This window comes from Schistocerca cancellata, chromosome 8 (genome assembly GCF_023864275.1).
Source record: "Schistocerca cancellata isolate TAMUIC-IGC-003103 chromosome 8, iqSchCanc2.1, whole genome shotgun sequence".
NCBI lineage: Eukaryota > Metazoa > Arthropoda > Insecta > Orthoptera > Acrididae > Schistocerca > Schistocerca cancellata.
Window position 1 is genome coordinate 386,372,135 of NC_064633.1, and position 288,358 is coordinate 386,660,492.

The window sequence follows — 288,358 nt, forward strand, 5'->3', positions numbered from 1 at the left end:
GGCAAGATGGAGGACGACAGTTTCCTTCCACTCTTAGTGCTTAATGACGAGGCAACATTCGATTTAAATGAAAAGATTAACCGTCATAATGTCAGAATATGGGGGACAGAACAACCGCATGAAGTTATCAAACATGAGAGGGACTCTCCAAAATTTAAAGTGTTTTGTGCAGTTTCACAAGACAAGGTGTATGGTCAATTTTTCTCAGCCGAGAACACTGTTGCAGGAAGCACTTATCTCGACATGCTTGAGAATGTTCTTTTCCCACAGTTGGAGGCTGATTCGAACGACTTCATTTTTACCTACACGTTTTGACAGCGCCACAATGGCATCTGGAAGTGCGGGAAATGTTAAATAAACGATTACTGAATGACAGATCGGTCGCTCTGGACCAAGTGGTTCAGCCAGGCATTACTGGCCTCCAAGGTCACTGGATCCGACTGGATGGGATTATCTTATGTGGGGGTTTATAAAAGACTCTGTTTATGTGCCTCTGCTACCAACAACAATGAATAAACTGAGGAATCGCCTAACAGCAGCTATGAGAGTTGTAAGTCAAGACATGCTCGCTGCAGTGTGGGCACAACTTGAATATAGCACTGACATATGCCCTGAGTCTCAAGGGGGCTTATTGAACAGCCATGAAAATGTGTGAAAGAAAAGCCTTTTGAGTTTTCTGTTCATCAAAAAACCAGATTCATTGTATATGTTTATTAGTTTCAGAAACACACACACACACACACAGAGAGAGAGAGAGAGAGAGAGGGACGGAGAAAGGAGAACAGTGAAAGCTTATGTCGCCACTTAGAATGGTGTACTCCTGCGTGTCACTTAGATAGCACGTATTCTGAACTAGAAAGTAGTACACGCCGTCAGCATAAATGTCGAGCGCACAGTGGGTAACATAATCGATGTTGGTTCATGGTATTGCAGGCATATTGTGAGTGCCTAAGGCTAGCGTTTTCCACGTTCTGCCGAGTCAGGCTCCACCGCACGAACCTCTTTTCGGAGAAATCTGCCACGGCTGTATTTACATTCTCCTAGGAACAACGTATTGATAAGAGAAGCCACCGGCCGTCCATCAAGCATCATAATAACTCAGAGAAAGCAAATCCCCGCGCGGGATTAGTCGAGCGGTCTAGGGTGCTTCAGTCATGGACTGTGCGGCTGGTTCCGGCCGAGGTTCGAGTCCTCCCTCATGCATGGGTGTGTGTGTTTGTCCTTAGGATAATTTAGGTTAAGTAGTGCGTAAGCTTAGGGACTGATGACCTTAGCAGTTAAGTCCCATAAGATTTCACACACATTTTTTGGATGCAAATCAGCCAATTCATTGCTGAAAAATAACCCGTGATTCTAACCAGAACAATCTTTAAGATGTAATGTATCGCACTACGACGGTTGGTTGTCGCAACACACCATACGTGTATTCCCTCGCTCGAAGCAGAGTGTTGACACAGAGATTGGCATGAAGACACAGACATCATATTCGTACTTTCCACCGTGGAGAAAGTTTGCATAAGCTCATGTATTACGTACGCTTTGTCTTTTCTCATGATGATTGGTGGATAGTAAAACCAAATGAGACATTGAGTCTTGTTTGCCAGCAGGTATCATTCGAACAAGTGGTGGAGGTGTGTTCGTTTGGTGGGGTCGTACATCGAATGAAAAGGAGCTTGTGACTATATTGGTTTCGGGACGGAAGATGACGGAGAAAAGGCCAAAATGCTGAATTCAGTCTCCCAAGATTGTTTCACCGAAGGACAACGTAGCACGGTCCTTCCCTTCAATCGTCGTACGATAAGGGATCGCGAAAAAGAAAAACAACTACAATCGCTTAATAGTGGAAAGAAGTGAAGACGAGATATGATGCCTATAAGGTTCTCCAGAGATTATGCGAAAGAACTTGTTCCCCTTCTAGCAGTAGTTTATCGTAAATCGCTTGAGCAACGAAGGGTACCTAGGGGCTGGAAGAAAGCGCAGGTCATTCCCATTTTTAAAAAGGGGCGTAGGACAGATGCATACAATTATAGACCAATATTGTTGACGTCAGTCTGTTGTAGAATTACGGAATACGTTTTATCTTCAAGAACTATGACTGTTTTGAAGAATTAATATTTCTTCCGTAAAAATCAACATGGATTTCGCAAACAGAGATCCAGCGAAATTTATCTTGTTCTGCTTCTTTATGAGATCGACAGCAGCGTAGATGACTGCCTTGAGGCTGATGCCGTTCTCTTTGATTTCACGAAGGCATTTGACACCACCCCGCGCTGTCGTTTGGTGAGGAGAAAGAATACTAGCTTATCGAGATTCGAAGCAGAGAAAACTCAAGACGTTGATCTTAACGGAGCAGAATCTGCAGATTTGAAGGTAGTTTTCTGAGTACCCCAAGAATGTGCGGTAGGACCGTTATGACAAGTTGAAAAAGAGGGAGTGTTAGAGAGAAGTGATATGTACGTACTTATTTTCTCTTCTTCATGCCTCCTTTGTGTTACCACAGATGACGTGTCACGTATCTGATTTGTGCTAAGACTGCAGTACACGCGAAGTTCCTATTTGCTTCCACTGCCCAGAGTGGAATGCGTAAGTTCCAATAAATGTTCACCAACCTGAAGTCTTCTATAATTGTTGTCCTCTGCGCAGAACACAGCACGTAGGTCGTGAATCCTTAATCTTGAGAGAAGCTCTTTGCGAGGAACTGTTATTCTAGGAATGATAAATTTCCAATCAGTTTTATTTTATACGGGATGCCACTCCCTTTTTATTGGCAGGACACGAGAAACTGAACAATCACATTCATTTTCAGAGTTACAAATGATTTTTAATCTTCAGCAAGTTAATGAACTACATATTTCCGTAATTAGTATCACACTGTTCTAAACTAAATGTCCAAAAACTGTACATTGCCAGTAAAGTCTTAACTAACACCGTGGCAGACAACATGTCTGTCCTACGACACTGCCGAACCAATTCTATTCACAAACTAGACATTACAAATTAAATCTTAACTGATACCACGGAGGACAACATGTCCGTCCTCCGAGACTGCCGGACGAGATCTGACCTTACAGTCGAACCACTTCGCCTGCCATCCAGGTTTGGCGCAACCCGAAGATCACTGAAGTGTTTCGTCTGCCTTTTCGTTTTGCAGTTGTTTATTATTCTGCTGTTTATTAACACTTCCGATGTAATGGAATGGTAGCTCGCTATTGAGACATGCTTTAATGTGAAATTAAAGTAAATAAATGGTTTAATTTTTTCAAATATTAATAATAGATAATTACCGTTCTGGTACGCAACGCAACTTTCGAACGCAGCAGCTAACTACGGCGAAGGACCGCAATTTAGGAATCTTTCTCACGATATCCGTACCGAACAAACCATCTGTCATCGGTTCCTCACACCACATTACGTCATCTTGCCACGGTTGCCTTCTCAACTGCTCTAAAAAGAGCTTTTTGAAGTCGAATATGATGGCTGCAAAGCCAGAAATACCTTTACTGGTAGCAGTATATCTAAATGATCTAGTAGAAAGCGTCGGATGCTGTTTAAAGCTATTCACAGATAATGTGGTTGTCTGTAACAAAGTAAAGCTGTCACAAGGCTGTAACTATTGGCAGAATGACCTCCGGAGAATCGATGGATCTACATCTACATCTACATCTACATTTATACTCCGCAAGCCAGACAACGGTGTGTGGCGGAGGGCACTTTACGTGCCACTGTCATTACCTCCCTTTTCTGTTCCTGTCGCGTATGGTTCGCGGGAAGCACGACTGTCTGAAAGCCTACGTGCGCGCTCGAATCCCTCTAATTTTACGTTCGTGATCTCCTCGGGAGGTATAAGTAGGGGGAAGCAATATATTCGATACCTCATCCAGAAACGCACCCCCTCGAAACCTGGACAGCAAGCTACACCGCGATGCAGAGCGCCTCTCTTGCAGAGTCTGCCACTTGTCTTTGCTAAACATCTCCGCAACGCTATCGTGGTTACCAAATAGCCCTGCGACGAAACGCGCCGCTCTTCTTTGGATTTTCTCTATCTCCTCCGTGAACCCGATCTGGTACGGATCCCACATTGATGAGCAATACTCAAGTATAGGTCGAACGAGTGTTTTGTAGGCCACCTCCTTTGATGATGGACTACATTTTCTAAGGACTCTCCCAATGAATCTCAACCTGGTACCCGCCTTACCAACAATTATTTTTATATGATCATTCCACTTCAAATCGTTCCGCACGCACACTCCCACGCACGCTACCAGTGTTTGATCCGCTATCATATAATCATACAATAGAGGATCCTTCTTTCTATGTTTTCGCAATACATTACATTTGTCTACGTTAAGGGTCAGTTGCCACTCCCTGCACCAAGTGCCTATCCGCTGCAGATCTTCCCGCATTTCGCTACGATTTTCTAATGCTGCAACTTCTCTGTATACTACAGCTTCATCCGCGAAAAGCCGCATGGAACTTCCGACACTATCTACTAGGTCATTTATATATATTGTGAAAAGCAATGGTCCCATAACACTCCACTTTGGCACGCCAGAGGTTACTTTAACGGCTGTGGACGTCTCTCCATTGATAACAACATGCTGTGTTCTGTTTGCTAAAAACCCTTCAATCCAGCCACTCAACTGGTCTGATTATTCCGTAGGCTCTTACTTTGTTAATCAGGCGACAGTGTGGAACTGTATCGAACGCCTTCCGGAAGTCAAGAAAAATATCACCTACCTGGGAGCCTGTATCTAATATTTTCTGGGTCTCATGAACAATCAAAGCGAGTTGGGTCTCACACGATCGCTGTTTCCGGAATCCATGTTGATTCCTACATAGTAGATTCTGGGTTTCCAAAAACGACATGATCCGTGAGCAAAAAACATGTTCTAAAATTCTACAACAGATCGACGTCAGAGATATAGGTCTATAGTTTTGCGCATGGTGTGGGATCTGGCAATTGACGGTTAACGTAGTATATTTCGCATACATATGAAAAGGAATCCACTACAGTACAGCTACGCTGTTGATGACAAACCTCTGGGGACAATTTCTACCGTACAATTTCTAGGAGTAACTATCCAGAGCGACCTTAAGTGAAATACCACATAAATCAAATCGCCGGAAAAGCAGATACCGGACTCAGATTCTTAGGAAGGATCTTAAGGAAATTTTACTCATCCACGAAGGAACTGCCTTATAAGGTGCTTCTTCGACCGATTCCTGGTTATTGCTCATCTGTCTGGGATGCCTACTGTGTAGGACTGATAGAAGAGACAGAAGATCTAACGAAGAGCGGCGCGTTTCATGACGGGATCGCTAAGCTAGTGCCCCAGCGTTACATAGATGCTTAACAAACTCCATTGCCAAGCGTTACAAGACAGGCGTTGTGCATCATGGAGACATTTGCTACAAAAATTTCGAGAGCACCTTTCGGGAAGAGTCGGACAACATACTACTACATCACACAATACGTCTTCCGTAAGGCTAGGCGCAAATTGAGACGTGTAGAGTGCGTGCGGCGCAACGAAGCGCAGCGCGCATTTTTGTAACTTCACAGGTTGAAATGGGACCACGGAAATTGCGACGCGACGCGACTGGGACGCGCCTGCGCCAGGTCGCGCGGCGTTGTGGTTGTGGCACAGTTTCTCGCGCCGCGCGTCGCGCGTGCCTCGCTAGCACCGTGGAAAATTTGAGGCGGGGAGCGGAAAAGTAGCCCGGCCATATGCACACATCGGAACAGAGCATATGAGCAGTGGTAGTATTACCCATACGAAATTTTGCCTTACTGTGTACCAAATTTTATTACCTTTGGGTAGAGTTTCGTTTTTCGCCATTTAAACACTCCAGTTTTCTTCGATAGTACATTATACCTTTCTGTTATTTATATGTGTATAGTTTTGTTTTGTTTTTCTTCTGTCTAGAAAAATGCATACTTCAATAACTGATGAGCCATTGGCCGCTGGAATTCTATCCTAGGCCTCCGCGATGTTTTGAAGTCGCAAGAAGGACAGAGTGTATTGAATAAGGAAGCAAGGAATATTATAATATCATGTGATTAAGAAGCAAGGCTGCCTAGTATGCGGGCGTATCTGTACGATCTGTTACAAAAATTTGGAAAGGGATAAAGCCGGCCGGTGTGGCGGAGCGCTTCTAGGCGCTTCAGTCTGGAACCGCGCGACCGCTACGGTCACAGGTTCGAGTCCTGCCTCGGGCATGGATGTGTGTGAAGTCCTTAGGTTAGTTAGGTTTAAGTAGTTCTACGTTCTAGGGGACTGATGACCTCAGATGTTAAGTCCCATAGTGCTCAGAACCACTTTTAGGAAGGGCTAATGTCCACAGGTGTGATCCCTTTGTGCTCCTGGTAAAAAGCGTCCAAGATCTGAAGTATAGAAGTCTCAATGTGATTACTGGGATATGGATGTAACAATGTAATATGACACACTGTACTACATGCATGTGAACATCACATTTCCACTGCAAGCTAGAAACAGTCGAAAAGCAATCACAAATAACTATGTTTTAATTGTTTCGCCGTGATGAGAAAAAGCATTTCAATAGTTGCACGCACGTAATAAGCATTAATAAACTAATTGTAGAACAGGCTACACAAATGAGGAGAATGGTCAGTATTATTACGATTGTACAAATATCTTAAAAGAGTGTTATGATTAAATATATTTAATTTTTTGAAATGTACTGCTGACAAAGGCAGATCTACATTCATCGCAATCTTTTTCGAACTCCAACTCACTAGGCAGACGTGGCTAGCGTGTGTATTCATGTCGCGTGCATTATCCTCCTCTGCTGAAAATACACTGACTATTGCGTTGTGCGACAGATCAATTGTTTATTTTTCTCAATAACAACTATTTTATTCACTATCACACATTGTCAGTTTGACAAGCCGTAGGTGAGTAACAGGTATCTGGCATGTGCCTATCATTCCGCCTGAAGGAACGCTCGTCATTATTTTAATACTGCTCAGATCAAGAGAAGGAATAAAATCCTTTGATAAGTTTCCATTCCAGTCGCTCTGAGTTAAAAGTACGATGTGTTACGGGGATTTTACCAAAATTCCAACGGAATTAGCAGTCTATTTTTGTGTGAGTTGTTAACCTCTTCTCATTCGAAGAGGCATCACCGATTGTGAGTAACGGCCATATTTCTCTTGGTGACTGGTTTAATTGTACGTCCTGTGTCACAATGTAATTTGCCAAATTCATCTCACAGCAGCTATTGAGACAGAGCTCCGAAACGGAGTGCCACATTAAGCAAGTAACTAGCAGTCACAGAGCTCAGTAGCTTACGAATTAGCTCATAGCGTTGGTTTGCAGTAACATAAAAGAAGACATTTCATGTTTATTTTCATACTAAGAAGCTCTTCCTTCACTAGCTGTCGACAACTCTTAAAAAACTACAATCACTGGAGTGAAATAAATAAAAAGGGAAGCTTTAGTACTGGTATATCGCAATAGATAAGAAAGTTCTGTGTGTTGAAGATTTGGCAAAACACTCTCCTCCTTGTGTGCTATAATTCGCCAAACTTTCGTTTCGATGTATCGAGCGGTTTGGGAGATATGAGAGATGTTGCGAGTATTTCATTCTCGCGGGCGTGAGATCGGAAGTGAACGCGCTACATGGGATCCATTTTCTTGAGATCGGAGGCGGATAGAGACCTCCTGCCAAGTCTAAACGAAAATTCAACATGTTAGCTAAATTTCATACGCAGCAACATATGGTGTAATACGCACCAAACGCTAAATCGTAGCGCACCTAATTTTCGTTGCAAACGTTTTGAGTTTTGCGCAGTGTCTTCCTAAAATGTGTACATCACAATAGGAAGGGTCGTTAGCGAGATGATGGGCACTTCGCCAAGATGCTGATATATAACGCTACAAGTAAGGCAAAAATCAAATAGTTTCTGTAAAATCGTTTGAGAAAGATAACAGTTTGCGCGCACTTCGGTTCTGTTAGCGCAGAGCGTCGCCAGTCGGCGCGTGCGAAGTACGGTGTACGCGTCGCAATATGCGCTGGACCCGCTCGACTCGCGTGGCACGTGCGTGTCGCGCTGTTGTGTCGTGTCACGTCACACGTACCATACGCGTCTCAATTTCCACCTAGCCTAACGGCCACGATGAGAATACTCGAGAAATTAGAGCCAATTCAGAGGCATACCGTCAATCATTCTTCCCCTGCGCCAATTCGCTACTGAAACAGGGTTGGAGGGCTCTTGTAGATGCTGTGACTTGTACGAGCAGCAAGACTACATACCACGTCCTTGCTCCTGAGTGGTTCGCAGAAAACGCCTCAGAAGTGAGGCAGCTTCCGCGGCCGCACTGGTAATCTGATCGTCAGCCCAATAGGACACACTTGGAGCCTACAGAGTCCTCACATTGGACGCGGCTCCGATTTAAATCCGTAAGTTATAGACTGCTGTCATGTGCTTATGGGTCAGGATGGCTCCCCAGTCCTTCAAGTGTATTGTGGACTCTACGCTACGACGCGGCATTAGAGCAAAGCGGAGCGACACATTGTATTGTGTCGATGACTTCTGGTATGAAAAAACGGACGCGAAGATGAGTTGCCGCGACTGGAGTGTACTTTCCAACAAGCCTCCAGAAATACACGTTATGTGAATGAAGAATTTAAACTTAATTCCTCCCTTACAACTACAGTAAATGTTGCTATTAAATTTTGGTATATCTGAGTGTATAGTTCTGTCGGAATTGATTTTGAACAAATTTATCGAAAAAGACAAAATCAAAAACCTCTGCGTTGTGGAATATGATGAAAGGCAGGTGACAGATTTCGTTTTTTCAACAAGTATTGTCAATGAAAGCTTTTAAAGCCGGCCCCAACCTCCAGATTCTGATCAAAAGGGTAGGGTAGTATCCCTTGGTTCCTAGGCTTATGCCGGTTTTGAATATTCAGTCCCGAATATTCCCGATTGGGAACTCCTTCATGATTTGGCTGAAAAATTCTACAGTTCTACACTGGTGAAATGAATTATGTAAAACTATTTCTGTAAGAGATTTTAAAAGGTTTATATGAGGCATATTCAGAGAGTGAGTGTACTAGACTTTTCCATTTTTCTGAAAAAGTGTATTTCAAAAAAATTACAGAACATTATTGATATATTTGTAGACTATTTTCCCAGATATCGCCATTCCGTTCAATGCATGTGTTGAGCCGCAGCTCTCCCCGCGCCTCCCCCCCCCCCCTCTTTCAGAACCTCTTTCTGCACCTGTTCGTAGGGTGGAAAATTAATTACACTCATCTGTGCCATCAGGAAAGTGAAACGATGATAATATAAAGGTGCTAAGTCAGAGGAATACGTAGGATAGGATGGGTCAAAACATCAGAACCAAATGAGTCCAAGACTGCCGTGGTGGCTAAGGCTGTGTGAGGATGGGCATTGTCGTGCGACATGCACACTGCTATCGTCATTATTCCCCACTTTCAGTTTAGATGCTGCTTTTCAGTTTTTATGGTCTCGCAATATCGTTGTACATTGACGGTCACCCACTGACATAGAAATCCAACCGAATTGATTCCTTCCCGTTTGCAAAACAAGGAAGCCATGATTTCTTGTCTTAAAACATGGTTCTAAATTTTTGGCAGATGGGGAATTGGTGCCTTATTGTCTCAGGCGTTAATGAACGATCCATGTTTACCCTCCAGTTAAAATATAGCTGAAAAAGTCCTCATCCTCCAACTCCAGTCCGTTTAAAACTGGCTGACGCTTTTGACCGGATATTTGTTGTGCTTGTCTGTTAGCTGCTTTGCGACTCATCAGGCGTACAGTTTCATCCCACCGTTTCTGTGACTGTCTCATAGAAGAGCGTTCTGGACAACTGCGGGAGCATCAAAGAAGTTTCATCCACTGTCAATCGGTGGTCTTCACGAACAGTTTCCTCGATTTTTTGCACAAACTCATCGGTCAAAATGGAAGGCATTCCAATAGTCTGCTCGTCATGAACATCTTTTCTTCTTCCACTAAACTCTCCACATGACTTAAACACAATCGTTCTCTTCCTAACGCCTTCGCCGTAAACGTTTTAACTCACGAAAAAAGAATGTTGTTAGTTGTTATTCCCTCCATGAGTAGGAAATGAATCACAGCACGAGGCATGCACTTGCTGGGATTTCTTACCGACGTCTTTCACGCGTATGGACACTACAACGGGATTTTACCTACTACAGTGTTCCTGCGATGTTCTATCTGGTCAGGATATCCCCTCTACCTTTCAGCCCGCTATGATCACAGTGCTCTTATTTTCTGAACGTGCATGGCCCTTAAATTGCGACACCAGGAGGTATTCAAATAAGGAAATTTTTGTTCTTGTGTGTACATTCACGTAAGCATAAACACTCAAATCTGTAACTGACTTAGCAGGGTGTGAAATATAGTCCGCACGGCTACTACCTCGAGAACATAATATTACTAGTCTGTTGTCAGTAGAATATGATGTCAGTCTGGAACACGTAACTGAAGGTCAACGTGAGAACTAAATGAAAAGACTGGGAAAACCATATTTGAAATGTCATAACTCTTCCAAGTGCACTCAGTTCATTAAGAATTAATTTTATACACTATACGCGTTCACTACATGCTTTTTCTTTAAGACGCAGAGTGAAATTCAATTGAATGCTGTCGTTCTGTTTTATATTGCCATTGTAGTTTGTCCTTACTCTCTGTCATGCTTGTTCTTTTAACGTATGTCCGCAGCTCGTGGTCTTGCGGTAGCGTTCTCGCTTCCTGCGCACGGGGTCCCGGGTTCGATTCCCGGCGGGGTCAGGGATTTTCTCTGACTCGTGGTGACTGGGGCCTCCCGGCCAACAATGCCATACGATCATTTCATTTCATTCTTAATATATGAGGTGCAGTAGGAAGAGATGGTAGCCGATAAAATAACTGTGTTTTAAAAGAGCCTGTAATGTCGTAATGTCGTAGAGTCTGTAGGATTGTAATTTGCTTGCAGGTAAACACACAGTTAGTGATGCCATACGATCATTTCATTTAATTTTTAATATATGAGGTGCAGTAGGAAGAGACGGTACCCGATAAAATAACTGTTTTCAAAGAGTTTCTTGAGTAATTATAGCGTCAATTAAAAACATAAAATACAACACCGAACACCAGATTCAGTTTATATATGAAACCCGACCTACCTGAAAGAAAACTGACTCGTTTTAATGGTTTTATTCGTGCATCCGATTCCTTAAATTTTTACTTCGTCATCACGCAATAGGAACACAGCGAATGTTACGGTGGCTTCAATTAGACATCCTTGTTTCCACCGCTGGTCAGCAAAAGTTAAAGACAAAAAAAAAAAAAAAAAAAAAAAAAGAAACGATATTCCACTGGAATCTCGTTTTTGGTGAGCGCTTTATTCGTTTATCGGGTTACGGCAACGGTTTGGGACCGTCATAATCATGTTACAGACCAGATTACAACTGAAACTCTGCTCACGCTGGCGAAAAATGATTCATTGGTGTGGGTTACGTTATTTGATAGAGGTACGTGCTTGGTAAAAGAATGCGGATCTCTCGAGGCTAAACAATACCAGGGTACGGAATTAACTCGCAGAACACATTCAGAGTCCGACTGATCCGATGAATGTGAAATGGGAAACTTACAAATTTTTGTGTAATGAAGTTGTCTACAAACAAACGGCTCAAAATAATACCAATATTCAGCGTGTATGCTTCAGCAACAAAATGAAGTGTTACGATACTAACAGAAACGTGAAGCTAATAACGTTGTATTTGAGGAAAAATGCTGTAGAGTTGCTCTTTATTAAACTAAGCTGAATGCTAATGGCCATACTGGCTGAACCAAATATATTTTCACTAGTCGGTGAGTAGAAGGACTTCGCATGTCCTCAAAGCCAACTGATTTCAACTGGTTGTGAAAATGGCGTTCTTCACTAATATAAAAAATATTATGTAAAATTTAGCAAAGAAATAGTACCAGAAATTTCATATCAGGTACTTCATGCCAATTTCAGTGCCTTCCCAGTATCTGCTTTTATATCAAACCAATATTCTTTGTTCTTTTCAGGATGACCTTTTCTTGTCTTGATATCAATCTGTATTTTTTGTAATTGGTTATATAGCTTGCTTACCTTATATCTTCACAACTTCAAAGCTGAAAACCAATCGTACTGATGCTTTTTCTTTTTTCCATTAGTTAAAGATATATTATACTTCTCAGAGTCAGGTTACTTTAATACCTTTATCATTATGCATTCTTGGAAGTGGAATAATAACGTCGTTGCAACGAACAATATCTAAAATAAAGCACCAGTAGTGAATCTAAGGGTTGAATCTCGGCTATGTAAATTTGGCGATAGAGACGTGGGTGACAATTATCTGTTGGAAACGTTTCGTTTGCGACATGCCGCAAACAACGGCAGTTTGTACACAAGTGATCAAATTTCAGTACAACACGGAGTAGCATAATTATGTCCTACTTTGTGTTTGTGCTACGATGGTCAATTTTTAATTGAATCGTCAATAAATGTTCGTTGGCCTAGCTCACAATTATTCGTTTTTAACCTATGTCTACTTCAAGAACTGTTAAACTCGTCCGAGCTCCAACCACCAAACAAGGTAATACTGGTTACATCAAGAAGTTCAAAGCAGTAAGCCTTTGCTTTCGGATGTTAAATATGCTACTATATTGCTAGTAATAGTCTCGAGATGTTTCTTATTATTGAACCTATATTTTTATGGTTCCGTTACACACATTGCACCGCATAGTGGCATTCTGTATTTCCATGACGTGATTTTCTATTATATTGTAACATTTCTTTGTTACTCATTGGAATGCACTGCCAGTGCATTTCGTTTAGGGAATTAGTGAGACAAGACTGTCAATCTCATATTTGGAATAATAGAAAGAATGTAAATGCATCCTATATTTTAAATTAGAGAAAGTATATACGGAGTTCAATAAAGAGAAGTAAATGGGATTTAATGAATAACAGTATTACAATTTTATTTTACAATACGGTATAAAAGAGAAATATGAATAAGGAGGTAAATTAAACCCTCGTGTGCACAGTATTGTCGATATGACGTTATATTTTCTTAATTTATACTTGCAGTTCTTCAAAGTAAGTCCCATGATTTACTTTTAAAAGTGAAAGGTCAACTAGTGTAGTGACTTCTTTTGGTCTGATGTGTCATCTTGTAGTTTGCAGTTTATCTGGTCCTTGGATCATCCGTCGTGTGATATTTTGGTTCCAAGGTGGTTCAATCCCTTCACCTCATCTACTCCTTGTTATGATGCTAAGTTTATCGCTAAACTCACTTTTTCTACTCATCTTTACTATTGTCTTTCGTTGAACTCCTCTCAACCTGAAATCTGTAGGTATTAGACTGTTAACTTCATTCATCAGGGCCTGCAGTTTTTCATCACTTTCATCGAGGTTGGAAATGTCATCAGTCCAACTTATTATTGATATCCTTTCACTCCGAATTTTAATACCGCTCTAGAACCTTTCGTTTGCTTCCGTCATTCTTTTTGTGCTATACAGATTGGTCAATAGTAGATCAGTTTTTAATCCGAGCACATCTTCTTGGCATCCCTCTTCGGTCTTTGTACGTGTTGTATATCGCTCGTCTTTATTTAAAGCTTACGTTTGTTTATCAATTTCATAATCTCTTTTGGGTGGACAAACCCTATGAACGTGTCCCGATTGTTATCAAGATCAACGTCAAACTGCCTCTCTAGTAGCTTAACTTTTCCGAAAGCCAAAATGAAGGACGTATGACAGATCATCATTTTTGTTTTTCGTTCTTCTGTGTAACATTTCTGATAGAAACTTGGATGTGTGTGCTATTAAGAAGTGTTCTACAATAAATTTCGAATCTACCTGCCATTGTTATCTTGAGGCTTGTGTAGATGATATTCCTCCGAAAGTCGGACGGTGAATTCCAGTTACATACTTCATGCAAAACAATCTCACTATTACTTTGGTTGTTACTCAAAGCATGATTTTAGATGTACTGAAGGAATTATCTACGGTTTCCACCTTATATGATCTGAAGTGTTCCTCAGCGCAGGTGCTCGAATGCGGGACCCCCTGAGTTTTTTGTATCGACTACTGTTTTATTTATGATCTCACCCGCGTAGTGATTTTCAGTGTATTCTTTGTATCTAGCAGCTCTCTCCTCCCTCTGCGTTAAACCGTGAAATATTCTACCTTTAATGTTGCCGCCCTCGCTTTTCTTTTCACTGAAAGTTGTTTAGACTTTTTCATGTGCTTCTTCAGGCCTTCCGACGATCATTTCTTCAGATGTTATTCAACCATTTCGCTTTTGTTTCCCTGCACTTCCTGTTTATTACATTCCTAAACGACTTACATTTGTGTTTTCATGTATCTGTATCCAGAACATTGATGTAATTTCTTCTGCCGTCGATCAGTGGAAGTATTTCTGCTGTTATTCAAGGTTTCTTCGCAGCTGTCTTCTTTGTATTTAGATTTATCTGTCCAGTTGCTGTGACTGACATTTTAGAGACGTCAATTCTTCTTCAACTGAACTACCTAGTGAGGTAATCAACACTGCAGCATTTACAGCATTAGAGAACTTCAAACGCACATCATTGTTCTTCAGTGGTTTGGTATCCCACACCATTCTGCTTTGATTCTTAAACTTGGGGTTACTCCTTATCTTTATGCACGCTCTGGGTACGCCTTAGTGTCCAGATCTTGCTAATGAATCTGTTTTGTCCAGCTGGAATCGCCTCTGTTCCCGGGCCTTTCTCAGGCCGTTTTCAAGTCTGCCTGCTTCCTTTCAAATTTTTAAACAGTGTATCCTCTACTACTAGTGCAGTGCTCGTTTAGTCTTACACTTCTCTCACTCCAACTACCGAGCCAGAATTCTCTCGTAACTCAGTCATTTATTCTGTTTTCTGCTACGGTGAATCCCCCACGATCGTTAGATTCCCATTTCCCCTTACAGACTGTTTCACTCGTTCAAAATATTTAAATAACTGCTTGTGACATCGGCTTATATAATGTTCAATTGTGGTTTGATGTCGACTGTCTGGCGATTCTGATGTAAATAATCCTGTTACTGAATTTTTCCCAGAAAATCGATGGTCTACCTACCTATTGGTGAAGAATACTACTCTGGTAACATCGTTTTCTAGTTCTGCTGATAAGATGGTATACTCTTCGGAAACAGATACCTTATTTTCTTCGGATCAACTTCATTGCTCACCCCCCTCCCCCCATATCTAAAATGAGCCTTTGTGTTGTTTACAATTGGCAATTGGTTACATTTATGAATACACCAGGACATGTTAAACACTGTATCGGTAGTAAACCAATTAGTAAACTGAAAACATATGCCATTTTCATTTTTTGACAAAGTGACGTGGACATCAAAAGATTATAATCATTGTTCGGACTTGCTGAGTCCACGTAAACATTGAAATAACAACACTTCTGTGGTCTAGTGAAACACTAACCTTAAGAGAGAGACTCGGAACATATGGAGTGAATTTTCGATACATACGTGCTGAATTTAACAGTGATATATCAATTCTTACACAACCCGGAGCCATCGTTACCTTTCTCTATCCTACAAATGACAAATCGGAAGAACATAAAAAAAATTATACAGATAAAATGTTATAAAGTTTTAACGGAGCTGTTACGCAGAAACGGAACTATAGATAATTTTCAGTACAGTTAAATAAGCGATAGAGGGTCATAAAGTTAGAAGCCATATACATTCTTGTCTCTTGGATGGCACGAAATCTTGATTACTGTCTTGGAAGTGCGTCCGTATACATCAAAGGTCACCCTGTATGACTTGATATACTGGGTTCGTTATTTTTACGATTTGGCTTCACATTTGGAATTTCTGGCATTTCATGTCCTGTTTCTAGATGGTATAGGTCTAACAAGTAACATTCAGGATGGGGTCACAGAGTGTAGCCGCTATGGCAACGGTTCTCAAGTCAGATCCCTCCTGATATGGCACTTATAAGAGCAACATCGAGCGTGGAAGATGCATGTTAACATGTAGGGTAGGTGTGTAACTGTGATGTGATTGCAGTACATCGTACAGAGATACCCCAACGCTACATCAAAAATACACAACATTTTGAAGAAGACTGCAATTCCGGACCACAGCCGAAGTGCTTTATGAATGTTTATCCTCAAGTAACTTAAATTGATTAAAGCTGGATATTAAAAAAAATGTCGGCCACAATAATCTGAAACGTGCCTGGGCGTCATTCAGCTCTCACGTCACGTTTAGGTCACTTATCAGTGTCAAGCAATCATTTCAGTGTTAATGTTGCGTGTCCGATACTGTACTGAAAAAGGCCACTCTCAGTAAATCAAGAAAATGTTCTTGTAACCAAAAAATTCATAAAAACTAGTTTGTAACATCTTTCCAGTAGAATGTTAGCGTTAGGAGAACGAATTTATCGATGCTCATCTGTTGCGAATATCTACTCGCCGCAGACATGACACCTGCTACAACGTGCAGCGCCCGATATTAGATATTCACCAGGTATTTCAAACGGCCTACAGGATGATCACTGAACGACCTGACACCATTGAGCGGTCTTTCCTGGGGTAAAATTCATTGTATATGCACAAAGTTACCAAAAACATGATACCGTAAGAGAGAAGATAAGTATTCTTATCCGTTCCAGTACTTGATTCTGCCCACAACCTTACTGAGACACATCGGTTGAGGCCTATCCTGTATCTTCGGTCCTCAATTTTAAAAATATCTTCGTGGATTAATTTGAGGAATGTAGGAGGAAATATTTAAATTTTCCGAAGCCTTCTGTCTGTTTCTACGAAGTACTTGTGGTTAAGTGACAATAAGCGACAATTTTTCCATTGTAAGCTACGAGACGACGTTAATGAATACTCTGCTTTATGAGTAACTTTCATTACTTTCCACCTCTTCCATTATGACACTTGTTTCATCTGCAAAAATAAAAATCTTTCATTTACAATATAGCAACCGTATGAAGAATATTTCAATAAAAAACACTCTTGGTGGCAACTTTATTATTTTATTAACAACACTTTTCGCCTCCTTGGAGCACCTTCTGATTATCTTAAATCTTACCTTTTACAAAATATTACAAACCGTAAACGGATTTCTGCTAGACTGAATTACGCACTGAATCAGATGAACCCCAGAGACCTTTCCTTTTTACAGCATTTTAAAAGCCGTCAAACGGCTCTATCCTAGATTTTAAGGTTTTAAAATACTGTAATAGGAAACGGTCTCTGCGGGTTCATCTCACTCGACGCGTGCTTCAGTCTAGCACATAGTTGTTTTATGGTTTCTAATATGCTGGAAAAGGAAAATTTTAAGATAATCTGCAGACACCCCACGAGCGTGAAACGCGTTGGTAATAAAAGAATAAACTGCAAGCAAGACTGTTTTTAAGTTTAAACAAGCTTTAACATGTAACGTGAGATTATTAGTACATATTAAGGAAGGCCAGGATATTAATCTCATTCACAACTGAATTAATTTGATTCAGCCAGTCCTGCTTCTCGAGATCAAACAGCGACGTTAACAGTAAACTATATCTAGTGATATACGTCCCATTATACATCGTCCTAGCATCTCCCCTCCAGGGTTCTGATACGAATGGTGTAGAAACTTAATTATGTAAATAATATCTTTTCTCATATTTATAATATAGTTATAATGCTTAGTAATTTATTGTGCCTGTAAACTTACTCCATACGTAATGTGGCTTGCACAGATGACTGAATAGACATATCTGTATTTTTTGTGATTTAGTATGTGATTCACTTTGTTCCTTTTTTATTTCTGTACCTTCAAGCGACACAGTGGTCCGGAATAATTGATTTTGACACTTCTGAGATCTCTCTTTTTCCAACAAAAAGCAACAACAACAACATAGCAACAAAAATCAGCAGGTAATGTTTATAAAAGTAGTGTAGGATTCTGATTAAGTATAACAACATAATTACTCGATTGAAACGTTATAATATGTTGAGCATCCACCACACACAACGATTTTTTAAAACTCATATTTATGCTCCGTACGCTGTGTAACGGAAGGTTCCCCTAGCGCCATATTTTCTATTTTCCGATCTATGACTGATGACTCCTACTATTGATGACTACCGTTTTATTAGATTTTTTGTGCTCCATATTGAGCTTTTCACTCACTGATTTTCCTGAGAGTTTAACTGAGTTATTATCTACGTACTCATATGTATTTGGTGTATCAATGTTCATTCTGCTCAACATTCCTGTTGCTGCTTTGTTCTTGGTTTTCGTCAAGCTAGTCGAACACCATATACACTGATCAACAACTTTGTATGACTGCACTCCATTCAGATTTTGCATAAACAATACACATACTTCCACACAATCTCAAACACTCATACATTCAAGATATACGGAATATAAAATAAACAGTAATGAACGGCAACAACGACGACTAACTGTGTAACGGAAAACAGTAGACGTTATTCTCTGTTCGGTTTCTGAATTGAACGCGGTAATCATTACGCAACAGTTTCCATCATAGACAATCCATTTATTAATTTTGTATAATTTGAGACCTGTTTAACATACTATAACCTCAAAATTGAATCATGATAATTGAACATTACTGCGTGACCACTAACGCAAAACTAATTGATCGTGAACAGTACTCCTGAAAGAAAGGATATTGCGGAGACATGGCTTAGCCAGTGCCTGGGGAATGTTTCCAGAATGAGATTTTCACTCTGCAGCGGAGTGTGCGCTGATATGAGTGCTAGTTCTGCAAGGTTCGCAGGAGAGCTTCTGTAAAGTTTGGAAGGTAGGAGACGAGGTACTAGCAGAAGTAAAGCTGTGAGGACGGGTGGTGAGTCGTTCTTGGGTAGCTCAGTTGGTAGAGCACTTGCCCACGAAAGGCAAAGTTCCCGAGATCGAGTCTCGGTCCGGCACACAGTTTTAATCAGCCAGGAAGTTTCATATCAGCCGAGTGAAACTCTCATTCAGGAAACATCCCCCAGGCTGTGGCTAAGCCATGTCTCCGCAATATCCTTTCTTTCAGGAGTGCTAGTTCTGCAAGGTTCGCAGGAGAGGTTCTGTAAAGTTTGGAAGGTAGGACACGAGGTACTGGCAGAAGTAAAGCTGCGAGGACGGGTCGTGAGCTGTGCTTGGATAGCTCAGTTGGTAGAGCACTTGCCCACGAAAGGCAAAGTTCTCAAGTTCGAGTCTCGGTCTGGCACACAGTTTTAATCTGCCAGGAAGTTTCATATCAGCTCACACTCCGCTACAGAGTGAAAATCTCATTCAGGATTTTACGAGTTCCTAACAAGAAGAGAATTATATAGTTTCATTTCTGTACTTTGTTAGTTTAGTTTTTTTTAATTTCTTCCTGTTAATTTAATATTAAAACACAGCTTCCATGTTTTCGTTTGTGTAGGAAAGCAAACCGATTTTGTGTCATGTTACAAGTTCCTAACCCAGAGTGAATTATTTAGTTTCACTTGCGTGGCGCTGGTAGTTTAGTTTTTAAATCTTTGCGTGTTAATCTAATTTATTAGGCACACTACTTTGGTTTCGTCAGTGTCTACAGGAGAGCTGTACATTCGATAGTTCTTTGTTTGTCTTCATAATGGGTTTTCCACTATTTTTTATACGGGTGGGGACTATGACTTCTATGAGCTGATGCTAGACGAGTTGCGGATACTTCACTCTCAGCTCCAGGTTGTGTGGGTTTCGGTTACACAGCTTTAAGCTGCGGTGGATGGGCATCATTATTGTGGGCCAGCTGCGGGGAATCAATAAACGTCCAGCATGACCCACGAATACGCCGATCGGTCCGCAGCAGTGGCCAGCCCAGTTACTGCTCGCTATGAGGTTGACCCCTCATCCGTAGTCGAGTGAGAGGCCACTAAGTTAATCTGAATGTAAGGCCTCACCAGCTAGTCGGACAAACAGATTCCAAATGCTGTCTGTGGCTGACACTGTCCTTCAGCCAGATGCAGTCGCTTGTCCTGTTTCAGTGGAAACCCATCAGCTTGAATAATCCTGGCACTAACAGAGGATGGAAATATTTGTTGTTGTTAGCTTTAATAGGCCCATTATGTGGCCCCTTAGGGACATGTTTGCCGCGGAGGGGAAGGAAGCCTGTGTGAACTTAATTTGCATATCAGATGGAGTCATTCTGGAAATGCAGCAGGTCCTTCCGGATGCCACGAAGATTACAGGCTGCAGCCATCCGCAAGCAGTGGCTCACAAAGGTATCAATGATGTGTGTAGCTTTGGCTGAAAGAGATTGTCTCTGGTTTCAAGCCGCTATCGGAAGTGCTAAAGACTGCCAGTCTTGTTTGCAAGGTGAAAGCTTAGCTCAGTATTTGCAGCATACCTTGCAGGACTGATTGAAGACCTCTAGTATAGAAAGACTGAATCAGAGGCTCAGAATGTTCTGCAATGGTGTAAGCTGTAGATCCCTCTACATACGCCACAGGGTGGTGGGGCTTTGGGTATCGCCAAGTAGGTCAGAAGGCCATTTTATGCAAGGTGCGGCTACACGTACAATAGGGGTTGTTTGTCGTGGACTGGGAATTTTTTAGGTAAGAGGCTCTCGGGGAGACACAAAAAAGGCTTCAGTCGCAAAGGGTGCAGAACGCGGGGAGAATGTAGATCTATGAACCATCGGTATAACAGCTTTAAATTGTCGTAGCTGTATTGGGAAAGTATTAGAGTTCCAAGCGCTAATGGAAGGTACCGAAGCTGAAATCGTTACACAGGAAGCTGGATAAACCCGGAGATACGTTCAGGCGAAATTTTTGCGAAAGACCTAACAGTGTTCAGAAAGGAAATCCTAATTACTGTTGGCAGTGGCTTGTTTGGTGCTGTTAGAAGTAGCTTATCGTATACCGAAATTGAAGTAGATAAGTGTATGGGTAGAATTCATTCTTCTGGAGCGGAATAACATAATAATTGTATAATTTTACCGACTTCCAAATCCATATGATACAATTTCTGAAAGATTAAAAGGAAACTTCAGTCTAATTTCAAGCACTTACTCGGCTTACATAATTATAATTAGTGACGACTTTACCCTAGATACTGTATTTTGTGGAAAACACATTTTTAAATCCCGAGTTACGCATACAACATCATCCAAATTGTGCTAAGCGCGTTTGCTGAAATTTCTTTTCGAGCAATTAGTTCATGAGCCAACTCGAATGGTAAACCGCTCTCAAAACACACTTTACCTCTGAGCAACAAAATAATCCTGAGTCACTAACGAGCACCAAAACGGGTACGAGGATTACTGTACACAGTGTCGTCACAGCAAAACCAAATAGCATATTACCTAAATCCTCCAAAAATAAGCGAAATTGTTTCTGTTCAAAAAAGCAGATAAAATTTCGCTTCACGTCTTTCTGAGAGACAGTTCCTTCCAGCTTAACAGTGTAAGTGCACATAAGATGTGACATGAACTTAAAGAAATAGTATCGACAGCAATTAGGAGATTTATACAAAATGACGTAACTAACGACGGAGCTGATTACCCATGATGCGGAAGACAGGTCAGAAACTATTGAATAAACACTGAAAAAAGCAAACCTAATTGAAACGAACCATTAATCCCCAACATTGGCGGACTTTTACAGAAGCTCGAAATTTAGTGCAGATTGCAATAAGTGATGCTTGTAACAGTTTCCACATAGAAACTTAGTCTCGAAACCTCGCAGAAGATCCAAAGTGATTCCGGTCGTATGCAAAGTATGCCAAGACACAGTTAATGCCTTCGCTGCTCGACAGCAATGGATCGATGTTAGTGTTGCTAAAACAGAGTTACCAAACAAAGCCTACCGAAATTCCTTCACCAAGGAAGACAAAATATTTCAGAATTCGAATCAAGAGCAGTTGCCAACATTTGGAACTTCGTAGATATCCTCAGATTTTAAAACAATTTCCAGACTGTACACCAATTAGGTTCCTTTCAGAGTATGCTCATGTAGTGCCTCCATACATTTATACTGGGTGAGTCACTAACTATTGCCACCTAGAATAACTCCGAAAGTATAATAGTAGCTGAAATGTTTGTGGGACAAATGCTGCATAAGATAACTGGGACCATAATATGACGTTAGTTTTTTGTTGATAGGTGGAGTCGCGTCAGAGATATGAAGGTAAACTTTGTTTTGTTTAAAATGGGATGCTATAGTTTGGTACTTATTTTCTGATAGCGGCTGTCAAGACGAATCAAATGACGTGTGACAGTAAGGTCTTTGAAGGTCAACGGAGTTCAAAGAGCTGGCATGAACGTACATTTACAGAAGGTATTCGAAGTGAAGACCTTTGGTGACAATGCGGTGCTGCAATCTTCTTATTATGGATTGAGTGGTATTCCTTATCACTTCGGCACTTATCGAAGCACATGCTCTGACAATTCTCTCTCGTATATCTTGCAAATAGTAAATACTTGCCCAATACAGCGTATCCATGTAACTTGCCATTGAGATGTAAGCACCATTCGACGAAACCGCAAAACAACACTAATAGGAACGGTAAGACTGGTATCGTCGAATCGAGCGAATGTGAATGTGATGTATTCCTTGGAAGATCAAGTCGATATGGATCTCATTCACGGAGAATGCCAACGAGTTTCAGTGAGAGCTAGAGACTTATATGCTGAAAGATATCCTCAACGTATTCACCCTACACGTCGTACATTTAAATATGTGTATGATAAATTGAGAAAAACTTGATATTTAACGCATCGGAAACATATCCGCCAAAGGAAAGTTACTAACACGGAAACGGAAATTGGTACTCTTGCCTATGTGGTTCGAGATCCTTTTGTTAGTTCGCATCAAATCGCAAGCGAATCTGGTGTGAGCTAGAGTAGTGTTGTTCTTGCTGTGCATCGCCGTAAATATCATCCTTACCATATCAGTCTCCACCAAGAATTAACTGTTACGGATTGTGTGTGTCGCATTAAAGTCTGCCGATGAGCTCGACATCAGATTCAAAGGGATGAAACATTTATTAATTTGATTTTATTTACTGACGAGGCTACATTCACGAACCACGGAAACCTTAATTTACGTAACATGCATTATTGGTAACTGAAAATCCATGTTGGCTGCGGCACGTTGCACACCAAAAACCATGGTCCATGAATGTATGATGTGGAATTGTGGAGGACAGATTTATAGGCCCCTATTTAATCGAAGTAGATCTTAATGGTAGGAAGTACACCACATTCCTGCAGGAAACATTAGGTCTGTTATTGGAAGAAATACCTTTAGGAACAGGGGAAAGATTGTCGTATCAACACGATGGGTGTCCGGCACATTTTTTGTTGGTGGCTAGAAATGAGTAACAGAGATAATTCGCAAATAGTTGGACTGGACGCGGAGGAAATGTGTTGTGGCCGGCTCGTTCGCCAGACTTGCCGCCTCTGGAGTTTATATTGTGGGTATTCGTAAAAGACATTGTTTATAAAGACGTTCAAGCTACACCTGAAGATATGCGAGAGAGAATTGTCAGAGCATGTGCTTCGATAAGTGCCGATGTGAACAGGAACACTACTGAATCCATGATAAGAAGATTGCAGCACTGCATTGATACCACTGGTCATCACTTCGAACACTTTCTGTAAAGGACGTTCATGCCAACTTCTTGGCCTTCGTTGAGCTTCAAAGACCTTACTGTGACACATAATTGGATTTGTCTCGCTATCCGCTATCAAAAAATAAGTTGACCTTCATATATGTGACGCGACCCCACATAGCAAACAAAAAACCAACGTCATATAATGGCCCTCGTGGTCCTATGCAACTTTAGTCACACAAACATTTCAGCCCCTATCATACTTTCGGAGTTAATCTTGGTGGCAACAGTTAGTGGCCGGGCAATGTGGCCGTGTGGTTCTAGGCGCTTCATTCCAGAACTACGCTGCTGCTACGGTCGCAGGTCCGAATCCTGCCTCGGGCATGGATGTATGTGATGTCCTTTGGTTAGTTTGGTTTAAGTAGTTCTAAGTCTAAGGGACTGATGACCTCAGATTTTAAGTCTGATAGTGCTTAGAGTCATTTGAACCATTTGAATAGTCAGTTAGTCACCCAGTTTACAACTGCTCGAATTACTGAAAAGCTGCACGGGTCACATCAACATTCAAGTAAGGCCACAGGAATAATCCACCAAATTCGAGGACAATATCATTAACGTCGATATGCAACAGAATTTTGGAGCATATATTGTGTTCGCACGTTATTAATTACTTCGAAGAGAATGGTCTATTGCGACACAGTCAACACCGATGTAGAAAACATCGTTCTTGTGAAACACAGCTTGCTTGTTACAAATACGAAGTGCTGGGTGGTGTCGACAGGGGATTTCAAATTGATTCCGTATTTCTAGATTTCCAGAAGGCTTTTGACATCTTACGTCGCAAGCGTCTTGTAATCAAATTGGTGCTTATGGGATATTGTCTGGTATGCGACTGGATTCTTGCTTTCCTGTCAAACAGGTCACAGTTCGTAGTAATGGACTAGAAGTCATCAAGTAAAACAGAGGTGATATCTGAGGTTCCCCAAGATAGTGAAGGCACACCACCCGAACTAATATCATTTATAGTATTAATGGAAACAATTAGAAACGTTATTCGACCAGGTACACTAAGTTGGAAGGAACAAATTGAGAATTTTGTGGGGAAGGCGAACCAAAGACTACGTTTTACTGGCGGAAAACTTAGAAAATGCAAGAGATTTACTAGAGAGACTGCCTACACTACGCTTGTCCATCCTTGTTTGAATTACTGCTGCGCAGTGTAGGATCCTTAGCAGATCGGATAAACGAAGTACGTTGAGTAGGTTAGAAGAAGAGCAGCATGTTTCGTATCATCCAAGGAGTGTCACGGATATGATAAGGGATTTGGGATGGGTATAATTAAAACAAAGACATTTCTCCTTGTAGCGGGATCTTTTAACGAACTTTCTATCTCCACCTTTCTCTTCCGAATGCGAAAGTATTTTTCTGGTGCCGATTTACACGGGGGATACAATCTACATAATAAAAAAAGCAGAGTTCTCTGACGAACAGATATAGGTGTTAGTTTTTCCATCGCGCTGTTTATAGATCGCATAATACAGAATTACTGCGCAGATGGTTCGTTTAACCCTATGCCAGGCAACTAAGCGTGATTTGCAGAGTATCCATCTAGATGTAGATGTAGATGCAGATGTACTGCATCACTCCTTACTAAACACGTTGTATTGTATGTTGCCTGCTTTCAGAGGCATATTTTCGAAAATGTCACCTTGGGCTGTCGATGGTCCACTGTTGCTGGGTGCTGCGATAACAAATCACTGGGCCGCGCGGGATTAGGCGACCGGTCTCAGGCGCTGCAGTCATGGACTGTGCGGCTGGTCCCGGCAGAGGTCCGAGTCCTCCCTTGGGCAAGGGTGTTTGTGTTTGTCCGTAGGATAATTTAGGTTAAGTAGTGTGTAAGCTTAAGGACTGATGACCTTAGCAGTTAAGTCCCATAAGATGTCACACACATTTTTTTGAACAAATCACTGGACCGTTTTTACTTAGCAGGGCTTGAAGGCTGTGACAAATAGTCGAGCATTAAATTTTAGTCAAATTAAGATGAAATTGTTTCACATCAAAATACTGTTCCGGAAATCTGTTTCACAAAATAGAAATGTGAAATGAAACCTGGAAGCTTCAGGATGGGCGTCGATGTAATGTTTAGACGAAATTCAGGTATTCACTTAACGGTGTACATATTCATTTAGCGTCACTTTCGAACACTAATGCATACTATATGCCCGCAAAAAACAGACAGAATTGTTCGCAGAATTCCAAATGTTCACTTACAGATTAATTTTTCCATCGAATACACAGTCTGCATACCATTTCACAGTTCATACACCTCACTACTCTTTGTTGGCCAATAATGTTATTCATGGCTGTATTTAAGCTCCATTCCTCTTCTACTGCTCCAGACTCCAAACAGTTGCGTATATTCTTAACATGTTTTTATTAGGTCGCTCTCTTGTCTGTTTGTTCCGCATAGATTTTCTAGTCGACTTTAACTCCCCGATGAGATAGAGCTTTAAGACTTTCAACGTAGGACTAAATGGCAAGGTAATATTAAAACGCGTTCTTGTCAGGTGTCTGGCGGAGGGTACTTTGTTTACCAGTGTCATTTCCGAATTAGAGTCTTAAAACTTTAATCATATCTCACAACTAGACGGCAATGCAGTACTAACTGGCCTTTTTTCTGGTATGCGGCGGATGGCACTTTGTTAACCACTATCATCTCCCGATGAGTTAGAAACGTGAAAGTTTCAGAAGAACTCAGAATTGGATATGCTTGCAATATTAACTCGATGTAGCGTGTGGTGTGTGGCGAAGGGTACTTTCAGCATCACAGCTATTTCCTCCGTTTCCTGTTATATGTGATACTACACTCCTGGAAATGGAAAAAAGAACACATTGACATCGGTGTGTCAGACCCACCATACTTGCTCCGGAAACTGCGAGAGGGCTGTACAAGCAATGATCACACGCACGGCACAGCGGACACACCAGGAACCCCGGTGTTGGCCGTCTAATGGCGCTAGCTGCGCAGCATTTGTGCACCGCCGCCGTCAGTGTCAGCCAGTTTGCCGTGGCATACGGAGCTCCATCGCAGTCTTTAACACTGGTAGCATGCCGTGACAGCTTGGACGTGAACCGTATGTGCAGTTGACGGACTTTGAGCGAGGGCGTATAGTGGGCATGCGGGAGGCCGGGTGGACGTACCGCCGAATTGCTCAACACGTGGGGCGTGAGGTCTCCACAGTACAACGATGTTGTCGCCAGTGGTCGGCGGAAGGTGCACGTGCCCGTCGACCTGGGACCGGACCGCAGCGACGCACGGATGCACGCCAAGACCGTAGGATCCTACGCAGTGCCGTAGGGGACCGCACCGCCACTTCCCAGCAAATTAGGGACACTGTTTCTCCTGGGGTATCGGCGAGGACCATTCGCAACCGTCTCCATGAAGCTGGGCTACGGTCCCGCACACCGTTAGGCCGTCTTCCGCTCACGCCCCAACATCGTGAAGCCCGCCTTCAGTGGTGTCGCGACAGGCGTGAATGGAGGGACGAATGGAGACGTGTCGTCTTCAGCGATGAGAGTCGCTCTTGCCTTGGTGCCAATGATGGTCGTTTGCGTGTTTGGCGCCGTGCAGGTGAGCGCCACAATCAGGACTGCAATCGACCGAGGCACACAGGGCCAACACCCGGCATCATGGTGTGGGGAGCGATCTCCAACACTGGCCGTACACCACTGGTGATCGTCGAGGGGACACTGAATAGTGCACGGTACATCCAAACCGTCATCGAACCCATCGTTCTACCATTCCTAGACCGGCAAGGGAACTTGCTGTTCCAACAGGACAATGCACGTCCGCATGTATCCCGTGCCACCCAACGTGCTCTAGAAGGTGTAAGTCAACTACCCTGGCCAGCAAGCTCTCCGGATCTGTCCCCCATTGAGCATGTTTGGGACTGGATGAAGCGTCGTCTCACGCGGTCTGCACGTCCAGCACGAACGCTGGTCCAAGTGAGGCGCCAGGTGGAAATGGCATTGCAAGCCGTTCCACAGGACTACATCCAGCATCTCTACGATCGTCTCCATGGGAGAATAGCAGCCTGCATTGCTGCGAAAGGTGGATATACACTGTACTAGTGCCGACATTGTGCATGCTCTGTTGCCTGTGTCTATGTGCCTGTGGTTCTGTCAGTGTGATCATGTGATGTATCTGACCCCAGGAATGTGCCAATATAGTTTCCCCTTCTTGGGACAATGAATTCACGGTGTTCTTATTTCAATTTCCAGGAGTGTATTTCGATGTAAGGCAGCTAGCAAGTCCCCACGTGAGCTCGATTCTCTCTAAGTTTTATTTCAATGTCTTCTCGTGAGTAAGAGGAAGCAATGCACTGGTTGTCTCAAGTGAAGAGAAACTGAAATAATTCGGAAATTTTTTTAATGTCTCTGTTGTAATTTCATCGAAATGTTTGAAATTGATTTCAAAATTTGACTCACATAAGATTGAAAAGTACAAAATAATGTTTAAATAAAATAGTTTTAATAAAACAAGTTTCCAAAACTGACTAAAGAGTATAAAATAATTTCTCTTAGCCGCACAAAAAATCATGACCCCATACAGATAGGCCAAAAGTTAATGATCTTGAATTTTAATACCTTGGAAAATTGTCGTAGAATTTAAAATGAAAGTCGTGGGTCGAGTGGACTACGTAGTTGATGCATGAGTAGTTCATCTCCTTCCTGTTATCTGTTGCTTGCGCCACACGTTTATCGTTTTAAATTCTACAAGTATTTTCACGTTGTTGCGATCTTCTGTCCGAAACCAGCTCTAATGGAGCCCTCCATGCTGCTCTGTCCTGTTGAAGCCTCTTCATCTCCGAATAACTACTAAAACTTACATCATTCTGAATCTGCTTACTTTATACATGTCTCTACAATTTTTACCCACCAAACTTCCCTAAAATACTAAATTGGTGATCCACTGTGTGCCATAATGTCTCAACAGATCCATTCTTCAAGTCGAGTTGTAAAACCATTTTATTTTCTCTTCTGTTCTATTCAGTGCCTTCTCATTAGTTAAACGATTTACCAATCTAATCTTCAGGGTTCATCTGTAGTACCACATTTCAAAATCTATTGTCTTCGTGTCTAAACTGTTTACCACACGTGTTTCACTTTCATAAGTGGCAACACTCCAGACAAATAACTTTAGACAAGAATTTCTAACACTTAAAAGTATATTCGATGTTGACAAACTTCTTTTTTTCAGAATCAGTTTCCTAATCATCGCCGGTCTTCATATTTATAGCCTTCGTACTTCGACCTTCACAAGTTATTTACCTGTTGATATAGCAAAACCCGTCTGCTACTTTCAGAGTGTCGTTTCCTAATCTAATTCCTCAAGGATCACCTGATGTAGTTCGCGTGCATTCCATTATCTTTTTTTTTTTTTTTTACTTCTGTTAAAGTTCATCTTATATTCTCGTTTCAAGACACGGCCATTCCGTTCAATTGATCTTCCAACTTCTTAGCTGTCTCCGACAGAATTATAGTGCCATTGCCAACCTCAAAGTTTTTATTTCTTCTCCGTGAACTGTAATTCCCACTCCAATTTCTTTTTCTTTCCTTTACTGCTAGCACAAAGTACAGATTGAATACTACTGGGAATAGGTTACAAAGCTCGCTCACTCCCTCCCCAACCCCTAGACCCTCATGACTACCATTTGGTTTTTGTACGAGCTATAAACAGTATTTCGTTACCTGTATTTTACCCCTTCTACCTTCATTATTTTAGAATATTCCAGTAAACATTCTCGAAAACTTTCTCTAAGTCTGCAAGTGCTGCAAACATAGCTTTGCCTTTCCTTAACCAATATTGTAAGATAATTTTAAGGTCAATATAACCTCGTGTGCTCATACATTTCTCCAGAATCCAAACTGATTTTTCCTAAGGTCGACTTCTACCAGTTCCTCCATTCCTCTGTAAGGTATTCGTGTTTGTATTTTCCAGCTATGTCTTATGAAACCGATATTTCGGTAATAATCACAACACTCAGCACCAGCCTTGTTTGGAATTTGAATTATTACTAGTACATTGTTCCTGAAGTATTACGGTATTTCGTGTCTCATATCTTGTTCACCAGATGGCTGGCTCTCCCAAGGCTATAAGTATTTCTGACAGAATGTCTTCTACTCTCGTGGCCTTTTTTCGACTTAGATCTGTCAGTGCTCTGTGAAATTCTTCTGGCAGTATCAAGTCTACCATGTCGTGTTTTTCTATGTCCTTTTTCATTTCTATGATATTCCCTTCATTTTCAATACCTTTGTACAGTCTCTGTATATACTCCACCCAACTTTCAGCATTTCATTACTTGCTCAGGTCTGGTTTTCCAACTGAGCTCTTCACATTGATGCAGCTGCTTCTCTTTTGTTCAATTTTCCTTTAAGTGACATCTACCGTTGCACTAGTGATATACAGTATGCTTCTATATCTTTACAATTGTCCTCTAGCCTCCCCGCCTTAGCCATTTTACGCTTCCTGTCAGTCCAGTGCTTCAGACGTTTGTATTTCCTTTCACCTGCTTCCTATGCAGCATTGTTATATTTTCTCCTATCATCAATTGATTTCAGTAGTTCCTCTGTTGTAAAAGGATATCTAATAGTCCTTGTCTTTTTACCTACTTGACCATCTGATGCCTTATCTATTTCATCTCACCCAGCTATCCATTCGTCTTTTACTGTATTCCTTTTCCCTGCTCTAAGCAAATGTTCTCAAATACTTCCTCTGAAACTCTCAACATCCTCTGATTGTCTCAAGTAATCCATCTCTCATATCTTTAATTTCTGACCTTGTTGCAATTTCATGTTTTAATCTACATTTCGTAACCAATAAATTACGGCCAGGGACTACATTTACCCCTGAAAATATCTTTGAATTTAAAACCTCCGGGTCTCTTCTACGTATACAATCTTCTTTCGTGATTCTTAAACGTTAGCGGTGGTTAAATTATGCTGTGTTCAAAGTTCTACCAAGCGGTTACCTCTTTCATTACTTTCCCCCAAGTCCATAATCACCTGCAACAATTCCTTCTCTTTCTTTTCCTACTATCGAATTCCATGCTGTTATCACAATTAAATTTTGTCTCTCTAAACTATCCGAATTTCTTTTATCTCATCATACATTTCTTCAATCTTTTCAATCATCTGCAGAGCTTATTGCCATATAAACTTGCACTACTATGGTGGTTGTGGGTTTAGTGTCGATCCTGTTTACGATAATGCGTCCCATATGCTTCTCATAGTAACTTACCAGCGTTCCTATTATCTTATTCATTTACAATCCTCTACTCACCTGACCAGACACCTGTCCATCCTGCCACTGAAGTTCACTAATTCCGACTACGTCTAACTCAAATCTAGCCATTCTCCTTTTTAATTTTCTAACGTACCTACTCGATTAAGGTATCGCACATTCCACCCTCCGGTCTGTAGAATGCCAGTTTTATTTCTCCTGATGACGACATTTTTCTGAGTAGTTCTCGTCCGTAGATCCAAATAGGGACTTTTTTACCTCCAGAACATTGTAACCGAGAGGATGCCTTCATTATTCAAACATACAGGAGAGATACATGCTCTAGGGAAGAAAATTACTGCTTTATTTTACTCTTGCTTTCAGCCACAGCAGCACCACCTCAGCAGGGCCTTTTCGGTTGATGCTATAAGGGCAGATCTGTCAATCTTCCAGACTGCTACCTCTGTAACTACTGAAAAGGCTGCTGCTCCTCTACAGGAACAACACTCTGTCTACCCTCTCAACAGATATCCTTCCGTTTTGGTTTGCACCTACGGTACAGTTATCTGTATCGTTGAGGCACGCAAGCCACCCCACTAACGGAAAGGTCTACGGTTCATCGGAAGAATATTTTCATAGCTACTAACAATTCACAGGCACAAACTTTCAGGACCATATGTGTGGGTTTCGGAATGTGCATGGAGCTAGGAGAAATTAGTTAGTAATTTTCAGTCCGTTATAAAAAAACGTATTACTGTATATTAAAAAGGCTTCTCATGAGCCTTCCCATTTTTCTTCAACGGGAATTTTAATTTATGTTTTCACCTTCCATTCCTATTCTCTGTTTTATTGATACACCTTCACTTCTGTCAAATACTGTAGATATTTAATGACGTGACGAAACAACCGCTGACCCATTCTACCACGACGCCACTACACCATATGTCAGCACTTTTCTCTGTTCTGCCGTACTTTCCAAAAACAGATTCGAACTTTTCCTTCTTTCTCTAATATATCTTCCCCTTTCCTCTCCACAAAAAACGACTGTTCAGATCCGCCTCCAAAGAACATTTTTCTTAGTGCTGTATTTCACCGTTCCCACAATAAGGAAGTTCCATCGTATTTTATGTTCTCGCCGAAGGATAAATCTAAGAATGAATCAGGCAGTTAAAATGGTTCAAATGGCTATGAGCACGAAGGGGACTTAACTGCAGTGGTCATCAGTCCCCTAGAACTTAGAACTACTTAAACCTAACGAACCTAAGGACATCACACACATCCATGCCCGAGGCAGGATTCGAACCTGCGACCGTGGCGGTCACGCGGTTCCAGACTCAAGCGCCTAGAACCCAACGGCCACACCGGTCGGCAATTAGGCAGTCGAATCGAATATAATCAAGTACAAATGATTACCAGCAATAGTGCTGCGCCATTGACGATAACACTATAGGCAAGTTAAAGCTATGGGATGACTAAGGGAAATATAAAATAGCACTCAATAGTGTGATTATATCTGATGACAATCTCCGTTATCTACCGACTGCAGGTCGTCTCCCTCTTTATTTGCAGAAGAAAAACCAGGAAGGTAAAAATAAGCGAAGTTGTCTTGACGTGAAGAACCTTAAGCTGACGTCCGCCATCTCATTGGGCCTTGTCATTATCTTCAGGTGTTTGAATTTTCCGGACTTGAGGATGGTATTTGCTCAAAAGTGCCCTGGGTGTAGTACTCGTTTTGGTCGTCCTTTGTTGAAAAGTACACTCCTGGAAATGGAAAAAAGAACACATTGACACCGGTGTGTCAGACGCACCATACTTGCTCCGTACACTGCGAGAGGGCTGTACAAGCAATGATCACACGCACGGCACAACGGACACACCAGGAACCGCGGTGTTGGCCGTCGAATGGCGCTAGCTGCGCAGCATTTGTGCACCACCGCCGTCAGTGTCAGCCAGTTTGCCGTGGCATACGGAGCTCCATCGCAGTCTTTAACACTGGTAGCATGCCGCGACAGCGTGGACGTGAACCGTATGTGCTGTTGACGGACTTTGAGCGAGGGCGTATAGTGGGCATGCGGGAGGCCGGGTGGATGTACCGCCGAATTGCTCAACACGTGGGGCGTGAGGTCTCCACAGTACATCGATGTTGTCGCCAGTGGTCGGCGGAAGGTGCACGTGCCCGTCGACCTGGGACCGGACCGCAGCGACGCACGGATGCACGCCAAGACCGTAGGATCCTACGCAGTGCCGTAGGGGACCGCACCGCCACTTCCCAGCAAATTAGGGACACTGTTGCTCCTGGGGTATCGTCCAGGACCATTCGCAACCGTCTCCATGCAGCTGGGCTACGGTCCCGCACACCGTTAGGCCGTCTTCCGCTCACGCCCCAACATCGTGCAGCCCGCCTCCAGTGGTGTCGCGACAGGCGTGAATGGAGGGGCGTGAATGGAGGGACGAATGGAGACGTGTCGTCTTCAGCGATGAGAGTCGCTTCTGCCTTGGTGCCAATGATGGTCGTATGCGTGTTTGACGCCGTGCAGGTGAGCGCCACAATCAGGACTGCATACGACCGAGGCACACAGGGCCAACACCCGGCATCATGGTGTGGGGAGCGATCTCCTACACTGGCCGTACACCACTGGTGATCGTCGAGGGGACACTGAATAGTGCACGGTACATCCAAACCGTCATCGAACCCATCGTTCTACCATTCCTAGACCGGCAAGGGAACTTGCTGTTCCAACAGGACAATGCACGTCCGCATGTATCCCGTGCCACCCAACGTGCTCTAGAAGGTGTAAGTCAACTACCCTGGCCAGCAAGATCTCCGGATCTGTCCCCCATTGAGCATGTTTGGGACTGGATGAAGCGTCGTCTCACGCGGACTGCACGTCCAGCACGAACGCTGGTCCAACTGAGGCGCCAGGTGGAAATGGCATGGCAAGCCGTTCCACAGGACTACATCCAGCATCTCTACGATCGTCTCCATGGGAGAATAGCAGCCTGCATTGCTGCGAAAGGTGGATATACACTGTACTAGTGCCGACATTGTGCATGCTCTGTTGCCTGTGTCTATGTGCCTGTGGTTCTGTCAGTGTGATCATGTGATGTATCTGACCCCAGGAATGTGTCAATAAAGTTTCCCCTTCCTGGGACAATGAATTCACGGTGTTCTTATTTCAATTTCCAGGAGTGTATTACGTTGTATGTATGAAATACAGATGTCCCAGAAGAAAAAGAATGAAAACTGAATGAATAAATTGATAAAGCCTGCTGTAATAAACTTCATTGGTTTAACCATAAGTAATGGGAGATTATTCTGACAACAGATAGCACTGATCTCCTGGATTTCAAACTTTCGAACTTCAATTTCGCGAGAATTCTCTGCTCTCTTCTTATATAGTTCATTTTAAGTCGACGGATGTTTTTCCTCCTTATTCAGAATTGCACCTTTGTTGTTGTTTATCTATAAATATAGTTTAGGACAATCAGCTCTACACTTGTCACATGTGTCAGTTCTAGGGTACTCAACGTTTATGTTTTAGTTCGTCAGAAAAAACAGTCGATATTGTTCTTATGAGAAGGTTTGGAGGGTTTTTCTCTGAATGTATCAGTTGTAACTTCTCGTAAATATAACTGTTTGATATATTGAATGCTACTCTGTGATTTTCGGTCTGTGGGCTTGCCAGTGACTAAAGCGAATTACACTACACCCGTTCAGTCCCACTTTCTGAGGATGTTTGAAATTGGAAAATGAGACCAGTTGCGCAGGAAAAAAATAAATTACGCCCGTCTGGCGTAATCCCACAGGAGACACCTGGTGGTTGTCCCTAGAGGCTTGGCACACTGACAGGAGGCTCACCAGTCTGAAGTAGCGGACTGAGAGTTCACTTTCACTCTCTGATGACCAACCGCCTCCACAGCTACCCTCGACCTAACTTTCCATCACCAGCTGGTGGCAAGTCTCAATTACTCTTTCCTCTACAAGGCGTGTGGCATTTCTAAATCCCGAAACACAGCACTCACTGCGACAGGGTACGCCAGGCCAGTCCCAGCACACACCTCCCCCACACACAAACCTTCCAGCTGTTGAGCAGCAAGTAGTGTGCACATTCAGTGTGGGCCCCATAATGGGATCACTGCTACCTGAAGAAATAGAGGTAAACTTTAAATCTCTGAGAACGTGTCTTAGATCAGCAACTCACTGTTTGTGTCTTGTAGCCTACCTACCAAGCAGCTGTGACGCAGATTTCACTTCGATAATGATAAACACACTAAAATACTTACAATACTGTTGTAATAATTACTATGTAATATGAATCCTGAACCAGAAGACAGACTTCTGCAGCTCGTATGGCGGTATGAAACGGAACATTTTTTCTTTTGAACATTTTTTCTATGAACAAGCATGATCTTTCTTGAACTGAGGAAAGTTTCTCTTACGACAATGGTTATCGTAGGAACAGCTGAGGCAGCACACATGAATTAAGTCACGTATACTCGTATTTTGGGAAAATAACATCAGGAAGTAGCAACTGAGAAGACAGTTGCTACAAAGGTTATCAAGTATCTCATTACGAACTACATGTTGGACACTTCTCAGGCATGCGAAAGGACACTACGTGCAGCTTGAGGCAATCATGCCACTGAACCTTTTCAGGAGCTGTATTGAACTATTTTTGTACATACAGCAAGTGTTGGTTTAAAGTGTATGCTCAGTGTGTGTATTGGTGTTGACTGAACCTCCTGAGGATTTGATAAACATTAGAAAAACTAAATGAAAAAGCATAAATGCTACCACTCCAAAAAATAAATTGTATTTTTCACCAGGCGAAGTGTTCAGAGCATATCCATTTTAATGGACGTTAGGTCGTCATGCCTGTAAATAACGACTTACATGTTACTCTTGAAAATTTTCTGTTGCATATCTTATGCAAATAGGTAACTGTAGAGGATAAAAGCTAACATAATATTACTGTCCTTCTCCTTTACTGAAAATCATGTGAAATCACTAACTTAGTGAAACAATAAAAAACCACAGTGATAAAACCAAATATTTAGACAAAAAATTCAATATTTTCTTCAGTACAGAAATTTTTGATATAAAAGAGGTCACTTGTTTAAATAGATTGAAATTCAAACGACTTACAAGAGAAGAGAAATTGACCAATTCTACCAAATGAAGTAAGAGACAAAAGTCATTTTACATGATATTTTGAAAAAAAAAAATGCTTCCTGCTGTAAGACAAAATTACTTCATACAACATAACATCATTTTGGTTTTTTGTCATACAACCAACGGTTTTTTGTCTTGCACTGTTTTTAATAGTCATCTTCACTGCTAAATTAATCCTTTCTGACTGTGGCTTCCAAGATATAGCGGCTCATTCATTTTTCCTTATCAGGCACGTCAAACTTAATGTATGAGACTTTCTTGGTTATCTCTCCTTCTGGGAAACAATACTCAGCAATACTAACTTGAAATTTGAAGACTGCATTTTCTTCTTCCTTGAATTCATCCATTATGTATTGAATTCAACTATTTTCAACTGCAAGATCTAAGAAGTGGAAAACCCTTCTGAGTCGATGTTTCAGTCCTGCTTCAACTTCTGTAATAACTGATCAGTCTACCAATCAAATCGATTCCCTCCCACCATAATCTTTTTGTAAATAGCAGCTGTTCTTCGTCGATGCACAGTTATGTACTTCTTAACATTTTTAACCATCTCCAACACTTGCCCTCTGCATATATTCCTAATTTGGCGGAAGAAAGCAAAACTGGTTTTTGGTCAAACCATTTAACATTGCATATTGCACCATCCTGACACACAGATTTTTCTGGTGACCCTCTTCCTAGTCTGCACCAAGATTTAACATCCAGCAGATGCACGTGTACTAAACTCTTTGACTTTATTATTGTTACATTGTTTGCTACTTTTTTGTCCAAATGGGCCAAAGCTGTGAAATGTCAGTAATAAAATATATGAGCTTCTTCACCAAGAGATGCACACAGTCTGTGTCTGTCCTGCCCTTACGTTTCTCACCATCTCCTGGAAATTTATACTTCAAAATCAAGTACTAGTCCTAAAGGTACAATCCTGTACCTTCCAGACTTGGTGCTGGTCTGAAGAGTCTAGTAAACAATGTTTAACAGTAGTCAGTCATTTAAATGTGAAATTACAAACATTTCTTGTACAGTATATTTGAAGCATTTTATTCGATCTTCACAAAACATTCGAAGATCATTGTTAAAGGCTCACTTACATGTTACATGTTTCCAAATATGTGTCCTGGAATGTGTTGGTTTGTCACTGCCAGCCTCCAAACTGGCATTGATGTCAATTTGATCATCATTCTATTCTTCCGCACGTGTCTACGCGCTCATCTAAAGTTTCTGTGTCTGCAGTTTCTACCTCCTCATTTTCACGGAACAAAACATCTGACGCATCACAAAACTCTCAATTTTAAAATATTTGCCATATATCCTTCTCAATGAACACCTTAGTACCTATGGATAAGAGACAGGCGTAGCTGAAATGATTATGGTATAAATATGTTATAAAAAAGGCAACAGTCTTTTACGAGCGTAAAAAAACCCGAAGACTAGAGGAAACATGAAGTAAACGTTTTAAGCCATTACGTCCCCATATACATTAGAATGGGCACTGAAATTTTTGACTGAAGGTTAGGAAAATATACATTTTGTGCACACATGTATTGTTGTTCATCATAGTCTTTGTACATTTGTTTAACGTAATTTCACACAAAATGGAAAATTTAAACTCATAGTAATGAATCTAAAATAAAAATGGAATACCAGTCATGTTTGATTTCCACAAAGAACGCCCACAGCAACTACAGCAAAATGAAGTAGGACAACGCCATATTGTGTGGCAACAACGAAGTGACCATTTGGTTGTGCAGTGGGTTTGTTTCCTATTGGAGTTATATCTACAATACTTGACTGAATAACACCTGTGCCGATTTAATTGAGCATTAGATTTCAGAAAGTGATAACAGAAACGAGTTAAGATAGTGATAAAGCAAATTCAAGATTTAATTTCATAAAATTTTCCTGGATTTACAGCAGATTGCAAAGCGGAGACGAGATATTCAAGGACTAAAAGATGGGTCCCGGTAATAGTCGCATCAACCGCAATCTTGCCATGATTATACTTCCCCACACATTCTTCATGTACTGAAGGTGTTATCCACTCCAAATCTTTTCAACCGTACCTGTGTATGCTTTTCTCGTATGAACAAAGAATGTAGTATGACACCAAAGTCTAGTGTGGAAAACTACATGCTTTGAGTAAGTCGTTTATCTTGTATTCAGTACGTTTTCTTTTCAGGTATTCACCTTCATTGATGAGAAGCATTTGTGTTGTATAATTCCTGTATCAATGTTAGATTTTGATTTCTATCACATATTCATTTCAAATGAGCCTTATTTTTTATCTATAAATGTTTGTGAATAATTATTACGCAGGGCCTACATTTCAACGCCATTGTCGTTGGAATGAGTTTATGTGGTGCCACTAGTGTGATACACTATATTTGCTGTCGTCTTATATATTAGCTACCAAATGCTCCCCACCTATAACACGCCACTTACAACAATGTTGCCACTGTAATACCTAGAAAGATATATTTCTGTAAACCTCCGATGTATTTATTACAGTATGACTTAAATTGGAAAAATGAAATTTCATTTTTGTATACATAAAATACATGGATAAATACCTTGAACCTAACAAATCCTTTTGTACAGTACTTGGTTAACATAATACTTGTAGATACCTGTTTTTCATGGCTGGTATTAAATGATATTTGTGAGGGCTCTTAGCTCTGTCATATTATGCAGTTTAACTGTCTCCATAATGCAAATGATGGTCGAAACATCTTTCTCATTCATGCAAAAAATATTTGATGATTATTTTGTACATGGCTTCCAATGTAGGCTATCTATGTTTCAATTCATGTGTGTTTTTGGTGGAATTGTCTTTTACAGTATGGACATGAATGAGTACAGATAAGAGAAGAATGTTTTCAAGTCATGGGTGAATGAGTGTCGGTCAGCAAGAGTGTAGTATGTGTGTAAATGTGTGACGTTATCAAAGAAAAACTGTTGTAAAATTTCCTTAAACAATAGAACATGTAAGCTGATTTCCCACATTTTGTTTTTCATACGCCCTGTCGTAACGTTTTAAGTGCATAAAATAGAATTTTGATTCGTTATACGATATGGCGCTAAAACTGAATGAGTGAATTTTTAGTAGTTTAAAACGTTGCCTCGGCAAAATACCACTTTCCCTGTTTTGCTGGCCAGCTCCTACTGAGATTCGGAGATGTTTAATCAGTCACACAATGAATTGCAACCCATCTGTACAAATATTTCACAGTGCAGCGAGATTTGGCGTTAAAAGGCTATTGCAGCGGACGACCGATTTGAGTGCCTTATCTAACAGCATGACATCGCATGTAGTGCCTTTCCTATCTAGTGACCATATCGGTTGAATCTTAGACGATTGGGATACTGTGACTGGGTCAGAAGTGTCCAAGTGCAGCTGGCAGAAGCTGGCGGAAGGATTTGACTGCAATGCAGACCCCATGAAGTCATGAACTCAATTTGTCAACTAGGCCCTAGGCAAACTGGTGATGGCTTCGTAGCGGTGTGGGCTATGTTTGCTTGGAATGCACTGGGTGGTCTCTGTGTTCGGCTACTTCTATATCTACATGGATACTCTGCAAATCACATTTAAGTGCCTGCCACCATCGCACTTCCCTATTATTGCAATCTCCTATAGCGCCAAGAAAGAATGAACACCTATATCTTTCCATACGATCTGTGATTTCCCTTATTTTTTAGTGGCGATCGTTCCTCCCTATATAGTACTGTATCAAAAAAGTATTTTCGCATTCAGAGTTGAAAGTTGGTGACTGGAAATTCGTGAGAAGATTCCGTCGCATTGAAAAAGGCTTTTCTCTTAATGATTTCCAGCTCTAATCCTGTATAATTTCTGTGACATTCCCATATTTCGCGACAATACAAAACGTGCTGCCTCTCTTTGAACTTTATCGATGTACTCCGTCAGTCCTATCTGGTAAGGATCCCTCACCTCGAAGCAGTATTCTAAAAGGAGTCGGACCGGCATAGTGTAGGCAGTGTCTTTGTCTCCTTAGTAGATCTGTTACATTTTCTAAGTGTCCTGCCAATAAAACCCACTCTTTGGTTAGGTTCCCCCACAACATTCTCTATTTTTTCCTTCCAATTCAACATGTTCCTAATTGTAATACTAAGGTATTTAGATTAGATTGATTTACGTGTAACCGACGTTTAAAGAGTTCCTTTTAGCACTCATGTGGATGACTTCACACATTTCGTTATTTAGGGTCAACTGCCACTTTTCGCACCATTCAGATACTTTTTCTAAATCGTTTTGCAATTTGTTTTGATCTTCTGATGACTTTATTAGTCGATAAAGGGAAGTGTCATCTGCAAACAACCGAAGATGGCTGCTCAGATTGTCTCCCAAATCGTTTATATAGATAAGGAACCGCAAAGAGCCTTGGGGAACGCCAGGAATCACTTCTGTTTTACTCGAAGACTTTCCGTCAATTATTACGAACTGTGTCCTCTCTGAGGTCCAGTAACATAACAGACGATATTTCATAAGCACGCAATTTCACTATAAGCCACTTGTGTGGTACCATGTCAAAAGCCTTCCGGAAATACAGAAACACGAAATCGATCTGAATTTCCTTGTCAATAGCATTCAGCACTTCATGTGAACAAAGAGCAAGTTGTGTTTCACAGTAACGATGTTTCCAAAACCCATGTTGACTGTGTGTCAATAGACCGTTATCTCCGAGGCAATTCATAATGTTCGAACACAATATTTGTTCCAAAATCCTGCTGAATATCGACGTTAATGATATGGGACTATAATTTAGTGGATTACTCATACTAACCTTCTTGAATATTGGTGTGACCTGTGCAACTTTCCAGTCTTTGGAAACCGATCTTTCGTCGAGCGAACGGTTGCATATGTTTGATAAATATGGAGCTAATGCATCAACATTCTCCGAAAGGAACATAATTGGTATACAGTGTAGACCAGAAAACTTGCTTTTATTAAGTGAATTAAGTTGCTTCACTACTCCGAGGATATTTACTGCTACGTTATTCATATTGGCAGGTGTTCTCAATTCAAATTCTGGAATATTTATTTCGTCTTCTCTTGTGAATGCATTTCGGAAGGCTGTGTTTAGTAACTCTGTTTTGGCAGCACTGCCTTCAATAGTATCTCCGGCCTGTGTGGCCGAGCGGTTCTAGGCGCTTCAGTCTGAAACCGCGCGACCGCTAAGGTCGCAGGTTCAAATCCTGCCTCGGGCATAGATGTATGTGATGTCCCTAGGTTAGTTAGGTTTAAGTAGTTCTAAGTTCTAGCGAACTGATGACCTCAGATGTTAAGTCCCATAGTGCTCAGAGTCATTTTTTTTCAATAGTATCTCCACTGCTATCGTTCAGAGAAGGCACTGATTTTTTATTGCCGCTAAAATACTTCACATATGACCAGAATCTCTTAGGAGTTTCTGCCAGATTTCGAGAGAGAGTTTCATTGTGGAAACTGCTGTAAGCATCAGTCATTGAAGTCTGCGCTAAATTTCGAGCTTCTGTGAAAGATCGCCAATGTTGGGGATTTTGCGTCTGTTTAAATTTGGCATGTTTGTTTCGTTGTTTCTGCAACAGAGTTCTAACCGTCTTGTGTACCAAGCAGGAACATCTCTGTCGTTTGTTAATTTATTTGCTATAAATCTCCCAATTGCTTCGATATTGTTTCCTTGAACTGAAACACATCTGGTCTACACTTATTTTATTAATTTAGAATGAGTGGAGATTGTCGCTCAGGAAGGCGTCAAGTGTATTTTTATCTGCTTTTTGAATAGGTATATTTTTTGCCTATTTTGCGAGGATTTGGGAAGATTCAATGTCGCTACGACAACCGTGTGTTCACTAGTCCCTTAATCGGTTTTGATGCTCGTTATTAACTTAGGATTATTTGGTGCTAAGAGGTCAAGTGTGTTTTCACAACCGTTTAATATTCGCGTGGGCTCATGAACTAACTGCTCGAAATAATTTTCAGAGAATGCGTTTAGCACAATTTCGGATGATATTTTATGCGTACCTCCGGAATTAAACATGTATTTTCGACAACATATCGAGGGTACATTAAAGTCAGCATGAACTATTATCGTATGAGTCGGGTACGTGTTTGAAATCAAATTTTTCCTTTTTCAAATGGTTCCTTGAACCTGTATTTATGTTCTTCCTGTGTTCATCCTTCACCCTTTGTGACTCAAGCCCTTCTTGTGTTTTCCCGAGACCCTCTAACCTCCTCCGGCGTAAAATGGACACCTGACCTATTCAGCAGAATACGAAACCCAACCACCCTTTGGCGCAAGTCGAGGAATCTGCAGCCTACATGCTCGCAGAACCGTCTGAGCCACTGATTCAGATCCTCCACTCGGCTCTGTACCAGAGGTTCGTAATTGGCCCTGTCGACGGTGCTGCAAATGGGCAGCTCTGCTTTCGTCTTGATTCAAGACCGGCAGCCTTTAACACTTCTGTTAGCCGCTTGATACCAGAGAGAATCTCTTCTGATCCAAAGATACACATGATTGGTACAGACGTGAGCAACCACCTGCAGTTGGCTGCACCCTGTGCTGTTCATGTCATCCGTGAGGAACCTTTCCATATCTGGAATGACTCCACTCGGTATGCACAAGGAGTGCACATTGGTTTTCTTACCCTTCTAATCAGCCAAGTCCCTAAGGGGCCCTATAACGCGCCTAAGTTGGAGCTCTCAACTAGTAATCATCCCACCCTCTGCAACTGACCGGATCTTGTAAGCTTGGTGGTTTCCTCTGAATCACGACAGGGACTGCATCTGGTTCAGCGACAGTGTCAGCCACAGACAGCACCTGGAACTTGTTTGTCAGACATACCGGGGTGGCCTTATGTGCGCCTCCCGGGAAGTATTTCGCCACCTGTTTCTCCTAAGGGCGACCTCCCACACGACCACAGGTGAGGGGTCAGCCGCAGTACGAGCAGTAACTGCGTTGGCCACTGGTGAGGACCGATCGGAGGACTGACGTACTGGACGTCCGTTGGATACCCAAGGCCGGCCCACAAAAGTGGTGGCCATCCACTGCAGCCTCAAGCTGTATAACCGAAGACGTCACATCCTGAAGCTGAGAGTGAAATGTCACCAACTCGGCTCACATCCACACAAAACAAACGGACATTCGGCACGTGCTGCGCAACTGTACTGTAGACCCTGACGAAAACGCACGAACTGTGCCTAGTTATACGCAGATATTCATAAACCTAACTACCGGAGCACTCAAGTGAAACTAAATAATTTGGCCATGATTAGGAACGTTTAATGTGTCACAAAAACGGTTTACTCTCTGACGCAAACGAAAACGCGACAACTGTGGCTATTAGATATTAAATTTACACGCAAAAACTAAACAATTAAAGCACACACTTGATATAATAAAATTGTTTCTTAGTTAGAAACTCGTAAATGTCACAAAAGTGGTTACTTTCCTGTTGCCGAATCTGTCTCGATCGGCTACTACTGCCTGACTGGCATGCTAACGCCAGCAACCGGTCACACTAGTTTTCAAAACAAGCAAACAAGCGACCATCTACTCGCGCTACGGATATCTACTGGATACCCTGACGAAATCGCATGAAATGTGTCTAGTAATACGCAGATATTCAAAACCCTAACTACCGAAACACTCAGGTGAAACTAATTAATTTTGCCCTGATTAGGAACTTTTAATGTGTCACAAAGTCGGTTTACTTTCCGACGCAAACGAAAATGGGAAAACTGAGCTATTCGCTATTAGATTTACACGCAGAAACTGTTAAAGCACACAAATGATATAATAAAATTCGCTCCTAGTTACGAAATCGTAAATGTCACAAAAGCGGTTACTTCCCTGTTGCTGAGTGCCTCACCTGGCTACTGCTGCCTGATTGCCGGACTAAGGCCAGCAACTGGTCACACTAGTTTTCAAAACAAGCAAACGACTATCTACTGGCGCTACGGAAATCTACAGTAGACCCTGACGGAAACGTACGAACTGTGTCTAGTAATAAGCAGATATTCAAAAATGTAATTACCGAAGCACTCAGGTGAAACTAAATAATTTTCCCCTGATTAGGTACTTGTAATATGTCACAGATCGTTTTACTTTCCGACGCAAACAAAAACGCGACAACTGTGGCCATTAGATATTAAATTTACACGCAGAAAGTCTAGAAACTAAACTATTAAAACACACGGATGATACAATAAAATTCGCTCCTGGTTATGATCTCGTAAATGTCACAAAAGCGGGTGTTTCCCTGTTGCTGTTTCTGTATCGGTCGGCTACTACTGCCTGACTTGAAGCCCATTGGCAGCCATTCATGGCGTCATGTTTCCAAACAAGGATGGAAATTTTATAGATGAGAATGTGCCTTGTCACCAGGCCATATTTGTCGGAGACAGGTTTAAAAAACATTCTGGAAAATTCGAGCGAATGGTTTGGCCACCAAAATCGACCGACCAGGATTCCATTGAACATTTATGGGACACAATCAAGAGGTCAGTTCGTGCCCAAGATCCTGCATCTGCCACGCTTTAGCCGTTACGGACGGCTATGGAGACCGCATGGCTCAGTATTTCTGCATGGGACTTCCAACGACTTATTGTACATGTCGCATTGCTTTGTGTCACTACCTCGGGCAAAAGAAGGGCCTACACGATATTAGGAGATATCGATGACTTTTGTCACCACAGTGTATTTTATTACGTTTACTTCAGTTCATTTCTAACTCATACACCTGCTGATAAATAAATAGTTGATGCTGATTATGGGAAATAGTGTTGATAGCAAATATTAGGCCTCCCGTAACACTTTCTTCTTCTCCGTCCACTACAACCGTACTCCAACCCCGCATCTATTAGACCGTCAGCCACCTTTAGGTACTGACCTACCTGTTCAGTAACCTTACATTCTTGCTCTATCTCTTCAATCTCTCCTTACCATGTCGGCATGTTATCCTGAACTATTATTGTCGGTGTTGGTCTTTTGTCGAGCCTGGTGAGAAAAACTATATCACAGAACTGTTCAGAGTAACAATTTGCTGTCTTACTTTCAGCCGGCAGCTGCTGACCGAGCGGTTCTAGGTGCTTCAGTCTGAACTGCGCGACTGCTACGGTCGCAGGTTCGAATCCTACCTCGGTCATGGATGTGTGTGATGTCCTTAGGTTAGTTAGTTTTAAGTAGTTATAAGTTATAGGGGACTGATTACCTGAGTGCTCCGAGCCGTTTGAACCATTTGTCTCACTTTCCTGGTTCCTACTGTTGTTAATATTATCCTATACTCGTCTGACCACTGTAGACCACTTGGGTTTCAACATTTATCTTGTCAGATTTTCTAGCTTCCCTAAGATGTTCAAAGTTGTAGCACGTTATCCTTTCTTTGCTTATACAGTCTTTCACTCAATGTTACACTCTCATAAATAGATCCGAATAGGGTAATAGCTTGGAATCTGTTGCCAATGATGAGACCACCATGACAATTTCTCAGTTATTGGGCACATATTCTGCTGGTACACGTTACACGTCTTTGATGCCACTGGTTTCCATTGGCTTCTGCATAATGCCATTGATCACTGCTGATTCGTTCGCCTTTTACAGGCGGTTTCCCGCCACAAAGATACGAGAGTGCTATGAACCTCAGTCCGTTCATAACCCCCAAATTTGGGCAAAGGTGTTGGCAGAATGAGAATGAAATCTTATGCCGGAAGTCTTCGGTGGTCATTGCTGGTGATTTTTATTCAAACTCCAAGCAGTGGTGGGGTTAGAACATGGGATCGATTTAGTTTTGGTTGCTAAGCAACGACGCATTCCACTGGAACATGGAGACCAATAACTTAAGTAAGTTAAATGATGAACGGCGAAGTGAGCCTTACCGATGGCAGAATATCGTTATTTTTCAATCTCACGCCTCTAGTAAAAACACAATTCCATGGAAGTATTTTCCTCCAATTTTCAGCTTCCTAAAAGGGAGTAGAGTTGGAGGCCAGTCGTAGGGTCGGACCTTTCTTGTCTCGTGGGAAGGGACTCAGTTGTGTTTTGTTTAGACAACTTTCCGTTGCCTCCTAAGGGCGATGTGCTTACTTCTCGGTGCCGCTGCACATGCTCTGAACAGTCTCACGTCTAGAAGATCTATTTTTTTTTTTGTGGTTTTAGGGCGCAAAACTGCTAAGGTCATTAGCGCCCAGCCCGTGACTTAAGACAGTAAAAAACCGAATTTAAAAACCAGCAGCAATGGGAACAAAGTCAGAAAATTTGAGAAACTAAAAATAGAAGAATGCTTAAAAATCCACTACAGAAAGGGGGTGATTGTCCCCAAAAAAAGGTTCAAATGACTGACGCCATTTCACTGTCACTAATAAACTGGAGAACGCGGTCGGCGGAGCGCGTGTCATCTGCTAAAATCGACGATAGATCAGGCGATAGCTGTAGACGGGAGCGTAACGGATTAAAATAGGGGCATTCAATTAAAAGGTGTCTTACCGTCCACAGCTGAGAGCAGTGGGGACAGAGTGGGGGAGGATCGCCGCTTAAAAGATGTCGATGGCTAAAACGACAGTGCCCTATCCGGAGTCTAGCTAAAATTACCTCCTCCCGACGACGCGTTCGGGAGGAAGAGGTCCAAGCGCAAGGAAGGGCTTTCACTTCCCGCAATTTATTACAGGGAAGTGCCGACCAATGCGCATGCCATAAATGAGCAACTTGGCGACATAAACCGCTCCGTAGATCGGTGAAGGGAAGCGAACGAATAGCTGGCCGAGGAAGAGAGACTGCGGCCTTGGCCGCTATATCAGCCGCCTCATTCCCACAGATACCAGCGTGTCCCGGGAGCCAGAGGAACGCCACCGAGACGCCCCTCAGGTGGAGCAAGCGCAGACAGTCCTGAATCCGGTGGACCAGAGGGTGCACAGGGTACTACATCTACATCTACATCTACATTGATACTCCGCAAGCCACCCAACGGTGTGTGGCGGAGGGCACTTTACGTGCCACTGTCATTACCTCCCTTTCCTGTTCCAGTCGCGTATGGTTCGCGGGAAGAACGACTGTCTGAAAGCCTCCGTGCGCGCTCTAATCTCTCTAATTTTACATTCGTGATCTCCTCGGGAAGTATAAGTAGGGGGAAGCAATATATTCGATACCTCATCCAGAAACGCACCCTCTCGAAACCTGGCGAGCAAGCTACACCGCGATGCAGAGCGCCTCTCTTGCAGAGTCTGCCACTTGAGCTTATTAAACATCTCCGTAACGCTATCACGGTTACCAAATAACCCAGTGACGAAACGCGCCGCTCTTCTTTGGATCTTCTCTATCTCCTCCGTAAAGAGCTTGGAGACTGAGGAGAGAGCTGAGAGAATCTGAGCAGATTACGTACTGTATCCGCTGATGGCGGCGGATGTAGTGGACAGCCTGGAGAACAGCGTAAAGCTCCGCAGTATAAACCGAATGCTGGTCGGGAAGCCGAAATTGATTTGGGGTGTCGCCAACAATATAAGCACTCCCTACACCTAACGATGTTTTCGAGCCGTCGGTGTAAATAAATGTGGCCTCCGTCATTGCTGCACATAGAGCAGCAAATGCCCGACGATAAACAAGTGTAGGGGTACCATCCTTGGGAAATTGACAAAGGTCACGGAGCAGGCAGATCCGGGGACGGAGCCAAGGTGGTGCTGTACCCCAAGTTGTCCAGAAGGTTTTAGGAAAGCGGAAGGAAAGAGAATGGAGCAGTTGACGGAAGCGGACTCCCGGGGGTAGTAGGGAAGAGGAGCGGCCTGCATACCCTACATCAAAGGAGGCGTCGAAAAAAAGGTCATGGGCTGGATTAGTAGGCATGGAAGACAGATGGCTAGCATAACGACTCAGGAGTACTGCCCGCCGATTGGACAGCGGAGGTTCAGCAGTCTCAGCATAAAGGCTTTCCACAGGGCTAGTGTAAAAAGCTCCAGACACTAAACGTAATCCACGGTGGTGGATAGAGTCGAGACGCCGAAGAATAGACGGCCGAGCAGAGGAGTAGACTATGCTTCCATAATCCAATTTCGAGCGCACTAAGGCGCGATAGAGGCGGAGAAGGACCACTCGGTCCGCTCCCCAGGAGGTACCATTCAGGACACGGAGGGTGTTAAGCGATCGCAGACAGCGAGCCGAAAGATAGGAAACGTGGGAGGACCAGCTTAGTTTTCTGTCAAACATAAGACCCAAGAATTTAGCGACGTCTGAAAACGGAAGGTTGACAGGACCTAGATGTAAGGAGGGCGGAAGAAACTCCTTACGTCGCCAAAAATTGACACCAACGGTCTTACTGGGTGAGAAACGGAAGCCAGTTTCGATGCTCCACGAGTGGAGGCGATCGAGACATCCTTGAAGACGTCGTTCAAGAAGGCTGGTCCGTTGAGAGCTGTAGTAGATCGCAAAATCGTCCACAAAGAGGGAGCCCGAGACATCAGGAGGGAGACAATCCATAATTGGATTTATGGCGATGGCAAATAGTACAACACTCAGCACAGATCCCTGGGGTACCCCGTTTTCTTGGGAGAAAGTACGGGAGAGAGTAGTGTTCACCCGCACCCTAAAAGTGCGCTCTGCCATAAATTCGCGAAGAAAAAGGGGCAGCCGGCCTCGAAAGCCCCAAGAGAACAGTGTGCGGAGGATGCCTGTCCTCCAACAGGTATCGTATGCTCTCTCCAGATCAAAAAATATTGCTACCGTTTGGCGTTTCCGGAGAAAATTGTTCATGATATAAGTGGAGAGAGCAACAAGATAGTCAACGGCAGAACGATGCTTCCGAAATCCGCATTGGGCTGGTGTTAAAAGACTGCGGGATTCTAGCCACCAAGCTAAACGGTAATTCACCATACGCTCCAAAACCTTACAGACACTACTCGTGAGAGAAATGGGGCGATAGCTAGAGGGGAGATGTTTGTCCTTTCCAGGTTTCGGAACGGGAACGACAATAGCTTCCCGCCACCGTTTGGGAAAGGTACTGTCGGTCCAAATTCGATTATAAAGGTGAAGGAGGTAACGCAGACTAGGGGTTGATAAATGCAGCAACATTTGGACATGGATACCATGCGGTCCCGGGGCGGAGGAGCGAGAAGATGAGAGGGCATGTTGGAGTTCCCGCATGGAGAAAACAGTATTGTAGCTTTCGTGATTTGGAGAGGAGAAAGCAATTATAGCGGATACAGTTGGCCAAAGTAGGATGGTGACGGAAAATGCGAAGAGCACGTCGCCGCTCACGTATTGCATCACGGCATGCCTCGTTCCACCAAGGAACTGGGGGGCGCCGGGGCAATTCGGAGGTGCGTGGTATTGAACGTTCCGCAGCTGTAAGGATAACGTCGGTAATATGTGTGACCTCATCGTCGACGCTGGGAAAGCGACGGTCATCGAATGTCGCGAGAGACGAAAAAAGTGTCCAATCGGCTTGGGCAAACTTCCAGCGTCGCGGGCGCATATATGGCAGTTGAGGCTGCAGTCTGAGGACACATGGACAGTGGTCACTCGAGTGTGTATCATCAAGGGCGAACCATTCGAAGCGCCGAGCTAGCGGAACAGTACCGACCGCAAGGTCCAAATGAGATAAGGTTGTCGTGGAGGCAGACAAAAATGTGGGGACCCCAGTGTTGAGGCAAACTAGATCCGCTTGGTGGAAGACGTCTAGCAATATGGAGCCACGTGGACAAGGATGAGGAGATCCCCAAAGCGGGTGGTGGGCATTGAAGTCCCCAACCAGCAAATAGGGGGGTGGAAGCTGACCAAGAAGATGAAGGAGATCAGCTCGTGCCATTGGTGTGGATGATGGAATGTATACAGTACAAAGAGAGAACGTGTATCCAGAAAGGGAAAGACGGACGGCGACAGCTTGGAAGGAACTGTTTAAGGGGATTGGGTGATAATGGAGAGTATCATGGAGAAGAATCATGAGTCCTCCATGGGCTGGAGTGCCTTCAACAGAGGGGAGGTCACATCGGACGGACTGAAAGTGAGGGAGAACAAAGCGGTCATGGGGACGCAGCTTTGTTTCCTGAAGACAGAAGATGACCGGCGAGTAGGAGCGTAAGAGGGCCGACAATTCATCCCGATTGGCTCGAATGCCGCGGATATTCCAGTGGATAATGGACATGGGGTGAAAGGAAAATGGAGGAATGTGACCAAAGTTGCTGTCAACTCAGAGACTGCTCGGAGCTAGCAACCGACAGCATGGAATGGCATTCAGCCGAAGGCAGAAGATCCTGATCCATAGGTTGGTCAGGAGCAGTCCCTGCCACCAGCGATCGGCCGGTTGACCGGCCACCAGCAGTGCGCCTCGGCGACACAGAAGATGGCCGAGGGCGATTTCCGCCAGGTGGTGCTGTAGAGGGGGCACGCCTTGGCGGGGAAGGAGAGGAACTGGGTTTCTTTGTAGCCTTCTTGGAAGAATGTGGTTTAGATGAAGAAGGAACCGATGGTTGTGAAGTTGCGGTACGTAAAAACTCTTCACGAGTATGCTCTTTTTTCGAAGACTTGGCGTCCGACTTTTGGGCTCGAGATGTAGCAGAACTCGACGAAGGGTGAGCCACAGAGTGGGCAGGCGAAAGTGGTGAGGTTGAACGAGCGATCTTTGCGCTGGCCGATCTGACGACCGTGGTACTAAAGGTGAGGTCGCAAGTCTGCGTGGCCGCCTCCTTTGTTGGCCGAGGAGAAGCAAGGACAGTGCTGTATTTTCCTGTCTGAGGCACGGTGGGCTTGCGACTGGCGAATAATTTTCGAGCAGCAAAGGTCGACACCTTTTCCTTCACCCTTATTTCCTGGATGAGCTTCTCGTCCTTAAAAACGGGGCAATCTCGAGAGGAAGCAGCGTGGTCACCCATACAGTTGATGCAGCGAGGGGATGGAGGTGGACAAGCACCCTCATGGGCATCCTTGCCACACGTAACACATTTGGCTGGATTGGAACAGAACTGGCTGGTGTGATTGAACCGCTGACATCGATAGCAACGCGTAGGGTTTGGGACGTAAGGGCGAACGGAAATTATCTCATAGCCTGCTTTGATTTGCGATGGGAGTTGAACTGTGTCAAATGTCAAGAAGACAGTGCGGGTTAGAATGATGTTCGTGTCAACCCGTTTCATTACTCTATGAACTGCCGTTACGCCCTGGTCAGACAGATAGTGCTGAATTTCTTCGTCAGACAATCCATCGAGGGAGCGTGTATAAACGACTCCACGCGAGGAATTTAAGGTACGGTGCGGTTCCACCCGGACAGGGAAGGTGTGGAGCAGAGAAGTACGCAGCAATTTTTGTGCCTGGAGGGCACTGTGTGTTTCTAACAACAGGGTGCCATTCCGTAATCTGGAACAAGACTTTACAGGACCTGCTATTGCGTCGACACCTTTCTGAATAATGAAAGGGTTGACCGTGGAGAAGTCGTGACCTTCATCAGACCGAGAAACAACAAGGAACTGTGGCAACGATGGAAGAATCGTCTGTGGCTGAGACTCAGTATACTTACGTTTGTGAGCAGACTTAGTGGAAGGTGAGGAAACCATTGCGGAAGAATCCCCCATGATTACCGGCGTCTCCATGGCGCGCTCCTCCCTTGTGGGGGCCCTCTCTGAGGGCACTCCCGCCTTAGGTGATTGTTCACACCTCAGGTCACACCTCCCGACAAACGGACGGAGGGACCAATCGGCATTTTCGGAAGGTATCAGCTCGGGTAATCACCCCTCCCTGGGCCTGGCCGTTACCAGGGGGTACGTACGTGTCCTACCTGTCTACCCGGGGCGGGGAATTACGCGTTACCCCGTCACCGGCTACGCACGAAGGGCGTGGGTCGGCCTTCAGACACGCACAGGGAGGAAGAAAGAGAAAGGGAAAGGAAGGAAGAGAGGTCTCAAACGCCGCAGCGGAGAAAAGGGAAACAGAAGAGGTAAGGAAAAGAGAAGGACAAAGGAAGGAAGAAGACAAAAGCAAGGCAGGCGAAGAATGCAGTACATTTACGAGCGTCCGTCTCCGGACGTAGGCACAAACCATACTCCCAGATGGGGAGAAAGGGAAGGAAAGAGCCAGAGGTGAGGGGAGGAGGGGCGAAGATAGGGATGGGGAAGGATGCGGAAAGGGAAGGTATGCAGCCCGGAAAGGAAGGAAGGCCACATTAGCTCGGGGTCCCGTGCTCGCTACGCACGTATCCACAGAAGAGTTGTGGACCCCCTGGGGGGGTCTAGAAGATCTAGAAGACAACGGATAGAAATATCACTGTGCATTCTTCAAAGAGTAAGAAGAGAGAGTGATAGTTATTAAGCAAGTTTTTCAGAATTTACGATGTGTAAAATCAATGTACTGGCTGTATTAATAACTCCACTCAAGCGGTGTGAGGGAGGGGGGAGGGGGGGACGGAGCGAAACACTTAATTATTTAGGAGTGGTACATACCAGAAGACAGTCGATCTAAAACGTTATGAAACTTGTCATTGATGTATGGTTAACTTGTTAAAAATAATATCAATCCCTAGCGTTTGTCCTCACTATTTCCGCTCTCGAAGGAGAGCCACGCGAACTTTGCAGAAAGAGCGAGGAGTCTGTTCCTGTACAGTATTGTCAAGTCTGCGTCTTCAGCCTAGGCAATGGTACGGTGTTTTCAACAACGGGACGAGAACGCTGCTAAGAGGATTGCAGACTAATACTTTCACTTCTGGCTTGAAGGAGTGGAGGGTGATTTGTTGCTTTTTGCAGCCCAGCACATCATTCGCAGCTTCGCACTTGCAGGCATGCCAAATATTGATTGAAATTTATTGACTGTTTGTAGGTGTGTTGTTTTGAGTTGATCAGATTCCGCGTTTTCTACAATTTTGCTTAGACGATTGATGTCTATTCTATGATTATATTAGGTACGTAATTTGCCTGTGGTGGTCATGCGTCCTTCTGGCGAAGTCGGATCGATCAGTGTGCACCGACCCTCGTCTTTTCGTTTCATAAATGACTGTTGAGATGATGGTATTCCTGTTCACCTAACCCAGATGGATTTTGACAAGTCAGTCAGTTGTAGGTTTAAATTATTCCAGAGTTTGTAAATATTACTGTTCGTGTCACGTGTGCCTTCTGGACGTTAATGATATGTTCTCAGTAGTTCATGTTCTTTCGTGAGATAACAATGAATACTGTAATAAACTGGGGTTCATTTTGAAACGATTATTCGATTCATTATTTAGATGATCGCCTTTTCAATTATATATTGCTAGGGCCTTCTCTTGTGAAATCGTTATTCCATTGCACGACAGTTTTTCATAACCGCGTCTCAGTCTACATGGAGCGAGCTGCCTCTGGTGGTCCAATAAAATCAAGATTGTAACTGGGTTAATTGAAAATTTGAACTATATGTCGGACAAAATCTGTGTATCATAAATCTTATTGTAGCTCAAGTCAAATAAAAAATGAGAATACGTAAGAGTGTTGTCGCAGCGACCGCGCTGCTCAGTATTGGTATTAATCTCGGTACTGGTTTGCCTCTCGCTCAGTACGGTGCAGAATTTGTTACACAGTCAAGCCGTTGGTAAGGTACAATATTACATATTAAAATGTAATATGCAAACTTTTCACTTCGAACAATAATCAGCAGACTGTAGCCAGTCGTTGTCATTTTATTTCGGTTTTCCTTTTCTTCGGAACCGATGAAATTGAACGTTGACAGGAGCCAGATAACACTTAACATCATTACTTCAAACGATATTTGCTACAAGCATCAGCTAATGGTCCAGATTCATTTACTAAAGTAATTAATTCCCTGTGTTATGTGATGGAGTAGTAATATGTTAAAGGCGAATAATGGAAAACGGATACAGCTGAAGGTAGAAAATGTTTACATTACAGACACTTGGTGTTGAATTTAGGAACATCTGTCGCAGTGCAATATGTGGTCACCAACCAACAGCTTTAATTTGGAAATAATAGTGTGAGTAAAGAAAATGAATGAAGTCATCTTTTCTTTCCATAGCCTCTATTCATCTGGTAAGCTATAAGTTCTTACGAAGAAACCTGATAACTGATAAGAAAGGTGAGTAATACGGTGGAACTTGGTGAAGACCGTAGCCAAAGTAGAAGAGGGACGTGGGGATGCAAGTGATGCAGATCACTGCCATCACCTGAAATTACAAACCACGTTGTTGCAGCGAAGTGAAATTTAAAGGTATTTTGACTTTCAATTAGACTGCAGTAATGGGAAACCATTGCCAATATTCAGATACAGAATCTATACATCTATAGTACTATTAGTTATACTCCATACCTACTTTAGCCAAAACCATTTATCGGTCTTTTTTGAACTCGTTTGTTTCGTTGATCAGTTTTTGTCTTCCTTGCAGTTCAGTTTCATATCAGTGCTACTAATAACTATTTTAGTGCTATGTGATGCTGTGGCAGTTTCTAATTATGAATAAAGTTTTCGCAAGGAGGAAGAGGAAAATCGATTTTGATAATCCGCTACCGTTACGTTAAATTAAAAATATGTACACAGTTATGTAATAGCCCGATAATATATCTACGGCACTTTAATGTTAGCATTGGATTCGTTACATGGAGGCTGGTACAGCTTTGAGTTTGCAATATTTGAGTACTTCGCAAGGCAGCGGAGCGGTAAACAAATTAAAATCCGTGAATAAAAATACACTTAGATATTTCTGTGCGCTTAAAAATCCTGTTATGAAGAAAAATATCACCCGAAGACGATGGTTGCGCTTCTTTAAAAAATATTCTCAGTGTTCTGTCTTTAGTACCTCAAATACCACAATATTACCTACTCTGGTCCCTGGGGTGGTACTCAAATACGAAAACCAGTTCCGATACGAAACGATCGGGAGGGGTTTGTGGAGAGCGGAATGGGTACTCGATGACAACTCATTCTATAATTCGTTCAATTGTATTAGTTCGTTCAATAGTTTAAGATTATTTGAATGGGCTGTTTGGATTCTTCCGAGCCGACTGCACACTGCATCCTTCCCGACTGCGTACAAAATCCATTTACCCAATTGTAATACTGGAATAACTGAACCAAGCAATTCCATGCACAATTAAATCTTCAAATATGCATACATCCATGAACAATCAAACGACTAAACATGCACAATTAAAGGAAAAATATACAATGACAGAGTTCAGTCTCTTATTGTGTTGCATTTCATTTTATTTTAAAAAATGTAAAAAATCACTTTTTACCAAATTCTTCACTGGCTTGGAGTACTCCACGAGTTGGGCCGCAGAGGTATCAATCCCTGGTATAGGGAGAAAAGGTGGTTTCAGTCCATCAGCCAGCAGTCTTGAAAATGGTTTTCTGTGGTTTCTCATTTTCATTTCATGCAAATGGCAGGGTTGGTCCCTCACAACAGGCCACAGACGATCCCTTCCAAATATCTTCCTTTCCTGAAAGATTCCAAATCGCTTAGAGATACAGCCTATCTGCTTGAATGAAGTGAGCTGCAACGAAGGCGAGGAAGTATCTCTTCAGATATTTCTGCCTCTAAATGACGTATTATAAGAAAATAATATTTCTAATTCTCCTCATTTAGGCTCGTTGATTTGTCTGCCGGGACATTCTTATCTACAAAACGATCTTTCTTACACTTCTAGAAGTGACACATGCTTGTTTAAATGAGGAGATTTGGGGAAGTGTAATGTTGAATAACTACAAATCCTTTGCATTTTCACTGCCAAAAGTTGTACTAGCTTCTCTGAAGCTGTTCTTCAGAGAAGCTAGAACAACTTTACTGCAAATGTCTAGTCAGTAATAATTACGGTGTCATAAAAAATTTGCCCTCTTCTGTTCCTCATCACTTCCTCTCCTCAAATCCAGACTGAAAGGAAAGGAGTGTAAAACGACCAAGGAGGTTTAAGGGACGTGGGGACATGACTACTTATTAGTGATTTTCCAAAATACAGCACTCCCAAGTAAGGATATTATGTCTCCGCTTGGTGAAAACACCCAGATCACTGCCGAATAAAATTGTTCAGTATTTCATTATGTAGATTTTCAGAAAAAATTAAAAACATTAGTCTTTTTAAGGATTTCCTTAACATATCGGCCCCCCGATCTGACAAAATCCTTGCTACGTCCTTGAACTCGTGCAGTACTTGAGGCGAGTTGAGGTTTGGGACGTGGCAGCGCACTGTGTAGCGCGGGTTTGCATAGCGGCAGGCGAGTGTCGGGGCGAGTTCCGGCATGTTGTCAGCTGCATACGTAAGCAGGGGAGCGGGGCAGGGCCGCCGTGTCCCCGCCATGGCCGCCACCCGCCCAGAGTTGGCTGCTGACTTTATTAGCGCACTTGGCGATAACTACTTGCCGGCTGGGCAGTGCCTGCGTGCCTGGGCGCACAGGTCGCCAGGTGCGCTGCTTAATTACGGGCGTTTGATCCGCTACTGCCGCCAGAAAGCAGCAACTGTACCGCCTCCACAAACTCGCCCCTCCTCACTCCTAACCCCCACGGGACCATGCATTTTAAGCAGACTAGCGGATATTGCGTAACTTTGTTTCACCGGCGACTTACTTTTTTTTATTTTTGTACGACGATTCAGCTCGCCGCTAGAGACGTAGTTCGTTAACGACTTCCGGATGTTTCATGGCTGGAGTAACCGTTTCCTGTTGCTCGTGCCAGTTAACCTCTGGTAGGTTCAGATACGGTATAATGTTTTAGTCTGTGAACTTCTTTGTTCGTTGAACTTTCGTACCAGTATAACGCATCTGTAAGCAGCAGTTTTACATTAGGCTTGGTCTCCTGACGAAATAAAAGATACTACATTTCATTCAAAGGTTTTAAATTCTGTTTCACTCAGCTTCTTTGATAACGGAATTTCTATCCTTCTGTATATTTGTGTCCCCGTGATTTTCTACTCCACTATTTTTTCCAACAAACTATCAACTCTTCATGTACAAGAATGCGTGAGAAGTTAAAATTGCGTACACGTTATCAATTGAGAACAAGTCCCAGAACCCTCAAATCTTAATTAGCTCCACACACTTCAGCACGTGTCTAGTACTACGGTGTAATACAAAATGTTTCTTGACATTTATGAACCTGTTAGTATTCATCTTACCATTAACAGTAAGTCCACAGTTTTGACTTTGGTTGATGTGCTGGTCAAAAACGAATTTTCATAATCTAGTTGCGCTTAATTAAGGATTATTGAATTTCTGTTCTTTCAGTTTCGTTTTAGATGTTGTCAAGGAGCAGCTCACTGCCGTGAACAATAGGCAACTAAATTTGTACATTTTTATACAGCCAGACGCTAATCACAGCACGGATGAGTGTCACTTCAAAAAAAAATTATTTAGTCATATACATTGAAAAACTGTAAATAATTCCTTAATAAACCAACAATCACATGCTACTTACTGAAATTTTGTGTAACATTATTTGTATCGCATAGACAAATGCTGCATTTTTAGCGTTACGTAAAAGTAATGCTGAGCACTAATGAGAAAACTTTATCATTTTCACTTCTATTATGATATTTTATTCACAAACTTGTGTTAGTTAATCTTTTGTCGAGAACATGGTTTTGGGTCACTGAGACTTTTAGACACCCAATAGCCCTCTCTCAGAGATTAAGAAAATAAAAAAAGATGAAACGGGCCATCTTACATGAAATTATTATTTTCAATAAACAATAAGGACATTGGTACCTTATACTTCGTTTCATTCTAACACAAAACAGTCTTATTTGAATGTGCATCGTCTGTTTCTCCGAAAGAACAGGTACTTCCGCAGATACAGTAGCTGTGAAACACTGTACTTAAATTGAAGGGGGTTTACTGCTATCGGCTGCCGTGCGAAATTTTGCAGAATCAAAGGCGACGAGGGAAACTGTGCACCGGACACAGATTCGAAACAGAGGATCTCCCGCTTATTAGGCAGTACCACTGCACCACCCGGGACACAAGGTTATCGTAAAGCACGGACTATCTCAGTAAGCCTCAAGGCCGATCCTCCCTCCCTTCGAGAGCCACTTATCGACAGTCAATTCAAATAATTGATAAGCCTGACTGGGCAATGGATCCACTCTCTTCAGCGCGAATGCATAATTATGTCAGACTTGCTATGGGAATCTCTAAGTAATGAACAGGAGAACAATGGACAGAGACTGCGGATACGTGGCGCTCGATGGGAGTGTGGATTGGCCGTGAGGCGTACCGAGATAGTGCAGGTGCGAAAACGCTGTGTCCCCGACAGTGCAGTGGTTACCGCACTCGCCTAGTAAGCATGAGTTCCCTGGTCCGTATCCCGGTCCGCTACACATTTTTGCTCGTCGCCGGCGATTCCGCAAAACGTTCCACGACAGCTGATAGCAGTGATCCTTCTTGAATTAACATATAAAAATAGTCTGTTGCTGTGCAAATATCATGACCAGTCTATTGTTTTTAAAGCATCAAATGCAACTAAACCCAATGTTTAATGATACAAGAGACTCTCAGCGCTGAGGGAAACACATCGAAGTTCGTCAACCCTCCATCGACACGGGTTACAACAGTACCTGCGGGAACTGACCAAGTTGTTCGAAATGGGAATGTGTATATGACAAGTATGCATAACAGGAAATGCTATTGGACTCTTTTGACTTGGTTATTAGGTGCCACTGTATACTATACCGGATACTTCCCTACCGCAAAAATGGAAATGTAATCTCACACGTATATTTTCTAAGGGAGATTGTGCAGGTGAGTAGTTACGCGACGTCACCGAAAGTAACTGGACGAACACTGCACACTTGTACTGCAGCAGATGAGCTCTATATTGAGGGATTGAACCATGTGATTGTTAGAATGCAGCAACCAATAGATGACAATGTGCTGGACGTAGCTGCACAAGATCAGCGCATTCTGTACAACATCAGCACATACTGTCCTAGAAATATCTTATGGAACTATGTCTTGAATGTTTATATGGTTATCACACCAATTAATTTGTTTTTCTTTTGTAATTTGCACTCATGTTTAACTTATATCACGCAGTACAAAGATATGTAAACTTTATGCATAAGTTTAAATTTTCTTCTCAGTAGAACATAGCATTACATGTATTTTATAGCATAATATATTATTTTATAGCATATTATATTAAACCTAGAAAGGTAAAAGTGCTTTTAAGTTTAAATGTACCTTTTTCAGTGAAACACCTACGGTATTCGTAATAAATGTAAAAATATTAACAGAAATTTAATTCAGATTCTAATGCTTAAGGGTATTTTGTACTGTCGTTGCAACTACAGAAATGTGTGATTCTTCTTCCCACGAGACGCGTTTAATTTTATTGAAGTAAAGCATCATCAGTGCTCTGTAATTAAGTTATTTACATTTTGATTTGCTTTTAGGTCGCAAAACACTTCGTTAAGACTAAGTCGTTTTTTACTCACGGTGATTTTCGAGTGATTTCTCGCATACATCAGGAAATGCTGTCAGCTAGCACATGGTCGTCTTTCTGCGTTACACTCTGGTAATTTTGGCCTAATTATTAGTCATTCTGCAACGCTATGCATTTCTTACGATTTTCACAATACACTTTTATGCACACAACAGCATTCTGTTTGTTTTGTATTTCTAAGTATGTGTTGTGGTTCGTGTTTGGTAGTGTAGACAACATAATTTTTCCACCACTCTGTATGTGACCTACAACTTTTGTTAATTAGATTATAGTACTCGAGTAATTCTATTTCATTACGTTCCTGTGCAATTATGTACTATGACGAGTGGACACAGTTGTATTGCAGTGTGATGGAGTGTGAGTAAGAGGAGGAGGTGACGAGCAAGAGGTAAAATGAAATTGTGAGTGTGTGTGTGGGGGGTGGGGGGGGTGGGGGCGGGGTGGGGGCGGGGGGGGGTGGGTTGTGGGAAAGTTGATGGGGCTGAAAGATGGAAAAGGCTCTTTTCTTATTCTTGTAATTTCACCAATAATTTTATATACAGTCTGGTTCCCAATATTTATTTGATCATTGACCGACAGTTTATTTTGTGTTAATGCTTTATGTATGTGGAAATTATCTTGGAAAGTGAGGTGGCGTCTGTCTTTACTGGGTTTCATGATATTCATATCTTCTTCAATATTGCTTGTTCTATGGTGTTCTTGTAGCATATGATCCGCAAATGTTGAATGATTTGTATCGTATTTAAATGGTCTGATAGGTCCCTTATACCTTGTCTCGATTGTCCTGCCAGTCATTCCAATGTGTATCTTCTGAGAATCTCTGCAGCTGGGCTCATAGGTACCATATTGTTGCTATCTGTCTGGTTTTTATTTCAGTTTCGGTATGTGCCTTTTTACTTAAATATTTATGTTGTAGCAATGTTTATACCTTGTTTTTTACAAATATTACTTATTTTATGTGTAAATTTGTTGTACTGGTTCACTGGATGCCAATTTTGTTGTTGTAGTGCAAGTTATATGAGTTGGGGTGGTTCGGGTATTTTTGCGGTATTTGTATTATTTATTTTTTTGTTTCCTTGTGTCCATTTTTTAATCCTATTTGTTTTATAATGGTTAGGTCTTTCTGGTAATTAGAAGTGTTTAGCAGGGATTTCCTGTTCAGCCTGTTCAGTACATATTTGATTGCTCCTTGTCTGTGGTTCTGTGGTTGGTTTGAGGCTGCATTTAAGATAATGTTACCTGTTGTGGGTTTTCTGTATATGTCAAATGTGACTTTATTGTCTTTTCCTACGTTTATGTCTTGAGAGCTGAATGAGTTTTCTTTTTCTTCTTCTATTGTGAACTTTATGTATTTGTGAACAGTATTTCTGCACTGTGTAGTTGCTGTATTTTATTTTTAGGTTCAGTTACCATACATATTATGTCATTAATGTGTCTGTACCAGAAGATGACGCAATATTTCTTCGTTATTATGTCTTCAATTTTTCTATATGATTCATGAAAATGTTGGCTAATGTTCCTGAACTAGGTGAACCGATGGGTAAACCTTCTACGTGTGAGTAGTATTCATTATTAAATTCAAAATAACTTTATTGTGTTATTAAATGTAATAATTTTATTGTTTCATGTTTGTGTTCATGAGGTAGCTGTTTGTGTGTTTTCAGATCTTCTTCAATTATTTTTATGATTTCGTTAAAGGGGTGTAAGTGCACATACTTTCTACATCAAAGGAGAGCAATTTTTCTGTACCAGGAATTTTAGTGTCTCCTATATGTTCTACCAGTTGAGTGGTATTTCTGATTGTACTTTCATTTTCCAGTTTATGACGCTGGGTGAGCTTTGACTTAATTTGTTTTGCTAGTAGGTATGTAGGAGCTGCTCTGAAATTTACTCTTGGATGGACTGGATAATTTTCTATATGGGCCTCTCCTTGACATCTCATGTTCGGGCTCGAGGCTTTTTTTGTACAAGTTTTTGTTTCTCTCAGCCTGTATATGTATACTCTATGTTTTTGAGTGGGTTTTAACATTTGTTTGAAAACTGTTGGTTGGATTTGATTTTAACTTTTTACATTGTTTCTGCTTATAAAATTTTCTGTTTTTATGTGTTTTTTGTTTTCATGAGGACAAAGCTATTACCTTTGTCAATTTTTGTTGCTTTCAGCTTGCAGTTTTTTCTTTCGATTTTTAAGCTTTGTTTCATCAGACTTATATTAGGATTTACTATTTCCTTTTTTTATCTATAGTCCTATGTTTTTAATTTTTTCTTTTATTTACTCCCTAGTTAGCCCTGTGTTTACCACCACTGTTTCCATTATTTTCTTCTACAGTTAGAATATATTCAGAGTCTATAATCAGACCTTGTATCTGTTGTTCATTTGCTGGTGAGTCAACATTGTGTTTTAGACCTTTCTCCGAGAGCTGCTTTTTGTTTTCGTCTAGCGGTATAACTAGTGTTTCATCTAGTGTTAAGTCTAGGGCTGTGTCTCCCATAGCAGAATACTGCTCCCACCAGGCTGTGTCAGTTCACGTTGATGCAGGACTTTCTGCAGACAACCTTCGACAAAGTGTAGCAAAAACGTGATTCACCCAAAGAACTAACATGTTTCCACTGATCGATGGTCTAATCCCGACGGTCAGGTGCTCACGACAACCGAAATTTACGGTATCGTTGGGTCAAAATATGAACACGTAGGGGCAATCTGCTGCGGACCTCGACTTTCAGCATTGTACGATGAACGGTATGCTCTGAAACACTTGTGCGTGCAACATTATTCTGCTCTTTTGGTAGAGATTCCACAAATCAGCATCTGTTCTATTTTACAGAGCAGGCAAGCCTCCGAACCATAAGTTCTGTGTAGAGTCGCGGAGGTCAAACCATTTAGAGTCTAGTGTCCATCTACCTATTTCGATACAAGCTCACGACAGTAGCACGTGAACATACAATCCGCTTCGCGTTTCCGACACACTCAATCACTGGCTCTGCGAAACAATAATCTGTAAAAGTCGTTTATCTCAATGGATTTCCATACTGGCAGCCTGTATCTTCGCTAGGGCGATCCCCAGTCCGTGTCTGCTCCGCTTACATACCTCTGTTACCGCGTAACGTGCCCGCATGTCCACCAGGTGACAAGCAACGACGCGGTGGGCAGTGATCACAATATTTTGTCTGATCAGTGTACAGTGGCAGCGCATTCGCGGCGCTGTCATTTGTACCAGGCGATCACGTGAAAAGCCTTCCAACGTGATTACGATCGCTCGAAGTGAATCAACATACTATGAACGCGGAATGGCAAATGGAGGTAGACACGTGGGACATACCGTTCAGAAATCATTAGGAAACTCAATATTCTGAGATCCACAGTGTCGAGTATGTTCCGAGAATACCAATTTTTGGCATAATGTCTCATTACGGACAGCGGAGTGGCCGACCACCTTCACGACCAAGAGCAGCGGGTTTTGCGTGAAATAAGCGCAGAAATCAATGTGGGACGTACGACAAATATGTCCGTTACAGGTCAATACGGCGAAATTTGTCGTTAATGGGCTATGCCGTAGGCAACCGACGCCACTGACATTCGTAAAAGCACGACATCGCCTGCAGCGCCTCTCCTGCGCTTGTGAGCAATGGGTAGGAAGATAGACGACTGGAACACCGTAGCCTTGCCAGATGAGTCAGAATTTCAGTTGGTTAGATCTAATGGAAGTGTTCGAGTGTGGTGCAAAGTCTAGGAAGCCATGGACCAAAGCTGTCAACAGCGCACTGTGTGAGCTGGTGGTGAATTAACAATGGGGTGGTCTACGTTTACATGGAATAGATCCATCTAATCCGATCATTGACTGGAAATGGCTATGTTCGGCTAGTTGGAGAGTATTTGCAGCCATTCATGGATTTCGTGTTTCCACATAACGATGGAATTTTTATGGATAAAAATGCGCCTTGACATCGGGCAACATTAGTTCGCGATTCATTTCAAGAAAATTCTGGACAGCTTGAGCGAATAATTTGGGCATCCAGACAACCCGACATGAATTTTTAGAACATTTATGGGACATAATAGAGAGGTCAGTTTCTGCACAAAATCCTTCATCGACAACACTTTCGCCATTATGGATGGCTTAGAAGCGGCATGGTTCAATATTTCAAATGATTCAAATGGCTCTGAGCACTATGGGACTTAACATCTGAGGTCATCAGTCCCCTAGAACTTAGAACTACTTAAACCTAACTAACCTAAGTACATCACACACATCCATGCCCCAGGCAGGATTCTAATCTGCGATCGTAGCGGTCGCGTAGTTCAATATTTCTTCAGAGCTTTCCAACGACTTGTTTGGTCCATGCCACGTCAAGACGCTGCACTGCCCCGGAGGTCCAACAAGTTAATAGGAGTTATCAAATGTTCAAAAGTGTGTAAAATGTTATGGGACCTAACTGCTAAGGTCATCAGTCCCTAAGCTTACACACTACTTAACCTAAGGACAAACACACACACCCATGCCCGAGGGAGGACTCCAACCTCCGCCGGGACCAGTCGCACAGTCCATGACAGCAGCGCCTTAGACCGCTCGTAGGAGGTATGCCATGAATTTTGTCAGCGCAGTGTAAATTAGTATTTAGCGACGGTTGCCTGAAGTGTGTATGTTAATTTGCGACCCTCAACTTGAACTAAAGCTCCTACGACGCTGGCACTCATATAGGGTTATTTTAGAGGAATCAGTTGTACGCCACAGTAACATACTTCGATCGGAAGTAAAAGTAAAATATTTACGTAGGGTGTTTTCGTCTGAAAATGTAAGAGAGATTCAAATGTAATGCAAAGTAGAAATAAAAAAGTCTATAGTGGATTCAGAAATACTGTACGTGTATCAAATTTGAGATTCCAGAAGGTGAGTCAAAAAGATGAACGCTCTGTACGACCACTGAAGCATTCTTGGGCTCGTGTAGACAGAGGTGCAGACAACGCAGCAGATAACAGTGTGGAATAATAAGCTCACATCGGATTGTAAACATCGTGAGAAGCAGTCACGTCCGATTGCTCCTACGAAACTATAGTGAATGAAAAAACATCACAACCTATTCCTCTTGTTTACATATAACATTTGTGTTATAATGACGAAAATGAGAACGATGAACCTTCGATGTTAATTTCATTAGACATTAAATGACGTAATATAGTGAAAGCTGCTATGTCTGATAATTGGAAGGTTGTGATGTTATGTTTTATGTGAAATTCTTACATTTGGGAAGAAATCAGTGTTTAATGACACCCAGCAAAAACAGAGGTTAGCAACTTATTAGGTATGTTCATAAACTTAACGGTATAAATCTGTAAATAAAGGATTTTGAAAAGAACCCGCAGTACACGAACGAATGTCATTTAAGAGAGTTTGAATATCATCTACCAAAGAAATGTATTGTTTGCTGCTGATCACTACACGTGTAGCAGAGTATTGATGTCACCTTCCCATTTACGCATTTAAAGAAGTCTATGACCTGCATATCAGGTACTTTGCCCTCGCGATAACATCATCCTCTGAATGCTGTTTTTCTCACTCCACACGCTGCAGTGTGTTTCACAGATGACTGTATGTCTCAGAAGTTGACGCCTCCCTCTGCCTGGAGGTATTCACGTCTCAAACGCAGTAAGTTCGCAGTTTTGTGCTCAAACTGCTCACTCCGATTCTAATACGTAAGACCAAAAGAGAGTAACCTACATTATGAGAGTCAAATTCCGGCCTCAGGCACTGAACACGAGGAAAATACTATCTGAACTCTGTAACTGGATTCTCAACCACCTAAGGTCACAATGGGAGATAGAGAGACTCTCACTACAACGTCACCTCACATGAGACTTCCCCAAGTTATTGTGTCCGTATAAAGGAATTTCACTTTTAAAACCTGTAGGCAAGGCGTTAATACAGAGTGGACGAACAAGAGGACGCTAATATTTTCGATCGAGAAAGACATAGACATTGAAGATTCCAAGATATTTTGCTGAACTACACATAACTCTAGAAAGGAATACATTTAAACCGAATACTCTTGGTCATGAATGTTTCTTTTAATGTGGCCGATGACGTTATACACCAGCAACAGAAGATCCCGAAGACACACACGCACGCACACACACACACACACACACACACGCACACACACACACACACACACACACACACACACACAAGCCCACACACACAAACGTGCGCACAGAAACAGGGATAAAGGAACAAATAATAGTTTGATGTCAGTCTTTTAAACAAAAAACGAAAGACAGATAAACTGAAGAGTTCTTCCACAGAGCTCTTAAGTAATTGACAGACCATCACTGAAGTATTTTACCATAAATTGTAGAAACAAAAAAACTTGTAAAAACAAGAAAAGAACGTCTTTAGTGGGAATACACGTCGAAGCTTCTGACATGGAGCAGAGGTGCGTTGTTATCCTGTGGTCTTATGTAGAAGAGTAAAATCAGAAAGTGTCCCGACATGCAAAATATTGTTCGAGCAACGTTCTGTTTCAGAAAAATCACTGACTGAAGTCTTTCATATCTGTAAGTAACATAAGTATAATTGCAACACTGTACTTCTGAAACATCTACTAAACAAGTTTCATATCAGCGCACACTCCGCTGCAGAGTGAAAATCTCATTCTGGAAACATCCCCCAGGCTGTGGCTAAGCCATGTCTCCGCTATATCCTTTCTTTCAGGAGTGCTAGTTCTGCAAGGTTCGCAGGAGAGCTTCTGTAAAGTTTGGAAGGTAGGAGACGAGATACTGGCAGAAGTAAAGCTGTGAGTACCGGGCGTGAGTCGTGCTTCGGTAGCTCAGATGGTAGAGCACTTGCCCGCGAAAGGCAAAGGTCCCGAGTTCGAGTCTCGGTCGGGCACACAGTTTTAATCTGCCAGGAAGTTTCATCTACTAAACATGATTTTAATACATGAGGTGAAACGCGTCTGACATTCAGAAACAAACAAAGCATAAAAGCACTTATTTTTTAAAATGATTATTTATATACAGCTTACGGAGGATAGTCGCAGGAACTTCAGTATCCCGATGCTCTATCCATATGCTAACCGACCTGGAAACTGGCTTCTACGGTATCTGTGTGGCAAATAGTTCTGCTTGGTACGTCACACGCTTCACATGGAGAAAGTAGCCTACTTTACGTATATGCTTCAAATAAATACTTTTGGAGTATGAGTACTTCTTCATCTACGATGGCGTGAAACAAATCTCTTGTATTACAGCTTCTTTGCTTTCCATATTTTAAGAGCTGTTGGTATGGCCCGAAACGAGAAAATAAAAGTCCTATAAACATGAGCTGTAAAGTGTGTACCTTAGTGCTAGCTCCCGAGGTATGTATTTTGTAGTATTTTATTCACACCTGGTATGTTGTAAATATTGTTATCAGGGTTTATAGGAAGTTGTGAATCACCTACGCATATCACTTTAAGTAATACTATTGATATCCGAAGTAGATTTATGAACCTACTTGTATATGTAATAGACTTTAACATTTTCCGCTTCAGATTTCTTTAGCATATAAACATAACGTAAATGTACAACAAGCATGTTAGAAATATATGAAATGGTCATTAGTACAGCTAGAGATTTCTCAGACACAATATTAACTCTACTTAATGGAGTAGGAACCAAATTTTCCATAATGCGGAAATGCGCTTGAAATTCGGTCTAGCAATACGTTCAGCAGCTATCTATCGTTCTATCGTGGTAATGGCTTTGCATCATTCATTTTTAGGATATTCCGCGTAGTTCTAGCAACTACTGGAATATCATTATTATTCAGACACTGTATTAAATTTCTGAACTGAGTGACTTTTTCATTACATAGTGTCGAAATTAGGTTATTTCCTACCTCTGGCTTGTTAACGAATGATGGTGGTATCTTCCTCTTTGGGCACAATAGTACATTGGATTGAATTTAAAATATATTTTCTACGTGCTCAAGATACTTCTGAAATGTAACGTCGGTGTGAACCATGTGGGAGACTCAATACATCGAAACTGTCCAGAAACAACCATGAAAAATGAAAGAATTGCATCATGCTCAGCTTTATAGATAATTAACGACAAGGTAATAGATTAATCGTTATTTTCAGCGTAATCGGGTGTGAAATTGTGTAAGTTGTGAACGATAGCACATCTAATGTCACACTCAACAAACTGTAATTATAATTGTAAAAGGGTGCTGGATCCAACTGCTATGTTCTGAGGCAGAGCACACAGAATTTTTGAATGTTATCGACCGATTGCAAAATTTTAGTTTTCAGACATTAGTCGCAATAGTCTTCTAATGTCCTCTAGTTAAATAAACACCACACCATTCAGCTGTGAGAAAATCATATTCTATGACATTGTTTCGCCAGCCAGCAAGCTTCTGATATGTTCAGTTAACAGAAGCTGTTCATCCAGCAACATGTCAGTAATATACTGAATCGAAACACGCCCTGCTTATTATTCTAATTCAGATGTTCTCTATCAAGGAAACATTTTCTTATTATTTTCAGATCATTACGATACAAATATGAGAAATAGTTTTTGGAGAACAGGTCAGAAATTGAAGGAATATATCAACTGAAATTTCGTTTCGCAGTGTTGTTCCACTACTTTCGATTTAGAGATTATGTTAAACTTTTAAATATTTGTTGCAATCACATGAACATGGCGTGGATTTATTTTTGGCATTTAATTATGCTAAGTAAGAGTTTCATACAGATACATAATTATGAAATGTGCATTGTATTTCCTAATATTGTGAAACACTACTGGCACTGCAAATTGGGTCTATAAATAAGTTAACTAGGAGCTGCCATGTGCTGCTCCTCGAAATCTGCCGGTAAAATGACAGACACCACTATATACCATAGCAGCTTGTATGAAACATTTCTTGGAAATGTGTCATACTTTCTCTGTTCCAGACATACCTTTTCTGTTTTAAACACTTATTTCTCGTTGAGGCTAATAATAATCTGCTTGTTTAGCGACAAGTGTTTTACCCTGTATTCGCTTATGCAGCTGTTTGCTAAACCACACATCACAGTTAATAGCTTGCTACAGCTGGAATTCTCCACATTCCTCACCGCAACCACAGTGGAAATAAAACATGATTGTATGCTCTGTGGTTATAATTTCATCGGTACCATCCAGTAGTATTACACCTTTGATATCCACATATATGACCAACGGTTGCTTTGATTGCCTGCTGTAAGAATCGAACTCCAGTATTTGTCTCCTTTGGGCATGACATTGTTGCCTATACTGAACGGCGAACAACCAACTAAAAGTGTAGCCAACTTCGATTTAGACTGAAAACAGTACAACTGAATGATGATGAGCAGTAATACTACTACGTGCTAGCTGCGATAAGCATTTTTTGTAACAGAAATGATATATCTCACTATTTTTAGCAGGCAGCATTAAAAAGTTCATATGTTTCTCAATATTACCATGTTTAGAGACACCCAGTGGAACCACTTCTTTTTCTTCATATTCTTTTGTACGTACCATAATCATCAGTTTATGCCTAGAACACTGAAAACCATACATAATAATTGTTATATCTTCTTTAGGACACTGTGTGCTTCTATAGTGGATACGGGAGCAACGAACAGATGCAGTTCATGAACAGAGAATTCAGGTATCAATTTATTCTATGTAAGTTTATTCTGTATCTTATATGTAATAGTAAAAATAATACGGAACTTTGTTGCCAACAGTAGCTTCGAATGTTTCATCTTATACAGATATAAAAGATTTATAAATCTGTCACTCTTCAACACCATTACTAATCGGAGGATTCGAACCCTAGCCACTATGAAAGTCTGTAAGTGTTATTCAACTGCAAACATACAAAGTGGTGTCAGTGCATGAATATTCGAACTTAAGTACACCCGCCGCTTGAGCCCCGGAGGGGGGATGTTTGCATCTCGTTGGCAGCGGCGTAATCGTTCGTGGCAGCGCGCTGGCGACAGTAAGAAACGCTGCGGATTAACTGCCGGCGTGCGTATTTGAAAGTGCGACTAACGGAATGGCGGCCGATACCGCATTAACAGATATATTTTGGTGGTTTTTCTCAAATATTTCCATATACTTCAAATCGCTAGCAAACGAAATCTTTGCAGAGTTTAATGACTCTGAATAAGAAAGTTAATTAGAAATCGGGCTCTTTGTAATTTGCTACGTACAAGCTGTGATACTATCGTTCTTTGAATTGACATTTGTAATAGCTTGTCTGATTTCAATAACTCTTGTTAATTATCTTCGAGTACACACATAAAATTCTTTATTTATTTTCACTTTAATGCAAGTTTAAATATATTTTAACTCGAAACTACAAATATGGATCTGGAATAGTACCAGCTTTTCTTTTAATGTCTGTCTGCGGAATTACTTGGGAACCACCCGTTGATGTTATCAGACAGTGACAGAGATGTGTTCTTGCTGTCCACGCACGTTTCACGAAATTCATCTGACTTGGGAAGCAAGAATTTACAGAGAAGTGAGACTTCTAACTGGCGCACTATGCTCGATGAAGAAGCTGTTGTATGATATTGTATGGAACTGGAAACCCAGAAACGACGGAGAGACTTCGTCCCCGCCGTAGTCCGCAATGGGCTACAGGCTACAGCGCTCCACTCAACCCACCGCCGCCCCATAGCGAACCCAGGGTTGTTGTGCGGTTCGGCCCCCAGTCGACCCCTCTCCACCCCCGGGAACGTCACACATCAGACGAGTATAGCACCAAATGCTAGCCTGGTAGAGTATTTATGGTTTACGCGTACATGGAGACAGTGTATGCGCAGAAATCACCGGCATTGTGTAACTGAGGTGCGATAAGGGGAAACAGCCCGCATTCGCCGAGGAAGATGGAAAACCGCCTTAAAACCATCCACAGACTGGTCGGCACACCGGACCGCGACACCGTCCGCCTGGTGGATACGTATCGGGGACCGGCACGACTTCCCACCCGAAAAGCAGTGCGTTAGACAGAACGGCTAACCGGGCGGGCGATGTAGAAGTTAAGTAACATCTGGGGGAAGTTGAAACTCTTTCCCCCTACTCAATTATTGCTTCCACTTCACGTCACTCCTTTCCTTGTCCTTTCATGTCTTTTCGTTCTCTGCATTTTAATTCCGGCAACCTTCAGAATATCAAATTGTGTCGTCCAGTCAACATTGTCGAAAGCTTCTTCTAAATTTGCGGATGTTATAAATGGATGCTTGCCGTCTATAACAAGTTGTTGGACCATTGTAATCACTCGTGTACCCACATTTCAGCGGAACTCTAAAGGATTTTTCTGAAGATAGGCTTCTACAAATTTATCTCGTTCTTCTGTACATAACGCATGTCAGGATTTTTCAGCCTTAACTTGTTAAACTAATTGTTCGGTAATATACACATCTGTTAGCAGCTTTTGGCCTTTCAGTGTCGTGTACAATTTTATATCCCCCATTTCGTCTTCATGTACTTCCCTTTCCATAATATTATCTTCTGATTTATTTACCTTGTATAGGGCTTCCATATATTCGTTCCAGATTTCTCTTGGCTTGCTGGGGTTTACCAACTGAGGCCCCAATGTTCACAAATGTCATATATTTCTTGTTGTTGTTGTGGTCATCAGTCCTGAGACTGGTTTGATGCAGCTCTCCATGCTACTCTATCCTGTGCAAGCTTCTTCATCTCCCAGTACCTACTGCAACCTACATCCTTCTGAATCTTCTTAGTGTATTCATCTCATGGTCTCCCCCTACGACTTTTACCCTCCACGCTGCCCTCCAATACTAAATTGGTGATCCCTTGATGCCTCAGAACATGTCCTACCAACCGATCCCTTCTTCTGGTCAAGTTGTGCCACAAACTTCTCTTCTCCCCAGTCCTATTCAATACTTCCCCATTAGTTATGTGATCTACCGATCTAATCTTCAGCATTCTTCTGTAGCACCACATTTCGAAAGCTTCTATTCTCTTCTTGTCCAAACTATTTACCGTCCATGTTTCACTTCCATACATGGCTACACTCCATACAAATACTTTCAGAAATGACTTCCTGACACTTAAATCTATACTCGATGTTAACAAATTTCTCTTCTTCAGAAACGCTTTCCTTGCCATTGCCAGTCTACATTTTATATCCTCTCTACTTCGACCATCATCAGTTATTTTGCTCCCCAAATAGCAAAACTCCTTTACTACTTTAAGTGTCTCATTTCCTAATCTAATAACCTCAACATCACCCGACTTAATTCGACTACATTCCATTATCCTCGTTTTGTTTTTCTTGATGTTCATCTTATATCCTCCCTTCAAGACACCATCCATTGCGTTCAACTGCTCTCCCAAGTCCTTTGCTGTCTCTGACAAAATTACAATGTCATCAGCGAATCTCAAAGTTTTTATTTCTTCTCCATGGATTTTAATACCTACACGGAATTTTTCTTTTGTTTCCTTTACTGCTTGCTCAATATACAGATTGAATAACATCGGGGAGAGGCTACAACCCTGTCTTACTCCCTTCCCAACCACTGCTTCCCTTTCATGCCCCTCGACTCATATAACTGCCATCTGGTTTCTGTACAAATTGTAAATAGCCTTTCGCTCCCTGTATTTTACCCCTGCCACCTTTAGAATTTGAAAGAGAGTATTCCAGTCAACATTGTCAAAAGCTTTCTCTAAGTCTACAAATGCTAGAAACGTAGGTTTGCCTTTCCTTAATCTTTCTTCTAAGATAAGTCGTAAGGTCAGTATTGCCTCACGTGTTCCAGTATTTCTACGGAATCCAAACTGATCTTCCCCGAGGTCGGCTTCTACTAGTTTTTCCATTCGTCTGTAAAGAATTCGTGTTAGTATTTTGCAGCTGTGGCTTATTAAACTGATTGTTCAGTAATTTTCACATCTATCAACACCTGCTTTCTTTGGGATTGGAATTATTATATTCTTCTTGAAGTCTGAGGGTATTTCGCCTGTTTCATACATCTTGCTCACCTGATGGTACAGTTTTGTCAGGACTGGCTCTCCCGAGGCCGTCAGAAGTTCCAATGGAATGTTGTCTACTCCAGGGGCCTTGTTTCGACTCAGGTCTTTCAGTGCTGTGTCAAACTCTTCACGCAGTATGGTATCTCCAATTTCATCTTCATCTACATCCTCTTCCATTTCCATAATATTGTCCTCAAGTGCATCGCCCTTGTATAGACCCTTTATATACTCCTTCCACCTTTCTGCTTTCCCTTCTTTGCTTAGAACTGGGTTTCCATCTGAGCTCTTTATGTTCATACAAGTGGTTCTCTTATCTCCAAAGGTCCCTTTAATTTTCCTATAGGCAGTATCTATCTCACCCCTCGTGAGATACGCCTCTACATCCTTACATTTGTCCTCTAGCCATCCCTGCTTAGCCATTTTGCACTTCCTGTCGATGTCATTTTTGAGATGTTTGTATTCCTTTTTGCCTGCTTCATTTACTGCATTTTTTCTTATAATCGTTAATTACCTCACGAGCACGTTTTCTACTTTCCGGTGCTCAGTTATTCAACATGTACCCTATGTGATCAAAAGTATCCGCACACCCCCAAAAACATACGTTTTTCATATTAGGTGCACTGTGCTGCCACTTACTGCCAGCTACTCCATATCAGCGATCTCATTTAGACATCGTAAGAGAGCAGAATGGAGCGCTCCGTAGAACTCAGGACTTCGAACGTGGTCAAGTGGTTGGGTGTCACTTGTGACGTACGTCTGTAAACAATATTTCCACATTCCTGTGTCTACTGTTTCCGATGCGATAGTTAAGTGGAAACGTGAAGGGACACGTACAACACAAAAGCGTACAGGCCGACCTCGTTTGCTGACCGACGGATACAGTCGATAGTTTAAGAGGGACGTAATGTGTAACAGGTAGACATCTATCCAGACCATATCATAGTAATTCCAAACTGCATCAGGATCCACTGCAAGTACTATGTCAGTTAGGCGGGAGGTGAGAAAACTTGTATTTCATGGTCGAGCGGCTGCTCATAAGTCACACGTCACGCTGGTTAATGCCAAGCGACGGCTCGCTTGGTGTAAGGAGCGTAAGCATTGGACAATTGAACAGTGGAAAAAACATTGTGTGGAGTGACAAATCATGGTGCACAATGTGGTGATCCGATGGCATGGTGTGGGTATGGCGAATTCCCGGTGACTGTAACCTGCTAGGGTGTGTGTAAAATTGGGAGGCGGTGATGTTATGGTGCGGTCGTGTTTTTGATGGAGGTGGCTTGCACCACTTGTTGTTTTGCCTGGCAGTATCACAGCGCAGGCCTACATTGATGTTTTTAAGCACCTTCTTGCTTCCTACTGTTGAAGAGCAATTCGGGGAAGGCGACCGAGCACCTATTCATAATGCACGACCTGTGGCGGAGTGTTTGCACGACAGTAACATCCTTGTAATGGACAGGCCCGCACATAGTACTGAGCTGAACCCTACTGAACGCCTTTGGGATGTTTTGGAACGCCGACTTCCTGGCACTCTTCACCGACCGACATCGATACTGTCCTCAGTGCAGCACCGTGAATAATGGCCTGCCATTCCCCAAAAAACCTTCCAGTAACTCACTGCGAGAGTGGAAGCTGTCATCAAGGCTAAAGGTGGTCCAACACCATATTTAATTCCTGCATTACCTATGGAAGGCGCAAGGAACTTGTAAGTCATTTTCAGGTGGATATCCGGATACTTTTGATCACGTAGTGTACATTCATATACATTACGACCACAGTAATAGTCATGTACAACGAACAGAATTTGGCGGAAATTAAGTACACCATTGCTGATATATCCTAACATTACCCTTATGCTAAGATTAATGTCACATTTTACTTCAATGAAAATTTAGAGGCATTGATACCTAGAAAATTAAACGAATTTAAACAGACTAGTTACTCACAGATATATACTTTATAAATTACTACCAGTTGTAATCCCCACATTACATTTCGGAGAATTCCATTTCCTTACCATTTTCCACAAGCGTTTACTTTCTTACTCTGAATACGTTTTTATGTTGGATATGGCATAAAAGGTAGTAGTTATACAAAGCTGCGCCGCTATGCCAAGCAGAAGCCATTTACGTCGTTTGTTTGAGAGTATGGAACTGGCAGCTGTCCAATTTAAACTTCGCAGTCTGTTCCTCTGCATCACATCGTCAGGTATCAATACTCCAAAGACGGGTAAAATTAGCGACTGTCCTGTACTGGAAACTAAAAGCGATCTACTCTTCCCTGTGAATCAAATGGATACAATTAGGTGGATGTTTATTTCAATGTACAGAAAATATTTTTTTTGGATTTAGCTCTTTCCCTTGCGAAATTTGAGGCACACTAATACCAGATCTTGCAGTGTCTCTTGGGAAAGTGTATTACTATTGGGCATCATGTTCTTCAAGATCTGATAGAATTTTAGTTGCTATTTTTGTCACTAGACCTTCAGAATATGTATTTTTATATGTCAGTAGTAATTACTTAATTGGTAGGTTGCTGACCTTTTACAGGTGTTATCAAGGATTCATTTTGCTGTGTATTAGTCTGGGCAGTGAGAACACTGCTTACCCACACACAGATACATTACGTCAAGCTGTAGAGACACTGGTGTAAAAGTAGCTTCGCTGAATCTGTCCCCAACCTAGCTTATCCCAAATTATTTATTGATAGACCACTTGCCCACGAAAGGCAAAGGTCCCGAGGTTGAGTCTCGGTCCGGCACACAGTTTTAGTCTGCAAGGAAGATTCATATCAGCGCACACTCCGCTGCAGAGTGAAAATCTGATTTTACCTTATTCCAGTTTCTCATAAACCCACGAGAGGCAAGGTTTTGGGCAGATATTGGTACACTGTCATCTAAACTTTTAACGGTGGACCATAATTTCTGTATTCTACTGGGCCCTCGTTGGTAACGGGCATATGCGTTGTATTTAAGTATCAGACACCTTAAAAGAACATACGGCGAAAATATGAGTTTTGTACCGATCTTCACTTTTGAACAGTATCGTATTATACAGATAGGATACCAGATATAATTAAAAGAGACAGTGGTTGTAACGTACACGAAATGCTTGTAGTACTTGTGGCGAACTTTCTGTCTACATGGCATGTGAATATTACGCAAGACGAATCTGATTTGGCCGGCAGCTGTGGCTGAGCGGTTCTAGGCGATTCAGTCCAGAACCGCGCTGCTGCTAATGTCGCAGGTTCGAATCCTGCCTCGGCATGAATGCGTGTGATGTCCTTAGGTTGGTTAAATTTAAATAGTTCTGAGTTTAGGGGACTATCACCTCAGATGTTAAGTCCCACAGTGCTTTGAGCCATTTGAACCATTTGAACTATTTTGAATCTGATTTGGAAATAATGGGTGTGAAACTAGCACGACAAATTATTGCTGCCGTTAAACATTTTGTTAGTGTACAGTAGGGCGTGACTTAGGTACCTAGACGATCGCGACACTGCCACAGCGCCGAACGATGAGTAGACCATGTGGCGAGTGAGGCGCGCGTGGAAGAGCAGCTGGGGTGATGGACTACACCGGCATGTATCTGCCAGCTCAGTGTGCCAGGCGGGACAGTGATGGATCGGCGCGATGCCGTAGCCTACGTGTTCCACTTTACCGCTACAGAGGGAGGAAAGGCGTGGTGTCTCCAAGCTGTAAGTACAGACAAAATTCGGGTGAAGAAAGGAACACGGCATGGATAAAGATTATCACCACTACATTTGAAGTTGATTATCAAAGGTAAAATGAAAAACGTGAATCAGAATTTATTCAAGGGAATAAAATAACTTGTGAAACACTGTACGAAGTTTCGCCGAAGACTTGGCTCTGATGAATGGTCTGGATAGCACTTCCCAGATAATATGCGTTATGAATGAACAACGCCCGGATGGAAATCATAAGTGAAAGTACAAAGTAATAGGATATTTAGCCTAATACCAAAACTGGTAAGGGTAATAGATAACGGGAAAAGTATTCCTACCGGAAAGATGGATACCACCGAACTGATTGAATACGTTTATTAGGGTGCTTTTCAAGCTCAATATTAAAGGTTTTTCTTTTATTTGGGTATTATTCCAGTAATCGCGGAAAGTTCGTTTTGGTTACATTCGGCCGTTTAAGCCTAATTTTTGAACGAGCACATTTAGCGTTATACCACAGATTTAAGTGCATTTGCTAATAGTTTACTTACATGTTAGTTTCCAAAATATATTTAGTGTCCTTTTACATCTGTATTTAATATATTATCGTTATCACTTAGTAAACCTCTTAACTAATTTCCAAACTGCCAAGGATACTAAGTGTGTGAGCTGCAGTAGGAAAGATAGTTCAGGCATTTTGTGTAGCTGTTGTGGGAGGTGGTTTCGTTGGGGAAATTGTAGCGGCGTTAGAACTGCTGAAGCAAACGAGACTCTTCCATTCTTTTGCAGGGTTCGCTCAAGAGATAGGGTTATAGCTGAACAGGAGGTCAAAATTAGAGCCCTTTAGGCTGATTTCAACAGAGTGAGGGAGGAACTGAAGAGGTTAAGGGGGGAGGAGGGTAAACAGCGGTGGGAAGTGGTAGCTGGCAACAGGGGCCATAGAAAGAGAACAGTCTGACAGTTTCCCAATTGGCACAACCAATAGATTTGCCTTGCTACCACAGTTAAGTAAGGAAGAGGCTCCAGCAGAAGTAGATGTAGTTAAGATTCAACAGAATCTCACTAGGAAGCCAACTGTTTCAAAAAAAGTAGAAAGTAACAGGAAAGTTCTGTTGCTAGGTAGCAGCCATGGAAGAGTTGTGGGCCAGATTTTGGAGGAAAAATTAGGTACCAGGTCACAAACTTTTTCAAGCCAAGTGCATGTCTTAGCCAGCTGGTAGAGGATATAGGTTCGTTGTGCAAGGGTTTCTCAAAGCAGGATCATGTGATAATAGTGGTTGGAGTGGGAAACAGTATTGATAGGGATCAGAGCTAGAGAATTGAGTGTGACCAGGTGAAAATAGCCTCTGCAACGAATCATACCAATGTTGGGCTGGTGGCTGCTTTCGTGTGGCATGATAAGCCTCCCGTTCAACCGCTCTGTCAGGAGGGTAAATATGGAGTAGGATCAGTTGCATAGGGCGGCCACTCTGTCCGATGTTGGATTGGTTCCTGTAGAGGCTATTGATAGAGGGGACTTCACAAGGCATGGCCTACACCTCAATAGGAAAGGGAAGGGTAAACTGGCAGGGTTGTTAGCGAAATACAATATGGGGGACACTAGTACTTATGGATGTACCTCATTTTAAGACTAATATCAGTGTCCAATGAGAAGTTCAGGCAGGCAGGTGCTAAAGAGGTCGAAAATTCACAAGATTTTCACAACAGTAAAGTAAATAATAATGTTACCATATTTAATCAAAATATTGGTGGATTAAAGAAATAAGTAGATTCTCATAAAAGTAAAGCAAAAAATAAAGTTACCATTTTTCACCAACATATTCCGGGCTTGAAGAATAAAGTAGGTGAGCTCCTGGACACAGAATCCGATAATGTAATAGAAATACTATGCCTGCCTCAGCATCACATTGTGTCTGATATGGACAAGGTAAATAACAGTGGTTATAAACTAGCTGCACAAATGAGTAGAGAGAGTAAAGTGAGAGGAGGAGTTCCCAGATACGTCAAAAGTTTTCACTGTGTAAAAAGTTTAGAGAGAAAACAATTTGTCTAGAGCAACATATAAAAGCATGTGCCTGTCAACTTAAACTGAGGAGGGCTCTTTTATAATTGTAACAGTATATAGGTCCCCTTCAGGAAACTTTCATTTATTCCTGGAGAACTTGGATGCCTTGTTGTGCTATGTGTGAGATAGGGGAGAGCAAATTATTATTTGTCATGACTTCAATGTTGATTCACTGAAAGAGTATAATAGGAAGAATGATCTGGAAGTCTTGCTTGGTTCTTTCAATTTGGCATCTCTCATTAATTTTCCTACTCGGGTAGTAAAGCACAGCAGCACATTGAGAGATAACACTTTTATAGACCAAAATAAGTTTAAAAACATAATTTTTTGTCTTATTGAGAATGGCCTTTATGATCGTGGTGCTCAGCTAGATACAGTATATGACAAAGCTCCATTCAGTAATTCAAAACAACCCTCCAAAGATGTGCACTCAATTAATGACTCAAAAATTAGAAGTTTTGGGGAAAATCTTCAGCAGTTAGGCTGGGATGAGGTACACAAGGAACCTGATGCTAATTTAAAATATAACTTATTTCATGATAAACTTGAGAGAAATTGAAAACTGCTTCCCCAAGAAAGTAGTTAAATCTAATTATAAGAAACCATGCAAAAGCCTTGGCTTACCAAGGGATAAACACATCTTGTAACCACTGAAGGGAGCTGTATCTAACAACAAGAAAGAGTAATGACACAGAAACAGCCATATATTATACTAACTACAGTGCTACATTTGAAAGGTTATTAAAAAGTCCGGAAGAATATGCATTATATCTGAGATTAATACCTCTGATAACAAAATAAAAACAATTTGGAATATTATTACACGGTACACAGGGCAGCCAAGAGTACAGGATGACAGCATTATCATCAGAGCGAATAGAAACTTGACAAACAACAAGACATAAGTCGAAAACATTTTGAATAATCATTTTTTAAATGTTGTAGAGAAAATAGGATCTAAATGGTCATTAGATGAAGCAAGGCAGTTAATGGAAGAGGCCTTACCCACACAATTTGACACGACTGAAATACCACCCAACTCTCCTTCTGAAATTAGGACGATAATAAAATCTCTCAAGAATAAATGCTCACGTGGAATTGATGGCATATCCAGCAGGATAATAAAAGCTTGTTCCCAAACGAGAAGTGGGATTCTTAGTCAGATATATAATAGCTCTCTGAGGCAGGGTATTTTCCCAGATAGACTGAAGTATGCAATTGTTAAACCACTCCATGAAAAAGAGGAAACGTCTGATGTCAATGACTATGCCCAACCTCTCTTCTGACTGCCTTATCCAAAATTCTTGAAAAGGTAATGTATTGTATAATAGCTTCACACCTTTGTAAAAATAAAGTTTTAACAAAATGTCAGTTTAGTTTCCGGAAAGGTTTTTCAACGCAAAATGCTATATATACATTCACTAATGAAATATCAAATGCTGTGAGTAACCAAAAGTCACCGGTTGGGATTTTTTGCGATCTTTCAAAGACTTATGATTATATAAATCATGGAATACTTCTAGATAAGCCAAATTACTGTGGTATGAATGGGACAGCGCTCAAATGGTTTAAATCATACCTTAATTGGAAGACTGCAGGAAGTTGAAATAAGGAGTTCGCATAATATGCAAAAAACAGGTGATTTCTCAAACTGGGGAAAAATCAATAATGGGTGCCACAAGGTTAGGTCCTGGGTCCTCTGCTGTTCTTAATATATATGAAAGATATGCCATTCTATATTCATGAAGATGCAAAGCTGGTACTTTTTGCCGATGATACAAGTATAGCTATCAGACCCAACAGACAAGAATGAAATTGTAAACGATGAAATTGTAAACTATGTTTTCAGAAAATCATTAAGTGGTCCTTTGCAAATGGGCTCTCATTAAACTTTGACAAAACACAGTAAATACAGCTCCACACAGTAAATGGAATGACACCATTAATAAATATAGACTTCGATCAGAAATCGGTAGCTAAGGTAGAATATTCAAAATTTCTAGGTGTATGCATTGATGAGGGATTGAACTGGAAAACGACACACTGAAGATTCGCTGAAACGTTTGAGTTCAGCTTCTCATGATATTAGGGTCACTGCAAAATTTAGCAATATACGTCTAAGTAAATTAGCTTGCCACGCCAATTTTCATTCTCTGTTTTCTTATGGCATCATATTCTGGGGTAACTCATCATTGAGTAAAAGAGTGTTCATTGCACAAAAGCGTGTAATCAGAATAAAATGCTGAAGCTCATCCAAGATCATCCTGCAGATACTTATTTAAAGAGCTAGGGATCTTCACTGTAGCCTCACAATATATATATATATATATATATATATATATATATATATATATATATATATATATATATATATATATATATGAAATTTATTATTAACAATCCGAAAGAATTCAAAAGGTAACAGCGTTGTACATGGCTACAACACTACGAAAAAGGATAATCTTCACTACTCAAGTTCAAATTTAAATTTGGCTCAGATCGGCGTAAATTGTTCTACCACAGAAATCTATGGTCACTTACCTAATAGCATGAATGGTGTGACAGATAGCCATATAGTATTTAAAATGAAACTAAAAGAATTTCTGAATGGCAACTCCTTCTATTAATTAGATGAATTTTGAATATAGTAAGTGGGTAATTTCCCCACCACCCACCCAAAAAAAAGTATTGAGTGTCATGTAATATTTTCTGTAATGAAATATCTTGTATAGACACCTTTTATTAACCAGACACGTTCCACATCATTCCGAAGTGTCGTATTCATGATCTATGGAACAAGTACTAATCTAATCTAATCTAACTGCCGAAGAAATAGTTATACTGGGAGGCCATGTAAGTGCAGCAGTTGACAGAGGTTCAGTGTGGGCTGTAATTATCGTATACCTGCGGAACTTGGTTGATATGCTAATGAGTTAATGCGGAACCGATTTACGTTAGAAAAAATTAGTTTCAGTTCTGTACACCAGGTGCAAATCTGCGCTACACATCATCTCACCGACATCTCTAATGCCCGTATTCAGCAAATTGTGATGGCAGTGGTTGATAATAAAACTAATATTTTTTCCTGCCCATATCACTTTCCTGGCCCATTACATATGGAAACATTGCTATATGTCATTAATCCACAATAACGCATTAGAATATCTACCTAGCTTTACTGTCATACGATAGTTACAGCCCACACTGGACCTCTGTGAGAAGCTACTCTGTAGTTATAATCATCTGCTATCTAAAGGAGCTTAACTCACACAAAAGGCTAAGTCTCCCAAATTTCATATAATCTTCACCACAGAGACTTTTTTGATGCAGCTATCCTCTAACCATTACAAGATTCTCTTTTTAAGGCGAATTACATTCTACACCCGTTTCAGTCTGTGTACTACAATGAAAATTTTGTTTCTGTCTAGCAACCTTACTCCTCAAACTTTTGTTACGAAATTATTGCTTGATACCATGGTGCTCTGTAACTTCGACTATTCCTGTAATTTACGCGAGTTGAGCCACAAAATATTTTCTTCAGCTTCGATTGAGCGACTCATCAAAAGTATACGATGTTTCGGCAATATCTTCAGTATTTTTGCGTAGCAACAAATTTTAATCGCTTCTATTTTGTTAGTGGCTAAGAATTTTATATGCCAACTTCCATTATCATATAGCACTACAAACCACACAGATACATTTTGAATCACACTTACTTATATTTCATTTTATGCTCAATGTCAACATAAAGTGCTGACAAAAAGAAAACCATTATGGCCATACCCCTTAATAGTGTACTGGTCCGGCTATGGAACCCAGTGCAGAATGTCTTCTGCTTGGCGTGTATTCGACGAGTCCTTGGTAAGTTTCCGGACGTATGTGGCAACAAATGTCTACACAGAGGTCTCGCAAATTACTTGCCGGCCGTTTGTTATCGCGGAGCCTGTCAGCATCTCAGTTGTATTCCAAGGCGTTTATCAGCTCCGGTGCATTTTGAGGCCTAAATTCTCCATCGCTCTCCTAAAACCACTGTTGCTCGATTCTGATCTTAGACACTTATTCTGATGGAAGGGGGCAGTCTCGTTGTGGACATATCGCCACCCATTATTTTTACAGAGAGTTCTATTGAGTGGTATAGACGTTGACGCTTACTCGTAGTTCCACTTACGAACTATTTGCCTTAGATGTTCATGACAGTAGCACAATAACAGCCGACCAGATCAGTCGTTTCCGACATTCTCGTTCACAGAGATGGGCTATTTCTATTGTTCCGACATCTGTCACAGTTCGCTCAAGAGTCTTGAAGGAATTGTGATGGAAGCCTGAAAAACAGGGGACTGATGTACTAGGGCATGCACTGGTACCATGAAATAGTCCATCGATAATGGCTAGACACTAGTCTAAATCAAGATTTGCTAAATGAAATCTGAAAGAAAAGGACGACCCGATAGCTGTGTGCTATCATATCACAGTCGCTGACTGCACTCACATTCCTAATGGAAAGCAACTGGATAACAGAGAATAATTAAGATATTTAGAACGTAGGATGTAGCTGTTCTAAAGTGAAACCAATTGCTGACATATAAGGACGTTACCACGAGGGCGAGTCGATTGTAAACCTGAAATATTTTAAAATATTATTTATTGTGCAGAAGTGGTACAAAGCTGTATCACTTTTCAACATAATCTCCCCCACGCTCAATGAAAGTCCTCCAGCTCTTGTAAAGTGCAAAAATTCCTTTACAAAAAAATTCTTTTGGTAGTCCGCGCAACCACCGCGTGGAGTAACTCTTCATCAGAATGGAACTTCTTTCCTCCCATTGCGTCTTTGAGTGGTCCAAACATATGGAAATCACTTGGTTCAAGGTCTGGTGAGTATGGTCGATGAGGAAAATACTCATAATGCAGGTCTGTGCTTGTCGAAGCTGTTGTACGGGCAGTATGGGGCCTTGCATTCTCATGTTGCAAAAGGACACCTGCTGACAGCAATCCACGTTGCTTTCATTGGATTGCAGGCAGTAGACGATTCTTTAGGAGATCTTTATATGATGCACTGGTGACAGTGGTCCCTCTAGGCATGTAATGTTCCAAAATGACGCATTTTTCGTCCCAAAAGAGAGTCAGCATAACCTTCCCTGCTGAAGGTTCTCTTCTAAACTTCTTTGGTTTTGGTGATGCGGAATGGCGCCATTCCTTGCTCGGTCTTTTCGTTTCCGGTTGGTGAAAGTGAACCCAGGTTTCGTCCCCAGTAACGATTCTTGCAAGGGAGCCATTACCTTCACGTTCAAAGCACAGAAGAAGTTCTTCACAAGCATCAGAATGTCTTTCTCTCATTTCAGGAGTGAGCTGCCGTGGCACCCATTTTGCATACACTTTTTGAAACTGTAGCACATCATGCATAATGTGGTGTGCTAACCCATGACTAATCCGTAAACATGCTGCAATGTCATTCAGTGTCACTCGGCGGTTTTCCCTCAGTATGGTTTCAATTGCTGCAATGTTCCCTGGAGTCTCAACTCGTTGTGCCTGACCTGGACGAGGAACATCTTCCACTGCAGTCACACCATTCGCGAACTACCTACTCCATTCGTAGACTTGCTGCTGTGACAGACATGCATCACCGTACTGAACCTTCATTCGTTGATAAATTTCAATAAGTTTCACACCTTCACTACGCAAAAACCGAGTAACCGAAAGCTGTTCTTCCCTGGTGCAAGTCGCTAGTGGGCCATCTTTACACTGATAGTGCGACGGTATGTGTGCATCTGCACAATGCTGCCACCTGCAGGCCATTCTGCACGCTGTTTGTAGCACGCTTACCAACTTACAGGTAACAGCACAAAATTTAGATTTGCTATTACAAATTTAAGCTTTTCATTTGACTCACCCTCGTAATTTAACAACTGTGTACAGCATGATTATAATTAAACTTTCGCTACTTGAGGGAATGTAGACGGGTAAGTATTTACCGTATGACTACCCAACACCACAGGAGTTAAGTCCACAGCTTGTGGTCTAGTGGCTAGCGTTGCTGCCTTTGGAGCAAGGGGTCCCGAGTTCGATTCACAGTCGGTTTGTGAATTTTCTCTGCCCAGGAACTGGGTGTTTCTAGTATTCTCATCAGTTCATCATCACCACCATCATGCGCGACAGTGGATACACTTGGACTATGTAAAAAAAATTGGACTGTGTAAAAACTGGGCGCCAGCTGCGGTGGTCGAGCGGTTCTAGGCGCTTCAGTCTGGAAACACGCGTCTGCTACGGTCGACGGTTCTAATCCTGCCTCGGGCATGGATGTGTGTGACGTCCTTAGGTTAGTTAGGTTTAAGTACACTCCTGGAAATTGAAATAAGAACACCGTGAATTCATTGTCCCAGGAAGGGGAAACTTTATTGACACATTCCTTGGGTCAGATACATCACATGATCTCATTGACAGAACCACAGGCACATAGACACAGGCAACAGAGCATGCACAATGTCGGCACTAGTACAGTGTATATCAACCTTTCGCAGCAATGCAGGCTGCTATTCTCCTATGGAGACGATCGTAGAGATGCTGGATGTAGTCCTGTGGAACGGCTTGCCATGCCATTTCCACCTGGCGCCTCAGTTGGACCAGCGTTCGTGCTGGACGTGCAGACCGCGTGAGACGACGCGTCATCCAGTCCCAAACATGCTCAATGGGGGACAGATCCGGAGATTTTGCTGGCCAGGGTAGTTGACTTATACCTTCTAGAGCACGTTGGGTGGCACGGGATACATGCGGACGTGCATTGTCCTGTTGGAACAGCAAGTTCCCTTGCCGGTCTAGGAATGGTAGAACGATGGGTTCGATGACGGTTTGGATGTACCGTGCACTATTCAGTGTCCCCTCGACGATCACCAGTGGTGTACGGCCAGTGTAGGAGATCGCTCCCCACACCATGATGCCGGGTGTTGGCCCTGTGTGCCTCGGTCGTATGCAGTCCTGATTGTGGCGCTCACCTGCACGGCGCCAAACACGCATACGACCATCATTGGCACCAAGGCAGAAGCGACTCACATCGCTGAAGACGACACGTCTCCATTCGTCCCTCCATTCACGCCTGTCGCGACACCACAGGAGGCGGGCTGCACGATGTTGGGGCGTGAGCGGAAGACGGCCTAACGGTGTGCGGGACCGTAGCCCAGCTTCATGGAGACGGTTGCGAATGGTCCTCGCCGATACCCCAGGAGCAACAGTGTCCCTAATTTGCTGGGAAGTGGCGGTGCGGTCCCCTACGGCACTGCGTAGGATCCTACGGTCTTGGCGTGCATCCGTGCGTCGCTGCGGTCAGGTCCCAGGTCGACGGGCACGTGCACCTTCCGCCGACCACTGGCGACAACATCGATGTACTGTGGAGACCTCACGCCCCACGTGTTGAGCAATTCGGCGGTACGTCCACCCGGCCTCCCGCATGCCCACTATACGCCCTCGCTCAAAGTCCGCCAACTGCACATACGGTTCACGTCCACGCTGTCGCGGCATGCTACCAGTGTTAAAGACTGCGATGGAGCTCCGTATGCCACGGCAAACTGGCTGACACTGACGGCGGCGGTGCACAAATGCTGCGCAGCTAGCGCCATTCGACGGCCAACACCGCGGTTCCTGGTGTGTCCGCTGTGCCGTGCGTGTGATCATTGCTTGTACAGCCCTCTCGCAGTGTCCGGAGCAAGTATGGTGGGTCTGACACACCGGTGTCAATGTGTTCTTTTTTCCATTTCCAGGAGTGTAGTTCTATGTTCTAGGGGACTGATGACCTCAGATGTTAAGTCCCATAGTGGTCAGAGCCATTTGAACCCTTTGAAAAATTGGGCCCTTGTATGATGACCCCGCAGTTGAGCGCCCCACAAACCAAACATGATCATCATCAAAGGAATAGTGTTCAGACTGTGCGGTGCTGTCTTTGCGTCGTTAGTAACGATAGTGTTATGATCTACCTTTAAATGCCTGTATTGGTATGGCGACGTAGGGTTAAAGACAGTCATAGTGTTCACTACAATTGCTGAGAGTGAAGATCGGTAGGACCAGATGAGCAGGGCTTTACTTGCGAAGCTGTTGTATAAAAACAAAAGCCAAATTACTGCTGTTCTTCGCGAGTATCGACGCATTGAAGGTCCTCTTTCCGCACCGAGATTGAGGAACATCATGGTCTAGTTCAAATTAACTGGCACCTGAGAACTGTTCCATGAAGGGACCGACTTCCCATTGCACTCACATGTTGAAGCAATCAATGTGCGATCTTCAAGCAGTGCACCGAGTTACCGGATTGCGTCACGACAGCTTGGCATTCCATGGTCCACCGTTTGAAATGTGCTGCGAACAATTATGAAATGGTGTCTCTAATGCGGTCCCAGGCTGTCGTGTATATAGGTGGTCGTCACACAGAGGAACTCTTGTAACGTGGAACGTAAACTTGGTATATAATTAACAAATGTTTCCCTCTCCTGGCTAATTAAAATGTGATTATTTCAACGGTACATTTGTTATTTCCTCTTCGAATGCCCTTATAAAAATTTCCATAAAATATCATAGTCCTACGATCATTCTTTCATCTGGGGGACCTCATCAAGGAAATATGACACACCAGGCTAAAAAAACCACCCCTTAACTCCACCCGAAAACGCCATGAAGGCCACCGTGTCATCCTCAGCCCAGCGTCACTCGATACGGATATGGAGGGGCATGTGATCAGCGCACCGCTCTCCCGGCCGTATATCACCTTACGAAAGCTGCTACTTCTCAGTCAAGTAGCTCCTCAATTTGCCTCACAAGGGCTGCAGTCCACGTGGCTCCACGGATATGACTAGTAGCTTTCGAATAAGTCATCCCAGCGGTGTTCGCATTTCACACACAAAACTCAGCTTCAGCCTACATTGTGTGTCACTACACCAGCAGGTTAACCAGCAGGACTGTAGAAGAAGCAAGGAATTCTGGAACTTGGTTTTGAGTGGCATCAGGATAACACGTTCTTTTTTCAAAGAGTTTTATTTACCCATGAAGCTACATTACAAATAATGGAAAACTGTGTAGGAGAATTAAGCTTAATTCGATCGTGGAGAATCCACACTGGTTGAGCCAGTTCAACATCAGAGGCTGCCGAATGTGAGCGTTTGGCCCAGGATTATCAGAGACTACGTGATTTTTCCTTTCTTCATTGACGAAGTCTTAACGAGAAAGATGCTCACAGTATGTAACAGAAATATTGCTTGCGCTCATTCAGGTAGTAAGACTTCAAGTACCGGTACGTAGATGAAAGTGGTAACCAGGCTAAACAGTGCCAGGCTCACTACTTGATTGTTGAAAGGAAAGCCCTGAAGTTGCTATTTCTTGTTCGTGGGAAGGAACTTGAAGTTATTATCAGTTGGCCTGCAAGTTCGCGTGACAGACGCCATTTGACTTCTTTACTGGGTAGTATCGAGATGAAGTGAAAGCCCACGTTCCGGCGAGTACTGTGCGTCGTTGGGCGAGTATGTTTAAAGATGCTGAGGCGGGAACATATGACCTGCGTGAAAAACAAATAGTTGGTCGTCCTGTGACAGCAACCACCAAATTTCACAATGTTGTCAGATTGGTTCAGGACGATCGTCGTATCGCTCAGAAACGAACTGCAAGCAGAATCGTCGTTTCATAAGAACGTGTGAATCACATTATTGCTTTGCTTGGCTATCGGAAGATCTGTGCCCGATAGGTACCCCGGATGTTGACTCATGAAATGAAAGCGCACAGACTTGAAATTTACAAGGGACTCCTCTCGCGTTACGAGTCGCACAGTACTCACATCCACACAATCACCATAAAGTGCTTTCAATCTCTGATGAATCTCTTTTGGGGTGACACCTTCTGCTGGCAACAATTCAATGACTGCATGCTGCTTACATTGCATTGACCGACCGTCTGCGCAGGGTTCCACACTTCACACTGTAACAACGCAACTGTTCAATGCTAAGGCTTCCCGCCAACTGGAGCTATAGAGAAGAGGCTACGGAGTAAGCTAGTACCTGCCACATACCAATGCTGTCAACTGTTGAAGAATTATGAACGTGGAGGCATTACTGTTCAGGCAACCCTCCTATTTTCATCGCAGGTCCCTCTGTTGCAAATACATTCGATTGTAGACGTGCTTCTTTCTTTCAGTGTGATGGCAGAAATCAGAACAGAAACATCGTGAAACATCCGTAGAAACCACGTGCTTTGCTTTCCAGTTGATGTGTCAGTCGTACCAAAAGTAGCCGAGTATGATTAATAACAGTTTCAAAAAATTTTTCCCTTTCTTCAGATTTTGTAAGTACACTCTCACACAACTGCGTTAAGCTGGTAGGCGCTATCAGCATTATGCGACATTTCGGTATAATAGAAATTCCACGAAAGAGAGAAATACGCATAACGCTCAAAACAATAAACCTTATAAAATATAAGTATTGTAGTTTCTATGAAATACTTATTGAATTTTAACAAGTGAAATGAGGTCAAATTCGTCTCTTTTGGGACTACAATATTAACAGCAGAAATTGAAACCTGGTTAGTCAAGGGAAGGCAGGATTCGGTTACGACTGTGGACGGGGCCGTAATCAGTTACTATTGGTTGCCTTCTACAGTTACACACAACAATAAATAAAAAAGTGCCCCACGTCATTAATGAAGGATGAAACAACTGTGTAAATGATAGTGTTTTCAGTGTATTACAATTTAGCATATCACCATAACATACAGATCCAGATAACGCAAAAAAAAGAAGGGGCATAAGACGCCAAGAATGGCAATATATTAAGAATGTTTAAGACCTAGCTACAGTTACATCTTACAGTTATTGAAATATTAAAAAGTAAGTGGCCACAAACGCAGCAGAGTGTATCAGACGCCAGTAAATAAAGTTTTAATTTAAGGCTTACTGCTAAAATACCAATATCGAATTATTTTTTTCAAAGCAAATGACCACAATCACGGCTGAAGGCCTTACACGCTAGGAACGGCAATTATATATAAAAAAATTGGAAACAAACAGCAAACACAAGCAAAGGTTAATCAAAAGAAACGAGCAACTGACCACCAAATGGGTGAAAAAGATGATGGTAACCTTGTAACACAACCCTTATACTGCTAGATTTATTGCAGAAGGCGACCGGAACTATTAACTAGACATTTAATGTAGGCATTACAAGGTATGGTAATAAATAATACAATAACATCACACAAGGGCCAGTCACAGGCGGTGCTCTGTGAATCGACCTCTGAGAAGGTCCGGCAACAAACACTTTCTCGAGCGATGGATAGGCAGCCAGGAGTTGCATTCACTTCACAAGATGGTAACTCAGACTAGTGGCAGTCTAACGAATGACTAATAATAATCCTGCTGAAGCTACCTGACGTCCGATAAACCAAATGCAACGACGGAACAATACGCCAAAGCCGGAACCGGCGGTCTGGACTACGTCCTCAGAATACTGTGTTTAGAGCGCCTGGAACGAGAAAGGAACCACTACCAGATTTCTGTCCGATTCCGCAAACCCGAAAATCTGAACCAACAAGTCATAGTACTGAACCCCAGAGAAACTAACAGTAACTAAAACTCGATTCGCCGAAATGTAACCAACCAGAATCAGCAACCACACGTCATTGCGGAAACAATCACTAAGCGAGTCAAAACAAAGTACCAAAAGAGTGACATCAAATTCATTAGGCACACAAACACACAGTGAACTCACTGTGACAACTCTGACGACAGTTGGCAGAATCAAACAAATCTCTTCGCGGCTTTACTGATTCACAGTTGAGTAATCCACACCGTCTAATCACTGAGCCTTGTGCTTTTAGCACAGTAGGTTCTTCAAGTACTAAGTGGTACGCAGATCCACCAAACTGCACATGACGGCGCGATGATAATCTCTCACAACATCACATACGTACTACCGGGCCCATACGGGTGACTCACACCTTTCTACTTGGACTGAAATCAACTCATCTTAAGGCTTGCCTGCTACGGTTTACGACGAGGTCCTGCACCCTTGTGACCACAGCCCATGCATGCCGCCAGCGGTTCCAGCGTGTTCTTGCACTGTGGAGACCTGGCTCTTCCTGAGTCCCCAACCGAACTGGCACATTCACAGGACCCGGACAAACAACGACGCCACCCCCCCCCCCCCCAAGATTGGGCAACAATTACTACATATCGATAACCGGCGCTGCTGCCTCTAGCGGACACGCAACGCTTGCAAAACCGATTGGCGCCAGTCAACACGAGAAGAAGACAAACTACCGCAACCACTCCGACTAAACCATAGCATCTGGCTTCCAACAGAGGGCGGAAACCTACAAACGGCACCAAGGTAAGCCGCAGCACGTCTCAGAAATCACCATTCGAACAATCCTACAGTCTGCGTACATTGATCTGACAGTTATTACTATATCTTTGCCTAAGATGGATGACACCTTTATTTATATTTATAGGTCTTACAATACGTTCTGTCATTTTCGTGTTACATTGTGATATGTTCAGGCCCCTCTATGATACCAGAGGATCTTGTGAATAGTAGGTAACCAACGTGAAGCATCTTATAGAGGGCAGAAATGAGATGCGTCCGCTATTCAGAACGTTCTTTCTTCCTGTGGTATAAACGGTGGTAGTAGAACAGGAAGACTGTGGTTAGTAACTGTGGATCAAGTATTGTAGTCCTTCTGGAAGGCCTTGCGCCTATTCTTCTCGTAACATTTAAGTCCAGAACCCGCATCTCGTGGTCGTGCGGTAGCGTTCTCGCTTCCCAAGCCCGGGTTCCCGGGTTCGATTCCCGGCGGGGTCAGGGATTTTCTGTGCCTCGTGATGGCAGGGTTTGTGTGCTGTCCTTAGGTTTGTTAGGTTTAAGTAGTTCTAAGTTCTAGGGGAGTGATGACCATAGCTGTTAGGTCCCATAGTGCTCAGAGCCATTTGAACCATTTCAGTCCAGAGTCCATCTCGTCATGAATGACATTGTAAGTTTCATGTCTCTCATGCCAATGGTTTCACCTTCCTCAGAGTCCAAAGTATGGTGATATGTTGTTCATGCACATTCTTTCGATATTTCTGCCACACATTCTCGATATACCTTAGGTTCGCCTATTAACCATCATGTTCTGGCACCATTCATCATTTGTGTGAATGACTTTTTCTCTCAACTGAAAATAAACCGGTGTAATAGGAAAGTTTCTTTATTTCAATTTAGTAGCTTTATTACACTCCTGGAAATGGAAAAAAGAACACATTGACACCGGTGTGTCAGACCCACCATACTTACTCCGGACACTGTGAGAGGGCTGTACAAGCAATGATCACACGCACGGCACAGCGGACACACCAGGAACCGCGGTGTTGGCCGTCGAATGGCGCTAGCTGCGCAGCATTTGTGCACCGCCGCCGTCAGTGTCAGCCAGTCTGCCGTGGCATACGGAGCTCCATCGCAGTCTTTAACACTGGTAGCATGCCGCGACAGCGTGGACGTGAACCGTATGTGCAGTTGACGGAATTTGAGCGAGGGCGTATAGTGGGCATGCAGGAGGCCGGGTGGACGTACCGCCGAATTGCTCAACACGTGGGGCGTGAGGTCTCCACAGTACAACGATGTTGTCGCCAGTGGTCGGCGGAAGGTGCACGTGCCCGTCGACCTGGGACCGGACCGCAGCGACGCACGGATGCACGCCAAGACCGTAGGATCCTACCCAGTGCCGTAGGGGACCGCACCGCCACTTCCCAGCAAATTAGGGACACTGTTGCTCCTGGGGTATCGGCGAGGACCATTCGCAACCGTCTCCATGAAGCTGGGCTAGGGTCCCGCACACCGTTAGGCCGTCTTCCGCTCACGCCCCAACATCGTGCAGCCCGCCTCCTGTGGTGTCGCGACAGGCGTGAATGGAGGGACGAATGGAGACGTGTCGTCTTCAGCGATGAGAGTCGCTTCTGCCTTGGTGCCAATGAGGGTCGTATGCGTGTTTGGCGCCGTGCAGGTGAGCGCCACAATCAGGACTGCATACGACCGAGGCACACAGGGCCAACACCCGGCATCATGGTGTGGGGAGCGATCTCCTACACTGGCCGTACACCACTGGTGATCGTCGAGGGGACACTGAATAGTGCACGGTACATCCAAACCGTCATCGAACCCATCGTTCTACCATTCCTAGACCGGCAAGGGAACTTGCTGTTGCAACAGGACAATGCACGTCCGCATGTATCCCGTGCCACCCAACGTGCTCTAGAAGGTGTAAGTCAACTACCCTGACCAGCAAGATCTCCGGATCTGTCCCCCATTGAGAATGTTTGGGACTGGATGAAGCGTCGTCTCACGCGGTCTGCACGTCCAGCACGAACGCTGGTCCAACTGAGGCGCCAGGTGGAAATGGCATGGCAAGCCGTTCCACAGGACTACATCCAGCATCTCTACGATCGTCTCCATGGGAGAATAGCAGCCTGCATTGCTGCGAAAGGTGGATATACACTGTACTAGTGCCGACATTGTGCATGCTCTGTTGCCTGTGTCTATGTGCCTGTGGTTCTGTCAGTGTGATCATGTGATGTATCTGACCCCAGGAATGTGTCAATAAAGTTTCCCCTTCCTGGGACAATGAATTCACGGTGTTCTTATTTCAATTTCCAGGAGTGTAGTTTCTGATTATACTGTGGACGTATTTCTCACTTTGCTTCCTCTGGTTGGGATCGCACAAAGCCCGTACAGCTGGTTCACATTGGGGACTCGAGAGTCCGGTCTCTTGACGTTGATGATAAATGTAAATTGAATCGTTTTCGTTTGAGGTTAATGATTAATGAAAACTACCTCAGCTGTATTATTGCACATTTACTATGTTAAAACCGATTTTTTTCGTTGAACGCAATAAATGTCTATTAGTACAGCTGGGATACTTTTAATTAATCATTAACATTAGTGTCAGCTATGCTGTTCAACAGGATCAAGTTTACTGTCTGTTGGACGTTACCGAAGTCCATGTTCTTTTCTCCATATTCTCGTCCGCTCTGAAATAAATTTTTGTTGCTTACTCCAATAATATGTGCATGGATATGCAGTACACCACATGTAACGGTTGTACTGTTTCATACAATATGGGAATTCTTAGTATATCCCTACGTCTACTGAAAGCTTGTGATCAAGGCACTTCTCTTAGTTGCTTGTATTTTCAAAATTGTCAATATTGAGCACGCGTGCTACATACGAATATGTGTAAATCCTTTGGATACAGTCCAAGTAATACCGACGTTCAGTAGGCAGCACTTATTCTTACAAATCCTTCGCAAGATTGAAAACAAGTCTCGCTTGCTGAAGTCTGAAAGTCCATATGATTGGACAAAAACTTGTTATAGAGCTAAATGCAAGGTTTAATTAGATTCAGTCGTAATCTAAAATATTTTGATGCTACTGGTGAGGTGGCTGTTTTCTGTATGAACTTAGAACCTCCTTGACGGACATAAAGTGTGTGAATTTCATGTCCTAATCTCACTCAGACGTTGTCCACCGCCTTTGTAACTGACTGGACAGAACCTAGTTAGATTCATGACATTGTCAGGGACTTTGCCTTGGCGGTGCACTGGGCCTCTTGATGCCAATTGCGGAGCTACTGGACGGAATGAAGGCAGCTCCACGTCACGAAAACCGGCAACGGCCGGGAGAGCGTTGTGCTGAACCCACGACCCTCCATACCGCACCCATTGACTCCGCTGGCAGAGTATGGCACCGACTGGCCAGCCGTGGCCTGTGGATCACGTTTACGTACACTGCTCACTCTCATACATCCGCAAATGCCTTGTTGTTACATTACTGCTAACAGGAACACGATTTATTACAATACACGGGTTCCTGGTTTGACACGACTTTCTCTTTAGCAAAATGCTGTCTTGTTCGCAGCGGTCATCAAATCCGTTTGTTACCGCCAGAGCTAAATCAAAGATAGAGTTGCGCTACACTTTGTCTCAGAGATCACGAAATTCCAGTAAGTACAGAACATCATACGACCTGTGATCATAGCTTTCTCCTCTATCATTCCCTGCACCGATTCGGTTAGCACATCCCAGACGCTATGTCAGCAGAAAGACCACTGCGTGAATCCTTCTATTGTTTCTCCTTTCCAGAATGGTTCAAATGGCTCGGAGGACTATGCAACTTAACTTCTGAAGTCATCAGTCGCCTAGAACAAAGAACTAATTAAATCTAACTAACCAAAGTTCATCACATACATCCATGCCCGAGGCAGTATTGGAACCTGCGACCGTTGCGGTCGCTCATCTCCAGACTGTAGCGCCTAGAACCGCACACAACTTCGGCCGTCTTTCTCCTTTCATCATACTTCCATGTCACTACTTCATAGTGACTGTATTCCTTGACGGATTTTTAATATCTTAAGCTATCACCTCGAACAAATAAGGTAACGTAAATAATTTTTCCTTTATTAGCTGGTGCGTCTGAATGCCCGTCGTGTGGTGCACTCGCTAGGTGGTAGTGTCTCCGAACTTATCCGAAGTACTGCGATTGTTGTGGTAGGTCATCTCTTTGTGAGAATCACAAAAGAAGTGCAGGTCGTCGGTCTTAATTATCGGTATATCATAATCGAAGCGGTATTTGGAAAAGCTGAAAATAAGTGACGGATCAGTTTTAAAGATCTTGCCCAAAATTTTGATTTGGGCAGAAGTCAGAACCCAATACATTTCGAGATTGCTCATTTCCATTAAAAATTTCCATTAAAAAGGTGTAGAAGCTGAAAGAATTCAGCAGTTTCAGACCACCCCCTATGGCTTCTTTAACTGCTTATCGACACGAATGCTTTCTGAGTGTATGAGCGCCAGGCAAAGGAGAAAAGCAAGCTGTGTTAACATTGAGTTTCACCACCGCCGGAAAAAGCGCAGACCTTATCATCATCAGTGAAGCTGATGCTGAGTGCTTTTTGTGGCTGCCATAGTATGATTACATTCGTAAGAGGCTAACTGTCCCAGGCGCATACTACGGGAGGCTGTTGCTCCACGGCAACGCTCAGATTCATATCTCACACGCTGCTTTTTCGGCTATAAAATTTTAGCTTAAACCCCACCCAATCTCAGACCCCACTCCGTAACCAACCGGTATGACACCCAGTTACTGCGTCCATCCGCCAACAGTAGCGAAAAAAGTGTTGCGTAAAAGGAATAGTATATAAAGAACGTCGATACCACAGGTAGGCCGTAGGCAGCACTCGGGCCGGATCGGGCAAGTAATCCGGCACGCGAAAGTATTTCATTGGGTATTTAGCCTAATAACAAAACTGGTAAGGGTGATAGATAATGTTGAAAATATTTCCCACCCGAAAATGAGGTACCACTGAACTGCCAAAGAAATAGTTATGCTGGGTGACCATGTAAGGGCAGCTGTTGACAGAGGTGCAGTGTTGGCTGGAATTATCGTATGCCTGTGGAACTTCGTTGATATGCTAATCAGTTAATGCGGGGTCGATTTACGTTAGAAAAAATTAGTTTATGTTCTGAACACAAGGTGCAAGTTTGGCACTATACATCATCTCGCCTACATCTCCGGTGTTCGTATTCAACAAATTGTGATGGCAACGGTTAATAATAACATGAATATTTTTTTTGGGCCAGTATCCCTTTCCTGACCCATTACATATAGAAACATTGCCTCTTGAGTTTCTTGCATTGACAGCACTACTTTTGCACCTAGTTGGGAATATTGGAACTAATTTTGTTCCAGAATAACTAGAATCCACAATAACGCATTATAATATCTACCTAGTTTCCCTGTCATACGATAATTACATTCCACACTGGACCTCTGTGAGTAGCTAGCCTGTAATTATTATCATCTGCTATCTAAAGGAGCTTAACTCACACAAAAGGCTGTCTCCAATTTTTGTATGTTCTTCAGAAGTGGCTCTGAGCACTATGGGACTTAACACCTGAGGTCATCATTACCCTAGAACTTAGAACTACTTAAACCTAAGTAACCTAAGGACAGCACACACATCCATGCCCGAGGCAGGATTGGGACCTGCAACTGTAGCAAGCTCTCGGTTCTGCGTTTAAGACCGCTCGGCCACCGCGGCCGTCTATGATCTTCACCCCAGAGACTACCTGGATGCAGCCCTCCTCTAACCATTACTAGATTCTCCTTTTAAGGAGAACTGCATTCTACATCTGCTTCAGTTTGTGTACTACATTCAAGATTTCGTTTCTATCTAGCAACTTGACACCTCACACTTTCGTTACGGTATTATTGCTTGATACCATGGGGATTGCACTGTCAACTAGTCCGGCGGTCTGCGCTACGTCCTCAGAATACTGTGTTTAGAGGGCCCGGAACGAGAAAGGAACCACTACCAGATTTCTTTCCGATTCCACAAACTCGAAAATCTGAATCAACAAATCATAGTACATAAACGTAGACAAGCTAACAGTAACTAAAACCCCACTCGATTTGCGTGCGAGGCAAAACCAAACTGTAGCCAACCAGAATCAGCAACCACACGTCATTGCGGAAACAATCGTAAAGCGAGCCAAAAGCAAGTACCAAATGAGTGACATCAAATTCATTAGGCACACAAACGCACACTGAACTCACTATGACAACTCTGACGACGGTTGGCAGAATTAAACATATCTCTTCACTGCTTTAATAATTCGCAGTTAAGTAACCTCACTGTGTAATCACTGAGCCCAGTGCTCTTAACACAGTAGGGTCTTCAAGTACTAAGTGTTACGTAGATCCACCAAACTGCACATCACGGCGCGATGATAATCTGCCACCCCATCACATACATACTACTGGGCCCACATGGTGACTGACTACTCTACTTGGATTGGAATGTACTCATCTTAAGGCTTGTTGGATCCGGTTTACGACGAGGTCGAGCGCCCTCTTGACCACAGCCCTTTCATACAGCAGTCCCTGCGTGTCGCCAAAGGTCCTGGGGTGTTTGGCACTGCGCGGACCTGGCTCCTCCTGAGTCCCCATCCCTTCCATCTGGCACCCTCACGCGACCCGGACGAACAACGAGGCAACCCCAAGGATAGGGTAACAGTTACTACAAATAGATATCCGCCGCGGCAGCCAATACCAGACAGGCAAAGCGTGCGAAACCGAGTGACAGCAATCAACACGAGGAAAAGACAAACAACGGCAACCATTCCCACTAAACGTTACCATCTGGCCTCCAACAGAGGGCAGAAACGTATGAACAGCTCCAACGGCAGCCACAGCACAGCTCAGAAATCACTTTAGCTCCATTTGAAGATCATAAGTTGATAAGGATATCTATGTAATTTATGTAACTATGAGAGGAGACTGTGCGTTATTTGATGAGAACTTCTTTGTAGATCATTCGACTGAGAACAGAATTACTATATTGTAGCAGCCAGAGTAGGGAGGAGAGGTCGCTGTGGTAAGTCAGTATGTCTGCGAATCATCGTCCCGGGCGTGGCTTCAGTCGTACGGTGACAGCATCGTACAGTGATACATCATGGAAACAGTACTGATTTGGAAAGTTATTTACAGTTGCAGCAATGAATATGTGAGAAATCTCAAACGCTTTTGAATTGTCCTGTCTCATTCATTGTCTTTAATTGCCCTCTTGGGGGATGTAATTAAAACGATGTTTTGTATGAAGTACTTTACTTACTCGTTGCTCGAATTAAAAGGCTATATTTCCAATGTCTGTAACGAACATTACACGTGAGAGAATACTTGGGACAGGTGGGCTGCGTCCGGCTGCCCCCGCCAATTTCCTGGAAGGTCATGCCCAGGTGACAGTGGCTGTGGCCAGGGGCAGTCCCCTTTCAAAAGCGTCCTCGGCAATCGGATGAAAGGCAACAAGGCTTGCGCAGAACCCTGAATGCAGCAATGAGGTGCCATATTAATAGCTCTACAACCAGAGACTGGTGCCACAAACGAGCGTGGAATCAGAGAGCAAGACGTCATAGTGCCTGTGCTAGGGCGGTCGGGTGTTGTGTCAATGCGCTCCTAGAGTCACCCGTCGGTGATATTGTTCTGTCCTACTAGCCAGCGCCTCACGTAGGCACAGTATCTTGCCATGTCCGGTACTCTTCCCACACCACAGTCTTACCAGACATGCCTTAAAGAGCAAGCTGATTGGCAGACATTTGGCGACACTTGTAAGAAGGTGCCGAGATTTATCGGGTGTCAAACTTCTCAATTGGAGTAGGAATTTTTTGTGGTTTTCGGGAGGAGTGGTTGAACGTCAGTTTTCACATGGGTGACTGCCGCTAAGATCTTTGATTGGCCACTATTGATAGCCATGCAGCTTGGTTGAGTGGGCGGTTCCTCACTTTTCGATGCTTGTGTAGAGACCTTAATTTCCTTCAGGACTGTATTCCAGACCGTGTGAGAGCGAAGATGTTGAGTAGAGACCACACATCAAGTCGAGTCAAAAGTTTTCACAATCTCGGTAGCTCGTATGGAGTTTTGGTAGTGCTGATCTCAGTTTAGCATAACTGGAACACCATCCATGGCGTCAGTTGGTTGCGGAGGTTATCGGTCGTCATTGCAAGATTGTGGTGCAGCCGATCGCCGATAGCTAACTCCACACAAATGGAGCATGCTGTTTCTTAAAGTACTTTTCAGCTCCGGCAAAGCAGGGAATCAAGAAATTGTTTTTGACACCCCCAGCATCGTGCCTTCATGCACAGTGCCCACAGGGAATCTAATTAACTTGTTGGACTCTACAGAAGAGTTCTGTTACTCGATCACTGTTCCCCAAGTTAGCAATGAGCGTTCAGTTAGGATAACCAGCCCACTCACTTTAGAGGAAAGTGACCTGCAATAACTTGACAGGCTCGCTTCTCAACTCTGATAACTAATATCTCATTGAAACTTGTTTTCCTTGTCATGTATTTCAATTTCCACGTATTGGCATAATATTTGAAGACTGATTTTAATTATTCATTAAATTTAAGAAATCATTTCAGTGACTGTAGGAACTTATCCGAACTCCCTGTGTTTAATCACATATTTGGCGGATATTATTCAATACATTGTCACTTATGCAAAGGATTCAACATATCGATTTCCTTCTACAACAGGGCAAATACGTTATTTAGCATTCAGATATCCTTGTACGGAATAGGTAGGGTGACAGTTCTTGTGGGTGTTGTGTATCTCCAAAACGCTGAGATAAAGCTAGGCAAGAGTTCCCTCTTTCCAAATCCAACCAAACTTAGGCATCCTTTCAGACGTTACTGAGGATTCGGCCACTGTCGTCTCTGACGCAGGCTGGTCTCAGACGACGAAGCGTGCTGTTGTCAGGAGCGGTCCAGTGAATAGACAGCGCATGGCGTCTTCCCACAGGTGATAATGGTGGCATCTGGGAAGGTGATATTGTCAGTCCCAACCCCGGATCAGTGATTGAGCAGCACACAGTCCACGCAGCAACGCTCAACTTTTGAGTAGCCATGTCATCATTACCCCACTTGACAGTCGTAACAGCCACTGCACTACTGCTTGCTGGCGCCACCATGAAATGGGTCCTTACTGTATCTGTCAAGGAAATATTGATTTTTGATATTTTGCGACTCAGTAGTTGGTATTGTAACCGAAAATTTACAAAAATCATCAATGGTGAGTTTTCAAGTCGTTGCAGTATGACATAAGAGGATGCAATAGTACTTACTCTGTACAATCTTACAAAAAGTCATTCATCGGAAGTTATGTAGACCCAAATCACGTTCAATATGTGCGAGTCATATGGTTATATGCACATTTTTTGTAAGATATGAGAAAATTGCCGGCCGGAGTGGCCGAGCGGTTAAAAGCGCTACAGTCTGGAACCGCACGACCGCTCGGTCGCAGGTTCGAATCCTGCCTCGGGCATGGATGTGTGTGATGTCCTTAGGTTAGTTAGGTTTAAGTAGTTCTAAGTTCTAGGGGACTGATGACCACAGCAGTTGAGTCCTATAGTGCTCAGAGCCATTTATTTTTGAGAAAATTAAGAAAAAGAGCAATTTCCAACCACTGCCACCACAATCATTGCAACACAAAGTGTGAGAATTTGTAGAATAATAAAATACTGCTTCAGAAGCTTCTTGCATGAGAATATAATTCAATCGAAAGCATTGAAACTATGGCATGTCTTATGAGGCCTTGGTGCTACGCCGGAATTAACATAAATACCTCATGAAAGCAATTGTACAACCAGCAGGTACAATCAAAACATCGTTTCAAAATGTGTCTGTCTTCTTGTTCTACTCTTTCCTTTTTCCGTCAATAGTCTAAATGGTATTTATTTTTTGTTAGCATTATGTGATATCATGGACCTTATCATCCTCTATGGCATCAATATTTACTTACAAAAATTTGTTTCTAAGACCAGATATAAAACGTCTACAATGTTGTATGTACGTGGTAAGTTTATCAATTTCCCCTCCCCGACATTTGAAAAGAATAAATACACTCCTGGAAATTGAAAAAAGAACACATTGACACCGGTGTGTCAGACCCACCATACTTGCTCCGGACACTGCGAGAGGGCTGTACAAGCAATGATCACACGCACGGCACAGCGGACACACCAGGAACCGCGGTGTTGGCCGTCGAATGGCGCTAGCTGCGCAGCATTTGTGCACCGCCGCCGTCAGTGTCAGCCAGTTTGCCGTGGCATACGGAGCTCCATCGCAGTCTTTAACACTGGTAGCATGCCGCGACAGCGTGGACGTGAACCGTATGTGCAGTTGACGGACTTTGAGCGAGGGCGTATAGTGGGCATGCGGGAGGCCGGGTGGACGTACCGCCGAATTGCTCAACACGTGGGGCGTGAGGTCTCCACAGTACATCGATGTTGTCGCCAGTGGTCGGCGGAAGGTGCACGTGCCCGTCGACCTGGGACCGGACCGCAGCGACGCACGGATGCACGCCAAGACCGTAGGATCCTACCCAGTGCCGTAGGGGACCGCACCGCCACTTCCCAGCAAATTAGGGACACTGTTGCTCCTGGGGTATCGGCGAGGACCATTCGCAACCGTCTCCATGAAGCTGGGCTAGGGTCCCGCACACCGTTAGGCCGTCTTCCGCTCACGTCCCAACATCGTGCAGCCCGCCTCCAGTAGTGTCGCGACAGGCGTGAATGGAGGGACGAATGGAGACATGTCGTCTTCAGCGATGAGAGTCGCTTCTGCCTTGGTGCCAATGACGGTCGTATGCGTGTTTGGCGCCGTGCAGGTGAGCGCCACAATCAGGACTGCATACGACCGAGGCACACAGGGCCAACACCCGGCATCATGGTGTGGGGAGCGATCTCCTACACTGGCCGTACACCACTGGTGATCGTCGAGGGGACACTGAATAGTGCACGGTACATCCAAACCCTCATCGAACCCATCGTTCTACCATTCCTAGACCGGCATGGGAACTTGCTGTTCCAACAGGACAATGCACGTCCGCATGTATCCCGTGCCAACCAACGTGCTCTAGAAGGTGTAAGTCAACTACCCTGGCCAGCAAGATCTCCGGATCTGTCCCCCATTGAGCATGTTTGGGACTGGATGAAGCGTCGTCTCACGCGGTCTGCACGTCCAGCACGAACGCTGGTCCAACTGAGGCGCCAGGTGGAAATGGCATGGCAAGCCGTTCCACAGGACTACATCCAGCATCTCTACGATCGTCTCCATGGGAGAATAGCAGCCTGCATTGCTGCGAAAGGTGGATATACACTGTACTAGTGCCGACATTGTGCATGCTCTGTTGCCTGTGTCTATGTGCCTGTGGTTCTGTCAGTGTGATCATGTGATGTATCTGACCCCAGGAATGTGTCAATAAAGTTTCCACTTCCTGGAACAATGAATTGACGGTGTTCTTATTTCAATTTCCAGGAGTGTATAACAGGGTTAGTGTGAAAAATAACATGTGAATGTGTAGTACCGTGTAAGGAATCTCAGTGTGTATTGTTATCGCAGGCTGATGATCAGTGTATTCTGTTTCTCTTTCACCTAGAACACGTGAGACAGTGGAGCACATTAATTTGTAAGTTCGACCATTTTTCCGACGTCTGTTACCATGCAAAACGAGAGCACACACTCCCCAATAGTACCGCCAGTAACGTGTAACTGAAGAACCATCATGATGCCGATTAAACAAGCGAAGATGAGGTTCACCTCAAACGAAGATACTCGAAGGAAGTGAATTAACATTGATGTTCAGCCTGCCATTTAAGCAATGCCTGCTCAGTGGAAAACTGAAACTTGATTCTTCACGCTTTTTCATATTCTGGAAAAGGTAATTACATTTGGGTTACTTGTACGATTTACATCCAGAACAGCAGGTAGTAATTTCAGCAGGCTACACGATACACTTCAATGTAGATACAACTGTGAAGAGATATACTTAACTTCGCAGTTCAGATGTGATGTTGTTTCTTCCCGTGGCAACAGAATGGTCATTTCACACTTCTGTCCATTCGTAGAGAATTTCAGCGTTAAGTGCCAGGCAATCAGACACTAGTGTGGATAGTGATCTTATGACAAACCTTAGTTTCTTAATGTGTTTTATACTGACCTCAGACCAATTTAAGAAACAAAGCAATTGCAAACATTGGATCGAGTACGCATTGACTTAGATCAGTGAAGAAATTTGAACATATGTGCCGAACCGGGACACAAAGCCGGTTTTCTTGCTCACTAGGCAAATGCTCCGACTACTAAGAAACTCGGACGCAGTGGTCATCGCAAGTGCACTGACTACTGGGGCGCGTCTCCCGTCAGACCGATGTTCTTAACATCTCGATCCATTACTAACGTAGTGCCTCTTGTCCATTATCATCCCACATTAGGACTAAAGACATCAGGCACCACGTGTACATTACATAAATTTGTCTGATAGCTGCATGATTCAACAGAATAAAAAAGACACAAATACAATCTTTAGTTAGACAAAAGCTTAAAAATACATATTTGACATTAGAAAGATAAGACCTACAGCTTTCATATGGCTAGCGCCAATTGCTGACAACTGATAACAGTCAATGCATCAACTGCTTCATTACTGCTGAGTTTCTAATATTTTATAGCTACTGATTTGATACTAACACACTCTGTCAACATGCTTTACAGTACTTTATTTCCTGAAACCACACACCATTGATACGATGTAACGCCACCTGCACTGTACACTGTCTGTGTTGTTTACATCTTGGGAGTGTTTAGCTATTGCCTTGCTCGAAATATTGAGTACGTGACCTTTCTTTATGACTATTTATATTTCTTCATTATAAATAATAAAAATGAAAATATTTAATTACATCATTAAACTTTCTTTCCATTTGAAAGCGATGTCCATCATCATCAGTGTGAGGTGTGGTCCTCCCTCCCTCCCCGCCCCCCCAACCATGTACAGCAATATATTTTTGTATTCACGGTTGAATGGAAGCAACCAGCCACCGAACCTCATCGTGAGATATTTCGTGCCGTGCTTGAACCGCATACTGTGTTTCTTAATGAAGATTTATGGCTGTATGTCGGTATAAGAGCGCACGTCTTCCCATCGCGTTCCAAAGATGATCACTGTGTCGGACATGACAGCAACGATCCGTAAATTTTTCACGGCTTTCATATCGTGTGGAGACATATATTATCCTGATGGAAAATGCCATTTGGTGCTGTTGTCATCAAGGATACGACAGCAACGTTTACCATTGTAGCCACAAATAGGTGGTTATTTAACTCCCCTTCAGCATCTATAGATTCTTTTGTCTTATCCAATAGCTCCACACACCGTGATTCGAGATGCAGGAGAGCTAATGGGGACACCTCTGTATAAATCCAGGATAGCTGTTGGGAACCTTTGAAGCCGAAACGTTGACTACGCAAATATAACGTAATTAGAGTTCAATCTTTTTTATTATCTGTTCAGTCATCACCGTAGTTGCACACCAAGGTGAGTCTTAGCGTCCCCATTACTTCTGTGGATTGTCACCGACCAGGTGCGGCCGCTGGCCATCGTAAGGTGGTATTGAAGTGTTCTCTGGCTGGTTGCTGGAGTATCCTCGGTCCCACTCCGAATTCAGCAGTGACCCTTGATGACCCATCCACAACGTACCTGCTGCGTGGTCAGTTGATCTCCTCCCTACCTGTTGGGAGAAGTCAACACCTGGAGGCGCCTTGGTGTTGAATAAAAACGTGGACCACTTAAGGCCCTATTGCTGCCTCCGACGTTGAACTACAGTCCTGGCAGCAATCTGAGATTTGTTGTTGGAAGACAGTCGGTTCGCCCTCAATAGATGGTAGGTGGCGAGTAGCATGAAGTTCATCAGGTGAGAACCATCATCTAGATTAGATCTTTGGCTAGTCCGTACACTGTGCCGGAACATTTAGGACATATGCTGACTATAGTATCATAATCATACCGGCCGATGTGGACGAGCGGTTCTAGACGCCTCAGTCCGCAACCGAGCTGCTGCTGCGGTCGAAGGTTCGGATCCTGCCTAGGGCATGGATGTGTGTGATGTCCTTAGGTTAGTTAGGTTAAGGTAGTTCTAAGTCCAGGGGACTGATGACCTCAAATGTTAAGTCCCACAGTGCTTAGAGCCATTTCAACCATCACAGTCATGGAATGGAGCGCTATTACTGTTTATGCAATCGATTCCAATAGTCAGTGCTTAATAACAACGGGAAAGCTGGAATACTGCATACGTATATGATGCAAATTTTGGTTTTTAATCACCGCATACGTCCTTCTTATTCTACTGTATCCACTCAACAGGCTGCGTAACTGTTGTGTCAGTATCTCGCTTTGTGCTCTTCTGAAAGGGACAGTTTCTTGCAGCATGTCTTACGAGCTAACGAATATGCTTATCTTGCTTCCTTTGCACCATTCTGCCGAATTCATATCCTCACATGGTGTCATAATCTGTCACGACCTGACCGATCTGCGGCATACAAGCTTGCTTCCTGCTTCTCTCTCTGTGGCATGACTGGAGTTTTAATATTTTTCTCTGATTTGTACGCCCTATGATTCAATACCATAAGAATAACATGCCAGTCTCTGTCATCTGTAGCATGATGTCGGTGGCATGCGACTCGTGGCATAGCGAGATCTCAGCCGCGGCTTCAGTAATCAGTTCCTGAGCATCAACTGTGACACATTGCCTGTAATCTTAACGTGTGTTTCAACTGTTATCGTCCATCTATTTATAGGTACCATTCTAACAATCCTACAGTGTGCTTACATTCATCTGACAGTTGTTACTGTATCTTTGCGTAAGATGGGTGACACCTTTATTTATATTTATAGGTCTTATAATACGGTCAGTCATTTTCGTGTTATAACATGCAATATTCAGGCCCCTCTGTGATACCAGAGGATCTTGTCAATAGTAGGTAATCAACGTTAAGCATCTTAGAGAGGGCAGAAATAAGAGACGTCCGCTGTGCAGAACATTCTTTCTCCCCGTGGTATAAACGGTGACAGTCGAACGGCAAGACTGTGGTTAGGAACAATGGGTCAAGTATTGTAGTCCTTCTGGAAGGCATTGCGCCTATTCTTCTCGTAACATTTATGTCCAGAGTCCATCTCGTCATGAATAGCATTGTGGGATTCATGTCTCGTATGCCAATGGTTTCACCTTCCTCAGAATCCACAGTATGGTGATATGTTGCACATGCACATTTTTTCGATATCTCTGCCAGACATTCTCGATATACCTTAGGCACGCTTATTAATCATCACGTTCGAGTACCATTATTCATTTGTGGGATTGACTTTTCCTCTCAACTGACATTAAACCGGTGTAATAAGAAAATTCTTTTTCTTCAATTTAGTAGCTTTATTAGTTTCTGATTATACTGTGGACCTATTTCTCACTTTGCTTCCTCTGGTTGGGATCGCACAACGCCCGTACAGCTGGTTCACATTGGGGACTCGAGAGTCCGGACTCTTGACGTTGATGATAAATGTAAAGTGAATCGTTTTCGTTTGATGTTAATGATTAATGAAAACTACCTCAGCTGTATTATTGCACATTTACTATGTTAAAACCGATTTTTTTGGTTGAACGCAATAAATGTCTATTATTACAGCTGGTAGTGTTTTCATTAATCATTAACATTAGTATCAGCTATGCTGTTCAACAGGATCAAGGTTACTTTCTGTTGGACATTACCTAAGTCCATGTTCTTTTCTCCACTTTCTCGTCCGCTCTGAAATAAATTTTTGTTGCTTACTCCTATAATACACTCCTGGAAATGCAAAAAAGAACACATTGACACCGGTGTGTCAGACCCACCATACTTGCTCCGGACACTGCGAGAGGGCTGTACAAGCAATGATCACACGCACGGCACAGCGGACACACCAGGAACCGCGGTGTTGGCCGTCGAATGGCGCTAGCTGCGCAGCATTTGTGCACCGCCGCCGTCAGTGTCAGCCAGTTTGCCGTGGCATACGGAGCTCCATCGCAGTCTTTAACACTGGTAGCATGCCGCGACAGCGTGGACGTGAACCGTGTATGTGCAGTTGACGGACTTTGAGCGAGGGCGTATAGTGGGCATGCGGGAGGCCGGGTGGACGTACCGCCGAATTGCTCAACACGTGGGGCGTGAGGTCTCCACAGTACATCGATGTTGTCGCCAGTGGTCGGCGGAAGGTGCACGTGCTCGTCGACCTGGGACCGGACCTTAGCGACGCACGGATGCACGCCAAGACCGTAGGATCCTACGCAGTGCCGTAGGGGACCGCACCGCCACACAAATTAGGGACACTGTTGCTCCTGGGGTATTGGCGAGGACCATTCGCAACCGTCTCCATGAAGCTGGGCTACGGTCCCGCACACCGTTAGGCCGTCTTCCGCTCACGCCCCAACATCGTGCAGCCCGCCTCCAGTGGTGTCGCGACAGGCGTGAATGGAGGGACGAATGGAAACGTGTCGTATTCAGCGATGAGAGACGCTTCTGCCTTGGTGCCAATGATGGTCGTATGCGTGTTTGGTGCCGTGCAGGTGAGCGCCACAATCAGGACTGCATACGACCGAGGCACACAGGGCCAACACCCGGCATCATGGTGTGGGGAGCGATCTCCTACACTGGCCGTACACCACTGGTGATCGTCGAGGGGACACTGAATAGTGCACGGTACATCCAAACCGTCATCGAACCCATCGTTCTACCATTCCTAGACCGGCAAGGGAACTTGCTGTTCCAACATGACAATGCACGTCCGCATGTATCCCGTGCCACCCAACGTGCTCTAGAAGGTGTAAGTCAACTACCCTGGCCAGCAAGATCTCCGGATCTGTCCCCCATTGAGCATGTTTGGGACTGGATGAAGCGTCGTCTCACGCGGTCTGCACGTCCAGCACGAACGCTGGTCCAACTGAGGCGCCAGGTGAAAATGGCATGGCAAGCCGTTCCACAGGACTACATCCAGCATCTCTACGATCGTCTCCATGGGAGAATAGCAGCCTGCATTGCTGCGAAAGGTGGATATACACTGTACTAGTGCCGACATTGTGCATGCCCTGTTGTCTGTGTCTATGTGCCTGTGGTTCTGTCAGTGTGATCATGTGATGTATCTGACCCCAGGAATGTGTCAATAAAGTTTCCCCTTCCTGGGACAATGAATTCACGGTGTTCTTATCTCAATTTCCAGGAGTGTATGTGCATGGATATGCAGTACACCACACGTAACTCTTGTACGGTTTCATACAATACAGGACTTCTTCGTATATCCCTGCGTCTACTGAAAGCTTGTGATTGGACGAAAACTTGTTATAGAGCTAGGTGCTAGGTTTAATTAGATTCAGTCGTAATCTAAAATATTTTGATGCTACTGGTAAGGTGGCTGTTTTCTGTATGAACTTAGAACCTCCTTCACAGACATAAAATGTGTTAATTTCATGTCCTAATCTCACTTAGACGTGGTCCGCCGCCTTTGTAACTGACTGGACAGGACCTAGTTAGATTCATGACATTGTCAGGGACTTTGCCTTGGCGGTGCACTGGGCCTCTTGATGCCAATTGCGGAGGTACTGGACGGAATGAAGGCAGCTCCACGTCACGAAAACCGGTAACGGCCGGGAGAGCGTTGTGCTGATCCCACGACCCTCCATACCGCACCCATTGACTCCGCGCATGGCACCGACTGGCCAGCCATGGCCTGTGGATCACGTTTACGTACACAGATCAGATTGGAATTTATACCGCATAGACAGGCTGGGCAGTGAAGGGGGAGGCGTGTTTATGGCAATGAGAAGTGCAATAGTATCGAAGGAAATTGACGGAGATCCGAAATGTGAAACAATTTGGGTGAAGGTCACGGTTAAAGCAGGCTCATACATGGTAATTGGATGTCTCAGTAGGCCCCCTTGCTCAGCAGCTGTTGTGGCCGAGCACCTGAAGGATAATATGGAAAATATTTCGAGTAGATTTCCCCAGTATGTTATAGTTCTGGGTGGAGATTTTAATTTGCCGGATATAGACTGGGAGACTCAAACGTTCATAACAGGTGGCAGGGACAAAGAATCCAGTGAAATATTTTTAAGTGCCTTATCTGAAAACTACCTTGAGCAGTTAAACTGAGAACCGACTCGTGGCGATAACATATTAGACCTTCTGGTGACAAACAGACCCGAACTGTTTGAAACAGTTAACGCAGAACAGGGAATCAGCCATCACAAAGCGGTTACTGCATCAATGATTTCAGCCGTAAATAGAAATTTTTAAAAGGTAGGAATATTTTTCTGTTTAGCAAAAGTGACAAAAAGCAGATTTCTGAGTACCTGACGGCTCAACAGAAAAGTTTTGTTTGAAGTACAGATAGGGTTGAGGATCAGTGGAAAAAGTTCAAAACCATCGCACAATATGCGTTAGATGAGTATGTGCCAAGCAAGATCGTAAGAGATGGAAAAGAGCCACCGTGGTACAACAAGCGAGTTATAAAACTTCTGCGGAAGCAAAGGGCCATGAGAGAGGCATTCAATGAATTCGAAAGTAAAGTTCTATGTACTTACATGGCAGAAAATCATAAGAAATTTTGGTCTTATGTCAAAGCGCTAGGTGGATAAAAACAAAATGTTCAGACACTCTGTAACCAAAATGGTACTTAAATAGAGTATGAAAGACTAAAGGCCCAAATACTAAATGTATTTTTCCAAAGCTGTTTCATACAGGAAGACTTAACTGCAGTTCCTTCTCTAGATTGTCGCACGGACAACAAAATGGTAGATATCGAAATAGACGACAGAGGGATAGAGAAACAATTAAAATCGCTCAAAAGAGGAAAGGCCGCTGAACCTGATGGGATACCAGTTCTATTTTACACAGAATACGCGAAGGAACTTGCCCCCCTTCTTGCAGCGGTGTACCGTAGGTCTCTAGAAGAGCGTAGCGTTCCAATGGATTGGAAAAGGGCACAGGTCATCCCCGTTTTCAAGAAGAGACGTCGAACAGATGTGCAGAACTATAGAACAGTTGTAGAATTTTGGAACACGCATTATGTTCGAGTATAATGACTTCTATGGAAACTAGAAATATACTCTGTAGGAATCAGCATGGGTTTCGAGAAAGACGATCGTGTGAAACCCAGCTCGCGCTATTCGTCCACGGAACTCAGACTGCCATAGACACGGGTTCCCAGGTAGATGCTGTGTTTCTTGACTTCCGGAAGACGTTCGATACAGTTCCCCACAGTCGCTTAATGAACAAAGTAAGAGCATATGGACTATCAGACCAATTGTGCGATTGGATTGAAGAGTTCCTAGATAACACAACGCAGCATGTCATTCTGAATGGAGAGAAGTCTTCCGAAGTAAGAGTGATTTCAGGTATGCCGCAGGGGAGTGTCGTAGGACCGTTGCTATTCACAATATACGTAAATGACCTTGTGGATGACACCGGAAGTTCACTGATGCTTTTTGCGGATGATGCGGATGGTATATCGAGAGGTAGTAACAATGGAAAATTGTACTTATATGCAGGAGGATCTGCAGGTCAGCAACTGGAAGCAGTTAATTCCAAAAATTATCTGGGAGTACGCATTAGGAGTGATATAAAATGGAATGATCATATAAAGTTAATCGCCGGTAAAGCAGATGCCAGACTGAGATTCATTGGAAGAATCCTAAGGAAATGCAATCCGAAAACAAAGGAAGTAGGTTACAGTACGCTTGTTCGCCCACTGCTTGAATACTGCTAAGCAGTGTGGGATCCATACCAGATGGGTTTGATAGAAGAGATAGAGAAGATCCAACGGAGAGGAGTGCGCTTCGTTACAAGGTCATTCAGTTACCGCGAAAGCGTTACGGAGATGACAGATAAACCCCACTGGAAGACTCTGCAGGAGAGACGCTCAGTAGCTCGGTACGGGCTTTTGTTGAAGTTTTGAGAACATACCTTCACCGAGGAGTCAAGCAGTATATTGCTACCTCCTACGTATATCTCGCGAAGAGACCATGAGGATAAAATCAGAGAGAATAGAGCCCACACAGAGACATACCGACAATCCTTCTTTCGGCGAACAATACGAGACTGGAATAGAAGGGAGAACCGATAGAGGTACTCAAGGTGGCTTGCGGAGTATGGATGTAGATCTAGATGCAGATGTCCGCAAACGCCTCTTTCTTACATTACTGCTAATCGGAACACGATTTATTACAATACAACTTACTCTTTAGCAGAATTCTGTCTTGTTCGCAGCAATCATCTAATTTGTTTGTTACCACCAGACCTGAATCAAAGATAGAGTTGCGCTACACTTTGTCTCTGAGATCTCGAAATTCCGGTAAGTACAGAACATCAGACGACCTGTTATCACAGCACTCTCCTCTATCGTTCCTAGCAGTGACTCGGTTAGCACATCCCAGACGCTATGTCGGCAGAAAGACCACTGAGTGAGTCCTTCTATTGTTTCTCCTTTCAAAAGTGGTTCAAATGGCTCGGAGGACTATGCAACTTTAGTTCTGAAGTCATCAGTCGCTTAGAACGTAGAACTAATTAAATCTAACTAACCAAAGGTCATCACATACATCCATGCCCGAGGCAGTATTGGAACCTGCGACCGTTGCGGTCGCTCATCTCCAGAATGTAGCGCCTAGAACCGCACACCACTTCGGCCGGCTTTCTCCTTTCATCATACTTCCATGTCACTACTTCATAGTGACTGTATTCCTTGACGGATTTTCAATATCTTAAGCTATCACCTCGAACAAATAAGATAACGTAAATAATTTTTCCTTTTATTAGCTGGTGCGTCTGAATGCCCGTCGTACGGCGCAGTCACTAGGTGGTAGTGTCTCCGAACTTATCCGAAGTACTGCGATTGTTGTGGTAGGTCATCTCTTTGAGAGAATCACAAAAGAAGTGCAGGTGGTCGTTCTTAATTATCGGTATATCATAATCGAAGCGGTATTTGGAAAAGCTGAAAATAAGTGACGGATCAGTTTTAAAGATCTTGCCCAAAATTTTGATTCGGACAGAAGTCAGAACCCAATACATTTCGAGATTGCTCATGTCCATTAAAAATTTCCATTAAAAAGGTGTAGAAGCTGAAAGAATTCTGCAGTTCCCGACCACTTCGTATGGCTTCTTTAACTGCTTATCGACATGAATGCTTTCTGAGTGTATGATCGCCAGGCAAAGCGGCAAAGCAAGCTGTGTTATCATTGAGTTTCACCACCGCCGGAAAAAGCGAAGACCTTACCATCATCAGTCAAACTGATGCTGAGTGCTTTTTGTGGCTGCCAACGTCTGATTACATTCGTAAGAGGCTAACTGTCCCAGGTACTTACTACGGGAGGCTGTTGTTCCACGGCAATACTCAGATTCATATCTCACAAGCTGCTTTTTCGGCTATAAGATTTTAGCTGAAACCCCACCCAATCTCACACCCCACTCCGTGACCAACCGCTATGACACCCAGTTATTGCGTCCTCTGTCAACAGGAGTGAAAAAAGTGTTGCGTGAAAAAAATAATATATAAAGAACGTCGATACCACAGGTGGGGTATCGGCAGCACGCGGGCCAGTTCGGGACCTCGTTTCGTCGCAATCCGGCACGCGAAAGCATTTCTAGCGGTGTGGTGGTGGGGGGTGGGTGGGGAGGGGGGAGAACGGGGCACTAGCAATGTATTCCATCCTCGATGCATTTTCGTGTATTTCCATCGATGCTCGGTTTGCATCGTGTGTGTAGCTCATGACGTGGACTATTAACACTACCGCTTAGTCGATGCATGAGTAGTGCGATTCTACCGCAGCTCAGTCTCTAGAACAAAGTGAAACTCGTTTCTAGTCTGAGCGCGACGTTATGTCCCACGTGCTCAAATGCATGGGAAAAGTGGGATAAGGTTTGCGTGAGAAATATTTTCGTCTCAGGATCAATGCTGACAACACACACTTGTAGAGCGGCGTTGCTGTTTAACAGTGTTAGCAACATCGATGTCATGCAAGGAAATCAGTGAGACGAAAGAGATATGGCTTTTCTTGAGGGGCCAGACTGTATCAGATAGCGTGTAATTGAAGATGTGAGCGTACCACAACATATCGAAGGTGATTAATAGAAATCCGGACGGAGACGACAGGATGGTATCAGAACGGAATAATGCGGATACCACACCGCAGCAATCAAGTATGAGCTCGGTCGATCACTATACTGAGGAAAAGGACTTCAATCTGGTGGGATTTTTAATGGGAATGGAGAAGAAACGTGATAGACTAAAATCAGTGGAGGAAAAGATTAATGGACTAAAAGTAATGGGGGAGAAAATAATTAGTTAGTAGCAGACAACAACGAGACGAGGCCGGACATCAAAAATATCGGTGCTTAGGTAAATCAGATGCGAGAGAAACACAAGTCATGTGCAAATCAACTCCGAGGAAACCTACGTAAATTAAACACCAAAGCAATGAACGGTTTAAAGATTACACATGATGCTAAGAAGACGGCAGAGAGCGCCAAGACTGTAGCAAATTTCGCAAGACGAGTAGCAGCTGAAGCATCGAAAACGAGTAAACGAACAGAACAGCAAGAACGATAGGTGATGCTCAATGTGAACAAGAAGGCTGAAACCGTGGAAAACCGGCAAAATTACGCGGAGTAGCGCATCGATACGAAAATACGTGAAGCCACGGATCTTCATGGGACAGCGGCCATGGACAAATTACAGTCTGACCTGCGCAAATTAGGTATTGGTTCAGATGTGACAACTGTAACTCCAGTGAGCGATATTGAAGAGGTCCGTACTCTCCTTTCGTTCAAATCTCAACAGGAAGCTATCAAATCGAGTATGGAGAAGAAATTGGTTGAGTCGCTAAGGAAACAATTTCAAATACGGCCAAGCGCGAACGCAACAGAATCAGAAACAAATTCGGACGAGACGGACAACTGCATACCGTTAGCAGCGAGCAGAGGACATGGTGAGATGAACGTCGCATTTTCTTGAAGCTGTGGAGCCAGTACAAATGAAGGAACGTCGAACGAGGACAACCAAAGGACTGACATTTTCCGTAGGACGGAAGTTCTCGGCGAACGTCATTTGAATTTCTTACAAGTCCGAAAATTCGAAATTTTCCGAGATAAGGGTAACTTTACTCACCCACGCACTTGGATATCACAATCTGACCTCTATTTACCTCCACATTGGCCTTTAAAATACAAATCAGACTTTATTTGCGGACACTTGCAAGGGTCAGTTGCGGAGAAAATGCGTGGAATATCAGAGACGTGTAGAAGTTACCAGGAGTTCAAGGACCGCTTCCTAAATATCTACTGGTCCAATGAGACGCAAGAGCACATGAAGTACGAGATGACTGTTGGCAAAGATTTCAAGAGTTCAAGCTACATCCGCCCAGTCAAGCTCCTTGATGGAACGATTGACAAGAACCAGTATCTTGACTTACCATGCTCTACTGGTGAAAACATACGTCATTGTTACACCAAACGTCCGTCAGCATATCAACAAGTATTATCTGGCAGATGTAATGTGGAGCTCAGTACTCTTTACGAATTACGGTACGCATTCCAATAAGAGAATATCAGAGAAGAGAAGAAACTACAACAGATACGTCGCAGGCCCTATGTCGATTCCACAACATAACCATTACAAAACTAGGAACTGGAATGTACGAAATGGAACACCTTACGGAAACCATTGACGGTTGGGAAATTTCGGGAGTAATGAAGTGTAACGAGGAATGGACTGGAATGGGAACCGCAACAGTTATGTACTACGCAACAGAGACTGGAATGAAAGGAGGAATGAAGGCCACGGACCGCAAAACAACGAAAGGTGAAACCATGGATCCGGTTGCAATGACAATAGAAGAGGTGCGCGAATGAACAACGGAGGAAACGGAAATGAAGGTCAGGCTTGACGGAATTGAGATGTGGGGACCGAACCCAGGACGAGGGGCGATAGGAAATGCAACCAACGTCAATAACCACTTGAATATGCAGAAAAGGCACAAAACGCGTCTGCAGCTGAACTCGGACCTAGTCATATCAACGGTATTACGTGTTGACACGACGATCTAGAAGAAAGTTACTGGAAGATTCTTATTCTGTACAAGCCATAGATTGTTTAGTTGTCGATGACAGCCAAACAAAAGCATAGTAGCATAAGTTTTGTTTAGTTGTAATAGTTTTAAAGACAACAGTTATTTCTCTAGATATTTTTGTGATTCACTATGATAATTAGCATAGGAACGTCTCCCATTACTGCTAGTCGTAAGAGTTAGGCATTTTTAGAACTTCACTGTACAAATATTCCTTCGTAACATATATCAAGTTTATAGATGTACAGATGGTCATCCCAGAGCTGACTAATTACAATTGTTGAGAGCAGAAATGTGCCGATTTCATGACGGCAACTTAGTTGTTTCAAATGTATGTGAATTCAGAAGGAACCAAATTACTGAGTCATCGGCCCCTAAGCCTGCACACTGCTTAACCAAACTTACGCTAAGAACAACACACGCACCCATGCCCGAGGGAGAACTCGAACCTCCGACAAAGGCAGCCGACTTCGTTGTTTATTTGAGTCCTATATCACGGGAGTTAATAAGTTCTCATAGCAGTTCTGCAGTTTGCACGGAACGTCAGAATCAGGTGTCACAACAACGATAGTATTTTATGTCTTCGAGTTCCAAGCAAGTGCACGAGTATTGGGGACGGAATTCCTCTCGTAACCCCTTGGAGTTCAGCTACAATAAAATCTCTTCTGTTTGTTGTGTATGCCCGGCAGCAAACGCCTTTGTATGATCCAGTATATAATTTGTAGTATAGGGTGTGAGAGGGGCCTCGTTGAGATTAGTTTGTGAAACACATGGATGTGTTTTGCTGGATGGTCCTTTATTGTCCACGCAAGACGCATGTTGACTCTCTTGTGTGTTTGTGACCACTGCCCAGTGCAGTGTGTCTTCGCTGTGGGCTGATTGTCATCGCCAGTGGAGCCATGTATTTGTCGTGCGCTTTTTGTCTATGGATGTTACCTTTGGTACGATGATTCTCACGAATGGGATATTTTATTCTAGTGTGGTTACACAAATGAGCTATCATGTCTTATGGGATTCTTGGCCATAATGGTTATTCGCTTGTGGTTTTCGCATATGGTTTTCCGCACTATTGTGCGATGATATTCATTTGGAGTTTAACGAGTAGGTCACAAGCGCCTAAGTGGTATATCTTGAGTGATAGTTTGTAGTATGAGTCATGAGCACGGAATGTGCGAGTCACTTTGGAATGTTTTTGAGAGTGAGAGAGGTGCACTGTCAATTAGTGAGAAAGAAAAGAGCGGAAGAAACGTAGCTTTGCAGTCAAATGTCGATAATACCTTGTGCTTTTTTCTTTTTTCAGGTGCTGGAGTGGAAAATTTGTACACCAACCTGAGAAAATTTAGTGTCAATTTCAGCAAAAAGGGAATTTTGTAGAATAATTATTTTGCCACATAGGAGAGTGAGCGGTCTGGTGACGTCGTCACTCATCGAGATTCAGCTATACACCAGCGTTAGTGCATCCATAATGACTTAGTAATAGGAAAGCTAATACCTTCAGTAATTCGTATACTTTCTTTTAGTACTTGCGTTGCATGAATAAGTAGTCGACTTAGATGGCATGAGAGTGAATGAAGTGAATGCGTAGTCTAAGCTGGCTTAGTACTTTGAGTTGCATGGGAGGGTGTGGGAAATTAACACTACACTGTCACACATTACCACACCTCAGCACTACTTAAGATTATAAAGATTTAGACACAAAAAATTAATCGTTTAAAATTATTGCTGTAATTATTGCAGAAAATAATTGTAGAAGAGAATAAGATCTCTGTATATCATTTTATGTTTTTAATTCTTGGAGTAGTCATGTAAAGCAATCCTTTACAATTTCGTTATAATTCTCTCTGTATTTATGTCTGAATCATATATGTAAAAATACGGCACTAAGTACCAATGTAAGCATTGTGCAGACTAGGGGAGCTCAGTGGATAGCGATGTATCAGGTAGTTGGAGAGGTCGCTAAGACTGGAGCATCCATAGCAGCTGGGCAGACAGGGCGGCAAGGGCAGTTAAGGCGCCTGCCAGCCCTGTTAGCCGGGGGTGGTGAAGCAGGCGGCGGTGACCCACATAGCGACTGCAGGGCAGCTGGTCGACATGACGTCACTGGGCTACGTGAATGGAGGCAGGTGAATATGAGTCCTCGCGCCATGAGCTGTCAACAAAGGGCTCGTGTCCTGATAGCACACAAACACTTTCGCCGTCAAATCTGACTCTAAGGTCCACATGGACCTACCGCTGAATGGAAGGGCGAGCATGCACCACAGTAATGAGGCTGCGGGGCACTGAATGGAGGTACTTACGTCTCTGGAGCCACGGGTCGACGCAGATGGTGGGAGGTGATTCACCTCAAATCTATGTTTATATGCAGCCCGGGTCATCCAATGAACGTCTTCAACGCATTGCCAACTACCACGTCATCCAAGACGTTCCTTAATTGCGATGCCACTGATTGCTGAGGGCAGACAAGGTCCTGCCACACCGACGGTGCTGGTTGTACTGTATATGCTGAGAAAAAGGGGTAATCAATCTTGGCAAACACATCCTGCACAGCTGCCACATGTAACCTGTTACATGACATGTGTAGTGCTGTTTTTCCAAAAAAAAAAAAAAAAAAAAAAAAAAAAGGTTGACATGTGTGTGAAATGTTATTGGACTTAACTGCTAAGGTCATCAGTCCCTAAGCTTACACACTACTTAACGTAAATTATCCTAAGGACCAACACACACACCCATGCCCGAGGGAGCGAACCTCCGCTGGGACCAGCCACACAGTCCATGATCGCAGCGCACCAGACCTCTCGGCTAATCCAGCTCGGCGTAGTGCTGCGTTTATCCGTGACACAATTGTAAACTAAAAAAAAAATCGGACTCCCTAAAGACCCTTGAGACTGGAGCTGTAGGAGGTTCAAAAATGGTTAAAATGGCTCTGAGCACTATGGGACTCAACATCTTAGGTCATAAGTTCCCTAGAACTTAGAACTACTTAAACCTAACTAACCTAAGGACATCACACACACCCATGCCCGAGGCAGGATTCGAACCTGCGACCGTAGCAGTCCCGCGGTTCCGCACTGCAGCGCTAGAACCGCTAGACCACCGCGGCCGGCGCTGTGGGAGGTATTTGTTGTTTTCAATGAATTGGTTTTATATGTGCTTTGCTGATTTCATTTTTTTAACAAAACTACTTGTATTATTTAGTTTTCTTACCAAGGATTATATTTTTCTAAATGAACTCATGTATAATCTTAAATTCTGATACTAATACAGAATCCCCTATCTCTTCTGAATAAACTTCTGTTTCTTCTCCTCTCACATTAGACAAATTTTCCACCTCACAGACACCCTCAATCCACAATTTCCATCTATCAGCTCTCTCCACTGCATTTAATAGTGGAATCCCCGATGCACTCATAATGATACGACCCTTGCTTTCTATGTCACTGAGGTTTGATTGGAATTTTCTGTATTCTGAGTCAGTCCTTCCAACTTTCCTTTCTTTTTCCATTTCTTCACATCTTTCATGCAGCCCTTTCTAGTTTCTCTGCACGTCATATTTATTTCATTCCTCAGCGACTTTTAGTTTTGTGTTCCTGAATTTCCCTGAACGTTTTTGTACTTCCTTCTTTCATAAATCAACTGAAGTATATCTTGTATTACCGATGGATTCTTGATAGTTGCCTTATTTTTCCTACGTACAGCTTCAGTGTTCAACCAAACTGCCTATTGGGCTATTCATTATTCCAGTAACTACAGCCCCTGAGAACTTCAAGTGTACCTCTTCTTTCCTTAGTGCTTCCATATCATATTTGTTTGCACATTTATTCTTGCCGAATAGTCTCTTAAACTTCAGCCTACTCTCAATCATTGTTAAATTGTTATCTCAGTATATATCTGATACTCGATACGCCCTACAATCCAATTACATTTCAGAATCCCTGCCTGATCACGATGTATTCTAACTTGTATTTTCCCGTATCTCCTTTATACCATTCTCTCCTAGGGTTGATATTACCCTATACTCATCTGGTCGCAAATGTTTGTCTTTTTTTTTCTATTCACCTCACTGGTACCCACTACACCTAGACTGTGCCTTTGCATTTCCTTTTTCAGATTTTCTAGCTTCGCTGCCACGTTCAAACTTCTTAAATTTCATGTTCTGTTTCCTAAGATGTTATTATTTCGCTAATTATTCAATCTCATAGTCACTCCGCCTTGGCAGTCAACCTCCCAGAGATCCGAATGAGGGGTTAGTCCGGAATCTTCTTTCATTGTAGAGGTCACCATGGAATTTTCTCAATTACAGGTCACATGCCATATGGATGCACTTTGTATGTCTTTCAAGCAGTGGTTTCTACTGCCTTCTGCATCCTAATGTTGTTGATCGTTGCTGATTCTTCGGTCCTTTTGGCCCAGCTTCCCACTTCAAGTGCAAGAGAGTGTCCCGAGACTTTGTCCTCTCCTCCACCATCTTTGACTAAGTCGTTAACAGGACGAGAATGATATCTTACCCGGAAGTGTTCATTGGCTATTGCTAATGATTTTCATTTAAAGCAGATGCCAGACTGAGATTCATTGGAAGAATCCTAAGGAAATGCAATCCGAAAACAAAGGAAGTAGGTTACAGTACGCTTGTTCGCCCACTGCTTGAATACTGCTAAGCAGTGTGGGATCCATACCAGATGGGTTTGATAGAAGAGATAGAGAAGATCCAACGGAGAGGAGTGCGCTTCGTTACAAGGTCATTCAGTTACCGCGAAAGCGTTACGGAGATGACAGATAAACCCCACTGGAAGACTCTGCAGGAGAGACGCTCAGTAGCTCGGTACGGGCTTTTGTTGAAGTTTTGAGAACATACCTTCACCGAGGAGTCAAGCAGTATATTGCTACCTCCTACGTATATCTCGCGAAGAGACCATGAGGATAAAATCAGAGAGAATAGAGCCCACACAGAGACATACCGACAATCCTTCTTTCGGCGAACAATACGAGACTGGAATAGAAGGGAGAACCGATAGAGGTACTCAAGGTGGCTTGCGGAGTATGGATGTAGATCTAGATGCAGATGTCCGCAAACGCCTCTTTCTTACATTACTGCTAATCGGAACACGATTTATTACAATACAACTTACTCTTTAGCAGAATTCTGTCTTGTTCGCAGCAATCATCTAATTTGTTTGTTACCACCAGACCTGAATCAAAGATAGAGTTGCGCTACACTTTGTCTCTGAGATCTCGAAATTCCGGTAAGTACAGAACATCAGACGACCTGTTATCACAGCACTCTCCTCTATCGTTCCTAGCAGTGACTCGGTTAGCACATCCCAGACGCTATGTCGGCAGAAAGACCACTGAGTGAGTCCTTCTATTGTTTCTCCTTTCAAAAGTGGTTCAAATGGCTCGGAGGACTATGCAACTTTAGTTCTGAAGTCATCAGTCGCTTAGAACGTAGAACTAATTAAATCTAACTAACCAAAGGTCATCACATACATCCATGCCCGAGGCAGTATTGGAACCTGCGACCGTTGCGGTCGCTCATCTCCAGAATGTAGCGCCTAGAACCGCACACCACTTCGGCCGGCTTTCTCCTTTCATCATACTTCCATGTCACTACTTCATAGTGACTGTATTCCTTGACGGATTTTCAATATCTTAAGCTATCACCTCGAACAAATAAGATAACGTAAATAATTTTTCCTTTTATTAGCTGGTGCGTCTGAATGCCCGTCGTACGGCGCAGTCACTAGGTGGTAGTGTCTCCGAACTTATCCGAAGTACTGCGATTGTTGTGGTAGGTCATCTCTTTGAGAGAATCACAAAAGAAGTGCAGGTGGTCGTTCTTAATTATCGGTATATCATAATCGAAGCGGTATTTGGAAAAGCTGAAAATAAGTGACGGATCAGTTTTAAAGATCTTGCCCAAAATTTTGATTCGGACAGAAGTCAGAACCCAATACATTTCGAGATTGCTCATGTCCATTAAAAATTTCCATTAAAAAGGTGTAGAAGCTGAAAGAATTCTGCAGTTCCCGACCACTTCGTATGGCTTCTTTAACTGCTTATCGACATGAATGCTTTCTGAGTGTATGATCGCCAGGCAAAGCGGCAAAGCAAGCTGTGTTATCATTGAGTTTCACCACCGCCGGAAAAAGCGAAGACCTTACCATCATCAGTCAAACTGATGCTGAGTGCTTTTTGTGGCTGCCAACGTCTGATTACATTCGTAAGAGGCTAACTGTCCCAGGTACTTACTACGGGAGGCTGTTGTTCCACGGCAATACTCAGATTCATATCTCACAAGCTGCTTTTTCGGCTATAAGATTTTAGCTGAAACCCCACCCAATCTCACACCCCACTCCGTGACCAACCGCTATGACACCCAGTTATTGCGTCCTCTGTCAACAGGAGTGAAAAAAGTGTTGCGTGAAAAAAATAATATATAAAGAACGTCGATACCACAGGTGGGGTATCGGCAGCACGCGGGCCAGTTCGGGACCTCGTTTCGTCGCAATCCGGCACGCGAAAGCATTTCTAGCGGTGTGGTGGTGGGGGGTGGGTGGGGAGGGGGGAGAACGGGGCACTAGCAATGTATTCCATCCTCGATGCATTTTCGTGTATTTCCATCGATGCTCGGTTTGCATCGTGTGTGTAGCTCATGACGTGGACTATTAACACTACCGCTTAGTCGATGCATGAGTAGTGCGATTCTACCGCAGCTCAGTCTCTAGAACAAAGTGAAACTCGTTTCTAGTCTGAGCGCGACGTTATGTCCCACGTGCTCAAATGCATGGGAAAAGTGGGATAAGGTTTGCGTGAGAAATATTTTCGTCTCAGGATCAATGCTGACAACACACACTTGTAGAGCGGCGTTGCTGTTTAACAGTGTTAGCAACATCGATGTCATGCAAGGAAATCAGTGAGACGAAAGAGATATGGCTTTTCTTGAGGGGCCAGACTGTATCAGATAGCGTGTAATTGAAGATGTGAGCGTACCACAACATATCGAAGGTGATTAATAGAAATCCGGACGGAGACGACAGGATGGTATCAGAACGGAATAATGCGGATACCACACCGCAGCAATCAAGTATGAGCTCGGTCGATCACTATACTGAGGAAAAGGACTTCAATCTGGTGGGATTTTTAATGGGAATGGAGAAGAAACGTGATAGACTAAAATCAGTGGAGGAAAAGATTAATGGACTAAAAGTAATGGGGGAGAAAATAATTAGTTAGTAGCAGACAACAACGAGACGAGGCCGGACATCAAAAATATCGGTGCTTAGGTAAATCAGATGCGAGAGAAACACAAGTCATGTGCAAATCAACTCCGAGGAAACCTACGTAAATTAAACACCAAAGCAATGAACGGTTTAAAGATTACACATGATGCTAAGAAGACGGCAGAGAGCGCCAAGACTGTAGCAAATTTCGCAAGACGAGTAGCAGCTGAAGCATCGAAAACGAGTAAACGAACAGAACAGCAAGAACGATAGGTGATGCTCAATGTGAACAAGAAGGCTGAAACCGTGGAAAACCGGCAAAATTACGCGGAGTAGCGCATCGATACGAAAATACGTGAAGCCACGGATCTTCATGGGACAGCGGCCATGGACAAATTACAGTCTGACCTGCGCAAATTAGGTATTGGTTCAGATGTGACAACTGTAACTCCAGTGAGCGATATTGAAGAGGTCCGTACTCTCCTTTCGTTCAAATCTCAACAGGAAGCTATCAAATCGAGTATGGAGAAGAAATTGGTTGAGTCGCTAAGGAAACAATTTCAAATACGGCCAAGCGCGAACGCAACAGAATCAGAAACAAATTCGGACGAGACGGACAACTGCATACCGTTAGCAGCGAGCAGAGGACATGGTGAGATGAACGTCGCATTTTCTTGAAGCTGTGGAGCCAGTACAAATGAAGGAACGTCGAACGAGGACAACCAAAGGACTGACATTTTCCGTAGGACGGAAGTTCTCGGCGAACGTCATTTGAATTTCTTACAAGTCCGAAAATTCGAAATTTTCCGAGATAAGGGTAACTTTACTCACCCACGCACTTGGATATCACAATCTGACCTCTATTTACCTCCACATTGGCCTTTAAAATACAAATCAGACTTTATTTGCGGACACTTGCAAGGGTCAGTTGCGGAGAAAATGCGTGGAATATCAGAGACGTGTAGAAGTTACCAGGAGTTCAAGGACCGCTTCCTAAATATCTACTGGTCCAATGAGACGCAAGAGCACATGAAGTACGAGATGACTGTTGGCAAAGATTTCAAGAGTTCAAGCTACATCCGCCCAGTCAAGCTCCTTGATGGAACGATTGACAAGAACCAGTATCTTGACTTACCATGCTCTACTGGTGAAAACATACGTCATTGTTACACCAAACGTCCGTCAGCATATCAACAAGTATTATCTGGCAGATGTAATGTGGAGCTCAGTACTCTTTACGAATTACGGTACGCATTCCAATAAGAGAATATCAGAGAAGAGAAGAAACTACAACAGATACGTCGCAGGCCCTATGTCGATTCCACAACATAACCATTACAAAACTAGGAACTGGAATGTACGAAATGGAACACCTTACGGAAACCATTGACGGTTGGGAAATTTCGGGAGTAATGAAGTGTAACGAGGAATGGACTGGAATGGGAACCGCAACAGTTATGTACTACGCAACAGAGACTGGAATGAAAGGAGGAATGAAGGCCACGGACCGCAAAACAACGAAAGGTGAAACCATGGATCCGGTTGCAATGACAATAGAAGAGGTGCGCGAATGAACAACGGAGGAAACGGAAATGAAGGTCAGGCTTGACGGAATTGAGATGTGGGGACCGAACCCAGGACGAGGGGCGATAGGAAATGCAACCAACGTCAATAACCACTTGAATATGCAGAAAAGGCACAAAACGCGTCTGCAGCTGAACTCGGACCTAGTCATATCAACGGTATTACGTGTTGACACGACGATCTAGAAGAAAGTTACTGGAAGATTCTTATTCTGTACAAGCCATAGATTGTTTAGTTGTCGATGACAGCCAAACAAAAGCATAGTAGCATAAGTTTTGTTTAGTTGTAATAGTTTTAAAGACAACAGTTATTTCTCTAGATATTTTTGTGATTCACTATGATAATTAGCATAGGAACGTCTCCCATTACTGCTAGTCGTAAGAGTTAGGCATTTTTAGAACTTCACTGTACAAATATTCCTTCGTAACATATATCAAGTTTATAGATGTACAGATGGTCATCCCAGAGCTGACTAATTACAATTGTTGAGAGCAGAAATGTGCCGATTTCATGACGGCAACTTAGTTGTTTCAAATGTATGTGAATTCAGAAGGAACCAAATTACTGAGTCATCGGCCCCTAAGCCTGCACACTGCTTAACCAAACTTACGCTAAGAACAACACACGCACCCATGCCCGAGGGAGAACTCGAACCTCCGACAAAGGCAGCCGACTTCGTTGTTTATTTGAGTCCTATATCACGGGAGTTAATAAGTTCTCATAGCAGTTCTGCAGTTTGCACGGAACGTCAGAATCAGGTGTCACAACAACGATAGTATTTTATGTCTTCGAGTTCCAAGCAAGTGCACGAGTATTGGGGACGGAATTCCTCTCGTAACCCCTTGGAGTTCAGCTACAATAAAATCTCTTCTGTTTGTTGTGTATGCCCGGCAGCAAACGCCTTTGTATGATCCAGTATATAATTTGTAGTATAGGGTGTGAGAGGGGCCTCGTTGAGATTAGTTTGTGAAACACATGGATGTGTTTTGCTGGATGGTCCTTTATTGTCCACGCAAGACGCATGTTGACTCTCTTGTGTGTTTGTGACCACTGCCCAGTGCAGTGTGTCTTCGCTGTGGGCTGATTGTCATCGCCAGTGGAGCCATGTATTTGTCGTGCGCTTTTTGTCTATGGATGTTACCTTTGGTACGATGATTCTCACGAATGGGATATTTTATTCTAGTGTGGTTACACAAATGAGCTATCATGTCTTATGGGATTCTTGGCCATAATGGTTATTCGCTTGTGGTTTTCGCATATGGTTTTCCGCACTATTGTGCGATGATATTCATTTGGAGTTTAACGAGTAGGTCACAAGCGCCTAAGTGGTATATCTTGAGTGATAGTTTGTAGTATGAGTCATGAGCACGGAATGTGCGAGTCACTTTGGAATGTTTTTGAGAGTGAGAGAGGTGCACTGTCAATTAGTGAGAAAGAAAAGAGCGGAAGAAACGTAGCTTTGCAGTCAAATGTCGATAATACCTTGTGCTTTTTTCTTTTTTCAGGTGCTGGAGTGGAAAATTTGTACACCAACCTGAGAAAATTTAGTGTCAATTTCAGCAAAAAGGGAATTTTGTAGAATAATTATTTTGCCACATAGGAGAGTGAGCGGTCTGGTGACGTCGTCACTCATCGAGATTCAGCTATACACCAGCGTTAGTGCATCCATAATGACTTAGTAATAGGAAAGCTAATACCTTCAGTAATTCGTATACTTTCTTTTAGTACTTGCGTTGCATGAATAAGTAGTCGACTTAGATGGCATGAGAGTGAATGAAGTGAATGCGTAGTCTAAGCTGGCTTAGTACTTTGAGTTGCATGGGAGGGTGTGGGAAATTAACACTACACTGTCACACATTACCACACCTCAGCACTACTTAAGATTATAAAGATTTAGACACAAAAAATTAATCGTTTAAAATTATTGCTGTAATTATTGCAGAAAATAATTGTAGAAGAGAATAAGATCTCTGTATATCATTTTATGTTTTTAATTCTTGGAGTAGTCATGTAAAGCAATCCTTTACAATTTCGTTATAATTCTCTCTGTATTTATGTCTGAATCATATATGTAAAAATACGGCACTAAGTACCAATGTAAGCATTGTGCAGACTAGGGGAGCTCAGTAGATAGCGATGTATCAGGTAGTTGGAGAGGTCGCTAAGACTGGAGCATCCATAGCAGCTGGGCAGACAGGGCGGCAAGGGCAGTTAAGGCGCCTGCCAGCCCTGTTAGCCGGGGGTGGTGAAGCAGGCGGCGGTGACCCACATAGCGACTGCAGGGCAGCTGGTCGACATGACGTCACTGGGCTACGTGAATGGAGGCAGGTGAATATGAGTCCTCGCGCCATGAGCTGTCAACAAAGGGCTCGTGTCCTGATAGCACACAAACACTTTCGCCGTCAAATCTGACTCTAAGGTCCACATGGACCTACCGCTGAATGGAAGGGCGAGCATGCACCACAGTAATGAGGCTGCGGGGCACTGAATGGAGGTACTTACGTCTCTGGAGCCACGGGTCGACGCAGATGGTGGGAGGTGATTCACCTCAAATCTATGTTTATATGCAGCCCGGGTCATCCAATGAACGTCTTCAACGCATTGCCAACTACCACGTCATCCAAGACGTTCCTTAATTGCGATGCCACTGATTGCTGAGGGCAGACAAGGTCCTGCCACACCGACGGTGCTGGTTGTACTGTATATGCTGAGAAAAAGGGGTAATCAATCTTGGCAAACACATCCTGCACAGCTGCCACATGTAACCTGTTACATGACATGTGTAGTGCTGTTTTTCCAAAAAAAAAAAAAAAAAAAAAAAAAAGGTTGACATGTGTGTGAAATGTTATTGGACTTAACTGCTAAGGTCATCAGTCCCTAAGCTTACACACTACTTAACGTAAATTATCCTAAGGACCAACACACACACCCATGCCCGAGGGAGCGAACCTCCGCCGGGACCAGCCACACAGTCCATGATCGCAGCGCACCAGACCTCTCGGCTAATCCAGCTCGGCGTAGTGCTGCGTTTATCCGTGACACAATTGTAAACTAAAAAAAAAATCGGACTCCCTAAAGACCCTTGAGACTGGAGCTGTAGGAGGTTAAAAAATGGTTAAAATGGCTCTGAGCACTATGGGACTCAACATCTTAGGTCATAAGTTCCCTAGAACTTAGAACTACTTAAACCTAACTAACCTAAGGACATCACACACACCCATGCCCGAGGCAGGATTCGAACCTGCGACCGTAGCAGTCCCGCGGTTCCGCACTGCAGCGCTAGAACCGCTAGACCACCGCGGCCGGCGCTGTGGGAGGTATTTGTTGTTTTCAATGAATTGGTTTTATATGTGCTTTGCTGATTTCATTTTTTTAACAAAACTACTTGTATTATTTAGTTTTCTTACCAAGGATTATATTTTTCTAAATGAACTCATGTATAATCTTAAATTCTGATACTAATACAGAATCCCCTATCTCTTCTGAATAAACTTCTGTTTCTTCTCCTCTCACATTAGACAAATTTTCCACCTCACAGACACCCTCAATCCACAATTTCCATCTATCAGCTCTCTCCACTGCATTTAATAGTGGAATCCCCGATGCACTCATAATGATACGACCCTTGCTTTCTATGTCACTGAGGTTTGATTGGAATTTTCTGTATTCTGAGTCAGTCCTTCCAACTTTCCTTTCTTTTTCCATTTCTTCACATCTTTCATGCAGCCCTTTCTAGTTTCTCTGCACGTCATATTTATTTCATTCCTCAGCGACTTTTAGTTTTGTGTTCCTGAATTTCCCTGAACGTTTTTGTACTTCCTTCTTTCATAAATCAACTGAAGTATATCTTGTATTACCGATGGATTCTTGATAGTTGCCTTATTTTTCCTACGTACAGCTTCAGTGTTCAACCAAACTGCCTATTGGGCTATTCATTATTCCAGTAACTACAGCCCCTGAGAACTTCAAGTGTACCTCTTCTTTCCTTAGTGCTTCCATATCATATTTGTTTGCACATTTATTCTTGCCGAATAGTCTCTTAAACTTCAGCCTACTCTCAATCATTGTTAAATTGTTATCTCAGTATATATCTGATACTCGATACGCCCTACAATCCAATTACATTTCAGAATCCCTGCCTGATCACGATGTATTCTAACTTGTATTTTCCCGTATCTCCTTTATACCATTCTCTCCTAGGGTTGATATTACCCTATACTCATCTGGTCGCAAATGTTTGTCTTTTTTTTTCTATTCACCTCACTGGTACCCACTACACCTAGACTGTGCCTTTGCATTTCCTTTTTCAGATTTTCTAGCTTCGCTGCCACGTTCAAACTTCTTAAATTTCATGTTCTGTTTCCTAAGATGTTATTATTTCGCTAATTATTCAATCTCATAGTCACTCCGCCTTGGCAGTCACCCTCCCAGAGATCCGAATGAGGGGTTAGTCCGGAATCTTCTTTCATTGTAGAGGTCACCATGGAATTTTCTCAATTACAGGTCACGTGCCATATGGATGCACTTTGTATGTCTTTCAAGCAGTGGTTTCTACTGCCTTCTGCATCCTAATGTTGTTGATCGTTGCTGATTCTTCGGTCCTTTTGGCCCAGCTTCCCACTTCAAGTGCAAGAGAGTGTCCCGAGACTTTGTCCTCTCCTCCACCATCTTTGACTAAGTCGTTAACAGGACGAGAATGATATCTTACCCGGAAGTGTTCATTGGCTATTGCTAATGATTTTCATTTAAAGCAGATGCCAGACTGAGATTCATTGGAAGAATCCTAAGGAAATGCAATCCGAAAACAAAGGAAGTAGGTTACAGTACGCTTGTTCGCCCACTGCTTGAATACTGCTAAGCAGTGTGGGATCCATACCAGATGGGTTTGATAGAAGAGATAGAGAAGATCCAACGGAGAGGAGTGCGCTTCGTTACAAGGTCATTCAGTTACCGCGAAAGCGTTACGGAGATGACAGATAAACCCCACTGGAAGACTCTGCAGGAGAGACGCTCAGTAGCTCGGTACGGGCTTTTGTTGAAGTTTTGAGAACATACCTTCACCGAGGAGTCAAGCAGTATATTGCTACCTCCTACGTATATCTCGCGAAGAGACCATGAGGATAAAATCAGAGAGAATAGAGCCCACACAGAGACATACCGACAATCCTTCTTTCGGCGAACAATACGAGACTGGAATAGAAGGGAGAACCGATAGAGGTACTCAAGGTGGCTTGCGGAGTATGGATGTAGATCTAGATGCAGATGTCCGCAAACGCCTCTTTCTTACATTACTGCTAATCGGAACACGATTTATTACAATACAACTTACTCTTTAGCAGAATTCTGTCTTGTTCGCAGCAATCATCTAATTTGTTTGTTACCACCAGACCTGAATCAAAGATAGAGTTGCGCTACACTTTGTCTCTGAGATCTCGAAATTCCGGTAAGTACAGAACATCAGACGACCTGTTATCACAGCACTCTCCTCTATCGTTCCTAGCAGTGACTCGGTTAGCACATCCCAGACGCTATGTCGGCAGAAAGACCACTGAGTGAGTCCTTCTATTGTTTCTCCTTTCAAAAGTGGTTCAAATGGCTCGGAGGACTATGCAACTTTAGTTCTGAAGTCATCAGTCGCTTAGAACGTAGAACTAATTAAATCTAACTAACCAAAGGTCATCACATACATCCATGCCCGAGGCAGTATTGGAACCTGCGACCGTTGCGGTCGCTCATCTCCAGAATGTAGCGCCTAGAACCGCACACCACTTCGGCCGGCTTTCTCCTTTCATCATACTTCCATGTCACTACTTCATAGTGACTGTATTCCTTGACGGATTTTCAATATCTTAAGCTATCACCTCGAACAAATAAGATAACGTAAATAATTTTTCCTTTTATTAGCTGGTGCGTCTGAATGCCCGTCGTACGGCGCAGTCACTAGGTGGTAGTGTCTCCGAACTTATCCGAAGTACTGCGATTGTTGTGGTAGGTCATCTCTTTGAGAGAATCACAAAAGAAGTGCAGGTGGTCGTTCTTAATTATCGGTATATCATAATCGAAGCGGTATTTGGAAAAGCTGAAAATAAGTGACGGATCAGTTTTAAAGATCTTGCCCAAAATTTTGATTCGGACAGAAGTCAGAACCCAATACATTTCGAGATTGCTCATGTCCATTAAAAATTTCCATTAAAAAGGTGTAGAAGCTGAAAGAATTCTGCAGTTCCCGACCACTTCGTATGGCTTCTTTAACTGCTTATCGACATGAATGCTTTCTGAGTGTATGATCGCCAGGCAAAGCGGCAAAGCAAGCTGTGTTATCATTGAGTTTCACCACCGCCGGAAAAAGCGAAGACCTTACCATCATCAGTCAAACTGATGCTGAGTGCTTTTTGTGGCTGCCAACGTCTGATTACATTCGTAAGAGGCTAACTGTCCCAGGTACTTACTACGGGAGGCTGTTGTTCCACGGCAATACTCAGATTCATATCTCACAAGCTGCTTTTTCGGCTATAAGATTTTAGCTGAAACCCCACCCAATCTCACACCCCACTCCGTGACCAACCGCTATGACACCCAGTTATTGCGTCCTCTGTCAACAGGAGTGAAAAAAGTGTTGCGTGAAAAAAATAATATATAAAGAACGTCGATACCACAGGTGGGGTATCGGCAGCACGCGGGCCAGTTCGGGACCTCGTTTCGTCGCAATCCGGCACGCGAAAGCATTTCTAGCGGTGTGGTGGTGGGGGGTGGGTGGGGAGGGGGGAGAACGGGGCACTAGCAATGTATTCCATCCTCGATGCATTTTCGTGTATTTCCATCGATGCTCGGTTTGCATCGTGTGTGTAGCTCATGACGTGGACTATTAACACTACCGCTTAGTCGATGCATGAGTAGTGCGATTCTACCGCAGCTCAGTCTCTAGAACAAAGTGAAACTCGTTTCTAGTCTGAGCGCGACGTTATGTCCCACGTGCTCAAATGCATGGGAAAAGTGGGATAAGGTTTGCGTGAGAAATATTTTCGTCTCAGGATCAATGCTGACAACACACACTTGTAGAGCGGCGTTGCTGTTTAACAGTGTTAGCAACATCGATGTCATGCAAGGAAATCAGTGAGACGAAAGAGATATGGCTTTTCTTGAGGGGCCAGACTGTATCAGATAGCGTGTAATTGAAGATGTGAGCGTACCACAACATATCGAAGGTGATTAATAGAAATCCGGACGGAGACGACAGGATGGTATCAGAACGGAATAATGCGGATACCACACCGCAGCAATCAAGTATGAGCTCGGTCGATCACTATACTGAGGAAAAGGACTTCAATCTGGTGGGATTTTTAATGGGAATGGAGAAGAAACGTGATAGACTAAAATCAGTGGAGGAAAAGATTAATGGACTAAAAGTAATGGGGGAGAAAATAATTAGTTAGTAGCAGACAACAACGAGACGAGGCCGGACATCAAAAATATCGGTGCTTAGGTAAATCAGATGCGAGAGAAACACAAGTCATGTGCAAATCAACTCCGAGGAAACCTACGTAAATTAAACACCAAAGCAATGAACGGTTTAAAGATTACACATGATGCTAAGAAGACGGCAGAGAGCGCCAAGACTGTAGCAAATTTCGCAAGACGAGTAGCAGCTGAAGCATCGAAAACGAGTAAACGAACAGAACAGCAAGAACGATAGGTGATGCTCAATGTGAACAAGAAGGCTGAAACCGTGGAAAACCGGCAAAATTACGCGGAGTAGCGCATCGATACGAAAATACGTGAAGCCACGGATCTTCATGGGACAGCGGCCATGGACAAATTACAGTCTGACCTGCGCAAATTAGGTATTGGTTCAGATGTGACAACTGTAACTCCAGTGAGCGATATTGAAGAGGTCCGTACTCTCCTTTCGTTCAAATCTCAACAGGAAGCTATCAAATCGAGTATGGAGAAGAAATTGGTTGAGTCGCTAAGGAAACAATTTCAAATACGGCCAAGCGCGAACGCAACAGAATCAGAAACAAATTCGGACGAGACGGACAACTGCATACCGTTAGCAGCGAGCAGAGGACATGGTGAGATGAACGTCGCATTTTCTTGAAGCTGTGGAGCCAGTACAAATGAAGGAACGTCGAACGAGGACAACCAAAGGACTGACATTTTCCGTAGGACGGAAGTTCTCGGCGAACGTCATTTGAATTTCTTACAAGTCCGAAAATTCGAAATTTTCCGAGATAAGGGTAACTTTACTCACCCACGCACTTGGATATCACAATCTGACCTCTATTTACCTCCACATTGGCCTTTAAAATACAAATCAGACTTTATTTGCGGACACTTGCAAGGGTCAGTTGCGGAGAAAATGCGTGGAATATCAGAGACGTGTAGAAGTTACCAGGAGTTCAAGGACCGCTTCCTAAATATCTACTGGTCCAATGAGACGCAAGAGCACATGAAGTACGAGATGACTGTTGGCAAAGATTTCAAGAGTTCAAGCTACATCCGCCCAGTCAAGCTCCTTGATGGAACGATTGACAAGAACCAGTATCTTGACTTACCATGCTCTACTGGTGAAAACATACGTCATTGTTACACCAAACGTCCGTCAGCATATCAACAAGTATTATCTGGCAGATGTAATGTGGAGCTCAGTACTCTTTACGAATTACGGTACGCATTCCAATAAGAGAATATCAGAGAAGAGAAGAAACTACAACAGATACGTCGCAGGCCCTATGTCGATTCCACAACATAACCATTACAAAACTAGGAACTGGAATGTACGAAATGGAACACCTTACGGAAACCATTGACGGTTGGGAAATTTCGGGAGTAATGAAGTGTAACGAGGAATGGACTGGAATGGGAACCGCAACAGTTATGTACTACGCAACAGAGACTGGAATGAAAGGAGGAATGAAGGCCACGGACCGCAAAACAACGAAAGGTGAAACCATGGATCCGGTTGCAATGACAATAGAAGAGGTGCGCGAATGAACAACGGAGGAAACGGAAATGAAGGTCAGGCTTGACGGAATTGAGATGTGGGGACCGAACCCAGGACGAGGGGCGATAGGAAATGCAACCAACGTCAATAACCACTTGAATATGCAGAAAAGGCACAAAACGCGTCTGCAGCTGAACTCGGACCTAGTCATATCAACGGTATTACGTGTTGACACGACGATCTAGAAGAAAGTTACTGGAAGATTCTTATTCTGTACAAGCCATAGATTGTTTAGTTGTCGATGACAGCCAAACAAAAGCATAGTAGCATAAGTTTTGTTTAGTTGTAATAGTTTTAAAGACAACAGTTATTTCTCTAGATATTTTTGTGATTCACTATGATAATTAGCATAGGAACGTCTCCCATTACTGCTAGTCGTAAGAGTTAGGCATTTTTAGAACTTCACTGTACAAATATTCCTTCGTAACATATATCAAGTTTATAGATGTACAGATGGTCATCCCAGAGCTGACTAATTACAATTGTTGAGAGCAGAAATGTGCCGATTTCATGACGGCAACTTAGTTGTTTCAAATGTATGTGAATTCAGAAGGAACCAAATTACTGAGTCATCGGCCCCTAAGCCTGCACACTGCTTAACCAAACTTACGCTAAGAACAACACACGCACCCATGCCCGAGGGAGAACTCGAACCTCCGACAAAGGCAGCCGACTTCGTTGTTTATTTGAGTCCTATATCACGGGAGTTAATAAGTTCTCATAGCAGTTCTGCAGTTTGCACGGAACGTCAGAATCAGGTGTCACAACAACGATAGTATTTTATGTCTTCGAGTTCCAAGCAAGTGCACGAGTATTGGGGACGGAATTCCTCTCGTAACCCCTTGGAGTTCAGCTACAATAAAATCTCTTCTGTTTGTTGTGTATGCCCGGCAGCAAACGCCTTTGTATGATCCAGTATATAATTTGTAGTATAGGGTGTGAGAGGGGCCTCGTTGAGATTAGTTTGTGAAACACATGGATGTGTTTTGCTGGATGGTCCTTTATTGTCCACGCAAGACGCATGTTGACTCTCTTGTGTGTTTGTGACCACTGCCCAGTGCAGTGTGTCTTCGCTGTGGGCTGATTGTCATCGCCAGTGGAGCCATGTATTTGTCGTGCGCTTTTTGTCTATGGATGTTACCTTTGGTACGATGATTCTCACGAATGGGATATTTTATTCTAGTGTGGTTACACAAATGAGCTATCATGTCTTATGGGATTCTTGGCCATAATGGTTATTCGCTTGTGGTTTTCGCATATGGTTTTCCGCACTATTGTGCGATGATATTCATTTGGAGTTTAACGAGTAGGTCACAAGCGCCTAAGTGGTATATCTTGAGTGATAGTTTGTAGTATGAGTCATGAGCACGGAATGTGCGAGTCACTTTGGAATGTTTTTGAGAGTGAGAGAGGTGCACTGTCAATTAGTGAGAAAGAAAAGAGCGGAAGAAACGTAGCTTTGCAGTCAAATGTCGATAATACCTTGTGCTTTTTTCTTTTTTCAGGTGCTGGAGTGGAAAATTTGTACACCAACCTGAGAAAATTTAGTGTCAATTTCAGCAAAAAGGGAATTTTGTAGAATAATTATTTTGCCACATAGGAGAGTGAGCGGTCTGGTGACGTCGTCACTCATCGAGATTCAGCTATACACCAGCGTTAGTGCATCCATAATGACTTAGTAATAGGAAAGCTAATACCTTCAGTAATTCGTATACTTTCTTTTAGTACTTGCGTTGCATGAATAAGTAGTCGACTTAGATGGCATGAGAGTGAATGAAGTGAATGCGTAGTCTAAGCTGGCTTAGTACTTTGAGTTGCATGGGAGGGTGTGGGAAATTAACACTACACTGTCACACATTACCACACCTCAGCACTACTTAAGATTATAAAGATTTAGACACAAAAAATTAATCGTTTAAAATTATTGCTGTAATTATTGCAGAAAATAATTGTAGAAGAGAATAAGATCTCTGTATATCATTTTATGTTTTTAATTCTTGGAGTAGTCATGTAAAGCAATCCTTTACAATTTCGTTATAATTCTCTCTGTATTTATGTCTGAATCATATATGTAAAAATACGGCACTAAGTACCAATGTAAGCATTGTGCAGACTAGGGGAGCTCAGTGGATAGCGATGTATCAGGTAGTTGGAGAGGTCGCTAAGACTGGAGCATCCATAGCAGCTGGGCAGACAGGGCGGCAAGGGCAGTTAAGGCGCCTGCCAGCCCTGTTAGCCGAGGGTGGTGAAGCAGGCGGCGGTGACCCACATAGCGACTGCAGGGCAGCTGGTCGACATGACGTCACTGGGCTACGTGAATGGAGGCAGGTGAATATGAGTCCTCGCGCCATGAGCTGTCAACAAAGGGCTCGTGTCCTGATAGCACACAAACACTTTCGCCGTCAAATCTGACTCTAAGGTCCACATGGACCTACCGCTGAATGGAAGGGCGAGCATGCACCACAGTAATGAGGCTGCGGGGCACTGAATGGAGGTACTTACGTCTCTGGAGCCACGGGTCGACGCAGATGGTGGGAGGTGATTCACCTCAAATCTATGTTTATATGCAGCCCGGGTCATCCAATGAACGTCTTCAACGCATTGCCAACTACCACGTCATCCAAGACGTTCCTTAATTGCGATGCCACTGATTGCTGAGGGCAGACAAGGTCCTGCCACACCGACGGTGCTGGTTGTACTGTATATGCTGAGAAAAAGGGGTAATCAATCTTGGCAAACACATCCTGCACAGCTGCCACATGTAACCTGTTACATGACATGTGTAGTGCTGTTTTTCCAAAAAAAAAAAAAAAAAAAAAAAAGGTTGACATGTGTGTGAAATGTTATTGGACTTAACTGCTAAGGTCATCAGTCCCTAAGCTTACACACTACTTAACGTAAATTATCCTAAGGACCAACACACACACCCATGCCCGAGGGAGCGAACCTCCGCCGGGACCAGCCACACAGTCCATGATCGCAGCGCACCAGACCTCTCGGCTAATCCAGCTCGGCGTAGTGCTGCGTTTATCCGTGACACAATTGTAAACTAAAAAAAAAATCGGACTCCCTAAAGACCCTTGAGACTGGAGCTGTAGGAGGTTCAAAAATGGTTAAAATGGCTCTGAGCACTATGGGACTCAACATCTTAGGTCATAAGTTCCCTAGAACTTAGAACTACTTAAACCTAACTAACCTAAGGACATCACACACACCCATGCCCGAGGCAGGATTCGAACCTGCGACCGTAGCAGTCCCGCGGTTCCGCACTGCAGCGCTAGAACCGCTAGACCACCGCGGCCGGCGCTGTGGGAGGTATTTGTTGTTTTCAATGAATTGGTTTTATATGTGCTTTGCTGATTTCATTTTTTTAACAAAACTACTTGTATTATTTAGTTTTCTTACCAAGGATTATATTTTTCTAAATGAACTCATGTATAATCTTAAATTCTGATACTAATACAGAATCCCCTATCTCTTCTGAATAAACTTCTGTTTCTTCTCCTCTCACATTAGACAAATTTTCCACCTCACAGACACCCTCAATCCACAATTTCCATCTATCAGCTCTCTCCACTGCATTTAATAGTGGAATCCCCGATGCACTCATAATGATACGACCCTTGCTTTCTATGTCACTGAGGTTTGATTGGAATTTTCTGTATTCTGAGTCAGTCCTTCCAACTTTCCTTTCTTTTTCCATTTCTTCACATCTTTCATGCAGCCCTTTCTAGTTTCTCTGCACGTCATATTTATTTCATTCCTCAGCGACTTTTAGTTTTGTGTTCCTGAATTTCCCTGAACGTTTTTGTACTTCCTTCTTTCATAAATCAACTGAAGTATATCTTGTATTACCGATGGATTCTTGATAGTTGCCTTATTTTTCCTACGTACAGCTTCAGTGTTCAACCAAACTGCCTATTGGGCTATTCATTATTCCAGTAACTACAGCCCCTGAGAACTTCAAGTGTACCTCTTCTTTCCTTAGTGCTTCCATATCATATTTGTTTGCACATTTATTCTTGCCGAATAGTCTCTTAAACTTCAGCCTACTCTCAATCATTGTTAAATTGTTATCTCAGTATATATCTGATACTCGATACGCCCTACAATCCAATTACATTTCAGAATCCCTGCCTGATCACGATGTATTCTAACTTGTATTTTCCCGTATCTCCTTTATACCATTCTCTCCTAGGGTTGATATTACCCTATACTCATCTGGTCGCAAATGTTTGTCTTTTTTTTTCTATTCACCTCACTGGTACCCACTACACCTAGACTGTGCCTTTGCATTTCCTTTTTCAGATTTTCTAGCTTCGCTGCCACGTTCAAACTTCTTAAATTTCATGTTCTGTTTCCTAAGATGTTATTATTTCGCTAATTATTCAATCTCATAGTCACTCCGCCTTGGCAGTCACCCTCCCAGAGATCCGAATGAGGGGTTAGTCCGGAATCTTCTTTCATTGTAGAGGTCACCATGGAATTTTCTCAATTACAGGTCACATGCCATATGGATGCACTTTGTATGTCTTTCAAGCAGTGGTTTCTACTGCCTTCTGCATCCTAATGTTGTTGATCGTTGCTGATTCTTCGGTCCTTTTGGCCCAGCTTCCCACTTCAAGTGCAAGAGAGTGTCCCGAGACTTTGTCCTCTCCTCCACCATCTTTGACTAAGTCGTTAACAGAACGAGAATGATATCTTACCCGGAAGTGTTCATTGGCTATTGCTAATGATTTTCATTTAAAGCAGATGCCAGACTGAGATTCATTGGAAGAATCCTAAGGAAATGCAATCCGAAAACAAAGGAAGTAGGTTACAGTACGCTTGTTCGCCCACTGCTTGAATACTGCTAAGCAGTGTGGGATCCATACCAGATGGGTTTGATAGAAGAGATAGAGAAGATCCAACGGAGAGGAGTGCGCTTCGTTACAAGGTCATTCAGTTACCGCGAAAGCGTTACGGAGATGACAGATAAACCCCACTGGAAGACTCTGCAGGAGAGACGCTCAGTAGCTCGGTACGGGCTTTTGTTGAAGTTTTGAGAACATACCTTCACCGAGGAGTCAAGCAGTATATTGCTACCTCCTACGTATATCTCGCGAAGAGACCATGAGGATAAAATCAGAGAGAATAGAGCCCACACAGAGACATACCGACAATCCTTCTTTCGGCGAACAATACGAGACTGGAATAGAAGGGAGAACCGATAGAGGTACTCAAGGTGGCTTGCGGAGTATGGATGTAGATCTAGATGCAGATGTCCGCAAACGCCTCTTTCTTACATTACTGCTAATCGGAACACGATTTATTACAATACAACTTACTCTTTAGCAGAATTCTGTCTTGTTCGCAGCAATCATCTAATTTGTTTGTTACCACCAGACCTGAATCAAAGATAGAGTTGCGCTACACTTTGTCTCTGAGATCTCGAAATTCCGGTAAGTACAGAACATCAGACGACCTGTTATCACAGCACTCTCCTCTATCGTTCCTAGCAGTGACTCGGTTAGCACATCCCAGACGCTATGTCGGCAGAAAGACCACTGAGTGAGTCCTTCTATTGTTTCTCCTTTCAAAAGTGGTTCAAATGGCTCGGAGGACTATGCAACTTTAGTTCTGAAGTCATCAGTCGCTTAGAACGTAGAACTAATTAAATCTAACTAACCAAAGGTCATCACATACATCCATGCCCGAGGCAGTATTGGAACCTGCGACCGTTGCGGTCGCTCATCTCCAGAATGTAGCGCCTAGAACCGCACACCACTTCGGCCGGCTTTCTCCTTTCATCATACTTCCATGTCACTACTTCATAGTGACTGTATTCCTTGACGGATTTTCAATATCTTAAGCTATCACCTCGAACAAATAAGATAACGTAAATAATTTTTCCTTTTATTAGCTGGTGCGTCTGAATGCCCGTCGTACGGCGCAGTCACTAGGTGGTAGTGTCTCCGAACTTATCCGAAGTACTGCGATTGTTGTGGTAGGTCATCTCTTTGAGAGAATCACAAAAGAAGTGCAGGTGGTCGTTCTTAATTATCGGTATATCATAATCGAAGCGGTATTTGGAAAAGCTGAAAATAAGTGACGGATCAGTTTTAAAGATCTTGCCCAAAATTTTGATTCGGACAGAAGTCAGAACCCAATACATTTCGAGATTGCTCATGTCCATTAAAAATTTCCATTAAAAAGGTGTAGAAGCTGAAAGAATTCTGCAGTTCCCGACCACTTCGTATGGCTTCTTTAACTGCTTATCGACATGAATGCTTTCTGAGTGTATGATCGCCAGGCAAAGCGGCAAAGCAAGCTGTGTTATCATTGAGTTTCACCACCGCCGGAAAAAGCGAAGACCTTACCATCATCAGTCAAACTGATGCTGAGTGCTTTTTGTGGCTGCCAACGTCTGATTACATTCGTAAGAGGCTAACTGTCCCAGGTACTTACTACGGGAGGCTGTTGTTCCACGGCAATACTCAGATTCATATCTCACAAGCTGCTTTTTCGGCTATAAGATTTTAGCTGAAACCCCACCCAATCTCACACCCCACTCCGTGACCAACCGCTATGACACCCAGTTATTGCGTCCTCTGTCAACAGGAGTGAAAAAAGTGTTGCGTGAAAAAAATAATATATAAAGAACGTCGATACCACAGGTGGGGTATCGGCAGCACGCGGGCCAGTTCGGGACCTCGTTTCGTCGCAATCCGGCACGCGAAAGCATTTCTAGCGGTGTGGTGGTGGGGGGTGGGTGGGGAGGGGGGAGAACGGGGCACTAGCAATGTATTCCATCCTCGATGCATTTTCGTGTATTTCCATCGATGCTCGGTTTGCATCGTGTGTGTAGCTCATGACGTGGACTATTAACACTACCGCTTAGTCGATGCATGAGTAGTGCGATTCTACCGCAGCTCAGTCTCTAGAACAAAGTGAAACTCGTTTCTAGTCTGAGCGCGACGTTATGTCCCACGTGCTCAAATGCATGGGAAAAGTGGGATAAGGTTTGCGTGAGAAATATTTTCGTCTCAGGATCAATGCTGACAACACACACTTGTAGAGCGGCGTTGCTGTTTAACAGTGTTAGCAACATCGATGTCATGCAAGGAAATCAGTGAGACGAAAGAGATATGGCTTTTCTTGAGGGGCCAGACTGTATCAGATAGCGTGTAATTGAAGATGTGAGCGTACCACAACATATCGAAGGTGATTAATAGAAATCCGGACGGAGACGACAGGATGGTATCAGAACGGAATAATGCGGATACCACACCGCAGCAATCAAGTATGAGCTCGGTCGATCACTATACTGAGGAAAAGGACTTCAATCTGGTGGGATTTTTAATGGGAATGGAGAAGAAACGTGATAGACTAAAATCAGTGGAGGAAAAGATTAATGGACTAAAAGTAATGGGGGAGAAAATAATTAGTTAGTAGCAGACAACAACGAGACGAGGCCGGACATCAAAAATATCGGTGCTTAGGTAAATCAGATGCGAGAGAAACACAAGTCATGTGCAAATCAACTCCGAGGAAACCTACGTAAATTAAACACCAAAGCAATGAACGGTTTAAAGATTACACATGATGCTAAGAAGACGGCAGAGAGCGCCAAGACTGTAGCAAATTTCGCAAGACGAGTAGCAGCTGAAGCATCGAAAACGAGTAAACGAACAGAACAGCAAGAACGATAGGTGATGCTCAATGTGAACAAGAAGGCTGAAACCGTGGAAAACCGGCAAAATTACGCGGAGTAGCGCATCGATACGAAAATACGTGAAGCCACGGATCTTCATGGGACAGCGGCCATGGACAAATTACAGTCTGACCTGCGCAAATTAGGTATTGGTTCAGATGTGACAACTGTAACTCCAGTGAGCGATATTGAAGAGGTCCGTACTCTCCTTTCGTTCAAATCTCAACAGGAAGCTATCAAATCGAGTATGGAGAAGAAATTGGTTGAGTCGCTAAGGAAACAATTTCAAATACGGCCAAGCGCGAACGCAACAGAATCAGAAACAAATTCGGACGAGACGGACAACTGCATACCGTTAGCAGCGAGCAGAGGACATGGTGAGATGAACGTCGCATTTTCTTGAAGCTGTGGAGCCAGTACAAATGAAGGAACGTCGAACGAGGACAACCAAAGGACTGACATTTTCCGTAGGACGGAAGTTCTCGGCGAACGTCATTTGAATTTCTTACAAGTCCGAAAATTCGAAATTTTCCGAGATAAGGGTAACTTTACTCACCCACGCACTTGGATATCACAATCTGACCTCTATTTACCTCCACATTGGCCTTTAAAATACAAATCAGACTTTATTTGCGGACACTTGCAAGGGTCAGTTGCGGAGAAAATGCGTGGAATATCAGAGACGTGTAGAAGTTACCAGGAGTTCAAGGACCGCTTCCTAAATATCTACTGGTCCAATGAGACGCAAGAGCACATGAAGTACGAGATGACTGTTGGCAAAGATTTCAAGAGTTCAAGCTACATCCGCCCAGTCAAGCTCCTTGATGGAACGATTGACAAGAACCAGTATCTTGACTTACCATGCTCTACTGGTGAAAACATACGTCATTGTTACACCAAACGTCCGTCAGCATATCAACAAGTATTATCTGGCAGATGTAATGTGGAGCTCAGTACTCTTTACGAATTACGGTACGCATTCCAATAAGAGAATATCAGAGAAGAGAAGAAACTACAACAGATACGTCGCAGGCCCTATGTCGATTCCACAACATAACCATTACAAAACTAGGAACTGGAATGTACGAAATGGAACACCTTACGGAAACCATTGACGGTTGGGAAATTTCGGGAGTAATGAAGTGTAACGAGGAATGGACTGGAATGGGAACCGCAACAGTTATGTACTACGCAACAGAGACTGGAATGAAAGGAGGAATGAAGGCCACGGACCGCAAAACAACGAAAGGTGAAACCATGGATCCGGTTGCAATGACAATAGAAGAGGTGCGCGAATGAACAACGGAGGAAACGGAAATGAAGGTCAGGCTTGACGGAATTGAGATGTGGGGACCGAACCCAGGACGAGGGGCGATAGGAAATGCAACCAACGTCAATAACCACTTGAATATGCAGAAAAGGCACAAAACGCGTCTGCAGCTGAACTCGGACCTAGTCATATCAACGGTATTACGTGTTGACACGACGATCTAGAAGAAAGTTACTGGAAGATTCTTATTCTGTACAAGCCATAGATTGTTTAGTTGTCGATGACAGCCAAACAAAAGCATAGTAGCATAAGTTTTGTTTAGTTGTAATAGTTTTAAAGACAACAGTTATTTCTCTAGATATTTTTGTGATTCACTATGATAATTAGCATAGGAACGTCTCCCATTACTGCTAGTCGTAAGAGTTAGGCATTTTTAGAACTTCACTGTACAAATATTCCTTCGTAACATATATCAAGTTTATAGATGTACAGATGGTCATCCCAGAGCTGACTAATTACAATTGTTGAGAGCAGAAATGTGCCGATTTCATGACGGCAACTTAGTTGTTTCAAATGTATGTGAATTCAGAAGGAACCAAATTACTGAGTCATCGGCCCCTAAGCCTGCACACTGCTTAACCAAACTTACGCTAAGAACAACACACGCACCCATGCCCGAGGGAGAACTCGAACCTCCGACAAAGGCAGCCGACTTCGTTGTTTATTTGAGTCCTATATCACGGGAGTTAATAAGTTCTCATAGCAGTTCTGCAGTTTGCACGGAACGTCAGAATCAGGTGTCACAACAACGATAGTATTTTATGTCTTCGAGTTCCAAGCAAGTGCACGAGTATTGGGGACGGAATTCCTCTCGTAACCCCTTGGAGTTCAGCTACAATAAAATCTCTTCTGTTTGTTGTGTATGCCCGGCAGCAAACGCCTTTGTATGATCCAGTATATAATTTGTAGTATAGGGTGTGAGAGGGGCCTCGTTGAGATTAGTTTGTGAAACACATGGATGTGTTTTGCTGGATGGTCCTTTATTGTCCACGCAAGACGCATGTTGACTCTCTTGTGTGTTTGTGACCACTGCCCAGTGCAGTGTGTCTTCGCTGTGGGCTGATTGTCATCGCCAGTGGAGCCATGTATTTGTCGTGCGCTTTTTGTCTATGGATGTTACCTTTGGTACGATGATTCTCACGAATGGGATATTTTATTCTAGTGTGGTTACACAAATGAGCTATCATGTCTTATGGGATTCTTGGCCATAATGGTTATTCGCTTGTGGTTTTCGCATATGGTTTTCCGCACTATTGTGCGATGATATTCATTTGGAGTTTAACGAGTAGGTCACAAGCGCCTAAGTGGTATATCTTGAGTGATAGTTTGTAGTATGAGTCATGAGCACGGAATGTGCGAGTCACTTTGGAATGTTTTTGAGAGTGAGAGAGGTGCACTGTCAATTAGTGAGAAAGAAAAGAGCGGAAGAAACGTAGCTTTGCAGTCAAATGTCGATAATACCTTGTGCTTTTTTCTTTTTTCAGGTGCTGGAGTGGAAAATTTGTACACCAACCTGAGAAAATTTAGTGTCAATTTCAGCAAAAAGGGAATTTTGTAGAATAATTATTTTGCCACATAGGAGAGTGAGCGGTCTGGTGACGTCGTCACTCATCGAGATTCAGCTATACACCAGCGTTAGTGCATCCATAATGACTTAGTAATAGGAAAGCTAATACCTTCAGTAATTCGTATACTTTCTTTTAGTACTTGCGTTGCATGAATAAGTAGTCGACTTAGATGGCATGAGAGTGAATGAAGTGAATGCGTAGTCTAAGCTGGCTTAGTACTTTGAGTTGCATGGGAGGGTGTGGGAAATTAACACTACACTGTCACACATTACCACACCTCAGCACTACTTAAGATTATAAAGATTTAGACACAAAAAATTAATCGTTTAAAATTATTGCTGTAATTATTGCAGAAAATAATTGTAGAAGAGAATAAGATCTCTGTATATCATTTTATGTTTTTAATTCTTGGAGTAGTCATGTAAAGCAATCCTTTACAATTTCGTTATAATTCTCTCTGTATTTATGTCTGAATCATATATGTAAAAATACGGCACTAAGTACCAATGTAAGCATTGTGCAGACTAGGGGAGCTCAGTGGATAGCGATGTATCAGGTAGTTGGAGAGGTCGCTAAGACTGGAGCATCCATAGCAGCTGGGCAGACAGGGCGGCAAGGGCAGTTAAGGCGCCTGCCAGCCCTGTTAGCCGAGGGTGGTGAAGCAGGCGGCGGTGACCCACATAGCGACTGCAGGGCAGCTGGTCGACATGACGTCACTGGGCTACGTGAATGGAGGCAGGTGAATATGAGTCCTCGCGCCATGAGCTGTCAACAAAGGGCTCGTGTCCTGATAGCACACAAACACTTTCGCCGTCAAATCTGACTCTAAGGTCCACATGGACCTACCGCTGAATGGAAGGGCGAGCATGCACCACAGTAATGAGGCTGCGGGGCACTGAATGGAGGTACTTACGTCTCTGGAGCCACGGGTCGACGCAGATGGTGGGAGGTGATTCACCTCAAATCTATGTTTATATGCAGCCCGGGTCATCCAATGAACGTCTTCAACGCATTGCCAACTACCACGTCATCCAAGACGTTCCTTAATTGCGATGCCACTGATTGCTGAGGGCAGACAAGGTCCTGCCACACCGACGGTGCTGGTTGTACTGTATATGCTGAGAAAAAGGGGTAATCAATCTTGGCAAACACATCCTGCACAGCTGCCACATGTAACCTGTTACATGACATGTGTAGTGCTGTTTTTCCAAAAAAAAAAAAAAAAAAAAAAAGGTTGACATGTGTGTGAAATGTTATTGGACTTAACTGCTAAGGTCATCAGTCCCTAAGCTTACACACTACTTAACGTAAATTATCCTAAGGACCAACACACACACCCATGCCCGAGGGAGCGAACCTCCGCCGGGACCAGCCACACAGTCCATGATCGCAGCGCACCAGACCTCTCGGCTAATCCAGCTCGGCGTAGTGCTGCGTTTATCCGTGACACAATTGTAAACTAAAAAAAAAATCGGACTCCCTAAAGACCCTTGAGACTGGAGCTGTAGGAGGTTCAAAAATGGTTAAAATGGCTCTGAGCACTATGGGACTCAACATCTTAGGTCATAAGTTCCCTAGAACTTAGAACTACTTAAACCTAACTAACCTAAGGACATCACACACACCCATGCCCGAGGCAGGATTCGAACCTGCGACCGTAGCAGTCCCGCGGTTCCGCACTGCAGCGCTAGAACCGCTAGACCACCGCGGCCGGCGCTGTGGGAGGTATTTGTTGTTTTCAATGAATTGGTTTTATATGTGCTTTGCTGATTTCATTTTTTTAACAAAACTACTTGTATTATTTAGTTTTCTTACCAAGGATTATATTTTTCTAAATGAACTCATGTATAATCTTAAATTCTGATACTAATACAGAATCCCCTATCTCTTCTGAATAAACTTCTGTTTCTTCTCCTCTCACATTAGACAAATTTTCCACCTCACAGACACCCTCAATCCACAATTTCCATCTATCAGCTCTCTCCACTGCATTTAATAGTGGAATCCCCGATGCACTCATAATGATACGACCCTTGCTTTCTATGTCACTGAGGTTTGATTGGAATTTTCTGTATTCTGAGTCAGTCCTTCCAACTTTCCTTTCTTTTTCCATTTCTTCACATCTTTCATGCAGCCCTTTCTAGTTTCTCTGCACGTCATATTTATTTCATTCCTCAGCGACTTTTAGTTTTGTGTTCCTGAATTTCCCTGAACGTTTTTGTACTTCCTTCTTTCATAAATCAACTGAAGTATATCTTGTATTACCGATGGATTCTTGATAGTTGCCTTATTTTTCCTACGTACAGCTTCAGTGTTCAACCAAACTGCCTATTGGGCTATTCATTATTCCAGTAACTACAGCCCCTGAGAACTTCAAGTGTACCTCTTCTTTCCTTAGTGCTTCCATATCATATTTGTTTGCACATTTATTCTTGCCGAATAGTCTCTTAAACTTCAGCCTACTCTCAATCATTGTTAAATTGTTATCTCAGTATATATCTGATACTCGATACGCCCTACAATCCAATTACATTTCAGAATCCCTGCCTGATCACGATGTATTCTAACTTGTATTTTCCCGTATCTCCTTTATACCATTCTCTCCTAGGGTTGATATTACCCTATACTCATCTGGTCGCAAATGTTTGTCTTTTTTTTTCTATTCACCTCACTGGTACCCACTACACCTAGACTGTGCCTTTGCATTTCCTTTTTCAGATTTTCTAGCTTCGCTGCCACGTTCAAACTTCTTAAATTTCATGTTCTGTTTCCTAAGATGTTATTATTTCGCTAATTATTCAATCTCATAGTCACTCCGCCTTGGCAGTCACCCTCCCAGAGATCCGAATGAGGGGTTAGTCCGGAATCTTCTTTCATTGTAGAGGTCACCATGGAATTTTCTCAATTACAGGTCACATGCCATATGGATGCACTTTGTATGTCTTTCAAGCAGTGGTTTCTACTGCCTTCTGCATCCTAATGTTGTTGATCGTTGCTGATTCTTCGGTCCTTTTGGCCCAGCTTCCCACTTCAAGTGCAAGAGAGTGTCCCGAGACTTTGTCCTCTCCTCCACCATCTTTGACTAAGTCGTTAACAGAACGAGAATGATATCTTACCCGGAAGTGTTCATTGGCTATTGCTAATGATTTTCATTTAAAGCAGATGCCAGACTGAGATTCATTGGAAGAATCCTAAGGAAATGCAATCCGAAAACAAAGGAAGTAGGTTACAGTACGCTTGTTCGCCCACTGCTTGAATACTGCTAAGCAGTGTGGGATCCATACCAGATGGGTTTGATAGAAGAGATAGAGAAGATCCAACGGAGAGGAGTGCGCTTCGTTACAAGGTCATTCAGTTACCGCGAAAGCGTTACGGAGATGACAGATAAACCCCACTGGAAGACTCTGCAGGAGAGACGCTCAGTAGCTCGGTACGGGCTTTTGTTGAAGTTTTGAGAACATACCTTCACCGAGGAGTCAAGCAGTATATTGCTACCTCCTACGTATATCTCGCGAAGAGACCATGAGGATAAAATCAGAGAGAATAGAGCCCACACAGAGACATACCGACAATCCTTCTTTCGGCGAACAATACGAGACTGGAATAGAAGGGAGAACCGATAGAGGTACTCAAGGTGGCTTGCGGAGTATGGATGTAGATCTAGATGCAGATGTCCGCAAACGCCTCTTTCTTACATTACTGCTAATCGGAACACGATTTATTACAATACAACTTACTCTTTAGCAGAATTCTGTCTTGTTCGCAGCAATCATCTAATTTGTTTGTTACCACCAGACCTGAATCAAAGATAGAGTTGCGCTACACTTTGTCTCTGAGATCTCGAAATTCCGGTAAGTACAGAACATCAGACGACCTGTTATCACAGCACTCTCCTCTATCGTTCCTAGCAGTGACTCGGTTAGCACATCCCAGACGCTATGTCGGCAGAAAGACCACTGAGTGAGTCCTTCTATTGTTTCTCCTTTCAAAAGTGGTTCAAATGGCTCGGAGGACTATGCAACTTTAGTTCTGAAGTCATCAGTCGCTTAGAACGTAGAACTAATTAAATCTAACTAACCAAAGGTCATCACATACATCCATGCCCGAGGCAGTATTGGAACCTGCGACCGTTGCGGTCGCTCATCTCCAGAATGTAGCGCCTAGAACCGCACACCACTTCGGCCGGCTTTCTCCTTTCATCATACTTCCATGTCACTACTTCATAGTGACTGTATTCCTTGACGGATTTTCAATATCTTAAGCTATCACCTCGAACAAATAAGATAACGTAAATAATTTTTCCTTTTATTAGCTGGTGCGTCTGAATGCCCGTCGTACGGCGCAGTCACTAGGTGGTAGTGTCTCCGAACTTATCCGAAGTACTGCGATTGTTGTGGTAGGTCATCTCTTTGAGAGAATCACAAAAGAAGTGCAGGTGGTCGTTCTTAATTATCGGTATATCATAATCGAAGCGGTATTTGGAAAAGCTGAAAATAAGTGACGGATCAGTTTTAAAGATCTTGCCCAAAATTTTGATTCGGACAGAAGTCAGAACCCAATACATTTCGAGATTGCTCATGTCCATTAAAAATTTCCATTAAAAAGGTGTAGAAGCTGAAAGAATTCTGCAGTTCCCGACCACTTCGTATGGCTTCTTTAACTGCTTATCGACATGAATGCTTTCTGAGTGTATGATCGCCAGGCAAAGCGGCAAAGCAAGCTGTGTTATCATTGAGTTTCACCACCGCCGGAAAAAGCAAAGACCTTACCATCATCAGTCAAACTGATGCTGAGTGCTTTTTGTGGCTGCCAACGTCTGATTACATTCGTAAGAGGCTAACTGTCCCAGGTACTTACTACGGGAGGCTGTTGTTCCACGGCAATACTCAGATTCATATCTCACAAGCTGCTTTTTCGGCTATAAGATTTTAGCTGAAACCCCACCCAATCTCACACCCCACTCCGTGACCAACCGCTATGACACCCAGTTATTGCGTCCTCTGTCAACAGGAGTGAAAAAAGTGTTGCGTGAAAAAAATAATATATAAAGAACGTCGATACCACAGGTGGGGTATCGGCAGCACGCGGGCCAGTTCGGGACCTCGTTTCGTCGCAATCCGGCACGCGAAAGCATTTCTAGCGGTGTGGTGGTGGGGGGTGGGTGGGGAGGGGGGAGAACGGGGCACTAGCAATGTATTCCATCCTCGATGCATTTTCGTGTATTTCCATCGATGCTCGGTTTGCATCGTGTGTGTAGCTCATGACGTGGACTATTAACACTACCGCTTAGTCGATGCATGAGTAGTGCGATTCTACCGCAGCTCAGTCTCTAGAACAAAGTGAAACTCGTTTCTAGTCTGAGCGCGACGTTATGTCCCACGTGCTCAAATGCATGGGAAAAGTGGGATAAGGTTTGCGTGAGAAATATTTTCGTCTCAGGATCAATGCTGACAACACACACTTGTAGAGCGGCGTTGCTGTTTAACAGTGTTAGCAACATCGATGTCATGCAAGGAAATCAGTGAGACGAAAGAGATATGGCTTTTCTTGAGGGGCCAGACTGTATCAGATAGCGTGTAATTGAAGATGTGAGCGTACCACAACATATCGAAGGTGATTAATAGAAATCCGGACGGAGACGACAGGATGGTATCAGAACGGAATAATGCGGATACCACACCGCAGCAATCAAGTATGAGCTCGGTCGATCACTATACTGAGGAAAAGGACTTCAATCTGGTGGGATTTTTAATGGGAATGGAGAAGAAACGTGATAGACTAAAATCAGTGGAGGAAAAGATTAATGGACTAAAAGTAATGGGGGAGAAAATAATTAGTTAGTAGCAGACAACAACGAGACGAGGCCGGACATCAAAAATATCGGTGCTTAGGTAAATCAGATGCGAGAGAAACACAAGTCATGTGCAAATCAACTCCGAGGAAACCTACGTAAATTAAACACCAAAGCAATGAACGGTTTAAAGATTACACATGATGCTAAGAAGACGGCAGAGAGCGCCAAGACTGTAGCAAATTTCGCAAGACGAGTAGCAGCTGAAGCATCGAAAACGAGTAAACGAACAGAACAGCAAGAACGATAGGTGATGCTCAATGTGAACAAGAAGGCTGAAACCGTGGAAAACCGGCAAAATTACGCGGAGTAGCGCATCGATACGAAAATACGTGAAGCCACGGATCTTCATGGGACAGCGGCCATGGACAAATTACAGTCTGACCTGCGCAAATTAGGTATTGGTTCAGATGTGACAACTGTAACTCCAGTGAGCGATATTGAAGAGGTCCGTACTCTCCTTTCGTTCAAATCTCAACAGGAAGCTATCAAATCGAGTATGGAGAAGAAATTGGTTGAGTCGCTAAGGAAACAATTTCAAATACGGCCAAGCGCGAACGCAACAGAATCAGAAACAAATTCGGACGAGACGGACAACTGCATACCGTTAGCAGCGAGCAGAGGACATGGTGAGATGAACGTCGCATTTTCTTGAAGCTGTGGAGCCAGTACAAATGAAGGAACGTCGAACGAGGACAACCAAAGGACTGACATTTTCCGTAGGACGGAAGTTCTCGGCGAACGTCATTTGAATTTCTTACAAGTCCGAAAATTCGAAATTTTCCGAGATAAGGGTAACTTTACTCACCCACGCACTTGGATATCACAATCTGACCTCTATTTACCTCCACATTGGCCTTTAAAATACAAATCAGACTTTATTTGCGGACACTTGCAAGGGTCAGTTGCGGAGAAAATGCGTGGAATATCAGAGACGTGTAGAAGTTACCAGGAGTTCAAGGACCGCTTCCTAAATATCTACTGGTCCAATGAGACGCAAGAGCACATGAAGTACGAGATGACTGTTGGCAAAGATTTCAAGAGTTCAAGCTACATCCGCCCAGTCAAGCTCCTTGATGGAACGATTGACAAGAACCAGTATCTTGACTTACCATGCTCTACTGGTGAAAACATACGTCATTGTTACACCAAACGTCCGTCAGCATATCAACAAGTATTATCTGGCAGATGTAATGTGGAGCTCAGTACTCTTTACGAATTACGGTACGCATTCCAATAAGAGAATATCAGAGAAGAGAAGAAACTACAACAGATACGTCGCAGGCCCTATGTCGATTCCACAACATAACCATTACAAAACTAGGAACTGGAATGTACGAAATGGAACACCTTACGGAAACCATTGACGGTTGGGAAATTTCGGGAGTAATGAAGTGTAACGAGGAATGGACTGGAATGGGAACCGCAACAGTTATGTACTACGCAACAGAGACTGGAATGAAAGGAGGAATGAAGGCCACGGACCGCAAAACAACGAAAGGTGAAACCATGGATCCGGTTGCAATGACAATAGAAGAGGTGCGCGAATGAACAACGGAGGAAACGGAAATGAAGGTCAGGCTTGACGGAATTGAGATGTGGGGACCGAACCCAGGACGAGGGGCGATAGGAAATGCAACCAACGTCAATAACCACTTGAATATGCAGAAAAGGCACAAAACGCGTCTGCAGCTGAACTCGGACCTAGTCATATCAACGGTATTACGTGTTGACACGACGATCTAGAAGAAAGTTACTGGAAGATTCTTATTCTGTACAAGCCATAGATTGTTTAGTTGTCGATGACAGCCAAACAAAAGCATAGTAGCATAAGTTTTGTTTAGTTGTAATAGTTTTAAAGACAACAGTTATTTCTCTAGATATTTTTGTGATTCACTATGATAATTAGCATAGGAACGTCTCCCATTACTGCTAGTCGTAAGAGTTAGGCATTTTTAGAACTTCACTGTACAAATATTCCTTCGTAACATATATCAAGTTTATAGATGTACAGATGGTCATCCCAGAGCTGACTAATTACAATTGTTGAGAGCAGAAATGTGCCGATTTCATGACGGCAACTTAGTTGTTTCAAATGTATGTGAATTCAGAAGGAACCAAATTACTGAGTCATCGGCCCCTAAGCCTGCACACTGCTTAACCAAACTTACGCTAAGAACAACACACGCACCCATGCCCGAGGGAGAACTCGAACCTCCGACAAAGGCAGCCGACTTCGTTGTTTATTTGAGTCCTATATCACGGGAGTTAATAAGTTCTCATAGCAGTTCTGCAGTTTGCACGGAACGTCAGAATCAGGTGTCACAACAACGATAGTATTTTATGTCTTCGAGTTCCAAGCAAGTGCACGAGTATTGGGGACGGAATTCCTCTCGTAACCCCTTGGAGTTCAGCTACAATAAAATCTCTTCTGTTTGTTGTGTATGCCCGGCAGCAAACGCCTTTGTATGATCCAGTATATAATTTGTAGTATAGGGTGTGAGAGGGGCCTCGTTGAGATTAGTTTGTGAAACACATGGATGTGTTTTGCTGGATGGTCCTTTATTGTCCACGCAAGACGCATGTTGACTCTCTTGTGTGTTTGTGACCACTGCCCAGTGCAGTGTGTCTTCGCTGTGGGCTGATTGTCATCGCCAGTGGAGCCATGTATTTGTCGTGCGCTTTTTGTCTATGGATGTTACCTTTGGTACGATGATTCTCACGAATGGGATATTTTATTCTAGTGTGGTTACACAAATGAGCTATCATGTCTTATGGGATTCTTGGCCATAATGGTTATTCGCTTGTGGTTTTCGCATATGGTTTTCCGCACTATTGTGCGATGATATTCATTTGGAGTTTAACGAGTAGGTCACAAGCGCCTAAGTGGTATATCTTGAGTGATAGTTTGTAGTATGAGTCATGAGCACGGAATGTGCGAGTCACTTTGGAATGTTTTTGAGAGTGAGAGAGGTGCACTGTCAATTAGTGAGAAAGAAAAGAGCGGAAGAAACGTAGCTTTGCAGTCAAATGTCGATAATACCTTGTGCTTTTTTCTTTTTTCAGGTGCTGGAGTGGAAAATTTGTACACCAACCTGAGAAAATTTAGTGTCAATTTCAGCAAAAAGGGAATTTTGTAGAATAATTATTTTGCCACATAGGAGAGTGAGCGGTCTGGTGACGTCGTCACTCATCGAGATTCAGCTATACACCAGCGTTAGTGCATCCATAATGACTTAGTAATAGGAAAGCTAATACCTTCAGTAATTCGTATACTTTCTTTTAGTACTTGCGTTGCATGAATAAGTAGTCGACTTAGATGGCATGAGAGTGAATGAAGTGAATGCGTAGTCTAAGCTGGCTTAGTACTTTGAGTTGCATGGGAGGGTGTGGGAAATTAACACTACACTGTCACACATTACCACACCTCAGCACTACTTAAGATTATAAAGATTTAGACACAAAAAATTAATCGTTTAAAATTATTGCTGTAATTATTGCAGAAAATAATTGTAGAAGAGAATAAGATCTCTGTATATCATTTTATGTTTTTAATTCTTGGAGTAGTCATGTAAAGCAATCCTTTACAATTTCGTTATAATTCTCTCTGTATTTATGTCTGAATCATATATGTAAAAATACGGCACTAAGTACCAATGTAAGCATTGTGCAGACTAGGGGAGCTCAGTAGATAGCGATGTATCAGGTAGTTGGAGAGGTCGCTAAGACTGGAGCATCCATAGCAGCTGGGCAGACAGGGCGGCAAGGGCAGTTAAGGCGCCTGCCAGCCCTGTTAGCCGGGGGTGGTGAAGCAGGCGGCGGTGACCCACATAGCGACTGCAGGGCAGCTGGTCGACATGACGTCACTGGGCTACGTGAATGGAGGCAGGTGAATATGAGTCCTCGCGCCATGAGCTGTCAACAAAGGGCTCGTGTCCTGATAGCACACAAACACTTTCGCCGTCAAATCTGACTCTAAGGTCCACATGGACCTACCGCTGAATGGAAGGGCGAGCATGCACCACAGTAATGAGGCTGCGGGGCACTGAATGGAGGTACTTACGTCTCTGGAGCCACGGGTCGACGCAGATGGTGGGAGGTGATTCACCTCAAATCTATGTTTATATGCAGCCCGGGTCATCCAATGAACGTCTTCAACGCATTGCCAACTACCACGTCATCCAAGACGTTCCTTAATTGCGATGCCACTGATTGCTGAGGGCAGACAAGGTCCTGCCACACCGACGGTGCTGGTTGTACTGTATATGCTGAGAAAAAGGGGTAATCAATCTTGGCAAACACATCCTGCACAGCTGCCACATGTAACCTGTTACATGACATGTGTAGTGCTGTTTTTCCAAAAAAAAAAAAAAAAAAAAAAAAAGGTTGACATGTGTGTGAAATGTTATTGGACTTAACTGCTAAGGTCATCAGTCCCTAAGCTTACACACTACTTAACGTAAATTATCCTAAGGACCAACACACACACCCATGCCCGAGGGAGCGAACCTCCGCCGGGACCAGCCACACAGTCCATGATCGCAGCGCACCAGACCTCTCGGCTAATCCAGCTCGGCGTAGTGCTGCGTTTATCCGTGACACAATTGTAAACTAAAAAAAAAATCGGACTCCCTAAAGACCCTTGAGACTGGAGCTGTAGGAGGTTAAAAAATGGTTAAAATGGCTCTGAGCACTATGGGACTCAACATCTTAGGTCATAAGTTCCCTAGAACTTAGAACTACTTAAACCTAACTAACCTAAGGACATCACACACACCCATGCCCGAGGCAGGATTCGAACCTGCGACCGTAGCAGTCCCGCGGTTCCGCACTGCAGCGCTAGAACCGCTAGACCACCGCGGCCGGCGCTGTGGGAGGTATTTGTTGTTTTCAATGAATTGGTTTTATATGTGCTTTGCTGATTTCATTTTTTTAACAAAACTACTTGTATTATTTAGTTTTCTTACCAAGGATTATATTTTTCTAAATGAACTCATGTATAATCTTAAATTCTGATACTAATACAGAATCCCCTATCTCTTCTGAATAAACTTCTGTTTCTTCTCCTCTCACATTAGACAAATTTTCCACCTCACAGACACCCTCAATCCACAATTTCCATCTATCAGCTCTCTCCACTGCATTTAATAGTGGAATCCCCGATGCACTCATAATGATACGACCCTTGCTTTCTATGTCACTGAGGTTTGATTGGAATTTTCTGTATTCTGAGTCAGTCCTTCCAACTTTCCTTTCTTTTTCCATTTCTTCACATCTTTCATGCAGCCCTTTCTAGTTTCTCTGCACGTCATATTTATTTCATTCCTCAGCGACTTTTAGTTTTGTGTTCCTGAATTTCCCTGAACGTTTTTGTACTTCCTTCTTTCATAAATCAACTGAAGTATATCTTGTATTACCGATGGATTCTTGATAGTTGCCTTATTTTTCCTACGTACAGCTTCAGTGTTCAACCAAACTGCCTATTGGGCTATTCATTATTCCAGTAACTACAGCCCCTGAGAACTTCAAGTGTACCTCTTCTTTCCTTAGTGCTTCCATATCATATTTGTTTGCACATTTATTCTTGCCGAATAGTCTCTTAAACTTCAGCCTACTCTCAATCATTGTTAAATTGTTATCTCAGTATATATCTGATACTCGATACGCCCTACAATCCAATTACATTTCAGAATCCCTGCCTGATCACGATGTATTCTAACTTGTATTTTCCCGTATCTCCTTTATACCATTCTCTCCTAGGGTTGATATTACCCTATACTCATCTGGTCGCAAATGTTTGTCTTTTTTTTTCTATTCACCTCACTGGTACCCACTACACCTAGACTGTGCCTTTGCATTTCCTTTTTCAGATTTTCTAGCTTCGCTGCCACGTTCAAACTTCTTAAATTTCATGTTCTGTTTCCTAAGATGTTATTATTTCGCTAATTATTCAATCTCATAGTCACTCCGCCTTGGCAGTCACCCTCCCAGAGATCCGAATGAGGGGTTAGTCCGGAATCTTCTTTCATTGTAGAGGTCACCATGGAATTTTCTCAATTACAGGTCACATGCCATATGGATGCACTTTGTATGTCTTTCAAGCAGTGGTTTCTACTGCCTTCTGCATCCTAATGTTGTTGATCGTTGCTGATTCTTCGGTCCTTTTGGCCCAGCTTCCCACTTCAAGTGCAAGAGAGTGTCCCGAGACTTTGTCCTCTCCTCCACCATCTTTGACTAAGTCGTTAACAGGACGAGAATGATATCTTACCCGGAAGTGTTCATTGGCTATTGCTAATGATTTTCATTTAAAATTCGAGCAGAGGCGGGGTTCGAAGTCGGGAACGACGACGTTTTAATTGCCAATCAAAGACGCTATCCCTAGAGAACGGGTGCTTTGTGTAAGCCGTGCGTGGCTCGTGTTCGTGCCATTTCTTATTTTACACCCCGTTTTTACCGTACTGCCACCTCGTTATGTTAATTTTGGGTTACTGGTGTCATTGAGTTGCTGTCTTGCCTGCCCGTGAGCGGTAGCAGCAGAGCTTATCGATATAGGCCCTGCCGTAATATCATTACTGGACTGCTATTACTTCCCGGTCATCGTGTCTCGACGAGGGGGGTTGGAACGTGCCAGCAATTAGTTCGGACCTGGCAGTGTTTGAGCCGGCACGCAGCACACGTACAGTCAGGGCGCGGCAGCAGTGAGGTCCGGACCGCCATGACAATTCCGACGGTTGCCGGCACCTATGATTGGAGTGGCGACGACTTTGGTTGGTCGTCGGTCGGTCGTCTTGCCGGACAACGTGTATTTGGCTTACGATCGCTTATGGATTGGCTTTGTGCCGATCCGTGATTCGTCCCTGTTATTGTATAGTCACATACGTAGCCATTGTCTAGTTCTTCATGCAGTGTTTGTGAAACTATGTGTAGTTTGTGTGATTTTGATGGACAAGTTATTTTAAATGTGGTCGGCGTACTGGATCTGAGGAGTTGGCCGTTTGGCGTGGAACAGTGAGGACTTCTTGACTGGGCATAATTTGGCCGGGGTCCGCTGGGGGTCTTTACCCGGTGTCGGAGAGTGTGGAGCAGTTCCCATTGCTACGAGGTCTGAGGCTCACCGACCCTGGACACGAAACTTGAGTTTTGATTTAACCTACCAGCAAGTCAAGACTGTTCGCATTGTGTCGTTTGGAGTTCGTTGTCGGGTGCTGGGATATTCCCGCGAGCAACACCGTGATTTCCAAGTTGGAAAATTCTAGCCATCATCTGGTGGAGTATCACTGTATTTGGTTATTTGAACTGAAGTGCACCAGCGGAACCTTCTGCCTTGTGGCCGTTAACGATCCGGTTACCTGCACTGAGCGTTGACGAAAATTTCAGGCAGTGTAGTTTCCTCGTCATGTTATTGCTGTCCAGCGTGGTGTGTGGTTTGACAGCTCCGTGTATGATTGGTTGTGGGAGCCACTATCTTCTACGTTGTTCCGTTGTCCTTGTTGTTGTGCGCTGGTCGGGTGGAGTGCAAGTTATCTTGTCGGTGGGTCCGCTGACTGTCGGTTGTTGTCGGCTCGTGAATGGTTGGCACGACTACTTGTCTCACCTAAGCGAGCTTTAGTGTTTGAATTACAGGCCGACCCTCGAACATCTGAGCGCCCTTGGGTGTACTGCTTTTTGTTTATTATTTGTTCCTGTTGTTGGTTCTTGTATGGCTTCAGTGCTGTACTAATTAATTTCGGACACTGGTATCAAGTTATCAATAACCAAAACTGAGAAGCGCTTCTCAGTTTTTGTTATTGATAAATTGATACCAGTGTCTGAGTTTCATTTTTACAGCAGTTAAGATGATCACAATGTGAACGAAAATCGATTCTGCTATCAATAAAACATCAATATTACGGCCAACGCTGACCTTCCTTTTAATTTAACATTCATAATGCTGTTTACGTTCTCTCACATCTGCATGGCATGCAAAATTGAGTCAAATGGCCGGCCGGAGTGGCCGTGCGGTTCTAGGCGCTACAGTCTGGAATCGCGAGACCGCTGCGGTCGCAGGTTCGAATCCTGCCTCGGGCATGGATGTGTGTGGTGTCCTTAGTTAGTTTGGTTATGTAGTTCTAAGTTCTAGCGGACTGATGACCTCAGATGTTAAGTCGCATAGTGCTCAGAGCCATTAGAACGATTTTTTTGACTCAAATGTAGAGTTAGGATGCATCAGTCAGTTACCGACAATCACTGACACTACTTTGTATTATATTCCTCAGCATCAATCAAATATTTTGTTCAAATGGGTATTTCATTATGAATTTGCCTATGTTATGTGACTGTTTCCGGAGAAAACAGTCGCATAACACTACTAAATATTGTTCCCCCTCGTTGCAACTTACCACCTGGTGTACTTCATTTTAACGTTTTATTCTGATGTCAGCATAAATTTACATGTACATTTCCACCTCAAAGAAAATTCGTAGTGTAAGGAGATTCGTAATAAAGTGAATAGAATTGTCGTGGAATGTGATCTGTCATATGGCGATGATGAGAAATTAATTTTTCCAGTACTGTTACAGTCCGTGGAAAGTCGAAGAGGTCTTGTTTCTTCAAAGCGGCAGTCGGGTGACGCCACGCTCTGGTTCACTCTTTCCGCTGTCGGCAATGTAGGACGCTGGTTGCCTTCAACAAGCTGTTGATGTACTACGGCCGGGGGCAGGAATAAAGAAGGTAACTAAATGTATCTACTGTCACCCTGATGTCTATTTTCACTATGCATGGGTGACAATCCATGGGCCATATAACACTGGTACGAGATGACTGGTTTCGCCTTCTTAGAGCAACGTCTGAATCTACAGCCTGTAGTATGATGAGTCCAAAAAATTTAAATTTACATTTTGGCGATGGAGAAAAGATTTAACTGTGGTGCATTCTGTAAAGTAGATTTTATTACGACTAAGGAACCAGTGGATTTGTCTAGTTTTAATGGTGATTGAAGTGATGGTTGGTTAGTGCACAGTGTAATCTTGAGGGCCACTCAGCACCATGTACAGAATCAGTTCCAGTAATATGTTATATATGTAATCGTTAGGGGCATATAGCTAGACATTGCCAGGAGTCTAGATGGCTTTTGATTGGACGTATGAACTAAGTTAATGTATATTGTTTTCTTGCCTTGTAAATGTTAGTTGTCCACTACAACGGAGACGTGGACCAACGCCGTAACTGGAATATTAATGAAACAGGAGGATCCATCCTTATCTTCACGTAACGAACCAGGATTCACTTCACACATCGTCCGCGCGGACCACCGCTGACACCATCGCACTGCCTGCAGCAACAGTTAAGACATTAAAAGAAAATTATTACGCTCTCTCTCATTTCAAAGTTAAAGACTATTACAGTTAAATTAACTATTTTCAAAATACTGTCACAATATCTCAATTTTGTTTAGTCCCAATAAATATTCTTTCCATTATTTCGTCTTGTTGAGAGTGTTGAAAATCCGCAATATTAGAGTTCAATTAATAATTTTCTTTCAAAATTCTTCTCAGACATTGTGCTGCTCATTATAATTTTATTTTAATGTTTGTTTGTAACTTGTTTTGGAGAGCGTACATGTTTAATTTTTTGTGTAGTAAAATTAGCTACCATAAAATTACGTATATTTCCAGCTGATGCTGTCCGCCATTTCTGCTTGAAAACTGCACCTATTTTCTCATTGGCTGTCAGCTTCAAAACAAAATTACGTATTTCGTGGGCATCTAGCAGATGCGCGATGTCTTATGTAGGCCCCTGCAATAATTAGATTTTACTTTCGCCTGTATACTGGAATTATATTGACTTTAATTGTTCATTTGGCCCCCGTTAAAATGATTTATCGCATCTATATAATAACTGAACTGAATTACCTAATTTATGTATTTTTTCGTTCATGACCAACAGGAGTAATCAGAATACTTGTATAGGTCATGTTTAATTATGTGAATTGTTTGGTTGTTTTTTTTGGAAGTAGTCAACCAGTTTCTTTACAGAGGACGACTGTTTAGCGAGAAGATGGTATTGCGTCAATACCGTCTCGTCGAATTTTTGCAGTCTCTGGGTACGAGTTCAGAGTTTGATAGAGTAATTTTGTGTTTTACTCGGGTTAACTGTATTTAATTTTGTCGGCAATATGACGATCAAAAGGAGAAGAAAGAGTAGCTAGCTTTCAGTGGTGGGAAGATTAATAAAATGAGGGAAAAGGGACGGAATTTGTTATGAAAAAAGTAGACAAGGGGACAGCCATTAAATTAGAATGGATATCAAAAGAGAGCTAGATGAGAAGGGAGGAGCAGAATATATTTTTGCATTGCTGTTAACGAATATGAAGGAAATGGAAAAGGGATGGGGTGGCAAGATAGAAGCTGTTAGCAAAGAAATGGGTGAAAAATTGAAAGGCTAGATGAAAAGTTTGAACAACGTCTGAAGGGATTTAAACAGGAATTTGAAGAGGGATTGGAAAAGAAAATTTTGGATTTTAAGTCAGATGTTAATAAAGATTTTGAGAAGTTTAAAGATGATGTTAAAGAGACTTTTAAAGAGACAGAGTTTGAGTTAAATAAGAAGCAGGAGAAATTCGGAAACAGTGTAAAGGAAAGTGTATAAGGCTTGGATAAAAACATTAAAGCCCAAGTTACCGAATGTATGAAAGGGACGGAGGAAATTAAAGAATATTGCAAAGGAATTTTCCGTGAATATAGCAAACCACTAAGACAGAAGTGGAAGATATCAAAGAGACCACTTCCAAGATTGACAATAGAATAGGGAGTTACTGTATCACCTATAGTAGGGCAGATAAAGGATGGGAGTATTTTCAACGATATAAATTTTGATCCTAATGGAGACGTACGTCCTGTGTCATTTGTGAACAGTCTGAATAGTCAGTTTACTACAGATTGGACAAAAAGAGATAAGCTAAGGAGGGTAAGTGCTTGTTTAAAGCGAGAAGGTTTAGATTGGGGAGTTGATGCACCAGAAAAGTATGAAACATTTGAGGATTTTGTGTCAGCGTTTTTGAAAGAGTACTGGTGGAAATAAAATCAAAGTGGATGTCATTTAAGCTTTTAGGGAGGCCCCATGGTATGATGGGAGGAGTAGGCAGAATATGAGAGAATATTCTGTGAAGTGGATCAGTAAACTAAAACATTTGGACAGCCCATGGAGTGACAAAGACACTATAGAAGTATTGATAGGGAAGTTACCTCCTAATAGAAGATGTGGGTTGATAGGAAATGTTAATATTAAAGATTTTCTGAACAGAGTGAGAGATGTAGATATGTGGCAAGTGGGTTGTTCATTTAATGAAAACAGGCATGTAGATGGTCATTATGAGAATCAGGACAGAATAGGAAGAGTGAACCAAGTAAATGTTAGAGGTAGAGGAAGAGGGACAAGGCTGAGGAAATTTCAGAGGAAATAGCCAAGGATATCAGACAGTAGGGGAGTCACGAGAGGGAAACGGAATCCTGCTTCAGTGTTGACCCATGTTGGTGCGGGTCATAGGTTAGGGCCTATTGAATTTTCAAATCACCATGGTAATGTAAGGGATACAGAGATGTGTAATAGTATTAGCGATGATTATGATGATAGGGTGTGTAATAATCATGGTCAGTTGATTGAAGAAATAGAACCTGAAGTTAATGGTGAAGGTGGTAAGGAATTAGAGGACCCATGTATGGAAAGACTTTCCCAGATGTATGAGGGAATTAAAGAATATGAAGAGCAGCCAAAGGGGGTGATAAAGGAATACAAGATATTGCAAAATGCTAGTGATAATAGTGTATGGAAGGATGTGAGTGACAGTTGCAGCAGGGGAGGAGAGAAAGACAGTAGTGAAAAGGGTGCTTTCCATGAAGGTGATGATTTAAGAAAAGATGTTAAGCTAGGAGAAGGGTAAATTTCTGGGGTCAATGGAGAAGTGATGAATACACAAGCTTTGAACCATAAAGAGAGAGTAATTAATGAGGAAGAACTTAATTTTTTTATTATTCATATATATGTAGGAATAGCAGATGATGATAAGGAGGAAGTAGGTGTTTGTGATCTTCAGAAATGTTTAGAAGGGAAAAAAGTTCAAAGCTGAATTGCGGTGACTGGGTTCATAGCGAAATTGAGCACGATTTGTTATTTGAAGAAAGTAGTGATGAGGAGGATAGGATTCAGAAACATTTTGTGAGAATTGGAATGTATGGTGGGGATGAAAAAGCTCTTTTGGATACATGTAGTGAAATTAGTACTATTGTTCAAAGTTTATTTAATAACATAATGCAGCATAAAGAAGTGATGAATGTACCAGTAGTAGGTTTGAAGGTAGTGGGTGCTACAGGGATATTGTGCAAGGTTATTAAACATCAAGTAATTCTGGAATTTGAGATTGGGGACATAGGTCTAGTACATAATTTTTTGTCGTTCCTGGGTTAAAAGTGAATATTATATTGGGCATGGATTGGTTGACAGAATGCAAAGCAGAGATAAATTGTGGGGAAAGTTTTGTTAATTTTGAGGGTGATGGATCAGAGATCAATGTGAAGTTTGATGGATTGGTCATAGACAAGGACCACTTATTAGTGCATTTGAAAGTGAGGATGATGCCTGTAGGGACAAGTTTGGGTGATGTTAAGCTGAACTTGGATTATAGAAGTGAGGAGAATGCAAATGGACTTATAGACGAACGGGAGAACCAAATGTCTAAAGCTGAAGTGTTAGATGAATGCCAGAAAGGAGATCTGAAAGAAGTTTTGTGGGTAGATAGAGAAGTCTTTCCTGACAAACCGGGAAGAGTAAAGACTTTTGAATGTAAGTTTGATATCAAACCGCTTGAACCTTTTTTCGAAAAGACCATATTCCATATAGTTCGCGCAGAGGGAAGCGGTGAATAAAGAGATTGGGAGGATGTAGAATTGTGGTGTTACAGAACGAAGGATGACTGAATATAATTCAACTTTGGTCGTTGTGAGCAAGAAAGATGGTAGTGTGAGACTAGTTATTGATGCCAGAATGTTAAATGAAGTGGGAAGGAGAGAAACTGATAGGCCAGAGAGTATGGAGGGGATGTTACAGAGGTATCAGAAAGCAAACTATCTTAGTAGTCTCGATCTGACCTCAGGACACTGACAGTAGCCACTTGCCAAGGAGTATAGGAAGTGAAACGTCCCCTTAGAAAAATTATACAAGACTGTGCTTAAACTGACACACAATATTTTTTAGCGCAACGCAATCTGACTTTCAATAACCCCAACAAAAGAGTGGCACTGACTAAAATTAACCTATACCTTTCACAAATCACTTACCTCACAAAAATCTTTTTACTCGAACTACTGAATACAGCGAGCGCCACTACTGCCAGCTAAATAAAGGATTCAAACTACTGAAGGCACTGACTACTGATAGGCATAGTTAGCAAATGAAAGATTTTAGTAGAGAACAAACCATGTATTTACCTTAAAAGTCATAATATATATAGCAGTTCATGACATCGAGTCTTACAAATTTCAAAACTCAGCCATCTCTCTCCCACATCCACCACTGCTGGCGGCTCAACTGCGACTGCTCAACACTACGCGCTGTTCACATCCAGCTGCCCAACACTACAATGGCAGACAACAATGCAAACTAGCCACAGACTGCACACAGCACAGCCAGTGATATTTCATACAGAGCGCTACGTGGCGTTACCAATAAGAAAACCTAAGCAGCCTACTTACATAGCCCCCATGCTCCCCACAAAAAATTTTACAAATAGTTTTGGGCAGTGGCCAATAAAGATTTGAAAAAAATTTTCATAATTCCAGTAACAAAGAAATGAAATGCACACATTTATCGACACAATGTTGGTCAAAAGCAAAAATTTTCTCACAGTCCATAAAGACAGTCCTGATCGTTCTTCACAGTAAAATAGCAGTGTTTTTCTCAAAGTCTGAGAAGTAAATGAAAATGCATACAGATGTAGTGGATTTCCATGCAGTCTTGAAGAAGTAGTGTTGTCCTTCCAACGGAAGTACAGTGCTGTCTCTTGACATGCTGACAGGTAATGGGCCACAACAGAGCAAACCCACAGCAGAGTCATTCGACGTTTTGAAGAAGATTGGTAGGTAGGTCATCACAGAGCAGACCCACTGTTGTCCCGGTAGGGATTACGGTATTGGTGGTCAACCAGAGGTGCAGACCCACTGCAGTCCTTGTAGAAATAATGGTATTGGTGGGCAATCAAATATGCAGACCCACTGTAGTCCTTGTAGAGACGGCCAGCAGCCACCTGTTGCGACTGTGCAGGTGCACAATCACCATCGAAGAGACTTGTGGAGAATATAGCAAATCCATGAATCACCACTTGTGCACTCACAAAAAAGTTTTTTTGAAATGTCCTTAGAACCAGCAATGCTGTTATCCAGACCCTTGCTGAATTATTGACACACGTGCAAACACTAACAGTCCCTACTTCTCACAAATTGTCCATATACTATGACCAACAGAAACGTGTGCAGTGAAGTGTAACTTACAAGTTAATAATATGATGAACTGGTGTCAATTACAATTTTATAACATAAGAATACAATTACAAATATACAAGAGTACACAAACACATAGGGGGATAACACAATGGAAAGGATAGGGTTCGTTTTCAGTGTAATATTTGGTACTGCAGTCCAACCCAAAACTTCATTTCATATATCGTCCCTCTTATTTCAACATTTGCTCCAGCCAAAAAAAAAAAAAAATCCTATCCAAGCATGCTTTCTGTATTCTTTTCACATCCTCTTTCAAAAATAGTTTTTCTCCACTGTGCACTACTTTTTTGGCCAAACTATTTTCTTATAGCTTCTTAATGCATTACTTCCAATTCATCATAGTTAGTTGCTTATATAGTCTACCCCTCTTAAGCTAACTTAAATCTACTGAGCTCAGATATATATACCAAGGGACGAGGCAATTTGGTAGCACATAACAAATTAACACAAACAGCAAGGACAAAAAAAATACAAGTTGGCAAAGTAAGCAACAATATTACAACTAATATAAGGCAATGAGCAGCAAACAAGAAAAATATCTCAGTAGTAAACTGGCTTAGCAGAGTAACACAAAGTCAAATTCTGTAACACTATACCTGGCAAACAGCAGCAGCAAATGAAATAACTTATATCTAAACATGACATAGCTCAAGCAGAAAAAATCATTACACTAAAGACAATAATGCAGACAAGGGAAATGTATATTCACATCTTAATGTCTATGTAAATAAAGTTGTGCACCACAAAAACTAATTCTACAAAAAATTACCAAGTACTTGAAAAGAAAATTATATATGCAGTTACTGTTATTAGTCCCTTCTTATTGCTGTTTCCATTCCAAGAGCTCCTTTTTCGAAGAATGTGGATCATAAAATAATTATCTAACAGATCTGTTGACAGAAAGTGTTCAAATTAGCAAATGCATTGAATTTAATTTTATGAAATCAATGCTGCAAGACAGCTGGAAACCAGATATCAAATGAAATAAGCAACTATGTACAAAGTAAAGCATAAGAACATCATTCAGTAGTCATGAGGCATTTCATAAGTTAGTAGAAAAATCTCTCAAGTAGAAAGACAGTAGTAATAATCCGGTGGAGGTGAGCCGCCAGCAGTGGTGGATGTGGGGAAAGAAATGGCGGAGTTTTGAAATTTGTAAGACTGGATGTCATGAACTGCTATGTACAGTATATTATGATTTTACAACACTATTAAGGTAAATACATTGTTTGTTCTCTACTAAAATCTTTCATTTGCTAACTATGCCTTTCAGTAGTTAGTGCCTTCCGTAGTTTGAATCTTTTATTTAGCTGGCAGTAGAGGCGCTCGCTGTATTGCAGTAGTTCGAGTAACGAAGATTTTTCTGAGGTAAAATATTTGTGAAAGGGATAGGTTAATGTTAGTCAGGGCCATTCTTTTGTAGGGATTTTTGAAAGTCAGATTGCGTTGCGCCAAAAATATTGTGTGTCACTTTAGTGAATGTTTGAGTACGTTCAGTTTTGCTCAGCTGTTTTAATAGCAAATAATGTAAGGGGTTTATCAGCACAGTAATTCAGAAATTTTTCAAAGGGGACGTTTCATTATGAAACGTCCCCTTTGAAAAATTATATAGGACTGTGCTTAAACTGACACACAATATTTTTAGCGCAACGCAATCTGACTTTCAAAAATCACTACAAAAGAATGGCCCTGACTAACATTAACCTATACCTTTCACAAATCACTTACCTCACAAAAATCTTCATTACTCGAACTACTGCAATACAGCGAGCGCCACTACTGCCAGCTAAATAAAAGATTCAAACTACGTAAGGCACTAACTACTGATAGGCATAGTTAGCAAATGAAAGATTTTAATAGAGAACAAACCATGTATTTACCTTAATAGTGTTGAAAAATCATAATATACATAGCAGTTCATGACAACCAGTCTTACAAATTTCTAAACTCCGCCATCTCTCTCCCCACATCCAGCACTGCTGGCGGCTCACCTCCAACTGAGCAACGCTACGCGCTGTTAACATCCAGCTGCCCAACACTACAATGGCAGACAACAATGCAAACTAGCCACAGACTACCCACAGCACAGCCAGTGATTTTCATACAGTGTGCTACGTGGTGTTACCAATAAGAAAACCTAAACAGCCTACTTACATAGCCCCCATGCTACGCACAAAAAGTTTTACAAATTGTTTTGGGCACTGGCCAATACAGATTTGAAAAAATTTTTCAAAATTACAGTAAGAAAGATATCAAATGCTCACACTTATTAATACAATGTTGGTCAAGAGCTAAAATTTTCTCACAGTCTATAGAGATAGTCCAGATTGTTCATCACAGTAAAATTGCAGTGTTTTTCTCAAAGTCTGAGAAGTAAAAGAAAATGCACACGGAAGTAGTGGATTTCCATGCAGTCTTGAAGAAGTAGTATTGTCCTTCCAACGGAAAGACAGTGCTGACTCTTCACATGCTGTTAGGTAATGGGCCACAACAGAGCAAACCCACAGCAGAGTCATTCGACGTTTTGATGAATATTAGTAGGTAGGTCATCACAGAGCAGACCCACTGTAGTCCTTGTAGAGAGTATGGTATTGGTGGGCCACCAGAGGTGCAGACCCACTGCAGTCCTTGTAGAGATGGCCAGCAGCCATCTGCTGCGACTGTGCAGGTGCACAATCACCATCGAAGAGTCTTGCAGACAATTTAGCTAGTCCATAACGACCACGTGTGCACTCACAAAGTTTTTGGAATTGTCCTTAGAAACAGCAATGCTGTTATCCAGTCCCTTGCTGAATTTTTAACACACGTGCAAACACTAACAGTCCCTACTTCTCACATATTGCCCATATACTATGACCAACGGAGATGTGTGCAGTGAAATGTAACTTACAAGTTACTTAATTTGATGAACTGGTGTCAATATAATTTTATAACATACGAATGCAATAACAAAGGTAAAAAAAATATATCATTAAGGAACATAACAATACAGGTAACATCTGTAGTAAAACAGGCTTTAGAAAAGAAACGAAATAACATATATATCAGTGTTACGGGAATTATCACATAAGTACATACATAAAAGATCAGAATAACTTTTGAAACATCAACTTCACAGATGAGCATTCAAACAAAACAGAAGAAATAATGTCTAAACATCTTTACGAAGTAAATAACATATTATTAATTAAATGGCTCTGATCACTATGGGACTTAACTTCTAAGGTCATCAGTCCCCTAGAACTTAGAACTACTTAAACCTAACTAACCTAAGGACATCACACACATCCATGCCCGAGGCAGGATTCGAACCTGCGACCGTAGCGGCCGCGCGGTTCCAGACTGAAGCGCATTTAACCGCTTGGCCACCACGGCCGGCGACATATTATTAATGCAAATTATATTTGAGAATAACAGTATACCTCGTCATTGTGAATGTAGCTTAGTATTAGAAGAGAAAAAAAAGTCTGTGAAACAGTACACAGAGATAGGAAGAAAACAAATACACAGGGGTACACAAACACAAAGTGGGATAACACAAAAGGAAAGGATAGGGTTTGTTTTACTGCAGTATTTGGCAAACAAAACTTTCTTTACTTCTCGGAGATCTCCCTTCGTTCTTCATTATTTCCAAAAGTCCTATCTATACCTGCTTTCTGTACTTTCCTCTTATTGCCTCTCAGTGCATTTCTTCAAATTCATCGCTCTCTTATAGGCTACCCCCTCTTATGCTAACTTAAATCTACTGAGCTCAGATGCTAAACTAAGGGACGAGGCAATGCAGCAGCACAAAACAATAAACACAAACAGCAATGACAAAAAAAATGGAAAATTGCAAAGCAAGCTACAGTAAATCAAAATTACCAAGCAATGCAACATTACAACTAATATGAGGCAATGTGCAGCAACAAGAAAAATAAATCAGTAGTAAAACTAGCTTAACAGAGTAATACAAAGTGAAATTTAGTAGCACTATGCCTGGCAAACAACAGCAGCAAATGCAATAACTTATATCTAAACATGACAAAGCTCAAGCAGAAAAAATATTACAGAAAAAATGGCCATGTTTAATACCTATGTCACATCTTAACACTAGGGTGATGCATCACCTTAACTTACGCTACTAAATAAGTTACCCAGTCATTGACAAAAATTATGTATGCAATTCCTGTGAAGGGAAATGTCTTTTTGTGTTCCTTCGTTTTTTTAAGTAGATTTTAAAATGGTTATTAGAGAGTACGGAGGGGATGTTACAGAGGTATCAGAAAGCAAACTATCTTAGTGGTCTCGATCTGACCTCCGGACACTGACAGGTGCCACTTTCCAAGGAATATAGGAAGTATACAGCATTTTTGGTAAACGGGAAGTGTTATCAGTACACCATTGTCCCATTTGGGCTCAATATTAGTGTACCTGTTTTTATACGAGCCCTTGGTTGGTTGGTTGGTTTGGGGAAGGATACCAGACAGCGTGGTCATCGGTCTCGTCGGATTAGGGAAGGAAGTTGGCCGTGCCCTTTCAGAGGAACCATCCCGGCATTTGCCTGGCGTGATTTAGGGAAATCACGGAAAACCTAAATCAGGATGACCGGACGCGGGATTGAACCGTCGTCCTCCCGAATGCGAGTCCAGTGTCTAACCACTGCGCCACCCCTACGAGCCCTTGATCAAGTATTAGGACCAGAGTTGGGTTCAAAACTAACAACATATGTGGATGACCAATTAGTTGCCACTGAGTCATGGGAAGAACATTATTGTTTATTAAATGAGTTGTTTCAAGCCTTAAGGAAAGGGGACATGAGCCTGAGCTTCAACAAGTGTGAGTTAGTTCGCAAGGATATAAATTTTTTGGGTAGAATTCTGTCAATTACTGGTATTAAAGTCGATCCAGACAAAATGAAAGCAATTAAAGAGTGTCCATCCCCGAGGAATAGAAAAGAGTTGAAATAATTTTTGGGTATGTCTAACTTTTACCGTAATTTCGTGTCATGGGAAGTTTTTAACAGCCCATGTTTGAATAAGTTATTGAGTCCTAAAGTGAGTTATGTTTGGACAGAAGGATATCTGAAATCCTTTAATGAACTTAAGGGAGAAACTTCCTGGCAGATTAAAATTGTGTGCCGGACCGAGACTCGAACTCTGGACCTTTGCCTTTCACGGGCAAGTGCTCTACCATCTGAGCTACCCAAGCACGACTCACTGTCCATACTCACAGCTTTACCGCTGCCAGTACCTCGTCTCCTACTTTCCAAAGCCCGCGAAAGGCAAAGGTCCCGAGTTCGAGTCTCGGTTTGGCACACAGTTTTAATCTGCCAGGAAGTTTCACGTTAGCGCACACTCCGCTGCAGAGTGAAAATCTCATTGTGTAAACATGAGGAAGCTTTGAAGAGGAAAAGATTTTACACCATACTGATCTTAGTAAACCATTTTGTTTGGGGACTGATTCGCATGTGTACGGTATTGGAGTGGAATTGTTTCAAAATTTTGGGGATGAGGAAAATGAAGATCATAGGACCATAGTCTTTGCAAGTAGGTCACTGACCGGGTTTGAGAGAAATTACACTGTGACTGAGTGCGAAACATTGGCAATAGTTTGGGGATTTCAAAAGTTTAGAGATTACCTATGGGGAAATAAAACTATCATTTCTACTGATACGTAGATGGTTAACAAGATGGACTTTGTTCTTACAACAGTTTCCTTTTGAGATAAAGTATGTTAAAGGTACACAGAACAAAATCTCAGATGCTTTATCCAGGTTACCATTGAGTAAGGGTAATGAGGTAGCGTACCATGTGGACGAGGAACATGTAAAATTATTTTCTATAAAAGGTGTTCAAGGGGAAATGAAAATTGAAGGTATTTGTAAAAACATGAGACGGTACCAGAATCAGGATGAAATATGGAAGATGGTGAAACGAGAGTAGGAAAAGAAGGATAGTAACAATAATTTGCCAAAATATTACAAAATTCATTATGGGGTATTGTTTAGGCGACCTTATGAAAATTTGGATGACTGGAAAGTGTGTTGGACTTGCGAATATATAGATGAGATAATAGATTATATACATTTGAGTTTTGGGCATGTAGGTGCTAAGAAGTGTGTACAGAAATTAAGGGAAGGTGTGTATTTTGAGAACATGGTAAGGAGATTGGACAACCGAATCAAACCCTGTGACAAATGTCAAAGAGCAAAGGTTACAAATCAGACACGTAAGTTTTCCATGCAAAATATTAAACCAAATGACGTGATGGAATTGTTATCTGTGGATCTTTATGGTGCATTGACGAAGACTAAGGGAGGTTTTGCGTACATTTTTGTAGTCTTAGAAGTATTATCTAAATTTATAAAACTATCAGTTACGTGAAGCTACTGGGAAAGCCATTTTGAGCAAATTGGAAGGCGATTATTTTTTGAAGTTAGGAAAACCTAAGGCGATATTGTCTGACAATGGGTCACAGTTTGCATGTATGAAGTGGAAAGAAGGTCTTACTAATCAGGGAAAAGTGTAATTTTTTGATGGAAGAGGTTATATCCTGCCTTTTCGTCAAACGTGGGGTGCTAGGAAACCTGCTTTCTCGCTAGACAACAATTCAAGCAAATCGTATTAATGAAGTTCATAACAAAATGGAACGATTACAATACTTTGTGAAATACAGAAGTGCCGCGAGCGATGGGCGACAGACAAACAAGAGACCACTTCAGTACATACAATTCCTCATAAAAGAGTGTTGCATTACATTTCCTAAGTCACTGCTATACAAGTGCCTATTCTTGATGGTGCTGTAGAAGTCTGCGGCTAGTCTTCCACAGAGCAGCGGCCAGACGACGCGGCGCTTATATCCTCTTCGTGTCGAAGGCACTGCCGTCGGGTTTTCGTCCTAGAGAGGGGTCGGTCCACGTGCAATTGGCTGAGGTCGTCTTCAAAGCCCTCTCTACCCTAACGTTCTCTACCGGCGTGCCGTTGTTTGACTGTATGCCGGAACATTCGTCCCCCCCAAAGTGACGGAACGTCGTCGTATAAGGTAGCTCCACAGTAAGAGGCAGGATCGTGAACGCTGCGATGGGCCGCAAGCTGTGGCTGCAGGGGACGTCAGGCTTCCGGTAGCACCCCGCTATCCGACCTTTGCTCCGGAGGAGACGTCCCCCAGAAAATGACCAAATGAGTACGCGTCCACCTCCTGAGGCCCATAAATAGATGTAGAAGGCGTCGGCTGCTGCGGTGTAGGCGGCTCAGCTACATCAGTAGGATAAGAGGAGGCTCTGGTGGCGATGATGTTCTTGGGATGCGCGAATCTGGGGAAAGAGACACAGAAGGAGCACCGAGCAGAAAACAGTGGCGAATTTGTAATCACTCTTGGCCATGAGATCCATGCATGCACCAATAAGACGAAGGAAATTACTTAGCGCCCACCGGCTGCTTCCGCGAGAAACCCTGTAAGAGACAATATCATGTGGCGCGAAGCGATACTTGCAGGCCGTCCTTTGGCGTCAGAATCTGAGGAGGTTGGAGCAGGTGGAGCAGTGTCCGATGGCGACGGCCGTGAAGCAGTTCCGCTTGATCCCAGATGTGTGGATTGCGATAGGCTGCTTGAAGTTTCGGACAAAATATTCCACACCGCCGTTTTAATGTGGGTGGAACGGTGAACTAGTTAGATGCTGTATGCCATTTCGTTCACAGTATGCTTCAACTTCATTTGGCTTGAACTGAGGGCCGTTGTCCGGCACTATGGCTTCAGGCAAACCTTCGAGGCAAAAAATAGAGGACATCGACGGAATTGTGCTATGTGGTGTTGTCGAGTTCATTGGCACAGCAAAAGGAAAAGTTTCATATTAACGCACACTCCGCTGCAGAGTAAAAATCTCACTCGGGAAACATCCCCCTGGCTGTGGTTAAGCCATGTCTCCACAATGTCCTTTGTTCCAGGAGTGCTAATTCTGCAAGGTTCGCAGGAGTGCTTCTGTGAAGTTTAGAAGGAAGGAGACGAGGTACCGGCGGAATGTGAAGCTATAAGGACGAGTCTTGAATCGTGCTTGACTAGCTAACGTAGAAGAGCACTCGCCAGCGAAAGGCAAAGGTCCCGAGCTCGAGTCTCTGACCGGCACACAGTTTTAATCTTTCAGGAAGTTTCAGTTTTTATGGCAGTTCATACCTGAACCATCTTCGCGGATGGAACAAAGACTGCAATGGCTTGTTATCCGTTACTAAGTAGAACTTTATACCATACAAGTACTAGTGAAATTAGGTGACACCACACACTATAGTCAGTGCCCCTTTCTCTGTTTGTGAATAGTTGCACTGAGCCTTGGACCACACTTTTGATGCCAAAGCAATAGATATGACTTTATCACGAAATCTGTGCGAAAGCACTGCACCGATTCATTAAGAGGAAGCGTCAACTTGAATTACAGCTGGTTTGTCAGGATCAAACTGAACTAAGCATCGCTCACGGAGCAATTCATCTTTAACATTTTGAAAAGGTTCTTGGCACTCATCTGTCCAAACAAAGGGGACATTCTTACGACGTAAGCGATGTAATGGAGCAGCATTCAGTATGAACCGAATATAAGTGTTCCTTTTCTCTATGACTGACTAAAATTCCGTGACATTGCGAGGAACTGGCAGGTCTTGTATGGCTAACAAATGTGACTGATGAGGATGCACACCTTGACTGTTTATGACATGACCAACATACTGCAACTCAGATTCAAAAGAATCACACTTACCCAGTTTTCACTTTAGTCCTGCATCAGATAACATACAAATCAAAGCACACAAATTTGCAACGTCGTCTTCAGGTGTAGGACCTGTTACGACAACATTGCCCAAATAATTTGAACACTTGGTACGGAGCAGTCAGCTGTTCCAAATACCATTGGAAAATTGAAATTTCACACGTTGTCCACTAATATTCAAATGAGAAAAATATTTGTTTGATTGGCATAGCACTGAAGGAACTGTTCACTTGCTAGTCTTGCTAATGTCTTCAGCAGACTTGGAATACACTGCATTTATAACATTTGCCTTGTGACTAGCCTTTTGGGAGTGGCCAGAATTATGTTTGTTCCTTAGCAAACAGAGGGACTGAACATGACGTTTCTTGGCACAAGCGTAACACTGTGCTTGTCTGGATGGTCAGTCTTGGCGTTTGTGCCCTGAATAGCACCGTGGGCATTACTTGATTCCATTGGCCTGTGTAGAGAGCTGCTTACGCACCATGGAGAAGTGTTTACGCAGTGTGACACACCCAAGCTGCCACTGCCTAATTGGGCGGTCGCGATCAAACGTGACTCGACCTAATAAATATGTAGCTACTCAAATTTGTCAGCCGACACGGCACCTGAATCGAGCTGGTGTAGTATTTGGACTACGTGAAGAAATGATGGATCGGACTGTTTCAAAATCTGTTCTCTAAGTTATGTTTTACATGGTTGCATCGCACAATATAACATCTGAAGCACCACAAGCGTATTTAAATTTGAATTTCCTCATCATACCTTGCAAATCAGTTACCCAATTATGATAAATATGTTCTGACCGTTTTTTGCAATTAAAGAATTGGTACCTAGCTGCTACCACATTCACTTATGTTGATCATAACAATTAATTAGCGAATCTACAACATGATCATTGGGACGTTCACTTTGAGCAGCGTTAGGGAATAGTTTCTGAATGAGTTTAAACACTGCAGTTTCTACTGTTCACAGAAGGTAACTGCTTTTCACAGTACCTGGTATGTTGTGTACCATTATTTGGGCTTCAACCTGTTGCAACCACTCAAACCATTCCTCTTCTTCTTCATGAAACTGGCGAAGAGGCGGTATAGCACTTGGAGCTGCTGTAGGTGTGGTTTATTTTTCTACTGAGCTCGCAGCATTCGCCAGTAGCTGCCGCAGCGTGTTTAACCGGTTTTATATTTGTTGGCTCTGAAACTGAAGCATCTGAATTAACTGCGTTGTATCTATCGCTTGCAGCTGGCCGCCTGAACAGACGGTATGTGAAGTGGGTTGTGATAAACGGAAAAGGTAGCAGTAAAAATAGGTACAAAAGCAAAGAAAATTTCCGCAATTCCCACCTTAAAACTGATTAGCAAAATCACTGTAAGCAAGTAAACACATCCCTGCAATGAAAGGACAATAGAGAGTTAAGGCGCCAGCAAAACACAGAAACAGAGAATGTGTGGTAGCAGGCACTCGGTTGTCGCTATGGGAGCCATTGACCTCCTCATTGCCAATATTGTATCATGCTTACTAATCGAGTATGGGGTGCCTGGGAAAAATTCTTTCTCAGACAGCTTGACAACAGTTCAGTAAATCGTATGAATGAAGCTTATTGCAAAAGAAATGATTACGATACATAACTTTGTGAAATACAGATGTGTCGAGAGCTAAGGGCGACAGACAAACCAGAGATTAGTTCAGTATATACAATTCCTAATATAAGAGTAGCAATACAGTTCCTAAGTCGCTACTATACAAGTGCCTATTCTTGATGTTGCCACTAAAGTCAGCAAACTGGCTAGTCTTCAACTGGGTCGCGGCCAGGTGGTGCGGTGCAGTGCCTATGTACTCTTCATGTCGAGGGCGGTGCCGTCGGGTTGTCGTCCTAGAGAGGACTTGGTCCGTGTGGAATTGGCTGACGTCTTCTTCATAGCCCTCTCTGCCCTAACATTAGCGACCAGCGTGCCGACGCTTGGCTTTATGCTGGAACAGAAGAGGTAGCATACCTGGATCGTAAGTAAAGATGGTGTTAATACCCAAGATTAATTAGAGCTGTACTTTAATATCCTGTGACACAATTTATCGAGGAGTGGAAATCATTCACAGTAGCCTGTCAGTTCGTAAAAGGATTTTCAGATATTTCCAGACTGCCCACACACTTGTTAAAGAAGGACACTACATTTATGTTGTCAGAAGAGTGCCAGCATGCTTTTGAGGAGGCGAAGGAACCATGCACTTGGCTGTGTATTGTCGCATGTGGTAGATGGTGTAGAACATGCGTTCACTTAGGCCTCTATACAACAAAATTGTGCAGAAAGAAATTCTTCCACAGTGAAGAATGTGGAATCACATATTTAGAAAATGGTGAAAAGTTGAGAGTAATAACAGATCATGTGGCAATGAAATGGTTGTCGGGATTAAATAATCCTTCTAGCATGTTGACCCAGTGAGCAGTAAGAATAAGTGAATTTAATTTCGAAGTCACACATAAATCTGGGAAGAAGCGGGGAACTGCGGATGGGTTAAGTAAAAAAGTAGCAGTATTACATATTGGAGGTAATGAGCATAAGGGATGCAAACTGCACAGAGAGCAGTTGACGAATGTAGGCAGTATTTAAAACAGTCATAGTTTCGTATGTGAAATGTGTTGCTATGCTTTGAAACCAAGTCTGGACAGCAGGTAGTGGCACCAGTGAAGTTAAGGGATAGAGTGCTTCAGGAAGCCTGTGATCATATATTAGCTGGTCATTGAGGTTGCTGGTATGACGTCAGAAGTGAAACTGAAAGGTATTGTTGGAGGAACAGGCAGACGACATAAACCAGAACGTGCAGAAAAGCATAGAGTTTTTGGAAGAGTGGATTTGTGTCGAACAAGATTACTACTGCAGAGATTACCTGAAACGTTAGCACCATTCGAATATCTGGGTTGGTGTTTTAGGTCTATTCAATAAAACACCAGCAGGGAATATGTATGCAAACGCAGTCAGGTCATGTTTCAAGATACTTAGAAACGGTCGTGATGCGAAATCGGCAGGCAGCAACAGCACTCGTGAAGAATTGGTTACTGATGTTTTGAAGGCTTCAAACAATAGTAGAAGACCAGGGATCGATCTTCATGTCATATCCATTCACGGAACTGTGTAAGACATTGAAAGTGAGGAAGTTATGGAAGAGTCCTTTCCATCAGCTAGACAATGGAGATATACAGGGTGGTCCATTGATAGTGACCGGGCCAAATATCTCACGAAATAGACATCAAACGAAAAAACTACAAAGAAAAAAACTCGTCTAGCTTGCAGGGGGAAACCATATGGCGCTATGGTTGACCCGCTAGATGGCGCTGCCATAGGTCAAACGGATATCAACTGCGGTTTTTTTAAGTAGGAACCCAGATTTTTATTACATAATCGTGTAGTACGTACAGAAATGTGAGTGTTTTAGGTGGACCACTCTTTTCCCTTTGTGATAGATGGTGCTGTAGTAGTATGAAACGTACAAGTACGTGGTATCACGTAGCCTTCCACCAGTGCGGACGGTATTTGTTTCGTGACACATCACCCGTGTTAAAATGGACCGTTTACCAATTGCGCAAATTGTCGATTTCGTGTTGATGTATGGCTGTTGTGATCAAAATACCCAACGGGCGTGTGCTATGTATGCTGCTCGGGATCCTGGACAGCTTCATCCAAGTGTCCGGACCGTTCGCCGGATAGCTAGGTTATTTAAGGAAACAGGAAGTATTCAGCCACATGTGAAACGTCAACCACGACCTGCAACAAATGATGATGCCCAAGTAGGTGTTTTAGCTGCTGTCGCGGCTAATCTGCATATGAGTAGCATACAAATTGCGCGAGAATCGGAAATCTCAAAGACGTCGGTGTTGAGAATGCTACATCAACATCGATTGCACCCTTACCATATTTCTACGCACGAGGAATTGCATGGCGACGATTTTGAACGCCGTATACAGTTCTGCCACTGAGCACAAGAGAAATTACGGGACGATGTCAGATTTTTTGCACGCGTTCTATTTAGCGACGAAGCGTCATTCACTAACAGCGGTAACGTAAACCGGCATAATATGCACTATTAGGCAAAGGAAAATCCACGATGACTGCGACAAGTGGAACATCAGCGACTTTGGCAGGTTAATGTATGGTGCGCCATTATGGGAGGAAGGATAATTGGCCCCCATTTTATCTATGGCAATCTAAACGGTGCAATGTATGCTGATTTCCTACGTAATGTTCTACCGTTGTAACTGCAAGATGTTTCACTGCATGACAGAATGGCGATTTACTTCCAACATGATGGATGTCCGGCACATAGCTCGCGTGCCGTTGAAGCTGTATTGAATAGCATAGGCATTTCTTTCTGTGGGGAAGTTGAAGGATATTTGCTATCGTGATCCCCACCGACAACGCCTGACAACATGCGTAAGCGCATTGTCAATGCATGTGCGAACATTACGGAAGGCGAACTACTCGCTGTTGAGAGGAAAGCCGTTACACGTATTGCCAAATGTATTCAGGTTGTAGGACATCATGTTGGGCATTTATTGCATTAATGTGGTATTTACAGGTAATCACGCTGTAACAGCATGCGTTCTCAGAAATGATAAGTTCGCAAAGGTACATGTATCGCCCGCCATCTGAACCGGACCGTCTATGGATGGTTTTTAAGGTGGTTTTCTATCTGCCTCGACGAATGCGGGCTGGTTCCCATTATTCCGCCTCAGTTGCACTGTGTCTGCGACTGCTGCGCAATAAAGTTCTCCCCGTTCGCGTACACCACCATTACTCTACCACGCTAACATCGGGGTTACGTTCGTCTGGTGTTAGACGTTCCTGGAGCGTCCACAGGGGGCCGAACCGCACAATAACCCTGGGTTCGGTGTGGGGCGGCAGAGGTGAAGTGGACTGCCGTAGTCGTCTTGGGGCAGTGGACCATTGCGGCTGCTGCGGGGACGAAGCCTCTTTGTCGTTTCTTGGTCCCCGGTTAATATACAATACAATACAAGAGGTACATGTATCACATTGGAACAACCCAAATAAAATATTCAAACGTACCTACGTTCTGTATTTTTATTCAAAAAACCTACCTGTTAACAACTGTTCGTCTAAAATTGTGAGCCATATGTTTGTGACTATTACAGAGCCATCTATCACAAAGCGAAAAAAGTGGTCCAACTAAAACATTCACATTTCTTTACGTACTACACGAATATGTAATAAAAAATGGGGGTTCCTATTTTAAAAAAATATCAGTTGATATTCGTTTGACCTATTGCAGCGCCATCTAACGGGCCAACCATAGCGCCATCTGGTTTCCCCTTTCAAGCTAGAGAAATTTCGTTCTTTGTGGTTTTTACGTTTGACGCTTATTTCGTGAGATATTTGGTCCGGTCACGATTAGTGGAACACCCTGTATATCAGAAGTACGTCGTCTCTAAAATGGTTCAGATGGCTCTGAGCACTATGGGACTTAACATCTGAGGTCATCATTCCCCTAGAACTTAGAACTACTTAAACCTAACTAACCTAAGGACATCACACACATCCATGCCCGAGGCAGGATTCGAACCTGCGACCTTAGCGATCGCGGGGTTCCAGACAGAAGCGCCTAGAACGGCTCGGCCACTGCGGCCGGCTATGTCGTCTCTATCTACAGCTCAAAACAACATACGGTATTATGGCTTTATGAAGTAAATCCGGTCCTAAAATGCCATCACTGAGCAGTGGTGCGCATTTTCTGGCACACCAGCTCTTGGGCACACTATCGATGACCTGGCTGTACTACGATTTTTGCCCCTGTTGCGATCTGACGGCGGGTATTGGCGGTCAGGAAGTTGGCCGTGAGACTCGCTACGATGCGCTAGGACGCGCTTGAAGGGAATAAGGAGCAAAACACGTGGGCTCGGCCAGCGGCGGCGCGGACAGTCTACCTTGCTGGACGGTCTCGAGTTGGTGGTACACCTGCCTGATGTCAACTCTAAGCGCCGCTCGTCACATTGCTTTGTTGCCTGTTTCCTCGGACAGACCCGTTCTTTGAGACCATCTCAAACAACGCTTTCCATCGAAGGTGTAAGTGGTTTTGGTGGAACCATTTGCGTTGTAGCTTTGCCCAAATGTATGTGTTGTTGAATTAAGAGCAGCCGCCAAGTTATGTGATAGCATGGAGACCAGCAGTCACTACATCCTTTAAGGAAATCTGTGTTCCCAAAATATGTAGTAACTGTAAGGTATTTAACATATTAGCTCATAATCTAGATCTGACTTTCAGCATATCAATCTTACACTATTAGCACATTTATGGCAGACCTATGTAACGAAATTAAAGTGCACAAACCTAGTTTTGTTGTGAAGTTGCGCATTTGAATAAAGTTATATTATCTTGAAATTATTTGCATTTAATCTTGTTACACAATGTCGGCCTTAATCATATGTGTAAATGTTGTTGGGTAAACTATAAGAATGTAAAGGTCTCATATTAATTTACAGCATTCCATGTGTGTACAAGTCTTAGTTTAAAGGTCTTACAGCATTGATATTGCTGCAAAACTTACCTACTTTCCATTCAAAACACTTATTGGTTTTTTAACTTATATTGTTTATTGATCTCGTAACTTATATTAATTGAAGTTTGCTTGGTGTTTTCCGTATTTTATGCGATATGTTTGTGTTTCAGTTTACTGTGAGTTGGTGTGTGTGGAAGCGGCTCCACGTTCCGCTTCAGTGCACAGAAGCTGGGACGTGTCATGTAATGGGAAGTGCCTCCCGCTCGGGCCTCGGTGTTCAGGTGTTGTTTTGGACGGCTGATCTGCTGCTTGCGGCATTTTAAGTCAAGTCACTGCGGCGGGGCGGGGTTGGTGCGCTTCGTTATGATTTAATTATTGATGTCCATACACCTCAGTATAGCGTCCATTCACCACCCGTTGCTCTGCATTCTTAGGTACTATTTAGACGATGAGGAAAGCAGCGTTGAGGCAAATCACCGTCCATACTTACGATTACTAACTCAGCGTAACTCAAGTAACAAGATAAACCTCTACATCTCTATTAATAAATGGCAATGTGTATGCTTCCTCCCTTCATTGAAAATGTTTGTTTGTAGATACTGATGTTTTATTTCGGCCCTTTTCATTTATTGTGTCATCAAGCCCACATTTACGGTGGTAGTACATTTACTAACTGTTTGTGCAGCTTATATCACACGTACGGTAGCCAGAAATGTGCTAATTCCAACCCGAATTATTGCAAGATTCACACAGGCAATACTCTGTAACAAAACGAGTTCACATTGGTCCTTTTCAGTGGGTTCTTCGAAAGAAGATACTCGCCAAAATGTTCTGTACATGCATACGGAACACACCACGCAGAATATTCGCAAAGGCCGATAGTTTCACACGAGGTTTATTCTGCAACCAACATTCCAAAACCACTCCAAACTTCACCGACATGTCCGTAATTGCATCTGATAGCATGACGATATACACCGAGCACGATTTAACCGTTATTTCTTCATCTTACAGATATATCTTTGGGCACATTTCACATGACCTTCTCGTACTACAGCGACTCAACGACTGACGGAATGCCGTCGCTCAAAGGCCATATAGCTCATTCAGTTACGCGGGAAAGACTTCTGTCATTGGTTGATCAAAATGCTCATCCAGTCAAATTAACCTTTTATGATCAACTTCGTGCGCAAACCGCTTTACTCCAGTCAGCATTCGCTGAGGTATCTACGTCATTTCATATTACAAAATTTCACAAAATATTCCACAAAACCAAACGAAACGAAAATCAAAAGAAAACTATGCTTGAAATAGACTTTAGAACTAAGTATCCTCTTACTATCTTTCTGTCTGCCTTATTAGAAAAGCAAATGCTCCTAGACATACGTCATCCATCAATTAGGGGGATTCACCGTTTTCAGGACATCCTGGTTACCTAACACTTGCTAGTTATGGATGGTGTAATATATTATAAAATTGAAATTTGACGTGTGTACCCACATACACACTCACATTCACTGACATCTACACCCATCCTAACACAAATTATAAATACCGACTTTTAAACTATTATTTCCATTACGAAAGCCAAATTATTATAATTTTAGTAACCAAATTCCTTAAAAACAACTTGTGTACACTGATAGTGCTGTTATTGTTTTCCAGTAAAAAGGAACTTAAACTGTCATGATTCCTATTTGAATTTGCTTTACTAAGTGTCGGTTAAGTACTTTCTAATAGGTTTTTCATATTTTCAAAACTGTAAAAGTTTTCCACATGAAAATTTTGCACACTGTTCTTCTAATTTATAAAAGTTCCTATACCAAACTTGAAAACAAACAGATCATATTTATCATAGTTATTTAGTTTCTTAGGTGAGATGAATAAGTGGTCTTAGTACGCTCCAAACAGAGCAATTCTCACTGTCCGCACACCGCGATAGGTGGCAGCCGACTACACAACGACCGGGGCTGGAGGCTTCATTGCCAGCCTCCAATACAGCTTGACCTAACGGAATAAAACTTACTGCAAAACTCTGCAGCCGTGTAAATAGCTGTGACGTTACAATCACCTTTTGCCCAGGGCAGCCTAGCGTTAGCGTCACTGCCCGTTTAATAAACATTTAACATCCCTCATATATTTGAAAAGAAATTATACTTGCTTGCCAATGAATTATATTAAGTGTAACGTATTGTGCTGGTTGTGTATTGCTCAAAATTTTTTTTATCTAAGCCAACGTTAAATTACTTCAGATTTATTGTCATTAAGCAATTCTAATTTGCTGCTTACTTGAGAAGGAAGTTATTGGCCATTTTGGATATTATTTTTGCGATGGCCGCGAGTTTATTGTATGTTAGCTGTTTTATAAACGTGGTCTTGAATAAATTGTTATTTTATTAATCTACTAGTTGTTGTGTTTAAGGAGGGACATAATAGGGGCCTTGACCTTTCATGCTAATCCCGACTTCCTAAGTCACAATTGTTAATCCAGAGCGTGGTTACGTTCAGTTGGCAGGGAGGGGATAGACTAGTCTTCCTTTCAATATGTCACTCCTTAATTGGTCATTTGTTGTTTAGTAAAAATGTATGGTTACTGTGATTTCATTGCATTTCCTATTGTTATCAGGTGACCGCTGTTCGATATAGTCTGGAGTGGGTATCACAGACTTGGTTATCTCATAAAGGAGTTCTTGCAGTATGAATTGAGGATTCGTGACAACGTTGGTAGTGAGGGCCCTAGCGGCACTCATAATTGAGACTGGCGAGGTAAGTGACGCCTTGCAGTTTATTTTGACCGCTGTTGATGTGATAAACCGGAACCTTGCCTTTTTAGAGGATAGCCAGCCAATACATAGGCAAATATCTCCTATACAGTCCAAGTTAGTTCATTTGGGGAACCGCTTAAGAGATTTTGATTGCGTGGAAATTAAAGATGTCGAGAGGCAGCAAATAAAACCGGTTACGAGTGGTGTGCACGATTTGCAATCCAGAACCGCGGCCCTAAGTTTAAATATGGAAGGGGCTAGTTCGGAACAAGGGACGTTGGTAGTCAGGGCCCTAGCGGCACTCAGAAAAGTGACGTAAAGGATCGCGATCAGGTAGCCTTCGACGGACTTGATAACTGCCCAAATACGATTATGCGTTTATTTACTGGATTGTTGGAATTATCTGTCGATAATTTCAGTCAGGTTCAAGAGCTTTTGTCGTTATTAGCCAAGTTGGAGGTTCAGGCTGATACCTTGCGTGTCCCGCACAAGGTAATTCTCTCGCTATTGTATCCCTTAACCAAAGAAGTGTTAAATCTATTACTTTCGCAAGTTTTGACGAGTCAGCAGTCTATTAAGTATCTGAGGAAATTGTCAGCACGAATGCGAATCGAACTTGAGCGCAAGCTTTTTGGCTGGTGCAGGGCTCTGCCGAAACATTAGAATGCAGTGTAGACTCTGGATATGTCTATGGCGGAGTCCGATGTCGTATCTAGCATTCTTGACAGGATGCGCCACGATGATCGGTAACGGCTAGTTTTTGCTAGCCGGCCGACTAGCCTTTCGGAGTAGGATTAAGTAGTGGACTCAATTCAGGCCCTCGCGTTCGCTGATTCCCAGCTTAGCACTAATTATGGCGCGGAGACAGTGTCTTTAGTTCCAGCGAATAGCAAGTTACGCGCTGAACCTGTTGTGCAGACTAGGAAGCATGGTTTTCACTGTGGCAACTCGAATCACTTAGCGCGCGATTGTCCTATTCCTGAGGGATCGCAGGCAATCCTCCGACGCCATAGGAAGGGGCGGGGGGGGGGGGGGATCTTAAGTTACCCTTCCGATGTGCACACATCTGGGCTCCCGGTACGCCCCCTCGCCCCTACGTTTGCACTCGCGTGAGAACAGAGGTCGTTTGTGGACTGCTTGATTCCGGAAGTTCGCGCCGGCCGGTGTGGCCGTGCGGTTCTAGGCGCTACAGTCTGGAACCGAGTGACCGCTACGGTCGCAGGCTCGAATCCTGCCTCGGGCATGGATGTGTGTGCTGTCCTTAGGTTAGTTAGATTTAATTAGTTCTAAGTTCTAGGCGACTGATGATCTCAGAAGTTAAGTCGCATAGTGCTCAGAGCCATTTTTGATTCCGGAAGTTCGGTGTCCTTGATTGACCATAAATGGTATATGGAGTTTCATCGATTAAACAGGTTGTCTACTGTGAGGCCTACCTGGAAGAATTGTCGCGCTGCGAGTGAGGAAGAATTGCCCGTTGTGGGTGAAGTGCCGGGTGGCCTGTCAATCTGTGATTTTACATGGCCAGTTACCTTGTTGGTGGTTAAGGGATTAGCTGTAGCCTTACTCTTGGGCTGCGATTTCATTCAGCATACCGGGCTGGTATTGGACTACGCTAGTCGCACATTAAGCTCTAAGTTCAGACTGGAGGAAAAGATAGTGCTGTGTATGATCAATCCTACTTGGTCAATATGGTGGGCAGGAAAGCCAACAGGTTAGAGGTTAGTCACCTTCCAGATGAACGCGCGGCTCAGTTAATAGAATTGTTAGATGAGTTTCCTGACGTGCTTTCTGAGAAACTTGCTGTAACTAGCCTGATTGAATATCACATTCATTTGTATGATGGGCTACCGGTTCGGCAGTCGCCGTATAGACTTTCCCTTCCAAAAATGAGAATCATGAAGGAAAAATTTGACACTATGTTGCAGAAGGGCGTTATCAGACCGTCGACCTCGTCTTACGCTTTACCAATATTTCTTGTTCGTAAAGCCGGTGGTTAGGATTATAGACCTGTAGTTGATGATCGGTTATTGAATAAGAAGGTTATGTTGGAATCCGTTCCCCTACCCGATATTCATAATTGCGTTACGTGGTTTTCAGGGGCGAATGGTTTACTGTTCTTGATCTTAATCCAGTTTATCATCAGATTCCCCTTAGTGAGGAATCAAAATATGTTATCGAATTCTGCACGGATTGGAATCTCTTTTAGTTTAACAGATTTTCCTTTGGTTTGGCTACCTTGCACCGCAGTATTGTCGCCCTGTGTTTTGGGGGATTTAAAAGTGTGTATATAACTACCTGGATGGTATTGTGGTCCACAGCGGAAACTTCGAAAAACACCTTTCCCATCTTGCGCAGGTGTTACATACATTTAGTACCGCTGGATTGACCGTTAAGCCGGCCAAGATTATTCTTGATAGACATAAAGTTTCGTTTTTAGGCCCTCTTGTCTCAGGCGATTGAATTGGAATTGATCAAGAGCGGACCAGTGGGATTAAGAAATTTCCGCCCCCAAGGACAAAAAGCAGGTCACGCGTTTGATTGACATGGTGAATTATTTTCACAGTTTAATCCCTAATTTCGCACATTTGGCTGCCCCTCTCAATGACTTGAGAAAGAAAGACCAAGAGTTTAGCTGGGGAGACAGTCAAGAAAGTGCTTTCGAGGCGATTAAGACAGCAGTTGCGAACCCTCCCGTTTTGGCAGTTCCCGATTTCCAGAAACGTTTAGTAGTCCAAACCGATGCCTCCATTGGCGGGATAGCAGCCGTTCTTCTTCAAGAGGATCAGGACGTGAAGTGTCACCTTGCCTTAGCTTCAAGGAAACTCACCGCTACAGAGTTGAACTATTCTGATTATGAATATGACGCTCTTGCAGTGCTCTTCGCCTTGGAGAAATTTCGATTTTATTTGGAACATAGGGAGTTCGACCTCGAAACCCTCAATTAACCATTGAGTTGCGTACTAGCTCAACCTCGAAAAACCAGAATGATTGCTAGGTGGGCGGTCCGTATTTCCACCTTTGCTTTTAAGGTGCGTCATATTAAAGGCTCCGACAATCATGTAGCTGACGCCCTTAGCAGGACGTTTAGTGTAGACCTCGAATCTCAGCCAGGGTGACAGTATGACTCGAGTAGTCAAGTGGTGAATAGTGACCTCACAGAGATTCCTCAATTATTCATTAACCTTAAAACCAAGCAGAATCGGGATCTGTATTTGGGTCCGATCAAGCGGAAGGTCACTGCTGGCGAAGCCCTGCCCGGATACTCTTTAAGGAATGGAAAACACTGTAAAGAGGTTGGTGAGCCTGTTAGTATTGGCTTACCACTTGATTTAGATCCAGTTCTCTTTCAGTATTTCCATAATTCTGTACTAGGAGGGCACTTCGGCCTCTTTAAAACTTTGGCCAAGGTGCTGGCCCATGTGTCGTGGCCTTCTCTGTACCGCGATGTGCGGCAGCTCGTTAGTCAGTGTGACGACTGTAGAAGGAGCAAGGCCAGTTCTCACGCCCCTTTGGGTCTACTTCAGTCTCAAAGAGAGCAGCGACCGATGTATAAGATGTTTATCGACTTTGTAGGATCTATGCCTAGGACTAAGGGAGGGTACTGTTACATCATCGCCACTGTGGATGATTTTTCGCATTTTGTATGGTTGCTGCCCAGTTCGGGGTCACTGCGAGCATAACCATCCGTTATCTGACCCGTATTTTTTCATGGTTTTGTCCCCCCGAAACAACTCGTTAGCGATAACGCGCCCGCCTTTGTGTCAAGAGAGTTTAAACAGTTTCCCTTCCGTAGTGGACACAGGCAAATTACGACTACACCATATTATCCGCAAGCATCCTTGGCAGAAAGGGTTAACCGTAACCTAAGGGCAGCGCTTATAATTTACCACGCCAAATCCCCCAGTAGGTGGGATACTACTCTCCCGTGTTTAAATTCCGCGTTTAACACGGCTCAGCATGAAACAGTTAGGGCAGTTCCAGCTGAGTTAATACTTTGCATATCTGGTCAATTCGCCTCTCCAATCTTTGGCAGATCAATGACTTCTATGGGTTTTTCATTACTCTGGATACCCTTAGGGAAAATTGCTCGAAACAACACGGAGTTAGCCCATCGTCGGCAAGCCGAACGTTATAACCACGACAGAAGTATTTTACAGGCAAATACCAGGGACAAGGTGTTTATTAAGAACATCGTTGGTCGGAATGCTCGTGGTGTGGGAACTCGTAAGTTTGTGCAGCTTTACTTGGGACCGTGTGTCGTCACAGGGGTCTAAGGACCTGTTAATTTGTTACTTAAGGAGTTTCAGAGGGCAAGAGGTTCAGTGTGCACCTTAAACAAATCAAGCCTGTTACATAAATCTCTTTCCGGTCTTTCTGTGGTGGTAAGACAAAAGGGCAAGAGGGCTGGTCAGGTTTGAGCGAGGGAGGTTGAGCCGTGGTGCGCCTTTTCTGGCAAACCAGCTCTTTGGCACTACTATCGATTACCCGGCTGTACTACGATATTTGCCCATGTCGTGATCTGGCGGCGGGTATTGGCGGTCGGGAAGTTGGTCGTGGGACTGGCTACGAGGCGCTAGGGCGTGCTTGAGGGGACGAAGCAGCAAAATACGTGGGCTCGGCCAGCGGCGGTGGGGCGGTCTGCGTTGCACGACGGTCACGAGTCGGTGGTGCACCTGCCTGATGAGAACTCCCGACATTGCTTTGGTGCCTGTTTCCTCGGACAGGCCCGTTCCTCGAGACCATCTCGAAGAACACTCTCCATCGAAGGTGAAAGTGGTGTTAGTGCCTTCGTTTCGTGGAACCATTTGCGTTGTAACGACTGTCACGTGTTTTTGAAGTAAGAGCAGCCGCCAAGGCGTGTGATGGCATGGAGACCAGCAGTCACTAATTCCTTTAAGGAAATGTGAGTCCCCAAAACAGTGTACGGATCTCATATTATTTTACGGCATTCCATTTGTGTACAAGTCTTAGTTTAAATGTCTTACAGCATTGATATTGCTGCAAAATTTAACTACTTTTGATTCGTTTTTTTATGTTGTTCATTGATCTCTTAACTTATATTAATTGATGTCTACTTGGTGTTTCTTGCGTTTTCTGTGATCTGTTTGTGTTCCAATTGTCTGCGAGTTGGGGTGTGTAGGAGCGGCGACACGTTCTGCTTCGGTGCACAGAAGCTGTGATGTGATGTGTCGTCTAATGGGAAGCGACTTCCGGTCGGGCTCCGGCGTTTAGGTGTTGTTTTGACCGATTGGTGTGTTGCTGCCGGCATTTAAGTCGAGTCACCTTTTGCCCAGGACAGCCTAGTGTCACTGCCCGTTTGATAAACATTTAACATCCCTCACGTATTTAAATAAGAATTATATTTGCTTGCCAATGAAATATATTAAGTGTAACGTATTGTGCTGCTTGTGTATTGCTAAAAAATTTGTATCTGAGTCACCTTTTAATTACTTCATATGTATTCTTCACTAAGTAATTCTAATTTGAGGCCTGATTGAGAAGGAAGTTATTGGTCATTCTGAATATTGTTTTTAAGATGGCCACATGTTGATTGTATGTTAGCTGTTTTATAAATGTGGTCTTGAATAAATTGTTAACGTATTAATCTACTAGTTTAATCGACTATTTGAAGGAGTGACATTATAGAGGCCTTAACCTTCCACGCTAATCCCGACTTCCTAAATCACAATCACCTTTAAACACATTGAAAACGAATAAAGGGAGGACTGGAGAATCTGCTAAGGAATTTTTAGGATTTATTAGTGAAGTTTGGAAAAGATTACAGAGAGCATATACACGAGCACTGGGGAAACAGAGAGACACAGTGGGCTGAACAACAAGAATGTCACAGTACAAGATTCGTCAATGGGTGATGCTATCAACTTCGTATCGCCGAAGGGAATTACAAGGGAGTTTTTGCAAAGTTGGAAGGACCATACCAAGTGGCAGAGACTACGTCGCCAGTAAATATATCTAGAGCCACTTGCCAACATTAATTGCGCACCCTTTAAAGGCAGTCTGAAAGTTATTCCAGGGATAGGAGATGAGGAGCAGAAAGGAAAAGTGAGGAGAAAGGTTTTGGAAGACAAACGATAGGTTCTGAATAAAACGGTGACTGGGAACCCGTATGGATTAAGACCTAGGAGATAGTCATTTAATATACTTTTAGGTAAGGTATGGATTTTGTGTAGATAATTAGGATAAGCAGCTGCGGGTCTGATAGGTATTCCTGCCCTTAGGTGAGATGCAGAAAAGACGAGGTGAAGCGGTTCAAAGTGGGACCACTCAACTTCATCGGCGTGGAAGCGTCCCAGGACCAGAAGGCAGAGCACTGTTCGCCAAGATGGACTACGTAGTGATCACCATTCACCACTGACTAATTCAGGTGGTATTCAGCATATTGGAGATGTGTAACGAGATAAGAAAATTCGAAGAAGCATTCGACACTTTCTGTCAAGGAATGAAAAGGCACGGGACAGTCAAAGGAAGTTCTGAGGTATGTGAGAGAGTACATGGAGCGTATAAGAAATTAAGGAGTGGGATGCGCCAAGTACTGTGGTTTATTTCACATTAGTGAGTGGAAGAGGGGTTGGATCAGGGCTGGAGGTTGGATTAGGAAAAAATATTTGGCACTGCTGAAGAGGAAGAGGTTCAAAGGGAGAACGACATTGCAGAAGAGGTTGACCATTCGGCAGAAGGGAACAAAACCATGAGTGACTGAGATTCTATGCGGGGTGCAAGTTTAGAGAAGGACATATTGATAACACACGACTACTAAGACAATTGACTGGAGAAGTAATGTGGTGCGTCAGCGCTACAAAGGAGGCAGTTAACCAGAATACCAGGGAGCCACGAAACAAAGTATAAGTCTTAGACTGGGATATAATAGTCACAAAATGGTTGCAGTCCGTAGGAGATAGTGTTTGGGAAGCACAGAAAAAGTAGTAAAACTACAATATACTATGTAGCAGGCTGTAAGAGATCAGTTGGGGTAGGCTTGTCACCAGAGCATTATTTAGAGCATCTAAGGAAAGTATCTAAGGAAAATACAGATGGAGCTACTGCCACAGTGGGGATTCGTTTTAGAACCCGAGCCAAAAAACTTTTTCTTTCAAAGTAGCCAGTGTCGGTGAGAAATGATGGGGCTAAAGCTTGCGTTTCCATTTCAGTACCAGCAGCAGGGAATCAAGTGCATTACAAGGGCTGCGTTGCTAATGCATATCCTGTGAAATGGTGGACATTGATGAAATTTATAAGAGTAAAATTGCAGCGACTATTACTAATTGCAAAAGACAAGAGAAGACATGTTAAGGGGAAGTCTGTCCGAAACGGTAATAAGAGACGAGCAGGATTCCTACACAGTGAAATTGCTAATGGGACAAAATGAAGTAAGGGAAAACATTAAAACACGGATTGAAACGGAATTGTACTTTCAGCAGGTCATGGCACATTTTTGGTACTCTGCTTTTGACAAGATGGTGATAGTGGCTAGTTATTCCGACCAAGGGAAGCTTATGTCATCAAATAGGCTAGAATTCAAAGAGAATGGTTCGTTATTTAATGGAATAGTGTGCGAGACAATGAGGCCTATTTTACATCTGCCCACCGTTATTTCAGCGGTAATTCAAGCGAATATTTCGCAGCCTCGTTTGTATTGCCCAGAGAAGCTCATGGAAGTTCTAACTGCCGCATATCTAACCAGTTTAAGTGAACCTCTATGGCCAGAATCAGTTCCGTCTATAAGCGTGCTTCTGAAGCAGCCGGAGAGTCGAGCTCACTGGAAACCTTCGTGCCGCCTGTAATTTTATATCTGGAAAACCAGTACTGTAAAGGGAACTTGTAAGATTAAGTAACAGTGTTAAGGAAACTAATTCTTAGAACGATTCTGAAGAGGCGATGCTGCATTACACTAACAAACGGATGGAAACCTCACTTGTCACAACGGAGCTGTTTCCAGCACATGCCTTAAGCACTAAACGAAAACCATCTGGAGCACATAAGTATTCGGACATTTGTCTAACAAAATGTTCACGTCTCAGTATCACAGCGTACACCATGAGACTGTGACACCCAGAGCAACATCCCAGAATGTAGTATGGGGTATGCTGTCCAATCACAAGGGCAGCCACTGACGGAACAGAGAGTTGCCCATTGACTAGATGGAGATCACGACCATGTCTGTGGTACTGTCAGGTTGCTGCCCTGCTGCCATCATGTTTGTAACTGGAGACGTTGCTGACAGCAGCATTCGAGTGATGACATTGCTCATTGTGCTGTAAGCAATGCCAGACATCTATTGTTTCACATGACTGGCCTCCAACAAGCTGTTCCTGAGACCAAGGGCCAGAATAAAGATGTTAATTAAAAAAATTTACTGTCATCCTGACATCTCATATCACTCTCTATTGGTGACAATCCTTGGGTCATCTAACAACAGCAACAAATTTTTAAAAGAAGAATGGAAAAAGTGCCGGCCGGAGTGGCCGTGCGGTTCTAGGCGCTACAGTCTCGAGCCGAGCGACCGCTATGGTCGCAGGTTCGAATCCTGCCTCGGGCATGGATGTGTGTGATGTCCTTAGGTTAGTTAGGTGTAATTAGTTCTAAGGTCTAGGCAACTGATGACCTCAGAAGTTAAGTCGCATAGTGCTCGGAGCCGATGGGAAAACTGATAGAAGTAGACATTGGGTAACATCAGTTGGGATTCTGGAGAACTGTAGGAACATGTAAGGTAATACTGACCTTATTACTTATTTTAGAAGATAGGTTAAGGAAAGGAGAACCTATACTTATTGGATTTGTGCACTTAGAGAAAACATTTGACAATGTTGGTTGGAACACTGTCTTTGAGGTTCTGAAGATAGTACGAATAAAATACAGGAAGCGAAAAGCTATTTACAACTTGTACTGAAACCAAATGGCAATAATAAGATTTGAGGGGCATGTAATGGAAGCAGTGGTTGAGAAGAGAATAAGACAGGGTTGTAGGCTATTGTGGATGCTATTCAGTCTGTACATTTAACATGCAGTAAAGGAAAGAAAAATTTGAAATAACAATCAAAGGTCAATTCTGTCAGAGACAGCAAAGGACGTGGAAGTGGCTTGTATGGAATGGACGTTGTCTTGAACATATGATATAAGGTGAACGTCAACAAAAGCAAAAGAAGAATAGTAGGATGTAGTCGAATTAAATGAGGTGATGGTATGGGAATTGGATTAGGAAATGAAGCATTTAAACAAGTAGATGGATTTTTGTTATTTGATCAGTAAAATAAGTGATGATGGCCAAAGTAAGCATGTAAACTGTCAATGGAAACAAAAGCATTTCTGAAGCAGAGAAATTGGCTAACATCGAATATAGGTTGAAGTGTTAAGAAATCTTTCCTGAGAGAATTTGTCTGAAGTGTAACCATGTATGGAAGTGAAACATGAACTTAAAGGGAATTGTGGTGCAGGAGAAGAATACTGTAGATAGCTAATGAGGAGTTACTGAATAGAATTGGGGAGACTAGAGAAGTGTGACACAACTTGACCAGAAGAAGGGATAGTTCGACAGGACACATGCTGAGACCCCAAGTGATCACCAACGTAATACTGGAGGGAAGTGTAGGAGGTAAAAATCGTCGAGCGAGACCAAGACAACAATATTTTGAGCAGATTCAGGAGGATATTGGTTACTATTTGCTGTAGCTATTCGGTGACGAAGAGGCTTGCATAGATAGAGTACAAGGAGAGCTGCTTCAAACCAGGCTTCGGGCTGAAGACCACAATAACAACAAATATATATACGAAATTTCATGGAAGAAAGGGACATAGTACTTCGATCCCCTCAGCACTCTATGTACGTCGTTTGAGTCCCTGAAGAGACTTTGTATGTCCTATGTGGCTGGACAACATCCCTCTTTCTTATGCTCTCACCTTGTGGTACTACGTCCAGAAAACTCATGGTTGCATCGCTATTCGATTACTTAGTTCCTCCAAAGTTAGGTTCATATTGGGCAACAAGTTTCCTCTGCGGAACTAAATTCGGCTCCCTCCTCGTTCACGTCTGTATATTGAAGATCCTTTGCAAAAGTACATTACCAGGTGATGCGAGGTCTCCTCCAACTTCTGCATCCATCTGTTGGTTTCCCACAATATTTCTGATTTGTAGAATCGTCCTTCTTTCAGACGTACATCATACCCCTCAAACACCAGTCTTCTTTCACCATCCATTTTATTTATCAAGGATAGACCAGTTCTTCTAACCTCTTCTTCATTTGAAACGCAGCAGTGATCTGTATATTGAAGATCCTTTGCAAAAGTACATTACCAGGTGATGCGAGGTCTCCTCCAACTTCTGCATCCATCTGTTGGTTTCCCACAATATTTCTGATTTGTAGAATCGTCCTTCTTTCAGACGTACATCATACCCCTCAAACACCAGTCTTCTTTCACCATCCATTTTATTTATCAAGGATAGACCAGTTCTTCTAACCTCTTCTTCATTTGAAACGCAGCAGTGATCGCTGACCTTCAGAGTACGTCTCAAGCGATGCTGATGAAAAAGGTTTTTTGCGACGTTTTCCGGGTCTTACACGCGTATGTGGCCTTCGGTAGATTGATAGAACACTGCAGCCCAAAACTGGACCTTATAGATTCTAAGTGCCATATGGAGGGCACTCTTTGGAAGACTGCAGAATCTATCTCAGTTGTGCTGGTGATGTCTGCATTTGTATTCCCATTACAGTGGTGGCTGGTCGTCATGTGCTAACGTGCTACAGCGCCATTTCTCTTCGGCTGTAAGCTGCGCTAAAGTTACAAAATTTCTCTTCGAGTGTGTGCAAAGAAAAGAGACAAAACTAAGTTTTGCGTCGTCCTCTCCGTGATAACCAAAATCTAGCGAAACCGGCGCTAAAAAGATGGCCAGCCATGCAAAATAGAGAATTGAAGTAGCTATCTCTATTTTATACTGCACATGCTCTGATATGATGTCATCCCTTCCGTCAGTATGAGCAACACATTGCTCAGAGCACCAGGTCAATAATTTTCATTGACATTATATAAAGACAATTGTGCAAGTGAACTTCTTCAAACAAGTGTTGTGATAGCGCTGAGGGCGAGTGGTCAACAGCTCAGTCTGGTAATTTGTGGGCTAGGAATCGATTGCCGCTGATAGAAAGATTTTTTAAATTTGTGTTTAGTTTCTCACAATGTTAAACTAACGACAATAAAATTTTAAAATAACGTATCAGGTTTCACATGTAACATTAAAGTATTCAATTTAGCTACGATTAGTACTTTTGTAAGTCAAAATCTGTAGGTTAGATGATGGTAAATCAAGCAAGTAAACGAGGAAATTTAGTATGGAAATATTTCTTGTTGATAATCTGCTGAAGAGGTCCTTCAGTATATCTCTGAAAGAGAAAGTGAGACAGAGAGATATATTTAGATATATTTCAAAGGTATTTAACAACAATGGTCTTGAGTAAAACTAAAAATTTCGAAATACTTGCAAAATTCTATGATCAGCTTCTTAATGGTCCAGAAGCAACGCATAATCTCGAATTCTAAAACACTCATGATAATCTAGAGGAACGTTGACCCCCAAATATTGAAGAAATAGAAGAAGTTATTAAAACATCAAGACTATTTCAAAATGGTGTTTAACAAAAGTAAAAATTGGCTAAAGTTAATGTTCGAGAAAGCTGGAAAAGCTTAAAACTACCAGAAGAGTGAAAGGTGGCCTTGCTACATTCGATTAATAAAAAAAAGCCAATTAACAATAAGTTAACAACCCAGGAATCTACTTGTAATCAAAAGCATACTACAGATTTTCTATGATTATACTAATTAGACTAGGAACAACATTGGAGAGTAATTTAAATGAATATCAGGTTGGTTTTAGGAAGGGCAGAACATGTTCTGTGTAATAGGAGATCTCATTGCCCCAAAATCGCGGTTAAATATTTTAGTGAATGGACTGGATCCAAGGGTTTTGGAATGTCATTCACCATTTATTGTACACAAAACGATTTATTCACAAAAAAGGTTTGGAATAGAAACAATGAACTTTTCGGAAATATAAAGCTTTCAGGTAGAAAACTAATAATTTAATTTAAAGAAACTTCGAAATTTGTTTGAATGACTTTGACAACAACCCCTCAGTGGGAAAGAGATCAGTATGAAACACTTCACTTCAAATGAACCAATTAATAACAATTCCAGTAATTAACAAAAGGTCTAACGAATTCTGACAGTTTCCAAAAATTCGTTTTCGACAGTTAACCAGCCTCAAGGAGCAGTAACTATACTGATAATAATTTGTCCCTAGAAAGAATAAGATGATGGCAATAAAGGGCAAGAGCTCGGTCTAGAAAAATAAGAGTATCATGAAACCGGCTCATTAAAATCATTTTGAAAAATACATGGTGATCGCTACTTGCAGGGAGAAAGGTCCCCCATACTCTCGGTGACCTTCAGGGGAGAAATTCCTCGTGCTCACCAACATGATTAGGAAGGCCTCAACACATGAACTTTTTTTTTTCCTTTAGAAATATAAAGATGCAAAAACAGTAAAATAGATCTCATTCTGGAATCACCTCCCCTACTGTGGCTAAGCCATGTCACCACAATATCCTTTCTTCCACGAGTGCTAGTTCTGCAAGGTTCTCAGGAGAGCTGTGAAGTATGGAAAGTAGGAGACGAGGTACTGGCGGGAGTAAAGCTGTGAGGACGGGGCGTGAGTCGTGCTTGGGTAGCTCTGATGGTAGAGCACTTGCCCGCGAAAGGCAGAGGTCCCGAGTTCGAGTCTCGGTCCGGCACACAGTTTTAATGTTCCAGAAAGTTTCACAACAGTAAAAAAGTATACCAATCTCGATATACAACGCGATATTATAGTAATATACAAAATTAAAATCCTTTTTCATTGGCATAGAATTCAGTACCGCTTGGAGAGCACAACACTCCAAAACTTGGTCGATAACCTTGATGGGCAGTACAAAACGAAAACAACTCATCTTGTATATGAAATCCGTGCACGGATTAGCCCTCATAACAACACCGCACACAACAGTAGACACAGTTACTAATATGGCCACCGCTCGTTCACTCGACAGCCGGCGGAGGGTCAAACTGTGTACGGATAGACTAAGATGGTTCTAAACAAAGTCCGAACCAGGTTCCGATACTCACGCTCACGCGTAGCGGTACAACGCCCATAAGCAATCTAATTTAGCGTAGTTACTTGCAGTACATAGTATGCATTAGCAAATATTAAATTACGGACACCTAACCGCCTGCTCACCAAACCAAGCTAACGTAACTTATCCCAAACATCCCAAGAAAGCCCTATGCGGTGACACAGTTTCAACTGAGTATACAACATATAAATTATGAACACGTAGGTCACAACGTCCTAATCAAATGAACTAGAAATTTAAATCGTAAAATGCTAGGGTGGGAAACAAATCATAACTGCAATAAAACTAGAGTGCCAAATATTCAGTTATAAATCTCCATCAAAATCATCGCTTATCCGATGGAGGCGCAACACCTAAACTCCGCAGAATATTTTTGGCGGAATGAGGATGCTGTCGAATACGACCCCTGCTTTGTGCAGACACATTTTATTTAATTCCTCACAATATTAAATTATTAGCTTTAAAATTTAAACAAATTTGAACAGTTCAATCTATACACGTAAAGTTAATGTAATAAATTTAGTTATGAGTACTTCCATTGTAAGTCAAAAGGGGATGATGATGATGATGATGTTTGGTTTGTGGGGCGCTCAACTGCGTGGTTATCAGCGCCCGTACCATTTCCCAACCTTTGCTCAGTCCAATTTCGCCACTTTCTTGGATGATGATGAAATGATGAGGACAACACAAACACCCAGTCATCTCGAGGCAGGTGAAAATCCCTGACCCCGCCGGGAATCGAACCCGGGACCCCGTGCTCGGGAAGCGAGAACGCTACCGCGAGACCACGAGCGGTAAGTCAAAAGGCTGTTGATCATCACTCTGCAGTACGATGGTTCACTTCTCTATGTGCCGCCACTGCTGCCGAGATATGGGAATCGATCAACATACTGTAGTGTGTTCTGTTGCACTACACTTTCAGTAGATACATTTCCACTATATGGACCTTGTTTCAGTTCTGTCACCATTTGTTTTTACCTTCACATACCTGGTCATTCCATTCTACTTCGTGGTCTACAGTTTGTAATGGTCGCCTAGTCGTAGATATTGCTATAATCTCACTATTTCACTCCCATTTACGGAGCTTGTTAGCACTTGTTGTTAGGTTGGCGCCATTAAACTGCATTGTGGTAATCACTGCTGCTTGCTGGATCGCTGCTGTGTCTCGATGCTGATGCTAGCTCTAAATCTGGTTGTCTGGGGGTAAAAAGATGAGGTCCCGTGTTTTGATGTGCTTTTGATGATAAATAACGAGCGAAACCAACAAATACTTAAACTTCAAATATTTATTACTCTGGTGGCCATCTAAATACCACTGTCCACCAAAGACAATGACAGCACAAAGTAGTACTTCTTTTACATGTTCTTTGCATTGTTTATCCACCTCAAACAATAACACACAAACACACATTACCAAAGTGATATTCCGACTGCGCTCCTGACCATTCTTGCTGCTTGTATTTATACCCTTGTCAAAGAACTACTATAAAGAGATATAGTTTAAGAGTCACATGTTCGTCTGTTATCGCAATTTGCGTTGAAAATTTATTAATTTACATCGAGTGACATAATTTAACAAGTTATTAAAATGATAGACAGATTTGTTGACTTGACAGAATAACTCTTTATTACAAAAAGGGCGTTTTTTGGAAGTTTGTCAATTGACTTGTCTCATTTGCATAAATAAGTAAATAACATGAATTATTAAGAATTACATTGGTTTTCGTCTAAGATAGGAGTGTTTACGTGAATACTGAGTTAAAACGGTCCTAGTGAACAAATAGGTTTCAATGGGTGATTTTTATTTAAGGAGATCCTAAATACCTAAGTTGGCCAGTATTTTTCGTACTTCATATTAATTATTTAAGATAAACTTAGTGTTTTTACATGATGACATTTGCTGTATCAGTGATCAAGTGATATTAACTTTTGTGTGGGTCAGTTATTCAGTATAATTTAATGGGTTGACTGTTTATGGAGACATGTTATGCAATCATTGTTAACATATACAATAACTTTTCTATAATCATAAATACTCTTTAAACTGGTTGAATTTGGAGGGTATCACATACTTCGGTAAAGTAAAGCCTTTGATAGGTTCCATTACAAGTTGTAAGCTCTGTAATGTTGAAATGTTACTGATAAGGGGAGAATATCATCTGTAAAATCAAGATTGCTAAGCCTAGATACCTCATTTAAACGTATGCCCATTTTGCTATTGCACATTGTCTTCTTCACTATGAAATCTGCATCTAATATGAAAAGAAATGGTGGCAAGACGCAGGCTTGTCTGATGCCTGTTAAGAAACTAATTGAAGTGTTGTTTTGTTCGCATCTTGTGTTCTGATACACTACTCCTACTGTAACTAATACAGGTAACTGAAAACGTGAAAGGCCGGCCGCTGTGGTCGAGCGGTTCTAGGTGCTTCAGTCCAGAACCGCGCTGATGCTACGGTCGCAGGTTCGAATCCTGCCTCGGGCGTTGACGTGTGTGATGTCCTTATAGGTTTAAGTAGTTCTAAGTCTAGGGGACTGATGACCTCAGATGTTAAATGCCACAGTGCTTACAGCAATTTGAACTTTTTTTTTTTTTTAACGTGAATGAGATGATCGGGCAACTCTGTTCTAAAGTCACAGGAGTAAAATCTGTGACAGATAATGATTTATTCTGCTATGGAGGCGTGATCATATGCTTTATGGTACACTTCCAGATGAAATTTTATTCGATTACCTTAGATATGAATAAAAAGTTTTTGCATTTGTAAGAGAGAACAGACAGCCTAATCCGTAAGGTGCTAATTCTCTCTCTTCGTCTCTCTGTCTTTTCATCCCTATCTCTCCCTCTCCCAGTCCGTGGAGACGGAGTGGAATCTCTCAGGCCAGATTGGCTGCTGTAACACCTCCGATTTGTGTACCGGGCGGCCGCACTTCATGAAAAACGAATCGAAATTAATAAAACAGACCGTCGGATTTAGGTGTCCCGTGGCGGAATTAATGCGCGAGCCGGAGAAACGTGGGATTTCCCGCGCTCAGTTTTCGCGGTGCACTGGGCGGACGTTGGCAGCAGTGCGGGGAGCGAGGCCACGCCCCTGAAAAATGCGGCCTGAGGCTCGGGTCATCGGTCACACGCGGCCATCCCCGCAGAGGGCGCCGGCGCGGCGTACGTGATTTTGTACTGTCCACGGGCGGGCGAGAGCGATTAAAAAAAGAGGATGCACGGCCAGTGAGCGCGAGGGAGGGAAGAAGAGAGACGTAGGAAAAAAAAGAGGAACAAAATGAATAGCGCGCCGATTAGGATGGCGAAGTAAGCCGCGAAAGTATTTTACGAGGCCATTAAACGTTAACGACGTGTCTCGATAAGGCAATTAATATCGGTCGGTTTCAGAATAAATTGTTAGTTTCGCCGAGGCTGCGGTGCTCCCCGAAGAGGGTAGGGAGTGGGTGGCTGTGTCGCTGGTTGCGCGGGGGAGGGGGAGGCCAGTGCAGCTAACGAGGGCCGTGGACGTGGTCGCGTAAGATAGAGCCAATATCCCAGGAGTGCTCCGTGATGGCTGCGCCGCGCTCGCACTCACCGTGGGCGGAGCGAGTGTTGGGGAGCGAACGTGAATCTTATTTACGTGCGCAGCCGTCCAATTACCCGCACCGAAAGAAACCTGCAGCATGCATTCACGCGAACAAATTTGCAGCACCTTGCTTCCAGCACAGAAGGGTAGCTTGTCATGTCCTTGAGAACTGAATATGTATTTCACTCTTAGTAGCTAGTAAACACAGTGACGGAAAAAAATTCACAGCCCTAAGAAATAATTAGCGTAGAGTAATGAAATTTCGGGAGTACCTTTGTCTAGGTTACACATTCAAAAGATTAAAGTTGGCATATCGCAGGTCAACGTAGGTTCGAGGAAAGTCATTGGAAATATGAAGTACTAGTACATTAAAAACCGATGTAACTGCCGGAATGTTGAATGCAAGCATGCAAACGTGCATGCATTGTGTTGTACAGTTTTTGGGATGGAGTTCGATGCCTGTTGGCACTTTGTCCGTCAATAATGGGGCAGTTAATGCTGGTTGTGAATGGTGCAAGTGTTGTGATCCCGTTATGCCCCATACGTGCTCGACTGGAGACAGATCTGCAGATCTGATGGTCGAGTAGCCCAAGGCAACATATCGACACTCTGTAGAGAAAGCGTTATCCTGTTGGAAATCATCCCCTGCAGTACTGTAGATGAATGGCAGCACAATAGGTCGAATCACCAGACTGACGAACAAATTTGCAGTCAGGATGCGTGGGATAACCACTTGGGTGGTGTTATATGAAACCGCGTCAGAGAACATAAGTCTTTCCAGTGTGCCTAGGTCACAGATAGGTTAGTCGCAAGTATTACCTTGCCTCCTTCTAGCCAACACACGGCCATCACTGCCACCGGAGCAGAACCAGCTTTCGTCAGAACACAACAGGCCTCCCTACAATGAGCTCCCACTGGACACCATTGAAGTCGCAACCAGGGCGTGTGGCTCGGAACTGTCTGGAGGTAACCATTTTGTAACAGTTCCTTGTGTCACTGTAGTGCCAACTGCTCCTCGAATTGCTTCTGCAGACCCAGTACGTTTCACCACAGTGATAAGCCCTTGTTAGTGTATCGTGCTGTCCAGAGCCCGTCTTCTTGCGACCTTACATTCTCGTGACCACCGTTGCCCGCAGTCAAGTACAGTGGCTAGATTCCTGACAAGACTTCTTGCAGTATGGCAGAAGGAACATCCAGCTTCTCGTAACCCTATTACCCGACCTCTTTCAAAGTCAGTGACTGCTGATAATGGGTTTCTCATCTTCATAAACGCATACTGGACTAACATCAACTCACCACGTCCAATTTCAAAGGAAACTAACGCTCACTTCCATTGCAGCGCATATCTAGAGGAAATGTGATTTGCATCCTCATAGTGGCACTAGAAGTGCCGTTCTTACGCAACTTGCGCAAAATGAAAATACACGTCATATTTCAGAAGTTTAAACACACCTTCGTCTGCTTCGCACAACTTCTTCTTGGTGTTGTTTTTTTTTTTTTTTTTAGCTATGGTGGTAGAGCGTGCTTTACAGTTCATATTCTGCCGTTTGGAATCAGATCATTACCATATTGTCTGCAGCTCGTGGTCTAGTGGCTAGCATTGCTGCCTCTGGATCACGGGATTCCTGGTTCGATACCCGGCCGGTTTGGAGATTTTTCTCTGCCCAGGGACTGGGTGTTTGCGTTGTCCTCATCATTTCATCATCATTATTCGTGATATTGACTAGATTTGACTATGAAAAAAATTGTACTGTGTCAAAATTGTTACTTTGTACGGGCGCTGATGACCGCGCAGTTGAGTGCCGCACAAAACAGACATCATCATCATTACCATCATGAAAAGCGTCACAGACCTCATCTCTCAACAGTGTTAGATGGTTTCCATTAACACAAACTGTTGAATCCGTGAGGCTGGTCCTGGCGGAGGTTGGAGTCCTCCCTCAGGCATTGGTGTGTGTGTTTGTCCTAAGGATAATTTAGGTTAAGTAGTGTATAAGCTTAGGGACTGATGACCTTAGCAGTTAAGTCCCATAAGATTTCACACACATTGGAACATTTGTTGAATCCAAATAAAACTGAAACACGGTACCTCAAACACACATGATTATGTGGTCCTGCGGAAAAAAGTACTAATCGCTGTGACGAAACGCGATCCTCCCTAATATATCATCTACCAGAATTAAAATTTATGCTGAAAATAGTTAATAAGAAGAAAGCAATTTAAGCCGCGCGGGGTAGCCACGTTATCTAGTGCATCTTGCCACGGTTCGCGCGGTTCACCCCCGTCGAAGGTTCGAGTCCTCCCTCGGTCATGGGTCTGTGTGTGTGTGTGTGTGTTGTCCTTAGCGAAAGTTAGTTTAAGTTAAGTTCAAAATGGTTCAAATGGCTCTGAGCACTATGGGACTCAACTGCTGTGGTCATAAGTCCCCTAGAACTTAGAACTACTTAAACCTAACTAACCTAAGGACAGCACACAACACCCAGCCATCACGAGGCAGAGAAAATCCCTGACCCCGCCGGGAATCGAACCCGGGAACCCGGGCGTGGGAAGTGAGAACGCTACCGCACGACCACGAGATGCGGGCTTTAGGTTAAGTAGTGTGTAAGCCTATGGACCGATGACCTCAGCAGTTTGGTCCCTTACTAACTTACCACTATTTTCTTAATTTTAAATTGAAGCACAATTTGTTTATACACTAAAAGACTGAAGGAAAGTAAGTATTACAAGTGAAATGATCACAATGTCTCTTGTCGGTAATCTTGGAATAAATATAAATAGCTCTAGTGCTAACCTTTACTAAAACTTACACCCTATTAGAGTGTAACTGTTGTTGGTATTTACCAGAATACTGATACTGCAGCATGACGAGTTCTTAGATGTAATTTTTTTTCTTTTTTTGGTCATCAGCCTTCTGACTGGTTGTATTCATGTCGGGTCTCCAGCCTCAACGTATTGTCATTTGGACACAATATTCTGGCGGTCCTCTTGGCCGCCATCTTCAGGTGAGTATTCCGTCGCACTAACTCGCCGAAACTGAAATCAAATATTTTTTTAAATTGTGGGCTGTTGAAGTACAGCTTCACCGGTTGCTCACGGTCTTACTGTGTTGGTGGATGGAAAAAGACCTCCTTTTAATAGTGATGCCATTTCAAAGACATCACCGGAGTGCACTTTGAAAGTGTGGCTCTAGGACTTGAAGTCCCACATCACCGTCCGACGGTGGAAGTTCAGAAATGATACACGTCTAGGTGGCTCCTTTATACCGACAGTCGGTCCATCACGCGTGCGCGAATGTATAAGTGCTGCCTAGAGCAAGCCACAACTGCGCACCGATTGTGAAAGCTCGCGGAAACGATAAATCTATATCAAACACTATTAATAACTGTAGATGACCGAAACAAGGACGGTTTTTTCTTAATGTAAAACGGAAAAACGTTCCTAGTCTTACTTAAAGGATACCGCTTATCACTGTTTATAATATTGTCAGATAGCCGGATTTCAATGGTTTCTTTCACTACACTGTCCCAATTCAATACTGCGACGCTGGGGCAATCACTTGTCTCTCATCGTACAACATTTTATGTCATTCAGTACGACAATGTTCCGCCACAGCAGATTTTTATAGCTTAAATAAACGTGTGTGGCGATGATGCTCCATGCAACGATCCTGAACCGTACGAATCGCTTGTCCAATATGGGCATTCCACAATGGCAGGGAATCTTGTATATGACGCGTTTTCTCAAAGCCAAATCATCCTTTATTGATCCCAGCAGGACTCTGGTCTAAATATACTTATAGTTTCAAATTTCTTTAAAATTCTCCCTAGTTTTAAAGTTTCGCCCCCCCGCAAAAGGTAGGAAAGCCACCGATTTTGCTTGTACCTTCTATTGGTTCGCGTGAAGGTTTAGTATGTAGAGCACGACGGACCTTATTGTTAGTATAACCATTCTGCTTGAACACAGCTTTTAGATGATCAAGTTCTTGTGTCGGACTATCTGCATCTAAGATGGCGTAATCTGTTTCCAGCAATATACGTAGGACCACATTGTGTTGTTACTATGGATGGCAACTTGGTGCAGAAGGTACCGGTCCGTCTCTGTGGGTTTAAGATAAACACAATGTCCTGATGTCCCATCTTCCATACTATAGATAAAGACATCCAAAAACGGAAGTTTTCCATTCTTTTCAGCTTATCCCGGAAACCGTGAATTTACTGTCAATACATTTTCTTAAGAATTTACTTTATTTACTAACGATTCATCAAGAACATTAACACATTTAATCACACTATGTGAGCGTGGAGGTAGTTGCCAATGGGTAACTGATGAAACAAATTGAAAAATTTTTAAATTAATAAATGGAAATTTTATTCCTAAAAGCCCATTTTTTAATGAGATTTAAAATTATAATCAGAAAGCACCCTGTAAAAATCAAGTTACATTTTATTCAGAGGCAGATATAACAATTTTTTTTATGGTATGAGATTTCAGGCTGAAAACCTTGCCGCTCCCTTTTAACACGGCCGTAGTCACGACCGCTTACAACAACCTCTGAAAGACTACACAGGTGCAAATCTGCAACACACCAGATTACTTTAAACTAAAAATTTTAACAACTCACACAAACACAAAAACTATGCACCCCGTAAGGGGGATGGAAATGGTGCAAAACACTCACATTAAAATTTATTTGCCACCGAAAGTGCAACTTGTTTTTAAAAGAACCCTTACGGTGGAAGGGTGGCAAATTTGTATATTAAAATGACCATTTAAATAAAAACCCATGAAATGCAGCCTTACATAAAATGTACAAACATGCTCTACATTACACATATACCACCTCTCAAGATGGCCGGCCGGAGTGGCCGTGCGGTTCTAGGCGCTACAGTCTGGAGCCGAGCGACCGCTACGGTCGCAGGTTCGAATCCGGCATCGGGCATGGATGTGTGTGATGTTCTTAGGTTAGTTAGGTATAATTAGTTGTAAGTTCTAGGCGACTCATGACCTCAGAAGTTAAGTCGCATAGTGCTCAGAGCCAGCGTCTCAAGATGATAGGCAAGGTATTTACACCTCTACGCCTGAATCAATAAATTCGTTAACACCGAAACCGACAAACATGACACGGGCAGCTATTAACGTACGGCAGACCGACAGACAGACAGACAGACAGACACTAACTGCCTAACAAATGCGGACAGGAGACAGACGAGCAAGCTGGGGACGAGAGACTGACCAAAAAACAAGTAAAATTTAACAAGTAAATAAAACAACATATCATGAATGACTTAACTTCTAATAAACTGCGATGCCTGGCGAAGACCTGGCGCAGCACCCCCAAAACGCTCTCCTGAACCGTCCGCTGCCAGCCGCTTCAACGGACGCAGGAAGGCGCGCCGATCTCCCGTCTCACGGCGTCGCAGCTCGCACCGGCCAGTCCGATGTCGTGGGTTGTCTCCCGTTGCTCTCGTGTCGGCCACGAAGCCACTACCCTTTTGTATACGGCGCGACCCACTGGCCTTACGTGGCGACCTCACGTGCGCCGACGCTCGAGACGGACCAGTCATCTTGTGTCCCTGGGCGCGACCGACCAACCGATCGATCCGACCGCCAATGCCCATTGCCTGAACAAACTCGAGCAGTCTGGCAGCCTAACACATACAAGCACTCCGGACGACAGATAGACACTAACTGTCACTCAAAAGCAAACGAGAGACAAACCAGCATGTGGTGACGCGAGATTGACCCTGACTCACTCCGACTCACTCACACCGAGACTGACAGACTGCCTTCCCTGCCGAGCTCATAGCACCCCTTAAATGCACGTGCACAAGCAACTTTTCCCCTTTCACACCAGAGGGTGACACCAAAGCTGCGATTGCCACGGCGGCGTCACCGCCAGAAACATAGGGCGACAGCTTTACACTACGCGCTGCGGCGCGCTCTTCAAAACAGCAAATTCTTAGCACGACTCATCGTAAACTTAATATTGGGGTGCAGACAATTAAAACGATCTAGAAAACGATCTAAAGCAAGCTTTCCATGTGAAGGTACCATACAAGTATCGTAGACGTATCTCCAGAAACAAGTCTATTTAAGAACGCCGTCTTCAGTGCCACGTCCACAAAATCTTCCATAGACAATTTGGCGACTATGATGGATAATGGACTCCCAATAGCCTCTTATTCAATTTTTTCAAATATTTGTCATTAAATAAAACATACGTCGACATTAACAAAAATGGTTCTGAGCACTATGGGACTCAACTGCTGAGGTCATTAGTCCCCTAGAACTTAGAACTAGTTAAACCTAACTAACCTAAGGACATCACAAACATCCATGCCCGAGGCAGGATTCGAACCTGCGACCGTAGCGGTCTTGCGGTTCCAGACTGCAGCGCCTTCAACCGCACGGCCACTTCGGCCGGCCGACGTTAACACATGGCAACAAAACATAGTTGATCCTTCAACCAATTTTTCACCAATTAAATGCAAAACATCTTCAAGAGGAACTCTGGTATCCAGAGATACAACATCAAAACTAACGAGCACATTCATGGTTCTGAGACAAAAGGACTTCACACGCTGAATAAAAACAAGAAAATTGGAAATTTTGTGTCTGCATTTTCCAACATGGAGACTGGGATGGACGCTAAATACACTGACTAAGTTTATATATATAAAACTGCATTATACAGCTTTCGCTGCTGCATGATGATAAGCGGGCTGGACTGGAAAATACAGGTACGGATTCTTCATCGTAATATCTTCCCTTTAATAATAATAATCAGCGTACATCACTTAAAATGGTTGTGAGGCAAAATTACAGTTAAAAAGACTTTGTCTCATATCTTGTTTTGGTTGTATGGCACCACCAACCCAAGGAAATTTCGTCAGTTGGAGAAACAAAAAGCGAAATCTAATGTAAAACGTGAAACAGACGTCGGAAGACGAATCTGTCGGTTCGCAACCGGTAATGGCGTTGTTTAAATAAATACAGATTATTGTAAAAAGTGGCTGGTTGCTGTAATCTTCTATGGAAGAGTTAAATTATGTTTTGTACACAGCCACGTGCTCAAAATATCAGTTTCTGTGAAAGTAGCAGAAGGAAACGCTGAGGAATTCCTATGATGAAATGTTGCATATCAGTAAACGGGAGTACGCTGACAGGTACCAAGAAATAGAATTTAAAGTAGGAGAAATCTTCTGGCTTCAGTGCCCGATCTCCTGGGCGTGATAGCGTTGTTAACAGGTGATCAGTAATTGATAAAAAAAAATCCTGTGGAGATTGCATAAATGCATATTTTCTACAATCAGTTTCGACAGGATTTACTCTGATCTTCTAGATTTCAATAATTATTGTTACAAAACATGGTCATTGTGAGCTGGAGCCTCATGCCAAGGTGCGATATGTGTGAATAAGATGGAGCAGATTACGCAAAGGTTTGTCAGAAATAAAACGTTTACAGTCAAAAAGTACTTTGTGCACGTGAACGTGTCAGCGTATCTAGCACTCACAGACGATTTTTAAGCTTTAAAAATGTACAATGTACAGTAAAATGTAAATAGCACATCTCTTTATGTTACCCTGACATTTGCCATTCATTGATGAAATACCTTTGACAGCATATATGGGTCTTTGGGTATGCTGAAACAAATATTTTGTAGAGTGTTGCTTTTCGTTATTTCTCACTAGAAACCTGCTTTTATTATAATATCTAAGCCTTAGAACATTCTTGTTACTCACAACATCTTAAAGGCTTCCTGTTTCCGATTTCCACGCTCCTCCTATGACCCACCTTCCAGGACTGGAAGGCCTGCACCGCAAACTAAAATTTTCAGAAACTTATTCATGAATTATAAACAGACCTATATTGGCAGGAGACTTTGGTCTTACTTGATACACATACTTGGCCTTTTGCATTCTCATTCGCCTACATTTGTGACATAAGAGAAACTCAGACCTTACAAACAATCGGGCACCGAAATGAACCCAATGACGACAAGTGAATGTTTGTGCCGGACCGGGCTCGGACCCGGAATTCCCGCTTCACGCAGGCGGTCACTTAACTGCTCCAACTATCCGAACATGCTTCCTGTGCGTCCGAAATTCTCAACTTATCGCACACTACACATGTTCGCCCTCTCTCCATCATCCTCATTATTAGCACCATCACCTCTTTCCCGCAAGACTGCTGACGTCCTGTGCATCCACAATGAAGATACAATTGTTAGTCGTCACGTGCATTTATTATTGTATGCATGTTGCATGTGTTGATTGAGCCGCCTTATATGTACATGGTGTAAGAGAAACTCAAACCTCAGCTACAACATCTTGTTGATGACTTACGCTGCGGCCTTGAACTATCTGAACAACAAATTTGGGTTCTTCAGCGAACTCTTCTGTATAGAAATAAAAACAACTGCTCAACTGCTTTTGTTCAAACAGAAATAACAGAAACACGTCTCCAACGCAACCCACTCTAAACATAATCATATTGCACGTTTCCAGCTAAGGACAGGAACGTAAATGGACGCTACAAAACAATAACGCACAATATCCTAAACCAGATCCACATGAAATAACCGAAATTGCTGCAAATGTATATTTTATTAACACTGTTTATTTCTCTGTCTTTCACTTTCGTCTTACTACTTCAACTCGCAAGATACAACAATAGTGACGAATTAACTAACCTCATATCTACCATGAAGCTCTTACATGTTCAAAAAACTGAAACTGTTTCCACTCAAAATCCGAGATTATCACGTCTCTTTGGGAAATAATGGACTAAAAACAGGAAACAAAATAGATTTCGTCTGAGTTTAAAAAATAGTATTTTTCAAAAAATGACATACACTGACCGGCTATGGCCGCTGCAGATGTTAATGGTAGCAGATACCACTAGTTGTATGGTGGCCAGTTGTGAAGCCTCCACCCCCAGCCACAGAAGTGGGCAGGTGGGAAAGGAACAGTGGAAATAGAGATCAAAAGAAAGACGGGGAAAGCATATATTTACAGTGAGGTGGGAGAGAGTCAAGGTCAAGGAGAGGATGAGGAAGAGGTGGACAGAGGGTAGGAAGAGGTGGAGAGAGAGGAGGGGGGTGAGCGAGAGATGAGTTAAGAAGTTGTGGGCAACGAAAGGGGGAAGGAGAGGTGAAAAAGAGAGGGATGAGATAGAGAGAGAGAGAGGAAGGATGAGATTAGTTGGAGAAGGGGACGATAAGGTGAACACAGAGTGAGGGAGGATGAGGAGTATGGAATCGGACAGATGAGGAGGTCAAAATAGAGGTGGGTAAGGAGGTGGACAGAGGGAGAGGCATGGGAGAAGGTGAAAGAGAGATGGGGAGTCGAGCTGCATTCAATATATGCGAAATACTATGGCAATCACTCACCTAAAATGGAAAATATGTGTTCAAGTACCAGTCTGGCACAAACTTTATCTTTGCGCCGTAGAATTTATTTCAGTACCTGATTGTGGCTGAGGATGAATTTCTATTAAGTCATGTGTAATAAGAACCCCGAATCAAAAATTGTGTCTTTTCTTGCGGACATTTCGAAAGAACATATTCCACAAATAGAAAACACATTTCAGTCGTTCTGACTTAGCAAGTGTTAGTTAGCTGCTCGTGTTCAGACAGCCAAATAGCGAATAGAGCAAAAACATTTCCCTTTAAGGTGAGCTGAACTATGTTTATACTGGCTGATATTTAATAGTATTGTACAGATGAGAATAGGATTTTGATGCTGAACTATGCTAGGAGATGAGGAAAAGAGAAATATAAATTGATGGATTCTTAATATTATGCACATTTCTTACAGGGGAAATTTTTTGTATAGGTTTTTTTCTAGCAACATTGCCTAAACGATTTCAGTAGGTGCTCCCTCACAACCTCTTAGTATCACGTAAGAGCCTTATTTCATTTAAGGAAAGTTAGAAAAGCTAGGGACTGGAATGTTGAAAACAAATAATTCGTTTGCTGACGTTTTCATGTTTACTAGCCCAGTAGTTTACAGGCCCATTGCGCATTGTGGGAATATCAGAACTACGTCGAGAAACCAAAAACATTATCTAGCCACCCGTCTCATCACACAGAATGCTACGGAACGGTGAATATTATACAGAATGATCACTTACTTTGTTCTCTTTGTTATTTCCATTTGATCGCAATGCAATGTCATTTATATTTAGTAGAATGAAGAAGTATTCAACAACCGTGCATTACATTAACTTATGAAAGTATAAGAGAAGTAGAAATCCTTAGACAGTTCTAGGCCTCTGAACTGCCTTATTCGTATGACATTATTTATTGTTATTTGCATAGGTATTTAATGCTCGTTTTCTAGACTAAGCGTCTGCAAACACCGGTTTTTTGTAGAATTTGTAATTTGCGCTTTTGCGTTTGAATATTCGTACGAGGATGAGTCAAATAAAAACCTTAAATACTTTTTTAAATATTATTTATTGTGTAGAAGTGGTACAAAGCTGCATCTCTCCCACGCTCAATGCAAGTCCTCCAGCGCTTACAAAGTGCATGAATTCCTTTAGAAAAAAATTGTTTGGTAGTCCGCGCAACTACTCATGCACCGCGTAGCGTAACTCTTCATCAGAACGGAACTTCTTTCCTCCCATTGCGTCTTGGAGCGTTCCAAACATATGTAAATCACTTGGGGTAAGGTCAGGTGAGCATAGTGGATGAGGAAGACGCTCAAAATTTAAGGGAACACAGGTTTTCGTCCCCAATAACAATTCTTGCAAGGAAACCATCACATTCTCGTTCAAAGTGCCGAAAAAGTTCTTCGAGAGCATCAACACGTCGTTCTCTCATTTCAGGAGTCAGCTGACATGGCACCCATCTTGCAGATACTTCGTGAAACTGAAGCATATCATGCGCAATGTGGTGTGTTGACCCATGACTAATCTGTAAACATGCTGCAATGTCATTCAGTGTTACTAGGCGGTTTTCCTTCACTATGGCTTCAACTGCTGCAATGTTCCCTGGAGTCACAACTCGTTGTGCCTGACCTGAACGAGGAGCATCATCCACTGAAGTCACACAGTCTGCGAACTTCCTACTAGACTTGCTGCTGTGACAAACATGCATCACCGTACTGTTGAATTTCAATGGGTTTCACACCTTCACTGCGCAAAAACCAAGTAACCGAACGCTGTTCTTCCCTGGTGCAAGTTGCTAGTGGGCCATCTTTAAACTGATACTGCGACGGTATGTGTGCACCTGCACTATGTTGCCACCTGCCGGCCTTTCTGCTCGCTGTTTGTAGCACGCTTACCAACGTACAGGATAATGGCGCGAAATTTCAATTTGTTATTAGAAACTTAAGGTTTCCATTTAACTCACCCTCGTACTTGTGCATTTCATAAATTTAATTTTTCTTGACGGTTTGCGTTTCTTTCTGGAACCATGGTGTTGTCACGTTACGTAATAAATATAGATAGTCAGTTATGCAATACGTTCTACGGTGCAATACATTTGTACGGTGATACAACTATCTGTTGTAATCATTGACTTAGACGGTATGACTATTCATTCAATACGACAACCTAATGCCGCACATCATTGCAGTAGGAAGCAATTAGAGAGCAACAGGCTGGAGACTCCCTCTTCTTCATCATTGTCGTGTCACATGGGGCGATCCGGTGGGAAGACAATGCTGCCTGCACAGCTGCGAAATCCTCATGTAGCTACCTATCTACACGGTTATATCATTTGCGCTGGCTAAACTCTTGTTGACGCTGCTACCTTGGATTGTCTTGGTTTCGCCTGGCTGGTTTTCTCACAACAGTACGACGGAGATGGTCCTTTTATCCACAGTCTGGCGGTTTATCACAATAATCATTAATTGGTGGTTCAATCAGCTCTAAGCACTATGAGACTTAACTTCTGTGGTCATCAGTCACCTAAACGTAGAACTATTTAAATCTAACTAACCTAAGGACATCACACACATCCACGCCCAAGGCAGGATTCGAACCTGCGACCGTATCAGCAGCGCGGTTCCGGACTGAAGCGCCTAGAACAGCTCGGCCACAGTGGCCGGCAATCGTTCCTTGAGAAACCGCAACCAAACAGAAATTTCTGCTGTACATCAAAATTTCTTGTACAGAAATGGAAGCAATGTATTATTCAAATAGAAGGAACTGAAACACGGTTCCAACATGATCAATTCTAAACATAATCACATTCCAGGTTGTCCAGCCAAGTAAAGTAAGGTAAGTGGATGTTACAGAACGATAACGCACAAATGCCTAAAATAGAACCACAGGAAGCGGCTACAGTTGCTGCAAATGTTTGCTTTAGTAACACTATTTGTTTCTCTTTTTTTCATTTGCGTCTTTACACCTTGAATACGTAAGAAACAACAACGGTGACAAATTACGTGTCCTCACGTCTCTCTTGGTGTTCTCATATGTTCAAAATACGTTGCTGCCGCTTGTATTTTTAAACAGACGTAATAAAACACGATGCATTACGAGCCGCTTCAGCAGCATGGAAAATTCTATAAATGTAATGTTCCTGGAGAGAGTAGTTCACTTCAATTATGTTGTTACAGTCTTCTGTTGTCACCGCCTCCATTAGAAGTCTTTTCAATATGGCTGCGATGAGCGAAAGAGTAAGCACCACACAATTAGAAAGTTTATGAGCTTGGGTGATGTAATGAACGAACATGTCTTACGAAAGGAAAAGTGACATTATTATTACAATGTCTTCTGTATAAATCTTCGATATCGTTTATCGTTGCGTATTAGCAATATATGCTTTCAAATAAATTAGTAATCATAAAATCTGAAATTTGTGATCCTGTATATAGGCAACAAGGAGCGCGCACTGTTTTATCGTATTTCAGCATCGCAGTGATCATGTCGATATTCGGGAGTACATTCCATGCACTTTTCTGTAACTAACCATAAGCAAATATCGAATATATGTCTTCCACTAAAACTAGCGTGTGCCTAAACAGAGGCCAAGTTGTGGGAGAATAGAGGAGTTATTCTATCTGTCCCCTTGTCGATTCTGAAACTAAATGGTTTACTACAAACATATTGAAATTACTTTTGTTGAATTACGCTAATGAGTGAGAACACTACGACCATCACTTTAGTTGTATGTCGATCCAATTTTGGAAAGCAGGAAGATTTTAACGTCTTGTCGACGACGACGTCGTTGGCACACACGCTCGGATGAGAAAAGGTAGACGAAGTAAATTGGCCGTGCCCTTTGCTAAGGAGCCATCCCGCATTTTGCTTGAGGGATTCAAGGAAATCACCGAAAACGCAAATCTGGGTCGCCAGAAGGGACAAGACCGTGATGCTGCAGGATGCGAAACCAGTTTGTCACTCAGAGACTTCCCGAATATGTTTAGTGCTCATGCTGAAGTCTCGACAGCTGTACAGGCCAGTCTCATTACAAAATAAGTTAGTTAAATGAAATCATAACTGCATCCCCTGTCATAGATTCGGACTGCTTGTGCAGTTATAAGTTACATGATATAAGCTACTGGCCGGTAAATCAACTGACTAATAATTCAATGCTTTGATGCTGCTTGTTGACACATTAAAAGTAATTTTCCTCAGCCACCTGGAGTCACGGATAACTTGCCTATGTAAAGAGCTTTCGAATGGAATGTGGAGAACAATTATGACAATTGCCAATCATTAAATTCAGGAAACAAACTAAGCATAAACAGTCAAAATCTCAACGGTTCTGTGGATATAGTTGTTTGCAGTGATAAAAATTTCCATGAAATGGTAACAAACCTCAAATTAAAATAATTATTTGCGGAAATAAAAAGAGGAAGAAAATCAAATGGAAGAGAAAATGTCTTTCAATGAAACCTAGATCAAGATTATCAAATTATCTCAAAGAACGCCCTGTGTGAGTGACTTGACTTGACTTAATTCCTTTTGCCCCTATGGGGGCATAGGGCATCCAGGAGAACTCGCCATCCGTCTCTGTCTTTGGCCATTTGCCTCAATTCTGCCCAGGTCTTGCCAACTCTTTTTTGCTTCCCCTTCCACTGTCCTCTTCCATGTGCCCCTTGGTCTTCCTCTCTTCCTTGTTCCCTGGGGATTCCATTCCAATGCTTTTTTCTCGATGGCTCCATCTGGTTTTTTCAAGGTGTGCCCCAACCAGCCCCACTTTCTCTCTCGTATCTGGTCTTCTATAGGTATCTGGTTTGTTATTCGCCAGAGCTGATCATTACATATTTTTTCTGGCCACCAGGTATTCATGATGCGTCGAAGACATCTATTTATGAAGCTTTGTAACTGGGTTGTTACTTTTTATCCATTTTCCAGCTTTCACTGGCGTACAGAAGGACAGCCTTCACATTTGTATTAAAAATACGTATGTTTGTTTTGTCTGTGATATTTCTATTTTTCCATATTGGATACAATTGTATGAAGGCAGCATTTGCCTTTTTAATGCGGTTTTTCACGTCATCTCCAGCTCCACCATCTTCCGCCACTATACTACGCAGATACAGGAATGAGTTGACAGTCTCCACTCGCTGCTCACCTATTAACGGGGGCATCTCCATGTTACCTGAATTTACTCTCATTTCCTTTGTTTTGCCTGTATTTATCTTGAGGCCAGCAGTCTCTGCTTCTTCTTTCAGCAAGCTTAATTTAGCTTGCATATCAGTCAGCCTTGGAGCTAATAAAACTATGTCGTCTGCAAAATCCAAATCCTCCAGACGTTCGTGGATCCCCCACTGGATTCCTCGTCTCCTGCCTGCTGTGACTCTTCTCATAACAGAGTCTAGAATGAGTAGAAAAAGTGTTGGTGACAAAATGCAACCCTGCCGGACTCCAGTTGTTACTTTTATGGGCTCTGTCATATTTCCCTTGTGGAGTGTGCAGCATTCGTAGCCATCATATAGATCTTTTATGATGTTTAAGATCTTCTGTGGTATGCCATACTTCCGCAACACCTGCCAGAGCACTTTATGTTTCACGGAATCGAAGGCCTTTTGATAATCAATGAATGCCAGGTACATGGTTGCTTGGAATTCTTTGCTTTGCTCTAAGATGATCCTAAGAGTGTTAATAAGATCAACACAGCTGCGTTGTGCCCTAAAACCGGCCTGTTATTTACGCAGTCGCTTTTCAAGGGATTCTTTAATTCTGTTTAAAATAATTCTGGTGAGGACCTTACTGGGCACTGACAACAGTGTAATACCACGCCAGTTGTTACAGTCTGACAAATTTCCCTTTTTTGGGAGCTTTACCACCAAGCCATTTTTCCACTCCTTTGGAGATTTCTCTTCAAGCCAAATATGCTTCAGCAAAGGATGGAGCATTTTAACGGTACTTTCAGTATCGGCTTTTAAGAGCTCCAGTGCTATGTTGTCTAGGCCTGGAGCTTTTGTATTTTTTAGTGTTTTCAAGGCAATCCTAATTTCGTCCATTGCGGGGCACTGCAAATTTATATTTTGGTCTTCTTCGACTTCCTCTGGAACATCTCGTACTTGTTTCTCTTGGTTGTCTCCACAATTTAACAGTTCCCTGAAGTGCTCCTCCCATCTCTGTAGCTGTGCCTGTTGAGTTGTAAGCATCACACCATTCTTGTTCTTAACTGGTCCTTCATGTCTGAAGTTCTTCGTTGACAACCATTTGGTAATGTTGTAGAGGTCTTTCATATTTCCTTGTCTTGCTGCCTCTTCTGCTAATTTTGCTTGCTCATCTATCCATTTCCTTTTATCTCGACGTAGCAATGTTTTCACTTTTTTGTTTGCCTCCATGTATTCTTTATGCGCTTCGCTCTTCTGCGCTCTTGTCTTACAAGAGTTTAACTTAAGTTTTAGTTCTTTCCTGTGGCTGATTTCATTCCCCGTAGCATCGGAGATCCATTCCTTCCTTTGATGTGCCTTAAATCCTAGGATTTTTTCTCCCACATCTAAATAACAGTTCTTGATTTTTTGCCACCACGTTTCAATTCCCTCTTCCATAAAGTTTTCTTCATAGAGGACCTGGAATCTGTTTTGTAGTTCAAGGGCAAAAGTTTCTTTGATCTGTTGGTCTTTTAATCTTGCCACCTCTATTTTCTTGCACCTATGATTGAGCTTGGTTCTATTTTCCACTATCTTCAGTCTGAATTCCGCCAAAACTACGTGGTGGTCACTTCCAACGTCTGCCCCTCTTCTATTTCTGACATCTAACAGAGAGTGTCGGAACTTGCGGCTTATGACTATGTGGTCTATTTGATTTTCGGTAACGTGGTCTGGAGAAACCCATGTTATCTTATGGCAGTTACGATGTGGAAACAATGTGCCTCCAATGACTAGGTCATGTTGAGCGCATGTATCTATCAACAGTTCACCATTTACATTCCTGATCCCCATGCCATACACGCCCATGATATGTTCAAGCCCTTCATTTTCTGAACCAACTTTTGCGTTCAAGTCACCCATTAAAATTTTTATGTCCCTAGAATTTATCTGTCTAAGAACACCGTTAAGCTCTGTATAAAATGCATCTTTTAATTCTCCTTTAGCTATTTCAGTAGGTGCATAGCATTGAATTACAGTGACATATCGCACATTTGTTTTAAAGCATGCGGTTATTATCCGTTCTGAGACTGGTTTCACTCCAGTAATCTCTTCTTGCTGCTTTTAGATAGTAAGAGCCCTACACCATTCTTGTGCATCGCGACCTCACCGGTCTGACCCGCATACAGCAACACTCCACCATTTTGTGTTTGGAATTCCCCAGATTCTGGCCACCTTACTTCACTTAGTCCCAATATATCTAGTCGATAGTTCTCCATCTCTTTTTCAACTTGTCTTAGCCTTCCTGCCTCTCTCAACGTCCTTACATTCCAAAAACCGATACGGGTTTTCCTTTTCAGGCCAAAGGTCATATCCTTAAGATCCATCCGGCTGTTTCTCCTTTTAGTTTCTGTGATATGTGTTTTTTGGTGGTGCGGGTTATCAGCCCACAGCCCCCAAGTGTCCTGGTGGGGCTGCCACCTCATGGCCTGGACACCTGCCAAGGTTTTATTTCAGGGCCTTACCCCTTAGATAGCTTGTCTTCACCACGACTACAGAACGCTATCCATCCCTTCGCAGTAGGGCCTATGTGCATCAACGTTGTTCTGGTTTCCAAGGATCTTCCGCTGTCCACATTAGGGGACTGTGTCTGCTGCCACACAATCACAAGGAGGAAAAGGAAATGAAGGGAATGTATAGGATGGGACAGAACAGAATAGGATAGGACAGGACACTAGACGGGACGTTGTGACACACACTTTGTCTGGATCCTCTATGGAGACCTGTCCGGCTTGGGAGGCCCTGCCGGTAGTTACACCACCGCCGGCATAGCCCTCCACTTCATTGGATCACACAAACCCCCTCGCCTACACGGACAGTGTTTCGTTAAGGGGGTGTCTCCTGAGGGGGCGCTGTGTGAGTAATTGTCTTAAAACACCTTAGGTCGTCACTCAAAGACCATTTTGTATTTATGTTTCAATGTAAATAGTTTGAGGATGGTCATATTCTGACTGAAACCGGTACCCATTACAATTTCTTTTTTCCGATAACCCATTTGACTAGCTTGACCGCTGATTTTCTTCAGCAAAAATGTTCTCAAAAACTAGAACTTATTCATTTCTCGCAAGTCAGTTTCACCGAGTTCCAACTTCTACAAGTGTGCTAACCACTGCGCCGCCGTACTCAGTCCAACTTCGAAAAGTGTTTCAAAATGGTATGATTTCGTCAAGTCTTCGGTGGACTGCAGTACGTATGTGGGACCAGATCCCTGCCCACAGGTCACAGGTCGCGAAACTCCCGAAGAGTTCAGGTTGGTGGCTCCTGGGCCCGGTGCTGGCTCCCTATAGCGTCCCACATCGAGGCTAATTTGATGGCCACGACATCAGTGTAAGTTCACCATCACGTTCCTCAAATCACTGAAGCACGTATCTTGCATTGAGACATGGATATGTACCCTGCTGCAAGATGTAACTGTATGGCCAGGCATCAAGCATGAAATAAAGCAAAGGAAGCACAATAATGTTCACGCAGCCCACATCTGTGATGGTGTGTTCGATTACTGCCACGGGCCCTGTGAAAGCCCAGTTCAGTGTCCCCTTCAGCATGGTACTGTCCCATCACGGGTGCGTACGTTAAAGTGTGCACGTTTCAGCAGATTTTTGCCTGGATGGCGCGGTATCTGGGAATGACCTTCGATGTTATAACAAAAAAAATCGGGTCATCCGACCGAGGAATAGGTTCCCATTGATCCATTCCGCAACGTCGGTGATCCCGTGCCCAGTGCACTCGTAACTGAGGGTTCTGGTAAGGTTAGAATGCCAACAAGCAGGTGTCGTCTGCAGCTGTGCCTCAGTTCAGCGATGTGCGCTGCACAGTGTGCTTAATAGCTTTTGTGCCTGGGATAGATCCTGCAAGATCACTTTTTATGCTTTACAGAGTGGGCAAACATCCGAACTTACACTCTGTTATACGACATGTACGTCCAACATCTTATAGCCTACTTGTGGTTTCAGCCTCCTTCAACCGGTTTCTATTAATGCTCACGACAGCAGAATGCGAATAGCTCAACAGCTTCGCTGATTCCAGACGCAGCGTCGTAACAATTCTTCGTTTGTCATATTCGTTTACCTTACATTAATAGCCATTGAGTGTGAAAACTATCACACAATAAGCTTAATAGCTCATGCATCCAAGTTGCTGTCAACGATGACACACAGAAAAATGGAAAAGAAAATTTACGATGTGTTAGGTGACAGTGGGTTTGATTGTAGGAAATGTAAAGGCATCTGAGACAGAGTTGTGACGCGTTTCATGATGGAAGCAAGACTGAAGAAAAATCGACACACATTGGTAGGATTTGTCGACTTGGAGAAAAGCGTTCGACAGTGAAAAATGGTATAAGATGTTAGAAATCCTGTTAAAATAAGGGGAAGCTGTAGGAAAAAGGCGGATAATTTAGAATGTGTACACGAACCAAGAGAGAACAAGAAGAATGGAAGACCAAGAACGAAGTGCATGGATTACAAAGGGTGTAAGACAGAGATGTATTACCTCGCCCCTGCTATTCACTCTATAGATCAAGAATCAATGACGGAAATAAAAGCAAGATGAAAGGAAATCAGTGCTGAGATTCGTTGATGACATTACTGTCCTCAGTGAAAGTGAAGATGAATAAGAGGATCTGTTGAATGGGATGATAAGTCTAATAAGAAAAGAATGTGGATTGAGAATAAATAGAAGAAAGGAGAAGTAATGAGAAGTAGTGCAAACTTGACCTAATTGGTGACCACGCATTAGAGGAAGTTAAGGAACTCTGCTACCTAAGACTAACAATGGAAAAAAAAGCTTTCCTGGCAAGGAGAAGCCTACTAGTGTCAAAGATAGGCCTTAAATTGATAGAGATACGCATGGGAATGTACGTTTTGAGTACAGCATTTTATGGCAGCGACTGTGAGAAAGTAGGAACGGAAAAGAACTAAAGCATTTGAGATGTGGTGCTACAGAAGAATGTTGAAAATTAGGTATATTGACAAGGTAAGAGATGAGAAGTTTCTCCGCAGATTCGGCGAGGAAATGAATACATGGAACATACTGACAAGAACATGGTACAGGGAAATAGGACGTCTCTTAAGACGTCAGGAAATAACTTCCATAATACTTCAGAGAGGTGTAGATGGTAAAAACTGTGAGTAATGTAGAGATCGGTATACGTCTAATTGTGGACGTAGGTTGCAAGGGCTACCCTGAGATGAACAGGATGGCACAGGAGACGACTTCTTGGCGGTCAGCATCAAACCAGTAAGAAGACTGATGACTCAAAAAAATTAATAAGTAAATAAATAAAAAATTAGATAAAAATGAAAGTTAACAGTATAAGCCCCAATTACAGTTTGTGTCTCCTTCACGAGCTTTTCCCAATTGTCTACCCTCCTCTTACATATTTTCGTTTTTCATTCATGTGGCCGGCCGGGGTGGCCAAGCGGTTAAGGGCGCTACTGTCTGGAACCGCGCGACCGCTACGGTCGCAGGTTCGAATCCTGCCTCGGGCATGGATGTGTGTGATGTCCTTAGGTTAGTTAGGTTTAAGTAGTTCTAAGTTCTAGGGGACTGATGACCTGAGAAGTTAAGTACCATAGTGCTCAGAGGCATTTGAACCATTTTTTCATTCATGTGCATGTGCCCCCGGCACCGCTACGTGGCATTTAGTTCGTGGCTGACGGAGGATATATTGTTTTGGCCGATCAGCAGACTGATGTTATGCTGTTTCAAAACTTAAATTATTATGCAGCAACATTTCTACTTACGTTCTTCTTACCTTCTTACATTGTTACATCGTTGTATCAATTCAATACGAAACCATGTCATGGTGTCATACTTTAAACGTATGTGCATCTACTTAATGTCTGTGTCCGTTGGTCAAGCGCTGCATGATGAGAAGGGGAAGATCCGGAAAGAGTATGCACTTAGTATTTAACCGCTCATTTCTAGTAGACAGGAGGATTAAAACAAACTTTTCTTGTACTCAATTATTGATGGCTTATTTAAGAACAACATTTACTAGTGGCCATACCCGTAGCGCAGACTTTAAATGTCAGAATATGTAACATTCTGCTCATTCGTACTCTTAGCTGCATCGTCTGGTTAGAGTATGCTACGTAGAGTCACGGAGTACGCTTTACGCTGTCCTTCATCGCGCAGTGACCGTCTGTACAGCAGGTGTCGGCCTTAGCGTGAAATGGCTGTGAAGTGTTGCAGGTCCCACTTCAGCCCTGCGGCCGGCTTTGCGAGGCTGACGGTGGCAGCTGCCTGCTTCACTGGAGAGCGCTCTCCCTTTGCATGTGTCAGACGCGGCAGGAAATCTCTTTCCGAGCTCGAGAACCGCCAGACACTGATCTACAGGCAAAACTCAACAGCATTATAGCCAAAACCCTTCAAAGGACATTCTGGTAGCTATGAAGCACTGTAGGCGGTGTAGTTCAAACCTGACCCTCCTAACACTGTCAGAAGTCGTGACAGTGGGTTGCTATGTACACATTATCCTGTTGTAAGGAATCAGTACAATAAGGTGCAATCGACCTGGGGATGGATGAGAATGGCAGAAAGAGGTCATCGTGTCTTGACGTACCCACGACATCATCGTGACAGAAGTTGCACTAATTGTCGGTGTAGCAATGGGACTGTCCACAAGTCTGCTAGAAATGGTATAATAGTCGATGCTATGTATCGCGAAGTAGGAATAACAGTCGTAATGAGACACTGGTCGTGAGGGACCAGGGCCGAGCGTCAAGCGCAGTAAATAACGACCATGAAGTGCTGCTGGTAGTGAATGCAGGTCCGTGCCAACACCTTTCCGTGTGAACAATGCGCACATTCAGCGTATAGCTTGAGGACTGTGTGTTAAACCGGGGACCTAGAAACGACGGAGAGGCTTCGTCCCGCCGTAGACCTCAGTGGTTCACAACCCCACAACAGGCCACAGCAGAGTATGCCAACCCGTTCTGCGGCCTGTGTACGTGTGCATGGTCATCATATCCCATATTGATATCGGGATACATGCGCAGGAAATAGTGGCGTTTTGTAGCACATGTGTTTCGGGACGTACCGATCTGTGTGTTCCCTATGTGCCTATACTATTAGCGCCAGTTTTGTATAGTGCCATGTTGTGTGGCACCATATTTTGCAATTATCGTTATTTTATAAACATGAGTGTATTTCGTGCGAGAAATATATTTCTTTGGTCATTTGTTATGCGACGTCAAACTTTAAATTAAAACCATCAGTAGTTCTGCATTCAGGTTGACTGAATAGCAGTGGTGAATGACATACACCAGGCCAGAAATGGAGACTTTATTGTTCATATGACGTGTTTCGGGCCAGCCGGAGTGGCCGAGCGGTTCTAGGCGCTATAGTCTGGAACCGAGCGACCGGTACGGTCACAGGTTCGAATCCTTCCACAGGCGTGAATGTGTGTGATGTCATTAGGTTAGTTAGGTTTAAGTAGTTCTACGTTCTAGGGGGCTGATGACCTCAGAACTTAAGTCCCATAGTTCTCAGAGCAATTTGAACAATTTGAACGTGTTTTGTAACTGATCCATCAGATGTCAAGGAGCGATTACTGCACATAGGTGCGGTTTTTCAAGTCTGCGAATGTTTAGTTCACATAGGGCTTGAAACGGTAATGTCAAATTTATATTATTGAAAGTTAAACGGCATCGAAAATATTGCAGTCAACCCCAATGACATTATAATTTATTCTATTTTTAGTTTGTTAGTGTCAGTAGGAATTTTTCCATTTAGAAAAGCGTATGTTTGGATAAATATACACATGTTGTTGTTGTGAACTTCAGTCCTGAGACTGGTTTGATGCAGCTCTCCGTGCTACTCTATCCTGCGCAAGCTTCTTCATCTCCCAGTACCTACTGCAGCCTACTTCCTTCTGAATCTGCTTAGTGTATTCATCTCTTGGTCACCCTCTACGATTTTTACCCTCCACGCAGCCCTCCAATACTAAGTTGGTGATCCCTCGATGTCTCAGAACATGTTCTACCAACCGATCCCTTCTTCTAGTCAAGTTGTGCCACAAGCTCCTCTTCTCCCCAATTCTATTCAATACCTCCTCATTAGTTATGTGATCTACCCATCTAATCTTCAGCATTCTCCTGTAGCACCACATTTCGAAAGCTTCTATTCTCTTCTTGTCCAAACTATTTATCGTCCATGTTTCACTTCCATACGTGGCTACACTCCATACTAATACTTTCTGAAACGACTTCCTGACACTTAAATCTACATTCGATGTTAACAAATTTTTCTTCTTCAGAAATGCTTTCCTTGCCATTGCCAGTCTACATTTTATATCCTCTCTACTTCGACCATCATGAGTTATTTTGCTCCCCAAATAGCAAAACTCCTTTATTACTTTAAGCGTCTCATTTCCTAATCTAATTCCCTCATCATCACCCGACTTAATTCGACTACATTCCATTACCCTCGTTTTGCTTTTGTTGATGTTCATCTCATACCCTCCTTTCAATACACTGTCCATTCCGTTCAACTGCTCTTCCAGGTCCTTTGCTGTCTCCGACAGAATTACAATGTCATCGGCGAACTTCAAAGTTTTTGTTTCTTCTCCATGGATTTTAATACCTACTCCGAACTTTTCTTTTATTTCCTTTATTGCTTGCTCAATATACAGATTGAATAACATCGGGGATAAGCTACAACCCTGTCTCACTCCCTTCCCAACCACTGCTTCCCTTTCATACCCCTCGACTCTTATAACTGCAATCTAATTTCTGTACAAATTGTAAATAGCCTTTCGCTCCCTGTATTTTACCCCTGACACCTTCAGAATTTGAAAGACAGTATTCCAATCAACACTGTCAAAAGCTTTTTCTAAGTCTACAAATGCTAGAAACGTAGGTTTGCCTTTTCGTAATCTTTCTTCTAAGATAAGTCGTAGGGTCAGTATTGCCTCACGTGTTCCCACATTTCTACGGAATCCAAACTGATCATCCTCGAGGTCAGATTCTTCCAGTTTTTCCATTCGTCTGTAAAGAATTCGCGTTAGTATTTTGAAGCTGTGACTTATTAAACTGACAGTTCGGTAATTTTTACATCTGTCAACACCTGGTTTCTATGGGATTGGAATTATTATATTCTTCTTGAAGTCTGTGGGTATTTCGCCTGTCTCGTACATCTTGCTCGCCAGATGGTAGAGTTTTGTCAGGACTGGCTCTCCCAAGGCCACCAGTAGTTCTAATGGAATGTTGTCTTCTCCCGGGGCCTTGTTTCGACTCACGTCATTCAGTGCTCTGTCAAACTCTTCACACAGTATCCTGTCTCCCATTTCATCTTCATCTACATGCTCTTCCATCTCCATGATATTGTCCTCAAGTACATCGCCCTTGTATAGACCCTCTATATACTCCTTCCACCTTTCTGCTTTCCCTTCTTTGCTTAGAACTGGGTTTCCATCTGAGCTCTTGATATTCATACAAGTGGTTCTCTTTTCTCCAAAGGTCTCTTTAATTTTCCTGTAGGCAGTATCTATCCTACCCCTAGTGAGATAAGCCTCTACATCCTTACATTTGTCCTCCAGCCATCCCTGCTTCGCCATTTTGCACTTCCTGTCGATCTCATTTTTGAGACGTTTGTATTCCTTTTTGCCTGCTTTATTTACTGCATTTTTATACTTTCTCCTTTCATCAATTAAATTCAATATTTCTTCTGTTACCCAAGGGTTTCTACTAGCCCTCGTCTTTAACCTATTTGATCCTCTGCTGCCTTCACTATTTCATCCCTCAAAGTTACCCATTCTTCTTCTACTGTATTTCTTTCCCCCATCCCTGTGAATTGGTCCCTTATGGTCTCCATGCTCCTCTGTACAACCTCTGGTTTAGACAGTTTATCCAGGTCCCATCTCCTTAAATTCCGACCTTTTTGCAGTTTCTTCAGTTTTAATCTACATTTCATAACCAATAGATTGTGGTCAGAGTCCACATCTGCCCCTGGTTATGTCTTACAATTTAAAACCTGGTTCCTAAACCTCTGTCTTACCATTATTTTATCTATCATACTAAGTATTATTGCAATCTGTTTACTGGCTAACAGTATGGGCCCCCGACTACCAATCCATTCTGTGAAAAGTCAATAGTACTTTTCATTTCGTAATACCTGCGGTGCAAATTTTATGCCAATCACCCTCTATTCTGGGTGACTTACGTCAACTTTCTTTAAGTTGTAGATGTTGCAGTACAACGTCGTTGAGTGTTTTGCTGAGATTCCCGACGGGGTTAGGGATTTTCATCTGCCTCGAGATGACTGGGTTTTGTTGTGTCGTCCTTACCATGAGTTGTCATCACCCGAAATATAACGGTAAGAGCGACGGTACAATGATGAAATTAGAGATTATTGTTGGTTGTTTAGTGGTTTCTGGCCTCTTCGTCAGGAACCATTTTCCATAGACGCATGTTCTTAAAACACACACTGAGAATGTCAAGGTCAACTAGAGTCTGAGCAGGTCGTATAATAACAATGGGGTTTTAGATACGAGTGTTACTATGATAATAAAATAGCTAATAGAAGAACATAGCACCATTTTCTGTTACATTCACTTGTTGTGTAGTTATTCAAAGATGCTCTTCAGTTTGTTGACCGCAAATCGTTTTCTCGCGGTAGCGTTCTCGATTCCCGACGGGGTTAGGGATTTTCATCTGCCTCGAGATGACTGGATTTTGTTGTATCGTCTTTATCATCATCATTCATCCCCATTACGGTCGGAAGAAGGCAACGACAAACTACCTCCACTAGGACCTTGCCTGGTACGGCGCTGCGGGTCTCCCACATCGTTCCCCTACGCTCTGTCAAGGACTATGGGACTTCATCATTATGCAGCTTGCTGAGTAAATATTGACAGGTTCCTTCTATCCGCTTATAATTAGATTTGCAGATAAGTGGTTCTTTATAGCGAAATAGTTACATTTACTAATTGGATGCTGTTTCGTAATTATATCTTTCATTTTTCGTCATTCCGTAACTTGTGACTGTGGTAGGAGACTGGGGTGGTTTTTCTTCTACATTTTGGTCACAGAATAGAATGAATCTATGCTTGTGTCTGGTGGATGCTCACCGATTAGCAATCTCTTTGTATACTATTTATCCGCCAGTAGCTGACATAAAGTGGAGTTTTGCATGCTTCTACTAAAAAAAATGGTTCAAATGGCTCTGAGCACTATGGGACTTAACATCTATGATCACCAGTCCCCTATAAGTTAGAACTACTTAAACCTAACTGACGTAAGGACATCACACAACACCCAGTCATCACGAGAAACAGAAAATCCCTGACCCCGCTGGGTATCGAACCCGGTAGCCCGGGCGCGGGAAGCGACAACGCTACCGCACGACCACGAGCTGCGGACGCTTTTACTAAGAGCGAAGGAATTGAAGTCATTGCTTCTAAGAACATCCTGATGCATCTGTAGGGAAATTTGTCCCATTTGCTTAAGTCTTCAAGGCAGTTAAGCGTGAAAGACGTGTGGAGACAACATGGACAAACTGCTCCGTTGCACTGTGATACATAAAAGGCCATAGTCAGTAATGGTTCTTGTGAGTGTTCTATGCATGCTGAGTAATATTCTAGTGTAGGCTCCCCACCTTACACTACATAATACTCTAGTTCATATACGCCTTTCACCGAGGGATGTATAAAACTGTTTGATGTGGATCTTATATTAAGGGTGAGTCAAACAATATTTAAAGAAATTAAGTATACGATTTTACTAGGAAACGTCGTGACTAACACTGTTTTGACTGATCCACAAGTTACGTGCTGAATTATGAACTTTACTGAACTGTTAGGTTGTTACGATCTGAGAGTAGTAAGGAGGTGAGAGAAAATAAAATAAGTACTGAACGAAAATTATTTACTCATTTACAACAGTGAACTGTTTTCAGTTTTCAAAAATCAGTAATAGTTACTCGTATTCAAATTTGATCAAAACCTTTATCAAACAGAATTCTCTGTAATATCCTTTAGCTGACAGCTGATACTGGAAATTATATTTACGTCAGTGACAGCCGGAATAGCCTGCAGCACCAATAACCATATCATTTACATAGATGAGAAAATTAGAATGAAGAAAGGTAAATTATATACACAGCAGTAAGGTAGCCAAAGGGTATTACAATTTCGCTGATATACTAAATCCCAGAAAACCAAGTGAGTCGTGCACGGCTCACGTTTATCCCGTTTATAGTTTGTCATCTTCTATTACGGTACTGCCACCTAGTTTTCTTATTCCACTAACTGGCGTCACTAACTCCCTACCTTACTTGTCCGTGAGTGGCAGCAGCACAGAGTATCGATAAGTGCATTGTCGGACCATCTCTGGTGCGACCAATAGTATTTCCGGGTCGTCATGTGCCTGGCAGTCAGTTCGGAGACGGACCAGCAGTCCAGTTGGGACGCAGCAACAGTGAAGTTGGGGAGGGAGCGCCGGTGAGGCGCCGACAGCCAGTGCTCGCCGACGGCTGACGACACACATGAACTATCCGACGGAGGGAGATAGGAGCGGGACGACCGTTGGTTGGTCGTTCGGCTGGTCGTCTCATTGGCCGACGCAAATTTGGTCCTTTCACCGATTCCGGGCCTGGGAATTGGTTGGTAGGCGTGAAGCAGTGAGGAAATCTCCCGGAACGTAATGTGGCTGAGGCCGCTGCCGGCGTCCACGCGCGGTTGAAGTGGGTGGTGCTGTTCCCATTGCTACGAGGTCTGTGGCTCACCGATCCTGGACACGAAAGTTGAGTTTTGACTTAATCTACCAGCAAGTAACGACAGTTCACATTGTGTCACTTGCATTTCGTTGTCGGCTGTTGGGACATTCCCGCGAGCAACTACGTGTGTTTTTTAAGTTGGCAAATTTTAGCCACCCTACTGTGGAGTTTAACTATACCTGGTTATTTTGAATTGAAGTGCACCAGCGGAATCTTCTGGCTAGTGGCCATTAACGTTCCGGTTACCTGCCCCGGCCGTTGACGTAACTTCAGGCACTGTATTTTCCTCATCGTGTAGTCACTGTCCGGCACGGTGTGTAGTTTGACAGCTATATGTGTAATTGGTTGTGGGCGCCAATACCTTCTACGTTGTTCCACTGAACTCGCTGTTCTACATCTACATCTACATACATACTCCACAATCCACCATACGGTGCGTGATGGAGGGTACCTCGTACCACTACTAGTATCTTCTCTACCTGTTCTACTCCCAAACAGAACGAGGTAAAACTGACTGCTTACATGCAGATGAACCACATCTTCCCAAAATTATACCAATGAACCGAAGACGACTATCCGCCTTCCCTACAACTACCATTACATGGTTGTCCTCCTTCATATCGCTCTGCAATGTTACACCCAAATATTTAATCGACGTGACTGTGTCAAGCGCTACACTACAAATGGAGTATCCAAACATTACGAGATTCTTTTTCCTATTCATCTGGAGGGCAGTAAATTCAGGAACTTTATTCCGAACACTCTGAAAATTTACTGCTAATAACTTGATAGCTGAAGTGTCTTTACACTGAGCGCGTCCTGATTTCCCTGCCTGCACGTCGACTGGTGAGTGATCGTCAGGACACCACGCACTACTGCCTAGCCTAAACAAACCCCATGCGCACGCCACAGGTACTCTGCTACACGAGTAGCCGCTTCCTTTGTGTAGTGCACCCCTGACCTCTCTAAAGGACGTCTTACAATTCCCCACCCAATAGCGCAAGTCTAGAAATCTGCAGCCAAGACCGTCACAGAGTCGACGAAGCCTCTGGTTGAGACCCTCCACTTGGCTCCAAACCAAAGAACCTCGATCTAATCTGGGAACGATGCTGCAAATAGAGAGCTCTGCTTGCACCCCACGTGCGAGGCCAGCGGTCTTCACCAAACCCGCCAGCCGCCTGTACGAACTGAGGATCGCCTGGAACCCAAGCGACAGGCATCATTGGTGCCGACGTGAGTAACTACTTGCAGACGACTGCTCCCCTTACGCTCGATAGCCGCAGGCAAGGCCGCTTACAAATCTTGGATGAGGACCCCCGGCAGACAAACCGAGTGCACGTTGGAATTCTTTCCAGCCCTGTACGCTATTACCCTAAGGAGCTCCATCACCCGCCTAACGTTGGAGCTCCCAATAACCAGCAAGCCTTTGCCCCCGTGTGCCTGCTCGGGCCCTGCTGAAGGAGCGGCCACCTGCGCACTGACAGGATGAACGGGCGAGGCCAGCCGACCAGCCTCCAATTTGACTCTCCGCCTCGAGCGACGCGAACGCGTTGCAGTCCGCCACTCACCCTGAGGTGAGGGCGGCCCCAACGCCCCGGCGGCTGAGACAGCGGACGCTGCAAGAGACACCTGGGGCGTCTCAAGCGACGAGCCAGACCCTCCGCCGTAGCAGGCAACAACCTGAAGGCGGCTGACCGTGGCCAACAGCACGCTCAGCTGCTCGCGAACCGCGGCCAGTTCCTCCTACGCCCGCACACAGCACGCACACACCCTATCCATCCCACTTCTAATATTTGGACATATAGAGTTGCGACAAATAAAACAGCAACATGCGACTGCACAGTTGCGTCACCAGCGCCAGATTGAGCTGCGATATATGAACAGTTACTTACGAACTGAGCAATCAAATGACCACGACTACGCCACTATACAGAATTTCAATGCGATCCTACTCCTGTCTTAGTTCAAATGGCAAATGCCTAGGCGATGCTACACTCTACCGTTATTAAAATTTTATACTAACCCTTCCTATTTCGAAAATACGCAAAGATCAGAAAAATTTCACCACGCAAGCACACAAACACTCGAAGTAATCTGAATTAAATCTGCGGATCTAATACGAAAAACTGAATATACGACTAGTTTCTGCTACTGCTGCTCGCAAACGTCACTCTGCAAGCACAAATGAAACTGCACTGGCCTCTGTCTGCTGCTAACTGACTCTACGAAATAAACAGAAAGCACTGGATGTCCAAAACGAACAACTGGCGAACGACTCTGCGAATTAATACATTACAGCCTTCAATAAGCAATATAACTCCTCTCAAATACGAGAATACGCAAGGATTTTATATAAATAAAGATGGAAGCGCACAAACACTCGGAAAGAAATTAAGAATCAAATTACAAAACAAATATGAAAGCTAAATATGTGACTCCCTTACTGCTCGCGTTGGTCGAGATCCGATGACTGTTAGCACACTATGGAATCGGTGGGTTCAGCAGGGTAATACGGAACGCCGTGCTGGATCCCAACGGCCCCGTAACTCTAGCAGTCGAGATGACTGGCATCTTATCCGCATGGCTGTAACAGATCGTGCAGTCACGTCTCGATCCCTGACTCAACAGATGGGGACGTTTGCAAGACAACAATCATCTGCACGAACAGTTCGACGACGTTTGCAGCAGCATGGACTATCAGCTCAGAGACCATGGCTGCGGTTACCCTTGACCCTGCATCACAGACAGTAGCTCCTTCGATGGTGTACCCAACGACAAACCTGGGTGCACAAATGGCAAAACGTCATTTTTTTCGGATGATTCCAGGTTCAGTTTACAGCATCATGATAGTCGCATCCGTGTTTGGTGACATCGCTGTGAACTCACATTGGAAACGTGTATTTGTCATCGCCACACTGGCGTATAACCCGGCGTGATGGCAAGGGGTGCCATTGGTTACACGCCTCGGTCACATCTTGTTCGCACTTACGGCACTTTGAACAGTGGACGTTACATTTCAGATGTGTTACGGTCCGTGGCTCTACCCATCATTGGATCCCTGCGAAACCCTACAGGATAATGTACGACCGCATGTTGCAGGTACTGTACTGGCCTTTCTGGATACAGAAAATGTTCGACTGCGACCCTGCCCAGCACATTCTCCAGATCTCTCACCAATTAAAAACGTCTGGTCAATGGTGGCCGCGCAACTGGCTCGTCACAATACGCCAGTCACTACTCTTGATGAATTGAGGCATCGTGTTCAAGCTACATGGGCAACTGTACCTCTACACGCCATCCAAGCTCTGTTTCACTAAATACTCAGGCGTATCAAGGCCGTTATTATGGCCAGAGGTGGTTGTTCAGGGTACTGATTTCTCGGGATCTACGCATCCCAATTGCGTGAAAATGTAATCACATGTCAGTTATAGTATAATATATGTGGCCAATGAATACCCGTTTATCATCTGCATTTCTTCTTGGTGTAGCAGTAGTGCACTTACCGCTTTGCATTTTAGATAAAGAATGTGAGGATGTCCACCTGTCTCTGATACTTAGAGCCCTTGAGAAATCTAAGGCTATGTATATTATTCTATCGCCATCCTGTGTCATCTTTGTAACTGTTCGTTATTTTTGTCATTTAAAATGTATGCTGTATTTCTACTTTCAATACATTTAGATAATGTTTTATAATGCATATTATATGCATATCACCTTGAATTTAAAATATGGCATCATTAATCTGTTTTGAAGTTGTAACAAATGTTCAAGAAAATTTCTTTTTAGACACAAAAATTAATTGCACTTAGAAACAAGCCAGAAATGCCTCTAATGTACACACAGCTACATTATCGATAATCATCTATCTTGTCGTAGGGTATATTCTTTGCTAGAAACTAGAACAGTTGAGTTCTGCCACAGTCTCAATGTGAAAGTCGTGTGCTTTACAAATGAGATGAAGTGGTTATTTGCTTCTAGCAGTCCTAATTTGCAATGTAGAAGTCTTATTCCAAATATGGATGAACGAATGGAATGGTTTTTTGAGTGTATGCCACACGGCCCATAGCGTATAAGTGAGAAAGTGTACCTCTATGGAATGTAAATATAGTTACCGTAAGAGTTAATGACAATGCATAGTGTCTATATTTTAATGTAATATTCATTCATGTTCATATCTTTTCTAGATGCTGGAAAACGACTAATGATTCGAAATTCGCCAAACGCGCGACAAATAAGTGATAGCCATACAGCTTGCTACGGACAATGTTTTCTTTCACATAATTCTTTGCAGGCTCTGACCCATATATGAACAAAAACGTTTTGTTTAATAGGACGGCAGAATTCGTCAACAAATTTCAAATGCAATTTCTAAATTCACGGAAATTGTGGATACAGCATGTAAACACAACTGATCTAATCCAACCACTTGTAGTTTCAGTTTGAATGTCCTTCTACTGCGATGGCTCAACATGGAAAGAACTCCCCTTCTAGAAGTTTGCCGGTGTATTCCAGTAACTGCCGGTAAAGTTGACTCTGATACCAACGCTGCTCAACTACCAATTCCCGGTACCATACGCCGTGCCGAGCTCAGTCACACCATTCTTCCAGTATCTACCTCAGCTAACAAGGCCCACATTACAAGCGAATGACGAACCATACCGCTTTCCCGCTCCCTACACACTGCCTTCTCACTTAACGCTTTCAAAAAGTACACCACCGCCAGCCGAAGATCCTCATCACTACTCCAATGTGTGTGCATCTATACAAATACAAATAAATGTTAAAGGGAACGGTAACATAATAAATTTGTTGCCTCTCCATTAAATATACCGAATAAAAGAGAAGAGTCCGTTCTCTGAAGTAACGAGTTTGGTTGAATATTCGTTGCTAGTCTTATGACATGAAGGAAACACAACTAAGTGAATTAAAACATCAGAGTGAGGGAGGAAATTACTCACATTACCCCCACCATTCACTGATATCATTACATAGTCTACATTAAAAAAGCAAAACAAGATTTCTTCGACTCGTCGATAACGTCTCATCTTCCATTTCTACTGTAATTTTTTTTAATGAGACTCTCTGAATGCGACACAACACACACAGAAAGAAAACTAACTTTCACTTTTATTAATGGGGAATTGTCGTGTGATAACAGACTTCAGGTAATTATAAGTGTATCGTCGAAAAATGGTCCTAAAACGAGATAATGCCCAAAAATTGAAAACAAGTAGCGGCAGCTTGATGGAGAGGCTGAAAAGGGAAAAAGTCCAATACAGGTATTAGGAGTATTATGGCGTACGACACATAGCTACCAGTACAGATGTAACAGGGAAATGGCTTGACGTTAAACGAAGAAAACGTTTAACGAGACTATGCATAGGTACATGAAGTTATATAAGCACGGATATAACAAGTTTCGGCGCTTTAAAAAGGACTGAAAGACGAATGGATAGAGTTGGGTGATTTTACTTCATTCTCCATTTATTCATGTTCTAAGATATTCTGTTCTTCTTTCAGCACCCCGCAGTCGCAACACTTTTGACATAATATCGACGATTGTTTTTATTTCCCGCTGGTCTCCTATAAAATTTTCATCAGGTATTTGATAAACAACACGGTAATTGCAGCGACGACATCCCGAGTTAAATGCTACTAACTGAATGTGAAAATGCTGTACCCCATGCTTTGTGTCATTTATCGCATCGGATCGAATGAAATAGTCTCGGATTGTAAATTCGTAATTTGTCACAATTCTGCAAAAGTTGTTTAACTAACATGCGACATACGAGTGTGTTTCTGAAAAGAGTGTTTTTCTACCAATACATTTACCAAATAATTATGTTACGTTATTAGGGAGAGCTAGGGACAGATATCCGCCGTCTTTTTTTTCAGTGCAACCATCTTCGGCGTAAATCCGTAAACTTCTCAGCATTTTATTTATTGAAGAGTACTTTTCTCTGTGTGTGTCTGCCACCGTGGTGGCAATCAGCGGATTGACTACTCTGTGGAGGACCTGGTTTCAGTTCCCGATGCTGCCGGAGAGGACTGGAGCAGGGTAACATCAACCTCGTAATACCAGATTAGGAGCCACTTCAGTGGGAAGTAGCGGCTTCAAGGACTAGATCACGACAACGGTCGGGAGAGCGTTGTGCTAACCCCACGCCATCCATACCACATTCGGGGCCAATGAGATATTACACGTCCCGTAGCGTGCGTCACACAATGTGACCTGTAGTAGTTACGACTGCAACGGCCGTCTCCAGAGGGGAACGAGTAATTATTTCACACTAGTTTAATACTCCGTAGCTGCGTGATTAAGTACAGTCAAACTATCGGTAAAAGATGACAAAGCTAGGACTTTTTGGATATTTTTCCATCCGCATAACGATATCCTTCCTCTCCCCTGTCGTAGCAGAGCGTTCTCGAGGATACTAGTGTGACGTAACATATTCCTTGCAAAGCCTGTACCGCGAGTGAATGACAACATTGGCGACGGACGACATAGCAGGCGGGCGGCACTGCGTGGCATACCAGGGTCGGGTAACGGAGCTAGGATAATTTATACTAACACAAGTTTATTAATGTGACACATAATAAGCCTCGGAGGAGTTTGTAGAGACGTTATTGATGCTCCTGCAGCATCTGATTCGTAATTGCCCAAAAATATATGTCGTGTAGGAATGTTGAAAGCAGGCCCAATCCATAGCACAAAATTCTACTTGAACTTTAAAGAACAGGTGGGTTGTACAAGATGATATGAATCGGTAGTGAGGAAGAGATATGGAAACTGTGGCATGCACAATAAATCACGTAGGGGGCAATCAAATGAGAGACAGGCGTATGGAAAAAAAATAAAATAAACAGTTTATTAATACAATAGAATTCGCCATAACTGCTATTACATTTATCTCGCTGTAAGACCAGACAGTCAGTGCCTTCATGGAAAAATAGCTACAGTTGCCATCGGAACCCTGGTTGTACTCAGGCGTGAACCTCTTCTTCCGGTGCAAATCGAGACACGAATGTCTTTCATCGCAGCTTCATAAGATGGATAATCGCGTGGGTAGAGATGATGACTGTGTGGAGGATGGCTAAGCACTTTCTAGCGAAACTTCTGCAGCATAGTCGAAAGAACCTGGATAACAAACGGGAAAGTCCATATTTTTCCAAGGTTGTTTCGAGAATACTGCATACAATGAAGTGACAAAAGTCGTGAAATAGCCGTATACAAATGGCGATAGTGTCACGTTCCCAAGGTATAAAAGGGCAGTGCATTGGCGGAGCTGTCATTGGTACTCAGTTATTCATATCGGAAGTTTTTCTACATGTTAATTGCCACACGATGGGAATTAACAGACTTTGAACGCGGAATGGCAGCTGGAGCTAGACGAATGGGAGAATCCATTTCGGAAATCCCTAGGTAATTCAATAGACAGAGAACCACAGTGTCAATAATGTGCAGATAATACCAAATTTCGTGTATTACCGACGGCCTTCATTTAACGACCAAGAGCAGCGGCGTTTGCGTAGAGTTCTCAGTGGTAACAGACAAGCAACTTTGCTTGAATTAGACACAGGATTCAATGTTGGACGTACAACGAACGTATCCCGTAGGACAGGGCTCTGAAATTTTGCGTTAATGAGCTATGGTAACAGAGGTGCCTTTACTGACAAGGGTGCCTTTACTGACGGAACGACATCGCCTACAACTCTTCTCCTGCGTCAGTTGAAACATCCCCTTTGGAAAATTTTAAATGACTGTGCTGGTAAACCTCTTACGTTATTTGATTTTCAAACAGCTGAGCAAAACTGAACGAACTCAGACATTTCTCTCTTTATTTATTCTGAGCAACACTAAACTGACACTAAAAATTTTTTTGGGCAACGCAATCTGACTTTCAATAATCCCTACAAAAGAATGGCCCTGACTAACAATAAACTATACCTTTCATGAATCACTTACCCCACAAAAATCTTCGTTATTCGAACTACTGCAATACATCGAGCGCCAAAACTGCCAGCTAAATAAAAGATTCTAACTACTGAAGGCAGTAACTACTGATAGGCATAGTTAGCAAATGAAAGAGTTTGATAGAGAACAAACAATGTATATACCTTAATAATGTTCAAAAGTCATCATATGTATATCAGTTAATGACATCCAGTCTTACAAATTTCGTTTTTCTGACGGACACATGTCCAGATCGCCCGCTCTCGAAACTCTGCCATCTCTCTCCCCACATCCACCACTGCTGGCGGCTCACGTCCAACTGCGCAACGCTTCGCGCTGTTCACATCCATCTGCCCAACACTACAATAGCAAATATTCCAATAATGCAAACCAGCCACAGACTGCACACAGCACAATCAGTAATTGTCATACAGAGCGCTACGTGGCGTTACCAACATAAAAACCTAAACAGCCTACTTACACAGTGACCATATTAGTTGCGCCCGAGACGAAAGAAGAACTTTGGCATGACGATATCAGTCTTGATTTCAGTTGGTAAGAGCTGATAGTAGGTTTCAAGTGTGGCGCAGACTCTACCAGCCACGGACACAAGTTGTCAGCAAGGCACTGTGCATGCTGGTGTTGGCTCCATAATGATGTGGCCTCTGCTCGTTCAGAGTCCTGCTTAGGGATACTAACTACTGCTTTCCAATATATTTATTCCTTAACTAAATTTTTCACTAAAAATATATCACTTTTTCAAACCAACAGCTCAGTTCATGACATCAATACTAGAAGTGAAAATGATCTTAAGGATTAAAAGTCATTTACTCTTGTACAAAAATGTGTGCATTATTCAGGAGCACAGATTTTCAGTAACTTGCCAGCAGCCATCAAAAGCTTAACAACCAAAGGAATTCAGTTTAAGAGAAGCCTAAAGGATTTATTGTTGTCCAACTCCTTCTACTCCATTGATAAACTTCTCAGTAGAACCAACTGATTATGTGTATAAGATCGCATTAATGCACTAAATTCCAAATTTTAAAAAACGCTTTTTTTATTTATAAGGTACATAACATGTAATAGAACTAGTACAATACTTATTTACACTGAACACATTACTGAACTGAAATGGAGCAGAAGTTAAGTTGTACAATCTAATTTCTGCTCCATTTCAGTGCAGTAATGTGTTCATTGTAAATAAGTAGTGTAGTAGTTCTGTTATATGTTTATTGCCTTATAAATAAATAAAAACATTTTTTTTAAAATTCAGTGCGTTAATGCGATCTTAGTAAATGAGTGTTATAAAAATGATCTTTTCATATAGCGTTCATTAAGGAACAAAAAAGACAAAAAATGATCATTCCACTTGAGACCTGTGGAAGGTACATTAGCTTATTTGTTTTGCCATGTAATATTGTTTTTCTGACGTTCTACATCCTGGAGGACCTTCTTCCCACGGATCAAGTAATTCTAATCTAATCAGTGTTATCTTCGGCTACCTGGAGACCATTTGCAGCCATTAATAAACATCATTTACCCAAACTACAATAATAATTTTCTGAATGACGATGCACCATGTCACCCGGCCATAATTGTTCGCGATTGCGTTGAAGAACGATCTGGACAACTTGAACGAATGATTTAGCCACCCAGATCTCCCGACATGAATCGCACCGAACACTTAGAGGACGTTAGCAAGTGATCAGTTCTTGCACATTTTCGCAATTATGGACAGCTATAGAAGCATCTGGGCTCAGTATTTCTCAGGGGACACCCAGCGAGTTTCTGTGCCCGTGAGACGTCGAGGTGCACTACGCTGGTAAAGAGAAGGCTCGGAATGATGGTAGGAGCTATCCCATGATTTGTCACCTCTGTGTATGATTCACTGGAAAGCCCTTACACATCCTCCATTAAGTTCCGATCTCTCCCCATGCGGTTTCCATGTTTTGATAGCCACAAAGAAAGACATTCCTAGCCGTAGATTTCTTACGAACAGAGCTGCGTGCAATAATGGTTCCGTTGGCAACAATTGGTTCAAATGACCCTGAGCACTATGCGACTTAACGTCTGAGGTCATCAGTCGCCCAGAACTTAGAACTACACTCCTGGAAATGGAAAAAAGAACACATTGACACCGGTGTGTCAGACCCACCATACTTGCTCCGGACACTGCGAGAGGGCTGTACAAGCAATGATCACACGCACGGCACAGCGGACACACCAGGAACCGCGGTGTTGGCCGTCGAATGGCGCTAGCTGCGCAGCATTTGTGCACCGCCGCCGTCAGTGTCAGCCAGTTTGCCGTGGCATACGGAGCTCCATCGCAGTCTTTAACACTGGTAGCATGCCGCGACAGCGTGGACGTGAACCGTATGTGCAGTTGACGGATTTTGAGCGAGGGCGTATAGTGGGCATGCGGGAGGCCGGGTGGACGTACCGCCGAATTGCTCAACACGTGGGGCGTGAGGTCTCCACAGTACATCGATGTTGTCGCCAGTGGTCGGCGGAAGGTGCACGTGCCCGTCGACCTGGGACCGGACCGCAGCGACGCACGGATGCACGCCAAGACCGTAGGATCCTACGCAGTGCCGTAGGGGACCGCACCGCCACTTCCCAGCAAATTAGGGACACTGTTGCTCCTGGGGTATCGGCGAGGACCATTCGCAACCGTCTCCATGAAGCTGGGCCACGGTCCCGCACACCGTTAGGCCGTCTTCCGCTCACGCCCCAACATCGTGCAGCCCGCCTCCAGTGGTGTCGCGACAGGCGTGAATGGAGGGACGAATGGAGACGTGTCGTCTTCAGCGATGAGAGTCGCTTCTGCCTTGGTGCCAATGATGGCCGTATGCGTGTTTGGCGCCGTGCAGGTGAGCGCCATAATGAGGACTGCATACGACCGAGGCACACAGCGCCAACACCCGGCATCATGGTGTGGGGAGCGATCTCCTACACTGGCCGTACACCACTGGTGATCGTCGAGGGGACACTGAATAGTGCACGGTACATCCAAACCGTCATCGAACCCATCGTTCTACCATTCCTAGACCGGCAAGGGAACTTGCTGTTCCAACAGGACAGTGCACGTCCGCATGTATCCCGTGCCACCCAACGTGCTCTAGAAGGTGTAAGTCAACTACCCTGGCCAGCAAGATCTCCGGATCTGTCCCCCATTGAGCATGTTTGGGACTGGATGAAGCGTCGTCTCACGCGGTCTGCACGTCCAACACGAACGCTGGTCAAACTGAGGCGCCAGGTGGAAATGGCATGGCAAGCCGTTCCACAGGACTACATCCAGCATCTCTACGATCGTCTCCATGGGAGAATAGCAGCCTGCATTGCTGCGAAAGGTGGATATACACTGTACTAGTGCCGACATTGTGCATGCTCTGTTGCCTGTGTCTATGTGCCTGTGGTTCTGTCAGTGTGATCCTGTGATGTATCTGACCCCAGGAATGTGTCAATAAAGTTTCCCCTTCCTAGGACAATGAATTCACGGTGTTCTTATTTCAATTTCCAGGAGTGTACTTAAACCTAACTAACCTAAGGACATCACACACATCCATGCCGGAGGCAGGATTAGAACCTGCGACCGTAGCGGTCGCTCGGCTCCAGACTGTAGCGTCTAGAACCGCACGGACACTCCGGCCGGCCGTTGGCAACAGCAATAAGTTTTCCATAAAGGAATTGACCGGCTTGTCTGGTAGTGTTAACAGATACGGCGTTTAATTTTGATATAATAAACAGTTTATTTACTTCCTTTCCATTTGTTGTTTTCACTTGACCGTTCCTTCTTGCTTTCAGCTGCCGAGCTAGCACTTCCACTCTTTCTCTTGCTCTGGAGGAAGTCTGTAATTACAGCCTAGTTTGTGACACTGCTGTATAATACGTCATTATTGAAAAGTCTAATGTTTGTTGTGCTTATGAGTTTTTTTAAATTTTTATTGTGTTTTAACGATTGCACCATCGTGTAATTGTATAGTAAATACGATCAACCGATTTACTTATAACTGTAACATTACCTGAAATATTCTGTTAATGAGCAGTAGACACACTGGTTATGCCAGGAACTTTGTGTTGAATGGAGCCTCAGAAACCCTGTGAGTGGTTTAAAGAGAAGCTTTGGACTAAAACGACCTTTGATAACGACGGGCTGTAATAGAGAACTAATGTAGCTAAGAGTATAACTCATATGAGAGTGACTCTTGTGCATTTTGTATTTGTGCAACAATGTCTTGTAAATATGAGAGGCACAGCAAGCTGCAAAGGCCACAGTAGGTTGTTCACTCTTAACGATGTTCCAAGAAGATTAAAAGGAAGTGTACCGTTTGTCCACACAAAGTATGAGGAATATTTCATGTGGTGGCGAGATATTATGATTTGCATTGTGGCACATTATTGCCGAAAGCTACTACTTCACGTCTGCAGCATCCAGAACTGTAAGTTCGAATATCTTCAGACCTTTAACTTGTCAGTGCTTTTAGCGATTTGCAGAAGATAACTTTCGTGTGTGCTTGATAATCACACCACTTCATCTTTCCGCTAATGGTACAGCAACCATTTCAGATGTTCTACATCTACATCTACATCTACATGACTACTCTTCAATTCACATTTAAGTTCTTGGCAGAGGGTTCATCGAACCACAATCATACTATCTCTCTACCATTGCACTCCCAAACAGCGCACGGGAAAAACGAACCCCTAAACCTTTCTGTTCGAGCTCTGGTTTCTATTATTTTATTTTGATGATCATTCGTACCTATGTAGGTTGGGCTCAACAAAATATTTTCGCATTCGGAAGAGAAAGTAGGTGACTGAAATTTCGTAAATAGATCTCGCCGCGACGAAAAACGTCTTTGCTGTAATGACTTCCATCCCAACTCGCGTATCATATCTGCCACACTCTCTCCCCTATTACGTGATAATACAAAACGAGCTGCCCTTTTTTGCACCCTTTCGATGTCCTCCGTCAATCCCACCTGGTAAGGATCCCAAACCGCGCAGCAATATTCTAACAGAGGACGAACGAGTGTAGTGTAAGATGTCTCTTTTGTGAACTTGTTGCATCTTCTAAGTGCTCTGCCGATGAAACGCAACCTTTGGCTCGCCTTCCCCGCATTATTATCTATGTGGTCTTTCCAACTGAAGTTGTTCGTAATTTTAACACTCAGGTACTTAGTTGAATTGACAGGCTTGAGAATTGTACTATTTATCGAGTAATCGAATTCCAATGGATTTCTTTTGGAACTCATAGAGATCACCTCACAATTTTCGTTATTTAGCGTCAACTGCCACCTGCCACACCATACAGCACTCTTTTCTAAATCGCTTTGCAACTGATACTGGTCTTCGGATGACCTTACTAGACGGTAAATTACAGTATCATCTGCGAACAACCTAAGAGAACTGCTCAGATTGTCACCCAGGTCATTTATACAGATCAGGATCAGCTGAGGTCCCAGGACGCTTCCCTGGGGAACACCTGATATCACTTCAGTTTTACTCGATGATTTGCCGTCTATTACTACGAACTGCGACCTTCCTGACAGGAAATCACGAATCCAGTCGGACAACTGAGTCGACACCCCATAGGCCCGCAGCTTGATTAGAAGTCGCTTGTGAGGAACGGTGTCAAAAGCTTTCCTGAAATCTAGAAATACGGAATCAACTTGAGATCCCCTGTCGATAGCGGCCATTACTTCGTGCGAATGAAGAGCTAGCTGCGTTGCACAAGAACGATGTTTTCTGAAACCATGCTGATTACGTATCAATATATCGTTCCCTTCGAGGTGATTCATAATGTTTGAATACAGTATATGCTCCAAAACCCTACTGCAAACCGACGTCAATGATATAGGTCTGTAGTTCGATGGATTACTCCTGCTACCCTTCTTAAACGCTGGTGCGACCTGCGAAATTTTCCAATCTGTAGGTACAGATTTCGGTGAGCGAGCGGTTGTATATGATTGATAAGTAGGGAGCTATTGTATCAGCGTAATCTGAAAGGAACCTATTCGGTATACAATCTGGACCTGAAGACTTGCCCGTATCAAGCGATTTTGGTTGCTTCGCAACCCCTAAGGTATCTACTTCTAAGAAACGCATGCTAGCAGCTGTTCCTGTTTCCAGTTGTGGAATATTCTATTCGTCTTTCCTGGTGATGAAATTTCGGAAAACTGCGTTCAATAACTCCGCTTTAGCGACACAGTCGTCGGTAACAGTACCATCGGCACTGCGCAGCGAAGGTATTGACTGTGTCTTGCCGCTTGTGTACTTTACATACGATCAGAATTTCTTCGGATTTTCTACCAAATTTCGAGACAATGTTTCGTTGTGAAACCTATTAAAGGCAACTCGCATTGAAGTCCGTGCCTCTGCAACAGAGTTCGGACCTGTTTTATGTACCATGGGGCATCAGTTCCATCTCTTACCAGTTTATGAGGTATGAATCTCTCAATTGCTGTTGCTATTATATCTTTGAATTTGATCCACATCTCGTCAACATTTGCATAGTCAGTTCGGAAGGAATGGAGATTGTCTCTTAGGAAGGCTTCGAGTGACACTTTATCCGCTTTTTTAAATAAAATTATTTTGCGTTTGTTTCTGGTGGATTTGGAAGAAACGGTATTGAGTCTAACTGCAACGACCTTGTGATCACTAATCCATGTATCAGTCATGATGCTCTCTATTAGCTCTGGATTGTTTGTGGCTAAGAGGTCAAGTGTGTTTTCGCGACCATTTACAATTCGCGTGGGTTCGTGGACTAACTGCTCGAAATAATTTTCGGAGAAAGCATTTAGGACAATCTCAGAAGATGTTTTCTGCCTACCACCGGTTTTGAAGAAGTATTTTTGCCAACATATCGAGGGAAGATTGAAGTCCCCACCAACTATAAGCGTATGAGTGGAGTATTTATTTGTTACGAGAGTCAAATTTTCTCTGAACTGTTCAGCAACTATATCATCGGAGTCTGGAGATCAGTAGAAGGAGCCAATTATTAACTTAGTTCGACTGTTAAGTATAACCTCCACCCATACCAATTCGCACAGAGTACCTACTTCGACTTCACTACAAGATAAACCACTACTGACAGACACAAACACTCCACCACCAATTCTGCCTAATGTATCTTTCCTGAACACCGTCTGAGACTTCGTAAAAATTTCTGCAGAACTTATTTCAGGCTTTAGCCATCTTTCTGTACCTATAACGATTTCAACTTCTGTGCTTTCTATTAGCGCTTAAAGCTCAGGGACTTTCCCAGCACAACTACCACAATTTACAACTGCAATTCAGACTGTTCCTTGATCCAAGCACATCCTGCATTTGCCATCCACCCTTTGAGATTGCAGCCCACCCCGTACTTTCCCGAGGCCTTCTAACCTAAGAAACCGCCAGTCCACGACACACAGCCTCCGCTACCCGTGTAGCCGCCAGCTGAGTGTAGTGAACTCCTGATCTATTCAGCGGATTCCGAAACCCCACCACCCAATGGCGCAAGTCAAGGAATCTGCAGCCAACACGGTCGCAAAACCGTCTGAGCCTCTGATTCAGACCCTCCACCCGACTCTGCATCAAAGGTCCGCACTCGTTTCTGTCAACGATGCTGCAGATGGTGACCTCTGCCTTCATCTCATAAGCAAGACCGGCAGCCTTCACCAAATCAGGTAGCCGCAGGAATCCAGAGAGAATTTCCTCAGAACCAAAGCGACACACGTCATTCGTGCCGACATGTGCCACCACCAGCAGCTGGCTGCACCCTGCGCTCTTCATGGCATCCGGAAGGACCTTTTCCACACCAGGAATGACTCCACCCTGAATGCACACGGAGTGCACACTGGATTTCTTCCCCTCCTTAGCCGCCATATCCCTAAGGGGCCCCATTACGCGCCTAACATTTGAGCTCCCGACTACCAATAAGCCCACCCTCGGCGATTGCCCGGACCCTGAAGGCTGAGAATCATGCTCTGAAATAGGGCAGGCAGCTGCATCAAGCTCAGCCAGAGACAGTACCTGAAACCTGTTTGTCAGACGCACCAGGGAGGCTTTCTTATCAGCCTCCAGGGACGTCTTTCGCTGCCTGCCACGCCTTGGAAGGACCTCCTAATCAATAACAGGCGAGGGCTCAGCCCCACTGCGGGTAGCAACCGGGCAACCACAGCGGTAGATCGATCTGGGGACAGATGGGACGAGGTTGACATCCCCGTGATACCCAAGTCCGGCTCCCCACAGTGGTGCCCATTGGCAACAGCCTCAAGCTCCGAGACCGAAGTCAGCGCCGCTTTCAGCTGTGCGCGAAGGGATGCCAACTCAGCCCTCATCCGAACACAGCAATCACAGATCCTGCCCATTCTAATCGATGTTGAACAACAGTTACTGAAACACGAGTCCGTGCCTAGATAACGCATGGGAAACACGCAAATAATGTATGAACTAACCTGTACAAATGCCTAACAACTGCGCTACAATCTGCCTGAATTTACGATTACAGTAACTGAAACTCGATATTACACCTCCTATACGAAAATCACACGCACCTTAAGTAAGATTCTGCGAAGTAAACACTAAAGTGCGATGCTACAACTCTTAAATACTATAATACCCCAGAAATTTATGAATTAATCAATGCAAGTACCCAAAAACATGCAAAGAAATTACGAATTAAATTATGTAACAAATAAGTAAGCTAGGAGTTTACGACTTGCTGCTGGCAGCTGCTTATCCAACTGCGGCAGGGAATACACTGGCTGTGACCAACCGACACTGGCCGTTCAAAACAAAAACAGAAGACAGACGACTACGCGAATTTACACTATTCAGGTACTAAAGCGCGATGCTACAATTCTCAAATCCTATAATACGCCCGAAATTTATGAATTAAGCAATGCAAGTACCCAAAAACACGCAAAGAAAAAATGGTTCAAATGGCTCTGAACACTATGGGACTTAACATCTTAGGTCATCAGTCCCCAAGAACTTAGAACTACTTAAACCTAACTAACCTATGGACATCACACACATCCATGCCCGAAGCAGGATTCGAACCTGTGACCGTAGCAGTCCCGCGGTTCCGGACTGCAGCGCCTAGAACCGCACGGCCACCGCGGCCGGCACACGCAAAGAAATTAAGAATTAAACTATGTAACAAATAAGTGAGCTGGAGTATACGACTGGCTGCTGGCAGCTGCTTATCCAAAGGCGGCAGGGAAATGAAAGGAAAGGGAATTTCGGTTGCAAAACTACTTCCTGTTTATTTAATTTGTGACGCTTTTCACTCTCGCAGGATCACTATCAGACATGTAGGGGAAAAAGACACGTTTCCTCATACAAGTCTATGATCAAGGAGCAAACTATAAAGCTTCATTTTGGATTAAAAAAGCAAATAGAAACCAACGAACTGTGTTGTGGAAAGAGCGTAACCAAAGACGAACTCACCGGGTAAAAGCACTCGAAGACAACTAGAAACAGTACAGAGCTTCCCGCAACAGTGAAAAATGCACGTAATCCGATGGAATATACAGGACACATCCACCTACGAAAATAAATAAGACTATGTTTTATGGCGAAGAGCATTAATAGGAACAAACATTAGAAAACAAATAAGAGTGGAGAAGAGGAACAAATATTGAGGACTATAAGACATTGGCTCACAAGGGAGTAGTATAAGGACAAGAGTCACGCATTACCTCTGTTTATGGGTATTCGATCGTAACGTAACGCAGGGCATGTTTACAACATGGCCCAGCTGCATAAAGTGCCCTTATGGCACCCTGTTACGACTCCGACTACAGACTGACTCAAAGTGGCCGTAGAGACATTAGTGTAGAGATTTTTTGTATCAAGTGAAAGAAGAATATAACCGTTTGGAAATAAACAATTTATCAGACACTCTATCAGTTGTTGTCTATTGCATAACGAAAATGAGTAGTAAAGTAGCTTTATCCTTCAACGCTTCGAGTAAAAACTCAAGAGGCATGATAGCTGGGTTTCAAATGTCGTTAACTATGACGCGGAAGGGAATGCAAGGTTTGCGAGTCTTACATTGTGCACGAAGAATAGGAGTTTCAATTTATACAGGTCATTCGGAGGAATCATATACTGTGAATCGTCAAGCTGTGCCTTAAGGACTTTGTCGTACGCCAATACGGGGTCGAATCGTACTGCACTGATACCATTTCCCGCAAAAAGTTGAACACTCTCTCAACTTAATGCTTGCTGCAGAGTAACAGTTCAGTGTTCCCTTTGTCTGCCGGTACCATGTTTGCCTCTTCCTGACGTTTTTGGCGATTGATCTGACATTGTGTTCAAAAGAGTGGGCAGATTTATTCATTCTGTTATATATAATACTCTTTCTTTGACATTAAGTTCAAGTTTCTCATGTTTTTAGATGAGGGCCTTATGAACAGTGGGATTCGAATCAACCGAGAGGAAGGTCTTTATTATATCAATCAACACCGGTCGAACTTGATATTTAGGGCCCTTGCGCTGGAGCCTAGTTGTATGAGTACCGGACTTCATGTTGATTACGTCCGGAAATGGTTCGCAAAAGGAAAGCTGTGCGCCTCGCGCTTTACACCTGATCTCTCATATATCTTAAACACTTTCCTAAGAGGCGTTAATTCGTGGTCGTGAATCTAATTATGTAGTGGCCTTTCATCTACATCGTGTCACTGAGAATGCGAATCATGTTATCAAAAACGTCACCAGATAAAAAGCTTGTCAACTTAAAATAGGTCGAAAGAAACGGGTTCAAAAATGGTTCAAATGGCTCTGAGCACTATGGGACTCAACTTCTGAGTCCCCTAGAACTTAGAACTAGTTAAACCTAACTAACGTAAGGACATCACAAACATCCATGCCCGAGGCAGGATTCGAACCTGCAACCGTAGCGGTCGCGCGGTTCCGGACTGCGCGCCTAGAACCGCTAGACCACCGCGACCGGCGAAAGACCCGGGGCTTTTAGTTTTGCGAATCCGTTTCTGAAGCTAACCAACACTACACTTGACAATCATCAGTCTAGGTTCCAGCGTAAATACGGTGTCGGACACTTTGATTCATAGATCTGTAGTAGGAGTGGTAAACGTGTGACATAAAGACGCTTTATTCACCTGGCCTCTATTGTACACACGCCCTGGGCTGTGTTAAGAGCTATTACGTGTGAACACAGGTAATGAGTTGAAAGATAACAAGCCACTGTTTAATTTTAACTGCCCTATCGCTCAGATTGATATTCATATTTTAGGTCATGAGCTCCGTGTTATCCAATACTACATTTCGTATGTATAGCCTATGACCATTTTACATGAGGAAACTATGAGCAGAATATTCTTATAACTGCACGTGTAGCCAGAAGAGAACTTGCAGCCGAGGGGCCATGGTGGAGGCAACGGAGAACAGGAAGAAAGATGGATTGAGGGCCATAAACGTTGTACACAGCGGCCTGGCTGTGCGAGTGATACGGAGAAGCAGGGCTCTGTGAACTGTACCTGCAGAAGGACCTCCGGCCACGGCACTCCACTCTTCCACTTAGAGTCGGAGCAGGTGGGCCCCGGCCCACAAAACATTTTACCTGGTCCAGGCGACAGTCCATCGTGAAGGCGGCCAGGTGGCAGAAAGTAGGTTGGGAAGCCTTTTAAGAGAGACTGCTGTAAACTGAGCTTTTGAGCAAACGGCGGGAGAGTCATAAAACTATTAGGATTCTTATGTCGGAGGCTGGGACGACACGATGAGAGCGGCTGGTGCACGTGGTTAGTGGAGGAAAGATTGTAGCTCCCCTGACTGCAGGAAGACAGCAGTTTCTATAAGCGAGCGGAAGAAAACATATAAGTTACAGTCAATAATTTCAGGGAAGCTTAATTGCCCTGTTTCAGAAACTAGAAATGGTCAAAATGGAAACATCACATCTCCTCGTAAAAGAGGGAATGTGGTCCCGCTTACGCAGACGTTTTATGCCAAAACATGCCCATTCTTACTGTGAGAACGACACCTCCCTTGTCTAAAATACTTTTTCAAACAAGAGACTATCTGACTCGCTGATTCACTCCCCTCATGATAAACAAAGCACAGGCTTGCTCCCCCATCGTGCGAACACCGGTGCTGTGTCTGAATTGGCTACCAGGTCAGCAGAACAGTCCAGAGGGGGAGTGCGATGAGTGGAGGACAGTTCGATTGGTTAGTACAACATGGAAGCGGGTTTTTTCTGCTAATTATTTCAAACGTCCCCTTTAAAAAATTTCTGAATTACTGTGCTGATAAACCTCTTACATTATTTGCTTTTCAAACAACTGAGCAAAACTGAACGTACTCAAACATTCACTAAAGTGACACACAATATTTTTAGCGCAACGCAATCTGACTTTCAAAAATCCCTACAAAAAATGGCCCTGACTAACATTAACCTATACCATTCACAAATCACTTACCTCACCAACAATCTTCGTTACTCGAACTACTGCAATACAGCGAGCGCCACTACTGCCAGCTAAATAAAAGATTCAAACTACTGAAGGCACTAACTACTGATAGGCATAGTTAGCAAATGAAAGATTTTGATAGAGAATAAACAATGTATTTACCTTAATATTGTTGAAAAATCATAGCCGGTCGGAGTGGCCGAGCGGTTAAAGGCGCTACAGTCTGGAACCGCACGACCGCTACGGTCGCAGGTTCGAATCCTGCATCGGGCATGGATGTGTGTGATGTCCTTAGGTTAGTTAGGTTTAAGTAGTTCTAAGTTCTGGGGGACTTATGACCACAGCAGTTGAGTCCCATAGTGCTCAGAGCCATTTTGAAAAATCATAATATACATAGCAGTTCTTGACATTTAGTCTTACAAATTTCAAAACTCCGCCATTTCTCTCCCCACATCCACCACTGCTGGCGGCTCACCTCCAACTGCGCAACGCTACGCGCTGTTCACATCCAGCTGCCCAACACTACAATGGCAGACAACAATGCAAACTAGCCACAGACTGCACACAGCACAGCCAGTGATTTTCATACAGAGCGCTACGTAACGTTGCCAATAAGAAAACATAAACAGCCTACTTACATATTCTCCTATGCAAGGCTTGGAGGAAAGTGATTGTGATCCTTTGATTCTTCCTCTCCCAGTCCTCCCATGGTGGAGAACCTCAGGCCCTTAACTAGTGGGTGAGAATTGGGCACGCAACTTGTTGTGGACTAAGAGCCAGTGCAGTTTCCCGCTGTCACGACAGTGGAACTGAATATCGTCTCGGACATATCGCGTGTCACAGGGATGAACATATTTGTCCTGAGTCAGCAAACTGACATTTGACAATTCCAGGAAGCACTGTCGTGGCTGTGAGTCGAATTGGTTGGTCAGATGAGCGAAAGCGTGCACCTCATACTGAAATCTGCCGGGATTTCAGGGCTGTGATGGGGAAATTTCCCGCGTTCTAATAATCAGAACGCCAGTCCACGTAGTTTTCAAGTCTTCATAAGCGCTTCAGAACATTACAGCTGCCACCACGCTTCTCCTCTCGCCCACAGCGTGCCGTCTTCTCCTGCCGCCTGGATCAAGGCGAAGGGTTGTTAAATGATATTCACAACTCTCTGTTTTTCGTGAACCATAGTTTGTGGTATACCTGGTGCTAGTTGTTCCCATTTGAATAGAATTTGGCCCGACAGTGGATTCGTGTAAACGAAGTCAGATTGCGTTGTAAAAGAGATTAATTCAGGGGAGAACTGGAATAGTTTCCACCCCAATGAATGCTTTGCCAATCAAGCACCATTCCCTTCCTGATGTATGTTTCTCGTTTTCTTGTATGGTTTATCAGCTCTATTGTAGTTAGAAAGGATGAATTGAAACTTGTCATTATTTTTATAAACTTAAATTCACCTGTGTTCTCATTCATACGACTCGAACGAATCACTGTTTTTATTTTATTGTGGTGATACGTACATACGCCACCAGTGCAGAATTCAGTCGTGCTAAATTAATAATTTGAGTGCTGAAGGTTGCTGTAACGGCTACCGGAACAGTCGCGGTGTTGAAGTGACGGAAAACGCGGTGGGAGCCGCGGAGCGGCCCGCGAACAACAACACAACGGACACGACCAACGAAGGACCTTACGACAACAACAAGAACGAAACAACAGAGTCAAGAAAACCTAACTAGACAACCACGTCCACTCGTAAACTAATCACGAAAGTAAATAGGCTGTCTAAGGCGAGCCGATGTGTCCTGAGACGTACGCAAGGTTAGACTGGCAGGCTGAGTATTTTTTCCCTTTATTGTTATTTCAACACCTTCTACAAAAGTTGGGACGTCAGCGGCATCATTACGCCGCTCTTTGGCAACATACCGTACAAATAGAAACAAGGAAGACACAGAGAAACAAAAGATAATGGTGGAAAAAAGAAACAGTAGACACATGACTAAAAACCACGGAGCCGTTCACAGGTGTAGAAAATAAAAAACGGTCAGCTCTGTACACGAACACTGATGAGTGAGATGACACAAGTGAACGTTGTAGCGTAGACGGGGAAAACACTGAAGCACTAACACGGCGGCAGACACACAGAACCGATGGCGATGATCTCTAGTGCGCAAATGTACACTTGACGTGATCGCGTCCAGGGACCTGCCAAAAGCGGAGAAGTTGGGGGAGGAGGTAGAGGGGAGAGTGTAGATGCCAGTGGCAGAGGAGATGGGAGGGGGGTGGGGGAAAGAAGGTACGGGGTGGTAGGAGAAGCCTGGGGGGAGGAGGGGGAGGAAGGGAAGAGGGAGAAAGGGTACCCTAAGGAAAAAAAAACACAGGGTGTGGGATGATCAAAGTTGGTAGGATGGGTAGATGGAGGGTATGATGGCATCAGCAGGAAGGGGGAGTTGGTGGAAGCCACCTTGGGCGAGGGTATGGAGAGTGGAGAGATGGAGAGCAGGTGGGACTTGGGAATACAGGTGCGGCAGTGGACGGCGGTAGGAGAGGGTGGGAGAGACAAGCAGGTGAGGGGGATCAAGTTTATGGGAGGTGTAGAAGATCCGTATCCATTCGAGGAAAAGGAGGAGGTGCGGGAACGGAATAAGGTCGTACAAGATCCGCGTGGGGGAGGGGAGACGGACGCGATAGGCGAGGCAGAGAGCATGGTGTTCTAGGATTTGAAGGGATTTGGAAAAGGTAGGAGGGGCGGAGATCCAGGCAGGGTGGGCATAGCAGATGATAGGGTGGATGAGGGATTTATAGGTGTGGAGGATGGTGGAGGGGTCCAGACCCCATGTGCGGCCAGAAAGGAGCTTGAGGAGATGGAGTCGGGAGTGTGCCTTGACTTGGATTGTCTGGAGATGGGGGGTTCAGGAGAGGCGACGGTCAAGGGTGACGCCAAGGTACTTAAAGGTGGGGGTGAGGGCGGTAGGACGGCCGTAAATGGTGATATAGAAATCGAGTAGACGGAAGGAAGGGGTGGTTTTGCCTCCAATAATTGCCTGGGTCTTAGAAGGATTGACCTTGAGGAACCACTGGTTGCACCAAGTGGTGAACTTGTCAAGATGGGATTAGAGAAGGTGTCGGGAGCGATGCAGGGTGGGGGCGAGTGCAAGGAAGGTGGGGTCATCGGCGTACTGGAGAAGGTGGATGAGGGGTGATGGCGGCGGCATGCGCGCCGTATAGAGAAGGTAGAGAAGAGGGGAGAGAACAGAACCTTGGGGCACACCGGTGGAGCGGCGGTAGAAGGTGTAGGAATCCGTGTAATGGATGGGCAGGCTGAGCCCCTTTTTTTTATTTCCTTTATTGAGTTTCGATTCCCCCTAAAGGGGGCGGGCTGGCAGCAGCTTATTACGCCGCTCTTCAGCCTTCAGAATTTGTTGTAAAAAGATGAAGATAATAAAAAAATAATAACAGTTGGCGATAAAATCGGTGACTTAAAGGTAAAATGGCAGAAAATTTCGGAGCTTAAAACATAAAACACAGGGTGGATGATGCTAATAAAATACACAGGAAGCAGAAAAATAATAGACAGACAATTAAAAAACACGGCGACAGTCTGGGTTCTGTTCGCAAGAGATATAAAAAGCACACCCAGCGACAACATGATTTCTGTTCGCAACACTGTGGAAAGACACACAACACTGAACACTCACTTAATCACTGCACGAAAAAATTGGCACAAATATGACATACCACACCCGAGAGCAGGTGGCGGGAAACTGGTCAGATGACGGGAAAAAGGGGGGGGGGGGAAGGAGAGGAAAAGTGAAGGGGGAGGGGGGAAAGGAGCCAATGGAAGATGAGGATACACAAGGGGGGGGGGGGCAGGCTGAGCGAGAGCGAGGCACGTAAGTACGCTATCGGGGACGCCGCTATTGGCCGCTGCAACCACGTGTTCCACTGTGGCGCCCTCACTCTAAACGCCGGCCAGGAGGCGCGCGACGCCGCAGCTTACGGCGCGATGGTGCAGAGACTTCTAGGGGTCTGCGACGTCCATGACGTCTGGCGGGGATTCAAATCTCGCGGCGCGTGGTGCCAGAAAGGTGACTGCAGACAAAAGCAATAAAAGCGCCATTTGTAAATTCAATAATTTCATATACAGGGTGTACATTTTAAGTTGACAAACGAGATTTACTCGAAAAATAAGCTTTACACAAATAAATGTGTAGAATCGAAAGTTGATTATTTTAGTGGGGGACATCTGCTGGTGCTAACATTAGCCCGCCACCCAAGCCCCCTGGTGTTGGGGAAGGAGTCAACTTTAAAATATCAAATGGTAACTCCCATTCTTTATTGCAGAATCAGATTCTACAAAAAAAACAACGTAGGTTTTGTTTTAAACATTTGTTTTGATTCTTGGAAGATGGCGCCGTAATTCAAGAAAATCAATGTTCTCATTTTTGGGTGGAAGATGGTTACAGATAAATAAAAAATGAGTTCACTCGTTAGTAAGTTGGATGCTTGGTTAGTTAGTTAACTAGTTAGATAATTTGTTTCGATAATTAAAAGTTTTGTGGCCTGATGAACATGAAACAAACAAAACTTATCCGAATCTGCGGAAAAAATTAATATTGGGGTCAACGTTCGTAAAACTATAATTCCTCGCTTTCAAACCCCACCCTATGGGAAGGGAAGGAGAGTTTAAGTTTTAGCGAATCAAGGATTTTCTTGAATTACAGCGCCAACTACCAAGAATCAAAACAAATCTTTAAGACAAAATGTACACAAAATTTCAGGGAAGATTAAAACTGTGTGCCGTACCGAGACTCGAACTCGGGACCTTTCATATCAGCGCACACTACGCTGCAGAGTGATAATCTCATTCTGGCAACATTCCCCCGGCTGTGGCTAAGCCATGTCTCCGCAATATCCTTTCTTTCAGGAGTGCTAGTTCTGCAAGGTTCGCAAAAGAGCTTCTGTAAAGTTTGGAAGATAGGAGGCGAGGTACTGGCGGAAGTAAAGCTGTCAGGACGGGGCGTGAGTCGTGCCTGGGAAGCTCAGTTGGTAGAGTACTTGCCCGCGAAAGGCAAAGGTCCAGAGTTCGTGACTCGGTCCGGCACACAGTTTTAATCTGCCACGAAGTTTCATATCAGCGCACACTCCGCTGCAGAGTGAAAATCTTATTCTTAAATGTACTTAGTTTCTTATGTAGAATCTGATTCCGCAATACAAAATGGGGGTTCCCATTTGAAACTTTAAAGTTGTTTCCTGCACCAACCCCAGGGGTGTGGGTTGGCGGGGTAATTTTAGCAGGGCAGATGTGACCCTCGAAAATAATCAACTTTGGATTCTACACATTTTTTCGTGTGAAGCTTAGTTTTCGAGCTATTCTGGTTTGTAAACTTAAAATTTAGACCCTGTATAAAAACTAACTATACCTGGCGAACTTCATCCGCTTCCGGCAAACATCCGCTGCCCTGGCAAACGTTGTTGTGCGATATAAATTACCTCTAGTCTATAATGGCTGGGAGTTGTGTGCTGTCCTTAGGTTAGTTAGGTTTAAGTAGTTCTAAGTTCTAGGGGACTTATCACCACAGCAGCTGAGTCCCATAGTGCTCAGAGCCATTTGAACCTAGTCTATAAGAATAATGTATACATGTAACACAATGCATACGTGTAACAGAATTGCCGCTGTTGGCGAGAGCTCATGACACAAACAATAATAATGGCCGAAAACTGTGTAGGGAGTAACAAAGGCTTACGGGGAAGTCCGGCAGTATTGGCCACTATTAGTTCTAGGATTTCTACAGTAGATCGCGCTGATTTAACAATTGCAGCCGATACACGGCTCGTCCATGAGCATACAAACATAATCGCAACTTCGTGTCGACACGTGTTCAAAAATGGTTCAAATAGCTCTGAGCACTATAGGACTTAACTTCTGAGGTCATAAGTCCCCTAGAACTTACAACTACTTAAATCTAACTAACCTAAGGACATCACACACACCCATGTCCGAGGAAGGATTCGAACCTGTGACCGTAGTGGTCATGCGGTTCCAGACTGAAGCGCCTAGAACCGCTCGGCCACTCCGGCCTCGAAACGAGTTCGCCAGCATTATGAATAAGGCCAAGCGCACACGTATCGATTTTTATCGTACGTAAAAATGTTGTCCAGTTAAAATCTTTTAGGGAAACAAAGGAGAGCATAGGAACTTCTTTGTTTCACTAAAAGAATTTGATCGTACGATATATTTCCGTACGATAAAAATCGATGCGTGTGCGCTAAGCCTAAATGTCGGCTTGGCGAATGACGTGTGCTACCTAGGTAAATTTCTCGGTCTACTTACGTCGATTCAAAGAGGGATACTTGAGTCGTTGCTTTTAGTACATTTTCTTCAATAACTTATCTGTCAAATCGTGAAAGACTACCACCGGTAGACACCTGGCGAGGATAACTGATCAAGTGATAATTGATCAGTTATCGACTGGGGTTGCAAATGATTAAATTACTAAAATCTCTATTAAAAATAGGGGTTGGTGGTAGAAGGGAGAAAATTTAGGGTTGCGTGTATTTTGAAATGCCACGTCATAAAAAGATAAAAATAAAAAGTTCTTTCCAAAAAAGAAGAAAAAAGGGTTTTTGGGGTGGACCGCCCTAATCAGTTATGGGTATGAAAAATAGATTACGACCAATTCTCAGACCTACCGAATATACATTTAAAACTTCATCAGAATCGATCCAGCCGTTCTGGAGGAGTATGGCAACTAACACTGCGACACGAGAATTTTGAATATAAGAATTAACGGGGTATCTCACAATGTTGATATTGTTGAGAAGATAATACTTATCTTTATGTAAAGATAAAAACATTTAGCATCACCTGGACATATACACTCCTGGAAATGGAAAAAAGAACACATTGACACCGGTGTGTCAGACCCACCATACTTGCTCCGGACACTGCGAGAGGGCTGTACAAGCAATGATCACACGCACGGCACAGCGGACACACCAGGAACCGCGGTGTTGGCCGTCGAATGGCGCTAGCTGCGCAGCATTTGTGCACCGCCGCCGTCAGTGTCAGCCAGTTTGCCGTGGCATACGGAGCTCCATCGCAGACTTTAACACTGGTAGCATGCCGCGACAGCGTGGACGTGAACCGTATGTGCAGTTGACGGACTTTGAGCGAGGGCGTATAGTGGGCATGCGGGAGGCCGGGTGGACCTACCGCCGAATTGCTCAACACGTGGGGCGTGAGGTCTCCACAGTACATCGATGTTGTCGCCAGTGGTCGGCGGAAGGTGCACGTGCCCGTCGACCTGGGACCGGACCGCAGCGACGCACGGATGCACGCCAAGGCCGTAGGATCCTACGCAGTGCCGTAGGGGACCGCACCGCCACTTCCCAGCAAATTAGGGACACTGTTGCTCCTGGGGTATCGGCGAGGACCATTCGCAACCGTCTCCATGAAGCTGGGCTACGGTCCCGCACACCGTTAGGCCGTCTTCCGCTCACGCCCCAACATCGTGCAGCCCGCCTCCAGTGGTGTCGCGACAGGCGTGAATGGAGGGACGAATGGAGACGTGTCGTCTTCAGCGATGAGAGTCGCTTCTGCCTTGGTGCCAATGATGGTCGTATGCGTGTTTGGCGCCGTGCAGGTGAGCGCCACAATCAGGACTGCATACGACCGAGGCACACAGGGCCAACACCCGGCATCATGGTGTGGGGAGCGATCTCCTACACTGGCCGTACACCACTGGTGATCGTCGAGGGGACACTGAATAGTGCACGGTACATCCAAACCGTCATCGAACCCATCGTTCTACCATTCCTAGACCGGCAAGGGAACTTGCTGTTCCAACAGGACAATGCACGTCCGCATGTATCCCGTGCCACCCAACGTGCTCTAGGAGGTGTAAGTCAACTACCCTGGCCAGCAAGATCTCCGGATCTGTCCTCCATTGAGCATGTTTGGGACTGGATGAAGCGTCGTCTCACGCGGTCTGCACGTCCAGCACGAACGCTGGTCCAACTGAGGCGCCAGGTGGAAATGGCATGGCAAGCCGTTCCACCGGACTACATCCAGCATCTCTACGATCGTCTCCATGGGAGAATAGCAGCCTGCATTGCTGCGAAAGGTGGATATGCACTGTACTAGTGCCGACATTGTGCATGCTCTGTTGCCTGTGTCTATGTGCCTGTGGTTCTGTCAGTGTGATCATGTGATGTATCTGACCCCAGGAATGTGTCAATAAAGATTCCCATTCCTGGGACAATGAATTCACGGTGTTCTTATTTCAATTTCCAGGAGTGTATTTATGATAAAGCAAGCGACCGTTTGCAATTGTCAACCCTTGACTAGGATCTCTAATCATGGCACTTTTGTGAGGTAGTTAGTGTGTTATCTATAGGAACACGTGCGTGTTTTTCTTTTCTTAAAAGTGAGACTGTGGTGCACTGAGACTATTTAGGCTCGGTTTTGGAACCATGCGTTGTATCTCAAATATTTTTAGAATGTTGTAGTCGTTTCAATTCAGTGTATGTACAGCTCGAGTCACCGGTTTTGTTTTTCATTGTGTTTTGTCTGTGACTTCTGCGTCACTTCTTGTCCAATGTTGAGTCGTTGAAAAAGGCATTGTGCAACTTTTTTGGTGGAAAATTAGTTTTGGGGGATATGTGCGACATTTTAATGTAGGTTTAGTTTCATGGGCTTCGGCATATACGTGTGCATTATTTGAAAAATGATCAGAGTAGACTTGAGGCGGATGATGCATTTGAGTTGGAAGCTTGAGGAAGTAGCAGTAGATTTGAATGCTTAGGAGTAGAAAAGCTTGTGTCTGTTATGAGAAAGGCTGTTGTCGTCCAAAATGTAACACGAGTCAGTCATTGAGACAGAACAAGGTAGGACGGTGGAAGAACCTCATTTAAATCATTCCGAAAATGGGCCACAAATGTCAAACGCAGAATACTCTGATGGTGAGGGTTCAGTTCACTCAGGAAATGAGTGTGAGCAGGATGCTAAGGCAGCAGGTAACACAGGTTCCGCAAATACAGAAAGAAGTACAGTCAGGGAAGGTAACAGTCTGATTTCGCGGTCATTGTGCCATAGAGCAGTTGAGTCACGAGCGACTAATCCTGGGGAGACGTTATTGGAAGTGCACAGAATCTATCATTCAAATTATGTAACAGGCAGAGAAGAGACGATAGTAGGAGTAAAGACAAATTAAGGAAAGGAAAGAAAAGACACGACTCGAGGACGAAAGACAGAGGAAGGAAAGGGAAGAAAAGTGACGCTAGAAAGAAGACCAAAGAGAAAGGTCCTCATTAATGTGATAAGGAAAATTCAGAAGCGACAAGAGAAGGAGAAAAAGAGACAGGACGAGGTAACGAAACAAACTGAGGAGACTGAAGGAGGGCTGATGAGTTTGTCGAAAACTTAAATAAGGTCAGGAATGAATTTAAGTGCTGTGTCGTCCGAACAAGACACAGCCCGGGCAAAAGCACTACAGGCGCAAGGTTGCGCGATGGTGCCAGAGCCATAGACACTCGACACTTGGGTAAGTTACACCACGGGCGGTGCTGATGGCGAAGATATCGACTTCGCCTCGGCCAACTGCCAACCGAGTACAATCCGCCAATGACCGGACGACTAAGAACAGAAGCCTACTCGAAACACAGAAGAGCAGCTTACGCCCACTTGGTTATAGATCATAATCCAGGGTTGACTTAGACAGGGAAAGTCATTTAGTGTACTTTTAGAAGAGAACAGACAGCTGTTGTAAAATCTCATTTGCTACGTACTGTGAACGTGACATATCATGATTTTCACTTAGCCATTGACGACCTTTCTGTGTTATATTACACGCAGTATTGCTCAGTTCATTATCCAAAAAGTCACAAAGGTAAGTAAACCTTTTTAGCTATTTTGTGTAACTTCTTATTAATTCGTTAGAGAGTTGTAGAAACTTCGTTCTGCTATCCTGTTACCAGACCCTGGGGCATAGCTGTGTAATATTGGCAGGAAGAAATTGTCGTAGCGGTGTAAAGCACTAGAAGCCATCTTACGAGCACACAAACCCGGCCTGCCGTAACAACAGTGGCCACTCGGCCACCACAGCAGTAGCGATGCGGCCTTTACAGAACTGGAAACGAGTAAAATTAAGGATGTAAAAGCAGAGGTTGAAGACATTACCAAAAAGATGAGATGCGAGAAGCAGCGGTAGATTCCAGACACGAGGCAAGGACAGCAAGAATAGCACGAGACGAGCAGAAAGCGCCCAAACTGCGAGATCAGACAGCGCTGGCAAAGGTCGAAGTGAGCACAACCAAAAAGGCTATTTCTACTCTTAAAAAACATTAAGTGAGAGTAGCTCAAAAGCCATCGGAAGAAATATTAGAAATCAAAGACGGGCTAACACATCTCACTACCAGTAAAATGCGTTCTCGCTTCCCGCGCCCGGGTTCCCGGGTTCGATTCCCGGCGGGATCAGGGATTTTCTCTGCCTCGTGATGACTGGGTGTTGTGTGCTGTCCTTAGGTTAGTTAGGTTTAAGTACTTCTAAGTTCTAGGGGACTGATGACCATAGATGTTAAGTCCCATAGTGGTCAGAGCCATTTTACCAGTAAAATGATCTGGCGGATGAGATGACACAAACGTGCGAACGGTTCGCTCGTGTAGGAATTCAGGCAGAGGCAACGGATCGCCGCCGTGAGGTGGTTGTTCACCGGGAATGTCAAAGATAAAACAGTGAAACCCAGCCTGGAGCCGCAATAACGGCTCACGCCGATATAAGGCAGTAGATCTCGCTGAAAGGGGTATGACGCTCGGTCGAGCACGCGCAGTCAGTGGCACGTAGTACACAAAGTACTGTGCCGTGTCACAATTATGCTCGACTCACACGTACGGAAACATTGCTACATGACTTTTATTTCACGAGACGAGGGTACAGCTGCGTACAGGGATCAATCAGCCATTAAATCTCGGGCGCACGAGCGCCAGAATTTAGAGAAAGTCCAGAGGTGCAAAATTACGAAAAATTCAACTTAAAACATTTTCTCTCAATTCCAATTTTTAAGTTTACAAAGAGAACTACATTTCATTACACCCTAAGTCATGGATTGCTCAGTACGGTGGGGTATTAGCCGAATCATGGCCAGTAGTATACTAATAGCGTTGCAGCAAACTGTCGCAGTTACCGTGAATTCAGAGAGGCTTTCCTAAATACGTGTTGGTTACAGGGAACCCAAGAAATTATTAAACAGGATCTTACGAAGCATCGGGGTGCCGTAGTCCGGCAAAGCTTTTCGGGTTGCTTGTCTAAAAGAACAGTTACCTGGACCAACCATATAGTGATAAGGATGCGACACTGTAGCATGAAACTGCCACTGAAGTACTGAATGAAATGATCGTATGGCATTGATGGCCGGGAGACCCCATGCGGGGTTGTTCGGCGGCCGTATTGCAAGTCTTTTTTAGCTGACGCCACCTCGGCAACTTTCGAGTCTATGATGATGAAATGATGATGAGAGACACACAACACCCAGTCATCTTGAGGCAGAGAAAATCCCTCACCCCGCCGGGAATCGAACCCGGGACCCCGTGCGAGGGAAGTGAGAACGCTACCGCAAGACCACGAGCTGCGGACTGTTGAAGTACTAGGAAGTGTTCATTGGCTAATGTAAAGAGACAACAGAGTCATTCAATAGCGATCTACGAGAGTTAGTCTTTGTCAAGGAAGCACAAAACGAGAGAGAACGAATGAAAAACAACGAACGACGCTTGCAAGGTGCATTGGAGGCACTAATATGGGCACTATACAAATAGAAACAGGGCATCAAGAAATCAGTATCAAGATCAAAGATTTAATACTGAACCTCAGTGGAATGATAGAAGCGGATGGGGGACGTGTGGCGGTAACTTTCACGAAAACTGAAGTAGCAATAGGAGACAAATGGAACAAATTAGTGCAGCCGGACTGGGACTCAAGGCAAACAAGGAATAATGGAAGGATTCACAGGCCGAGTCCGCAACATGGTCACCAGAACGGCATAGAGGAAATCAACTCACCTTACCTCTCAAGCAGAAACCGCTGCTGAAATCAGCGTAGGATCTGGTTGAGGGCAGCTGCAGCCTTAGCCCAAAACAAAAACGCACGTAATATCGGTACTGGCAACACTAGCATATTGAAGTATGAGGATCAAGGAGAATTGTTGCGTGAGAAAAGTGATTAGCAGACAGGATTTACACCCTATCGCTCATGGAACCGTAGGTGACGTCATGCTGACTGGAATTATCGAAAGTGGATGCCACATTACGGCCATATCGGACAGTTCATACAACAAGGCATTGAAAAGCACCCATGGCTTGTGCTCAAAATCATTAAGACAAAAGTAAAAGTTGCCTTGCCTGGGAAGCACATTGAGGTGATGTTTCAAACTATTCAGGAGGTTAATTGCCGAGGGCATATGCTACAGACAAACTTCCTGATAGTCCCCACTCTCTCTATCGAGATAGTATTTAGAACTCACTTCTTAGGTGAACAGCAGGACATCCTGGGTATAGGATGTCGTGAACTAATCTTACAGTAGGTGGGCGTGGTCATATTGTCATTAGGAGATCATGCAATACGAGCACAGACCCCGGTAGAGCGTTTAAACGTGAGCTACCCCACCAATGGAGAAGGAGTGGTACTACCCCCATGTCGATACGGAAGTAGACCGACAGCACAAGAGGCGGCACATATGAAGCCACAGGGGTACGAGGCAATATACTGCATGTTCAGCAACCTAGACAATATCCAAACGCGCGAGGAGGAGGATTTGGAGAGACTGTTAAGAGAAAACGCCGACGTATTCTTGCCCCTCTACACGATACCACCAACGAAAGTCTATATGGAGATTAGGAAAATGCTCGATGATGGTATTATCGAAACAGCGACCTCCACGTACAGTAATCCATTCATTGTGGTTGACAAATCGAGACTGCACGATGCGCTTGGTGCTAGATAAGGGCCAAATCAACGCGATAACTGAACCGCAAGCGGACCAGACCGAAGACGCTTGAAGAGCTACTACAAAATTTCCGTGGAATCACTGTTTTCTCCGTGATCGATTGAAGATCAAGCTTCTGGCAAATAATCCTCCGACCTGACAGCCGAAAATAAACGGTATTTCCTGTGTTCGGTAAATGCTATCAATTCAAACGGTTACCACTTGGTCCCAATTTCTCTTTGGGGTCCTTTCATTAATGGACTAGACTGGATTCTTGGTGACTCTATTGAGTGAAGGTCCACCAACTATATTGATGATCTACTGATTGCTAAGCCGACATGGAGACTACACTACATGACGTTAGGGGAAATCCTCTGTACATTCAGAAAGTGTGGTGTCACTGCAGATATTACCAAATAGTGTATCGGGACATCCAGAGTCTAATTCCTAGACCACATCATTACGGCAGAGGGAACCCCTCCGGATCCAGAAAAATAGAAACAATAGCGAAATATCCTATCCCAAGAATAAAAAAAACCAACTCTGTATGTTTCTTAGAGTTTCACTTTCTACAAGAGGTTTATAGATGTAAAACAACTGGAAGCCCCACGGCTTTGCCAACTTATTGGAAAGAAGTCTGCGTTACAATTTCTTCTCACAGCAAAACTCTGCAATAAAAGACTGATAATATAGGTTCCCGCATTATAAGAATTTCGGTTCGCAGTCACTCACTGAGTAAGATAATATCATTGCTGGCGCTTTTTCACTGTCACATATAGAACTGGAGAGAAATAGTGTGAATTCACTGCAGGAGGAGCCCTTCAGTCTGTACTATAGGCTATTAAATTATGTGACCGTGAGTTTCAAAGTCATTGGGAGAGAGCAGGAGAGAGACCCAGTTCTGTTAGTCTTGTTGGGGAGACTCAAGGACCGCGCAGAAACAAAGATTAGGCAGCCCTATTTGTTACGTGAAGGGGTGCTTTCCTATCGTGGCGAAGGGAACATGCATTGGGGAGCATCTGTATCCCTGATCAACTAGTAAATAAAGTGATACGGCACGCACTCTTGAGATACTCGCACTTCGGTGCCAGAAGGAGCTATTTGAAGCTACGCACAGTGTGCTATTTTAATGATAGGGAAAGGAGGATAAGGAGAGTACTGGCTATAGGCAAGGCATATCGGAGACCGAAACACCCAAGTCAGCGCAGGTGCCACAATATCCTATCATTCCGACGAAATTAAAGCATATGGCCGTCACAGATCTCGCGGTACCTCTCCCACTTACAAGTAGGGGCTACACTAGTCGTCGTGGAGCTAACGTCTAAATACATCACAATGACACCGCTGGAGCAGGCTATCGGGCAAACAGTGAGCAAAGCATTTTGCAAAGATTTCCTGTCACAAGTAGGACATGCGGACAGAATCATTTGTGACAATGGACAAAAGTTTAGCTCAAATAAATAGAAGTCCATGCTTAGATGGCACAGGCTAAGACCAATCTATGCATTCATCAAGCATCCAAAATGGTTGCCGGCAGCGTAAGGAAGGTGTGAGGCAAATCCAACACCTTCCATGGAAACCCTGACAAGATAAGCAAATCCAGTAGTATGTCACATAGCTCCGAATAAATCGTGACATTAAATTAACCAAAGTAATACGAGTAACGAGTGAGCAAATGGAATACCACAGACTAACACAAGAATGACTAAATGCATGTCATACCTTCCCACCGTGAGACAGACGCAGTTCCAAGAGGAGAAGCGAGAACAGAAGCCGAGAGCAGAACCGTGTTAATCTGGAAGGCCCTACGATAAGGGACGGACACCCACGTCGCCATCTAACCGCTAGGACCACACCCCAGCCGCAAGTTTTAGCATGAGACTTTTTCGCGTCTCCGTTACGTCAGGACCACCCCCCAGGCCATGTTAAAAGCTAGAGCCCTCCAGAAGAACAGTATAAATCTTATGATAACACAAAAAGGGCCACCCCAACCGCAAGTTGTAGCATGAGACTTTTTCACGTCTCTGTTACGTCAGGACCACCCCCCAGCCCATGTTAAAAGATAGAGCCCTCCAGAAGAACAGTATACATCTTACGATAACACTAAAAGGACCACACCAGTTGCAAGTTTTAGCGTGAGATTTTTTCGCGTCTCTGTTACGTCGCAAACTTTAAGAACATTGCCCCACCACGAACAGTATAACGTATCTCATTGGATAGACAGAATTTTTGTAGGTGGAGCTTAAGGTTAAAATTGAGACCCTGACTGGTCAGATGAAATCACAGCCAGATAGTTTTTTAAACCAACTTCCCTAAATTGTAGTAAGGAGAAGTTAGGGGAGAGTTGCATCCGAGACGGCGAGGTAAGCGGAGCTGTGTTGGACGCCGCCCCCTGACGAACACCGACCAGGTAATGAACGCACGCGATGCCGCATAACAGCGCATAAAGCTTCACTCAGAACTGCAGAAGTCTCATCTGTTACACCGCCCTTTTTGCGTAATACTAGAGTCGATTGTGAATTAAAGCTCATGGTGTTCTCATTTGCCACTTGAAGTAAAAATCTGAAACGCGATGATTTTTCTGTTATATAGTTATTGAGAAGCCACATCAGCCACTGTAATTTACGACAAGTTAGATAAGTAATTAATGATAATTGAGGGTCACTGAAGACCATTTTGATAGTTTTCTCTTTTGTGAAACTTAATTTAAACCTAGATTATAGATGTGATATGGCATAGGTGATCCTTCGATCCATTGTAGAGCTTGGAAACCCATTCAGGGAATATTCACATTTTTGTTGAACGCATTTGGTTTTTACCATCCTGTATTAAAACATTTCCTTTCATCAATAGTGCAATTTATAAACAATATTTTGTGAGTAGAATAAAATTTCCAATGGTAAACTTAACTGCTTTTTCGACGCTATTTTACCAGCTAACAAAAATAGGAAAGCCTTGAACCCATTCCCCAAAATTTAGTTAGTATTAAGATTCTTCTACAGAGAGTGCAGTGGAGCTGACGCTGAAATCATTAAGCATTTGGTTATATCATCGCTAGTCTCACTGAACTCTTCTGAACTCTACATGTCATGTTTGGTCTGTCGTCTCCTTACCAGCAACAGGTCCCAGATTCAAACTAGTCAATTTCCTAAAAAACACGCTCAGAGCGTCGTTGCGCGAATGTGGTATGGAGACACGACATAGAAGAAACAGAAACCACCCAGAATGTCAGAGATGGCACAGGATAAGACCAAGCTATGCATTCATCAAGCGTCCCAAATGGTTGCCGGCAGCGTAAGTAACGAAAAGCCTCGGGAATATCTGCCGCATCTACTGCACGAAAAGGCACGCCACCTGGAATATCTTCTTACATGATTTTCAGGACTTAATGAATTAGCTGCCACACGGAGTCACAAGAATGGCGCATTGACTGTGCTGCAAAATAGGCAACTCAACGGCCTGGCTCACGGACATAATTGACTTTCCGGAAACAAAATTAATGTAGTACAGCTGGTTCTCAGAGGTCTGCGGATGGCAGGTGCGAAGTCGAAGGATGCATGGAACAGGAAAGCTCGAAACCTAGAGTTTCAGTTTGGAAAAAAAAGTCCTCGTCAAACGCTTCCGAATATCGACCAAGCAAAAGCATCTGTGTCACAAATTTTACCCAATATGCATCGTACCTGAAACTTGCTGGCAGATTAAAACTGTGCTGGCCACGGAGGCCGAGCGGTTCCAGGCGCTTCAGTCCGGAACCGTGTGACTGCTACGGTCGCATGTTCGAATCCTGCCTCAGACATGGATGTGTGTGATGTCCTTAGGTTAATTACGTTTAAGTAGATCTAAGTTCTAGGATACTGATGACCTCAGATGTTAAGCCCCATAGTGCTTAGAGCCATTAAAACTGTGTGCTGGACCAAGACTCGAATTCGGGAATTCTGGCTGTAATGACTGACTACCCAAGCATGAATGACGACCCATCCGCACAACATTAATTCCGCTAATACCTCGTCTCTTACCTTCCAAACTTTACAGAAGCTGTCCTGCAAACCTTGCAAAATTAACACTCTTCGAAGAAAGGATATTGCGGAGAAGTGGCTTAGCCACAGCCTGGCGAATGTTTCCAGAGTTAAATTTTCACTCAGAAGCGGAGTGTGCGCTGATATGAAACTACGTGGCGTAATAAAACTATGTGCCGGACTGACGCTCAAACTCGGGACCTTTTCCATTCGCGTGCTAGTGTTCCCCGACTGAACTAACCAAGAACGACTCACGACACGTCCCCAAAGCTTTAATTCTGCCAATGCATCGCAGCCGAGAGGCCGCAGAGGACGCAATGGTGAACAGTGTGAAAGATGGATTGTGGGCCACAAATGTTGTGTCCAGTGACGTGGCTATGGCAACGATTCGGGGAAGCAGCGCTCGGTGAACTGTACCTGAGAGTTATCTTTTTGGCATGGCACTCCACTGTTCCCGCTTAGGGTCGGAGCAGGAGGGCGCCGGCTCGCAAAACATTTCACATGGTCTTGGCGACAATCCATCGCAAGAGTACCAGATCCAGAATGTGGGTTGAGAAAGCCTTTTAAGAGAGACTGCTGTAATCTGAGCTTTGGTGCAAATGGTGGAATGGTCATACAACCACAATGAGAAGCCAAAGAAACTGGTAAACCTGCCTAATATCACTTAGAGACCCACAAGCACGCAGAAGTGACGCAACACGACGTGGCGTGGACTCGACAAATGACTGAAGTAGTGCTGGAGGAAATTGACACCATGAATCTAGCAGGACTGTCAATAAACCCGTAAGAGTAAGATGGGGACGAGATCTCTTCTGAACAGCACGCAGCAAGGCATCCAAGATATGCTCAATAATGTTTATGCGTGGAGAGTTTGGTGGGCAGCAAAACTGTTTAAACTCAGATGAGTGTTCCTAGGCCCACTTTGTAGCAAGTCTGGGGGTGTGGAGTGTCGAATTGTCCTACTGGTGTTGCCCAAGTCCGTCGGAATGCACAATGGACGTGACTGTATACAGGTGATCAGACAGCATGCTTACGTAAGTGTCACCTGTCAGACTGGCATCTAGACGTATCAGGGGTCCCATATCACTCCAACTAAACACGACCCTCGTCATTACAGACCCTCCACCAGCTTGAACAATCCCCTTCTGACATACAGGATCCATGGATTCATGAGGTTGTCTTCACACCCGTACACGTCCATCCGCTTGATACAAATTGAAACGAGACTCGTCCGACCAGACAACATGTTTCCAGTCATCAACATTTCAATGTCGGTGTTGACGGATCCAAACCGATTATGATTCGTTGAATGCTCACCCGACTGATTGTTCTTGATGACCCAGCATTGAAACCTGCTGCAGTTTGTAGGAGGCAGTCACGTTGAATGATTCTCTTCAGTCGTCGTTGGTCCCGTTATTGCAGTATCATTTTCCGTCCTCAGCGATGTCGAAAAATTTGATGATTTGCCGCATTCCTGATATTCACGGTACACTCGTGAAATACGGGAAGTACGGGAAAATCCCCATATCATCGCTACCTCGGAAATGCTGTGTCCCATCGCTCCTGCACCCACTGCAACACCAAGTTGAAGCTCACTTAAATCTTGATAAGCTGCAATTGCAGCAGCAGTAGCCGATCAAACAACTGCGCCCGACGCTTGCCATCTTATACAGGTTTTGCAGACCGCAGCTCCGTATGCTGTCTGTTTACATATCTCCGTATTTGAATACGTAGGCCAATACCAGTTTCGTTGGAGCTTTACTGTATAAGCAATCTCATGTTAGAAGCTGGGACATTAGGATCAGAGCTTCTGGTGCACGTGTTTATTGAAGCAGGATTACAACTCCCCTGACGCCCTAAATTCGCAAGGATCTTTCAGCGACGGGAAAAAAGAAACATATATTTCACAGGCACGACTGTAAGGTAAGCTTAATGGCCTTCATTCGGAAAACTGAAATGGTGGACCTGTAAAGATTAGATCTCTTCCAAAATGAAGGACTGTGGTCCCATCAAGGCGTACGTTTTTTGAAGAAACACAGCCATGCTTACCGTGAGAAAGACGCCTCCCTAGTTTGAAAATCGTCTTTTTTCAGATAAAAGAGATGATGAGTCGCTGATGGGCTCCCCTCAGGATACACAAAACAGAGGCTTTCTCCATCAGCATGCAGTCTCCCCTCCTGTGTTTGGATTGGATACCAGGTCAGCAAACAAACAAGGAGGGGGTGGGGAGATTTAATGAGTTAGTACAACGTGGAGGCGGCTTTTTTCTTTTCTTTTTTGCTAATTCGGCTCCTGGACGAGGCTTGTTAGAAAGTGATTTTGATCCTTTGCTTCTTCCTCTTCTCGTCCTCCCGTGCTGGAGAACTTCAAATCTATCCCTAGTAGGTAAGACTTGCGGATGCAACTTGTGGTGGACTAAGAGTCAGTGACAGTTTCCATTTGTATCGACAGTTGAGCCGCATATCATCTGAGACATATCGTGTGTCACGAGGGTGAACTTATTCGTCCTGCGTCGACAGCCTGACAATTGTCAATTCCAGGAAGCACTGTCGTGCCTTTGTGTCAGATTGGTTGGCTAGACCAGAGAACGCGTGCGCCTCACTCTGAAATCTGCTGGGATTTCAGGGCTTCTAAATAATCAGAACGCCAGTCCAAGTAATTTGCAAGTTTTCGTGGACGCGTCAGAGCGTTACAGGTACTCCGGTCTCCTCACCCACAGCGTGTCGTTCTCTGTTGCCGCCTGGATCAGGGTGAAAGGATAAAGAATATGTGCACCGGAGTAGGGTTGTTAAATAATGCTCACAGCTCCCTGCTTTGTGTGAACCATAGTTTGTAATGTACCTTGTCGTACTTGATTCCATTTGAAGAGAATTTGATCTCACAGTGGATTCACGTAAACAAAGTCAGCTTGCGTTGTAAAAGGGATTAATTCAGGAAAGAACTTCTATAGCTTCCTGAAGCGCTCGGAGGGAGCACCAGTTACACGTCTCCCGATGAGACGACCGACCTCTCAGAGGCAACATTTAAAATAACCTGTCAAAGGAAATAATGCGAATTCCACACACAACCTGCCAAGCACTTGCAACGAAGACTTGAACGATACGCAGCAGTACCTAAGCACACATGAAGACAGATAGGGAGACGGTGCACACACACGCAGCCGACTCATGAACGATCAGGGAGCCAAAAACGCGTCGTCCGGTAGGACGACCGACCGACGATCCACCAAGACCGCGGCCCGGCCCAAGTGATGCGCGGCGGCAATGGTCGGGCGAGCCATGTCGACAGAGACCTTATAGCTCCAACCCGACTGCACTAGTGCCGCTTTGCAACTTCCCGGACTGCACTCCAGACGCGTTCCAACTCACTGGCAGACCCTAACTCGCCGAAGTCGCAACCCGAACTTACGACAGACAGCGACCAGGAAGTCATAGCAGTAGAGCAAAGATACTGTGAGAGGGGATATATCGATATGCGCTGTTAACGCCGCTGACGGTCAGGCAAAACAGCAACTCAGTGACAGTAATAATTTAAATTAACGTAGTGAGGTGGAAGTACGTAAAAAACATTATGGCATCACGAGCCACGCACGGCTTAGTCATTTTTTGTGAGATTTATCAGCTCTATTGTAATTTTTGTAAACTTAAGTAAACTACTGTTCTCATTTATGCTCCTCCAGCCATTCACTGTTTTTATTTTATTGTGGTCATACATGGATACACCAGCAATTCAGAGTGCAGTCGTACTCCATTAATTAATTTACTGATTAAATTAAGTTCTGAAAATTACCTCAGCCAAGGCAACAAAAGTATGTGGGAAATGTCCTACGTATTTTATTCGATGACGTGCCATTTTTGGCGATTGCGGGAAGTTCTTGGTACTTGCCAGTGGTGCTAGAGTTCTTTAATCCGGAGGATGTGTCCTGTAAATTTTATTTGATGACGTGTAATATCGGTGGTAGCAGGACTTTTGTATACACTTTGCAGTGGTCCGCGAATGTTTTTACTCTGGCTCATAAATTTGTACTAAGCAAACTTCTTTTTCCCGCAAACGTCTGACGATGCTCATGTGAGAGTGTAACGCATCACAAAATCACATAAATAAAACCAATTTTGCAACCGAGACTGCCTATACTATCTTTGTGTGAACTTTGTATCTTCATATTTTTGTGGTCCAAGTCACTGGAGCAGAATTCATGAACCATTGTGCTACACTCCAGGTGTCACGATAAGAATTTCAATTTGATTAACTGTGGGAGCAATGAATTTGCTAGAAAGTATAAGTAAATTATGAATCTGGGCTTTCATACTGTTGATAATTAAAGTAATTTTCTATACTATTAACAAGAAAAATAACCAACTAACTTTTGAAGATAATATTTAAAACACCGTTGAATTTGGCAAACCATGATAAATTTAGCGTGCTTCTTAGCAATATAAATTAATTATACGTGATTTTAGTAATTTTCTGTACCGATGTTCTGCGTGTCATATTTCGGCGTGGCCGTGATGTTTTAGTGCTTCTCTGCAGTGGTTAAGATTTTAATAGACTATATTTAGAGTGAATTTTAAGTACTTGAAAAGTTTATTACTATAGTTCGTAAAAGTAAAGATTATGTTGTGGTTGGGACGCACCATTGTTATCAATTCTCATACTGGTGTAATTGATTGAGTTTCTATTTATCTTTTTTCTTTTTTTTTTTTTTACTTTACGCAATTCTTGAGATTTGAGCATGATTTAAACAGTTTTTCTTTATAGATAAATATAGATAAATATGAGAATTTACTCCCACGTAAGTGATAGCCGACGTCATCATTACACGTGCTACTGATTCGTATGTGGTCTCAAGTCTGATTACATCCATTTGTCTTCAGAACTACAGTATCTGCTTCAGGACTGGAGATCGAATAATTTCATTGCGTGATTGGGCTTTCACCAGAAAACGAATTTTTAATGCAGATAAATTCGAATAACAAATTGGAATGCTTATTTATAATTATATTTAATGAACCTTATCTTTATTAACGCAGTTACCATTTTAATTCCTTTGTTTACACCTTCACACGTCGGTTCCATCAAATGGCTACTGGATCTATGCTTTTCCGACAAGTCAGATGGACATAATCGTGGGAGCTTGTAGCGTTTAGTGGACGAAGTCAGAATGTAGCAGAGGGTACGATTCCATGTCTGGTCATCCACATTTAAGTTTTACGAGTTACCTCTGTTGCACTTAACGGTAGATACCAGATTAATGCAAAAAAAAAATTGCTCTGAGCACTATGGGACTTAACATCTATGGTCATCAGTCCCCTAGAACTTAGAACTACTTAAACCTAACTAACCTAAGGACATCACACAACACCCAGTCGTCACGAGGCAGAGAAAATCAATGACCCCGCCGGGAATCGAACCCGGGACCAGATTAATGCCTTTGAAAAGACGCCGTCCCCTACTGAGCTTATGGTTTGTACCCAACGACGTCGTCGTCAACGCTGAAGTCCAGGGTCACACTGGGCCGCAGCCCTCGGTGGGCAGGGCGCGGCAGCGCAGCTTAGGTATTTGTGACTCATGTGTGTAAATACAACATTGGAAACTGAGACACAGGACAGCACAGAGCCTGCTTCCGCTGCCACCGCGCGGTGTCCGGCAGACACGGAGCAGCACGAAGGTGAGAAGCGGCATAACGACCACGTGCTCTCGTGGCATGGGCGAGACAACGTAAACAGCCTCCCAATAAATGTGTGCCTGCCTCCTAAACTTAACTCCTCCTTTTCCCTCTTATGTGGGGACCAATACGATTGTTGTCCTCCAGACGCGGAGAGTGCTGTGCTTTCAGCGGCGTCTAGATTCAAGGATCGCTAACGCCTCCCGTGAAACTGCGAGCTAGTCTGGTAAAAATAATACCAAAGTACTGATGATTAACTCCCTCACGGTCTTCTTTTGGCCTTACGACGAGAGCTCATTGTTTTTACTTGATAGTACGTATGTTTCGTTTGTTGGTAATTTTGTCAAAAGTATATGTACGTATTTTAAACGTATATTTAATTTCATTGTGATGCTAAACCCGGCCCGAAAGAAGAATTAATATCAGGGAGACGGTTCAATGGTGGTTCACGGAGTTCAGAGAGGAACTAAGACGAAATTATACAATGGAAAAAGCTCGCCAATTTTATCGTGTAGACGATTGTTTGGCGGTAAGAGAAGACGAAAGGGTTTTGATCAGTGTGATTTGATAAAGATTCAAGACGAGCACATTGGTTCTGAGAAATATAGGGACATTTACGTTCCCTATATACACTCCTGGAAATGGAAAAAAGAACACATTGACACCGGTGTGTCAGACCCACCATACTTGCTCCGGACACTGCGAGAGGGCTGTACAAGCAACGATCACATGCACGGCACAGCGGACACACCAGGAACCGCGGTGTTGGCCGTCGAATGGCGCTAGCTGCGCAGCATTTGTGCACCGCCGCCGTCAGTGTCAGCCAGTTTGCCGTGGCATACGGAGCTCCATCGCAGTCTTTAACACTGGTAGCATGCCGCGACAGCGTGGACGTGAACCGTATGTGCAGTTGACGGACTTTGAGTGAGGGCGTATAGTGGGCATGCGGGAGGCCGGGTGGACGTACCGCCGAATTGCTCAACACGTGGGGCGTGAGGTCTCCACAGAACATCGATGTTGTCGCCAGTGGTCGGCGGAAGGTGACGGGCCCGTCGACCTGGGACCGGACCGCAGCGACGCACGGATGCACGCCAAGACCGTAGGATCCTACGCGGTGCCGTAGGGGACCGCACCGCCACTTCCCAGCAAATTAGGGACACTGTTGCTCCTGGGGTATCGGCGAGGACCATTCGCAACCGTCTCCATGAATCTGGGCTACGGTCCCGCACACCGTTAGGCCGTCTTCCGCTCACTGCATACGACCGAGGCACACAGGGCCAACACCCGGCATCATGGTGTGGGGAGCGATCTCCTACACTGGCCGTACACCACTGGTGATCGTCGAGGGGACACTGAATAGTGCACGGTACATCCAAACCGTCATCGAACCCATCGTTCTACCATTCCTAGACCGGCAAGGGAACTTGCTGTTCCAACAGGACAATGCACGTCCGCATGTATCCCGTGCCACCCAACGTGCTCTAGAAGGTGTAAGTCAACTACCCTGGCCAGCAAGATCTCCGGATCTGTCCCCCATTGAGCATGTTTGGGACTGGATGAAGCGTCGTCTCACGCGGTCTGCACGTCCAGCACGAACGCTGGTCCAACTGAGGCGCCAGGTGGAAATGGCATGGCAAGCCGTTCCACAGGACTACATCCAGCATCTCTACGATCGTCTCCATGGGAGAATAGCAGCCTGCATTGCTGCGAAAGGTGGATATACACTGTACTAGTGCCGACATTGTGCATGCTCTGTTGCCTGTGCCTATGTGCCTGTGGTTCTGTCAGTGTGATCATGTGATGTATCTGACCCCAGGAATGTGTCAATAAAGTTTCCCCTTCCTGGGACAATGAATTCACGGTGTTCTTATTTCAATTTCCAGGAGTGTATTTACTCTGTAGCTTGCAATAACCCGTAATTCGGAGAGGGAGCCGAATTCGCGAGAGGAGAAGACCGCAGGAGGAGGAAGAAGTAGAAGAGGGAATACTTGGAAGAGCGGAGAGATTGAAATAGATTTGTCGTAGAAGACGACACAATATTCTTTGTACGTACTAGAGCCACAGTACGTGTCAGAGACAGTTGGTGGTAAACTGGATTAATTCAGCGACGCCACTAACCACACTGCGGTATCGACAGTTCCGATGCCACAGCGTAGTTTGGCACTACGAGAGCGGAAGACCTTCGCCGACCACAGCGCCATCTAGCCGACACTGTGCAACTCTACAAGTGCCGCTCCACTTTCGCCCAGTTCATGAAGAGCAGACGGCCGAGAACCATCGCTTTAGCTTAGCTTGCTATTGAGACTTTCTTATCTGGTTCAAAAATGGCTCTGAGCACTATGGGACTTAACATCTTAGGTCATCAGTTCCCTAGAACTTAGAACTACTTAAAACTAACTAACCTAAGGACATCACAGACATCCATGCCCGAAGCAGGATTCGGACCTGCGTTCGTAGCGGTCGCGCGGTTCCAGACTGAAGCGCCTAGAACCGCTCGTTCACTCAGGCCGGCTCTTATTTGGACTTTGACTGCTCACCTATATGCTCATCTGTACAAAGATAGGTACTCAGTTGTTTATGCACCACTAAAAAACGTCTTACTTTACTTGCAGTACCGACGTGCCTTACCTCACCTTCTCCTACACGCTTCCTTTCATTCGGCCTCGTTGTCAGTTTTCAGTAGCAGATTCACACGCCGCCTTCCAGGAGGGATACAAAACACACATCCACATTTTTTAGTGCAATTTACATTCGAAAACCGAGTCAGTTACGCTGCCAAGACAAGTACATTGTACTATTGTCGTTGGTATCGTAAATTTTATAGCATGGTTAGATGCAGTCATAATTGGGCCCAGCGTCAAATGCTGTTTTACTACGATAAGTACGCATAAATGCGTGAGCTGTACAATAAAGTGTTAGTCATCTGTATAAGGTTCCTACTGAGTGGTATTCTCAACAATCAGTGGTCGGTTGCGTCTTTTCACAATTTATGGTGCCGCACTGAAAATTGTTTTCTCTTTTTTTAGTGTGTTTTGGCATTGTGCATCTATTGAATCGCTCAATATGATTTATAGAACTTAGCATCACTGTATTTGCTCCGGAACAGCGATCAACGAGATCATGAACCGTCACCACCGAGGCTATGGCGGCAGTCATACCAGCCAGAGAGCAGGTAAAAACACATTTATGGAACTACAAGTTCAGATGTTGACTGTCATTTGTCAATATTTAAAAAATCCCGAATATAAACATTTAAAGTGTGTCCATATCAGCCTGCGACTTTTCCCTTTCATAATTCTATCGCAGTAAGTCAGCAGATTAAAATTATGTATGTGATATGAATGATCAGTTCTGTGCTGGGACTTCACATAGTTCTTCACATAACGAACTGTGCTTAGTGTTTTACATGGAAGACACTCGTTTTATTACTTTTCACTCTTCAGATCTGCAGACACAACCAGACTGAAGCACTCATTGATGTACTTTTGTGGATAACTTACACGTATTCGTTTTTTGTGCGGCTTTTGTGTTTTCTCTCTACAACTTCGGTCAATCGGGTTGACGAAGTGTGGAGAAGTGACAGATTTTTGTTTGCTTGCAGGTCCCTGTTGAATAGGATGCACACCTAGCTACAGAAATATTAACTTTTCCAGTAAAAATTTTAACCACATATTAACAGCAGTATCAACCAGAGTAAATTAAAAGCAGTTGTGACATAAGGTGGTTACCATTGCTACTGTCATTAGTTAGCCTAAGTGCCTATTTACACATATCATAATGAGCGAATCATAGCGCATGAAGCGAAGGGGGAAAGTCGCTTGTGGTTAACGTGTCACAAAGTGCACGTCAGTGCTACTTTCACAGAGCGGCAACCTGTGGTTGTGTCTAGTCGTAAAAGGAAACCCGAGTTCTTGGTTTCTCTGCGGCCACTTCTTTGAATGCTTTGACAGTGAACAACACATAATGAGAAAGCTGTCATTATGATTGAAAAACTAAATGGATAGACGGAAGGGACGAAGCTTGACTTTCTTTGAAAAAAACTTCTTTTAGAGTACGCTTTTAGAAATTAATTTAGGATGAGCGAATATAAATACCGATTCGTAGTAGACGGTGTGCGGCAGTAATTAACGAGGCAAGACACTGTGACGAGGAATGTAATTACTTTTTTCGAGAAGAGATTGACTGGGTGCTGTAATATCCCAAACCACTGGAGGGTCTAAGTCTGCTGAGAAACCGCACTTTTAGTACTAAAACGTCATCACTGCCTGTACCACTTCTCTCCGAGTTCTCAATAACATGTCTTTCTCGGCAGAACAGTGAGCGCGATGATTTTATTTCGTTTCTATTTCCTCCACTGTTATATACGATGTGCTCTCTTTAGATTTACAGCCTTTTCTTTTTAACGTTGTATCACGTTTGTTCCTCCATTGGTAATCTTTACGTTTGATTTCTGAAAGTTATGTCCTAAGTACATATTGTCAATTACTACTGCTTGCTACACGTCTTAAAGAGGTCTTGCGCACATACCTTGGTGTGGATCACATGCTGAGCCACCACGTCCGTCACTCCTGGCCTCCAAGGTCACCGGATCTCAGATCTTTGTGCTTTATTGTGTACTGGGTTACCTGAAGTCACAAGTCTATCGCGATCATCCAACCTCATTAGGGATGCTGGAAGGCATCATCCGAAGGCAATTTCTTTAGCGTACCTACTGATATGCTGAAAATCTTTTTGGGAAAACACTCCGTTTGCGGATATTGTGATTAATTTATTGTACGATACTCCTATTATTTTTTCCATAAAATGTTTTCTGTTTTTATTCCTGACACAATAATCTTGTATGATAAAATCATAATGGGCTCCTACCTTTTAAGGCCCTCTTCAAATGCTATGGACGGCATTTTATGATCACTTGGTCATGCACTGTCATGCTCGACATTCTGACCACAACATTGTCACTGGGATATGCGTAGATATTGCTGATTAATGACGGACTACATGCTGAGCTCGCATTTTTTTTTGTTTTGAGTCAACAGTCTTCGGACTGGTTTGATGCTGTCCGCCACGAATTCCTCTCCTGCGCCAACCTTTTCATCACAGAGATTCACTTTCACACTATGTCCCGAATTATTTGCTGGATGTATCCCAATCTCTGTATTCGTCTGCAATTTGTACCCTCTAATACCATGGAAATTATTCCTTGGTGTCACAACACGTGTCCTATCATCCTGTCCAATATTCTTGAGCATCTATACATATTATAACAATGGGTATGTTTGTTTGTTTGTGTGTGTGTGTGTGTGTGTGTGTGTGTGTGTGTGTGTGTGTGTGTGTGTGTTCCACACCTTTTCCTAAGCCACTGGGCCAATTTAAAACGAACTCGGTATTATCCCTCGCTTTCTCGCGGCAATCGCTGTGGGGTTACGAGCCACCTTCCTATCATCGTTCAGTAGGTATTTCATAAACAATAAGATGTGTGAAAAGTGCCGCATTGTGTGTGACGTATAAATTATTTACTCCTTTGCTAATAACTCTTTTCGCAACATATGTTGCAGACAGTATCCACGTATGCCCTAAATGTACCAACACAAAAATATAGCATTGTACAACATATAATTCAAGAGCTATGACATCATAAACGCTGCGATTCATCAAAAAATGCCGTTTCATTCATGAAGTTTTAATAAATTTATTCTTTACTACTAAGCCACTCCTACAGTGTAGGCAGATTAAGGAATTTTTGACCTGGCAGCGCGTTTAACAGCTTCCTATTGCGAAGTGCAAATGGCTATAGCCGAAAACAGTATCAGTCTATAGGATTATTAACAGTCTTTTCCATAGAAATACTTACAAAAGCACGTTTTAGACACTTGAAGCAGTTACGCACAGTGTATAGAAACTGTCCGAATTCGGTACTTAAACAATTTCACATTACGTTCATATCTCCGTAAGACTGTTTCATAATTTTAAGGATGGAGAGGTGTTTATACGAATGCAAGGAAATGAAATATTATGTATAGTGCGATACAAACACAGTTCATTTTTTGTTTTCGCTTCAAATATAAAACTGGCAAAATGGATATCGCGCAATGCCACGTTTCTTGGCAAGTTTGCTAAAAATCAATTATTATGCTACTTTTGTTTTGTATCAATTGAAGCTCCATTTGCGATTACTTTGTACACTTGGCCAATGAAAGACTTCATTGCCGTCAAATGAAAATTTGTACCAAGTACATGGCTCGAACACAGGTGTCCTGCTCACTTGATAGTACCATTAACCATCTACGCCCCTATTGCATGGGCCCCACTGGGTAGCCACGTGGTCTAAGGGGGCCTTGTCACGGTTCGCGCGGCTTCTCCCCGTTGGAGATTCGAGTCCTCCATCGGGCACTGGTGTGTGTGTTGTCATTTGGGTAAGTTGGTTAAGGTTAGGTTAAGTAGAGTGTAAGCGTAGCGTCCGGTGACCCCAGCAGGAACTTATCACCACCACCTTTACACGGTGGTCAGGTGCACTGTACCGACTAGCCAAGCACACCGGCCTCCTCCAGTCCAGTTTCCTATTTCCAGCACACTACCAAAGTAGCGCCCCTAGTCGTTTTTTTGTGTTGTACATCGCATTACGCGAAGTCGTGAACGATGTTTAGCGAAGAGTGTTCTGCTCTGAGTGATCATATTAGCTCTCCGGGGCATATACACCTATGCCAAAGAATATTGTGTAGGCATGAGTATTCAAATATAGAGACATTAAAGAGCCACAGTTTGGCGCTGCGTTTGGCAACGCCTATGTAAGACAACAAGTGTCTGGCGCAGTTGTTAGATTGGTTACTGCTGCTACAATGGCAGTTTTTCAGGATTTAAGTGAATTTGAACGTGGTATTATAGTCGCCGCACGACCGGTGGGACAGACCATCTCCGAGGCAGCGATGAAGTGGGGATTTTCCCGTACGACTGCTTCTCGAGTGTACAGTGAATATCAAGAATCCGGTAAAACATCAAATTTCCGACATCACCGCGGTCGGAAAAAAATCCTGCAAGAACGGGTCCAACGACGGCTGAAGAGAATTGTTCAACGTCACAGAAGTGCAACTCTTTCGCAAATTGCTACAGATTTCACTACCGGGTCATCAGCAAGTGTCAGCGTGTGAACCATTCAACGAAACACCGGCACTGGACTGTTGATGACTGCAAGCATGTTGGCTGGTCGGACGAGTTCCTTTCAAATTGTATCCAGCGGATGGACGTGTACGGGTATGGAGAGAACCTCATGAATCCATGGACCTTGCATGTCAGCAGGGGAATCTTTAAGCTGGTAGAGGGTCTGTAATGGTGTTCACCGTGTGCAGTTGAAAAGATATGGAACTCCTGATACGTCTAGATACGATTCTTACAGCTGGAACGTACCCAGGCATCCTGTCTGATAACCTGCATCCATTCATGTGCATTGTACATTCTGAGGGACTTCGGCAATTCCAGCAGGACAATGCGACGCTCCCCACGTCTAGAATTGCTACAGAGTTACTCCAGGACCACTCTTCTGAGCTTAAACTCTCCTGCTGGCCACCAAACTCCCCAGACATGATCATTGTTGAGGATATTTGGCGTGCCTTGCAACGTGGCTTCTACTCTTACGGATTTATGGACGGTCCTGCACGATACCCTCCAGCACTACTTTAGACATTAGTCGAGTCCATGCCACGTCGTGTTGCGGCACTTTTGTGTGTTCGCAAGGGCCCTATATTATATCAGGCCGGTGTACAGTTTCTTTGGGTCTTCACTGTATATGAGCCGTGATTTCTCTCTCCGTCTTGTATGAAAGTGCAGTCACCACTGACATAAAAACCTCACATAATTTGACGCACGTAAATCAATTTTTATATTATACCAAGAAGCAATTAATTTTGTTATGTTAACGTACTTCTGGGTCATTTTATATTTTCAGTGCGTTATCACATTGTAACTGCTTGTGTATCACATTTTCTTTGACGGTGTTTAGGGCCCATCTCAGCATTTCCCAAACCTAAAATCACTCTGTGGCTGACCAATGTAGCTGACCAGCAGTCTTTATTCCTGTACAGGGATTCGATCGCATCTATATCACCTCCCTGTCTCCCTACGGAATTATATTTACGAGGAGGTCAATATTCACGTTCTAACGATCACCATTAAACTGTAGTAACTGTGGAACCATGGTTATATTGATAAAATTATTATCTCCGAATGGGTTCCTCAGTGTTTAAGACACCAGAATCCGGGAAAATGGGATGTAAATTATTATCAAACCATTTTAATATATGTTCTCCGTACATTCCCTAAGCAATCCAAAGGTAATAATTCATTCAAAAGTGATCAAATATTTTGATACCTATCTTTGAAAACGCAGAAGCATGAACAATGTTACTGTAGTTTGGCACTTGACAGATAGAGCTACGAACTGTTTTACAAGCCTATTCTGACAGACGTTCTTTAATGTTTCTTCTGACTAGAGGCCGGGAAATTCTTTTGGAGTGGCCCCCTTTTTCGACTGAAGATTCTAATCGACAAACTCCACATTAACAACAGGACTCTACTTACATAGAGCAAATTGCACTTTGCTTCTACATTTAGTCACAGAAATTATATTTTCAGACGAGAAGCATTTTTGCACTGAGCTGCTCCTGAACATTCTCTATAGTTTCCGCATCGTATGTATAGTAGTAACTTAATTATGAACAAAACTGCTTGACGGCAATTTCTTCTGAGTGGTACACAAATTCCCTATAGCGCCAGGATTCCCCTTCAGCCTTACTGAAACAGCCGATGGGATAAAAGCAAACTGGACCGTAATGTTCCCAAAGATTTATGTAATGTTATTTTCGATTGTATTAGTAAAAACCCCAAACATCAGTAAAAGCAGTTTCTCACCAGCGCTGAAACTACAATGTAAAAGACCGAAGACAGAAATAAGTCCTTTGAAATGAAAAAAATTCTTACCCCAGTTAATTTTTCTGTGGTTAGTAGTGATACGTGCCGCTATAAGCCAATTACACACAATACGTGACAGGTGAACAATTTCAAAAAGAGTACTCATTTTTAGAAAGTTACCAGTGGTCAAGAAGTACACCGGTGTAGCCAAAACACTAAACAAAAACTGTTGAGGAAAACCTCCTCGGCTTTCCACACGTTATAATACAGTTTGTAGTTCTCACAGTGAAGCATATTTTAATTCCATACATATGAATTGTTAACACATTTAATATCTACATTACGTTGCTGGTGCCTACTGCCCGGAAAGGAAACAGATTTTCAGTCTGTGATATGAATGTCGTGAGAAAGCATTCAGTATTTTGAGTTAAGTATATCACCAGAAAAGAATAACAAAAGCTGCAGTAACGTAACAGAGAATTGTCTGTTACCTTCACTGAAATCTCCAATCCGGAAAAATTTTTCATACAGTTACTGCTACACCGTATATTCTGGCTTCTTATTCTCTGTACTTTTGTAGTAGTACTGAGTAGTTTGTGGTTGCTGGTTCGCAGCTCTCTCACTATCACGCGGACTTGCCTTTACGGAAAGTTTCACACTACACACTCTGCAGATAAAAACACATTTGTGTATGGTAACACTGTCGGGTCACCTCCAGACATTGTCGCGAATCGCAACAAACAAATGAACAACGTTCAGTTTTAAGCTACAGTTGAAAATGAAATACTTGCTTGTAATCAATAGTTGGTTTTGTCGACCCATGTGGTCAGATAGTGGTGCAGCATCAACATGTAATCACAAAAAGATAAGTAATAATTTTAGGAAGCATCACAGCACAACATGCAAGTATCCATAACGTCATCAATAGTTAATGCAGCTTTTCTACTACACTTTTCAGCAACCACATGCGTTACCCATATGCTACTAAAACAAACAGCTGCTTCCCAGCTGCATCCGTCACGAAGTCTCAGATTAGCGGACGATATAAAAACATAAAAACTCTTTCCCTGGCGCAAGATAAAGCTGTTCCGGTCATTGTCCAACCCAGCTCTTCGGCTGTCACTTTACCTTCGCAAATGGCGAACTCCGATTCGCACCGAATTCAACGCTCTGAGTGCAGTTAGTTCCATTACTCAGCCGGATCCTTTGTCTCTGCCGGCTATAGGAAGTTGTTTCTAGGCGGCAAAACAGGCTTGGCCGTTTCCGTCCAGCCCGCGTCGTTTGAACATTCTATAGGTATACAGTTAGCATTGCGGAGTTTTACTTCTGTCGTGCTACAAACAATGACAACTCATACGGAACTCCAACCCTCTTTTGCCGCAACTAACTAGCTACCGCTTTTTACGTGTCATTCAGCACCTTATTGTTTGTTCCGTCTAAACTTCCCTTAGTGCTAAATAAAACAAAATAACTGGTATTCCTTGTCATTAAGTAGAATTCGTAAGTTTTACTTCATTATTCATGTCATCACACCGAGCAGATCTCAGTACGAAATGTACTCGTTATCAGGAAGACTCAGGCCTACATTACACCTATACTATAGTACTGAAGTTCATGTGCTGTCAGATAATTGAGGACTAGCAATATTTCATCACCAAAGGTGTTATTTTAATCACTGCGTAAACGAACCATCACAATGGTTCAAATGCTCATTTCCAAAAATTACGATAGTACACATTTCGAACACGAAACTCATTGGTTTACACAGCTGCCACGCAGTCAGTTTAATGGCCACATTGTGTGACTAGAGCAGCTAAAGAAAATGACATTAGCGTGGACCTCTATCATAAGTGTGGAACCGTTAGACCATATTGTAAGCTACTATTGCTATATGCACTCCGTCTTTATCTACGGTATCAGTTTTTAAACCTACCATACACAGATTATTGACACAGTTTTTATAATAACTAATTATGAGGACCATGATAACAAAACTAGTGTCCATGATCCCTGTAAAGTTAAGTTTAAGCAGCAGTGTAATCTAAATGCACTAAGTAGTTAAAAAGTCTGTTAGGCACAACAGGAAGAACATACAAAATTATCTCACAAGCAGCAGTATCCACGATCATGAAACAAGTGTTAGACTACACTTCCATTTACAAAAAAGCACAAAATAACGTATTCTACAAGGGAATAAAATTATACAACATACTGCCTAATGACATTTAACAGACAAATAAAATGCAAATATTTAAACACCCAGTTAAAGCTTACCTCTCAAATAATTCGTACTATAATGTCAAGGATTATTTGGAAACCGCAGAGTAGGAAACTGTAGAGAATAACGTTACTTGGTATTAAACTATCATTCGATAGTGAACTAGCTTGGTTGAATGAATATTACTGTAAAATCCCATGCTCAAGGTCTGCCATAGATAATTCTAAACTTCTTCCACTCTCTTGAGTACAACATCGTTCAGTATGTTCTGGTTCTGTCCACGATTTTCGGACAGGCACTAAACTGTCGGATGTATTGTCAAGATCCATCTGCAAGCCGAATGTGTGTGTGTGTGTGTGTGTGTGTGTGTGTGTTTGTGTGTGTTGATTGGGCAGTAGCTAGTCATGTGATACAGACGAATAGCCTGAAAGATTATTTAGACTGAGTATAAACTTTCACACAATCAACTAGAATGCAGACAGGTGAAGTCATTGAGAATCGGTGATATTTCTACAGGTGAACTGCTCATCATTTTCAAGGCACAAATGCAACGAGAGAGCGCTGTTCAAGGAAATTTAAAACATGTTTGAAAGGCAACGTCGATCAAGAATCGTAATACGGCATCAAGCCAACACAGGACTCTCTCTCTCTCTCTCTCTCTCTCTCTCTCTCTCTCTCTCACACACACACACACACACACACACACACACACGAAGAGATCAGGATTCCAAACAGAGTTTCAGCCAAAATCTGTCTCTCTGTTTGTAGGGTCACTTAATAATTTAATATCATTTGCTTCCTTAGTAACACTATCCGAAAATTTGGAAGTGGAGTCAAAATCTCTGTGTATTAGGATGGCTGGTGTCAACACGAAGTTCTGCAATAAAGGATTCACTGAGCTGTTTTAAGCGTGTGTGATGCTTGTGTTTAATACTTCCGGTGTTGGTGACCTAACCAATGTATGTCATGTGACACCTGTAAAGAGTGCTGGAGACAACAAACCAAGATCACGCTATAAAGCCCATAGAGGGCCAGTAATCTTAGATGGTAGTTCCGCACAATGCTACCAAACGATTTTGAAATGCTATCTGCGTAAAGCAAAATGGCCGTAGACTTACATACCGCATTGTCATTTTCACCACTCACCCGATCCATGGTTGATCAACAGGGCACGTATGATCTTTCTCTACAGCGGTTCCCAACCTTTCTCGATTTGCGAACTTCTTCTACAACGATATGAACTGGGCGAACGACTGACCTTTAAATATATTCAGGGTGGTCCATTGATAGTGACAGGACCAAATATATCACCAAATAAGCATCAAACGAAAAAACTACAAAGAACGAAACTCGTCTAGCTTGAAGGGGGGAACCAGATGGCGCTATGGTTGGCCCACTACATGGCGCTGCCACAGGTCAAACGGATATCAACTGCGTTTTTTTTTATAGGAACCTCCATTTTTATTACATATTTGTGTAGTACGCAAAGAAATATGAATGTTTTAGTTGGACCACTTTTTTCGCTTTGTGAGAGATAGCGCTGTAATAGACACAAACGTATAAGTACGTAGTATCACGTAACATTTCGCCAGTGCGGACGGAATTTGTTTCGTAATACATTACCCGTGTTAAAATGGACCGTTTACCAATTGTGGAAAAGGTCGATTTCGTGTTGCTGTATGGCTACTGTGATCAATACGCCCAACGGGCGTGTACTATGTATGCTGCTCGGTATCCTGGACGACATCATGCAAGTGTCCGGACCGTTCGCCGGATAGTTACGTTATTTAAGAAAACATGAAGTGTTCAGCCACTTGCGAAACGTCAACCACGACCTGCAACAAATGATGATGCCCAAGTAGGTGTTTTAGCTGCTGTCGCGGCCAATCCGCACAGCAGTAGCAGACAAATTGCGTGAGAATCGGGAATCTCAAAAACGTCGGTGTTGAGACTGCTACATAAACATCGATTGCACCAGTACCATATTTCAATGCACCAGGAATTGCATGGCGACGACTTTGAACGTCGTGTACAGATCTGCCACTGGGCACAAGAGAAATTACAGGACGATGACAGATTTTTTTCCACGCGTTTATTTAGCGACGAAGCGTCATTCCCAAACAGCGGTAACGTAAACAGGCATAATATGCACTATTGGGCAACGGAAAATCCACTATGGCAGCGACAAGTGGAAAATCAGCGACCTTGGCGGGTTAATGTATGGTGCGGCATTATGGGAGGAAGAATAATTGGTCCTCATTTTATCGATGGCAATCTAAATGGTGCAATGTATGCTGATATCCTACGTAATGTACTACCGATGTTACTACAAGATGTTTCACTGCATGACAGATAGCGATGTACTTCCAACATGATGGATGTCCGGCACATAGCTCGAGTGCGGTTGAAACGGTACTGAACAGCATATTTCATGACAGGTGGATTGGTCGTCGAAGCACCATACCATGGCCCGCACGTTCACCGGATCTGACGTCCCCGGATTTCTTTCTGTGGGGAAAGTTGAAGGATATTTGCTATCGTGATCCCCACCGACAACGCAGGACAACATGTGTCAGCGCATCGTCAATGCATGTGCGAACATTACGGAAGGCGAACTAGTAGCTGTTGAGAGGAATGTCGTTAAACGTATTGCTAAATGCATTAAGGTCGATGGACATCATTTTGAGCATTTATTACATTAATGTTGTATTTGCAGGTAATCACGCTGTAACAGTATGCTTTCTCAGAAACGGTAAGTTCAGGAAGGTACATTTATCCCATTGGAACAACCTATATAAAATGTTCAAACGTACCTACGTTCTGAATTTTAATTTAAAAAATCTACCTGTTACCAACTAATCGGCTAAATTTGTGAGCCATATGTTTCTCACTGTTACAGCGCCATCTATCACAAAGCGAAAAAAGCGGTCCAACTAAAACATTGATACAAAATTTTCAAAAACGCAGACCTCAGTCTCGAACACATTTCATTTGTGACCTAGGTCTTGGTGTCACAAGGGACACCTTCTTCAGACAAAATTAAAACTAAATGTTACAGCATAACTATCAAAAAATACGAAAGCTGCGGTCATACCTGACAGGGTCAGATAGAATTAAAATAAAATGCAACAGGGAGCAAGCCACTAGGGGCTGCCATGTGTCCTGTGCTACAGTCAACTTGCACCTCTGTTGCATTTTATTTTAATTCTATCTGACGCTTTCGGGTATGACCACAACTTTCGTATTTTTTGGTACATTATGCTGTAACTTTTAGCTTTAATTTTGTCCGAAGAAGGTGTCCCTTGTGACACCGAAACCTAGGTCACAAATTAATTGTGTTCGCGACTGAGGGCTGTGTTTTTCAAAATTTTGTATTATACAACAGTCGCTGATTGACAGCCATGTTAAAAATCTTCAAACATTCATATTTATTAACATACATTACGAATATGTGATAAAAACAGCGGCTCCTATTTTTAAAAAAACGCAGTGGATATCCGTTTGACACATGGAATCGCCATTTAGAGGGCCAATCATAGCGCCATCTGGTTTCCCCCTTCAAGCTAGACTTTTCTTTTTTTCTATATGTGATTTCATTCCCCTGCCCTATATGGGCAGGGAAGGGCTGTCAGCAGCACAATCCGCCACTCTTCAGCCGAGTGACATGGCAACTAAAATAAGAATAAAATGTTACATACATAAGGCGATAAAAAAGGGGAACATAAAACATAGTAAAGGGAGAAAGTGGAGGTAAAAACAGACTGACATTGAGACTTTCTTGGGGGACAGTTAAAAAAGTCACCAGGAAGTTATAAAACACAGTTGGCGATTTTTAAGACACTGAATGCACATGCCCAGGTTAAAAGTCGGCCACAGTATTAAAAACACTCCAGAACAACACACTTGAAACCCACTTGTAGCACACACGACGAAGAATAAAACTGCCAGGTGGGACCTGCCGAGGGAAAGGTCAGAGAGGATGGAAAAGGAGGGGAGAGCAAGGAGCAGCAGGGGAAGGAGAGGGATGAAGAGAGGCGGGCCATCAACGGGTACACGGAGAAGCAGGAGAGATGTGGGGGTGAGAGATGAAGAGGGGAGACAGGGCAGGAGGGAGTGCAGAGACACTGAAAGGGGGCACAAGAGAGGGGGGAGGAGTAGGAGGGGGAAGCTACTTATGAGGAGAGAGGGGGAGGAGAGGGAGCCCTGAGGAGGAGGCAGGAAGATGCCACGGCGAAGCTCATCATCTGGGAGGGGTAGACGGTGGAAGTTGCATTGGGAAAGGAGAAGGAGGGTCGGGAGATGGAGAGAGGGTGCGACACAACGGTAATGGCGCGGCAACTGGTTGGGGGTGGAGACGAAGGGAGACACCAGGGGGTGAGGGGGATCGAGGCAGCGGACAATGTATAGTGTGAGGATGTGTTCAAGGAAAATGAGAAAGTGGGGTAAGGGGATGAGGTCATAGAGGAGGCGTGTGGGGGACAGAAGGCTGTTGCGGAATGCGAGGCGGAGTGCATGGCGTTGGAGTATTTGGAGGGCCTTATAGAACCGGGGATGGGCAGAAATTCAAGCTACGCTGGTATAACAGAGGATGGAGAGGATCAAGGATTTGTAGCTGTGAAGGATGCTGGAAGGATGCAGACCCCACGTCCGGCCAGACAGGAGTTTCAGGAGGCGGAGGCGGTTGTGAGCTTTGTGTTGGATGGTAAGGGGATGGGGAGTCCAGGTGAGGTGGCGGTCGAGTGTGAGGCCAAGGTATCTGAGGGTAGGAGTGAGGTGGATAGGATGTCCATAAATGGTGAGGTAGAAATTCAAGCTTGACAAGTTTCGTTCTTTGTAGCATTTTCGTTTGACGCTTATATCGTGAGATATTTGGCCCAGACACTATCAATGGACCACGCTGTATACAACAGACATGCAAAAAATTTGTTTCGAAGCAAAAGGTTTAAAAACCTTAAACTTACTTAGCCCTTAACTGTTAAAATACGAAGTTACTGATCTCTTAGTAAGTTTCGATGTTATGTGTGTACTTACAAAGGTGCCCTTGCAGGACTCTTTGGAGCTTCAGGAGTTTGAGGAGAACATAGTAGCATTAATTAAACACGTGCTTACTTCAACACACTTCTGATCTCGTGACCAATATTTTGAACAAGTGGACGGTGTCGCCATGGGAACTCCTCTATCTCCTGTGGTGGAAAATTATTTTATGGAAGATTTTGAAGAAAAAGCACTACAGTCAGCCACTCTCAAACCCTTTTGTCTTCTGCGGTATGTGGATGATACATTTGTTGTGTGGCCACATGGACTTGATACTCTACATACTTTTGTTCAGCATCTGAGTTCGCTCCATCCGAATACAAACTTCAAAGTGGATGTGGTAAGAGATGGTACTTCGCCTTTTCTTTATGTTTTGGTACGAAGGAAAGCAGATGGAACCTTGGTACATAGCGTTTGCCGCAAGCCAACGCATATAGATCTGTAAGTGCAGGCCACAAGCTGCCATCATCCTGAACAATGCGGTAGTGCATTACGTACGTTAGTCCATAGATCCTGGAAGCCTGTCGAGTGAAATACAACACTCAGTGTTCCGACAAAACGGTTATACTGAGAGACAGATACGTAATGAATTCAGGCCCAGGCAGAGCAGAATGAAGATAGGAAGACACCCACCACTTTGGCTATTTTGCCGTATATTGGCACCATGTCGTCAAGAATCGAAAGAGTCCTCGGAAGATATGGAATTAGGTGTGTTTTTCACGCATCTGCAAAACTGAGAAACGTGTTGAGTTCGGTTAAGGATGACCTTGGTCTGAAGAAAAGTAGTGTGTACAAGATTCCTTGTCAATGTGGGACAGCGTATAAAGGCCAGACATGCCGCACAGTACAAGAACGCTGCGATGAACATCAGCGTCATACACTGTAACGTAATGACGTAAATTTTGCATAAATGATTTTCTTTTGACGTATGACCATGCGCATACTTCGTCACCTACGTCAGTTACAAAACACTTCAAAATTATTTAAATCCTTTTTAAAGTTGTCTCTGAATGGTTCTTGAACAAAACTGTAATGAAAACATCATTTGAGTCGTATGCGCAGAATTACGTCACTCAGTCCGATTGATTTGCGCAAACATTTTTCAATTTAGATGTCGTTTGTTTGTTCTCAGAAATTATATTAATGCAAGTTATCTGCTTTAATACATATTAAAACCAAATTGAACAAAATTTTAAGACTCAAACTCGCGATGAATGTTGTCAAAAAATTAACAATCTTGTCAAATCAATCAGTAATACTTCTTCCTTAACATAATTCTTCATAAATAAATTCACGGAACACGTACTTAAACTTTTGTAGGAGACATTAGTTTATTATTTTCATATATACTACATATAGAAGTGAACATAAGCCTTGACAAGATAGGACTGAAAATTTACAACATGATTAAACTTTCTATGATGTAATTGTTGTAGCAACATTACAAATTCTTATTTTTTCAGTTTTTAGAAGCACGACACAACAACTCGGTTTCAGTATCTTCTGTTTCTCTTTGGCTGTCGCCCTGCGACGTATAGTGGCCAGCAATTTTCTCTCTGGTCCCGGCAGTGAAGATGCTGTCTCCGTTCGTTGCGCCGCCCTCTCCGTATATGAAACATAAAAATAAATACAAAACTTTACATAATTCACAAACATTACACATACAAAAAATAAACAAAACACTAAATTAAACTTATATTCACCTGCAAACTGCGCTGACACTGGTGGATGGGTGACGCTTCAATTTCGCGTCCCACTACAACACGCCTTCGTCAACCGGAAAAGTCAGAAATTGCTGAACACTGTCTGAATATAGGACATCGCATGATTCATGAAAATATAGAAATTTTATCTCCGGCATCATCTTTCTGGGATTGCATCATCAAGGAAGCAATACATATCCGTGCAACCGATAATCTCATAAACAGGGATCAACGTTCTTCGATAACAGACCCGTCATAAAATTGGTCTAGTATTGTCGTTGGTGAGTAACATCTGGCCGCACTGTTGGCAAACGCAGCATACAGCACACGTGCAGGAAAGCCGCTCTGCGATTTTCGGCAGAGGTAGTTTGAATATGGCACAATCTATCTGCAAATCGTTGCGCATGCGGTGGCGTCGACTTGCGGATACCGTCAGTCGTGCCTAGCCACAAGCAAGTTTGCACCACCTGAAGATGTCGGACAATCGCTCCGAGGAAAGATTGTGGGATTTGCAGAACATGATCCGGCGGCAAACCCGTGAAGACTATTTACAACATATCCGCCGGGAAAACTTGAAGAGTCACAGTCTCAAATCACTTTCAGCACGAAGTCTGTTATTTATTTATTTTTTAAGTATTCATATGAAGGAAACTACTTTCTGCATAAATATGCAGATGATAAGGTAATAAGGCCACTATGGCAGTATTCGCTATTTACTTTAATTAACTCAATTAATGCAAAGATTTATAACTTTTCTGTAACTGAAAAGCAGTAGAAATGTCAAGAAATTTCTCTTTTCTATATACGCTTAATTTGGATTCTAAAACTGTTGACAATTCGAGGGGATTGCGAGTACTATTCTGGTAACTGGACAGTGTAGAAATATTTTCTAAGGGTTTTTCAAAACGCCTTTAAATGTTCTTCAACCATGTTCCTGACGTTTTATCCAAAGACAGTTTATTTTCCACCAGGTAGTCGTAAACTGTATCAAAGAACTTGGTTTGATTCCTCCTAAAACACGTTACCGAAAAATTGAAGTTTTTTAAATGAATGATTCGATACAGTCTTGCACGATATAAACGTGTGTGTATGAGTCGTGGAGCAATACGTTTCAAGCGTAATTTTTTTAAAAAATGTCCGCCAATTGAGCTGAAGTCTGAAGCTATATTTCATCTTCCAAGGATTTTGCTTTGTGAACGCATGGCTGGCAAGAAAATTCTAAACTGCATCTTCGAGCTCGCTCATACAATCTGGAAATACTTCAGATAACCATCTAACTCCAGTGTGAGGCCATAAATGATTCCCACATCCTCACAAAGCACTGCAAAGATGAAGGAATTGGCAGGGGAAGTCTCATAAAAATTCATTATTTTCACTGCATCGTCCAGCAGACTTCAATCCATCGGACATACGTTCATAAACAAGAGCGTGTCTGTGAACGCAACGATGTTCCCAAGAAGCGTTCGGACCTACCGATTTCGATTTGGTAACAAACTCAGCATAGCACCCAGGCGTAGTTTTCGCACCATCTGAACAATTGCCTCCACAGGGAGTCAGGTCTATTGAATTTTCGCGGCAGTATTCATTGGTAAAATAGATCTTGAAAGTCTCTTCGAGTTTGCTACCGGATCCTAAAATCAACTCGATTTGATATTTCTGGGATCCAACTGGTCGTCATCTTCAGGACAACGCTGCCTCTGCTGATGAGTCCCGCTGAGACCTGACGCTATCCTGTTTTTTTTTTCTTTATTGTGATTTCATTCCCCTGCCCCAAATGGGCAGGGAAGGGCTGTCGGCAGCACAATCCGCCGCTCTTCAGCCGAGTGAAACGACAACTAAAACAAGAATAAAATAATACATACATAAGGAGATAAAAAAGGGTAACATAAAACAGAGTAAGTGGAGAAAATGGAGGTAAGAATACACTGACATGTAGACGTTCATTGGGGACAGTTAAAAAAGTCACCAGAAAGTTAAAAAACACAGTTCGCGAT